The sequence below is a fragment of the Schistocerca piceifrons genome, chromosome 4, assembly GCF_021461385.2.
Source record: "Schistocerca piceifrons isolate TAMUIC-IGC-003096 chromosome 4, iqSchPice1.1, whole genome shotgun sequence".
NCBI lineage: Eukaryota > Metazoa > Arthropoda > Insecta > Orthoptera > Acrididae > Schistocerca > Schistocerca piceifrons.
Window position 1 is genome coordinate 814682248 of NC_060141.1, and position 288358 is coordinate 814970605.

Genomic DNA, 288358 nt, shown 5'->3' on the forward strand with positions numbered 1-288358 from the left:
TGATTCCCACTGTGTCCCCGCTAGTTTGCGAATTAGGTTGTTTCGAGCGGAGATTTTAATTTTAGTGTTCTTGCAGTGTGTTTTGAATGTCAGAGATCTATCGAGAGTGACTCCCAAGTATTTAGGTACATGATGATGATGATGATGATGATGATGTAGTTGGATGCCTGACCATGCAATATGTAGCTCACGATTAGCTTCCCTGTTCCTTAAATGAAAGGCACACACTTGTGTCTTCGAAGGGTTTGGTCAGAGTTGGTTCAGATTGTAATAGTTTCACAATGTTCTAAGTGCTGTTGTCAGGTTTCTTTCCACTATTTCAAAGCAAGAGCTCTGTGTAGCAAGGACTAGGTCATCTGCATATAAGAATCTCTTTGTGCCTGGGGTCAATGGCTGGTCGTTGGTATAAATGTTGAAGAGAAGTAGAGCCAAGACGCTTCCCTGAGGTAGACCATTTTTCTGCGCTCTCCAGCGACTGTGTTGTCCTTGAAATTCAACAAAAAAACCTGCGGTTTTGGAGGAGGGTGCCGAGCAGTCTAACGAGGTGGGCGTTCTTGATCATATTGTATAATTTTGCATGGAGTAACCGATGATGGACAGTATCGTACGCTGCTGTGAGATCCACGAAGACCACATCAGTTACTTGACGGGTTTCAAAGCCATTCCCTATAAACTGAGTCAGATTCAAAAGTTGCCCTGTGCAGCTTCTGTTTGGTCGAAATTCTCCTTGTTCAGGTATGAGAATAGGGTCTATTACTGGTAGGATTCTATTCAGAATCATACGTTTGAACAGTTTATAAGGGTGACACAAAAGGCTAACTGTTCTGAAATTCTTGGGATGATTTGCTTCCTTTCCACGTTTCAGAAGAGCTATCACCCTGCTCTTTCGCCAGATCTTTGGTATATGGCACTGGTTCATGCAGTTGTTGAAAAGCTGCAGGATTCACGGTCTTGTTTCTGGACCGAAAATCTTGAGTTGCTCCATACGGAAGTCATCTAGACAGGATGCTTTACCAATTTTGCTCTCCTTAATAGCCTTGTTTAATTCAGATATCTGGAATGGGAGAGTCAGATTCCTCGTTTGTTCTTGGACCTCTTGCTGTACTTTCGGAACTTTGATTCTATGGCTTCCTTTCCCATTCATGAGCAGTTGGTTTGCTATCTGATCTGCAGTAATGCTGCAGTGTGATGTGGATCTGGTTGGGCCATTATTGAGGCGTCTCAATAATCTCCACGCTTTATGACTGTTTCTGATGAGATCAAGTTCTTCCGTCGTTTTAACCCAAGAATCCCTTTTGGATTCTTTCAGAGATGCAATAAGTTTCTTCCCAGCCAGTAGCATTGTCTCGTCGAATGGATCTTCTTAGAATAGCACCTTATACTCTGTAAATTGGGCAGTGAGTTCTGAAGTTAGACCAGGAATGTATGATGTTCGACAACCCCGAGGAATTGCAATTCTGGAGCACCTCCTTACAGCCCTCACAAAAGTGTCATATGAGTCAGGTGAAGGTTCAGTATTGGGAATTGCAGCGTCCAGCGTTTCTGTAAACTTCGGCCAGTTGGCTTTCCTGAAGTTTAACCTCCTTCTGAACGGAACTGTCTGTGGTCTAACTACTGCGTAGATTTCGCACATGATCGGTCTGTGCTGTGTATTTGGAGTAGGATTGCAGACAGGTTTATGCACTGTTGTGAGATGTTCTCGCTGCAAAATGTCAGATCGGGGTTGTATCTGCTTTTCCATCTGCCACTTATGAAAGATGCAGGTTGCTTAGGGTCATGTATAAGGCTCAGATGGTTGCCTTTCGCCCATTATTGTAATACCATTCTCATCATCATGCTCATAGCCCCCACGTGGTGCTGTGACAGTTGAAGTCACCAGTCACTATTTGCGTGTGTTGACTATAAAAGTTATCTGCTAGATTGATTTTGAGATCAACGTCCGGTGGTTTGTATGAGGATGTGACTGTACAGCCTTTGATTTCCAAAGTTTCGACTACTTCTCATAGTGCCTGAAAATGTGAAATATTTCCCACGTCTTCAACAGCAGCATTCCAATTCACACCCGACCTAAGCAGTATCGGCATCCTTCCCTATTTGAACACAACACCCTACTCCTTGCTACACATCACGTATCAATAGAACATACATAGATGTGAGACCTGTCCCGTGTATCCTACCACTGTCACCTATTTTTGTCTCATCGTGGGTATCTCCTACAGTGTCAGAGGCAGGGCCACCCTTGAACGTGGCCACACAGTCTACTGACTCGGCTCCAACCATTGTGCCGCACCCCCCAGTGGGGCTTGCCACTTTTTGGCGGGTTTGTGCTCGGCTACCGTGGGGCCCCAGCCTTTGCAGCATTTTCTCCCTTCTGTGCTGCATGTATGTCCTCTCGCTATTCTTTTTCCCCTCCCTTGCCGAACATGTCTGGGGTATTACTGGGAATGTTCCACATTATCTGTTCGTTCCCTTTTCCTTTCTTTGTTTACCTTCTCCTCTCGTTCCTCCGCTTGGGTGTTCGAGGGTCCTCGTTTTCTTCTTCCTCCCTGTGCACTCCCGAAGGCTGGCTCACGCGTCTGATATGTAACAGATGAGTGGGTAACGCGTAATTTTCAGCCCCGTGTCGGCAGGTAGAGTTGGCACGTACCCCATGGTACAGGCCAGGCCCAGAGAGGGATGATTGCCTGAGCTGCAACCTTCCCAAATTGCCGTATGATTCCTCAGTCAGGTGTTGGGGAGGTGCGAACAGTCACCTAGGGCAGGTGCCCCGATTTGTGAAGGAGCGTGCCACCGGAGATGCTGGCAATCTTGGGGGATTTTCTCGCTGTGGACAAATCATCTTCACAGTCGACGTCTATGAAACGTAAACGGTATGAGGCTAACGATTCAAAATCCCTTCCAGCTGCACCACGGTTCCTCATGGTCTCTTATACTGAAGACAGTCAGTCCTTCGCCGTGGTAAATCCGTTTATTGTTCAGAAAGGTGTTGATGCAATTTTGAGCCCTGCTGCTTCTGATTCTCAATCGCAACAACCGCTTACCACCTCACTTCTCCACAGCAACCCTGTTTGTGTCGAGGCCCTTGGACCTCTGAATTCTTCCTGTGGCTTTAATTACACTAGGCTGCATGACTGTTTAACTGAGGCTGAAATCCAATCTTATCTCTCTGATCAGCGTGTCATTTCCATCCATCGAGTTATAAAAATGGTAGACTCCTCTCTAATGCCCAACTGCACTATTTTTATCACTTTTGATATAATGGTACTTCTGTCCAAGATCAAAGCAGGCTATGAAATTATAACAGTTAGACAGTACATTTCGAACCTGATGTGCTGCTACCAGTGTCTTCGTTTTAACCACACTAGAACCTAATGTCGACACCCAGCCAAGTGTGTAATCTGTTGTAGGGATGTGCATGAGGGCAATCGTCTGCCTCCTCCTCCCCGCTGTATCAAGTGCAATGGCGGCCAATCGTCTGCCTCCTCCTCCCCGCTGTATCAAGTGCAATGGCGGCCGTGCCGCCGCCTCTCTGTATTTTCCTGTGTTCCTTGATGCGTGGGCTGCCCAAGAGATCTGTGTAAGGGAAAAAGTACCTTACCCAGTCACTCGCAAGTTATTGGTTAGTCGCAAATACTGTGCTCTCCCGTCTGGTACCTATAGTTCTGTTCTTAGTACGTCTAGATTCATGAAGGACATGCCCACACAGACATGCGACCTCAAACTCAGCTCTGAGGTTGTGAAATAGCCCAGCGTCACGGTAGCATCGCCATCCCCCCGTTCAGATGTGCAACAAGACATCAAACTTTCAGCTCAAGGGGCGAAGCCACCAGTTACACAACTGGTAGGCCAGAAAGGGCAGGAGTAGTACTCCCATGGAGACTTCCTACATCCATCCATCCAGCCAAACAACACCCAACTGTCCCTTTGCTAACCAGAAAGGCTTGAAGTAGTCCACCAAAGGCAAACGATCTTCCACTCCGCCAACTCTGCGATCCTCTTCGACAGTATTGCTATGTGACACCTTAGCCTGGCTGGCCTGAGTGTTGCCTGTGCGCACCACCAACCGTTTTTCTGCGTTGGACTCCATAGACCGACAGCACAAGCAAGCCAATGCTTCTGTGCACCCCATGGAGCGGGATCCTCCTGCATTTGTGCCCTGAAACAGTGACTCTTCGCAGGCTGACACTCGGCAGCCACCGAGGTGACACTCCATCTCGTCCACATCGTGACTCTCCTCCACTCGAACGTTCGTGGCCTTCGGTCCCAAAAAGAGGATTTACGGCAGCTTTTAGCATCGCAGCATCCCCTTGTACGCTGCCTTCAGCACACGAAATCGCACTCTCTCGACCACTTGAAGCTTTGATATTCCTTCCTGGGTCGTTTTGACCTTCCCCCTGGGGTCGGCAATCCATCTCATTGGGCTGTCATGCTGCTCGTAGGGGATGACGTTCGTAGTCTACCCATCTTCAAGCTGTTGCAATTCCCCTTTATCTTCCTCACCTGACTTTTTCCCCCTGTAACGTTTACATCCCTTAGTCGTTTGATGTCACCAGGGCAAACTTCCTTCAGCTTATTGGGCAACTACCTCCTACATTTCTGCTACTCGGCGACTTTAATGAACACCATCCCCTTTGTGGTTCTCCCAGGACCTGTCGGAGAGGTTCCCTCTTGACTGACCTTCTTAACCAACTCTACGTCTTCTGCCTTAACAGTGGAGCACCCACATTCCTTTCTGACTCCTCCCACACATATTCTCATATGGACCTATACTTCTGCACTTTCCAGCTCTCCCATCGTCTTGTGTGGTCCACTCTTTGTAACACCTACTAGAGCGTCCATTTCCCATGTGCTATCAGTCTGCTGACTCCTACCTGACCTGTGTGCACACCGAAATGGCATCTTACTAGGCCTGACTGGCGGCTTTACTCCTCCCTGGCGACCTCCAAAGAACAGTATTTCCCCAGCTGTGATGACCAGGTGGAATATCTCACGAATGTTATCCTTACTGCTGCAGAACATTCCATTCCTCGCAATTACTCTTCACCACGTCGTGTCCCAGTCCCTTAGTGGACTGAGGCATGCCGCGGCGCAATTCGCGCACGGAGATGTTCTCTCCACGCTTTTACTGCCATCCTATGATGACAAACTGCATTCATTAAAATCAGATGCGTGCAAAGTGTCGTCGCGTGTTTCGGGAAAGCAAAAAAGCTAGCTGGTTTGCATTCATTAGTTCTTTTAACGGTCCCACCTCTTCTTCTGTCATGTGGACCAACTTCAAACGACTGTCTGGGACCAAGATCCATTTGCCAATTTCTAGCTTGAAAGTAGCAGACGATATCATCGTGGACCCTACTGCTATCTCAAATACTTTGGGTCGCCATTTTGCCGACCTTTTGAGCTCTTACCACTATCACTTTGCCTTCCTCCACCAGAAATGAGCGAAGGAGGCTCTGGCGATACCTTTCCCTTCTCAGAATAGTGAGTGCTACAATGCCGCCTTTACTATAAGGGAGCAAGATCGTGCTCTCAGCTCATCCCGATCCTCCGCCCCAGGGCCAGTGTTGTGCAAATTCAGATCTTGCAGCACCTCTCTCTTGTAGGCAGGCGTTTCCTACTTAACATGTACAACCGCATCTGAGCAGAGGGCACATTTCCTAGCCATTGCCATTAAGCCACTGTCACCCTCATACCTAAGACCAGTAAGGATAAAAACCTTCCCTCTAGCTTACGCCCCATTTCTCCCACTGACAATATTTGCAAGGTGACGTATGAATCACGCCTGGCTCGAGTGTCATTATTTACTAACGACTGCACAGTGTGGATTTAGAGTGTGGCGTTCTGCAGTTGACCATCTCGTTAGTTTGTCCGCCCGTGTCATGAATGGTTTTCTGCGGAAATCCCAGACTTTGGCCGTGTTTTTCGATTTGGAGAAGGCCTACGACACCTGCTGGAGAACTCTTTACATGTGGGGCTTCCGTGGCTGCCTGCCCCGTTTCCGGCGGGAATTTTTAGAAGGCAGAGTTTTCAAGGTGCATGTGGGTTCTGCCTTGTAGGACACCTTTATCCAGGAAGACGGTGTGCCTCAGGGTTCTCTCCTGAGCATCATCCTATTAGCTATCGCCATTTACCCTATAATGGCCTGTCGCCCACCAGACATCTTCGGCTCCCTCTTTGCCTTCTATTCCAGTTCTCACGGACCTGTCACTGAGCGGCGTCATCGACGACGTCTCGATCGTCTGTACTCCTGGAGCACTTACAATAGTTTTAGTTTTTCCACTGACAAACCCGTCGGTATGAATTTCTGGCGGCGCAAATGGTTTCTCCTACCATCTTTACATTTTGGGCATGTTGCCCTTCCGTTAGTTGAAACTACGAAATTCATGATGCTCATGCTCGCTAGGAAACTCTTGGTCCTCTCATGTGTCTTACTTGGCAGCCAGTGTTACGCGGTTCCTCGATGTCCTACGTGTCCTCAAAGGTACCTCCTGGCATGCTGATCGAACCTCCGTTTGTAGCGATCCATTTTCCATCCGAAACTCGACTGTGGGTGCTTTGTTTTTGCATCTGCACGTCCAGCCGCTTACGCCATCTCAACACATCCGCCATCATGTTATCCATTTGCCCACTGGCGCCTTTTACACTACCCCAAGTGAGAGCCTGTATGCTGAAGCTGCTGAACTACCACTGTCCTACCGTCATGACTTTCTCCTCAGGCATGCTGTTTGTCTGCCATGCGTGGCCACCAATGCTATTCTACTTCGATCGCCAGTACGGGGCACATCCCTCTTCCCTGTTACCTCCTGGAGTCCGTTTCCGGCGCTTGCTTCGGCAGCTTAATTTCAAACTACCTGCAACTTCCCCAGTGGGTGTGAATGCTTCGCCAATTTCGCTTCGTGAAGTGGCCCTTGTTAACCTCGGCCTTCATTGACTTCGTAAGGACACTACTCCAGCCTTACTCTGTCGCCTTCAGTTTCGTTAGTTTCGCACGGAATTTCGCGGTAGTACATTTGTGTACACTGATGGCTCTGACTGACTGTAGGGTCAGATGTGCCTTCGTCATTGGCACTCACGTCTTTAGTTGTCGGTTTCCGACACACTGCTCAGTATTTACAGGCGAGCTCTTCGCCTTGTATCAGGCCACAGAGCACATCTGGCGTCACAGACTATTAAATTGTCGTGCTCGCACACACTAGGCGCCCTTCAAAGTCTCTGTGCGTTTTACACCGCCCATCCCTTAGTGCAACTTTATCACTCGTGTTGGAGCCACTGTGAATTTTGTGGATTCCTGGTCATGTCGGTCTGCCAGGAAACGAGGCTGCTGACGCTGCTGCCAAGGCTGCAGTCCTCTTACCTCAGCCCACTAGTTTCTATAATCCCTCCAGTGATCACAGTGTTGCTGTCCATCAGGAGGTAGCGTCCCTTCGGCATCGCCATTGGTCATTCCTTAAAGGAATAAGCTCAAGATTATTAAGCTTCTCCCAGTGGCATGGGCGACCTCCTCTCGGCTCTGCCGCCTGGAGGAAGTCATTTTAACTCGGTTGCGTATTGGGCACTGTCTTTTTAGCCATCGTCATTTTATAAGTGGCGCTCCCCCACTACTTGTTACACTGCGCCCAAATTTTAACTGTTCGCTTCCTCCATGCTGAAAGTCCATTTCTTAACCGTTTATGTTCCCACTTGCCGTCTGATTTATCGACCGTTGACGCGTGGGCTGTGGACCGCGATTTACTTTCTGTCCGTGAAAGCGATATGACGAAAGGCATTTAATTTTCAGTTTTGGACCTCCGTTTTGTATGGTGACTTTAGTAGCTCCTTCTCCACGTCCCTGTTTTTCACTGTCTTCTATTATGTCAATTGGGATTGACATTTAGTCATTTTTAACACCTCTGTCTTCGTGTTCTATAGTTTTGACGTGTGCGTATATGACCCCGGTTGTTTTTGCGCCCAAAAACGAGACACTGTACCGCATTCTACGTGAGCATCTCCTCTGACGAGCAGTTTGTCACTGTGAATGGCCACTGCTAGACTGTGGCTGAGAGGCAGCTGGACCGTCCAGTTTGAGATGGCTGCCTGACCTGATGTGCTAGTCTTCGACAGTCACTGCGCTGTCACTGTTAGGGCCTCATCTACACCTGCTTCTGTCCCAACGCCTGCTCCCATTCCAGCTCTACACACGCCTACTGTCGGCCCCCCCCCCCCCCCCCCGTGCACATGTACAGTTTTTTCTCCTTTTCTGCTACTCTCCCCAACCCTTCCCCCTTTCCCCATCCAACCGTCCTGTCACAACACTATATGTGCTTCCTCCCATAGGCAGCACTGCAGCATCTTACACCACCCTTTCCTCATACTGCCCTCCATCCCCATGACACATTTCGTGTGTACAGCCACATCAGCTGAGATAGCTGTTCTCCGCGTTTAGGCCTTACTACCCTCCCGTGTGTGTGCATGGTTTTTCTTTTTCATCATTTTATGGAGGATTAAGTTCTGTGTTCTTACAATGCCCTTGGTTGATGCTCAACATCTCTTCCATGTGGTGAGTTGTAATCTATCCTATCTCATATTGTTGCCCCATCCGGGATTTTCTAAGGTGTAAATTACACATTTTGACATTCTCAGCATCCTTGCAGCAACACACCCTAACAGAATCTCAAAATATGTATCAAAGTAAATAATATTGTTTGATTGGAGAGTAATTCTGCTTCACCTACACTGTCCACATATTCTCGTAACTGTTGTTGCATGCACTATTTGACTAGTGCTGCTCGATTATTCTCATCTCACAGCACGATGGTGGAATGTGGTGTATCACAGGTAATGGGATCTTGGCTTGACCACACACGTTGTGAGGATGGTGAAAACCTCTATAAATAGCGCCTCAGTCTTGAGGTGGGCTGTGCGCCAAAGAGATGTGCAGCTGTGGAGATGGAATAGTCGTTAGCGGGCAACCTCTGAGGGACTTGCTCTGCCTCAGTTGTATAAAGTCTACCTAGGCACACAGGGCTCTATCTAGAGACTTTTATTTAACTAGTTCTTCCTGGGACCGAGATGGAGCCTTCCAATTTTTCTCTTCCCCCTCCAGTGGAATCGATGGGCCATTGGTAGGTACCAACACCCAGTCTAATAACAGGGTTCATCCAGCCAGTCCAACAGGCTCTGTTAACAGTAACAGAATGCATGCTGGTTGTCTGAATGTGTTTGCAATAGTTAAATGCAAAGAGTAGCTTTGATAAAATTCCACTATTCTGCGTATAAAGATGTTTGGAGGGTTTTGCTGGAACTTAAAATCTGTCAAACGCTAACCAAATGGGACGCTGTTGGTAGAAACGTCTAGTTCCCAACAAGTGAACGACATCCAGCACAATGCCCTGTAGAGTATGCAATAGAAAATGAACTGCAGAGTGGGTGAGGCCAGGAAGGTATTGTTGGTGTGATAAACCTAATTGAATGGGTGTGTGGTGATACAGTGCAATCACTCTTTTACACTATCAACAGCACGAAACTCCCAGAGTATGTTAAGGCAGTATTCCTTAGTCTAGATGTGTGGATTTTTTTTACCTTGAACACAATGCGCCGTTTTAAATACCAGCACTTCGGACTAACTACTGTTCCTGAAAGAGAGACGCCACTTGGGGCAAATGCTGTAAGACTGCCCTTAAAGGAGTCTTTTGTTCATCTCTTTGGTGGTGGTGGTGGTGGTGGTGGTTAGTGTTTAACGTCCCGTCGACAACGAGGTCATTAGAGACGGAGCGCAAGCTCGGGTTAGGGAAGGATTGGGAAGGAAATCGGCCGTGCCCTTTCAAAGGAACCATCCCGGCATTTGCCTGAAACGATTTAGGGAAATCACGGAAAACCTAAATCAGGATGGCCGGAGACGGGATTGAACCGTCATCCTCCCGAATGCGAGTCCAGTGTGCTAACCACTACGCCACCTCGCTCGGTCGTTCATCTCTTTGGAAGTTTGTAAATTTCTCCGGGGATCTCCCGGTCTGGAGTATGGATTGCAGTGTCTCCCTTGAAGAAAGGAAGATGCAGAAGATAAAAACATCAAAGTGCCTCCCATATGGTGAAGCCAAAAAGATCTATAAGGGTATGCAGCTGCCTCCTTTACTTCAGTTCTCAACATCCAAACCAGAAAACCGATGCTGCTACATGAATGAAGATCCCTATTGCTAATACTACTACTACCAGCTGTGTTTTTCAATGCACTTGGGTGCTGGAGTTACTTCGTAGCCCATACCTCCTCCCAGAACGCCAGACAAGGCAGCAGTTACCAATGTTGCAGAACTCCCTGAACCTCTAAGGGTTTGAACTGGCCCACCATCCAGCACTGCCTCTACCACCTTGGTGGTTGTGGCTCCGAAACCTACCCAAGATAAACAAAAATAGACGTCAAAGAACTGGCTGCTAATGGAGACAGGAAGGAAATAGTCTGACTTTCATGTCGTCTAGACTAAGGAGGAGCAAGAAGAGGTTGTTTGGCGGCTGGTATACTCTTCCAATAACACACACACACACACACACACACACACACACACACACACACACACACACACACATTAAGTGGGTTTTTCATTCATAAGAATGGAAAGTTTACTTAACTCAATAGGTATTCGTTGTGGTACATGATCTTGAGTGTAGTTTCAGCCTCACTGCTGAAGAAGTACAGTGTCTCCTATGTTCACAATTAGGGTTGATATGTGCTGCCTGGGTCTGTGATAGTGGCGGAGGTAACTGCTACTGTGACTCCTGCAGGGCTGTGACATCATCTGGAGACATTTTTTCAGACAATGGCAGAGCAATTTGCACTGACTAGTGCCACTGTCAGCCGGGATACAACGTTCTGTCGTTACCGCTACACCATGGAAAACGCTGAGTTGGACACAAGGTCTGGCAATTAAGAGGTCTAAAATTGCCTACTTTGCGTGAGAGAGTTGGACACTGCACTGTTCGCAGCTTGTGATACCGTGCCCAGTCACGACGAAACCCGTACAGCATGCCGCAAAACTTGCAACCAGCGTCAAAGGAAGTCCTCCGAAGTGGTCTAATTTGATAAGGCAGACAAGCAACTTTCCCAGCAAATGGAAGGAGGGAATTTTGGTGCCTCTTCTCAAACTGGGAAAGTACCAAACGTTTCCCAGTGGTTACTGGAGCGTCGACTTAACGAGCTGTATACGCAAGACCTTGGAGCGAATGGTTAACGGTGGTCTGGTCTGGGTGTTAGATACAAGGCAGCTCGTAAGTCGCTCTCAGTGTCGATTCAGGAGATAGCTATCCATTGTCGGCAACGAGACCCTGTAAGAGACCGCTATACAGCAGGGTTTCCTGTGCAAATAGCCTCATTCTTTATCAGTAAAATATACGACACGTCTTGGAGACACCATGTTGTAAGGCAGCCCCACCAATAGGGCTTCTGTGGTGGTCTCCCTTTCTTTATGCGGTCGTTTTTATTGAAGCACTTTTTTTTTCAGTTCCAAGTCGTTGACATGTTGTCGAATAGTTTCGAGCAGGAGGATGTCGCTCAAGGCAGTGTTGTAATTGCTACCATCTTCGCCATATCCATAAACAGTATCATATGTATGGTAAGGAGTGCCATACAATGTTCGTTATTTGTGAATGATATTGCAGTGTTCTGTTCCTCCTTCGGTATTGCAACAGCAAATCGTCAGTTGCAAGTGAAAGTAGAAAGGATTGATTGATTAGGAGCGGGCTGCAAACACCGCCTTTACATTTTCTGCAGAGAATAGTGTGTGTGTGTGTGTGTGTGTGTGTGTGTGTGTGTGTGTGTGTGTGTGTGTGTGTGTTTCCATGTCGTATTTTTAATTTACTTGAACTGCATATGTGGAACACCATTCTCTCTTTTAAAGCCTGTGCAGTTTCTATGCCTCATTTTTGACTCCACACTATTGTGGTTACCACACCTGAAGGCAAGTTCCCAGAAGACACTAAACATTTTAAAGTTTCTTTACCACAGGTTTTGGGGAGCGTGTGAGATATGTCTGCTCCAGTTTTACAGGGTTTACATGCAGGCCTGACTGGACTTTAAGTGCCTAAACAGAGGGACTCTTTTTGTTCCTCCGTTTTCCCACAGTTTGTCCTCTAAATTCGGTTGTCTCCAGAGTTCACTGTATTCGATGGCAAATTTCAATGATCCTTAGGGCCTTGTACGAGACGAGATGTGCTATGCCTGCTAAATTCCTCATGTTTCAACCCCCCCTCCCCCTGAGTTGCCTTCAGTCTCTACAATGCTTGTATCCAACTGATAAAGTATTCCAGGATGTCCAGAACTCCTTCCTCTGGCCACAAAGCCTGGAAAAGGATGACACTCTGCTGGACGCCAGGGCACACGGGTATTGTGGGGAACGAAAGAGCGGCTGTAGCAGCCGAGGAGTCGTCGTGTTGTAGTCCTTGGTTAGTTTCGTATGTCATTCCCCTTGCATGCTATTGTCTCACTGCTGAGGTGAAGAGCCGTGCATCGACGGAAAGAGGAGTGGTAGGAACTGATAGCTGACAAGCTGCTCATAGTGAAGACCACTATGTGGCCACAGTGTACCACCTTCCATCCACACAGGCGGGACGAGGTTCTCCTTACTTGTCTACACACAGGCCACACCTCTGTCGCATGAATTCTTGCTCAGGCGAGAGGACCCTCCGACATGAGCTGCTTGTGGCATACAGATCACCGTCCACCACATTTTATTAGACTGTGTTTTACTTTCAGAGGAGAGGGCAGCAGCGGATTTCCTGACAGACGTGCCCTCTATTTCAAGCAACATGCAAACGAATGTGGCAAGAGTTTTAAGGTTCAGAGATCTGCTCGACTTCTCTCCAAAAAATTTAGGGAGTTGTTCTTAACGTGTTATCTGGGCGATTGCCTCACCCACGATTTTTGTAACTGGTCAGCCAGAGTCATTCCTCGTACCTTTCTTTCAGCTTCTGTAGTTTTACTTCTGTTCCCAGGTGTAGCACCTTTCACCTGCTCTTTTGTATGAAAGGCCTGTGAGATCGAGTGGTTGTGTGTGTCAACGTGAGGTTGGAGTGAGCGAATGGGTGTCATTTGAGATTTCCTCCTCACTGTGTGACTCGTCCCCCCCCCCCCCCTCCCCACCCCCCACGAACACACACAGTGAAAGAGAAACAGGACTATGGATCCCCATAAGGGTTTGGATAAAGTCTATTACCACAGACACATGCGTGGTGGTCCAAGTCCACCAAAACACCTCGATTTTTTGTCACTTTGATACGAGAACTGTCATCCTAAAGGAAGAACCAATGTGTTGTTTTCTTCATCAGAATGGCTTGGAAATAACTTCGTTGCTCATCGGTTGGTTGCACCTCTTAAGCCTCGAAATACCTTTTATTATAAATGAAGTATCCGTTTAATCAAAGCGTCGGTGTAACATCACAGAGCCATTCCTAGCGTACGCTGCCCCTCATAAGCGATCTCCCTGAGGGCCTCTCGAGGTTTGTCGTGTTGAGGACCTGCACGCCGTTTACATACAGACAGTTAACGATATGCTTCTGTGTGCTCCGCCAATCCGTTTTGTGTAAGATATTTTGACGACCGACCAGATCATTTTCATAGGGTTGTGTCGGGGTGGCGAGGACGTGAGACGACTAAACTCGTGGCACTGGGAGGGGACGATCATGTCGGTCGTCGAAATATTGTGCACGAATTGGAAATGACTCATCTGAACACGCGGAAGTGAACTGTCGATGGCTTGTGTGGAGGAAACCTGACAAATCGAGCAGTAGATTAATTCACATAAATGGATGGCACTGTGGAAGGCTCGAAACATGCTGTTTACATCTTTGTTTACTGCAAAGCGGCGATTTTGTGGGCTGGAGTAAGCAAGACTCGTTAGTGTGTAAGCAAGCTGCAAACGTCTGCGAAATCCAAAAATACATTTATGGTGTTTATTCGGAGACTTGACAAGAGAACAAGAGGATGAAAATTTAGGTGCTTGGTTACTTATAGTGAGGCAGTTCTGGTCGAGAACGCGAGACAGCCATAGTTCCCTTCCGTCATGTTCGCCATCTGTCTTAGATTTAGATGGGAACCTCCCCTTGTAAGCTTGTCCGCTCGTGTGTTGTGATATACATTTGTAAGATTTGCTAATTCATTCAGAGGAGGACTTTTCGTATGTCTGACGTCAATTAAGTTTTCACACGCAACCTCAGTTTTGTACAGAATCTCACGTTTGGTGAAAGGAACGAGTACAGGATTCTACAAACATTACTAATAGACTGTTAACGGTCAGAGCATGTGCAATAGGTTCCTAGGTATGCGAGTGGCACGAAGACTTCGTAAGTAAAAGAGCCCAGTACATTGTTCTCGACGGCGAGTGTTCATCAGAGACAAGGTTAGCGTCAGCAGTGCTCCAGGAAAGCAAGATAGGGCCGCTGTTGTTGTCTATACACACAAATGATATGGCGGACAGGGAGCAGCAATATACTGTTTGCTGCTGATGCTTTGGAGTATGGGAGGGTGTTGAGGATGACTGTATGATGATAGATGATGACTTGGCCAAAATTTCTAGTTGGTATGGCGTATGGCAGCTCGTTCTAAAGTAGAAAAGTGTACGTTAATGCAGATGAGTATGAAAAAAAAACTCATAATGTTAAGATATAGTGTGAGTAGTGCTCTGCTTCACACAGTCACGTCATTTAAATATCTCTGCATAACGTTGCACGTGAGGATTGTGGCAGGAAAAGCGAATGGTCAACTTCGGTTTATTGAGAAAATTATTGGGAAAGTAAAGGAGACGACATACAGGGCACTGATGCAGCCTGCTCTTGAATACTGTTGGTGTCTGTGATCTGCACCAGGTCAGATTAAAGGAAGATATCAAAGCAATTCATAAGCGGTTTGCTCATTCGTTGCGGGTAGGTTTGAACAACACAAGAATATTAGAGATTCTTTGGGAACTCAAACAGAAATCACTGGAGAGAAGGTGACGTTCTTTTCGAGAAACTTACGAGGAAATGTAGGGAACTGGAATTTGAAACTGACTGCAGAACGATTCTAGTCGTGCCAAATATACACGTTGCGCAAGAATCATGTAGTTAAGACAGGTGAAATTCGGGCTCATATGCAAGCAAATTGTCGTTTTCAGCTCCCTCTGTTTGCAAGTGAAACAGCCCGGAAATGACCGCCACGCACTGTACAGTGGCTTGCGGTGTATGTACGTGTGTGTAGGTAGTTTGTCGGTACGGAGACGATTTCTTGCCTTCACAGAAGAAGGGTATTTTTGATATAAATGCACCAATTGTACGTCACTATCCGTTTTATGTCCGTATACTTTGTGCATTTTTCCAGTGAGGAGATTCCATTCCCCAAGTGTGGCTGTAAGATTTCCGAACCTATCTTTGGTGCCAAATCTGTTTCCAACTGCCACAACAGCTTCGTGTGCAGGTACATTTACCTGATATGACGACTTCTTTCCGTTTGTAATCCAATCTTCTTCTCTCATGTTTGTCGCCACTCAGTTGGCAACCAAAACTTGCATAGTATTTTTTCCCCATTGCAAGTTGAACTGTAAATAAAAATCATAATTTTTTTTCTTGCAGAGAAAAAAATCACAATGCTTTCGACATAAACCTTTCAATCTCTTGTGCATGCCACCTGTGTACCAATTACTATGATGATACTGATTTCCTCGCACGAGGCAATGTACCCTGTCATTGCAGCAAATTATCAAACAAAAACTCGGTTGAATTTTTTGATATGCTCCAAAATTTAGTGAACTACTTTTTGCACTTCATTTGAATACTAAACGACCATGATGTTCACCTTGCATAAGACTTACTCTTCATGGCCAAAGTACGACGCCTCGTCATGATCAATGAACGACGTCTCTTGATAAAATTTCGGAACTTTTTCCACAAAAGTTTCTGCGCTTACCTTATACTAATTGTGCTTGGTCTCCTTCTAAATACTCTCTTGCACAATTGATACACCGCTCCAAATGCTGTTTCTACTTCCAGAAGCAGTCTTGGTATGCATTTTGCTGGTTCGCGTGAAGTGTCGTCTTCGAATTTTCTTGCCTTGCCTATCATTGCAAATCTTCGTTGTTTTGACGTCTCAATATCATAAACGTAGATCCACGTCTCATCATCAGTTAAGATTATCTCAACGAACATCTGGTTCCCATTTGCGCCATACAAAAGCTCTTCACAGATTCAGAGGTGAAGGTCTTTCTGGTCTTGACTCCATAGCCGTGTGACCAACCTGGCGGCAACACGATGCAGTGTCGGGGTTTTGTGACATGATCCAACTGAAATATTACATTCTTCTGCAGTCTCTCGGACATTCTGTCTTAGACTGCCACGCACAGTTTCGTTGACGTTCCTGACATGAGCGTCATCGGTAGACGTCGAAGGGCATCCTGAACGGGCGTCATCATAAACTTCCGTCTTCGCATATTTAAACCGCGTGATACACAGAATACGGCTTAAGCGCTCAACAAAGTAGAATTTCTGCATCATCTTGTGCGTGTCTGTAAATGTTTTCTAGAGTTTCACGCAAAATGTAACTCAACGTGTTGCTCCTCTAACTCTGCCATCTCGAAATTCACAAACTGTGCGACAAAACATTATACTCGGTGAAGCTCTGAGCAATAACTTACGGGCCTACAGCAATGAAACTTTAGACAGTTACACATTAAATACAGGTGTGTACAAGGATGACACCACTTCGTTCCAACACACCACTAGCGCAATTACGAATGTTTACGAAATTTTGAAAAGACAATATTCATTCTTATGATATTTCTATGCCATCTCCTATTTTCAACACCTTGAATTGTTAATTGTGTAGTAGATAACTCTGCACTTTGTCGATATGTTAATGAATGACTGCAACTTCGGAATCCCCTTCAATTGACCATTTCTCTACTGCTGTTAGTGTGGCAGTGGACATTTCGTAATCTTGCACCAGTTTCGGACGTGTTTTCGTCAGTGTTAAACTGTTTTAAACTTTCTGGTGGTGTGTCATTCAGAGTTATTGTTTGAGTGGAATGTATACGACATGCCTGAGTAAAAAGAAGTGGTTAGATCTAATGTGTGGAATTATTGAAACCTATTTCACTGTGGAGCGTTACAACACTACCTCCATTCAGATCATTCATTATCAGTTCTCTGCAAGTCCAGGAAATTTTCTTCCTGTAACCATAATGCGATCATTCGCCAGTCACAGTTTTTATTTAGAGAGGACTATTCTTGGTTTTCATTCAGATGGCTTGCTGGTTCATTTAACGCAATGGGTAGCTAAATTGTTGTCTGATGACTTAGTTATGTAACAGTTTGTTCCACAAAAATCAGTTAAATACAGCAGCATACTCGGTTGGCAAGGTACTGTGAAGGGCTGGTTATCTGACCCTCCAGGGGGTTCACAGAACTAGTGAATAAGTGCACGGCTGTCATGGGTCCCCAGCCTTTGCAGCATTACTTCCTTTCCATGCTACAAGCTTGTACTTCCACTACCCCCCCCCCCCTGTCTACCCATCAGATGGTTTTCTTGGTGCACACTTTGCTGGGATCTGTTTTATGGTAGGGAATCGAGTTTTCACTTCAGACATTTTCTGTAACTTCTCATTAAATAAAAACATAGTCCCTATTCTTGGGTTTGACTAGCCACCTATTTCCAAAGTTCTCCGGAAGTGCATATCGTGCAGAGGAGGTCACCCAATGCAGTGGATGCTCCAAATTTTGTGCTTTCCATCATTGCACCCTTCGCAATGCATTACTGGCCAGGTAGCCATTGGTGAGGCTGGGTGGCGTGTATGGGAAGAGTTCCAATTCAGAGTGGTGTCACAACAGCAGATGAGCTGCAAATGTAGTAGATGAAGTTATCTTCCACTGGCAGTCATACAGCCCAGCAGTCTCTATGGAAGACCTCTCTTAATCCAGAGAGGTACAACCTTAAAATGTTCCCTTCCTTGGCTATACCATGGGAGAACCATAGGGTTAAGTGGCAAGCAGAGAAAGATGCTCTCCACAACATGGTTTGCATAAGGACTGATGGGGATTCCTTGTTGGCCGCAAAAAGAACTTACAAGACAAGTTTGTGGAAGTGGCAGTCATCTGTATAACGAAAAGTGGGTCAGTTTTGATCAAAACAGCATACCCTGCCCAGTCACAGGTGTTGCTTGCTTACAACACGCTGGGTGACATACTGGTGACTGTCACTCCTCCATAACATTCTAAATATAATTCAGGGCATCATTTGCTGCCAAGTTCTGTTCTTGCAATCTGATGAGCTGTGCACCAGTTTGGAGTGAGGGGTGTACACTGCGTTCATCATGAACGTGGGGGACCAACGGACAATGGGTTGCTATAGGTGCCTTCATCTTGGCCTGTGAGGGCAATTAATTGCCTGAAAAGGTCAAGGTGATTATATACTGATATGTGATGTGAAACTGTATGCCCCCCCCTTCCACGAAAAAGTGCTTAAAATGTCAACTGTGGAATGCACCATTCCCCCCTGCTTACCAGGATGCACCATTTTCCAGAGTGAAGATAAGAATACGATACCCTGGATGATCTAACTTGTCAAGAGCCAAACAAGTATGAGTGGTTGCACCCAGCACGTATAAATGTCATATGCTGCAGCTGTCATGACCTTGCCTGCTTTGGCAACAGTACTCTCACCAGCTTCATCTCAGACAGTGGGGCTTCAGGGCTGCTTGACCAAGCCTCCCCCCCCCCCCCCCTTCCCCATAGTTGGCAACTCTCCTCCTGCTACTTCCACCTCACCTACTTGAAAATCATGGACTTCCCACCCATCAGGGACATTGGTCCCCCACCTCCCAGCCAGACAAGTCATGTTCCTCTGGCTTGCCTAGCCAGAAAGAGGTCCCTTGGGACATGGGACAGTTGCTTCCAGGGTTTCCACTGGTCTGAAAACACTCTAAGAAGAAGAAGTATCAAAAGTCCTCAAACAAGAAAATTCTGGTAGCCCCCACACCACCAAATCGCGCCTGTTCCATTCCTGTGACCAAGGAAGAGATTCTGATGTCCCATGAGGCCCGGTTGGTACCACGTAGTGGAACCCAGAACCTGTATATATTGATGCTATAGCCCCTCAAGCTATGGCAGCACATGACCCTAAGGCATAGCCACCTCCTTGGTCGCTTTACGGCCCCACAGTACTTCAACATTATTATTCTCCAGTGGATCTATAGCAGTTTTTTCCACCTCCAGGCTGAGCTATGACATCTTTCAAACACTTCCCCTGCCTTCCATATTGCCCTTCAGAAGGCTCGTTATCCACCAATGCAGACCCTGGCCCTTCATTGATAGGGTGGGTATTATAAGACTCGTGCTACCTATGACAGGGTGTCAGGCAGAGTTTGCACATATATTCAGGACACTCTTTGTAGTGAACTTGTGCCTCTTAATACACCTTTAGAGGTTGTGGCTATTTGAGTAAGGGCATTTCAGAATATCACCTACTACAGTGTTAACCTCCCCCACCCCCAACGGTAAAGTGTGTCAGAATATACTGTAATCATTGGTTTCTCAGCTTCCCCCACCTTTTTGGGGATTTCAATGCCCATAACTTTTTTTGGGGTGGCACTACAATCATTGGCCATGGCAAAGACCATGAAAGTGTACAGCCACAACCTGACCCTTGCCTACTGATTTCTGGTACCCCACAAACTTCAGCTTGGTGCATGCAACTTTCTTGGTTATTGACCTTCGTATCTGCATTCCTTGTCTTCTCCCATCCATCGATCCATCCATCCCCAAGAGAGTCCACGATGACATGTGGTGACCACTTCCTGATGTCTTCTCTGCCGAGATGGGCTCTCAAACAGTGTTGACCAGGGTACTTTCACATCTCCTGTCACCCTTGGCTTCCTGCTGCATGGAAATATTGATGAGGCAGCTGAGAATATGACTGCACTCAATCTTTGGCAGCTGAATTGGAGATCCCCTGTCTGTGGACCTGCCCCAAAAGTAGACAGTACCTTGGTGGTCATAAAATGCTACAGAGGCCATTAGAGATTGTATGTTGGCTCTCCAATGCTCTAAGCAGCACTCACAAAGCACCTTATCACCTGTAAGCAGCTTCATGTTCGGGCCTGCCACCTAACAAAACAATGGAAATAAGTTTGCTGGAAATCGAATCATTAAACCATAAGACTATGTACCTCTCCTGTCAGGTTTGGGCTAAGATCAGAGATCTCTATGGATACCAGACACCTACAGATGTGCCTCGTATTACCTTGAATGGCACTGTCTGCACCGACCCAGGTGCCATTACTGAACATTCTGCTCTTCTTTATGCCCGGGCATCTGCATCTGAGCATTATTAACCTGCCATTTGTCTCCTGAAAGAGTGGATGGAGAAAAAGCAATTATCTTTCACTACACACCACTGGAGCCATGTAATGCTCCATTGAGCAAGTGGGAATTTGTCGGTGTCTTAGTCCACTGCCCTGATACAGCCGTAACACGAGACCACATCCGCATCCAAGTGATTAAACATCTATCAGGGTACTGTTGGTGTCATAGCTTTACCATCTTTAACAGCATCAGGAGTGAGGGCCAGTTCATATCACAATGGCAAGAAAGTATATTTGTCCCAGTACTTAAACCACGTAAGCACCTTCTAGAGATGGGCCATTATAGCCCAATTAGTATCACCAATGCTCTCTGTAATTTTCATGAATGCAAGGTGAGCCAGCAGTTGTGTTGGCTCTTTGGGTCTCAGGATTTTCTTGCTTCGTCCCAGAGTGGAAGCAAATTTTGTGTAGAGGTTTACGAATTCTTATGCCAGATAGGTACCACTGCAGCAAAGTGAGGGAGATCTAGCAATGAAGTGGATCAAAAATCCAAGCAAAGAACAGTAGAGTACCAACAGCCCATGTGCCACCAAAGGATATGAGACTGGACCATGTCTGTCACTTGGAAGTAAGGCAGAGATGCAAATTTCCTGAATATAATGAATCTATGTGGGTTTATTGTGAAAAGTATGTAGTCCCATTGTGCAGTAACAAAAATGAAGTGCTTTAACACTAGAACCGCTGATACTTGGACGTACCTTGAACCACAGCTGGGTCACTAATGACCCACGATTTTTTTCCTTTATTTCCCCTATGTCAATGGGTTATTGTTACTGCTAATCAATCTATTGTTAGAAGCGCTATGATATTTAGAATGAAATTAACAAAAATAAACCATGTTTACACAAATTATAACTTAATATTTTAAAACTTACATGTATATGCTGAGTGTTTTTACTGGCTACCGTTACATAATGAACACAAATAATAGTCTTTTGATGTACATTTGTTGCACACAGTTTTCTTGCAGATGTGACACTTTACAAATGATTTGTTTCCTTCACAGTTAGACTTTACAAGACAACATTCACTTTTTTTGTCTGTCAGGAATATCTTCAGGTCTGAGAGGGACGCTAGTCTTTCTAGTCGCTGCGTACTTCTCAGCAAGCTCCTCCACCAGCTGCAGGATGAAATCCCTGCGTTTCAATTTTTTATCATTTAGAGAATTGAACAATACCCACGCATTTATCCCAGCCAAATCCAGCAAGTTGTAAAATGTGTGAACAGGCCAACGTCTCGATGGTGCTTTGACAGACTATTTGCGAGCCATTTGGTTGACCATGTCCACTCCATATTTAGAGCAGTTATAAAACGTAACAGTATCTGGCTTCTTTTTATACCATCCTCAATCGTCACATAAGGATGCATAGTGCTCAGAATCAAGACACTCTTGTTGCTCTTACAATGATAAACAGTCAAGTGTGGTATCATCTTTTTTCAACAATACTGTGCTTTATAACTGTTCTCTTGCCTTCTTGAAACAGACTGGCATTTCCGTGCGAGATCAATTTATTGTGCCCACAAGACTCGTAGAATTAGCTTTCAGTGTGTCAGAGAGTGCTAAGGAGGTGAAAAAATTGTCACATGTGACATTTATTTCTTTTTTGAGGTAAGGTTGCATAAATTTTTTTTACAACAAAGCCACCAAGACGCTCATCACTCCACCTAGTATCATCCTTTCCTATATAAGGGATAGCATTCACAATATATTTTAAGTCTTTATCTACCACCATCCAATACTTTTGCCCGTATTTGTCCGGATTTGAGGCCATAAACTGCGTGAATCTGCAACGGCACTTTGAAGGAAAAAGCTGTTCGTTGATTGTTATATATGGACCCGGTATGTAGCTAGACTGCGCATTCGCAATGACCTCACTCCAGATTTCTGATACCAAAGCAAACTTGTCTTCTCTTAGTCGTTGTGATCTTGTGGATCTATTGTCAAATCTGAGATAACACATTATATCTCTGAATCCGTCACGAGCCGTTGTTGATTTCACAAAATTATTTCCCCACTTCACTGACCACTTGTGTCCAGTTCTAAGCTCTTAGCTCCAATAGCACCATGGACGTACAATATAGCTATAAAAGCTTCCAGTTCTTTAATTTTTATAGTCCATTCATCTGATCTCAGTACACGAGGTGCTTCAGTTTCTGTACATTTTAGAATATGTTTCAAAACTTTGTCCATTATCATTAGATGCTGTGCACTCTAACAGGTCTCACTCACATTTTGTTTTGCATGTGGATATGATCCTGTCCTATCTTTGAAAACTTTCTGTTGTGAATATCTTCCAGCTGAACAGTCACCTAATACTCCAACTTTCCAGGTTGTTCCATCAGGTGCTACAATATCTCTACCTGAAGGAAACTGAAGTAGTCCAGAACCCTGGGCAGTTTGTTGTCCACACTGACCTTCAGGACATCCACTTCCTTGAGTTGACTTAGTCTCTGTGGCAGCTGTTCCTGTAATAGTAGTTTCACATATTAGAACGTGATTTAATATTGAATATATTGTGTAATATTAGAACAAAAAACACCTTCATAAATGTAACATATAACTTGTAAAATTTCAGCAGTAAACAATGTATAAACATAAGTGTTGCAATTCAAATTACTGTCTATGCAACATATACATAAACAAAAATCATTATAAAACACACACATAAAAAAGCATACCTTTCTCATCAGCATACATACCTTCTCAGGAGTTAGATCGTCTTCTGATGTAGAATCCGGAACTATTGGCGATGGAAATTCTTCCTCAGATGGAGACTCCAGTGGTTCACCCTCAGATTCATTATCTAAAATCTCATTTAGAGCATTTATAATGTCCGTTATGTGCATAGAAATGTGGCCATGACATATTCGTAAGGTCAGACTTGTTTGAACCTGTCTTTCTCATCCCCTGCTGAAAACTGGAATGTCAGCCAGAAGTGAAGTAAAAATGAGTTTCGCGATTATTGACCGAACACACTCTAACAATAGGCATGAAACTACATGAAAAATGCGATTGTTATAGCGACTGCACTGGGCGGGTCAGAACTGACCCATCCGCAGTTCTAGGTGAATCTTCATATTTCTCTTTCATGTTATCACCATAAAATGTGAAATGAAGTATAATCACTAATTACATTGTTTCATAAAAGTCACAGAAATGTAACACTCTAGGAAATAATACAAAAGAGTGACAAACAAAAAAATTAAGTGGGTCACGAGTGACCCAGCCATGGTTCTAGTGTTATGGCATTTTATATGCAATAGGACAAAATGGTTAGTACTGAAATAAGCTGAAAAATTTAGGATTAATTCTGTCTTGTATTTAAATAATTTTTCTTCATATAATCTCCTGAGACTTAAGTACTTTCTTTTATTTTTCCTCTCTTCTAATATCAGTTAAGAAGTGTGTGTGTGCATAAATATTTTTGTTTGCTTAAACTACTCTGAAGTGTGTTTCAGAGGGTATTTTGGAAGGCACCATGTGTTAGGATTTCTCCTCATTGCAATTGCATATGGACTGAGCAAATAACGGATGATTAACTACCTTTATGTATACAGTAAATAGCCTAATTTGGTCTTCAGGGTTTCTAAGGGAGCTAAATGCATGAGGCTGAAGAATATCTCTAGATTCTTCACTAATACTGGTTCTTGTATTCTCATAAGGTGACTTTCGTGGGATAATTTGTATCTGTTTTCTCAGGATTATTGCTCCCATCAGTCAAGCAAACCTGTAACCATCCATGACATCCTTCTTCGTATACATTCAGTCAGTTGAACAAATGGTCTGATCCCTCACACTTTTAGCAATTATCTAAATTTGGCCACACAGATGAATTGGAGTCATCCACCTGTTATGGACCTCGTAAAACTGTTCCATTTTGAATTCCTGAAAATTATTATTGTCTTAGTTTACTGTACAATTATTTTGAATCATTGATAATATAGTAAAAGTATGACTTTTTTTCATTTTGTGAAATCCAGAGTTTTACCTTTCTATGCATCAAATCAAGTTACCAATCTTTGCCCCACTTTGAATTTTTTTCATATCTGATTGTTTTTTCTGCAAATCTTTCCTGACAATAATTCATTATTGATAAGTATCATTTGTGAAAAGTCTGAGGTTGCTATTAGTACTGTTGGTCAGCACATTAACATAAAATAAGAATGAGTAGAGTTCCAGCACTGTCCTCTGGTCCAAGTCAGAAGCTATTCTTACTTGGGTTGATGAGTCTCCATCCAAAATTTCATACTTCATTTATCTAGTGCGTCACTTTATCAAATGATTGAATGTTCATACAGTTTTTTCTTTTTTTAAACTCATGGTCCTGAGTTCAGCAGGCATTATTGTGGAAGCGCCTCCCTTCCAACAGGCAGGTAATAAATTTCTTGGTTTCCCTTGTAGTGCTTCACCCAAGTTTGCTTGAACCAACAGTGCTGACCTATGGAATGCGGTGACACACACTTCCCATTTCCACATCTGTCAAAGGGTGTTAACTATCTCTCCCAACCAGTGTGAATGGTGTTGACAAAATGGAAATGGGGCGAGAAGATAGAGGCAAGTGAAAGAAGAGACTTTGTATACTGTCCAAACACTGTCTTTAGTTGCTCCAGCACTAGTAAAGGATGTAGTTTTTGCACATCTGCCTATTGTTTGACACTTTATTTCCATGGTAAAACGTCTTCTCCCATAACCCTACCAAATAGTATAGTGAGAGGAGCCCTCCTCTATTCTTATTACAGTGGTTTGCAGAGTATATATGTAGACATATTGCAGTCTTTGTGATACTGATTTACACTCAAATTTTGTTGATTTAAATTTATTTAAGTGCTGAACTTTATTTTCTTTCAGGAAAGAAAATCTGATGGTGATAGCGATTCATCAGTCTCTCGTAGAAAGCGAAGACGAAGTGATAATGCAGGTAAGCTGTTTACATGCTACTGCAATGTCTCTGTTATGAGAATTTTGTGAAATGTGATCTTCCATACTCAGCAAATGGGAGGTGATTCTCCATTACATAAGTGGCACTTGTCACCCACTTGATAATTCATATTCCTATCCCAGGAAAAAGCAAACAAAAATGTTGTTCATGGTTCATGTTGGGAATTTCTCTTAGAGCTGTCTGCATTCCTGAAATCAGAGGTCATTAGAAGTGAAAATAAATATCTGTATTTTCTAGAATGTAAAAATTCTCTTTCATGTTTGGCATTTATTCATTACTTCATTCACCTCAAGCCACCTGTGTTAGACTATATATTTGCTGGTGGTTACTTGACACCATGCTGTTTGTGGATCTGCCCATCTAATAACATTATCTACACTCCACGTCTACACTCTGCAAACAACTATACAGTTCATGACAGGGGGTACACCTCACTGCCCGTTATTAGGGTTTCTTCCCCTGTTCCATTCGTGTATGGGGTGCAAGAAGAATGATTGTTTTAATGGCTCCACGCAAGCTGTAATTAATCTAACCACCTCCTCAGAATTCCTGTGGAATTGGTATATACGGGGTTGTAATATGTTCTGAGTGGCATAATTTGAATCCAGTTCCTAATACTTAGTAAGCAGGCTTTCTTGGAATAATTCATGTCCACCTTAAAGAGTGTGCTAGCTCATTTTATTAGCAGTTCTGTGACACTCTCCCATGGATCAAACAAACCTGTGACCATTAGTGCCACCCTTCTCTGTACGTGTTTAGTATCACCTGTTGGGTCCTATTTGATATGGGTCCCATACACTTCAGCAGTATTTTAGGATGGGTGATTTACAAGCAATCTTCTTTGTAGACTGACTGTATTTCCCTAGTATACTACCAATAAATTGAAGTCTGCTGCGAGCTTTACCCATGACAGAACTTCAACATATTTTTATGATAATATTGTATTACTAAGTTTTTCATTTCGTGAAGTGCACAGTTTTTAATTTCTCAACATTTAAAACAAGGTGCCATTCTTTGCACCAGTTTTAAATCTCATCAGGCTGTAACTAAACATTGATGTCACTTGTGTCACACTGTACTTCTTTACTCTGAGGTGACGAAAGTTGTGGGGTAGCGATAAGCACATATAAAAATGGCATTAGTATTGCATATGCAAGGCATAAAAGGCCAGTACATTGGTGGAGCTGTCATTTGTACGAAGGTCATTCATGTGAAATGGTATCAAGCATGGTTCTGGCAACATGATGGGAATTAAGACTTTGAACACGGGAGGGTAGTTAGAATTAGATGTATAGAGCACCCATTTCTGAAATTGTTAAGGAATTAAATAGCCAGCAAACTCGCACCAGGGAAGAACAGCATTCTTTTATTTGTTTTTTGTGAAGATGTGAAACCTATTGAAATTCATCAATGAATGAAGGTCCAGTAAGGGGCTGCATGTTTGTCACAGCAGCAAGTCTTCGAATGTAGTAGGAAGTTCACAAATGGTGTGACTTCAGTGGAAGATGCTCCTCGTCTAGGTCAGGCAGGTACAACGATTTGTGACTCCGCCGAACATTGCAGCAGTTGAAGCCATAGTGAAGTGACACTAAATGACAATGCAGCATGTTTACAGATTAATGGGTCAGCACACCACATTATGCATGATGTTCTCCAGTTTCACAAAGTGTCTGCAAGATGGGTCCCATGGCAGCTGACTCCTGAAATGAGGGAATGACATGTTGATACTTGTGAAGATCTTCTTGAGCCCTTTGAACGAGAAGGTGATGGCTTCCTTGCAAGAATCGTTAATGGGGACAAAACCTGGGTTCATTTCCACCAATGGGAAACGAAGAAAGCCAGCAAGGAATGGTGCCATTCCTCATCACCAAGTGATTTCCATATGTTCGGACCACTCAAAGGCGCAATGGGAGGAAAGAAGTTCTGTTCTGATGAAGTGGTGCACCACGCAGCGCATGAATGGGTTGCGTGGACTACCAAAGAATTTTTTTCTAAATGAATTTATACACTTTGTAAGTGCTGGAGGACTTGCGATGAACGTGGGTGAGATTATATTGAAAAGTGATACAGCTTTGTACCATTTCTGCACAGTAAAAAATATTAAAAAAATATTTAAGGTTTTCATTTGACTCACCCTCATACTTATTTTATTCATCTTTTCAGTGGTAAGCAGACAGTGATTCTTTCCAGATGAAAGGCAAGGCCTTTCATAAAAATCAGTCATGTTGTATACCAGCTGTGCTGTAATTTCCATGTCATGTTTAACCTGAACTTGATCACCAAACAGCTGTTCAGAGACCATCTCAAATTGTCGCAAAGAGCAAAATTGACTACGCAGTTGCAGAATATGCTGCCAAGAAAGTGATACTCAGCTATTACCTCACTTCATAATCCATGGCATCTGAGTTCCCAAGCATTCTCGCCTCATCACTGCCCTCAGCTACTATATCAGATTCTCTGACATAAGTAGAGGGTTTTGCCTTGTCATTGCTTTCAGTCTCAGAATCCTCCATGTGTCAGTCTTCACTAGCTCCTGTCCCAGTCACATGTCCACCTCTGCCCCTGTCCTGTGCCTTGTCTTTCTCTCTCTTCACTTTCAATTCCTTTCCAACACAATACTTTTCTGTCCCGCACTTACTCCCATCACACTAAATTGCACATTACATGCAACATCTTCTTCTCTGCCAATGGCTGGGCCATGTACAGGCTGTTACATTTGAATTCAGACTGCAGGAAGCATTGTTCTTTCTGTGGGAGTTCATTTTTATGTTGCCTAATGTGGACATGCATTAATATCTCCCACAAATGCACAACTGTGATAAGAAAGGACTTCCAGTCTCTTTAAGAGTCACAGTTGCTATAATTAAAAAATTGCCTGATTCTAAGACTTATCTTGGAATCCATTCAAAGTAAAATTCTCAAACACAGTTCAAAATGAAGGTAATGCCATATAGTTTTTTGTGGTAGTTTTGTGCTATTTTAAGGACTTACATATATCATAATTTTCATCATGATTAACATTTGTTCCAAAAACACAATTTTAAATGGAATAAAAAGTGTTTTATATAATTCAGCATTGATTTAAAAACAATGTTAGTAAACTTTCTATGGTACCTTCAATGAAGGGTTATAGAGAAAATAAAAAGGAATCGAAATAGTGGCAAATGCTGTTGAGTGCACTATAGTGTATTACACAACCTCCATGAATCATGATGACACCATCATTGATAGACTGCTGTTCGTTTCACTGTGGGAGGATGCTGAGAAGTGGCACTTGAAGAAACGACCTTCGTTTTGTTCCCATGATCAATGACCAGATGGCATGAGAAGGAAAGAGGCTTTCCTTCTCATTCTGTCTGGTAAGCCTCTCATGACCTGGGGTTCAGGCTGACTTTTCTGAACTCTGCGTCTTTTCCTAAATCTCTCTCTAGTCCTTATCCTTCACAACACATCCTTCCCCTTGAACACTTCTGCCAGGAGGAGGAGCCACTGGATCCAAAAACTAGCAAAAATAATACCTTTATTGAAACTTCCTGGCAGATTAAAACTGTGCGCTGGATCAAGACTCGAACTCGGGACCTTTGCCTTTCACTGAAAAGTGTTCTACCATCTGAGCTATGCAAGCATGACTGACACCCCGTTCTCACAGCTTTACTTCTGCCAGTATCACGTCTCCAGTAAAGCTGTGAGGATGGGCTGGATTTCTGCCCTCCTCCCTCCCCTTTCCCCTACATGTTGCCTGGTTCTTTGTGCCATTTTGTTTCACCTTTCCATGTGTCTTCTTCCACTGGTGTTGTCACAGTCATACTGTGGTGTGGGGACTGGGATGGGTTGGCACCAGGGCTGGGGCATCATCATGTCTAGCACCTTAGAGATTCCACCTGCTGTCACCTTCTACAACATCCCTCATGTTCTTCAATTTCCCTACCATCTCAGCATTTGTTTCATCTCTTTCTTTGCGTGTTTTCCTTTAGCATTTATTGCCCTGTGTCATTAGTGTTGTTTTTTGTAACCCAAACAGACCTTCCCTGAGGCTGGATTCTAACAGCTTTTCCATTCTTCTGCTAAGAATTAGTGTTAGTATTTTGCAGCCATGAAATACTCTCACCTGTCAGTACCTGCTTTCTTTGAAAATGGAATCATTACACTCTTCTTGTAGTCTCAGGGTATTTCACCTGTCTTGTACACCTTGCTCATCAGATGGAATAGTTCTATTTTGTCAAGGCTGCTCTCCCAAGGCTATCAGTAATTCTGATTGGATGTTGTGTACTCCAGGGACCTTGGTTTGACCCGGGTCCTTCATTGCTCTGTCAAATTCCTCCTGCTGTATCATATCTCCCATCCCATCTTCTGTCTTCTGTTTCCATAAAGTTGCTTACAGCTTCACCTCCTATGTATAGACCCTCTATTATACTCCTTGCAGTATTACCTTATTTATTTAGTAGTTTCTGTCTATCTCAGTTCTTGATATTCATACAGCTGCTAATGTTACCTCCAAAGACCTCTTAAATTTTCCTGTTGGCAGTGCTGATCTCTCACCTTGTGACATATGCTTCTAAGTCCTTAAATTTGAACTCTAGCCTTTCCTGCTTAGCAATTTTATACTGCCTCTCACTCCTTTGTAGATGTTTGTGTTCACTTTTATATGCTTCATTTGCTGCATTTTTATATTTCCTTTCTTTTATCAATTAAATTCTGTTCTCTTCTGTTGTCAAAAGATTTCTACTAAGCCTTGTCTTGTTACATAACTGATCTTCTGCTGCCTTCACCATTTCATAACCCATACTCATTTGGTCTGCTGCTGCAGGGATGGGCAATAACTTTGGCTTGGAGCCATTCTTATGTAGGCAGAGGTTAGCAGAGGGTCACACCTTTTAAAATGATGGCATGCAGTAGTCCACTTTGCAGTTCAGGAAAGTTATAAATTGTTGCAAAAAATTCTGTCTTGGGAGGCCAGACAAAAACCACTAGTGGGCCACTGTTTGTCCACACCTGTTCTGTGTTCCTTTCCTCTGTCCTAGTGATGATTAAATTGCCTAATGCTCCGTCCATAACTTACAATGACCTCTGGCTCTTTCAGCTTATTCACATACCATCTCCATAATTTCCTACCTTTTTGCCATTTCTTCAGTTACAATCTGCGGTATATAATCAGTATATTCTGCTCAATCTGCATGTGCACCTTGATATATCTTAAAATCTGGACCCATAATTCAGTCTCTCTCTCAAAATTATATAATCAATCTGAAATCTGCTGGTGTCTGCAACTCTTCAGTGTCTGTAACCTTCTTTCATGATTCTTAAACCAAGTTTTAGTGATGATTAAATTGTGGTCTGTGCAACAATGAACCAGGCAGCTTCCTCTTTCATTTCTTTCCCTAGTTCACATTTTCCTTCTATTTTTCCTCCTCTTTCTTTTCCTACTATTGTATTCCCATCCACCATCACAATTAAATTTCTGTATCACTTATCTGTCCAAATAAGTTCTTTTGTTTCACCACACATTTCTTCAATTGCTCCATCTGCAGAGCTAGTGGGATTGTAAGCTTCGGATATAGCAATGGGTTTTGGCTTCATGTATCTTGTCTACAATAATCTGTTAACAATGTTGTTCACAGTGGCTTGCTTGAATTGTTGTTCGTTGTTTTCTTATTCATTATTACATCTACTCCTACATTACTTTATTTGATTTATATTTCCAGCCCTGTATTCATCTGGCCAGAAGTCCTGTTCCTCTCGCCACTGAACTTCAATAATTCCCATTATATTCTAACTTTAAGCTATACATTTACTTTCTTAAATTTTCAGGCATCCCTCCCAGCTTAAGGACACAATTTACCATCCTCCAACATGTAGAATATCAGTTGTGTTTCTCCTGACAACATTTTCCAGAGCAGTCCCTACTTAGAAATCCACATGGGGGATCATTTACATGTGTGGGATGTTTTACTCAAGAAGATGCCATCGTTTAACTGTAGAGTAAAGTTGCATGGCCTAAGGACAAATTACGGCTGTAGTTTTCCCCTTGCATGAAGCTGTTCACTGTACCAGCACTGCAAGGCCATGTAAGTTGGTGTCACAAGGCCAGAACAGTCACTTGCCCAGACTGTTGCACCTTCAAATATCAAAAAGGGTGCTGCACTCCCCTTCAGCAACCACACTTTTGTCTAATCTCTGAGCAAATACTCCTTCGTGGTTGCATCTATGGTACGGCTGTCTGACACCACTGAGGCATGCAAAATCCCAAAGAAAATGTACTGGGCGACTCTTAGAATGGATCATGTTTGTCACACACACACACACACACACACACACACACACACACACACACACACACACACACACACACACACACACACACACACACACACAAACAAACACACACTTATGTTCATTCAGGTGGACACAAGAAAGTCTTTTCATTGTGCCTGTCTGCAGCTCAACAAGTCATCTTTATGGTGGATAGCAATCCATCTTCTTCAGAATGTTGTTAATATTCCAACTTGGGTTTTCTGCTGTTCAATTAGTGCTATTTTATTCCATGATGAGACATACTTGGTTTGTCTTTTATTTGTCATATATTTGTGCCTAAATTTTGACAGTATCTCAAAACTGATCAGTTTTTTTCCCTGACGATCAGGAGCCCAACAACCAGCCAGAGAGGAGACTGGTGGTGAGAGAGGAGAGGAAGAAGAAAAAGAAGAATTAGGAGAAAAAGAAGCAGTAATGGTGAGTTTTGTCAGTAGCATATGGTTACCCCCACAATCCTTCCTGTTTTCCTTTCAGGGCACTCAGTTTTCATGTGCATGGAGCTCCAAGCGATGACAATAGACCTTCCTTTTGTGTGCTGATATCCATTTCTCTAACTATTTTTTTCATCTGAGACTAAATATCCCCCTGCAGAAGTGCATTATTTCTGGTAAGTCACAATTTGTGTCATCAATTAATTTCCTTTCTACATACACCACCCACCTTCTGAACTAATAGTGGTGATCAATATGTGTTTTTGTACACTGGTAACTACAAACTACAGTCCCCGCCAAATGTATGCAGCACATTTACTGTGGAGCCAACGGAACCAATGACAATTAGAAGTTGCTGTCTTGGTGTGGCTCATTGTGCTACCTCCAAGTTATTAGCCAGCACTACCCCATTGAGACGTTTGCCTGCTTTATTTCTTCTTTGATAGTTCTTGGAGTCAAAGTATTGCGTTGTTATACTGGCTGAGAAATTGGGGATGGAAGTTCAACACTGAGTACTGTAAATGATGTAGCCTACAGTTGCACAGTTGCGTTTCACACTGCACTGTTCACAACCCCCTAATATTACACAGTTAATATGTCCAGTTTGCTATTGGTTAACTTTTGATAAGCTTCATTAATAGTTTGCAGGCAGACATCAGCATACTGCTACAATAGTTCACCACTGAACATCTATGAGCAGTAAAAACCCAACCACACAGTTCATGCAGAATAATATGGTATGTGTGACACTATTGAACAGACACTGTCATTATTTTAACACATGCCTATTTCTGTTGCACTAATTTCATGGTTAAGATGAAGCATTGTTGTTGATCTAACCAATATAAGTGTATCGTTTAAAAATCGGCCATGGTCTGATTGTCTTGGGACTAAAAATCGGGTCTTTATATATCCTCACAATAATAGATACTATAAGTATACTTAGTTTGATGTTTGTTACAGAAATGACAATTAAAACCTAACTCATTCAATTAACTGAATCTGTTCAAAAATTCCACCTTTTTTAACAATTTTTTCTACCAGAAAGGTCAGGCCAAATTATTTTTCAAATAATGAAATTAACAGAAATAATTATAGAAACAATACTTTTGGCAAACCTGGTAATTGCTTGGGAAACAATTAAGGGCTGGCTTTGCTAATATGTTATCGAATGATGACTGAGACACATCAGTATACCAGGAATGAGTTCACTGACCAACTTACTGAGGAGTTGGGTAAGAGTGAATTAATAGATGTCAGAATAGTTGGTACTGACTTAAGAAACAAGGAAGCTTGTAATTCTGAAGGCTTGGGATAGGGATTGCTAAACTTCTACTGCCCTTAATAGTTTGAGAATGGATGCAAAAACCACTACCAACCTTTGTGGAAAATATGTTATCACTTTATGCAGATTGGAATGTCCACACTGGGTTCGCTCTTGATTTTATCTTACAGTGAGAGAACACTCCTCACACTAGCTCATACATTCACAAGTTATTCTATTGTGTCTGACCCAAGGAGAGACACCACAATAGGTCCTTGTGGGTTCTCTGTCTGGAACTTCCCTACACAGCAGACACTCACAAACAGTATCCCAGTTTCATAAAAAATTAACTTTTGTTTAAGGAAAAATAAATCAAGAGACCATGTTAAATATCAGGATATTTGTACCTACCTGATATTAGTCAATTAATGAATTACAGTAATTTTATTGTGCATGTTGTTACCTGAAGCAAATCTGAACAAGTCTCATGTAGGGATTTTGTACTGTTTGATGTTCAGTGGTGGACTTGACCACTGTTTTCTTCCAAGATCTCAATTCCAGCTGTCCTCAGGCAGAGTGTCAGTCAACCTGTTGCCCACTCTCTATGGACCATGATTTCTCAGTCAGCATGTGAGCCCCATAGCCTTTGATTTGGGCACCACCTGAAACAGTATCCTCAACAAGAGAGTTCTTCAAATAATCATTATTTCTTCTGTTGTAAGAAGGAAGTAACCCTGGCAAAGTTTTCCAGTTTTGTGGTAATTCTTCTTGTCTATTCTTCATTAATATAGAATGCCAAACGAAAATGTTGCACCTCAGAAGAATGTTGTTATTGCCAAGTTACTACTGTTTGTAATATTCCACAGATGCTGCCAATGCTCAGTTGTTTTAAATTGCATTTTCACTGTATTTACTTGTACTTCCATCAGTGAAATCTGTGTATACACACTCAGCAATACTTCCATGAATGGCACTATCTACTAAAAGAAGTCCTTTGGTCAATATTTATCACATTAGAAACTTTTATCTCAGATGGACATTATCTTTTACACTTGAAAATACTGGAAAATTACTTTTTAACAAATTAACCATGTACTGGTAACTAAGTTTTCACTCAACTACAGTTATCATTGTCCAGTCCCCAAAACTGTTTCAGCTTAACTTCAGTTATTCTTTCATATTAAATGTTTTTTGAACACCAAAATTCTGATACTAATACTGCTGATTTTGAGGTGACAGGTAATGTACAGTAAGAGAGAAAAAATGCAACAGTAATGGCAGGTTGCCCAGTTATGTTCAGAGATTTCTTTTAAATCACTGATTTTGTTTGTTGTGACCCATGAAGCAGTGTGTAAAACAGTCGAGAAGGCCAGTGGAGAAATGGCAGGTAAGCAGCTGTTAGTATATCACTTGGCAATGAATTGACATTGCTTATTTCCCTTATGATGGTTGTAGAGGTATTACAGGCAAAGTTTAAACAGATTGCTAGGTGTGCTCTGGAGAAATAGGTGCCTATAAAGTGAATTAAGGTTGGGAAAGACCTACTGGGCTTTAATACCGAAATCAGGAAAATACTGAAGCAAAGATTAGTCGAAAGATTCATGCGTCTATGAAAAGATGTGTGTGTGAAGTGCGCAACTACTACCACAGTCACATTGTAGCAAAAAAGATGTCAGGGGATCTAAGAATATACTGGTTCTATGTAAAATCAGTGTCTAGGGTTAAAGCTTCTTTGCAGTCATTCATTGACTAGTTCGGTGTGGCAGTTTAAGATAGCAAAATAAAAGCTGAAATTTTGAATTTTGTGTTGAAGAAAGCATTCATGCGGGAGAATTGTACAAACACACCATTGCTTGATCATCACACAATGTCCCATATGGATAACATAGTGGTAAGCATCCCAAGTGTAGAGAAACAACTGAAAGGGTTGAAAACAGAGAAGTCATCAGGTCGAGGTTGAATCCCAATTTGGTTTTACAAAGAGTATATTATGGAATTGGCACTTTGCTTAGCTTAGCTTAGCTTTGATTTGTCATGAATTTTTCGCTTAGTTCAAAGTCCCAAGTGACTGGCAAACAGCACAGGTGACTCTTGTATATATACAGGGTGAAAGAATGGATCCACGAAATCACAGACCAATATCCTTATCAGTTTGATGCAGAATTCATGAACACATTCTCAATTCAAATATCATGAACTTTCTTGAGACTGAGAAGCTTATGTCCACAAATCAGCATGATATTTAGAAAGCATTGCTCCTTTTAAATGTCACAGTATATTGTGTGAGAAAAGGGAACATGAACTATGGATGATGAAGGCCAGCAAACAGTTGACGAATTAATATTGTTCTTCTTAAAAATTTATGCTTTTAATTTCAACTCTCATTATTTACAGATGTAGCTCATGGAAGATACTTAATATAACAATGAACACAATTCATTTGTAAGGTTTGACACAAAAATGCTTTGTGTGTTAACAGTGGAAACATTTTGACTCTGTAATTCAGTGTTGTAACATTATGACTGATCTTGATATCCACTCAAAATTCACATTGTGGCACTGCACTACTGACAGTGCCAGTATCATCAAACTCGTTTTATCTTCAAAGAATTAATATCATCTTCAATGATACTAAGCTCAAGTACCACTGATCCAGTCATAAGTGTTTCCTCCCTCACTGCACAAATTTATCTCTGATGATGCTAGAAAGTCAAAGTGTGTAACATCACAACTGTTGGATGATGTGGTTGTTTGTTGTTGTGGTCTTCAGTCATGAGACTGGTTTGATGCAGCTCTCCATGCTACTCTGTCCTGTGCAAGCTGCTTCATCTCCCAGTACATACTCCAGCAGTTTACATCCTTCTGAATCTGCTTAGTGTATTCATCTCTTGGTCTCCCTCTATGATTTTTACCCTCCATGCTGCCTTCCAATACTAAATTTGTGATGCCTTGATGCCTCAGAACATGTCCTACCAACCGATCCCTTCTTCTAGTAAAGTTGTGCCACAAGCTCCTCTTCTCCCCAATTCTATTCAAAACCTCCTCGTTAGTTATGTGATCTATCCATCTAATCTTCAGCATTCTTCTGTAGCACCACATTTTGAAAGCTTCTATTCTCTTCTTGTCCAAACTATTTACCGTCCATGTTTCACTTCCATACATGGCTACACTCCACATAAATACTTTCACAAACGACTTGCTGACACTTAAATCTATACTAGATGTTAACAAATTTCTCTTCTTCAGAAACGCTTTCCTTGCCATTGTCAGTCTACATTTTATATCCTCTCTAGTTCAACCATCATCAGTTATTTTGCTCCCCAAATAGCAAAACTCCTTTACTACTTTAAGTGTCTCATTTCCTAATCTAATTCCCTCAGCATCACCCGATTTAATTCGACTACATTCCATTATCCTCAATTTGCTTTTGTTGATCATCTTATACCCTCCTATGACACTGTCCATGTCGTCATCGAACCTCATAGTTTTTATTTCTTCTCCACAGATTTTAATACCTTTTTTTTTTTTTTTTTTTTTTTTGCTTGATCAATACATAGATTTAATAACATTGGGGAGAGGCTACAACCCTGTCTCACTCCCTTCCCAACCACTGCTTCCAGTACGTGCATCTCAACTCTCATAACTGCCACGTGGTTTCTGTACAAATTGTAAATAGCCTTTTGCTCCCTGTACTTTACCCGTGCCACCTTTAGAATCTAATAACACATATCTAATAACAATATTGTTACCAATAGAGAGGGGCTAAGTAATATTTTTAATGATTACTTCATACACATTGCAGAATCTGACTTCTGTACTACAGATAAAGTAAATGTTGGAAATCACACTGAGGTGAGGCCCACAAGAAAGAGACCATGGCACGTACATCCCGAAGGTAGGCCGAGCTCGCTCAACTTGGCACACAAACTGCATTTATATACCTATTAACTAGTAACTAGACGTGTATGTACAAACAAGAATTGCATCTTCTACTGGAAGTAACTACTATGAAGTCTTACTGTTACTAGTCCTACAATGATAGTAAGTCCACAAGGTTACTGATAATTTGTTATGGCTGTAATGTGATATAATAAAATTAAAATCATGCCTAAATTATTATCTGTTGCATAAGGCTCTACATCTTGCATGAAATGAGGACTGTTAATCAGATGAGACTAAATGCTATAAATGCTGTTTATGATGGAAAATTGATCTTCAATTTCACTGTATGACGAGTAATAAGTGAGACCTCATAATAGCAGATTCCAGTAGAAGATGCAATTCTCGTTAGTACACATACACCCAGTTGAGAGCTAACAGGTCTAAAAATACAGTTTGTCTGCTGAGTTAAGTGAGTGAGGGCACTCAGGCCTACATTAGTGATTTCTGTGCCGCGGCCTGTCTTTCTCATGGGCCTCGACTGAGGTCAACTCAAACTTAGTTCTCTTTGCTGATGATACAAGTATAGTAATCACACTTGACAAACAAGAATTGACTGATGAAATTCTCAATAATGTCTTTCAGAAAATTACTAAGTGTTTCCTTGTAAACGGACTCTCACTGAATTTTGATAAGACACAGTACATACAGTTCCGTACAGTAAATGGTATGATGCCATTAATAAATATAGACCTTAATCAGAAGCATATAGCTAAGGTAGACTATTCAAAATTTTTAGGTGTGTCCATTGATGAGAGATTAAATTGGAAGAAACACATTGATGATCTGCTGAAACGTTTGAGTTCAGCTACTTGTGCAATAAGATTCATTTCAAATTTTGGTGATAAACATCTTAGTAAATTAGCTTACTGCAGCTATTTTCACTTATTGCTTGCATATGGCATCATATTTTGGGGTCATTCATCACTGAGGAATAAGGTATTTATTGCACAAAAGCATGTAATCAGAATAATAGCTGGAGTCCACCCAAGATCATCCTGCAGACGTTATTTAAGGATCTAGGGATATTCACAGTAGCTTCTCAGTATATATACTCTTATGAAATTTGTTATTAACAACCAAACACAATTCAAAAGTAATAGCAGTGTGCATAACTACAATACTAGGAGAAAGGATGATCTTCACTATTCGAGATTAAATCTAACTTTGGCACAGAAAGGGGTGAATTATACTGCCACTAAAGTCTTTGGTCACTTATCAAATAGTATCAAAAGTATGACAGATGACCAACAAGTATTTAAGAAGAAATTAAAAGAATTTCTGAAACACAACTCCTTCTACTTCATAGAGGAATTTTTAGATATAAATTAAGAAAAAAGAAAAAAACAAATAAAAAAATTAAAAAAATATATAAGTTGTTATATTAACTTAATTATTTCATGTATTGGAAAATCATTACGAAATATTGTATTCATGATTCATGGAACTAGTATTAATCTAATCTAAACCTGATCAACTCCCTGAACTTTAATTCAAGCACACTTTGCAGCTCATCAGAGAATGTAAAAACATAAAATCTGCTGGCTTGGATGAAATTTCTCCATTTTTACTTATGCAGTGCCAATATAATCTAGCATATCATTTGATGGCTCTAGTTGTGAGGAGTGGTCTGTGATAGACTAAAATCACCCACCATTAAACCTCCCTACAGAAAAGGTGATAAACAGTTAGTGGAAAATTAGACCACTCACTTCAACTTCTGTTTTTAGCAAGTCAATCAACAAAATCAGTCTGAAATGTGTTAGAGTAGTATAATATGCACAAACTCCTGAGAGATTTTCAGCAGGGCTTTGCAAATGGTCGCAGGACCATGACAGCAGCACTAAAATTTATGCTGAAATTTCTTGAGAAAATCAATGAAGGCATGGAAGGAGCTTGGGTTTCCTTAGATCTATCACAGACTTTTGATAGGGTTGATAAAGAGGTACTCTGGTCAAAACTGGCCAGAGATGGCATCAGTGGAAAAATTTTGCACCTAAATACGTCATATTAGAAAACAGAAGACAGTGTACCAAAATCCCACACTATAATGGAGAAACATTAAAAAGCTACACATCAAGGGCCAGGAATATTAAATTCTGTGATCATGAGGGATTGATAATTGATGCCCTCCTTTGTGTAAGATATGCCAGTGAGTTCCCAAATAAATTCAAAACTGGTATCTTCATTACAATGTATGCAGATGACGGTTCAGAATTTATTGGGAAAATTGTGTGTTTAACCTTGTCATGAAGGTAAAAAATTTTATAGATATGGCAAAGTCAGAGTTAGGAAATAAAATTATAAGTCAATTTACAAAAAAGAAGTATAATTTCCTTCAATGTTGGGTACTTGCAAAATTGTACCAATTGTCAAGATATAATGTGTTAGGGAAAATCTGCAGTGAGTGTAAGTTTGTAGGTATATGTGTAGACAGAAAACGGTTATGGACACAAGAAGTTGGCAATGTGTGTTTGTTAGACTAATATCCAGCTTACATGTTTCAAGAAGAATAACTCCATATGTCAACACCCAACAATGAGGGTAGGCCTAATGCAATTCAGTTTCATGCAGCCCTTTCTTCCAAATGCTTCAGTATTATTGGTTGGGGCTTCAATACCTCATTTGGGCAGAGTTTTTAAGCTGCAGAAATGAGCTTTGAGAATATTAAGTAAGAAAGATGAAAGAACATCTTTCAGGGAACTAATAGATTTTAAAATAATGACTGTCTGTTCTATGTATGTATATGAAGCAATAGTACTGGCTGTAGAAGACAAGAAATATACATGTCATAAAACAGAAATTCATGAACAAAACTCTGTACGAGTAGAATATTACCATGTGGCAGACAAAGACTGAAAAAGAATTGCAAATGGTCCATACACTAAAGGAGCAAAATATTTCAATGCCCAGCTGTTAACTACTCAAAAATTCTAAATGCATTGAAAATCATAGCTCACTGAGCAATGCTACTAGAGCCTACCATAGAGACTAAAATTTAATATATTATTATGTAAAATAATTTAGTGTATACTTCAGTACCTTTTATAACATAGATTGTATTCTGCTGTGTTTGTTGTACTACCAAATGCAATGCATGTGATCATATGTTTCACACAAATAAATTACAAATTTTCCAGCAATGGAACATCAGCTGTATTAAAATGTACTACATTTTTTCCCAAGCATATCAGTTTTATCTTCAACATCCACTGGTGCATCATCAAAGTTTTCAAAACCACATCTCTTATCTTGCTACTGTGTCATCACTGAAATTATTTTCTACTGAGACATGATGATGAACTGATATACCTCATCTTACTTCATTTGAGAAAGTCAGAAGGATATTCGATGTCCCTTGCCCAACACTAACTCTGCCATCCATAAATGATACTTTTATCTTTAGTTTCACTTACTGTGACACACAACAGTTCCCACATTATATACATTATGAATCACTTTGTCCCAAGAGGATTTAAACTTCTCCAAAGTTACAGTTTTCATTGTGTTGACATTGTCTGTGGTATGTAATTCTTCACTGTGTCCACATAATATTTGACTTTGTATGAAGATTGAACTTCAGATGTTTCAGTATGGTGAATGATTTTGTGTTTCTTAGTAATTTCTCCAAATTGCACGCAGAAACTCAATACCCTCAGATTTTTCAGCAGCACTACCTGGAGCCCCAACTGCACAGCTCTCCTACAATTTTGCAGAGCTTTGGTTTTATCCCACCTGATCTATGGATGTGTTGCTTGTGAGTCAATACCACATCAATACTGAGTTTGTTAGACCCTATCCACTTCAATGGTGTGCAGTTGGCAGCTGGTGCTTTCTGTGAAGAGTCCCACACACAAAATACTGCTGGAAGTTGGAATCCCACTATTGAGGGTAAAGTGCCAGCAACTCTTGGTGAAGAATTCAATCTAAATTTGCCACATGCCTAAACATCTATGTTAGTCAACTCTGTTTCACAACTACCTGTTCATACTCATTCTGAACCCTCCAAAAATGGTTAGACTAGTTTAGATACGATTGGAATCAGTATGTGCGGACCGGGCCCCACTTGTCTGTGTACATAATTCCTTCTCAGCATCTCCTGCGATATGCCTCCAGCCTTATGATTCAAGTGGATCTCTTCTGTGGCCATAAGAAAAATGCAGATCCACCACCCTCAGGTAACTAGTGTTCAGTTCCCCACAACTATCCTAATTTGACGAGCATGTACATGGACAGACTGAAAGTTAATGGCAGGTTTGGTTGTGCTTTTTCATATGCAGAATGTATTTTCTGCCTCACGCATACAGTGTACACACTGGAGAGTTGGTCATGGCCAGGCTCTGCAGTTTATTGAAAAAATCACCACAAAGGACAACTGGTTTGTAGGGACTACGTGAACTGCTTACAAACGGCATATCACCCCGTGTACATTTCAGAAGTGAACATCCAAGGCTTAGTAGATGACCTACACAGCTACAGAGTACTAACATTCATCTGGAGACAGGGCAATGTGAGTTTTCTGTGAAATGAACTGACAAATCGGCTAAAGAGGCAACCGCAAGAGGCAAGCTTGAATATGTGTACTGGAGAGAGAGACCTAAGATCTCAGCTGCAACATAACATTTTGAAAGCCTAGGATATGAATGGCAGGCTACAACAACCCTCAGCAAGCTGAGAATAACTGAAGGGACCACTGTGGTAGGGGATATGTCACTCCTGGCCACTCAGAAAGGTGCAATTTTACTGTTGACTGCATAGTGACCTCTACACAGTTTCCCACAGGTTCCTTATTAATAGAGGACACCCCTTGATGCAGCTGTGCTGATCATCTTATTCCAACTCATATTTCTGTAGAATCTGCCCTGCTAGTTGATGTGAGATGAGCCATCAACTTGTCTACCACACTGCCCCAAATACGTGGGATGATGAGATAGTAGCTAAGCCAGCCATACATTTTCTGAAGAAAGGTGGATTTTACAGTACACACTTTACATATGATGTATATTGTAGACACATTTTAAATTTTCGTTATTTAATTATTTCCTTGTTGTGGGTGCCAGTGTACCCCCTAGTTCTCTGGTTGCCTCAGTCCAGTTATGCCCTGCTCACCATAGTGATTTGCCTGGACAAAATGTGAAGAAGCCTTAAAATTGTACAGAGAAACTGCTCTAGCAGCTTCCGTATTACATGCTTGAATGTGCCAACAATAGAGAATTTATCCATTGATGGTAGCTCTGTTGAGCTTCACTCTTACACATTAACTTTAAGCCCTCAGTTTTGATGTCATGTTTCCCTTTCTATATTCTGCAAACCACTATGAGGTGCATGGCAGAGGGTACACCCCATTTTACCCATTATTAAGGTATCTTCCTGTTCCATCCATGTATGGAATGTGAGAAGAAAGATTGTGTGAGTGCCTCTGAGCATGTGATAATTATTGTCATCTTATCCTCACAATCCCTGTTTGAACAGTACATAGATGTTAGTAGTATATTCCTAGAGTAACCATTTAAAGCTGGTTCTCGCAACTTTGTTAATAGTCTATCTCAGGGTAGTTTGTCTGTCTTAAAAAGTTTGCCATTTCAGTTCCTTCAGTATCTCTGACACTCCCTCATGAATTAAACAAACCTGTGACCATTTGTGCTGCCATTCTCTGTATACTTTCAATATCCCCTGTTAGTCCCATCTGGTATAAGTCACACACACTTGAACAGTATTCTTGAATTGATTGCACGAGTGATTTGTAAGCAGTATGTTTTGTAGAGTGATTGCACATCTCCAGTATTCTACCAATAAACTGAAGTCTACCACCTACTTCACCCTCTGATCATTCCATTTCATACCCCAACAAAGTGTTACATGCAGGTATTTGTATAAGTTGGCTGATTCTAGTTGTGACTCATTGATATTGTCATCCAAGAATACCATGTTTTCTCGTTTTGTAAAGTGCAAAATTGTACATTTGTGAACATTTAGAGCAAGTTGTCAATCTCTGCACCATGTTGAAAACATGTCAGGATCTGACAATATTTCTGCAGCTTCTCTCAGATAGTGCTTCATTATAGATAACTGCATCTTATGGAAAAAGCCGGGTTTTACTATTAATGTTGTCTGTGAGGTCATTAATTTACAGCAAGAACAGCCAGGGTCCCAACACACTACCCTGGGGCACACACCAAGTTACTTCTACATCTGATGATGAGTCTCCACCCAAGGTAACACGCCGTGCCATTCCTACCAAAAAGTCCTCAATACAGTCACAAATTTCACTTTGTACCCCATATGATCATACTTTTGACAATAAACATAGGTGAATCAAATGCTTCTTGAAAATCAAGAAACATGGCATCTAAATGATTGACTTGATCCAAAGCTTTCAGTACGGCACGTGAGCAAAGTGTGAGTTGGTTTACACATGATCAGTGTTTTCAAAAACCGAGCTGGTTGGCATCGAGGAGGTCTTTCTGTTCAAGGTACATTATCATGTTTGAGGTCAGAGTATGTTCTAAGAGTCTACATCAAATTAACATCAAGGATGTTGGATGGTAGTTCTGTGGGTCACGTCTACTACCCTTCTCATAGACAGGTGTGACCTGTGCCATTCTCCAATTAGTGGGCATGGTTTTTTGCTCGGGGCCGATATGGTAGTGTAGTGAGAATAGGGGCTAACTCAGCTGCAAATTCAGTATAGAATATGATGGGGATTCTGTGCTGTCACCACCAGACACCACACTTGCTAGGTGGTAGCCTTTAAATCGGCCGCGGTCCGTTAGTATACGTTGGACCCGTGTGTCGCCACTGTCAGTGATTGCAGACCAAGCGCTGCCACACGGCAGGTCTAGAGACTTCTGAGCACTCGACCCAGTTGTACAGATGACTTTGCTAGTGATGCTATACTGACAAACTATGCTCTCATTTGCCGAGACGATAGTTAGCATAGCCTTCAGCTACGTCATTTGCTACGACCTAGCAAGGCGCCTTTACCAGTTTATATTGAGATTGTAATTAATGTATCAACAAGAGTGATGTTATCCAATTATGGATTGAAGTTAAGTATTCCCGCAACTACATTCTTTTCTTACTAGACTCAACTACTTTACCTTGTTCCAGACCTCACGCCAGTCTGCGTGAGCTTAAACGCGTGCATTTCGGCCTCCTCTAGCAACACGGTGTTGGCTCTTCTGCCAACACATCAGATTCCATCAGGCTTGAAGTACTGTTCATTTAATTCACCTTTTCAATGGTACAAGGACTAAATTGGGGCAATTCTCCTGGGTTTTGAAAATGGAGTTAAGCATTTCAGCTTTTGCTTTGCTACCATGAGTTTCAGATCCCGTCTCATTCTCTAGGGAATGGACCTGAACTTCAGTGCCACTTACAGCCTTTACATATGAGCAGAATTACTTTGGATTTTTTAAATGTCATTTGACAATATGGTGCTATGGTGGTCATTGAAGGTAATATGCATTGCTCTCTTGACAGCCAAACATGTTCATTCAGCATATCTCTGTCTATACTCCAGTGTTTTGTTTTACACCTATTCTGCAGCAGTCTGTTTCTTTAGAAGTTTCTTTACAGTGGCTGCATACCATGGAGAGTCCTCCCACTATGAACTGTTCTACTATGTAAATATCTATACAGTGCATGGTCAACTATTCTTTTGAACTTGTGCCATAGTTCCTCTAGATGCTCCTGACCTGTGCTGAAAGCTTAAAGTTCCTCCTGAGATATGACACTACTGATGTTTTTTATCTAATTTACTCAACATACCTTTCTGCTCGTTGTAGTTGTCCTTTGTACTTTGGAAATCATTGTTGATACAACCACATCAGTTCACTGACACAACTTTCTTTGTCAACATCCTCAAAGAGATCAGGTCTGTCTGTTGTCAGCAGATGCAATGTATTTCCATCATGAGTAGGGTTCTGAACTATCTGTTCTAGGTAGTTTTCAGAGAAGGCATTTAGTGAAGTTTTGCAGTATGTCTTATCATGCCCACCATTAACGAAATTGTAATTTTTCCAGATAATAATTGGACCATTAAAGTCTCCACCAATGATTACAGTGTGATTAGGGAACTTGCATACAAGTGAATTGAGGTATTCTGTGGAGTTTTCAGTTGCACCAGCAGATAAGTCTGGTGGGTGATAGAAGGATCCAATTATCATTTTATGCCCATCGCTGATACTGAGCATTGCCCAAACAATCCCACATGCAGCTTCAGTGTTTGTCTTGGTGGATTTGATTTTTTTTGTCTGTTGTGACATATACAACTCCTCCTCCTCCTCCTCCTCCTCCTCCTGGGGCTCAACATTTGGTTGTTGGGAACAAACTTGACAGTCCTGAGTTCCTGAGCTGGGGACTGGTGAGTGCCATCAGTCCTCTGCTACTGTAAGTTCTAGGCATGTTTTAGTGACAACCCTGCGTTGCAGCTCTGGAATGTTGTGTGTTTTGGAGAATGGGGGCCTTGGCTTCACCACCTGGACTGCCAGCAAGGTACACACCTGCAGAAAAAAAACCCTTAACCTCATGGTGTGCTATGTGCTGGTGAGGTGAATGACTGTTGAGGAACACAGTATCAAATGGGCAACCTATGGGGCACCTGGTGCCCTGTAGTTGTATAAGGCTTTCTCAGGCATGCAGGGCTCTGCCTGGGTTGATGGTTGTTTCTCTAGCATCTGCTGGGATCCCTATGGAACAGGTGTACCATCAGATAGTACCTACGCCCACTCATCAAAGAGAGCTTGGTTGGCCAGTCCTCCCAAAAAGAAGTCTCAGAATCATAGTAACAGGGATTTAGTGTGTGCTAACACTTTCATTGTTATCAGGAGAACAGGAGGAACCTCTGAGAAGGCCTTCCCTTTCTATATTCTCAAGGCATGGAAAGGTATTGCTTGGTCCCAAAAAAGAGTCAAATAACTATGTAATGGAACACTTCTAGTTGAAACTGCTAATTCAACCCAGGTATCTAAGCTTCCGGGATCTAAGGCCTTGGATGAATACACACTAGAGGCCTTAACTTCAGTGAGGGTGTTGTTACTAGCTCCAATATGCTATATCTGTCTCGAGGTTAGGGAGTCACACCTAGTGATACGTGGCTGGACCACGGGGCCCCAAGCTGAGTCCTGGCATTGCTTCCACTTACTTATGCCAGGCTCCTCACTTTTATCTTTCCTATCTGGCCACCCTTGGCCATCTCTTGTTCTTTTCCGACCCTGATGCTATTAGGTTTCAAGGGCTAGGGGTCTTTCATTTTCCAACCTGTACTTCTCATGCAGCGTCTGACCCGGAGCGGGCAGCTGCAAAAGGCGTCTGTATCCCATGTTAGGGGCAGCCTCCAGAACTGCAGAAGGCAACGGAATACCACCGCAGATTATCTTCCCTGCATAATGCAGTTTCCATTTTATGCACAAAAAATGGCTTCCTCTCATGTTAAATCAGTGTCCGGAGGTAAAATAGTCCCCCATTCGGATCTCCGGGAGGGACAACTTGAAAGGATGCAAAAAATCAAAACGAGAATTGGTACCTGGAATGTCAGAACTCTGCTACAAGCAGGAAAACTAGAAAACCTTAAAAGAGAGATGGAAAAGAATCATATGGACCTCGTAGGAGTTGCTGAGGTAAGATGGAATGGACATGGAGAGTTGCAGTCAGATGAATATGTATTCTACTACTCAGGAGGAGAAGTAAAAGGAATTAATGGAGTAGGAATGATTATGACAAAGGAATTGGCTAAATGTGTGGAATATGTAGACTATGCAAATGACCGCGTTATTGGTGTAAGGCTGAAAGGAGCACAAAAAGATTTACTGATTGTCCAGGTGAATATGCCAACTTCAGAACATGATGACCAAATTGTAGAGGAAACGTACAATGTAATAGAGAGAATAATGGACGAAAATAAAAAACGCTGCAAAATAGTATTGGGAGACTGGAACGCCATTGTGGGAGAAGGGAAAGAGGGAAACATAGTAGGCAGTCATGGTTTTGCAAAGAGAAATGACAGAGGTGAATGGTTAATTGACTTCTGCAGGGAAAGGCAGCCGATAGTGACAAACACATGGTTCAAGAACCATAAGAGGAGGCTCTACACTTGGAAATCACCAGGGGATAAATATAGAAGCCAAATCGATTTTATACTGGTAGAAGAAAGATACAGGAATGGAATCAACAAGGTGCACACATTACCAGGTGCAGATATTAATAGTGACCACAACTTACTTATGGCAGAAATAGAAATAAGAATGAAAAAACTGAAAAAGGTGACAATGGTGAAGAAGTGGGATTTAGAGAAGATAAGGTCCAACAAAGAACAAATTACAGAAATGCTGTCTCGGGACTTTCTAAACACATTATGAGACAAAGAAGCACCTGATAATGCCAATGAGTACTGGAATATGCTGAAAGAAGGAATCATTAAAGCAGGGCAGCAAAATATAGGATATGTAAAAGGGAAAAGGTAAAAAAAAAACCATGGGTCACACAAGAAATGATTTCCAAGATGGAGGAGAGAAGAAAATTGAAAAACAAGAACACTGAAGATGCAGGAAAGATATACCGGAGGTTAAATAATGAACTGCGAAGAGAAACAGAGCAGGCTAGGAAAAAATGGCTAAAAGAGGAATGTGATGAAATTGAAGAACTAGACAGGAAGGGAAGATATGACTTACTATAAAACAGAGTAAAGACTATGACATGGGAACAAAACAGAGCAGGAAGTGCTACTATGGAAATTTTGAGTAAAGACGAAGAGGTAGTGTACAAAGATCATGACGATGTCCTCCAGAGATGGGAAGAATATATAAAAGAGCTATATGACACAAATAGCAAACCAGAAACTCTGGAACTGGAATCACACAACAGTGTAAGTGATGAAGAGAAAGGACTGACCATCATAATGGAAGAAGTAAAGTCTGCCATTGCTGCAATGAAAAATGGGAAAGCAGTAGGTACAGATACAATACTGGGAGAAATACTAAAATGTTTGAACCACAATGGAATAAGAGAAATATTGAGGTTATGTAATAAAATATTACAGTGGTGAATGGCCTGAGGACTTTTTGACAACAGTAATGATTCCATTACTGAAAAAACAAGGAACCAAGAAATGCAGTGAGCACAGGCCAATCAGCCTCATTTCACATGCAGTCAAAGTGATGTTAAGAATAATTAATAAAAGACTTGAAAAAGTAATAGAGGAGAATCTCGGCGAGGAGCAGTTTGACTTTAGATGGAATACGGGCACCAGAGATGCAATAGGGCTCCTACGAAATTTGGGAGAAAGGTTTATTGAAAAAGGAAGAGACCTATATATGTGTTTCATTGATTTAGAAAAGGCATTTGACAATGTGGTTTGGGACAAGCTGGCGACTATTATGAGGGAAAAGAGAGTGGACTGGAAAACCAGAAGACTTATAAACTCATTGTACCTTAATCAAAAAGTTTCAGTTAAAGTGAGAGGAGAAAGTACAAACTGGATCAGACTAGGGAAAGGAGTAAGAAAAGTATGCTGTTTATCACCTACTCTTTTCAACCTGTACTTGGAAAATATGATTCACCAATGCTCATTAGATGATAAAGGAGTAGAAATTGGAGGAAGAAGAGTAGGGTGCTTGAGATTTGCTGATGACATGGTCCTTCTAGACACAGGGGAAAAAGAATTACAGGATTTGGTGGACACCATTGCAACTAACGGAAAAAAATATGGAATGAAAATTAACACAAATAAAACAAAAGTATTGGCAATAGGAGGAAATAAAGAAATAATAATTGTGCTGAATTGAGAAACACTAGAACAGGTGCAAAATTTTAAGTATCTTGGAAGCAGGATAGACACCGACTGGAAGTGCACCACAGAAATTAAAACAAGGATAGCAATGGCAAAACAGGCATTTTATAAGAAAAGGAGAATCTTCTGCAGCGGTCTGGACAGAGAACTCAGAAAGAGACTCATAAAATGTCTCGTGTGGAGTGTTCTTCTATATGGCGCTGAAACATGGACTATGAGGAAAAAAGACAGAGAAAGGCTGGAGGCTTTTGAGATCTGGACATGGCAGAAGATGGAAAGAATAAGTTGGATGGACAGAGTAGAAAATGAAGAGGTACTGAGAAGAGTGGGAGAGAAAAGACAGTTACTAGATGTAATAAAGAGAAGAAAAAGAAATTGGATTGGGCATATATTAAGAAAGAATGACGGACTGATAAAAACAGTTTTAGAAGGTTATGTAGAAGGGAAAAGGAAGCGAGGGAGGAAGAGATTCCAGATACTGGATGACATGATGGATGGTACAACATACAGCAGCCTTAAGAAGGAAGCATTGGATCGCAGAAAATGGAGAGGCAAAGGACCTGCTAATATAGCAGATAACATGATGATGATGATGATGATGATGATGATGATGATGAACACTTTCATTGTAATCAGGAGAACAGGAGGAACCCTTGAGAAGGCCTTCCCTTTCAATATTCTCAAGGCATGGAAAGCTATTGCTTGGTCCCAAAAAAGAGTCAAATAACTATGTAATGGAACACTTCTAGTTGAAACTGCTAATTCAACCCAGGTATCTAAGCTTCCGGGATCTAAGGCCTTAGATGAATACCCAGTAGAGGCCTTAACTTTAGTGAGGGTGTTGTTACTAGCTCCAATATGCTATATCTGTCTCGAGGTTTGTCCATTTGTTCCTAACCCAGAGTGATGGTAAAAATGGGAAGAATTTGGCTGTACCTCTATGGGATGTAATGGGAGTGCTACATGTGGCCATTGCTGAGGCTCAGCTCACAAAACAGGCAATTATTGTATACTTCTTGCAACATATGTGAACTGCTCCAAGGATCACCCAGTGTGGAACAAGAAGTGCGAGGTTTTACAACAAGGAATGGAAAATTCAGGAGTTGAAAGTCAAGCTATGGTGAAGCTATAAAAGCTTTCGAAGCTACGCAATCTCATGTTCTTGCTACTTCTTTCACATGAGCCCTTAAGATTCCAATTGCTGAGCTTGATGCCTCTGCACAATCTCAGACCACAGATTAAAGTATGAGCTCATGCACTTGTTGGAGAACCTGTGGGGGAAATGCTCCGGTTGAAACTGAAGTCTTCGAAAGCCATCAGCAGTGGGCGTCACCACCTAAGGCACATACCACTACCCACCATCAGAAACAAACTAAGCCATACCTCTAACCCATCTGTAAAGAAAAACGTCATTCAAAAAGTAATTCAAAGTCCAAGAAAGTGGTAGCTAAACCTTCAGATTGGTGAGCTTTCTCCCTCTCTGGTGGGAACTAAGCTTTGGAAGATACGGCCTTCCAGTCACAGGATCTGGAGAGCTGAGAACTGGCTAACATTCCCCCTGATCTCACCGGCAAATCACCTCTCAAGGAGAAAGAAAAGACCAACCATCACTAAACAATGGTTGCCACATGGACTTCTGCATTGCAGTTGTATTTAAATTGATACCGCTCACATTTGGAAGAATGACAGCTCCTGGTCCAGGAGAAACACTTCTGCATTTGCTGACAAGATACTCATTTTAAAGTCACACACATCAGCATTATGAGGTTACCACCCCTATAGGAAAGATGATGATACTGGAGGCAGGGCTAAAGGTGGAGTGACTGTTTTCATTGATGACAGTTACCCCTCCTCACCTATCCCTCTTACCACGACCATGGCAGTAATTGCTGAGAAAGTTCTCACACCCTTTAATATCACAGCATGTTCTTTGTGCCTTCCACCTAATGATGATTTGGTTGTAAACATACTGACAGAACTCTTCAGGCACTCCCACACCCATTCCTTATGGGGGACTTAAGTGCACACATTGTGTTGTAGGGCTCACCTACCACTTGCTGCAGGGGTCAGATGCTCTAGCGATTCATCCGTTCTGAGAGTATCTGCTTTCTGAACTTGGGTCAGATGACGCACTTTTCCACAGCTCCAATGTCTTTTTTCAGCCACTGACCTTTGTTATTGTTCCCCAGCTGTTGCAGACTGAGTTCAGTGGGAAGTGGCTACAGATTCACATTCCAGTGACCTCTTCCCAGTGTGGATCATTCTGCCGACAGGGGCTGACAGGAGACCATGCAGATGGATGATAGAAAGGGCAAATGGGTTGCAGTATAGTTGATAGGCTATTTTTGAACAAAAGGATTGTGCACAGGACACAGTGGCCCATATCAGTTGTGAGATCCATTCAGCTGCTGCAGAGTCCATCCCCCAGTCTAATAGCCACCTCAGATGATGGCCTGAGCCTTGGTGGAATTAAGACTAGATTGGCAATCAGGGCCAAATGAACAGTTCTGCAGAACTTCAAACACCATCCAAGTACAGGAAACCTTCATGCCTACAGATCTGTGAGAGCACATGCAAGGTGAGTGATAAAAGAACAGGTCTTCCTGGAAGGAATTCTCGACTTATATTAATTGGTCCACTTCTGCTGCGCAAGTTTGGGACTCAGTAAAGTGGATTTCAGGCAAGCGCAGTACACTTCCTCTTACAGGCTTGTCAAGGAATTTGGTGTTGATAGACATGACAAGCCATGGCTCAGGTTTTAGGTGAAAACATTTTTACTGTCACCAAGTCATCCAGACAAGCTCCTGCTTTTCAGGTGTTCCATAGGATTGCAGAGATGAGGAAATTCAATTTCTTGTCACGTAATGAGGAAGTCCACAACCTTCTGTTCTCCATTTGACAACTGGAATTAGCTTTGTCTGTAGCCAGAGACACAGCTCCAGGACGTGATAAGATCCACTATGTCAGGCTTTGTCATCTGTGCTCTGAACTGAAGGGATGGCTCCTTTGTTGTTTTAGTCAGATCTGGTTTCGTGGACACTACCCCATGAATTTGAAGGAGGCAATATTAATTCCATTCTGGAAACCAGGCAAAGACCTTAGTGCCCCTAACAGTTACTGGGGTGTAGCCCTTACAAGTGGTATGAGTAAGACTTGTCAACGCATGGTCAACTGCCACCTCCTCTGGTTGCTTGTGTCGTGAGGTCACATGATCCCCTAGCGGTGTGATTTCAGCCCCTACTCTACAATTCCACTCTTGACAATCAAAATTTACTGGAGACAGCGATACAGGAATCCTTCTTATGCTGAAACCATTTGGTTTGGGACTTTTTAGACATCCAGAAAGTATGAAACGTTTTGCAGGTACAACATCCTTTGCCAACTTCATGAATGGGGACTACATAGACATCTGCCACTTCTTATCCAGTTCTTTCTTGTGGACCGGCATTTTTGATACCACATGGGAAATTCCTCAGGTGACTGATATGTTAAAGAGAATTGTCATGCTAGGCAGTGTACTCAGTGAAATTTCCTGGCAGATTAAAACTGTGTGCCGGACCGAGACTTGAACTCGAGACCTTCGCCTTTCGCATGCAAGTGCTCTACCATCTGTGGTACCCAACCATGACTTAAGCACACTCTGCTGCAGAGTGAAAATCTCATCCAGTGTACTCAGTGTCACACTGTTCACCATCACTGTCAGTGGCATTTCCTCCACAGTCAGGAGAACTGTCAAATTCTCTTTGTTTGTGGATGACTTTGCAATCTTCTACTCTTCCTCTGATCTTACAACAGTGACAATGTAGCTGAAAACCTGGACCAGGACTACTGCTTTTTGGTTATCACCAGAGAAGACTACACATGCCAATTTTAACTGTCCTTGTCAAAATTTTAACCAACCAGTATTCACAATGAGGGACAATATTTTACGTTTTCGAGAAACTGAGCACTTTTTAGGTTTATTATTTGACTCAAAATTAACTTGAAAGACATATGAACAAAGGGCTTCCAGTCATTGAATACTTTGAAATGCCTTAGCGTACAAATAAGGGATGCTTGACAGGTCCTCCCTCTTGCAGTTTTATACAGCATTTGTTCACTCACTTTTAGTTTACGGCAGTGTGGTCTATAGATCAGTCCTTATTTCCTATCTCAAGGTGTTGGGTGCTGTCCACCATGAGGACATTCTGATATTCACTGGAGCCTTTTGGACCAGTCCATTTCAGTCTGTTTCTGGATTTGGCTGGACAGGTGCTGAAAATCTCTGTGTCCCAACTTTGGTTTCGTCCATTTTAAGCACCTACCACAGTTTTATTGTCATTTATACAGATGGCTCACAGGAAAAGAATGTCTTCAGTTTTGCTGTTTTCCCTCAATGGGTTTTCAAAGTGTGTTTTCCAGAATAATTCACAAATTATGATGCAGAGTTAAATGACATTCTAATGGCACTGAAGGGGATACAGACATCACCGTACAAGGTTTCTTGTCTGTTTCGACTTGCTTAGTTTACTACAAGAACTTCACCAATTGTATCCGGAAATCTGGAAGACCAGTTGATTCAACACATCCATGACTCACTATAGTGATGCCAACACTGTGGCAAGGAAGTGATAATTTGCTGGGTACCTGGCCACGTCATGATACAAGGAAACTATATGGCCAACAAAGCCACTGAGGATTCATGTTAGAATGGTGCTGTTCATCAGTGTCCCATATTGTTGCATGCCATCATCTCATTTTCTGACAAATGCATCATGTCAGTAGCAGACTAAATGGTTGCATGTGACACAAAATGAACTTAATTTTTGTTGCCATCTGTCTTCTGACTGGTTTTATGTGGCCCATCGGAAATTCCTCCTTGGTGCCTACCCCTTCATCTCAAAGTAGTACTTGCAAGCCATGTCCTCAATTATTTGTTGGATGTATTCCAATCTCTGTCTTCCTCTTCAGGTTAGCCCTCTACAGCTTCCTCTAGTACCATGGAAGCCATTCCCTGATGTCTTAACATCTTATTATCCTGTCCCTTCTCCTTTTAGTGTTTCCCATGTATTCCTTTCCTCTCTGATACTGCGTAGAACCTCCTCATTCCTTACCTTATCACTCCACATAATTTTCAACATTTGCCTGCAGCACCATACCTCACATGCTTTGATTCCCTTCTGTTCTGGTTTTCCCACAGTCCGTGTTTCACTGACATACAACACTGCTCCAGACGTACATTCTGAAAAATTTCCTCCTCATATTAAGGCCTGTGTGTGACACTAGTAGACTTCTGTTAGCCAGAAATGCCCTTTCTGACAGGGCTAGTCTGCTTTTGATTTCCTCCTTGCTCCACTGGTCATTGGTTACTTTGCTGTCTAGGTAGCAGAATTCCTTAACTTCATCTACTTCGTGCCCATCATTCTTGATGTTAAGTTTCTCACTCTTCTCATTTCTGCTACTTTTCATTACTTTCATCTTTCTTTGATTTACACTCAGTCCATATTATGTACTCATTACATTGTTCATTCCATTCAGCTTATCATGTAATTTATCTTCACTTTCACTCAGGATAGTAATGGCATCAGTGAATCCTATCATTAATACCCCTTCGCCTTTTACTTTAATTCCAGTCCTGAAGCATTCTTTTATTTCTATCATTGCTTCTTTGATGCACAGATTGAACAGTAGTGAGGAAAGACTACATCCTGTCTTTCACACTTTTTAATCTGAGAAGTTCATTTTTGGTCGTCCTCTCTTATTATTCCTTCTTGGCTCTTGTATATATTGTATATTAGTGTCCATCCCTATAACTTACCCCTATTTTTCTCAGAATTTTGAACATCTTGACCAGTTTACATTGGCGAATGCTTTTTCCAGGTCAACAAATCCTATGAATGTGTCTTGATTTTTCTTCGGTGTTCCTTCCATTATCAACTGCAATGTCAAGATTGCCTGTCTGCTCCTTTTGTAAAGCCAAACTGATCGTCATCTAGCACATCCCCAATTTTCTTTTCCACTCTTCTGTGTATAATTATTGTCAGAAACTTGGGTACCTGAGCTGCTAAGCTGATTGTGTGATAATTCTTGCACTTGTCAACTCTTACAGTCTTCGGAATTGAGTGGATGATATTTTCCTGAAAGTCAGATGATACGTCCCCAGACTCATACATTCTAGACACCAATGTGAACAGTCAAATGGTTCAAATGGCTCTGAGCACTATGGGACTCAACTGCTGAGGTCATTAGTCCCCTAGAACTTAGAACTAGTTAAACCTAACTAACCTAAGGACATCACAAACATCCATGCCCGAGGCAGGATTCGAACCTGCAACCGTAGCGGTCTTGCGGTTCCAGACTGCAGCGCCTTTAACCGCACGGCCACTTCGGCCGGCCTGTGAACAGTCAATTTGTTGCCACTTCTCCCAATGATTTTAGAAATTCTGATGGAATGTTATCTGTCCCTTATGCCTTACTTAATTTTAAGTCTTCCGAAGCCGTCTTAAATTGATTCTATTAATGGATCCCCTATCTCTTCTAAATTGACTTGTGGTTCACCTAAGGCCTTCAATGTACCCTTTACACCTATCTGCTCTCACCTCTGCATTTAACAGTGGAATTCCCATTGCATTCTTCATATTACTACCCTTGTTTTTTGTGTCACCAAAGGTTGTTTTGACTTTCCTGTATGCTGAACTTCTTTGATTTATTCAGAATTTCCATGCAGCCTTTTTGTCTTAGCTCCCTGTGGTTCCTATTTATTTCCTTCCTCAATGACTTGTATCTCTATGTTCCTGAGTTTCCCTGAAAATTTTTGTACTTCTTTCATTCATTGATCAACTAAAGTATTTCTTCCGTACTCATGGTTTCTTCGCAGTTACCTTCTTAGTACCTTTGTTGTTCTTTCCAACTTCTGTGATTGCCCTTTTAAGAGATGTCCATTCCTCTTCAGCTGTATTGCCTACTGAGCTATTCTTCACTGTGCTGTCTATAGCCTTATAGAACTTAAAAGTGCATCTCATCATCCCTTAGTATATCTGTATCCCACTTCCTTGAGTATTGTTTCTTCCTGACTATTCTCTTGAACTTCAGACTAATCTTCATCACTATTTCAATAGAGTCTGTATCTGCTCCTGGGTATGCCTTACAGTCCAGTATCTGATTTCCAAATCTCTGTATTGCCATGATGTAATCTACCTGAGATCTTTCCTTATCTGCATGCCTTTTCCAAGTATACCACCACCTCTTGTGATTCTTGAACAGAGTATTTGCTATTACTAGCTGAAATTTATTTGCCCACATCTCGTGGTCCTGCGGTAGCATTCTCGCTTCCCACGCCCGGGTTCCCGGATTCGATTCCCGGCGGGGTCAGGGATTTTCTCTGCCTCGTGATGGCTGGGTGTTGTGTGCTGTCCTTAGGTTAGTTTGGTTTAAGTAGTTCTAAGTTCTAGGGGACTTATGACCACAGCAGTTGAGTCCCATAGTGCTCAGAGCCATTTGAACCATTTTTTTGAAATTTATTACAGAACTCAATTAGTCTTTCTCCTCTAACTCTCCTTGTCCCAGGCCCATATTCTCCTGTATCCTTTTCTTCTACTCCATCCCCTAAAACTTCATTCCAGTCCCCCATGACTATTTTATTTTCATCTCCCTTAATGTACTGTATTGCCCTTTCAACATCCTCATGTACTTTCTCTGTATTTTCATCTTCAGCTTGTGGCATCAGCACGTATACCAGAACTATTGTTGCTGGTGTCAATTTGATGTCGATTCTGACAAGAACAAACCTATCACTGAACTGTTCACTATTCCACACTCTCTGCCATACCGTTCTATTCATAATGAATGCTACACCTGTTATACGATTTTCTGCCACTGTTTATATTACCTTATACTCATCTGACCAGAAATCCTTGACTTTCCATTTAACTTTGCTGACCACTAATATATCTAGATTGAGCCTTTGCATTTCCCTTTTCAGATTTTCTAGCTTCCCTACCACATTCAAGCTTCTTACATTCCATGCCGTGGGATGCAGGATGTTTTCCTTTAATTGATCATTCAATCTTTTTCTCATGGTCACCTCCCCCGTCACAGTCCCATCCCGGAGATCCGAATGGAGGACTAGTCCAGAATATTTTGTCATTGGAAAGATCATGACACTATCTCAGTTACAGGCCACATGTTCTGTGAATTCACACTACAGGTATTTAATGCAGAGGTTTCCATTGTCTTCTGCATCCTCATGACATTGATCATTGCTGATTCTTTCACCTTTAGGAGCAGCTTCGTACTCAAGGACAAGAGAGTGCTCTGAAAATCTGTCGACTCCTCTGCCCACTTCGACAAGGCTGAGATAGCATCTATGACGACAGGTCATACAACGAATGTCAAGAAAGGTAGGAAGATATATTTCCTCAGCAAGGCAGACAGGATACAAATTTCAAGATACTCAGCAGTCTGCAACAAATATTCAGTGATGAGGATGAAGAGGTGGAGAACAAATGGAAAAAAATTCAAAGGCATCATTCAATATGCCCTAGACAAGTATGTTCTGAGTAAGGTTTTAAGGGATGGGAAAGATCCACCATTGTTTAATAGCCATGTTAGAAAAGTGCTATGTAAACAAACAGCACTTCATCTCAGATTCAAGAGAAGTAAAAACCTAGCTGACAAACAAAAGCTGAATGAAGCAAAAATGAGCGTAAGGAGAGCAATGAGAGAAGTGTTCAATGATTTCAAAAGTAAGATGTTGTCAACCAACCTGAGTAAAAACCATGAGAGATTTTGGTCGTATGTAAAATTAGTAAGTGGGTCAAAATCATCTACTATTCTCTCAGTGACCACACTGGCACCAAAACGCAAGATAACAAAGAGAAGGCCAAAATACTGAATTCAGTCTTCCAAAGTTGTTTCACCATGGAAGATCATAACACTGTCCCTCCTTTCAATCATTGTGCGAACATTGAAATGAAATGGGACATATTGAGATAATCGATAGCGGTATTGAAAAGCGGCTACAATTGCTTAGTAGTGGAAAGGCTGCAGGACCAGATGAGATACCTGTGAGATTCTTACTACCTTCCTAGCAGTAATTCATCATAGATTGTTTGAACAATGAAAGGTACCTAGCAACTGGAAAAAAGTGCAGCTCATTCCCGTTTAATAAGAAAGGCTGTAAGACAGATCCACATAATTATAGACCTATATCATTGATGTCAATCTGTTGTAGAATTATGGAACATGTTTTACGCTAAAAAATTGACTTCTTGGAAGAAAATCAACATGGATTCCACACAGATCATGCAAAACTCAGCTGGCTCTGTTTCTCCACGAGATCCACAGCGCAGTGGACAATGGTGCTCATGCTAATGTTATGTTCCTTGACTTCAGTAAGGCATTTGATAGCTTTCCGCATTGCCGTTTAATGAAAAGGAGGGGGGGGGGGGGGGGGGGGCGAGGGGAAATTCGAGCTTACGGAGTATCAGAACAGACCTGGCCCCTCTGTGGGTCTGGGGACAGAATAGGCCCGAGATATTCCTGCCTGTCATACGAGGTGACTAAAAGGAGTTTCACACATTTCAGCCTCTATGTGATGGTCCCCTGTAGGGTTTGACCTCCATTCTTCAAAATTTTTTCGAAGAGCGAACCAATTGGGGAAGGGCACCTTGCAAGGTGTATCGTGTCCATCATGCATTGACATCTTTAGCACACTTTCTCGTCGTCGCATTGCAGTCCTGCCCATTCTCCATCTCGTGGGTGAGGACACCTTCCTGTGTGCGTTTTCCACAATTCACTATGCAGCATCGATTTCTGCATCGACGATGAACATGGACTTCTTTGCACCTGATAGCCAGCATGGTAGCCACTCCGTAGTGGTGGGGCCACCATGTACCCTGTTGGTTGTAGTCCCCTGACCGCACAGGGATTGCTCTGCTGATGATGCCTGCACCGTTAACTCCCCATGTATGCCAAGGGGTAGACGCCCAGCCCCCTGGGGCACCAGGACTCCCGATAATGGCCATCCTGCCAGGTGACCTTTGCTGCAGCTAGGCGGTGCCCATGGGGAGGGCCCCAGGTCGGAGTGGGTGGCATCAGGGCAGATCACACGTGATGAAGTGTAGTCCATCATCTCTTGCTGGTGGTGAAACACCAGCAGTCTCTAAGCGATGACAAACCTGATTAAATGCACAGAAGTATGACCCCAAATCATTCCCCTCCCTGGCCACACCATGGGAGGAACATCAGGCTAAGGATGCCAGCGGATCTTATTCGCCCCGGTACCTTGTATGTTCAAGAGCTGATGAGGAAACTTTCATGACGATGAAGCCTCAGTTTTTTGTTGAGCATTTAGAGGACAAGTTCAGGGAGGTGGAGGGCTTAAATGAGATCTGTGTCAGTCTTGATCAAAACAGAGTCCTCTGCCATGTCACGGGAGTTACTCACTTCTGACATGCAGGGGAATGTTTCTGTAGCCATCGCGCCCCATAAGAGCTTAAATATGGTCCAGGGTATCACAGATACCTTCTTTTGCAGTCCGACAATGAGCTGCATGCCAGTTTAGAGCAGCGAGGTGTATATTTCATCCGGTGTGTCCACTGGGGTTGGAAGGATAATCAGGTTGCCACCAGTTCCTTCAACTTGGCCTTTGAGGGTGATATGTTGCCCGAGAAGGTCAAGGTGATGGTGCACCGGTGTGATGTAAATCCCTATATCCCTCACCCAATGCGGTGCTTTAAGTGCTGTAAGTTTGGTCATGTGTCTTCCTGCTGTACTTCCAGAATCACATGCCAAGATTGCGGACGCCCATCACATCCCAATATTCCATGTGCCCCGCCTCCCATCTGTGTCAGCTGCGGAGAGCACCATTCGCCTCGCTCCCCTGACTGCAGGATTCTCCAGAAAGAAAGGAAAATCATGGAGTACAAGACCCTGGACCAACTGACCTATACTGAGGCTAAGAGAAAATTTGAACATCTGCTGCCTGTGCGTATGACATCGTCTTATGCTGCCGCTACAACAGTTTTGGCACCATCAGCTCCGCCAACCCAGGTCACCTCTCAGAGCCAGAAGAGTACACCTGCCCCCTTGACAGTGGGGGTCATTTCTGTCCCTGTTGCTCCTGCACCACCTACTTCAGGAGCAACACCCCCTCAACCATCAGGGACATCCGTCCCCATTTCTAAGCTGGAGGACCGTAAGTCCTCTTCGGGTTCTCTTACTAGGAAGGGTCCCTTGGGACACTCCATTCCCAGGTTTCTTCTAGTGGGAAAGATGACACCCGCCAGTGTCTGAAGAGCCCAAAAGCAGCTAGTTGTAGGGCTTCATGTTCATACCCAGTCCCGGAGAATGAGCCAGTGAAGTCCTCCCAGCCAGGGAAACCCAAGGAGCAGCAAGAGAAATCCAAAATGAAAACTCCCAAGACCAAGGAAACTGCGGTGGCACCCAAACCACTGCTACCTACAAGCTCTGTGGCTGAGGATGGGGTGGAGGTTTTGGTGTCTGCTGAGGACCTAGATCTTGCCAGAACCTCAGACACAATGGATATAGACTGCTCAGGCAATAAATCAGAGGCAGTGTGTGACTCTGAGGCGTAAACTGCCTCATTGAATGTTCCATGCCTTCCCAGTCTCACAATGTCATCCTCCAGTGGTGGCAGAGCTACGGCAACTGTTGCACTTTACACCTGCTACCTGCATTGCTCTCCAGGAAACATGGTTCCCAGAAATGCGGATTCCTGCCTTCCACAGCTATAAGGGATATTACATGAACCATAACGAATACAATAGAGTGTCAGGTGGAATTGGCATTTATGTCCTAAACTCGGTCTGTAGCTGAAGCTCTGGCTGTCAGAATAAGGACGATGTGGGAAATAACTGTCTGCAATATATACCTTCCTCCAGATGGTGCAGTACCCCTGAATGTATTAGTTGCACTGATTGATCAACTTTCTAAACTTCTTCTACTTCTGGGAGATTTTAATGCCCATAACCCCTTGTGGGTTGGTACTACGCTCACTGGCCGAGTCAGAGATGTCGAAACTTTACTGTGGCAATTCAACCTCCTCCTCTTAAATACTGGGGCCACCACACATTTCAGTGTGGCTCATGGTAGTTACTCGGCCATTGATTTATCAATTTGCAGCCCAGGACTTCTCCCAGCTATCCACTGGAGAGCACATGATGACCTGTGTGGTAGTAGTTGTTAGTTGGTCTATGGAGGAATGTGTTAGTGGAGTGGTGATAAGAAAAAATTGCTCCTAGCAATTAATTTCAGTTTGAAAAAGGTTTTTTGTCCCTATCAGGTGGACTTTTTATGTGCAATTTTAAACCCTGGACATTAGTTTTATTTGTAAATTTATTTCCTATGGAGATTGTATAATTTTACAGGATGTAAAATTCAGTACTCTAACAGTCTGTGTACTATTTAAATGAACCACACAAAATTATGTGCTTTTGTGTGATGAATAGTCAAATGCTGCAGGCTTTGTTTAGTGCAGTAAAATAAACTAGAAGCATTTAGACAACACTTATTTAATTGTGAAAATAAATGTTATATAGCATAAATTAAAAATTTCAAATCATTTTTGCCTTGATCCCAGTTTAAACATTGGGCTCCCAGAGACCCCTCCTTGTGGTATGAAATGGAAAAAAATTCCCACGCTTCATGACAGAGCATATGGGAACAATGCAGGAGTCCTGCACTGCCATACTAGGCAAGGTCCTAATGGAGGTGGTTTGCCATTGCCTTCCTCCAACTGTAATGGGGATGATGATGATGATGATGATGATGATGATGATGATGATGATGATGGGGACACAACAACACCCAGGCACCTCGGGGCAGGTGAAAAATCCCTGACCCCGCTGGGAATCAAACCTGGGACCCAATGCTCGGGAAGCGAGAACGCTACAGTGAGACCATGAGCTGTGGAGCTCGTGGCATACGTTACAGAAAAGTCACCTCTTGAGTTATGGATTAAATGACTTCCATCTGTTGATACACTACCAAAAACAGCAGCGGCCTCGTTTGTACTGTGCGTACAGTTACAATGCAGTGACGCCAGTACACTGATGCTAGCAGTCAAATATGTGTTGTTATGGGTGAATACTATCGATAGCCACTTGGAGGGGTATGTCATCATGTTTTAAGTATGTTTGTAATTGGTTGTAGGTGTATGAACTTGCAATAGTTCCCATGTCAGTAGTGAGATGTTGGCTGTCATCAGTATGCTCTGATGATGACTGTTTGTGCCTTCTGGGAAGCTCTTCATAAATGTATTACGCTGTAAAAAATCATTTATACACATATTTGTCAAATTACTTTGAAAAAATTACTTCACTACAGTCTTGACACTATCGTATAACATTTCATTGTAGTTTCTTTGGAAAGGATGTTGAATAATTAACTGTCTACTCAGCAGAATTTAATGTAATGCTGGTGGTGAGCATTGCTTGAAAACTGAGAAACCAAAATGAAGGAGAGTTAAGGCCTAGATAGCAACAAGCTCAGTGTGCCAACCAGAATTTGCTTAGTGAGCTACAGTGCGAGAACAGAAAGATTAGGGAATGGTTCAAGAATGGACAAACCAACATTTCAATTTGTCTTTGTGACAGTAATCTCACATTTTTGCTGGTAAGTAGTGTGGGATAGGGTAAGGATGACCTGCTAACATGGAAAACACCAAGGAATGCACAGCCATATAGATTGTCGATTGCAAACATAACTTGATATCTAGTGGGGCTATACAACATGATGTCCAGTCAGAGCTGGGTGCCTGGTGTGGCGGCTAGAGTCTCGCAATCTACTAACCACTGCACAATGTGAATTTCCAACACACCATTCTACAGTTGACCATCTCATAACCTTGTCAACCCGTGTCATTTCTGCGGAAATAACACTGTACCTGAATTGTGAATGCTAAAATGACACTTTTACTATGTGGGAGCTAGATAATGCTCTTAATTCCTCCTGATAGCTGCCTCAAGACTGGACAATGTTAGTGTTCTGATGGTGCAGCACTCTTCTCTTGCGAGCAAGCACTTTCTCCGTCATGTATACAGACGCATCTGGAGAGATGGCACGTTTCCCAGACATTGGTGTAAAGCCACTGTCATACCCACACCTAAGCCCTTGTAAGGACAAGCACCTTCCTTCTAGTTCTAGCCCCATTTCTCACCATCCATGTTTGCAAGGTGTTGGGACATGTGATTCAGGTCTGGCTGGTGTGGCGGCTAGAGTCTCGCAATCTACTAACCACTGCACAATATGAATTTCCAACACACCATCCTACAGTTGACCATCTCATAACCTTGTCAACCCGTGTCATTTCTGCGGAAATAACACTGTACCTGCATTTTTTGACCCGGAGAAAATGTAAAATACATGCTGGAGGACTGGTATACTCCATACTCTCTACACATGGGGCTTCTGAGGCTGCCTGCACCATTCCCTTCAGGAATTTTTAAAAGACAACTTTCAAGGTACATAAGGGTTTTACTTGTCAAACCCATTTATCCAGGAAAATGCTGTGCCTCAGGGATCCGTCTGAGTGTTGTCCTCCTTGCTGTCACCTTTGATACTGTTATGGCCTGTATCTCGCAGGGCATATCCGGCTCCCTTTTCATTGATGATTTTTCGATCTATTGCACTCTCCCACAGACTGGTCTCATTGAGCAGCGTCTTCAGTGATTGTCTTTACTCATGGAGCATTGACAAAGGCTTTTGCTTTTCCACTGACAAAACGGTTTGTAGGAATTTCTGGCAGTGCAATGGGTTTCTTCCACTGTATTTACATCCTGAGCCTGTTGCTCTTCTGTCTGCTGAAACTGTGAAATTCCTGGGGCTCATGCTTGATAGGAAATTTTCTTAGTCCTCCCATGTCTTACTTGGCTGCCTGCTATACCCTGTCCCTCAATGTCCCATCAACAGCACTCCCTGGGGAGTGGATTCGACCTTCCTCCTCCAGTCCAACAGATCCCTTGTCCATTCAAAACTAGGCTATCGGTGTTCTTTTTATGCATCCATCTTGCACTATCATGGCATCTGTTTGGCTACTGAAGCATTTTACGCTAGCCCAATTGAGAGTATGAATGCAGAAGCTGCTGAATTACCACAGTCATACTGGTGTGATGTTCTCCTCAACAGGCGCACATGGTGTTTGTCTGCCATGCCTGGCTACCCATCCTCTGCCCTCTTTTTTGATGATTCTTTTCACCACCAGTGTTAGGTGCATCCTTCTTCTGTTACTTCCCTTTTGGCTGCTGCTCCAGCTGCTTAAATACATGCTACCTGCCTCTTTCCCAACCTCGGCTTCTTGCGGCAGCCTGTGTTCACTCCAGACTTCATAAGAACACTAATCCAGATTTGATCTATTGCATAAGTTTCTCAACCTTCGCACAGAACGTAGCAATAGTACATTTGTGTACACTGATGGCAGTCAGACTGATTGTGGTATCACGTGTGCCTTTGTCATTTGCATTGACAAATTTTGGTACCAGCTTCCAGAACACAGCTAAGTATTTACAGCAGAGCTCTTTGTTCTGTATCAAGCCATGCATTACATTTGGCAACACAGGCTTTTCAATTGTTATCTGCTCCAGTTCTCTCATATCCCTTCAGATCCTCTGTGTGCTGCACAAGGTCCATCCCTTAGTGCAACTGGTTCAAGAAAGCTTCCACTTGCTCACTCTTTATGGAGCTATTGTGATGTTTATGTGGGTACCTGGTCATGTCGGTCTGATCAGAAATGCAGCTTCTCTTGTTGCTGCCAAGGCAACAGACTACCTCAGCCTGTTAGTTCTTCCATACCGTCTGATAATCTCTGTGTTGCCATCAGTCCGTAGGTGGTACCCTTGGGCATCACCATTGGTCCCCCCTTCATGGGAACAAGCTCCAGGAAAGTCCATCTGCTTGTCATCAGCCTTTGACAGTTTGGCATTTCCTGTCAGAATTCCCTTTTTTCAACCACTTATCTTCTCATTTATGTTTGCTGCCTGAGTTATTACCCATTTTAGCGAAAGCTCCAAAGGCGGTTGACCCTGTCTTACCTTTAATCGATCATAGCAATACAGCAAGTGACATTTAATATTTAGTTCAGGACCTCTGTTGTCTCCATGGAAAATTTTATGCAACTTTCTCCACAAGGAATTTTTCAGTTTTAACTGTCTCTCTTCTGTAGATTCGACTTAACGTGCACTTACTTTTAACTTCTTTTTGTCTTAGTTTTCAGATGCTCTGACATGGGTACATATGACCTTAGTTGTTCTTGTGCCCTAGAATAAAACAAATAAAACAAAGTGTTAAGAACATACTTGATGGGGTTTCTAAAAACAAATTCAAATTCAAATTGAATTTAATGAAGATTTCAGATGTGGAACCCTTTTGCAGCTTTGACTGGGCTCCCTTTATGAGTGCTGACAGGAAATGCACAATTGGGTTCTTTAGAAGTGAAGCAGTGTTTCTTCATGTATAAGGAACTATTGAACTCAGTGTCCATGACTTGGTGTGAAAGCTGAAGTGATTTGTGTAATCTGATATAACAGAACCCTGGACATGGGACAAAAATAGTTAATGTAGCTGATGTAAATCAAAGTAATTCCATTGGCAACTTTTGATCTGTATTTTCAGAACCTTCTTGCCCCTTTGTGGCCATAACTTATGGCTTAAAATCCTTTTACTATAACCATTTTTTAGGGGAAGAATAAAGGAAAAATATGTGAAAGATGTACTTGGCTAAATGACATACTTAGATAATTTAAAGGTAAAATAGTTCATAAACTGCAATAAGATATTTGTTCTATTACATTGTAGTGGTAAAATTGAGCAAATTGGAATATATTTTGCAATAAATATTTAATTATCAGTCCTTTACCTTTTAACAATGACAGTATTGCTGAACAGCCTTGAATTCTCTGCATAACAGTTACTCTTGACACATGCACTGACGACTAAGTTTATTATAAATCAGCATTGTACTGTAAGTGACAGTTGCATGGCATTAGATTGTTCGCCATTGGCCTCCGGGCCACCCCTCTTACAGACTTTCAGGAAAACCAAGCAGATCTATGCTGATCTATCGTACTTCATCACAGTTGGACTTGTAGCAATATAACTGATTTTTAATTCTGAATATTGTCTTTTTAATGAATAATATAAGATGATTTGAATTACTAGCACATTAGTAAATCCACAAACCATTAATTCTTACTGCAAAAATGCTTTTAGATTGTATAAATTGTTAAGCTTGGATATATTCATTCAATGGTGTCATGTTTCTCTAACTAAGACTCAAGAAATTGAAATTCCTTTTCAAACTTAGTGAAGAGGCAGGACATTGAAAGACAGCAAGTACCATCATATAAAATCAGTGTCACTGACAGGGTTTAGATCTTGTTTTCCTGTCAGATCTCTCACACTACCAGTTTGTTGTTTTACTCCTCCATTTGGCCTCCTGTCTCTCTTCTGCATTCTGATTCTCATCTGAGATCATGAAAACATCGTACTGTCTGTCCCAATTTGTCATTGACATTGACTGAATTTTTAAAGATGATTTCAATATTTCATTTATATTTACTGATTTAGCCTATATGACGACTGCAGGGTTGTCTTACTGACCTCCAAAGTGGGAGACAGTGCCACTTTCTTCCAAGGTTGTCTTCAGTGTGGCTATTGTGTGAGGATGAACACTGTGAGCAGTAACATACCTTCCAGCAGCAGGTCGAACATGTTCTTTTATGCAGTTCATATTGATGCTCAAACTAACTGACTATGTGCTAGATTGCTACGTGAAATGTATATTTAAGTGATGATCCTCATATGGTTGAATTTTGTTGCAAGAAGAATGAAAGTCACCTACTGCTCCAGTGTAAACTTAGGGGTGGACTGTGTTGTGTTTTCCAAAATGTGGAGTTTCTATGGAGTAATTAAAACACAGTAGGATAGAAGAGCTCATGTCAAAGAATTGGATAAGTTGTTCACTGTGACTTTTCATATTAGAGCACAGCATTACACATACACCTAAAATTAAGTAGCTTGTCCCCAAGTTGCCCTGGAAAGGAAAGTTGCTGCGCACCATCTAACAGAGATGCTGAGTTGCAGGTAGGAACAACTAAACAACTGTCACAAATATAACTGGTTATAGTAGTTACAGGTACTCCTTTTAGGGTATGCAGTACTGTAGTCCAGTGTAACACAAATGAATATTGACAAATACTTAACACAGGTTTGTGTTTGCTTTTACTTCCAGTTCCAAGAACATCTACCAGCCAGGGAAAGTAGCTGTTTTTTATGCCGTGAACCGGTGGGAATTACAGGGACTCCCATGACTGCGCTAACCAGCACCAGCAGAATCAGCCTCAGCCAGAGGCTCGGTGAAATTATACACATGTGCAATGTAGAAATTGACATAAAAGGAATGCTCTGTGAAACATGTTGCTCACAAATTAATGAGGTAGATGAGAAGGAAATGCGAGTAAAGCAGTTGAAGGAATTAATTATTCTCCGTGTGCTCCCCAGGGACCCTGGTTATGGTAAGCACTGCAGATGTTCCACAAATTAGTCACATTATCTGATTTTTTAGTGTTTATGATAATTTTGTCGTGAAACAAATTATTGTGATTTCAGCACAAGGGAAAGGGTGGGTAGGGGAGTGGTGTGATCATTATAGTTGAGAGTGGTTTATGGCTGTTATGGAACAATGAGAACCCTGCTATTTTGGTGGATCACCTTGCTTATTTTGAAAGTTAATAAATGTGAAAGACTGAGAATCCTGTTTATTCAGCGATTACTTTAATTTTAAAATATAACGAACAACGTAGAGATCAGAACAAAGCTAAAAATCCTTTTGTGGTTTTCCAAAAAGTTTTATTGTTCTGGTACCCTGGTTGGAGACAGTAAGAAAATTATGAAACATGTCCAGTGAAATGTTCTAAACAGCATTACTCTCCTTTGATTTTCATAACATTTACTTGTATGCTCCTAAATCCAGAAATTATGGTGTAAAGAAAACCAAGTTTACAAGAGATGGCATGCAGTATGGCATCTGAACTACAGAATTCTTTATACTGTGCACCTAAATGTGTTAATCATTGGCCTAGTTATTTGCAACCTTCATCAGAAACAGCTTTATGAGGACTCGTGTCTTTGGCACACATTGCAACACACTTCAGTGTTATACTATTGTTTATTACTTCCAGTATCTCTGAAGGAGCTGTGTCAGTGTGGGTTTTATCACAAATGTGCTGCTTTAAACGAGTGGTTCCTGACTGGAAACACAATAATGCAAGCTGTATATGTGGAATATGTACCTACTAGACTTGATGATTCCATCCATAACCAATCAAAATGTACTCTATACTTCACTGATTAGATCCCCCCTATTTACTTCCTCAATGTGTATGCATTGATTCCAGATTTACTGCTCACTGCATTGCCTGTCTCATGTTGCAGGATTATTTACACATACATGAGAAGACATTGCTGGATGTAGCAAAGCATTATAGACATATTGAATGTCTTCGGAGTGAAACATTATCGAGGCCTGATGAAAGAAATTTGACTTCTACTGCAATAGCACATTGAAAGAACTGAATAGTGACAGATGAAAATTTCTTTTGCACTCTGGGTATCAGTCTGTTTCCTTCCTAACCCAAATCTCCACAGTAGTGTACCCTGTATATTAGCCTTCTTTGCATGCAGGTCTACTGTATTTCTGTGGGATATCTGACATTGCAGTGCATTTGGACTGAAAGGCCCATATTACATCAGGCATGAATATTTATAAAAGTGTGGTGTCTGTTCCTTTGGATATCTATTTATTTATATATTTAGCATCCAATAGATCACACATGTGATATAGGATTTGTCATTTGATTACACGTAACTCATAACAACACATACACAAAATAAATGGACGAACATATACAAACGGCAAAACAAATTACATACACATAGTACATAAGTAGTGTACAAGAACTTATTACACAAAAACAAAAGAACGTGCTCATGATAAACAATTACAGATCATGAACTACGCCTTGTACACAAAACGTATTACAGATATTTAACAGATTTTTCATAAGTACCATAATTATGAAGTTGAAAACACAATTAAATTAGTTTAAATTTTTTAAAAAATAAGTACAGGTTTCAATCCACAGTCTGAGACGGGTATTTGCTTACTCTAGTAGCATTTTTCCATCAAGTATTTTTTTTACTTAATGCTTGAAATTATTTTTGCCTTTCAATTCTTTAATTGCCTAACATGTTTCTGACTTCTAGTTTTTGCTACATAGGGAATGTGGAAGTCTTTACAATGCCTTGTATTGCGATCGTGGTAGCTTGAGTTGATTTGGAGATCGCAGTTATTTTTACTGATCATTTCCAGGCATTTAAAGATATATATCAATGGTATTGTCAGTATCTTTAGTTGTCTGAATAAGGGTCTACAGTGAGTTTGTGGTGGGCTGTGTGTCATGATACGAATAGCTCTTTTTCACATAATAAAAATGTCATTTAGTCTTGACCTGGTTTTCGCCCCAAAAGCTTATGCCACAGCTAGCAACTGATAGGAAATAACTAAAGTACACCGCTATAATACATTCCTTGCTACATACCTTGGATATTATTCTTAAGGCAAAACATGCTAACTTCCTGAGTAAGATATACACTGTATTCATTCCGGTTAAAATCTTGGTCAATTCGCATTCCCAAAAACTTCGTGGTGCACATTTTTTCTATTTCTTTGCTATCCAGCATAAGGCACATATTTTCGCCTTGTCACTTGCTCCCTTACTGTACAAAGTTAGTTCTCTTTCTATTTCATGTCAGCTTATTTTAATAAAACCATGACTGTATGTATGAGCATTTTTTCTGCTGTATTACACAGTGATTCTTTTTTATCACTAATTATGATACTCGTGTCATCTGCAAATAGTAGAATTTTGGCTGAACTGTCTGGAGCCTGTATGTCATTGATATAAACTAGAAATAACAATGGGCCCAGAATGCTGCCCTGAGAAACAACTATTTAAATTTGTTTTGGTTCAGATATGGGTTTAAAATTGTGAAGATTCTTGGATGACCTCAGCTCAACAACTTGTGACCTGTTTTGCAGGTAGGATTCAAACCAATTTTTAACGGTACCCCTGATGCATATTGCTTCAAGTTTCCCTAGTAATATTACATTGTTCACAGTATTGAAGGCTTTGGCTAAATCTAGATTAATTCAAACAACCTGTTTATTTGACTCAAAATTTCTTACTATTTCTGTGCAATATGGCTGTTTCTGTACTGTGCCATGTTGACTGTTATTTATTAGTTTATGTTTTTCTAGATATTTTGTAACCCTGATTTTCCTTAATTCCTCAAGTATTTTGGAGAAGGATGGGAGGAGAGATATAGGTTGGTAATTTTCTATTTTATGTCTGTCACCATTTTTGTATAGAGGTATCACTTTAGAGATTTTTAGTTTATCCGGAAATATCTCTTCACTAAGGGACAAGTTTGCTATGTGTACTATAGGTTTGACAACACATGGAGCAATTTTCTTAATTATTGATACAGGTACATCATCCAAACCAGAGGACAATTTGGATTTCAAGCATTTAATGACTTTTAGAACTTAATGCTCGTCTGATGGGATTGCCATCATGCTGGTATTTACCATTGGAGACATCACTGTTAATTGTTGCTTAAATTTTTTTTTTTTTTTTTTTTTTTAACCACATCATTCTGGACTTGTTACTAGCCTGCCTTATTAATCTATCATTACTTAATAATTTTGCTTTTGATATTACTTTGCAGTAAGTCTGTTTGTATGTTCTCACATACTCAACAAACTGCTGATCATGACATGTTTTTAACTTTAAACTTAGTAATTTCATGGTTTCACTTGACATTTTAATTCCGGGTGTACTCCAGGTCCCTTTGGATCCAGATGATCTGTAACCCAAAAGCTTTTTTGGGAAGCACATTTCAAAGTATGCCATAAAAGTGGAAGCAAATGTATTGTAAGCATCATTTGTGTTTGTTTGTGCCAAGACCTCTGGCCAAACTGCATTTTTAACATTATTTTAGAACTGATTACAATTTTCAGTAGAGAAACATCGTTTGTGCTCCTTTTATGTTCCCCTCCTTGGGAGTTGCAGTGAGATTAAAGGTTAGTGCGTTATGATCTGATAATCCTATATTCACATTTGTAACTGCAACTTCATGTGTGACCACATTTGAGAAGATGTTATTTATTAGGCTTTCACTGGAATCTGTTGTTCTAGTGGCAACTGATACGTGGGGAAACAAGTTGAAGCTTTTAGTATGTCTAAAAACTTGTATTTTACTGACCTCTGGACCAATAGATTAATATTAAAGTCACCACAAAGAATTATGGTAGAGTTCTCATTTGAGAAAAATGTCGAGCATTTCTTCCAAATTCTTAAGAGATACTTCAGTATCTCCAGATGGTGATCTGTAAATTGCTGCAACAATTACTTTCTTTTCTATGATTAATGGTTTAGCCTCATATCTTAACTTAAATTTAAGCTTGGGATTTAGATAAAAGCATACACCACCACCTTTGACATTTTGCCTATAGTACTGACTGGCAAGTTTATAATATGTGTGACCAAAAAGACTTAAACTATATGAGTTAATTGTATAAGGCTCAGTCACAACTTCTGTGCATGGCTATGACAGGTGGTGTGGGCAGCCTATCAAGTTAGGCTGTGGTCTCCTGATCTCACATTTTGTGCTCGCTTACTCACTTGTGCAGGACTCTGACACTTGTCTCACTCCTCTGTCAACACAGCTTCCCTTTCATGTCGTTTGTCCCCTAACACTGCAGTCAGGTGTCATGTGGTGTAACTATTTAATACAATGATGTATTGTATTCTGTACCTTATCTTCTATACTTCTTCTCAAACTCTGTTATAATTACTTTAAAATTCAAAATTGATGCCTTTGACGCATCACATTTTTATAAATAACTTACTATGTCAGTTTCGACTTAACAAATTATTTATTCCCTTCATCATCACACTCGTGAACTACACTAAAAGATCACCTTCATTCAGTATAAAAGAGACACTCACAATAATTTTGAAGGTTCCTCTTCTGTGTCTCACAACATACATCAGTTGTTGAAATAACTCCTTTGGCAGCCTATTGCTTTACAGGACAGTGTGGTGACCCCACAGAATACTTATTTTCACACATGTAGTTTGGCACCCAAAGCTGCTGCGATAGCTGTACAGTGCTGAAGGTGCATATTGTCCCCTGATGTAAGTCACCACACACAAAATAGAAATAACACTAATGAACAATATCTGTACATTTATGTTTGACATGTTGTTTTCTATTGCTCTTTTCATAATGTGTACACAACACTTCTTTCAAAATGGCATTCATTGATAAGAAGTCATTGATATGTGCATCTCTCCTCTGGAGTGGTACGTACAAGCACAGTCTGTGAACATGGTGCCCAGTGAACACAGTCAAAAGTTTTTTAAATTTTTTTCCCTATATGCCATGAATGTGGATTTCTTTTCGTAACTATGGCTTCTGAGATTGGTTATAGCCTCAGTACATCATTGTCCATGATAAAATACGCAAATTTACCCTCAATTGCAGCCACAATTTAAGACCATGTCACTAAAGTGAACATAAAGTACTTGAAAGATGTTTTCCTCTCTGTGTGTACAATAGTATCCAGTGCAGAACCACAGCGGCTGCGGACACCCGAGGCTGGAACCAGTACTGGGGCTGAGGACATACGTGCAGTGAAGTCACCTGGTGAGTAAGAGTAAATTTACACTTAATTGCAGCCTTAACTAAAGCAGTACATAAAGTACTTAAAAGACGTTTTACTCTCTGTGTGTACAATAGTAGGCAGTGCAGAACCACAGCGGCTGCGGTCACCAGAGGCTGGACCCAGTACTGCAGGTGCAGCGAAGTCACCTGGTGAGTAAGAGCCCACTGTGGGAGGCTTACATTCCTGCTCTGTACAGTAGAGACTCAAATGTATCTGGACACCTATTAGTGGACATTAAGATTTTGTGTTCTCCTTTATGAGGACCTGAACTCTTCTGGGGACACTTTGACCTTTTTGAAATCTCTGTGGGTGGATGCCAGCCCATTCTTCCTTACTAGCTGATACCAGACAAGGTAGAAATATTGGACACAAGGTATAGAGTGAAAATGCCATTTATAACTAATCCCTAAGACGATCCATTGCTTTCAGGTTGGAACATCGGCAGGCAAACCTTCTTCAGGAATGCCACTGGTTATAAGCCTTTGCCTAACAATGCTGATCCATGAGAGGTACAAGTGTTGAGCTGATCAAATCGGTCGTTATCTGTGAACTGTTCCCCTGCTGTGTATAGTACACAATAATGTCAAATATGTACTTACCCTTCTGCGTTTATCATATCCTGAAGTACAATAAGGGGAGAACAAGTTAAAGAGGAGAAATTGCATATTGTTACACTGCCTGCTCTGCACTGCATTGTTGGCAGTAGAGGTAATGGCGGATAATGTTCACTTAGTAGTCACCACATCCAAATTCTTCCATCAGATACCCACGGAGTATAGCACTGTTTGTCACTCCAAATCTCGTTTCCACTTATCCACTCACCAGCAGTCATAGGTTTTTATGCTACAGTCAGTGTGACTTTATGTTGAACAGAAATGTTGTTTCCAGAAGCTGCTCAGCCATTGTAACCAGTTTTTCTAAGTCCCTGTACACAGCCATTTCCTTAGTGGGCTCCTAGCTGCACTTCAAAACTGAAGAGTGACTGCAGCTGCTAACTGCAAGCTGGTTTTTACTATTTCCTACCACAATGACAGAAGCACTTGTCCATGAGCATACTGTGTGTGCCTGGACTTCATGTAGCATTGGTTGTTCCTTCACATTTTCACTTAACTGTCAAATCACTGACAGCTGACTTGGGCAAGTTTGGAAGGGCTGAAATGCATCCCTGTGTTAATTATTCAGGTGTAATGCAAAGAAAAGTCCATGTTCAGTGTACTCAGATCCCTGACTGATGAATTCTGCTTACAAAACAGTATTACCTGCCACTTCCTATAATATATATGACGGCAGTATCTGTTCCCGAAAGAACAATTACCATGGATGACCATGCAGCTTTGCTAGAAATGAAATAATTAAATGGACACCCTAGCTGCAAACAGGTGGTGATGTACTTCATTGGGGACATGTTGAAAATGTGTGGCCCAACCGGGACTCGTTCCCGGGATCGTCTGTTTACATGGCAGACGCTCTATCCATCTGAGCCACCGCGGGCACAGAGGATAGTGTGTCTGCAGGGACTTACCCTTGCACACTCCCCGTGAAATCCACATTCCCAACATGTCCACCCCACTACATTCGTAGTGTGCCTAACAGATGTTTGCCGATCGTACTCATTACTCGTGGCAGATTAATCTACCAAGTCCCTTAAGAGTTTGGGCATAGCGTGTGCGTTCGCACAAGAAGGTCAATGGCCGGGAAGCCGTATTTTAACTATATATGATGGTAGTATCTGTTCCCGAAAGAACAATTACTGTGGATCACCCTGCAGCTTTGCTAGAAATGAAATGATAATTAAATGGATGGAGCGTCTGCCATGTAAGCAGGAGATCCCGGGTTCGAGTCCCGGTTGGGGCACACATTTTCACCATTTCCCCAATGAAGTACATCACCGCCTGTTTGCACCTAGGGTGTCCATTTAATTATCATTTCACTTCCTATAATAGTAGCTCCACCTCTCATTGAATTAAAGTGCTCAGTTGCCCGTTACATAAGGGTGCCCAGGTATTTTGATTGGATAGTGGGTTTATAGTTCTTATCTATGTGATTTCTGCAACCCCTTAGTCAGTCCACCATACACAATTGAATTAGATTCCAGAAATCATAATATATTTTATTATATTTATGTTTTTGAATATTGAGGACTTTGATTTGGGGCGAGTATTTACTGACTTACAGAAATACAAAGTTTGCCTCTATAGCTGTGGAAATATGTGTGCCGAGAATTACTGGGAGGGAAAAGGAAACAGAAAAATGGACAGGGAACAGGCAGGATTAGGAGACGTAGTGTGGAGGTAGTGGAGATGAGTGATACATGTAGTGATGGAGTGAGTGACAGATAGGATAAGACAATTACATGCTCGTCTCCTAGGGAGGTGAGTGGGGGGAACATTGAGGTGACAGTCTGGTGAGAGGCATTGAGTGGATATCAGGCTACATGGACTTCAAGCTGCAATGCCTGTAGCTTGAGACCAGAATACCAGGAGAAGCCAGGGAAGAGGCTTAATCAAACAGTGGGACTCCAATGAATGAATGATGTGAGTAGAAGAAACTGAGGATGATTTGTATTTCAAAACTGAACATTTTTGTACAACCTATTAGGGTAGTAACTTAAATGGAAATATTGGGGTGTGAATGTAGTTTATAAATGGTCATAGCTGATGCGTTCAGCACTACCATAAGTTATTTGATACTAACATTTTCAGGGGCTCCCTTAACCTTTCTGTGGTCAATCAGACATAAAGGTCCTGCCAAAATGTTTGTTTCAGAATCTGCACAACCATAGGAATGTCCCATTTCATTGTGTACTGTGATCTTTTGTTCAGTTTATGTACAATTAGAACCCAGAAGCTGACAGGTGATGCTAGAATGTGTTTTTTCTTTGTTGGTACAGAAGTGAGTACAGTATGTTTTGTAGAAGGAGCTTCCTATCTTTGGCTTAATTGTGGATGGCAAAGACAGTGTAGATATTATTTATCTTTGTTACATTATTTGCTAGGTATATATTATTTGACATCTATTTTCACTGATAACTCATTCTTGAAGAAAACTGATGTCTGTGTCTTGTAACTAAAATTAATGCATGTCTTTATTAATGAAAATCATATCAAAATCATGACTGTAGTTGGAAATCTACCACCCCAAATGTACAGATACTGTTCTTTTGATGTACTGTTTTTCTTCTTTCTCATGAGATAGTGTACTGGAGACATTTGTTTTCTTTTCCTTATTTTGTCTTGAATGTCTCAGTAGTTTCTTGGAATTAATTGTTTACAATTATTTATGGAGCTGTCTTTTGAATAATGGGTAGAGTGGTTATGAAGAATACAGTCAGCAGAAATAAGGTTTCTATGGTCTACTTTATAACATATGAAAGCTGATCACCTCTAAAATGAAGGTGCTGGGAGTGTATAGTAGAGTGGAAACAACTGAAGCATGTGGGATGAATGTGTCAATGCTTTTGGAGAGAATGGCTGATAATACAGTATCACTTCCTGTTCACTAGATTTGTCTCTGGTGCCAGTACCTTTGTTCATAAAATATTTCCCATCAAGACTTTCACTATAGTTTGATCCCAGACCAATCTGTTCGTCTTTCTGCCTCACCTCTCTACAGGGAGTCCAGCAGGGAGCTGCCTTGCCCCATCTGCCACCCACACTCATGGTCATATGTCCCACCTAATGTGGATGATCCATGCACAAGGAGAGAGATGTGCTCAGGTAGCCATGAACAATAGAACTTCATTGCAACACAGAAGGCACATGATAATGTTGGGCAAGTGAAACAGCTTCCTAGTGCAAGCAACATAAAAATACTCCTGATATGCTGTAAGGTTGTCACTAATATGAGCTAAGCTGAGCACTGCAAGCTGCACTGATGATGTCCTAGATTCCAATGTTGCTGTGCTCAGAGGAAAAGTTTTGACTGTAACAGCAGCCAAAAGTATGAACTGTCATCCCCATGGAGGAGATGGCAGTGCCATCCATGAGGCACACACCTGGAAGAAAAATACAGAAATTGGGCCAATACATCAGTAAGGAGGGATGATGATGTGGAATGGTGCAGGCAGAAAGATACCAGGATGAAAGAAAGAAGTGGCACAAGGCATTTGAACACGGAGCAAAACCATTCAAACACTATGCAGAAGCACTTGAACACAGAGATGAAGGCTACCTAATGGATCACAAGACACTGGTAAAAAACTTCCAGAGACAAAAAAGGAATTATAAAAGCACAAGAAGAGAGATGTTCCTGAGTGGACAAGAGGAAGAGTGTTTCATTGCGGCACAGATGGTGCATGCCAACATGAAGCAAATGAAACAACTTTGTGATGAAGGCAAGGTAGTGAATGCCCTGATGCATGAAAAGATTGCCACTAATATGAAAACTATTCTTGAAGCTTCCAGTTGAGCACCCTGTAACAACTGACAAACACTGCTGTAGGTTGCACTGGCAATGCCAATATTGTGGGCTGCATTCTTATTAATATAGTCATGCATTCCAAAGTAGATAGTTGATGTCGAGTCTGGAACTTGGGTTGGCTGGTGAGCCTCTGTACAGTCTCCTACAAAGGCTATGTAGTGGAGAAATACTGTTAAGTTGTCCAGTGTCGCATGGCTCCAGGGTGGAAACCGTGCAGTGGCTGTCATTGGCAAGATCTGCTGCACTGAGGGTGAGTTTCAGTTTCAAGCCTGTTAAGATGCCAGCAACTGACATACCTCTGTTGTGTGGCATAAGGCAGGATTGTAAAGCACCAGCCAGATGCTACACCACCCACTTCCACCTCATTCCTACTATGTCTCCTAATCCATCCTGTTCCCATATGCATCAGATTTTCTTTCTGTCTCACCTCCACAAAAAATCCACCTGAGACATAATCTGCCTCACCTGCCACTCATTCTCCTCACTACTTGTACCCATCTGTAAGTAAAGAAAGGAGTGTTACATTGAATGTGTTTGATGTGGCATTATTACTGCACAAACAGCAAAAATGTGGTAAGTGATAAACATTTTTGCTATTACTTTCTGTGGGGTATCTGTGAGAGAAATTCATGATAATTTAAAATTATTGGTGAAGTTTTCTGCAAAACACTAAGTGCTCTCATTGCCAAATACTGGATGAATATAATGTCAGTACATGAATGCAATTAGTGACGGTGCATAAACAAGCTTACACACAGTTCCTAAATGTTAAACATGAAACAGTGTGTTAACTGTGTAACATAAGATTGTATGTTTTATAAAGCAGATAAGTACAGGATTTTAAATTTAAAAATTTGAGAAATTTTTATGTGAAATGATGACAGTAAATATTTATTTGTCCCTGCCAGTCTTCAGATAGCAAGCGTGCAACTGGAATAAAGTTCTGGCTTTCTGGAACTCGGTAATATTGATGGTTGTTTATAATTGAGTAGATTAGATGCTCAATTATACACTGATCCGTAGGTTTTCTAAAAGATAGAAACAATTGATTCTGTTCTTTATCAGGTCATGTTGAAACACACTTAGTTTATCACTAGTTTGCTTTACTTGTGCAGATAAGGTATTTTTTATGTTAACACGCAAATTCTTTTTTTGTCAATCAGGCCCTGCTGAGGAGGAAGGCACACGTCCCATCGCTCAGGTGAGTGAAAGTAGTGGATGCACGTATGAGACTGGCAGAGCAAGTGTGATTTTCACCAGTAGCATATAAAGTTTGGTTCTGTGGCATGTAATGAACCCCACACTGCTTCCTGTCCTCCTCCCAGGGTGAGGACATATTTCATCAGCTCAGGGCTTGGAACCGTTAAAATACTTCCTCCTATTCTGAGCTACTCTGCACACTACCCACTTGCTTAATCAAATAAACTCCTTTATTAATATCCTATTCATCTCCATTACAGTCTCATTGCATCTCCCATGGCAGTCTGTTTCCTGACATCACGAACTTTGCAACTTCTTTAGCACTGTTAACTGAAATGCTATCTCATGTCTAAATTACCTGCTAAATGACCCAAAAAAAATATCTCAAAGACCACTCATATACTGGCTCTTAATTTAAAACAAGTAACTCTCTCTAATTATTAATGTCAAGTCATGTGTCATTGGTCAGTGTACAGAATCTTACTGACAGCTCAACTTCATCTTCGTTCTCCTGATGTAATGGCAGTTGTCATGATGCTGACAGTTCTAGGGGGAAGGCACATTGCTGAACAAGAATGAGACAGCAAGGAATAAACCCATGGACTGGTTGTTTGTGTTGCCATCATCATTTGTGAAAGTGGCATGGCTGGACCATGTAAAATTTGGGAATTCGTGTGGATGCTGATAACCACGCCGTTGGGTGCACCCCTAACCAGGTATCATCATCATCATGATAGAATAAAACACTGAATTCATCATGAACTGTGAAGAACGATAAACTAATTATCGTTATCCCACCCTGCAGATATGCTGCATCAGTCTCCACTAGATTTTGTGTGTTTTGGTTGGCAGGTGTTACTAGAGGAGGCCAAAATGCATGCGTTTTAACTCACACAGGCTGGCGTGAGGTCTGGAACAGGACAAGGAAATTAGAATTTAGAAAAACGGACTTAGCTGGTGGAATACTTAATTTTAATCCATTAATGATGAACGTCTGTCTTGATGGTACATGATTCACAATATCAATAGTAACTGATATGGGCACCTTGCTAGGTCGTAGCAAATGAAGTAGCTGAAGGCTATGCTAAACTATCGTCTCGGCAAATAAGAGCGTATTTTGTCAGTGAACCATCACTACAAAGACCGTTGTACAGCTGGGGCGAGTGCTAGGATGTCTCTCTAGACCTGCCGTGTGGTGGCGCTCGGTCTGCAATCACTGATAGTGGCGACATGCGGGTTCGACGTATACTACCGGACCGCGGCCGATTTAAATGCTACCACCTAGCAAGTGTGGTGTCTGGCGGTGACACCACATTATGGACAACAGAAAAGGGTATAAAAGTTTAAAGCCACCATTTGAATTAAAATAAAAAAAAAAAACACTTTGTGGTGGTGACCATTGTTCATTGGTACTATAGACATTGTGAGATGTACACCTTCACCAAAGCGATGTGTTACACCATAGTTGATACTCATTAAACATGACAATAAATATTCCTTAAAATCGACACTTACCACTTACTGTTGTCTAAAATGCTTGCTGATTGCAGTTGGGAACTGAGATTTCCCCATTTTTGAGCAAATATCACAAACACAAATGACAGGTACTCGCAATCGCAAACACGTTTCAAAGTACCTTTCTAGAATGATATCAGACTCATTCTCCTCCATACATTCATGGCCTGTCAAACTTCTTAAACTCTTCTGAAAATACTTTCCTGCTTCTGAAATAACTACCAAGTGAACTACTTTGAGAGGTATACTTGTCATAGTGTTTGTTATGTTTGACAAATGTTGATTAGTAATTCAATAAAACTACCTTAGTGTACTTAAGCACGTGCATCACAAATTGTGCAGTGTGATTTCAAAGTAACTGTTTAGTTACTTTCGTTGTTAGGGATTTGCTTTCAGTAATATTAATACAGGTCTCTGGTACATTAAACAGAATCGAATGATCATTCTTGTGATCTTTCAGATCTTGCATTGACTTACTTGCCAGCTCCCATGACCATGGCAAACAGTCCTTTATCCAGTAAGTGGTTTCTTTTTCATACATCTTGTTGTTTAGGACCAATATGTGGCACAAATCTTAAAGGTCATGGAATGTGTCAGATAAAATAAAATGTTTAAGAAACCAAAAAAGAGGAGCCATAAGTTTATGTAAATGCAATCAAGAATGTAACACAGGAATGGCCGCTGAGGTGCCACCTCTCCATTTCTTCCCTCCTCCTCTTTCCTAATCATGACATTATTCCAATGGAATACTGGTGGCCTTCAATCCAAAAAGATGACATGCGGCTGCTCTTGGAATCGCATCCTCTGCTAGTTCTGTGCCTGCAGGAAACAAAATTGCATCCTCAAGACTGATTTGAGCTTTTGTATTTCTTCCCAGTCTGCTTTGACTCCCTCTCTCCAAAGATGGCATTCCATATCGTAGGAGGAGAGAGGGGAGTCATGCTGCTCATATGAAAGGACGTTCAAAGTCAACCCTGCAACCTGACTACCCAGCTTGAAGCTATTCCTGTCTGCATTTTACTTCCTCTCCTGAACTTTTGCATGTGTACTGTTTACATCCCTCAGTCATTCGGTGTCATGGACACTCTACATCCAGCTTACTGGCCAACTCCCTCACCCCTTTCTGCTGCTCGTTGACTGTAATGCACACCATTCCCTTTGGAAATCTCCCAGAACCTGACAGAGAGGTGCCCTCTAGGCTGAACTTCTCAGTCACCTTAACCTCATTTGCCTTATCGTGGGAGTACTCATCTTCCTTTTATACTACATGCACTCCTACCCATATCTGGAAATCTCCTGCACTGCCCAATTTGCCCATCATCTCATCACTGTCTCTAGTACGTACTCAAGCAACCATTTACCATTTGCTATCCATTTTCTGACTCCTACCCCACATATATGCACACCGAAATGGCAACTTTCTAGGGATGACTGGAGATTTACTGTTCCCTGGCACCCTTTGAGTGACATAATTTCTCCAGTTGTGATGACCAGGTAGAATATCTTACAAATGCCATCATTACCACCACACAATATGCCATTCTCGCACTTCATCTTTACTGTGCCATGTCCCAGTGCCTTGATTGACTGAGCTGTGTTGTGACTCAACTCACATGCAGAGATGTGTTCTCCATGTTTTTAACCATCATTCTATGATGGCAAACTGCATTCATTATGAACAGTTGCATGCACAGTGTCGTTGCACCCTTCAGGATAGCAAAAATCTAGCTAGATTTCCTTAAGTAGTTCTTCTAACAGTTCCACTACCTCAATTGTTGTATGGGCCCTGCAGGACCAAGATCCATTGGGCTGCTATTCTGCGGAGATTTCAAGCTCCACCCACTATCATTCTGCCTTCCTCCACCAGAAACAAGTGGAGGAGGCTTGGGTAGTACCCTTATTTTGGCAGATTAGCGAGTGCTACAAGCTGCCTTTAGTATGATTGGGCGAGAACTTGCTCTCACTTCATATCGATCCTCCAACACAGTGCTGGACGATGTTTGCATTCAGATGTTGCTAAACCTTTCTTTTGTGGGCAAGCACTTGCTCTTTCTTATGTACAACTGCATCTGGGCAGAGGGCACCGTTTGCCAGATGCCAGCATAGAGACACTGTCATTCCCATACCCATACCCAAGCCCAGTAAGAAAAATACCTTCCTTCTAGTTACTGCCCCGTTTCTCCCACAAGCTGTGTTTGCAAACTGATGAAACATGTAATTCATGCCTGGCTGGTATAGTGACTAGAGTGTGGCAATTCACTGACCACTGTACCGTGCGGATTTTGAGCAGGCCGTCCTGCAGCTGACCATCTCATCACTTTGTCAACGTGTGTCGCGAATGGTTTTCTGTGGATATATCGGACACTGGCAGTGTTTTTAAATTTGCAGAAAGCCTAAAACACCTTCTGAAGGATGGGTATTCTTGATCTCTCTACATGTGGCACTTCTGAGGCCGCATGCCCCATGTCCTTCAGGTATTTTTAAAGTATTGATTTTTCAAGGAATGTTGGTACTGCCTTGTCAGACACCTCCACCAGGAAGTTGGTGTGCCTCAGGGTACTGTTTTGAGTGTGACCCTCTTTGCTATTGCCTTTAACTTTATTATGTCCTGTCTCCTGCAGGTCATCTCCAGCAGTCTACTGTTGCCCACCCCTACCCTGTTACCCTCCCACACCCTGTCCCAGCATCCTCCTTACCCCCACATGATTGCCTGTTTCGTCATGTGCAACTGCTCGCAGCCTGGCTTCAGCTGCCAGAGAGTGTGATCACGTGTGTGAGAGTTGCATTTGCGTGAGTATGTGAGTGTATGTTATCTATATATAACAGAGGCCTTGTTCACTGAGAACTCACTTTCTTACAGTTTTTTTAGTGTGCCTTCCATGGTATTGTTAAATTCATTTCTGAAGAATTGTGATGGCTCGAGGCATTGAGGTGCTAGGGTAGGGGTCAGTGTACACTTATCAGCAAACAAACAATTGTGCCTTATTAGACAAAAGCCAGGAAAGATCAGACCATTTGGCAATAGTGCCGTAAAAACCAGACCAGGGATTGATCTCGGGGAGATGAGTGTCATTGGTGTGGTAAATGTGAGGTGTCTGATACTGACTCAGTATTCGTGTATGCCCCATATGCTAGTGATCGCTTACTTAACTGCATAGGTTATGGACCTGACTCTCAGAAGGTTCAAATCACTGACATATGCACTCTCTTAGCCTTAGTATATTAATTGGCATTCAGGTTCTAAGTGCTCACTGTCTACCATTCAAGCAACTAAGAATGGAAGACCAGTATTACCAACAAGTTTTTTGTATTCCACTGCCACTCATATTCTTCATTTTGCAGCTTGAAAATATATCTCTGCATGTTTTGGAATGAAGGTTAAGGCCTCAAAATTACCTGCTCTTCCCAAATCCATTCTCCATGGTGAAATGATAGAAGCATTGCACGGTAACCTGAAGGTGCAGAGTTCAAAGCTACACATTTCCATTTTTTAATTGTTTTTGCAAATTCACTAGAAAGAGAGAGACAGATTTTTTGGACATTTATGCAAATAATGGAATTGTGTGTCTGAGTAATTAAATAGCTGCTCTTGTTGCGTATGGGCTTCACTCTGTTTCAGATACATTTATTAAAGTACCGGTAAATAAAGTCATGAAAGTTATAATGTTTTATGATAGAGAAAATAACCAACAACAAAAGCAACTTTTGAAGAGCTCTTCTTAAAAGACAGAATGAAACATGAAACCTTTAACAGTTCATGATAAGAAATGTTACACACTACTACAACCACACTTAATACTTACCATCCTTAAATGTTTAAAGCAGAGGTTAAAATTTCCCAGAGTACTTTGACAAAGTGTGAACAAATAATGATGTACTTGTGCACCTACATACAGCCATTAAAGCTCTAATGAATGGGCAGGCAGCATTATTAAATTAGTTATCAACATTACTGGGTCAGCTATTTGTCAGAGAATATTAACTATAATCTATTACATATATTATGAACTACCAGAAAAAAGAATGGCAACAATTAAAAGCTTCCAGATGCATTTGAACTCGGATGCTGGCATCTTAAGTACTCACTTATGTGCCTTTACTGGTGTAGATGTAGAATGGGTGCCAAATTTGATATAGCTATTTGAACACAAACCAGACCTCATGGTAAAGAATAGAAACAGTAAAACTAATGATTCACAGTATCATCCAGTTGCAGGCCTATGTAAGCCAAGTGTTGCAACAAAACATTTGATCATATTCCATCAGATCTCATCTGTCACATGTGCCAAAGTATAACTTCACTTTCCATTACAATGCTTGTGTATATTCCAGCACAATATCAACATTGTGAAGTGCACTTCCACAAACATTTCTACTGCAAAAAGAGATAAAATTTCTTCCCTGGGTCTACAATACTATTCAGGTTTTCATCACACGATGTTTGTCTTGTATGGGAGTCCTAGTGTACTGCATATCGTGCTCGAAAAAGGGAACAGGGAGAAGGGGAAGATGATGGTGAGGTGAGTTGCAGTCTTGTGTTAGACCATCATAGCAGCAATAGTTGCGGGCACAGATCAGCGTGATTTCCCTAAATTGCTCCAGGCAAATGCCGAGATGGTTCCTTTGAAAGGGCACGGCCGACTTCCTTTCCCATCCTTCCCTAAACCGATGAGACCGATGACCTCGCAGTTTGGTCTCTTCCCTCAAAACAGCCCAGCCAGCACAGATCAGTGGAAGATGTCATGGAAGGTCTTAGAACATCACTGAGACCCTAATTACAAGTAACAGACATAAGAAATAAATGAATACACCTTTTGTTGTTGTTACCCATGCCCTGGCTCCAACTCAAACCATTAATGTTTGCTTGACTGTGATATTCCTGTGGTGCTGCTTGTGAGTGGATGACTGTAAGTGAGGTATTGTCAGAGGTGTTAGTCATCAGAAATGGCATATTAGTCCAATGCTGATTTCTCTCTTGTCATGCTGATAAATGGCAAAAATGTTTAAGGAAATTTTGTTCAAATATGTGGCCTGTCCCCAGTGTAAGCTGTGTAGGGTTCAGCAAACGTCTGCAGTATGCAGATGATTTGGCTTTCCATCCATGCTTGTCACATATCTGGCAGAGTCGTGAATTTCTATGTATCCAGTGTTGACATGACAAATATTAAGGGGTAGTAACGTGCATTTTTAAAGCTATACAAATTCACCCCAAGGGTGACTATGGGAATGGAAGTTGCCTGAGTATTGGGAACTTTGGATAAAATATCAACCTGTGTGATTGATGAATCTTTGGAATGGCAGAAGTCTACCCCTACTGTAAACAGAATTTTAAAGAATTTTGTTGAAGGAGGCACTATCAGCAGAATGCCTGGCTCAAGATAATGAGCACACAGCAGGAAAACACATAGCTTGCCTATAAGAGCCAACTAATCCCTCCCCTAGATACGAAGCAGTTGTAGTGAGTGACCAACTTCCCAGTTCCAATGATGCAGTTCACTGAGGGCCAAGGAAAGCTGTACAGCACGCACAATGATCCACTATAAAACAGGAACTCAGTGAGGAAATGTGTTACACTGGCTGGCAGCCACAGAGCTCCATCTGAATGCAATGTGGAAAAATGTCCTTTTCACAGATAAGTTGTCTTACCAAGGCCAAACAGTAGTTTAGCAGCCGCGAGGGTCCAGACATAATGGGGAATAAGTGGTGACAACAGGTAGTACTAGCCGATTGTCAGTTTCCTGGGGGCGTTGGTTTCCCCGTTGGGGGCGTTGGTTTCCCCGTTGGGGGCGTTGGTTTCCCCGTTGGGGGCGTTGGTTTCCCCGTTGGGGGCGTTGGTTTCCCCGTTGGGGGCGTTGGTTTCCCCGTTGGGGGCGTTGGTTTCCCCGTTGGGGGCGTTGGTTTCCCCGTTGGGGGCGTTGGTTTCCCCGTTGGGGGCGTTGGTTTCCCCGTTGGGGGCGTTGGTTTCCCCGTTGGGGGCGTTGGTTTCCCCATTGGGGGCGTTGGTTTCCCCATTGGGGGCGTTGGTTTCCCCATTGGGGGCGTCGGATTTCTGTGAGAGGAGCAGGAATGCTTCCTCAGTAGCAGGCCGTATGCCCACATTTTGAAGAAAGTGGTGCTGCATTTAGTGTGAATGCTATATTGTGGAGGGGATCTCATGCTACAGGAAGAATATTCACTTGTGTATGGGTCTGCTCATTCAACTGCAGCTGTCCAACATAGACATTAATGTAATGGACTTGCTGTGAGAGACTGCTCACATGAACACAATGGAAATTATGTGTGTGTAAGTAGCACGAACACACAGAGAACTGGCTGTGAAACACACCATTTATAGCTGATGCTCTTTTGGACTGCTTTTTTTGAAGCCTCAGTGGGGTTGCCTCTTCTGACAAATGGGTCCAATGCCTCACAGATTCAGTGCCAGGGTGCATGACTGAAGTCAGAAATAATGGGGCATTCTGGATAAAATGTTATGGACTGAGAACATTTTACTTTCTTTCCTTGTTCTGCTGTGCAGTGTTCTGTCAGTGAGAGCCAGCACAAAATCTCATGGTGACAGAAAAATATCAAAGATGAGAGAAGGAAATTTGAGCTAGTTCTAGTTGGCATTATCCTTGTACCTGAAATAAATTTATTTTAATTTAATATTTTGAGTATTACGTTCTCTTTACTTGCTCTCTGCCTACATACATGAAATGAATAAATCAAGAGTGCCCCTTTTTAGGGCTATTTTTTGTTATGTCAAATTCATCTCTCTCCCACTCTATTGCCACCCATCGGACTCGGCCAAAAATGTGCAAAATATATCTTCTCTCTCTCTCTCTCTCTCTCTCTCTCTCTCTCTCTCTCTCTCTCTCTCTCTCTCTCTCTCTCTCTCTCTCTCTCTCTCTCTCTCTCTCACACACACACACACACACACACACACACACACACACACACACACACACACACACACGCACATGCACAGGCAAATTAGAAATTGGAAAGTCTCTCATGACCAAATAAGAAAACAGGGCTGTAGGATAATTTGTAGTTTCTAAATGGTGTATATATATAGAAATTGGTCTGTATGTTGCATTTATTTGATGGAGTACATGTGTTTCTACATGCTGTATGTAGAATAAGAAACAATATGCCATTTAATTTCTGTTGGACAAAACGTGTTTATTTCTTGTCTGAATCCTGAGCTACAGCAATGAACTTTGTCCAGAGATTGTTCTTCCTTCATGTAATTGAGGAAAAATGCAACTGTGGACACTGCATCATGTAATTTCCCCATGCATCCTCCACAGCCTGACTAAACACAGCTTTGTTAGAGGCCATCTGATCTCGACTGTCGGTCATTTGTCCTAATCAGTGCTACCTAACAATAGCAAGACTGTGCACTCAATTTGCTTACTAAATCACAATCTGTCTTACATCACTGCACCCTTCAGTAAGAGTGATAGATTTGGTGAGTGGGAAGTAACTATATTGCCACTCATCTCAGACACTTCATACTTGCAGAACTGCAGTGCAAAAGGAGGGAGGTAGGGTGGGTGGGAGGGAGGTAGGAGGGAAGTCAGTATGGGACTGATGTAGCAGAAAATCAGTTTGTAAAGTAAGCACCACTTGGTATTAGGCTCATACTCATGCAGTTTATGGACTGCAGTTGTTCTTGTTCTTGTTGTTGTTGTTGTTGTTGTTGTTGTTGTTATTGTTATTGTTATTGTTAGTCCGAATGGGGTTAGATGCAGTTGTCCACTCTGGTATACATTGTGCAAGCATCCTTGGCTCTCGGTAACCATTATTAAATTCATTATCATGTGTTTAAATCTGGTAGGAGGCATACAGTAATGATTGTAACACAGTACCACATGGAATGACTTCAGTGCAGTCACTGCCACCAACTTCTGTACAAATAACTGGTCAGAGAATTCTGTACTGCCTTCACAGAGTGAATAAATGTACTTGTTTCTCATGAGGTACTGCAGTGCTGGAAGTTAAGCCGCATCCTGTTAGCAACTGACACAAGCTGAGTGGACCAAAATCCATTTAGTTCACTTTCAGAGGACTAATTCCAGACCACTACGGTAGCTCCTCAATGAGCTATGGACATTTGTGGACGTGTTTAGTCAGATGTTTTTACCTATTTTTCCACTTTTTGTTTCCATTTTAATTTCTTGTATTTCCTTTGTTTTGAGTGCCATTGGGACCCTAGTTGTTGGGCTGCCCCAGTCCAATTATGCTCCTGCTCAAGTCACTACTGGACAAAAAATTCTTATTTGCAGTTTCCTCTCTATTGGATGTGTTCACATTAGTCACATTATGTTGCTGCTGTCATAATATCAGCTTCCATCCCTGTTAGCCATGACCACAGAGATATGCATGGCCAAAATACAAAGTTGCCTTCAAAATTGTCCACAGCAACTGCTCTAACAGCTTCCCAATTAAATGCTCGTATATACCAAAATGGGATAATGATGCATTGCCTGTAGTTCTGTCAAACTGTGCTCTTACAGATTACTTTAAAGACTTCAGTTTTGAAATTTCCTTTCCCCTCCAAGTGATGTAGGACTTGCCTTATGCGTGTCAAGGAATCCAAATTTACATTGCAGTTGGATTTTGTGTAAATGTTACATTAGTTTCTTGTAAAAGTTGTAACAGCAGTCCTTGACAGGAATGCCTCATGTTAAGTCACCAGTACTGAGTACCACACTTGTTGATGATAGTTTTGTTGTTTAAGCTGTGTATCCAAATTGGCATATAGTTCCTTTAGTTGCTGGATATAAAATTTTCCAATTGTTTAAACTCCCACACCTTTATGCTGGTTCTTCATGCAGTCATTGTTGCTCTCTGCAGTGTTACTATGAATATGTGCTAGGCTGTTACAGTATTTGTGATTTATGATGCCGTATATCATTGCTACCAATGTCACATAGTACACTTCAAGACACCTACACTATCTTCTTTGTAAATTAGATATACTTTTCTGCATATCACCTTAACACTGTCCACAGTATGAAGTGGCTTCCACCTAGTCATTCACTATGAAACACACAAGTCTCACTTGTTCTGTGTGTGCAGGTACAAATCAGTGAGGCTGATACACTGATACCAGTTGCCACTGATGCATTTTTATGGGAGAATGCCATCAATAGCGATTTGGATGCCTACAGTGCTATATTTCAATCACATTGCAGTCTGCTGTAGCAGTGTGAACAACAAGAGCTATTCAGTGTAGTTTGGGGGCTAACTGAGCATGTGCTAATCAACACAAAATACATAATTCACATAGAAAATAACTATCCAAACCCTAACCAACAATGTGCCTTGAACAAACTGCTTGCATCTGTAAGAAGCTCCCTAACAGGGTAGTGTGACTCAATTGAAATGAAAACTTATGTGCTGGCCACGCATGTTAAGTATCTGTGGGCATACCCTCAACACATTAAACTTCCTTACCTCTGGGGCAGCTATTAGCATGTTGGAATCCAAAATATGAACTTTGATGAAGAATTACTCTAACACAACACCACCCTGGAACAGGTTAGTACACCCCTAAATAGACAAAGCTCATAAAATCATAATGTATTGTTGGGGCCAGTGTCCTCCATTTTTGTAGGGATGCAGTCATTACAGTACTTGCAGATAGTTTAAAGTGTTTCGATCAGGATTCTGGGTATTCATGTGGCCTTTATGGCTTCCAATCAACATCACACTACTAATACAAAAGAAAGTGAGTCACATAGTTGTAAGCTGCCACAACTCTGCTACACTACATGGCATGTCATTTGCAACGTGTGCCACGTGAACTGCTGTGGCTCAACACTTTGGGATCTGCTGGTTCTCAGTAACTTGAAATCCAATGGAGACACTATCGGAATTGTACATGACATAATTTCTCTATCTCCTAACTGTGACAGTCTGTAATTTTATAATGGTCTGTTATTCCTTTCCCCTTTCATGAGGGGTGTTCATTCCAGCAAACTAAGCTGTACCATTATTTCGGTGACTGGCAGTGTCCTTACACCAGCCTCCAAACACCAATGTTGCCTTGCTTTTTGTGGGCACCTTTGTCCTTCTCTGTGACAGTGGCTGTATATGGCAGCTGTAATGAATTCAGACAATTAAAATTAAAATATTTTGTGGTTCTTCACTTGGATCATTATGCAGTTTTCATCAATCTCACTTTTATAAAATTTCTCATGTATGTACTTGCCACAGCACCTGATTTGTAATCTCCATCACTATTTTAGTGTAGCAACTTCTTGACATTAAAATGAGCATGTGCAGTGAGAAGACAACCACTGCCACATATCAAGATGTTCGATTTACACTCAAATTCTGTTGATGTAAAGTTATTCAGTTTCTTAATATTTTTGCAGATGCCGCAGAAGTTGAGGATGGAGGAACTGTTAGCAGGTGAGATATTTGCTTCCTTCAGTAGCTTAATTACACATTAAAGTTATGACTTTAATATTTTATTATGTGGTACTTTATTTTTCATCTTTTTCTTTGACATTAATATTCCATTGGTGGTGTGCTAAATAATTTTTGTGAAACAGTTTTTCAAAATTCTATACTATAACTTAACACTGGATGTTAATTATGTCATACATAATTCGTACTGAAAATTGGTGGTGTTTTTGTAACTACGAAAGATTGGTTACAAATGTGCAGTTGCAATGAAAATGTGTACTGTAGTAGATTGTGAGGGAAATGTGGTCAAAGAGAAAAAAGACAACTTTTTAAGTACCAAATTGACATTTAGAAATTTGTCATTGTAATGTTAAGCAAACATTACAAATAGGCACACTACGATAAGTAGTAATGAATTTTGCCACCTGACTGATGTGTGAAATAGCCTGACCCATCTGGGTGCCACAGTTACTCTCAATCCCTCACCTGCCAAGAGTGTTATTGACTACCCGGTGACAACATGCTACTGAGTACAAGGTGGCTGACTTGTTGGTGGCTTCACAACTTGTGTACTGCATTCTTGAGACCCATCTCATACTCCTCTCACCCCCTCTACTCCCATACCAGCTTCCCTAATTTGAAAATTTTGGAGTTCCCCTTAACTTAAGTTTCACAATCCTTCCCTCAGTACTAGCCACCCCTACACTGCCCTTTCCCATGCCTAGCTCTGTACCTGTACCTGTACCTCCTATGTTACACCCTCTGCCACCCCATCCCCTCTATGACATTTGCATTAAATCTGTCCACCACAACTCCTCACGCAGTTGGCCTGCAGGTTTATGACAATTTATCTGATTGGCAGAGGGACAGAACACAACAAATGTTATTCCAGGCTTAGCCTTTTACTGCTTATTTCCAGATTAACCCTTTCATGGCCAATCGAACATCTTAGGCTGATGCATAACACTGTAGTGTTTCCTACAAGTTAAAAAACTCAGACTATACATACTGGAGACTTAAATCATCATAAATAATATAATTTGTTTCGCTGTTCACTTCAGTCTGTTGGGATAACTTTCTGAATCCACAACTGTAGAAATCATGTGATTTTGTAGCAAAGAGCCATGTTCAAAGTGTATTTTCACCCGAAAGGAAGTATGTCAAGATCATTGAACAGAGAGCAGAGAAGATGAAATCTGAGGGTGCAAGATCAAATGAAAAAGGTGGGTGCAAAATGACTTCTCAACCCAGTTGTTCTATAGTGTTTGTTGCCAGTCTAGCAGAATGCTGGTGACTGTTACTGTGGAATAGCACCACTTCACACAGTCTTCCTGGATGTTTTTCTGGGACTATATCTGCAAGATGTCTGTTGTTGACAATAAATACCAACAGGGAAGTTACACCTCATGCAAGCAACTCATAGTACACCACATGGTCCCCTACATGTACATCTACATGATTACTCTGCAATTCACATTTAAGTGCTTGGCAGAGGGTTAATCCAACCACAATCATACTATCTCTCTACCATTCCACTCCCGAACAGCGCATGGGAAAAACGAACATCTAAACCTTTCTGTTGGAGCTCTGATTTCTCTTATTTTATTTTGATGATCATTCCTACCTATGTAGATTGGTCTCAACAAAATATTTTCGCATTCAGAAGGGAAAGTTGGTGATTGAAATTTCGTAAATAGATCTCGCCGCAATGAAAAACGTCTTTGTTTTAATGACTTCCATCCCAACTCGCATATCATATCTGCTACACTCTCTCCCCTATTACGTGATAATACAAAACGAGCTGCCCTTTTTTGCACCCTTTCGATGTCCTCCGTCAATCCCACCTGGTAAGGCTCCCACACCCCGCAGCAATATTCTAACACCAGACCTCTCCACAATATCGATAACATTATCTTGTGTGGATGCTCAAAAGTCTATGTGGCACTGCTGCTTTGTTTGGATTAAAGCATTCCTTTCCGTTCTTTCCTTACATTAGCATAAAAACAAAATTTCTAGTCATCAGTAACAATACAGGTTAGAAATGTTCAGTGGTATTCACTCACTAATCAAGAACAAGCAAGAGGGTAATGTACATACAGCCAACCACTGATTTATATGGTTTGGCATGTGGTACCCACATGCTTTATTGTTGAACCTTCTCCTTTGTATTCAAATGCTGCACAGTGACGGAATGGTCATACTTCATCACATTTTCTGGTTCTTGAGTGCAATGATGTGCATCATCGTGGATTAATGCATTCAGATGATCTTCATCAAATGCTGAAGGTCTTTCTGAAAATGGAGGGTCAATAATGTCAAAACAATCATCCTTTAAATTAGAAAATCTTTCCTTGCCATGCTCTGTCCCATGGCAATATACCCATACATGGTGAAAACGTTACCATTGAAACCACATATTCATAAACACCACTGTTCTCATTTTGCCCACTTAGCCATTTTAAATTAAAATGTAGCAGTGCTTTGTGTCAACATAATATTCATAGAATGACAATTTACCTAAAAGAATGTGTCCACATTAAGTGAGAACAAGGTAATGTAATTCGTAAAAATGGTGGAAAAGACAACTGTATCCTTTGATCCCTAGGCATATGAACTTGTCTTAGATCACATGTAATGCCCCCAACAACACAAAACACAATGATGGGAAAGGCTGACTTAAAGCATACATTGTGTGCTCACTCTTACATTATTGGTATCGGCTGCATAAGTAACAATAACACAGTGCACAGTGTTCACTTAAGACGTCTCTCTGTTTTTGCTCCCAACATTTAATGTTCTAATGATGTACCAACATCATAATGCATTGATGATGGGTGGTTTAAATAAAAAATATGTACAAATGAAAAGAGCTTCGTGACAAGGCTGAAGATATATCGGTACATAGGACACTGCATAGAACTATATGGAACATTGTAGATGTAACTGTAGATGTGCTCCAAGGAAGTGTGTGGGGCCCTTGATATTGATGTTTTATATTAATGACATCACAGACATTCTTCTTCTTTTTGTTTTTCTGTTTGGGGTATCTAATGACCACATACTAATTTCAATGCTTCCTCCTTTGTTCTTCTTCCAGGTTTCCTTCGTCTTCACTATCTATCCTTTTTTCTTCCTCAGACCATTCTGATCCTGTCTTCCTCTTCTTCTTCCTGCCTTGGAATGCTTCCATTTGCAACACTTTCTTCTTGAAATCCTATCATTCTGCTGGGTCTTTTTCTTGTATTTCTTTCCAAATCTTTCCTAACTACTTGAATCTGTCCTGTTGTTGACATCTTGTCCCAAAGATGCTTAACAATATGTTTGGTTAACCTGTTGCTGTTCACTCTGTATAAATGTCCAAAAAATAATAGTCAGCTCTTCTGCAGCATTTCAGTTGTTTTTCCTATGCTGCAATATACTTTATAACTTCTTAATATTCATACTTATGGATTTCCTAGCAGTCTGAGTATTTTTCAAATGATTCTTAATTCTAGGACTTGAAGTTTGTATAATTCATAATTCAACATTAAACATTCACTTGCATAGAGACATTCTGGTTTTACTACTGTGCTGTAGTGCTGTATTTTCAAATTTTTAGACACACACATCTTGTTGTAAATGTTCATGTTTATATCATATGCTTTCTCCATTTTACATACTCTTTTGTCTACAGCAAATATTTTTGAAGCCATTGCCTTGAATCTTTCCTCACAAATATTTAAATTTATAAACCTTCTTTATCAGTTCATTATCTGTTACTAGGATTTCTGGGTCATTTTTTTATGTTTGTCCTAAAAAAATTTTTCTACAGAAACTTTTAAAGCTGCTTTGTTAGGTATTCCTTCTAAGAGGTTGATTTGTATTTCTGAATTTGTTATATTTTTATAAAGAATGGCATAATCATTTGCAAATACTAGACACTGAATTTCAGTATCTCTTTTTCCTGAAGTCTCCAGTCTCATTGTGACAGCTTATGTTCTTTGCCTTTTGTTTCAATTATCTTACTATTTCCTCTAAGATGCAGTTGAGGTGGTGTGGAAACATGTTGTCACCCTGCATAGGAGCCACTTTCCAGTCTTCTGGAATCTTTTCAGTTTCCCATATTTCTTCAGACATAATCTGAAGGTTAGTTGTCATTTCTGCTTGACACCAGTTATGGTTGAGATGATTTTATTTCTTCTCCACTGGCTTTGTTGTTTTTCAGGGTTTTTGTTTGTTTGTTTGTTTGTTTGTTTGCTGTAGGTGGTAGATCTGCTTCCATGTTTTCAACAAATATCTGGAAATTCTAGCTAACAATTCAGTTATCTACAGTTCAAGAGTTGATCAAAGTACTTTCTTAGTAATTTACATGTGTGGTTATTGCTCAGACCTACTTTACCATTTTCGTCTCTGATGGAAATACATTGGAGCATGATAGCCCTTTTTGAATAAAACCATGACTGTATGTATGAGAGCATTTTTTCTGCTGTAGTACACAGTGATTCTTTTTTATCACTAATTATGATACTCGTGTCATCTGCAAATAGTAGAATTTTGGCTGAGCTGTCTGGAGCCTGTATGTCTTTGATATAAAGAAGAAATAACAATGGGCCCAGAATGCTGCCCTGAGAAACAACTATTTAAATTTGTTTTGGTTCAGATATGGGTTTAAAATTGTGAAGATTCTTGGAGGACCTCAGCTCAACAACTTGTGACTTGTTTTGCAGATAGGATTCAAACCAATTTTTAACGGTACCCCTGATGCATATTGCTTCAAGTTTCCCTGGTAATATTACATTGTTCACAGTATTGAAGGCTTTGGCTAAATCTAGATTAATTCCAACAACCTGTTTATTTGACTCAAAATTTCTTACTATTTCTGTGCAATATGGCTGTTTCTGTACTGTGCCATGTTGACTGTTATTTATTAGTTTATGTTTTTCTAGATATTTTGTAACCCTGAATTTCATTAATTCCTCAAGTATTTTGGAGAAGTATGGGAGGAGAGATATAGGTTGGTATTTTTCTATTTTATGTCTCACCATTTATGTATAGAGGTATCACTTTAGAGATTTTTAGTTTATCCGGAAATATCTCTTCACTAAGGGACAAGTTTGCTATGTGTACTATAGGTTTGACAACACATGGAGCAATTTTCTTAATTATTGATACAGGTACATCATCCAAACCAGAGGACAATTTGGATTTCAAGCATTTAATGACTTTTAGAACTTAATGCTCGTCTGATGGGATTGCCATCATGCTGGTATTTACCATTGGAGACATCACTGTTAATTGTTGCTTAAATTTTTTTTTTTTTTTTTTTTTTTTTTTTCCACATCATTCTGGACTTGTTACTAGCCTGCCTTATTAATCTATCATTACTTAATAATTTTGCTTTTGATATTACTTTGCAGTAAGTCTGTTTGTATGTTCTCACATACTCAACAAACTGCTGATCATGACATGTTTTTAACTTTAAACTTAGTAATTTCATGGTTTCACTTGACATTTTAATTCCGGGTGTACTCCAGGTCTCTTTGGATCCAGATGATCTGTAACCCAAAAGCTTTTTTGGGAAGAACATTTCAAAGTATGCCATAAAAGTGGAAGCAAATGTATTGTAAGCATCATTTGTGTTTGTTTGTGCCAAGACCTCTGGCCAAACTGCATTTTTAACATTATTTTAGAACTGATTACAATTTTCAGTAGAGAAACATCGTTTGTGCTCCTTTTATGTTCCCCTCCTTGGGAGTTGCAGTGAGATTAAAGGTTAGTGCATTATGATCTGATAATCCTATATTCACATTTGTAACTGCAACTTCATGTGTGACCACATTTGAGAAGATGTTATTTATTAGGCTTTCACTGGAATCTGTTGTTGTAGTGCCGGCCGCAGTGGCCATGCGGATCTAGGCGCTCCAGTCCGCAGCCGCGCTGCTGCTACGGTCGCAGGTTCGAATCCTGCCTTGGGCATGGGTGTGTGTGATGTCCTTAGGTTAGTTAGGTTTAAGTAGTTCTAAGTTCTAGGGGACTAATGACCACAGCAGTTGAGTCCCATAGTGCTCAGAGGCATTTGATCCATTTTGTTGTTCTAGTGGCAGCTGATACGTGGGGAAACAAGTTGAAGCTTTTAGTATGTCTAAAAACTTGTATTTTACTGGCCTCTGGACCAATAGATTAATATTAAAGTCACCACAAAGAATTATGGTAGAGTTCTCATTTGAGAAAAATGTCGAGCATTTCTTCCAAATTCTTAAGAGATACTTCAGTATCTCCAGATGGTGATCTGTAAATTGCTGCAACAATTACTTTCTTTTCTATGATTAATGGTTTAGCCTCATATCTTAACTTAAATTTAAGCTTGGGATTTAGATAAAAGCATACACCACCACCTTTGACATTTTGCCTATAGTACTGACTGGCAAGTTTATAATATGTGTGACCAAAAAGACTTAAACTATATGAGTTAATTGTATAAGGCTCAGTCACAACTTCTGTGCATGGCTATGACAGGTGGTGTGGGCAGCCTATCAAGTTAGGCTGTGGTCTCCTGATCTCACATTTTGTGCTCGCTTACTCAGTTGTGCAGGACTCTGACACTTGTCTCACTCCTCTGTCAACACAGCTTCCCTTTCATGTCGTTTGTCCCCTAACACTGCAGTCAGGTGTCATGTGGTGTAACTATTTAATACAATGATGTATTATATTCTGTACCTTATCTTCTATACTTCTTCTCAAACTCTGTTATAATTACTTTAAAATTCAAAATTGATGCCTTTGACGCATCACATTTTTATAAATAACTTACTATGTCACTTTTGACTTAACAAATTATTTATTCCCTTCATCATCACACTCGTGAACTACACTAAAAGATCACCTTCATTCAGTATAAAAGAGACACTCACAATAATTTTGAAGGTTCCTCTTCTGTGTCTCACAACATACATCAGTTGTTGAAATAACTCCTTTGGCAGCCTATTGCTTTACAGGACAGTGTGGTGACCCCACAGAATACTTATTTTCACACATGTAGTTTGGCACCCAAAGCTGCTGCGATAGCTGTACAGTGCTGAAGGTGCATATTGTCCCCTGATGTAAGTCACCACACACAAAATAGAAATAACACTAATGAACAATATCTGTACATTTATGTTTGACATGTTGTTTTCTATTGCTCTTTTCATAATGTGTACACAACACTTCTTTCAAAATGGCATTCATTGATAAGAAGTCATTGATATGTGCATCTCTCCTCTGGAGTGGTACGTACAAGCACAGTCTGTGAACATGGTGCCCAGTGAACACAGTCAAAAGTTTTTTAAATTTTTTTCCCTATATGCCATGAATGTGGATTTCTTTTCGTAACTATGGCTTCTGAGATTGGTTATAGCCTCAGTACATCATTGTCCATGATAAAATACGCAAATTTACCCTCAATTGCAGCCACAATTTAAGACCATGTCACTAAAGTGAACATAAAGTACTTGAAAGATGTTTTCCTCTCTGTGTGTACAATAGTATCCAGTGCAGAACCACAGCGGCTGCGGACACCCGAGGCTGGAACCAGTACTGGGGCTGAGGACATACGTGCAGTGAAGTCACCTGGTGAGTAAGAGTAAATTTACACGTAATTGCAGCCTTAACTAAAGCAGTACATAAAGTACTTAAAAGACGTTTTACTCTCTGTGTGTACAATAGTAGGCAGTGCAGAACCACAGCGGCTGCGGTCACCAGAGGCTGGACCCAGTACTGCAGGTGCAGCGAAGTCACCTGGTGAGTAAGAGCCCACTGTGGGAGGCTTACATTCCTGCTCTGTACAGTAGAGACTCAAATGTATCTGGACACCTATTAGTGGACATTAAGATTTTGTGTTCTCCTTTATGAGGACCTGAACTCTTCTGGGGACACTTTGACCTTTTTGAAATCTCTGTGGGTGGATGCCAGCCCATTCTTCCTTACTAGCTGATACCAGACAAGGTAGAAATATTGGACACAAGGTATAGAGTGAAAATGCCATTTATAACTAATCCCTAAGACGATCCATTGCTTTCAGGTTGGAACATCGGCAGGCAAACCTTCTTCAGGAATGCCACTGGTTATAAGCCTTTGCCTAACAATGCTGATCCATGAGAGGTACAAGTGTTGAGCTGATCAAATCGGTTGTTATCTGTGAATTGTTCCCCTGCTGTGTATAGTACACAATAATGTCAAATATGTACTTACCCTTCTGCATTTATCATATCCTGAAGTACAATAAGGGGAGAACAAGTTAAAGAGGAGAAATTGCATATTGTTACACTGCCTGCTCTGCACTGCATTGTTGGCAGTAGAGGTAATGGCGGATAATGTTCACTTAGTAGTCACCACATCCAAATTCTTCCATCAGATACCCACGGAGTATAGCACTGTTTGTCACTCCAAATCTCGTTTCCACTTATCCACTCACCAGCAGTCATAGGTTTTTATGCTACAGTCAGTGTGACTTTATGTTGAACAGAAATGTTGTTTCCAGAAGCTGCTCAGCCATTGTAACCAGTTTTTCTAACTCCCTGTACACAGCCATTTCCTTAGCGGGCTCCTAGCTGCACTTCAAAACTGAAGAGTGACTGCAGCATCTAACTGCAAGCTGGTTTTTACTATTTCCTACCACAATGATAGAAGCACTTGTCCATCAGCATACTGTGTGTGCCTGGACTTCATGTAGCATTGGTTGTTCCTTCACATTTTCACTTAACTGTCAAATCACTGACAGCTGACTTGGGCAAGTTTGGAAGGGCTGAAATGCATCCCTGTGTTAATTATTCAGGTGTAATGCAAAGAAAAGTCCATGTTCAGTGTACTCAGATCCCTGCCTGATGAATTCTGCTTACAAAACAGTATTACCTGCCACTTCCTATAATATATATGACAGCAGTATCTGTTCCCGAAAGTACAATTACCATGGATGACCATGCAGCTTTGCTAGAAATGAAATAATTAAATGGACACCCTAGCTGCAAACAGGTGGTGATGTACTTCATTGGGGACATGTTGAAAATGTGTGGCCCAACCGGGACTCGTTCCCGGGATCGTCTGTTTACATGGCAGACGCTCTATCCATCTGAGCCACTGCGGGCACAGAGGATAGTGCGTCTGCAGGGACTTATCCCTTGCACACTCCCTGTGAGATCCACATTCCCAACATGTCCACCCCACTACATTCGTAGTGTGCCTAACAGATGTTTGCCGATCGTACTCATTACTTGTGGCAGATTAATCTACCAAGTCCCGTACGAGTTTGGGCATAGCGTGTGCGTTCGCACAAGAAGGTCAATGGCCGGGAAGCCGTATTTTAACTATATATGACGGTAGTATCTGTTCCCGAAAGAACAATTACTGTGGATCACCCTGCAGCTTTGCTAGAAATGAAATGATAATTAAATGGATGGAGCGTCTGCCATGTAAGCAGGAGATCCCGGGTTCGAGTCCCGGTCGGGGCACACATTTTCACCATTTCCCCAATGAAGTACATCACCGCCTGTTTGCAGCTAGGGTGTCCATTTAATTATCATTTCACTTCCTATAATAGTAGCTCCACCTCTCATTGAATTAAAGTGCTCAGTTGCCCGTTACATAAGGGTGCCCAGGTATTTTGATTGGATAGTGGGTTTATAGTTCTTATCTATGTGATTTCTGCAACCCCTTGGTCAGTCCACCATACACAATTGAATTAGAATCCAGAAATCATAATATATTTTATTATATTTATGTTTTTGAATATTGAGGACTTTGATTTGGGGCGAGTATTTACTGACTTACAGAAATACAAAGTTTGCCTCTATAGCTGTGGAAATATGTGTGCTGAGAATTACTGGGAGGGAAAAGGAAACAGAAAAATGGACAGGGAACAGGCAGGATTAGGAGACGTAGTGTGGAGGTAGTGGAGATGAGTGATACATGTAGTGATGGAGTGAGTGACAGATAGGATAAGACAATTACATGCTCGTATCCTAGGGAGGTGAGTGGGGGGAACATTGAGGTGACAGTCTGGTGAGAGGCATTGAGTGGATATCAGGCTACATGGACTTCAAGCTGCAATGCCTGTAGCTTGAGACCAGAATACCAGGAGAAGCCAGGGAAGAGGCTTAATCAAACAGTGGGACTCCAATGAATGAATGATGTGAGTAGAAGAAACTGAGGATGATTTGTATTTCAAAACTGAACATTTTTGTACAACCTATTAGGGTAGTAACTTAAATGGAAATATTGGGGTGTGAATGTAGTTTATAAATGGTCATAGCTGATGCGTTCAGCACTACCATAAGTTATTTGATACTAACATTTTCAGGGGCTCCCTTAACCTTTCTGTGGTCAATCAGACATAAAGGTCCTGCCAAAATGTTTGTTTCAGAATCTGCACAACCATAAGAATGTCCCATTTCATTGTGTACTGTGATCTTTTGTTCAGTTTATGTACAATTAGAACCCAGAAGCTGACAGGTGATGCTAGAATGTGTTTTTTCTTTGTTGGTACAGAAGTGAGTACAGTATGTTTTGTAGAAGGAGCTTCCTATCTTTGGCTTAATTGTGGATGGCAAAGACAGTGTAGATATTATTTATCTTTGTTACATTATTTGCTAGGTATATACTATTTGACATCTATTTTCACTGATAACTCATTCTTGAAGAAAACTGATGTCTGTGTCTTGTAACTAAAATTAATGCATGTCTTTATTAATGAAAATCATATCATAATCATGACTGTAGTTGGAAATCTACCACCCCAAATGTACAGATACTGTTCTTTTGATGTACTGTTTTTCTTCTTTCTCATGAGATAGTGTACTGGAGACATTTGTTTTCTTTTCCTTATTTTGTCTTGAATGTCTCAGTAGTTTCTTGGAATTAATTGTTTACAATTATTTATGGAGCTGTCTTTTGAATAATGGGTAGGGTGGTTATGAAGAATACAGTCAGCAGAAATAAGGTTTCTATGGTCTACTTTATAACATATGAAAGCTGATCACCTCTAAAATGAAGGTGCTGGGAGTGTATAGTAGAGTGGAAACAACTGAAGCATGTGGGATGAATGTGTCAATGCTTTTGGAGAGAATGGCTGATACTACAGTATCACTTCCTGTTCACTAGATTTGTCTCTGGTGCCAGTACCTTTGTTCATAAAATATTTCCCATCAAGACTTTCACTATAGTTTGATCCCAGACCAATCTGTTCGTCTTTCTGCCTCACCTCTCTACAGGGAGTCCAGCAGGGAGCTGCCTTGCCCCATCTGCCACCCACACTCATGGTCATATGTCCCACCTAATGTGGATGATCCATGCACAAGGAGAGAGATGTGCTCAGGTAGCCATGAACAATAGAACTTCATTGCAACACAGAAGGCACATGATAATGTTGGGCAAGTGAAACAGCTTCCTAGTGCAAGCAACATAAAAATACTCCTGATATGCTGTAAGGCTGTCACTAATATGAGCTAAGCTGAGCACTGCAAGCTGCACTGATGATGTCCTAGATTCCAATGTTGCTGTGCTCAGAGGAAAAGTTTTGACTGTAACAGCAGCCAAAAGTATGAACTGTCATCCCCATGGAGGAGATGGCAATGCCATCCATGAGGCACACACCTGGAAGAAAAATACAGAAACTGGGCCAAGACATCAGTAAGGAGGGATGATGATGTGGAATGGTGCAGGCAGAAAGATACCAGGATGAAAGAAAGAAGCGGCACAAGGCATTTGAACACGGAGCAAAACCATTCAAACACTATGCAGAAGCACTTGAACACAGAGATGAAGGCTACCTAATGGATCACAAGACACTGGTAGAAAGCTTCCAGAGACAAAAAAGGAATTATAAAAGCACAAGAAGAGAGATGTTCCTGAGTGGACAAGAGGAAGAGTGTTTCATTGCGGGACAGATGGTACATGCCAACATGAAGCAAATGAAACAACTTTGTGATGAAGGCAAGGTAGAGAATGCCCTGATGCATGAAAAGATTGCCACTAATATGAAAACTATTCTTGAAGCTTCCAGTTGAGCACTCTGTAACAACTGACGAACACTGCTGTAGGTTGCACTGGCAATGCCAATATTGTGGGCTGCATTCTTATTAATATAGTCATGCATTCCATCGTAGATAGTTGATGTCGAGTCTGGAACTTGGGTTGGCTGGTGAGCCACTGTACATTCTCCTACAAAGGCTATGTAGTGGAGAAATACTGTTAAGTTGTCCATTGTCACATGGCTCCAGGGTGGAAACCATGCAGTGGCTGTCATTGGCAAGATCCGCTGTACTGAGGGTGAGTTTCAGTTTCAAGCCTGTTAAGATGCCAGCAACTGACATACCTCTGTTGTGTGGCATAAGGCAGGATTGTAAAGCACCAGCCAGATGCTACACCACCCACTTCAACCTCATTCCTATTATGTCTCCTAATCCATCCTGTTCCCATACGCATCAGATTTTCTTTCTGTCTCACCTCCACAAAAAATCCACCTGAGAAATAATCTGCCTCACCTGCCACTCATTCTCCTCACTACTTGTACCCATCTGTAAGTAAAGAAAGGAGTGTTACATTGAATGTGTTTGATGTGGCATTATTACTGCACAAACAGCAAAAATGTGGTAAGTGATAAACATTTTTGCTATTACTTTCTGTGGGGTATCTGTGAGAGAAATTCATGATAATTTAAAATTATTGGTGAAGTTTTCTGCAAAACACTAAGTGCTCTCATTGCCAAATACTGGATGAATATAATGTCAGTACATGAATGCAATTAGTGAAGGTGCATAAACAAGCTTACACACAGTTCCTAAATGTTAAACATGAAACAGTGTGTTAACTGTGTAACATAAGATTGTATGTTTTATAAAGCAGATAAGTACAGGATCTTAAATTTTAAAATTTGAGCAATTTTTATGTGAAATGATGACAATAAACATTTATTTGTCCCTGCCAGTCTTCAGATAGCAAGCATGCAACTGGAATAAAGTTCTGGCTTTCTGGAACTCGGTAATATTGATGGTTGTTTATAATTGAGTAGATTAGATGCTCAATTATACACTGATCCGTAGGTTTTCTAAAAGATAGAAACAATTGATTCTGTTCTTTATCAGGTCATGTTGAAACACACTTAGTTTATCACTAGTTTGCTTTACTTGTGCAGATAAGGTATTTTTTATGTTAAAACGAAAATTCTTTTTTTGTCAATCAGGCCCTGCTGAGGAGAAAGGCACGCGTCCCATCGCTCAGGTGAGTGAAAGTAGTGGATGCACGTATGAGACTGGCAGAGCAAGTGTGATTTTCACCAGTAGCATATAAAGTTTGGTTCTGTGGCATGTAATAAACTTCACACTGCTTCCTGTCCTCCTCCCTGGGTGAGGACATATTTCATCAGCTCAGGGCTTGGAACCGTTAAAATACTTCCTCCTATTCTGAGCTACTTTGCACACTACCCACTTGCTTAATCAAATAAACACCTTTATTAATATCCTGTTCATCTCCATTTCAGTCTCATTGCGTCTCCCATGGCAGTCTGTTACCTGACATCACAAACTTTGCAACTTCTTTAGCACTGTTAACTGAAATGCTATCTCAAGTCTAAATTACCTGCTAAATGACCCAAAAAAAATATCTCAAAGACCACTCATATACTGGCTCTTAATTTAAAACAAGTAACTCTCTTTAATTATTAATGTCAAGTCATGTGTCATTGGTCAGTGTACAGAATCTTACTGACAGCTCAACTTCATCTTCGTTCTCCTGATGTAATGGCAGTTGTCATGATGCTGACAGTTCTAGGGGGAAGGCACATTGCTGAACAAGAATGAGACAGCAAGGAATAAACCCATGGACTGGTTGTTTGTGTTGCCATCATCATTTGTGAAAGTGGCATGGCTGGACCATGTAAAAGTTGGGAATTGCTGTGGATGCTGATAACCATGCCATTGAGTGCCCCGTAACCAGGTATCATCATCATCATGATAGAATAAAACACTGAAATCATAATGAACTGTGAAGAACGATAAACTAATTATCGTTATCCCACCCTGCAGATATGCTGCATCAGTCTCCACTAGATTTTGTGTGTTTTGGTTGGAGGGTGTTACTAGAGGAGGACAAAATGCATGCGTTTTAACTCACACAGGCTGGCGTGAGGTCTGGAACAGGACAAGGAAATTAGAATTTAGAAAAACGGACTTAGCTGGTGGAATACTTAACTTTAATCCATTAATGATGAACGTCTGTCTTGATGGTACATGATTCACAATATCAATAGTAACTGATAAGGGCGCCTTGCTAGGTCGTAGCAAATGAAGTAGCTGAAGGCTATGCTAAAATATCGTCTCGGCAAATGAGAGCGTATTTTGTCAGTGAACCATCACTACAAAGACGGTTGTACAGCTGGGGCGAGTGCTAGGAAGTCTCTCTAGACCTGCCATGTGGTGGCGCTTGGTCTGCAATCACTGATAGTGGCGACACGCGGGTTCGACGTATACTACCGGACCGTGGCCGATTTAAAGGCTACCACCTAGCAAGTGTGGTGTCTGACGGTGACACCACATTATGCACAACAGAGAAGGGTATAAAAGTTTAAAGCCACCATTTGAATTTAAAAAAAAAAAACACTTTGTGGTGGTGACCATTGTTCATCGGTACTATAGACATTGTGAGATGTACGCCTTTACCAAAGCGATGTGTTACACCATAGTTGATACTCTTTAAACATGACAATAAATATTCCTCAAAATCGACACTTACCACTTACTGTTGTCTAAAATGCTTGCTGATTGCAGTTGGAAACTGAGATTTCCCCATTTTTGAGCAAATATCACAAACACAAATGACAGGTACTCGCAATCGCAAACACGTTTCAAAGTACCTTTCTAGAATGATATCAGACTCATTCTCCTCCATACATTCATGGCCTGTCAAACTTCCTAAACTCTTCTGAAAATACTTTCCTGCTTGTGAAATAACTACCAAGTGAACTACTTTGAGAGTTATACTTGTCATAGTGTTTGTTATGTTTGACAAATGTTGATTAGTAATTCAATAAAACTACCTTAGTGTACTTAAGCACGTGCATCACAAATTGTGCAGTGTGATTTTAAAGTAACTGTTTAGTTACTTTTGTTGTTAGGGAATTGCTTTCAGTAATATTAATATAGGTCTCTGGTACATTAAACAGAATCGAATGATCATTCTTGTGATCTTTCAGATCTTGCATTGACTTACTTGCCAGCTCCCATGACCATGGCAAACAGTCCTTTATCCAGTAAGTGGTTTCTTTTTCATACATCTTGTTGTTTAGGACCAATATGTGGCACAAATCTTAAAGGTCATGGAATGTGTCAGATAAAATAAAATGTTTAAGAAACCAAAAAAGAGGAGCCATAAGTTTATGTAAATGCAATCAAGAATGTAACACAGGAATGGCCGCTGAGGTGCCACCGCTCCATTTCTTCCCTCCTCCTCTTTCCTAATCATGACATTATTCCAATGGAATACTGGTGGCCTTCAATCCAAAAAGATGACATGCGGCTGCTCTTGGAATCGCATCCTCTGCTAGTTCTGTGCCTGCAGGAAACAAAATTGCATCCTCAAGACTGATTTGAGCTTTTGTATTTCTTCCCAGTCTGCTTTGACTCCCTCTCTCCAAAGATGGCATTCCATATCGTAGGAGGAGAGAGGGGAGTCATGCTGCTCATATGAAAGGACGTTCAAAGTCAACCCTGCAACCTGACTACCCAGCTTGAAGCTATTCCTGTCTGCATTTTACTTCCTCTCCTGAACTTTTGCATATGTACTGTTTACATCCCTCAGTCATTCGGTGTCATGGACACTCTACATCCAGCTTACTGGCCAACTCCCTCACCCCTTTCTGCTGCTCGTTGACTGTAATGCACACCATTCCCTTTGGAAATCTCCCAGAACCTGACAGAGAGGTGCCCTCTAGGCTGAACTTCTCAGTCACCTTAACCTCATTTGCCTTATCGTGGGAGTACTCATCTTCCTTTTATACTACATGCACTCCTACCCATATCTGGAAATCTCCTGCACTGCCCAATTTGCCCATCATCTCATCACTGTCTCTAGTACGTACTCAAGCAACCATTTACCATTTGCTATCCATTTTCTGACTCCTACCCCACATATATGCACACCGAAATGGCAACTTTCTAGGGATGACTGGAGATTTACTGTTCCCTGGCACCCTTTGAGTGACATAATTTCTCCAGTTGTGATGACCAGGTAGAATATCTTACAAATGCCATCATTACCACCACACAATATGCCATTCTCGCACTTCATCTTTACTGTGCCATGTCCCAGTGCCTTGATTGACTGAGCTGTGTTGTGACTCAACTCACATGCAGAGATGTGTTCTCCATGTTTTTAACCATCATTCTATGATGGCAAACTGCATTCATTATGAACAGTTGCATGCACAGTGTCGTTGCACCCTTCAGGATAGCAAAAATCTAGCTAGATTTCCTTAAGTAGTTCTTCTAACAGTTCCACTACCTCAATTGTTGTATGGGCCCTGCAGGACCAAGATCCATTGGGCTGCTATTCTGCGGAGATTTCAAGCTCCACCCACTATCATTCTGCCTTCCTCCACCAGAAACAAGTGGAGGAGGCTTGGGTAGTACCCTTATTTTGGCAGATTAGCGAGTGCTACAAGCTGCCTTTAGTATGATTGGGCGAGAACTTGCTCTCACTTCATATCGATCCTCCAACACAGTGCTGGACGATGTTTGCATTCAGATGTTGCTAAACCTTTCTTTTGTGGGCAAGCACTTGCTCTTTCTTATGTACAACTGCATCTGGGCAGAGGGCACCGTTTGCCAGATGCCAGCATAGAGACACTGTCATTCCCATACCCATACCCAAGCCCAGTAAGAAAAATACCTTCCTTCTAGTTACTGCCCCGTTTCTCCCACAAGCTGTGTTTGCAAACTGATGAAACATGTAATTCATGCCTGGCTGGTATAGTGACTAGAGTGTGGCAATTCACTGACCACTGTACCGTGCGGATTTTGAGCAGGCCGTCCTGCAGCTGACCATCTCATCACTTTGTCAACGTGTGTCGCGAATGGTTTTCTGTGGATATATCGGACACTGGCAGTGTTTTTAAATTTGCAGAAAGCCTAAAACACCTTCTGAAGGATGGGTATTCTTGATCTCTCTACATGTGGCACTTCTGAGGCCGCATGCCCCATGTCCTTCAGGTATTTTTAAAGTATTGATTTTTCAAGGAATGTTGGTACTGCCTTGTCAGACACCTCCACCAGGAAGTTGGTGTGCCTCAGGGTACTGTTTTGAGTGTGACCCTCTTTGCTATTGCCTTTAACTTTATTATGTCCTGTCTCCTGCAGGTCATCTCCAGCAGTCTACTGTTGCCCACCCCTACCCTGTTACCCTCCCACACCCTGTCCCAGCATCCTCCTTACCCCCACATGATTGCCTGTTTCGTCATGTGCAACTGCTCGCAGCCTGGCTTCAGCTGCCAGAGAGTGTGATCACGTGTGTGAGAGTTGCATTTGCGTGAGTATGTGAGTGTATGTTATCTATATATAACAGAGGCCTTGTTCACTGAGAACTCACTTTCTTACAGTTTTTTTAGTGTGCCTTCCATGGTATTGTTAAATTCATTTCTGAAGAATTGTGATGGCTCGAGGCATTGAGGTGCTGGGGTAGGGGTCAGTGTACACTTATCAGCAAACAAACAATTGTGCCGTATTAGACAAAAGCCAGGAAAGATCAGACCATTTGGCAATAGTGCCGTAAAAACCAGACCAGGGATTGATCTCGGGGAGATGAGTGTCATTGGTGTGGTAAATGTGAGGTGTCTGATACTGACTCAGTATTCGTGTATGCCCCATATGCTAGTGATCGCTTACTTAACTGCATAGGTTATGGACCTGACTCTCAGAAGGTTCAAATCACTGACATATGCACTCTCTTAGCCTTAGTATATTAATTGGCATTCAGGTTCTAAGTGCTCACTGTCTACCATTCAAGCAACTAAGAATGGAAGACCAGTATTACCAACAAGTTTTTTGTATTCCACTGCCACTCATATTCTTCATTTTGCAGCTTGAAAATATATCTCTGCATGTTTTGGAATGAAGGTTAAGGCCTCAAAATTACCTGCTCTTCCCAAATCCATTCTCCATGGTGAAATGATAGAAGCATTGCACGGTAACCTGAAGGTGCAGAGTTCAAAGCTACACATTTCCATTTTTTAATTGTTTTTGCAAATTCACTAGAAAGAGAGAGACAGATTTTTTGGACATTTATGCAAATAATGGAATTGTGTGTCTGAGTAATTAAATAGCTGCTCTTGTTGCGTATGGGCTTCACTCTGTTTCAGATACATTTATTAAAGTACCTGTAGCTAAAGTCATGAAAGTTATAATGTTTTATGATAGAGAAAATAACCAACAACAAAAGCAACATTTGAAGAGCTCTTCTTAAAAGACAGAATGAAACATGAAACCTTTAACAGTTCATGATAAGAAATGTTACACACTACTACAACCACACTTAATACTTACCATCCTTAAATGTTTAAAGCAGTGGTTAAAATTTCCCAGAGTACTTTGACAAAGCGTGAACAAATAATGATGTTCTTGTGCACCTACATACAGCCATTAAAGCTCTAATGAATGGGCATGCAGCATTATCAAATTAGTTATCAACATTACTGGGTCAGCTATTTGTCAGTGAATATTAACTATAATCTATTACATATATTATGAACTACCAGAAAAAAGAATGCCAATAATTAAAAGCTTCCAGATGCATTTGAACTCGGATGCTGGCATCTTAAGTACTCACTTATGTGCCTTTACTGGTGTAGATGTAGAATGGGTGCCAAATTTGATATAGCTATTTGAACACAAACCAGACCTCATGGCAAAGAATAGAAACAGTGAAACTAATGATTCACAGTATCATCCAGTTGCAGGCCTAGGTAAGCCAAGTGTTGCAACAAAACATTTGATCATATTCCATCAAATCTCATCTGTCACATGTGCCAAAGAATAACTTCACTTTCCATTACAGTGCTTGTGTATAGTCCAGCACAATATCAACATTGTGAAGTGCACTTCCACAAACATTTCTACTGCAAAAAGAGATAAAATTTCTTCACGGGGTTTACAATACTATTCAGGTTTTCATCACACGATGTTTGTCTTGTATGGGAGTCCTAGTGTACTGCATATCGTGCTCGACAAAGGGAACAGGGAGAAGGGGACGATAAGGAAGATGATGGCGAGGTGAGTTGCAGTCTTGTGTTAGACCATCATAGCAGCAATAGTTGCGGGCACAGATCAGCGTGATTTCCCTAAATTGCTCCAGGCAAATGCAGAGATGGTTCCTTTGAAAGGGCACGGCCGACTTCCTTTCCCATCCTTCCCTAAACCGATGAGACCGATGACCTCACAGTTTGGTCTCTTCCCTCAAAACAGCCCAGCCAGCACAGATCAGTGGAAGATGTCATGGAAGGTCTTAGAACATCACTGAGACCCTAATTACAAGTAACAGACATAAGAAATAAATGAATACACCTTTGGTTGTTGTTACCCATGCCCTGGCTCCAACTCAAACCATTAATGTTTGCTTGACTGTGATATTCCTGTGGTGCTGCTTGTGAGTGGATGACTGTAACTGAGGTATTGTCAGAGGTGTTAGTCATCAGAAATGGCATATTATTCCAATGCTGATTTCTCTCTTGTCATGCTGATAAATGGCAAAAATGTTTAAGGAAATTTTGTTCAAATATGTGGCCTGTCCCCAGTGTAAGCTGTGTAGGGTTCAGCAAACGTCTGCAGTATGCAGATGATTTGGCTTTCCATCCATGCTTGTCACATATCTGGCAGAGTCGTGAATTTCTACGTATCCTGTGTTGACATGACAAATATTAAGGGGTAGTAACGTGCATTTTTAAAGCTATACAAATTCACCCCAAGGGTGACTATGGGAATGGAAGTTGCCTGAGTATTGGGAACTTTGGATGAAATATCAACCTGTGTGATTGATGAATCTTTGGAATGGCAGAAGTCTACCCCTACTGTAAACAGAATTTTAAAGAATTTTGTTGAAGGAGGCACTATCAGCAGAATGCCTGGCTCAAGATAATGAGCACACAGCAGGATAACACATAGCTTGCCTGTAAGAGCCAACTAATCCCTCCCCTAGATACGAAGCAGTTGTAGTGAGTGACCAACTTCCCAGTTCCAATGATGCAGTTCACTGAGGGCCAAGGAAAGCTGTACTGCACGCACAATGATCCACTATAAAACAGGAACTCAGTGAGGAAATGTGTTACACTGGCTGGCAGCCACAGAGCTCCATCTGAATGCAATGTGGAAAAATGTACTTTTCACAGATAACTTGTCTTACCAAGACCAAACAGTAGTTTAGCAGCCGCGAGGGTCCAGACATAATGGGGAATAGGTGGTGACAACAGGTAGTACTAGCCGATTGTCAGTTTCCTGGGGGCGTTGGTTTCCCCGTTGGGGGCGTTGGTTTCCCCGTTGGGGGCGTTGGTTTCCCCGTTGGGGGCGTTGGTTTCCCCGTTGGGGGCGTTGGTTTCCCCGTTGGGGGCGTTGGTTTCCCCGTTGGGGGCGTTGGTTTCCCCGTTGGGGGCGTTGGTTTCCCCGTTGGGGGCGTTGGTTTCCCCGTTGGGGGCGTTGGTTTCCCCGTTGGGGGCGTTGGTTTCCCCGTTGGGGGCGTTGGTTTCCCCGTTGGGGGCGTTGGTTTCCCCGTTGGGGGCGTTGGTTTCCCCGTTGGGGGCGTTGGTTTCCCCGTTGGGGGCGTTGGTTTCCCCGTTGGGGGCGTTGGTTTCCCCGTTGGGGGCGTTGGTTTCCCCGTTGGGGGCGTTGGTTTCCCCGTTGGGGGCGTTGGTTTCCCCGTTGGGGGCGTTGGTTTCCCCGTTGGGGGCGTTGGTTTCCCCGTTGGGGGCGTTGGTTTCCCCGTTGGGGGCGTTGGTTTCCCCGTTGGGGGCGTTGGTTTCCCCGTTGGGGGCGTTGGTTTCCCCGTTGGGGGCGTTGGTTTCCCCGTTGGGGGCGTTGGTTTCCCCGTTGGGGGCGTTGGTTTCCCCGTTGGGGGCGTTGGTTTCCCCGTTGGGGGCGTTGGTTTCCCCGTTGGGGGCGTTGGTTTCCCCGTTGGGGGCGTTGGTTTCCCCGTTGGGGGCGTTGGTTTCCCCGTTGGGGGCGTTGGTTTCCCCGTTGGGGGCGTTGGTTTCCCCGTTGGGGGCGTTGGTTTCCCCGTTGGGGGCGTTGGTTTCCCCGTTGGGGTGTCGGATTTCTGTGAGAGGAGCAGGAATGCTTCCTCAGTAGCAGGCCGTATGCCCACATTTTGAAGAAAGTGGTGCTGCATTTAGTGTGAATGCTATATTGTGGAGGGGATCTCATGCTACAGGAAGAATATTCACTTGTGTATAGGTCTGCTCATTCAACTGCAGCTGTCCAACATAGACATTAATGTAATGGACTTGCTGTGAGAGACTGCTCACATGAACACAATGGAAATTATGTGTGTGTAAGTAGCACGAACACACAGAGAACTGGCTGTGAAACACACCATTTATAGCTGATGCTCTTTTGGACTGCTTTTTTTGAAGCCTCGGTGGGGTTGCCTCTTCTGACAAATGGGTCCAATGCCTCACAGATTCAGTGCCAGGGTGCATGACTGAAGTCAGAAATAATGGGGCATTCTGGATAAAATGTTATGGACTGAGAACATTTTACTGTCTTTCCTTGTTCTGCTGTGCAGTGTTCTGTCAGTGAGAGCCAGCACAAAATCTCTTGGTGACGGAAAAATATCAAAGATGAGAGAAGGAAATTTGAGCTAGTTCTAGTTGGCATTATCCTTGTACCTGCCCCTTTTTAGGGCTATTTTTTGTTATGTCAAATTCATCTCTCTCCCACTCTATTGCCACCCATCGGACTCGGCCAAAAATGTGCAAAATATATCTTCTCTCTCTCTCTCTCTCTCTCTCTCTCTCTCTCTCTCTCTCTCTCTCTCTCTCTCTCTCTCTCTCTCTCACACACACACACAGGCAAATTAGAAATTGGAAAGTCTCTCATGACCAAATAAGAAAACAGGGAAGTAGGATAATTTGTAGTTTCTAAATGGTGTTTATATATATAGAAATTGGTCTGTATGCTGCATTTATTTGATGGAGTACATGTGTTTCCTCATGCTGTATGTAGAATAAGAAACAATATGCCATTTAATTTCTGTTGGACAAAACGTGTTTATTTCTTGTCTGAATCCTGAGCTACAGCAATGAACTTTGTCCAGAGATTGTTCTTCCTTCATGTAATTGAGGAAAAATGCAACTGTGGACACTGCATCATGTAATTTCCCCATGCATCCTCCACAGCCTGACTAAACACAGCTTTGTTAGAGGCCATCTGATCTCGACTGTCGGTCATTTGTCCCAATCAGTGCTACCTAACAATAGCAAGACCGTGCACTCAATTTGCTTACTAAATCACAATCTCCCCCTGCGGGTTCGGGGGTAAGAATAGGCCCGCGGTATTCCTGCCTGTCGTAAGAGGCGACTAAAAGGAGTCTCAAACGTTTCGGCCTTCTGTGATGGTCCCCTCTTGGGTTTGACGTCCTTTTTTCTTCCAAATTTCTGTTGTTAGTGCGTGCCATTTGGGGAAGGACACCTTATGTGGTGTTTTTCTATTGGTCCATCATGCTCCACCATCTTGCATGTTCCCTATTGTCGTGTGGGGGGGGGACTACGCCCAACGTCTTCTGGGTTGTCTCCTTCTTGGCTTGAGCGCACTCTTCTTCTTCACGCCCACAACAACTGTGGACCCTTTCAACACCTAAAATCCAGCACGGTAGCCAGTCCGTTGTGGTGGGGTCGTCATGTACCCTCTTGGTGGTAGCCCCCTGACCACGCAGGGATCGCACTACAGATGCCAGAGCTGTTTCCTCCCCATGCATGCCAAGGAGTATGTGCCCATCTTGTCTGGGGCACGGGGACTCCGGGCAACGGGATATCGGCCAGGTACCCGTTGGTTTGGCTGGGTGGCGCCCTTGGGGAGAGCCCTCGTTCGGAGTAGGTGGCATCTGGGCGGATGTGGCGCAATGAAGCGCAATGAATCACACCAAACTGGTGGTCGCACGGCCACCAGCGTCTCTAAGCAAGGTAGAGTAGACTTTGATGCTGTGCAATATGACCCTCAGTTGTTCCCCTCGTTGGCTGCGCCATGGGAGGGACGCCGATCTAGTGCCAAGCGGGAGCCTTACGTACCGCAATACCTTGTCTGCAGCAGGACTGATGGTGACTCCTTTCTTACGACGAAGCCTCTGTTTTTTGTGGAACACCTGGAGGATAAGTTTGGGGAAGTGGCGGGGTTGTCTAAAATGAGGAATGGGTCCATCCTCCTCAAGACGTCCTCCCCAGCCCAGTCACGAGCTTTGCTCTTGTGTGATAAGCTGGGGGACGTCCCTGTTACCGTCACTCCCCACAGTAGCTTAAATATGGTCCAGGGGATTATTTACCATCGTGACCTCTTGTTACAATCCGATGACGAGCTGAGAGCCAACTTGGAACGACGTGGTGTACATTTTGTCCGTCGTGTACATAGCGGACCCAAGACTAACAGGGTGGCCACCGGTGCCTTTATCTCGACCTTCGAGGGTGATGTCTTGCCCGAGAAGGTCAAGGTGATGGTTTACCATTGCGACGTCAAGCCATACGTCTCTCCCCCGATGCGGTGCTTCCAGTGCTGGAAGTTTGGGCATATGTCCTCCCGTTGGCCATCCAGCACTACATGTCGAGATTGCGGACGGCCCTCTCATCCCGATCCTCCATGTGCACCTCCGCCTGTATGTGTCAACTGTGGGGAGCACCACTCTCCATGCTCGCCGGATTGCCCCGTTCTTCATAAGGAGCGAAAGATCATGGAATTTGAGACTCTGGACCGGCTTACTTATCGAGAGGCAAAACTGAAATATGAAAGGTTGTATCCTGCTTCCATTTGAACATCTTATGCTGCAGCCACGTTATCGTCGCCCACGCGAGCGACGGTTGTCGCCTCATCTGTGCCGCCTTCAGTGGGCCCTCTGGGCCGTGTATCTCTGTCTGCCCCCTCGTGTTTGGGGGCAAGCCTTCCTCGGTTGGCCCTTTAGCAGTTGGGGGCAAACCCTCTTCTGTCGCTCCCCCTACGCTTACTTTGGGAGTGACATCTGCTCCACAACCGGGAGGCTCGATCCCCCCCCTCCTTCTCCACCGGCGTTGCCTCCGCCGGTTCCTCTCTCGCGGAAGGGGTCCCTCGGGGCTCTCCCTTCCTCCATTTCTTCTCCTACCCAGCCGGATGTCAGCCAGTGGCTGAAGGTTCCGCCACCTGCTGGTTGTAGGGCTTCTGCGTCATCGTCAGCCTCCGACGCTCCTTCAGAGAAGCTCTCCCAGCCCTCTCACCCTAAGGGCCGACGTGAGAAGAAGGAACGGCATGTGTCCAAGAAGAAGGACGTTCCGGTAGTTTCAGCACCGCCTGCTGTACATGGTCCTGGCTCCGGGGATGAGGTGGAGATCCTCGCCTCTGCCGCGGATCTCACCCTCACGGAACCCTTGGTGGCCTCTCCTATGGACTCAGCTGATTCTCCCCCAGTGGCAGCAGTTGGCTCTGAGGCGCTGTCTGCCTCTTAGTCGCATTCACGCCCTCCCAGTCCCTTCCTGCTTCCATTCTCCAATGGAACTGCGGCGGTTATTTCCGCCACCTGCCTGAGCTCCGGATGCTTCTGAGTGTTTCCCCTGTTCTCTGCATTGCTCTGCAGGAAACTTGGTTTCCTGCAATGCGGACCCCCGCCCTTCGTGGTTATCGGGGATACTATAAGAACCGTGCTGCCCGTCAACGAGCGTCAGGTGGGGTTTGCCTCTTTGTTCACCACTCTGTCTGTAGCTCGTCAGTACCCCTTCAGACGCCTTTAGAGGCAGTTGCTGCCAGGGTTGAGCTCTCGCCGGGAATTACTGTTTGCTCTATTTACATTCCTCCAGATGGGGAGCTCCCCTGACATGTCTTGGCTGCGCTGCTGGCTCAACTTCCGCCACCATTGCTGCTTCTGGGCGATTTCAATGCCCACAACCCTCTATGGGGTGGGACTGTCTCTGATGACCGCGGTCGAGCCGTGGAGCATTTGTTGGCTCAGCTCGACCTTAGCCTCTTGAACACCGGTGCTCCCACGCATTCCAGTGTGGCCCATGGCTCGTTCTCGGCCATCGATCTCTCTCTTTGCAGCCCCGGACTTGTCCCATCCCTCCACTGGAGGGTGCACCCTGACCTGTCGGGTAGTGACCATTTTCCCATCTATTTGTCACTGCCCCAGTGTCATTCTTCTGGGCGCCTGCCCCGCTGGGCTCTCCATAGGGCTGACTGGGCGGCTTTTACTTCCGCTGCAATCATTGAGTCTCCCCCACAGGGTGACATTGATGAGGTGGTCCGCATCTTAACCACGTCAATGATTTCGGCCGCCAAGGCTGCCATCACCCGCTCTTCTGGCCTCCCTCGGAGGAAGGCTGTACCCTGGTGGTTGCTGGAGATTGCTGAGGCTATTCGCGACCGTCGGCGGGCTCTCCAGCGTCATAGGCCGCACTCGTCTCTCGAGACCCTCATCGCCTTTAAGAGGCTCCGTGCCTTTGCCCGTCGTCTTATTACACGGCGTAAGCAGGAGTGCTGGGAGCGGTATGTCTCCTCTTTGGGCTCCCGTGTCTCCCCCTCGCTCGTGTGGTCCCGGATACGGCGGATTTATTGACACCAGACCCCTACGGGTGTCCCTGGGATCTCTTTGGACGGCGCTGTCTGCGCGGACGCTGCCGCCATTGCTGAATACCTTGCTGCGCACTTCGCTAAGAGCTCTGCGACTGCAACTTATCCCCCCGCCTTTCGCTCTCTCAAGGAGCGTGCCGAGCAGACGCCGTTATCGTTCCACACGCGTCATTCTGAAAAATACAATGCTCCTTTCAGCGAGAGGGAATTCCTCGCTGCCCTCGCCGATTGCCCTGATACAGCACCAGGACCGGACTGCATCCACGCACAGATGCTGAAGCATCTCTCCAGGGACTGCCAGAGACACATCCTCACCATCTTTAACCGCATCTGGAGCGAGGGCGTGTTCCCGTCGCAATGGCAAGAGGGTCTTATTGTCCCCATCTTGAAGCCCGGTGCGGACCCACTGGCGGTGGACAGCTATCGTCCCATTACCCTCACCAACGTTTTGTGCAAATTGCTCGAATGTATGGTGGGGCGGCGTTTGTGTTGGGTCCTTGAGTCGCACGGTCTCCTCGCGCCATCCCAGGGTGACTTCCGTCGGGGCCGGTCTGCCACGGACAATTTGGTGCGGCTGGAATCTGCTATTTGTACGGCCTTTGCCCGACGTCAGCATCTCGTTGCTGTATTTTTCGATCTGTGGAAGGCGTATGACACCACATGGAGGCATCACATTCTCGCCACGTTGCATGAGTGGGGTCTTCGTGGTCGGCTCCCGGCTTTTCTTCAAAGCTTTTTATTGCGCCGCTCTTTCCGGGTGCAAGTCGGTGCCACCTCTGGTTCATCTTATATACAGGAAAACGGAGTCCCGCAGGGCTCGGTGTTGAGCGTCTCCTTATTTCTAGTGGCCATTAATGGTCTGGCTGCAGCAGTGGGGTCGTCGGTGTCTCCTTCTCTGTATGCCGACGACTTCTGCATCTCATTTAGCTCCACGACTACGGGAGTCGCCGAACGCAGGCTGCAAGTCGCCGTTCGCAAGGCAGCATCATGGGCTCTGACTCGTGGTTTTCAGTTCTCTGCTGCCAAGACTCGAGTTACGCACTTCTGCAGGCGTCGGACGGTCCACCCTCATCCTGAACTTTACCTCAACGGCCACCTGCTTGAAGTGGTGGACACTTGCCGCTTCTTGGGACTCATGTTTGATGCCCGGCTCACATGGGTTCCTCATGTTACTCAGCTGAAGCAAAAATGCTGGCGACACCTCAACGCTCTCCGCTGCCTTAGCCACACGTCTTGGGGTGCAGATCGCTGCACGCTGCTGCGGTTGTACAGAGCCCGTGTGCAGTCCCGGCTTGATTATTGGAGCCTGGCCTATGGGTCTGCATCACCCTCAGTGTTGACGTTGTTAGACCCCATACACCACTGTGGGGTTCGGCTTGCAACTGGCGCTTTCCGTACGAGCCCCGTGGATAGTCTACTGGTGGAGGCCAGGGTTCCTCCACTGCGGATTCGCCGCCATCGACTGCTCGCCGACTATGCTGTCCACGTGCATTGCTCACCTGGCCATCCCAATCGTCACCTGCTTTTCCCTGCCATGGTCCTCCATCTGCCCGAACGGCGACCTAGGTCTGGGCTTTCCGTAGCTGTCGGAACTGGGGTCATTCCCTCTTCTGCCTCCCTTCCGGGTCCGTGCACCTACGCCTCCCTGGTGTTTGTCCCGGCCGTCTGTCCGTCTGGACTTGGCACAGGGACCCAAGGACTCGGTTCCGCCTGTGGCCCTCCGTCGCCGTTTTCTTGCCCTCCTCGCCTCATTTTCGGACTGTGAGCCCGTCTACACTGATGGTTCCCTGGTTGATGGTCGCACTGCCTACTCTTTTGCTCATGCTGCCCATGTTGAGCAGCGCTCCTTGCCGGCTGGCTGCAGTATTTTTACTGCAGAGCTGGTGGCCATATTGCGCGCTCTTGAGCATATGTGTTTCTGCTCAGGTAGGTCCATCGTCATCTGCAGTGACTCCCTGAGCAGCCTTCAGGCCATCGACTGCTGCTATCCCTCTTCTCCTCTGGTATCCTCTATTCAGGAGTCTGTTTCCGCCATTGCCCGTTCTGGTCGTTCGGTGGTTTTGGTTTGGACGCCAGGTCATGTTGGCATCCCGGGGAACGAATGTGTTGACAGGCTGGCCAAAGGGGTGATTGACGTCCCAGCTTTGGAGATCGGCCTCACGGCTCGCGATCAGCAGCTTTTAATCTCTCGGGCACTTTACCTTTGATTTTATGTGACGATGCCTCTATGGCTGACAATGTTTTACATTTTATCCGTGGTAGTCCTTTTTGTGGTTCCATTTAGGGAAGTCCTGCTCCTTTCCCTTTGTGTGTCTCTTGTCCTCGAGTCTCTTATGTTTGGTTGCAGATTTTAGTGTGTAGTCGGTTGGTTGACTCTTTCCCTTTTTTGTTGTCATGGTCAGTCAACCAGTCTCCGGTCATCTTCTTTTGTTCTGTTTCTTTTTGTCTGGTGTCTTCGTGTCTGTAGTGTTCGTTACCGCATTTGTGTTCTTTTAGGGCCTGGGGGGGAGTCTCCTTCCCCTTGGGGTTTTACCTGCTTCGTACATTTCAGTCTCGCCTGTTTTTTGGAATGGGAGACTGATGACCTTAGCTGTTTAGCCCCCTTAAACATACCAACCCCCCCCCCCCCCCCCCCAAAAAAAATCACAATCTGTCTTACATCACTGCACCCTTCAGTGAGAGTGATAGATTTGGTGAGTGGGAAGTAACTATACTGCCACTCATCTCAGACACTTCATACTTGCAGAACTGCAGTGCAAAAGGAGGGAGGTAGGGTGGGTGGGAGGGAGGTAGGAGGGAAGTCAATATGGAACTGATGTAGCAGAAAATCAGTTTGTAAAGTAAGCACCACTTGGTATTAGGCTCATACTCACCCAGTTTATGGACTGCAGTTGTTCTTGTTGTTGTTATTGTTATTGTCAGTCCGAATGGGGTTTGATGCAGTTCTCCACTCTGGTCTACCTTGTGCAAGCTTCCTTGGCTCTCGGTAACCATTATTAAATTCATTATCATGTGTTTAAATCTGGTAGGAGGCATACAGTAATGATTGTAACACAGTACCACATGGAATGACTTCTGTGCAAATAACTGTTCAGAGAATTCTGTACTGCCTTCACAGAGTGAATAAAAGTACTTGTTTCTCATGAGGTACTGCAGTGCTGGAAGTTAAGCCGCATCCTGTTAGCAACTGACACAAGCTGAGTGGACCAAAATCCATTTAGTTCACTTTCAGAGGACTAATTCCAGACCACTACTGTAGCTCCTCAATGAGCTATGGACATTTGTGGACGTGTTTAGTCAGATGTTTTTACCTATTTTTCCACTTTTTGTTTCCATTTTAATTTCTTCTATTTCCTTTGTTTTGACTGCCATTGGGGCCCTAGATGTTGGGCTGCCCCAGTCCAATTATGCTCCTGCTCAAGTCACTACTGGACAAAAAATTCTTATTTGCAGTTTCCTCTCTATTGGATGTGTTCACATTAGTCACATTATGTTGCTGCTGTCATAATATCAGCTTCCATCCCTGTTAGCCATGACCACAGAGATATGCATGGCCAAAATACAAAGTTGCCTTCAAAATTGTCCACAGCAACTGCTCTAACAGCTTCCCAATTAAATGCTCGAATATACCAAAATGGGATAATGATGCATTGCCTGTAGTTCTGTCAAACTGTGCTCTTACAGATTACTTTAAAGACTTCAGTTTTGAAATTTCCTTTCCCCTCCAAGTGATGTAGGACTTGCCTTATGCGTGTCAAGGAATCCAAATTTACATTGCAGTTGGATTTTGTGTAAATGTTACATTAGTTTCTTGTAAAAGTTGTAACAGCAGTCCCTGACAGGAATGCCTCATGTTAAGTCACCAGTACTGAGTACCACACTTGTTGATGATAGTTTTGTTGTTTAAGCTGTGTATCCAAATTGGCATATAGTTCCTTTAGTTGCTGGATATAAAATTTTCCAATTGTTTAAACTCCCACACCTTTATGCTGGTTCTTCATGCAGTCATTGTTGCTCTCTGGTAGTGTTACTATGAATATGTGCTAGGCTGTTACAGTATTTGTGATTTATGATGCCGTATATCATTGCTACCAATGTCACATAGTACACTTCAAGACACCTACACTATCTTCTTTGTAAATTAGATATACTTTTCTGCATATCACCTTAACACTGTCCACAGTATGAAGTGACTTCCACCTAGTCATTCACTATGAAACACACAAGTCTCACTTGTTCTGTGTGTGCAGGTACAAATCAGTGAGGCTGATACACTGATACCAGTTGCCACTGATGCATTTTTATGGGAGAATGCCATCAATAGCGATTTGGATGCCTACAGTGCTATATTTCAATCACATTGCAGTCTGCTGTAGCAGTGTGAACAACAAGAGCTATTCAGTGTAGTTTGGGGGCTAACTGAGCATGTGCTAATCAACACAAAATACATAATTCACATAGAAAATAACTATCCAAACCCTAACCAACAATGTGCCTTGAACAAACTGCTTGCATCTGTAAGAAGCTCCCTAACAGGGTAGTGTGACTCAATTGAAATGAAAACTTATGTGCTGGCCACGCATGTTAAGTATCTGTGGGCATACCCTCAACACATTAAACTTCCTTACCTCTGGGGCAGCTATTAGCATGTTGGAATCCAAAATATGAACTTTGATGAAGAATTACTCTAACACAACACCACCCTGGAACAGGTTAGTACACCCCTAAATAGACAAAGCTCATAAAATCATAATGTATTGTTGGGGCCAGTGTCCTCCATTTTTGTAGGGATGCAGTCATTACAGTACTTGCAGATAGTTTAAAGTGTTTCGATCAGGATTCTGGGTATTCATGTGGCCTTTATGGCTTCCAATCAACATCACACTACTAATACAAAAGAAAGTGAGTCACATAGTTGTAAGCTGCCACAACTCTGCTACACTACATGGCATGTCATTTGCAACGTGTGCCACGTGAACTGCTGTGGCTCAACACTTTGGGATCTGCTGGTTCTCAGTAACTTGAAATCCAATGGAGACACTATCGGAATTGTACATGACATAATTTCTCTATCTCCTAACTGTGACAGTCTGTAATTTTATAATGGTCTGTTATTCCTTTCCCCTTTCATGAGGGGTGTTCATTCCAGCAAACTAAGCTGTACCATTATTTCGGTGACTGGCAGTGTCCTTACACCAGCCTCCAAACACCAATGTTGCCTTGCTTTTTGTGGGCACCTTTGTCCTTCTCTGTGACAGTGGCTGTATATGGCAGCTGTAATGAATTCAGACAATTAAAATTAAAATATTTTGTGGTTCTTCACTTGGATCATTATGCAGTTTTCATCAATCTCACTTTTATAAAATTTCTCATGTATGTACTTGCCACAGCACCTGATTTGTAATCTCCATCACTATTTTAGTGTAGCAACTTCTTGACATTAAAATGAGCATGTGCAGTGAGAAGACAACCACTGCCACATATCAAGATGTTCGATTTACACTCAAATTCTGTTGATGTAAAGTTATTCAGTTTCTTAATATTTTTGCAGATGCCGCAGAAGTTGAGGATGGAGGAACTGTTAGCAGGTGAGATATTTGCTTCCTTCAGTAGCTTAATTACACATTAAAGTTATGACTTTAATATTTTATTATGTGGTACTTTATTTTTCATCTTTTTCTTTGACATTAATATTCCATTGGTGGTGTGCTAAATAATTTTTGTGAAACAGTTTTTCAAAATTCTATACTATAACTTAACACTGGATGTTAATTATGTCATACATAATTCGTACTGAAAATTGGTGGTGTTTTTGTAACTACGAAAGATTGGTTACAAATGTGCAGTTGCAATGAAAATGTGTACTGTAGTAGATTGTGAGGGAAATGTGGTCAAAGAGAAAAAAGACAACTTTTTAAGTACCAAATTGACATTTAGAAATTTGTCATTGTAATGTTAAGCAAACATTACAAATAGGCACACTACGATAAGTAGTAATGAATTTTGCCACCTGACTGATGTGTGAAATAGCCTGACCCATCTGGGTGCCACAGTTACTCTCAATCCCTCACCTGCCAAGAGTGTTATTGACTACCCGGTGACAACATGCTACTGAGTACAAGGTGGCTGACTTGTTGGTGGCTTCACAACTTGTGTACTGCATTCTTGAGACCCATCTCATACTCCTCTCACCCCCTCTACTCCCATACCAGCTTCCCTAATTTGAAAATTTTGGAGTTCCCCTTAACTTAAGTTTCACAATCCTTCCCTCAGTACTAGCCACCCCTACACTGCCCTTTCCCATGCCTAGCTCTGTACCTGTACCTGTACCTCCTATGTTACACCCTCTGCCACCCCATCCCCTCTATGACATTTGCATTAAATCTGTCCACCACAACTCCTCACGCAGTTGGCCTGCAGGTTTATGACAATTTATCTGATTGGCAGAGGGACAGAACACAACAAATGTTATTCCAGGCTTAGCCTTTTACTGCTTATTTCCAGATTAACCCTTTCATGGCCAATCGAACATCTTAGGCTGATGCATAACACTGTAGTGTTTCCTACAAGTTAAAAAACTCAGACTATACATACTGGAGACTTAAATCATCATAAATAATATAATTTGTTTCGCTGTTCACTTCAGTCTGTTGGGATAACTTTCTGAATCCACAACTGTAGAAATCATGTGATTTTGTAGCAAAGAGCCATGTTCAAAGTGTATTTTCACCCGAAAGGAAGTATGTCAAGATCATTGAACAGAGAGCAGAGAAGATGAAATCTGAGGGTGCAAGATCAAATGAAAAAGGTGGGTGCAAAATGACTTCTCAACCCAGTTGTTCTATAGTGTTTGTTGCCAGTCTAGCAGAATGCTGGTGACTGTTACTGTGGAATAGCACCACTTCACACAGTCTTCCTGGATGTTTTTCTGGGACTATATCTGCAAGATGTCTGTTGTTGACAATAAATACCAACAGGGAAGTTACACCTCATGCAAGCAACTCATAGTACACCACATGGTCCCCTACATGTACATCTACATGATTACTCTGCAATTCACATTTAAGTGCTTGGCAGAGGGTTAATCCAACCACAATCATACTATCTCTCTACCATTCCACTCCCGAACAGCGCATGGGAAAAACGAACACCTAAACCTTTCTGTTGGAGCTCTGATTTCTCTTATTTTATTTTGATGATCATTCCTACCTATGTAGATTGGTCTCAACAAAATATTTTCGCATTCAGAAGGGAAAGTTGGTGATTGAAATTTCGTAAATAGATCTCGCCGCAATGAAAAACGTCTTTGTTTTAATGACTTCCATCCCAACTCGCATATCATATCTGCTACACTCTCTCCCCTATTACGTGATAATACAAAACGAGCTGCCCTTTTTTGCACCCTTTCGATGTCCTCCGTCAATCCCACCTGGTAAGGCTCCCACACCCCGCAGCAATATTCTAACACCAGACCTCTCCACAATATCGATAACATTATCTTGTGTGGATGCTGAAAAGTCTATGTGGCACTGCTGCTTTGTTTGGATTAAAGCATTCCTTTCCGTTCTTTCCTTACATTAGCATAAAAACAAAATTTCTAGTCATCAGTAACAATACAGGTTAGAAATGTTCAGTGGTATTCACCCACAAATCAAGAACAAGCAAGAGGGTAATGTACATACAGCCAACCACTGATTTATATGGTTTGGCATGTGGTACCCACATGCTTTATTGTTGAACCTTCTCCTATGTATTCAAATGCTGCACAGTGACGGAATGGTCATACTTCATCACATTTTCTGGTTCTTGAGTGCAATGATGTGCATCATCGTGGATTAATGCATTCAGATGATCTTCATCAAATGCTGAAGGTCTTTCTGAAAATGGAGGGTCAATAATGTCAAAACAATCATCCTTTAAATTAGAAAATCTTTCCTTGCCATGCTCTGTCCCATGGCAATATACCCATACATGGTGAAAACGTTACCATTGAAACCACATATTCATAAACACCACTGTTCTCATTTTGCCCACTTAGCCATTTTAAATTAAAATGTAGCAGTGCTTTGTGTCAACATAATATTCATAGAATGACAATTTACCTAAAAGAATGTGTCCACATTAAGTGAGAACAAGGTAATGTACTTCGTAAAAATGGTGGAAAAGACAACTGTATCCTTTGATCCCTAGGCATATGAACTTGTCTTAGATCACATGTAATGCCCCCAACAACACAAAACACAATGATGGGAAAGGCTGACTTAAAGCATACATTGTGTGCTCACTCTTACATTATTGGTATCGGCTGCATAAGTAACAATAACACAGTGCACAGTGTTCACTTAAGACGTCTCTCTGTTTTTGCTCCCAACATTTAATGTTCTAATGATGTACCAACATCATAATGCATTGATGATGGGTGGTTTAAATAAAAAATATGTACAAATGAAAAGAGCTTCGTGACAAGGCTGAAGATATATCGGTACATAGGACACTGCATAGAACTATATGGAACATTGTAGATGTAACTGTAGATGTGCTCCAAGGAAGTGTGTGGGGCCCTTGATATTGATGTTTTATATTAATGACATCACAGACATTCTTCTTCTTTTTGTTTTTCTGTTTGGGGTATCTAATGACCACATACTAATTTCAATGCTTCCTCCTTTGTTCTTCTTCCAGGTTTCCTTCGTCTTCACTATCTATCCTTTTTTCTTCCTCAGACCATTCTGACCCTGTCTTCCTCTTCTTCTTCCTGCCTTGGAATGCTTCCATTTGCAACACTTTCTTCTTGAAATCCTATCATTCTGCTGGGTCTTTTTCTTGTATTTCTTTCCAAATCTTTCCTAACTACTTGAATCTGTCCTGTTGTTGACATCTTGTCCCAAAGATGCTTAACAATATGTTTGGTTAACCTGTTGCTGTTCACTCTGTATAAATGTCCAAAAAATAATAGTCAGCTCTTCTGCAGCATTTCAGTTGTTTTTCCTATGCTGCAATATACTTTATAACTTCTTAATATTCATACTTATGGATTTCCTAGCAGTCTGAGTATTTTTCAAATGATTCTTAATTCTAGGACTTGAAGTTTGTATAATTCATAATTCAACATTAAACATTCACTTGCATAGAGACATTCTGGTTTTACTACTGTGCTGTAGTGCTGTATTTTCAAATTTTTAGACACACACATCTTGTTGTAAATGTTCATGTTTATATCATATGCTTTCTCCATTTTACATACTCTTTTGTCTACAGCAAATATTTTTGAAGCCATTGCCTTGAATCTTTCCTCACAAATATTTAAATTTATAAACCTTCTTTATCAGTTCATTATCTGTTACTAGGATTTCTGGGTCATTTTTTTATGTTTGTCCTAAAAAAATTTTTCTACAGAAACTTTTAAAGCTGCTTTGTTAGGTATTCCTTCTAAGAGGTTGATTTGTATTTCTGAATTTGTTATATTTTTATAAAGAATGGCATAATCATTTGCAAATACTAGACACTGAATTTCAGTATCTCTTTTTCCTGAAGTCTCCAGTCTCATTGTGACAGCTTATGTTCTTTGCCTTTTGTTTCAATTATCTTACTATTTCCTCTAAGATGCAGTTGAGGTGGTGTGGAAACATGTTGTCACCCTGCATAGGAGCCACTTTCCAGTCTTCTGGAATCTTTTCAGTTTCCCATATTTCTTCAGACATAATCTGAAGGTTAGTTGTCATTTCTGCTTGACACCAGTTATGGTTGAGATGATTTTATTTCTTCTCCACTGGCTTTGTTGTTTTTCAGGGGTTTTGTTTGTTTGTTTGTTTGTTTGTTTGCTGTAGGTGGTAGATCTGCTTCCAAGTTTTCAACAAATATCTGGAAATTCTAGCTAACAATTCAGTTATCTACAGTTCAAGAGTTGATCAAAGTACTTTCTTAGTAATTTACATGTGTGGTTATTGCTCCGACCTACTTTACCAATTTCGTCTCTGATGGAAATACATTGGAGCATGATAGCCCTTTTTGAATAAAACCATGACTGTATGTATGAGAGCATTTTTTCTGCTGTAGTACACAGTGATTCTTTTTTATCACTAATTATGATACTCATGTCATCTGCAAATAGTAGAATTTTGGCTGAGCTGTCTGGAGCCTGTATGTCTTTGATATAAAGAAGAAATAACAATGGGCCCAGAATGCTGCCCTGAGAAACAACTATTTAAATTTGTTTTGGTTCAGATATGGGTTTAAAATTGTGAAGATTCTTGGAGGACCTCAGCTCAACAACTTGTGACTTGTTTTGCAGATAGGATTCAAACCAATTTTTAACGGTACCCCTGATGCATATTGCTTCAAGTTTCCCTGGTAATATTACATTGTTCACAGTATTGAAGGCTTTGGCTAAATCTAGATTAATTCCAACAACCTGTTTATTTGACTCAAAATTTCTTACTATTTCTGTGCAATATGGCTGTTTCTGTACTGTGCCATGTTGACTGTTATTTATTAGTTTATGTTTTTCTAGATATTTTGTAACCCTGAATTTCATTAATTCCTCAAGTATTTTGGAGAAGTATGGGAGGAGAGATATAGGTTGGTATTTTTCTATTTTATGTCTCACCATTTTTGTATAGAGGTATCACTTTAGAGATTTTTAGTTTATCCGGAAATATCTCTTCACTAAGGGACAAGTTTGCTATGTGTACTATAGGTTTGACAACACATGGAGCAATTTTCTTAATTATTGATACAGGTACATCATCCAAACCAGAGGACAATTTGGATTTCAAGCATTTAATGACTTTTAGAACTTAATGCTCGTCTGATGGGATTGCCATCATGCTGGTATTTACCATTGGAGACATCACTGTTAATTGTTGCTTAAATTTTTTTTTTTTTTTTTTTTTTTTTACCACATCATTCTGGACTTGTTACTAGCCTGCCTTATTAATCTATCATTACTTAATAATTTTGCTTTTGATATTACTTTGCAGTAAGTCTGTTTGTATGTTCTCACATACTCAACAAACTGCTGATCATGACATGTTTTTAACTTTAAACTTAGTAATTTCATGGTTTCACCTGACATTTTAATTCCGGGTGTACTCCAGGTCTCTTTGGATCCAGATGATCTGTAACCCAAAAGCTTTTTTGGGAAGAACATTTCAAAGTATGCCATAAAAGTGGAAGCAAATGTATTGTAAGCATCATTTGTGTTTGTTTGTGCCAAGACCTCTGGCCAAACTGCATTTTTAACATTATTTTAGAACTGATTACAATTTTCAGTAGAGAAACATCGTTTGTGCTCCTTTTATGTTCCCCTCCTTGGGAGTTGCAGTGAGATTAAAGGTTAGTGCATTATGATCTGATAATCCTATATTCACATTTGTAACTGCAACTTCATGTGTGACCACATTTGAGAAGATGTTATTTATTAGGCTTTCACTGGAATCTGTTGTTGTAGTGCCGGCCGCAGTGGCCATGCGGATCTAGGCGCTCCAGTCCACAGCCGCGCTGCTGCTACGGTCGCAGGTTCGAATCCTGCCTTGGGCATGGGTGTGTGTGATGTCCTTAGGTTAGTTAGGTTTAAGTAGTTCTAAGTTCTAGGGGACTAATGACCACAGCAGTTGAGTCCCATAGTGCTCAGAGGCATTTGATCCATTTTGTTGTTCTAGTGGCAGCTGATACGTGGGGAAACAAGTTGAAGCTTTTAGTATGTCTAAAAACTTGTATTTTACTGGCCTCTGGACCAATAGATTAATATTAAAGTCACCACAAAGAATTATGGTAGAGTTCTCATTTGAGAAAAATGTTGAGCATTTCTTCCAAATTCTTAAGAGATACTTCAGTATCTCCAGATGGTGATCTGTAAATTGCTGCAACAATTACTTTCTTTTCTATGATTAATGGTTTAGCCTCATATCTTAACTTAAATTTAAGCTTGGGATTTAGATAAAAGCATACACCACCACCTTTGACATTTTGCCTATAGTACTGACTGGCAAGTTTATAATATGTGTGACCAAAAAGACTTAAACTATATGAGTTAATTGTATAAGGCTCAGTCACAACTTCTGTGCATGGCTATGACAGGTGGTGTGGGCAGCCTATCAAGTTAGGCTGTGGTCTCCTGATCTCACATTTTGTGCTCGCTTACTCAGTTGTGCAGGACTCTGACACTTGTCTCACTCCTCTGTCAACACAGCTTCCCTTTCATGTCGTTTGTCCCCTAACACTGCAGTCAGGTGTCATGTGGTGTAACTATTTAATACAATGATGTATTATATTCTGTACCTTATCTTCTATACTTCTTCTCAAACTCTGTTATAATTACTTTAAAATTCAAAATTGATGCCTTTGACGCATCACATTTTTATAAATAACTTACTATGTCACTTTTGACTTAACAAATTATTTATTCCCTTCATCATCACACTCGTGAACTACACTAAAAGATCACCTTCATTCAGTATAAAAGAGACACTCACAATAATTTTGAAGGTTCCTCTTCTGTGTCTCACAACATACATCAGTTGTTGAAATAACTCCTTTGGCAGCCTATTGCTTTACAGGACAGTGTGGTGACCCCACAGAATACTTATTTTCACACATGTAGTTTGGCACCCAAAGCTGCTGCGATAGCTGTACAGTGCTGAAGGTGCATATTGTCCCCTGATGTAAGTCACCACACACAAAATAGAAATAACACTAATGAACAATATCTGTACATTTATGTTTGACATGTTGTTTTCTATTGCTCTTTTCATAATGTGTACACAACACTTCTTTCAAAATGGCATTCATTGATAAGAAGTCATTGATATGTGCATCTCTCCTCTGGAGTGGTACGTACAAGCACAGTCTGTGAACATGGTGCCCAGTGAACACAGTCAAAAGTTTTTTAAATTTTTTTCCCTATATGCCATGAATGTGGATTTCTTTTCGTAACTATGGCTTCTGAGATTGGTTATAGCCTCAGTACATCATTGTCCATGATAAAATACGCAAATTTACCCTCAATTGCAGCCACAATTTAAGACCATGTCACTAAAGTGAACATAAAGTACTTGAAAGATGTTTTCCTCTCTGTGTGTACAATAGTATCCAGTGCAGAACCACAGCGGCTGCGGACACCCGAGGCTGGAACCAGTACTGGGGCTGAGGACATACGTGCAGTGAAGTCACCTGGTGAGTAAGAGTAAATTTACACGTAATTGCAGCCTTAACTAAAGCAGTACATAAAGTACTTAAAAGACGTTTTACTCTCTGTGTGTACAATAGTAGGCAGTGCAGAACCACAGCGGCTGCGGTCACCAGAGGCTGGACCCAGTACTGCAGGTGCAGCGAAGTCACCTGGTGAGTAAGAGCCCACTGTGGGAGGCTTACATTCCTGCTCTGTACAGTAGAGACTCAAATGTATCTGGACACCTATTAGTGGACATTAAGATTTTGTGTTCTCCTTTATGAGGACCTGAACTCTTCTGGGGACACTTTGACCTTTTTGAAATCTCTGTGGGTGGATGCCAGCCCATTCTTCCTTACTAGCTGATACCAGACAAGGTAGAAATATTGGACACAAGGTATAGAGTGAAAATGCCATTTATAACTAATCCCTAAGACGATCCATTGCTTTCAGGTTGGAACATCGGCAGGCAAACCTTCTTCAGGAATGCCACTGGTTATAAGCCTTTGCCTAACAATGCTGATCCATGAGAGGTACAAGTGTTGAGCTGATCAAATCGGTCGTTATCTGTGAACTGTTCCCCTGCTGTGTATAGTACACAATAATGTCAAATATGTACTTACCCTTCTGCATTTATCATATCCTGAAGTACAATAAGGGGAGAACAAGTTAAAGAGGAGAAATTGCATATTGTTACACTGCCTGCTCTGCACTGCATTGTTGGCAGTAGAGGTAATGGCGGATAATGTTCACTTAGTAGTCACCACATCCAAATTCTTCCGTCAGATACCCACGGAGTATAGCACTGTTTGTCACTCAGAATCTCGTTTCCACTTATCCACTCACCAGCAGTCATAGGTTTTTATGCTACAGTCAGTGTGACTTTATGTTGAACAGAAATGTTGTTTCCAGAAGCTGCTCAGCCATTGTAACCAGTTTTTCTAACTCCCTGTACACAGCCATTTCCTTAGCGGGCTCCTAGCTGCACTTCAAAACTGAAGAGTGACTGCAGCTTCTAACTGCAAGCTGGTTTTTACTATTTCCTACCACAATGATAGAAGCACTTGTCCATCAGCATACTGTGTGTGCCTGGACTTCATGTAGCATTGGTTGTTCCTTCACATTTTCACTTAACTGTCAAATCACTGACAGCTGACTTGGGCAAGTTTGGAAGGGCTGAAATGCATCCCTGTGTTAATTATTCAGGTGTAATGCAAAGAAAAGTCCATGTTCAGTGTACTCAGATCCCTGCCTGATGAATTCTGCTTACAAAACAGTATTACCTGCCACTTCCTATAATATATATGACGGCAGTATCTGTTCCCGAAAGTACAATTACCATGGATGACCATGCAGCTTTGCTAGAAATGAAATAATTAAATGGACACCCTAGCTGCAAACAGGTGGTGATGTACTTCATTGGGGACATGTTGAAAATGTGTGGCCCAACCGGGACTCGTTCCCGGGATCGTCTGTTTACATGGCAGACGCTCTATCCATCTGAGCCACTGCGGGCACAGAGGATAGTGCGTCTGCAGGGACTTATCCCTTGCACACTCCCTGTGAGATCCACATTCCCAACATGTCCACCCCACTACATTCGTAGTGTGCCTAACAGATGTTTGCCGATCATACTCATTACTTGTGGCAGATTAATCTACCAAGTCCCGTACGAGTTTGGGCATAGTGTGTGCGTTCGCACAATTAGGTCAATGGCCGGGAAGCCGTATTTTAACTATATATGACGGTAGTATCTGTTCCCGAAAGAACAATTACTGTGGATCACCCTGCAGCTTTGCTAGAAATGAAATGATAATTAAATGGATGGAGTGTCTGCCATGTAAGCAGGAGATCCCGGGTTCGAGTCCCGGTCGGGGCACACATTTTCACCATTTCCCCAATGAAGTACATCACCGCCTGTTTGCAGCTAGGGTGTCCATTTAATTATCATTTCACTTCCTATAATAGTAGCTCCACCTCTCATTGAATTAAAGTGCTCAGTTGCCCGTTACATAAGGGTGCCCAGGTATTTTGATTGGATAGTGGGTTTATAGTTCTTATCTATGTGATTTCTGCAACCCCTTGGTCAGTCCACCATACACAATTGAATTAGAATCCAGAAATCATAATATATTTTATTATATTTATGTTTTTGAATATTGAGGACTTTGATTTGGGGCGAGTATTTACTGACTTACAGAAATACAAAGTTTGCCTCTATAGCTGTGGAAATATGTGTGCTGAGAATTACTGGGAGGGAAAAGGAAACAGAAAAATGGACAGGGAACAGGCAGGATTAGGAGATGTAGTGTGGAGGTAGTGGAGATGAGTGATACATGTAGTGATGGAGTGAGTGACAGATAGGATAAGACAATTACATGCTCGTATCCTAGGGAGGTGAGTGGGGGGAACATTGAGGTGACAGTCTGGTGAGAGGCATTGAGTGGATATCAGGCTACATGGACTTCAAGCTGCAATGCCTGTAGCTTGAGACCAGAATACCAGGAGAAGCCAGGGAAGAGGCTTAATCAAACAGTGGGACTCCAATGAATGAATGATGTGAGTAGAAGAAACTGAGGATGATTTGTATTTCAAAACTGAACATTTTTGTACAACCTATTAGGGTAGTAACTTAAATGGAAATATTGGGGTGTGAATGTAGTTTATAAATGGTCATAGCTGATGCGTTCAGCACTACCATAAGTTATTTGATACTAACATTTTCAGGGGCTCCCTTAACCTTTCTGTGGTCAATCAGACATAAAGGTCCTGCCAAAATGTTTGTTTCAGAATCTGCACAACCATAAGAATGTCCCATTTCATTGTGTACTGTGATCTTTTGTTCAGTTTATGTACAATTAGAACCCAGAAGCTGACAGGTGATGCTAGAATGTGTTTTTTCTTTGTTGGTACAGAAGTGAGTACAGTATGTTTTGTAGAAGGAGCTTCCTATCTTTGGCTTAATTGTGGATGGCAAAGACAGTGTAGATATTATTTATCTTTGTTACATTATTTGCTAGGTATATACTATTTGACATCTATTTTCACTGATAACTCATTCTTGAAGAAAACTGATGTCTGTGTCTTGTAACTAAAATTAATGCATGTCTTTATTAATGAAAATCATATCATAATCATGACTGTAGTTGGAAATCTACCACCCCAAATGTACAGATACTGTTCTTTTGATGTACTGTTTTTCTTCTTTCTCATGAGATAGTGTACTGGAGACATTTGTTTTCTTTTCCTTATTTTGTCTTGAATGTCTCAGTAGTTTCTTGGAATTAATTGTTTACAATTATTTATGGAGCTGTCTTTTGAATAATGGGTAGGGTGGTTATGAAGAATACAGTCAGCAGAAATAAGGTTTCTATGGTCTACTTTATAACATATGAAAGCTGATCACCTCTAAAATGAAGGTGCTGGGAGTGTATAGTAGAGTGGAAACAACTGAAGCATGTGGGATGAATGTGTCAATGCTTTTGGAGAGAATGGCTGATACTACAGTATCACTTCCTGTTCACTAGATTTGTCTCTGGTGCCAGTACCTTTGTTCATAAAATATTTCCCATCAAGACTTTCACTATAGTTTGATCCCAGACCAATCTGTTCGTCTTTCTGCCTCACCTCTCTACAGGGAGTCCAGCAGGGAGCTGCCTTGCCCCATCTGCCACCCACACTCATGGTCATATGTCCCACCTAATGTGGATGATCCATGCACAAGGAGAGAGATGTGCTCAGGTAGCCATGAACAATAGAACTTCATTGCAACACAGAAGGCACATGATAATGTTGGGCAAGTGAAACAGCTTCCTAGTGCAAGCAACATAAAAATACTCCTGATATGCTGTAAGGCTGTCACTAATATGAGCTAAGCTGAGCACTGCAAGCTGCACTGATGATGTCCTAGATTCCAATGTTGCTGTGCTCAGAGGAAAAGTTTTGACTGTAACAGCAGCCAAAAGTATGAACTGTCATCCCCATGGAGGAGATGGCAATGCCATCCATGAGGCACACACCTGGAAGAAAAATACAGAAACTGGGCCAAGACATCAGTAAGGAGGGATGATGATGTGGAATGGTGCAGGCAGAAAGATACCAGGATGAAAGAAAGAAGTGGCACAAGGCATTTGAACACGGAGCAAAACCATTCAAACACTATGCAGAAGCACTTGAACACAGAGATGAAGGCTACCTAATGGATCACAAGACACTGGTAGAAAGCTTCCAGAGACAAAAAAGGAATTATAAAAGCACAAGAAGAGAGATGTTCCTGAGTGGACAAGAGGAAGAGTGTTTCATTGCGGGACAGATGGTACATGCCAACATGAAGCAAATGAAACAACTTTGTGATGAAGGCAAGGTAGAGAATGCCCTGATGCATGAAAAGATTGCCACTAATATGAAAACTATTCTTGAAGCTTCCAGTTGAGCACTCTGTAACAACTGACGAACACTGCTGTAGGTTGCACTGGCAATGCCAATATTGTGGGCTGCATTCTTATTAATATAGTCATGCATTCCATCGTAGATAGTTGATGTCGAGTCTGGAACTTGGGTTGGCTGGTGAGCCACTGTACATTCTCCTACAAAGGCTATGTAGTGGAGAAATACTGTTAAGTTGTCCATTGTCACATGGCTCCAGGGTGGAAACCATGCAGTGGCTGTCATTGGCAAGATCCGCTGTACTGAGGGTGAGTTTCAGTTTCAAGCCTGTTAAGATGCCAGCAACTGACATACCTCTGTTGTGTGGCATAAGGCAGGATTGTAAAGCACCAGCCAGATGCTACACCACCCACTTCAACCTCATTCCTATTATGTCTCCTAATCCATCCTGTTCCCATACGCATCAGATTTTCTTTCTGTCTCACCTCCACAAAAAATCCACCTGAGAAATAATCTGCCTCACCTGCCACTCATTCTCCTCACTACTTGTACCCATCTGTAAGTAAAGAAAGGAGTGTTACATTGAATGTGTTTGATGTGGCATTATTACTGCACAAACAGCAAAAATGTGGTAAGTGATAAACATTTTTGCTATTACTTTCTGTGGGGTATCTGTGAGAGAAATTCATGATAATTTAAAATTATTGGTGAAGTTTTCTGCAAAACACTAAGTGCTCTCATTGCCAAATACTGGATGAATATAATGTCAGTACATGAATGCAATTAGTGAAGGTGCATAAACAAGCTTACACACAGTTCCTAAATGTTAAACATGAAACAGTGTGTTAACTGTGTAACATAAGATTGTATGTTTTATAAAGCAGATAAGTACAGGATCTTAAATTTTAAAATTTGAGCAATTTTTATGTGAAATGATGACAATAAACATTTATTTGTCCCTGCCAGTCTTCAGATAGCAAGCATGCAACTGGAATAAAGTTCTGGCTTTCTGGAACTCGGTAATATTGATGGTTGTTTATAATTGAGTAGATTAGATGCTCAATTATACACTGATCCGTAGGTTTTCTAAAAGATAGAAACAATTGATTCTGTTCTTTATCAGGTCATGTTGAAACACACTTAGTTTATCACTAGTTTGCTTTACTTGTGCAGATAAGGTATTTTTTATGTTAAAACGAAAATTCTTTTTTTGTCAATCAGGCCCTGCTGAGGAGAAAGGCACGCGTCCCATCGCTCAGGTGAGTGAAAGTAGTGGATGCACGTATGAGACTGGCAGAGCAAGTGTGATTTTCACCAGTAGCATATAAAGTTTGGTTCTGTGGCATGTAATAAACTTCACACTGCTTCCTGTCCTCCTCCCTGGGTGAGGACATATTTCATCAGCTCAGGGCTTGGAACCGTTAAAATACTTCCTCCTATTCTGAGCTACTTTGCACACTACCCACTTGCTTAATCAAATAAACACCTTTATTAATATCCTGTTCATCTCCATTTCAGTCTCATTGCGTCTCCCATGGCAGTCTGTTACCTGACATCACAAACTTTGCAACTTCTTTAGCACTGTTAACTGAAATGCTATCTCAAGTCTAAATTACCTGCTAAATGACCCAAAAAAAATATCTCAAAGACCACTCATATACTGGCTCTTAATTTAAAACAAGTAACTCTCTTTAATTATTAATGTCAAGTCATGTGTCATTGGTCAGTGTACAGAATCTTACTGACAGCTCAACTTCATCTTCGTTCTCCTGATGTAATGGCAGTTGTCATGATGCTGACAGTTCTAGGGGGAAGGCACATTGCTGAACAAGAATGAGACAGCAAGGAATAAACCCATGGACTGGTTGTTTGTGTTGCCATCATCATTTGTGAAAGTGGCATGGCTGGACCATGTAAAAGTTGGGAATTGCTGTGGATGCTGATAACCATGCCATTGAGTGCCCCGTAACCAGGTATCATCATCATCATGATAGAATAAAACACTGAAATCATAATGAACTGTGAAGAACGATAAACTAATTATCGTTATCCCACCCTGCAGATATGCTGCATCAGTCTCCACTAGATTTTGTGTGTTTTGGTTGGAGGGTGTTACTAGAGGAGGACAAAATGCATGCATTTTAACTCACACAGGCTGGCGTGAGGTCTGGAACAGGACAAGGAAATTAGAATTTAGAAAAACGGACTTAGCTGGTGGAATACTTAACTTTAATCCATTAATGATGAACGTCTGTCTTGATGGTACATGATTCACAATATCAATAGTAACTGATAAGGGCGCCTTGCTAGGTCGTAGCAAATGAAGTAGCTGAAGGCTATGCTAAAATATCGTCTCGGCAAATGAGAGCGTATTTTGTCAGTGAACCATCACTACAAAGACGGTTGTACAGCTGGGGCGAGTGCTAGGAAGTCTCTCTAGACCTGCCATGTGGTGGCGCTTGGTCTGCAATCACTGATAGTGGCGACACGCGGGTTCGACGTATACTACCGGACCGTGGCCGATTTAAAGGCTACCACCTAGCAAGTGTGGTGTCTGACGGTGACACCACATTATGCACAACAGAGAAGGGTATAAAAGTTTAAAGCCACCATTTGAATTAAAAAAAAAAAAACACTTTGTGGTGGTGACCATTGTTCATCGGTACTATAGACATTGTGAGATGTACGCCTTTACCAAAGCGATGTGTTACACCATAGTTGATACTCTTTAAACATGACAATAAATATTCCTCAAAATCGACACTTACCACTTACTGTTGTCTAAAATGCTTGCTGATTGCAGTTGGAAACTGAGATTTCCCCATTTTTGAGCAAATATCACAAACACAAATGACAGGTACTCGCAATCGCAAACACGTTTCAAAGTACCTTTCTAGAATGATATCAGACTCATTCTCCTCCATACATTCATGGCCTGTCAAACTTCCTAAACTCTTCTGAAAATACTTTCCTGCTTGTGAAATAACTACCAAGTGAACTACTTTGAGAGTTATACTTGTCATAGTGTTTGTTATGTTTGACAAATGTTGATTAGTAATTCAATAAAACTACCTTAGTGTACTTAAGCACGTGCATCACAAATTGTGCAGTGTGATTTTAAAGTAACTGTTTAGTTACTTTTGTTGTTAGGGAATTGCTTTCAGTAATATTAATATAGGTCTCTGGTACATTAAACAGAATCGAATGATCATTCTTGTGATCTTTCAGATCTTGCATTGACTTACTTGCCAGCTCCCATGACCATGGCAAACAGTCCTTTATCCAGTAAGTGGTTTCTTTTTCATACATCTTGTTGTTTAGGACCAATATGTGACACAAATCTTAAAGGTCATGGAATGTGTCAGATAAAATAAAATGTTTAAGAAACCAAAAAAGAGGAGCCATAAGTTTATGTAAATGCAATCAAGAATGTAACACAGGAATGGCCGCTGAGGTGCCACCGCTCCATTTCTTCCCTCCTCCTCTTTCCTAATCATGACATTATTCCAATGGAATACTGGTGGCCTTCAATCCAAAAAGATGACATGCGGCTGCTCTTGGAATCGCATCCTCTGCTAGTTCTGTGCCTGCAGGAAACAAAATTGCATCCTCAAGACTGATTTGAGCTTTTGTATTTCTTCCCAGTCTGCTTTGACTCCCTCTCTCCAAAGATGGCATTCCATATCGTAGGAGGAGAGAGGGGAGTCATGCTGCTCATATGAAAGGACGTTCAAAGTCAACCCTGCAACCTGACTACCCAGCTTGAAGCTATTCCTGTCTGCATTTTACTTCCTCTCCTGAACTTTTGCATATGTACTGTTTACATCCCTCAGTCATTCGGTGTCATGGACACTCTACATCCAGCTTACTGGCCAACTCCCTCACCCCTTTCTGCTGCTCGTTGACTGTAATGCACACCATTCCCTTTGGAAATCTCCCAGAACCTGACAGAGAGGTGCCCTCTAGGCTGAACTTCTCAGTCACCTTAACCTCATTTGCCTTATCGTGGGAGTACTCATCTTCCTTTTATACTACATGCACTCCTACCCATATCTGGAAATCTCCTGCACTGCCCAATTTGCCCATCATCTCATCACTGTCTCTAGTACGTACTCAAGCAACCATTTACCATTTGCTATCCATTTTCTGACTCCTACCCCACATATATGCACACCGAAATGGCAACTTTCTAGGGATGACTGGAGATTTACTGTTCCCTGGCACCCTTTGAGTGACATAATTTCTCCAGTTGTGATGACCAGGTAGAATATCTTACAAATGCCATCATTACCACCACACAATATGCCATTCTCGCACTTCATCTTTACTGTGCCATGTCCCAGTGCCTTGATTGACTGAGCTGTGTTGTGACTCAACTCACATGCAGAGATGTGTTCTCCATGTTTTTAACCATCATTCTATGATGGCAAACTGCATTCATTATGAACAGTTGCATGCACAGTGTCGTTGCACCCTTCAGGATAGCAAAAATCTAGCTAGATTTCCTTAAGTAGTTCTTCTAACAGTTCCACTACCTCAATTGTTGTATGGGCCCTGCAGGACCAAGATCCATTGGGCTGCTATTCTGCGGAGATTTCAAGCTCCACCCACTATCATTCTGCCTTCCTCCACCAGAAACAAGTGGAGGAGGCTTGGGTAGTACCCTTATTTTGGCAGATTAGCGAGTGCTACAAGCTGCCTTTAGTATGATTGGGCGAGAACTTGCTCTCACTTCATATCGATCCTCCAACACAGTGCTGGACGATGTTTGCATTCAGATGTTGCTAAACCTTTCTTTTGTGGGCAAGCACTTGCTCTTTCTTATGTACAACTGCATCTGGGCAGAGGGCACCGTTTGCCAGATGCCAGCATAGAGACACTGTCATTCCCATACCCATACCCAAGCCCAGTAAGAAAAATACCTTCCTTCTAGTTACTGCCCCGTTTCTCCCACAAGCTGTGTTTGCAAACTGATGAAACATGTAATTCATGCCTGGCTGGTATAGTGACTAGAGTGTGGCAATTCACTGACCACTGTACCGTGCGGATTTTGAGCAGGCCGTCCTGCAGCTGACCATCTCATCACTTTGTCAACGTGTGTCGCGAATGGTTTTCTGTGGATATATCGGACACTGGCAGTGTTTTTAAATTTGCAGAAAGCCTAAAACACCTTCTGAAGGATGGGTATTCTTGATCTCTCTACATGTGGCACTTCTGAGGCCGCATGCCCCATGTCCTTCAGGTATTTTTAAAGTATTGATTTTTCAAGGAATGTTGGTACTGCCTTGTCAGACACCTCCACCAGGAAGTTGGTGTGCCTCAGGGTACTGTTTTGAGTGTGACCCTCTTTGCTATTGCCTTTAACTTTATTATGTCCTGTCTCCTGCAGGTCATCTCCAGCAGTCTACTGTTGCCCACCCCTACCCTGTTACCCTCCCACACCCTGTCCCAGCATCCTCCTTACCCCCACATGATTGCCTGTTTCGTCATGTGCAACTGCTCGCAGCCTGGCTTCAGCTGCCAGAGAGTGTGATCACGTGTGTGAGAGTTGCATTTGCGTGAGTATGTGAGTGTATGTTATCTATATATAACAGAGGCCTTGTTCACTGAGAACTCACTTTCTTACAGTTTTTTTAGTGTGCCTTCCATGGTATTGTTAAATTCATTTCTGAAGAATTGTGATGGCTCGAGGCATTGAGGTGCTGGGGTAGGGGTCAGTGTACACTTATCAGCAAACAAACAATTGTGCCTTATTAGACAAAAGCCAGGAAAGATCAGACCATTTGGCAATAGTGCCGTAAAAACCAGACCAGGGATTGATCTCGGGGAGATGAGTGTCATTGGTGTGGTAAATGTGAGGTGTCTGATACTGACTCAGTATTCGTGTATGCCCCATATGCTAGTGATCGCTTACTTAACTGCATAGGTTATGGACCTGACTCTCAGAAGGTTCAAATCACTGACATATGCACTCTCTTAGCCTTAGTATATTAATTGGCATTCAGGTTCTAAGTGCTCACTGTCTACCATTCAAGCAACTAAGAATGGAAGACCAGTATTACCAACAAGTTTTTTGTATTCCACTGCCACTCATATTCTTCATTTTGCAGCTTGAAAATATATCTCTGCATGTTTTGGAATGAAGGTTAAGGCCTCAAAATTACCTGCTCTTCCCAAATCCTTTCTCCATGGTGAAATGATAGAAGCATTGCACGGTAACCTGAAGGTGCAGAGTTCAAAGCTACACATTTCCATTTTTTAATTGTTTTTGCAAATTCACTAGAAAGAGAGAGACAGATTTTTTGGACATTTATGCAAATAATGGAATTGTGTGTCTGAGTAATTAAATAGCTGCTCTTGTTGCGTATGGGCTTCACTCTGTTTCAGATACATTTATTAAAGTACCTGTAGCTAAAGTCATGAAAGTTATAATGTTTTATGATAGAGAAAATAACCAACAACAAAAGCAACATTTGAAGAGCTCTTCTTAAAAGACAGAATGAAACATGAAACCTTTAACAGTTCATGATAAGAAATGTTACACACTACTACAACCACACTTAATACTTACCATCCTTAAATGTTTAAAGCAGTGGTTAAAATTTCCCAGAGTACTTTGACAAAGCGTGAACAAATAATGATGTTCTTGTGCACCTACATACAGCCATTAAAGCTCTAATGAATGGGCATGCAGCATTATCAAATTAGTTATCAACATTACTGGGTCAGCTATTTGTCAGAGAATATTAACTATAATCTATTACATATATTATGAACTACCAGAAAAAAGAATGCCAATAATTAAAAGCTTCCAGATGCATTTGAACTCGGATGCTGGCATCTTAAGTACTCACTTATGTGCCTTTACTGGTGTAGATGTAGAATGGGTGCCAAATTTGATATAGCTATTTGAACACAAACCAGACCTCATGGCAAAGAATAGAAACAGTGAAACTAATGATTCACAGTATCATCCAGTTGCAGGCCTAGGTAAGCCAAGTGTTGCAACAAAACATTTGATCATATTCCATCAAATCTCATCTGTCACATGTGCCAAAGAATAACTTCACTTTCCATTACAGTGCTTGTGTATAGTCCAGCACAATATCAACATTGTGAAGTGCACTTCCACAAACATTTCTACTGCAAAAAGAGATAAAATTTCTTCACGGGGTTTACAATACTATTCAGGTTTTCATCACACGATGTTTGTCTTGTATGGGAGTCCTAGTGTACTGCATATCGTGCTCGACAAAGGGAACAGGGAGAAGGGGACGATAAGGAAGATGATGGCGAGGTGAGTTGCAGTCTTGTGTTAGACCATCATAGCAGCAATAGTTGCGGGCACAGATCAGCGTGATTTCCCTAAATTGCTCCAGGCAAATGCAGAGATGGTTCCTTTGAAAGGGCACGGCCGACTTCCTTTCCCATCCTTCCCTAAACCGATGAGACCGATGACCTCGCAGTTTGGTCTCTTCCCTCAAAACAGCCCAGCCAGCACAGATCAGTGGAAGATGTCATGGAAGGTCTTAGAACATCACTGAGACCCTAATTACAAGTAACAGACATAAGAAATAAATGAATACACCTTTGGTTGTTGTTACCCATGCCCTGGCTCCAACTCAAACCATTAATGTTTGCTTGACTGTGATATTCCTGTGGTGCTGCTTGTGAGTGGATGACTGTAACTGAGGTATTGTCAGAGGTGTTAGTCATCAGAAATGGCATATTATTCCAATGCTGATTTCTCTCTTGTCATGCTGATAAATGGCAAAAATGTTTAAGGAAATTTTGTTCAAATATGTGGCCTGTCCCCAGTGTAAGCTGTGTAGGGTTCAGCAAACGTCTGCAGTATGCAGATGATTTGGCTTTCCATCCATGCTTGTCACATATCTGGCAGAGTCGTGAATTTCTACGTATCCTGTGTTGACATGACAAATATTAAGGGGTAGTAACGTGCATTTTTAAAGCTATACAAATTCACCCCAAGGGTGACTATGGGAATGGAAGTTGCCTGAGTATTGGGAACTTTGGATGAAATATCAACCTGTGTGATTGATGAATCTTTGGAATGGCAGAAGTTGAAGGAGGCACTATCAGCAGAATGCCTGGCTCAAGATAATGAGCACACAGCAGGATAACACATAGCTTGCCTGTAAGAGCCAACTAATCCCTCCCCTAGATACGAAGCAGTTGTAGTGAGTGACCAACTTCCCAGTTCCAATGATGCAGTTCACTGAGGGCCAAGGAAAGCTGTACTGCACGCACAATGATCCACTATAAAACAGGAACTCAGTGAGGAAATGTGTTACACTGGCTGGCAGCCACAGAGCTCCATCTGAATGCAATGTGGAAAAATGTACTTTTCACAGATAACTTGTCTTACCAAGACCAAACAGTAGTTTAGCAGCCGCGAGGGTCCAGACATAATGGGGAATAGGTGGTGACAACAGGTAGTACTAGCCGATTGTCAGTTTCCTGGGGGCGTTGGTTTCCCCGCTGGGGGCATTGGTTTCCCCGTTGGGGGCGTTGGTTTCCCCGTTGGGGGCGTTGGTTTCCCCGTTGGGGGCGTTGGTTTCCCCGTTGGGGGCGTTGGTTTCCCCGTTGGGGGCGTTGGTTTCCCCGTTGGGGGCGTTGGTTTCCCCGTTGGGGGCGTTGGTTTCCCCGTTGGGGGCGTTGGTTTCCCCGTTGGGGGCGTTGGTTTCCCCGTTGGGGGCGTTGGTTTCCCCGTTGGGGGCGTTGGTTTCCCCGTTGGGGGCGTTGGTTTCCCCGTTGGGGGCGTTGGTTTCCCCGTTGGGGGCGTTGGTTTCCCCGTTGGGGTGTCGGATTTCTGTGAGAGGAGCAGGAATGCTTCCTCAGTAGCAGGCCGTATGCCCACATTTTGAAGAAAGTGGTGCTGCATTTAGTGTGAATGCTATATTGTGGAGGGGATCTCATGCTACAGGAAGAATATTCACTTGTGTATAGGTCTGCTCATTCAACTGCAGCTGTCCAACATAGACATTAATGTAATGGACTTGCTGTGAGAGACTGCTCACATGAACACAATGGAAATTATGTGTGTGTAAGTAGCACGAACACACAGAGAACTGGCTGTGAAACACACCATTTATAGCTGATGCTCTTTTGGACTGCTTTTTTTGAAGCCTCGGTGGGGTTGCCTCTTCTGACAAATGGGTCCAATGCCTCACAGATTCAGTGCCAGGGTGCATGACTGAAGTCAGAAATAATGGGGCATTCTGGATAAAATGTTATGGACTGAGAACATTTTACTGTCTTTCCTTGTTCTGCTGTGCAGTGTTCTGTCAGTGAGAGCCAGCACAAAATCTCTTGGTGACGGAAAAATATCAAAGATGAGAGAAGGAAATTTGAGCTAGTTCTAGTTGGCATTATCCTTGTACCTGCCCCTTTTTAGGGCTATTTTTTGTTATGTCAAATTCATCTCTCTCCCACTCTATTGCCACCCATCGGACTCGGCCAAAAATGTGCAAAATATATCTTCTCTCTCTCTCTCTCTCTCTCTCTCTCTCTCTCTCTCTCTCTCTCTCGCTCTCTCTCACACACACACAGGCAAATTAGAAATTGGAAAGTCTCTCATGACCAAATAAGAAAACAGGGAAGTAGGATAATTTGTAGTTTCTAAATGGTGTTTATATATATAGAAATTGGTCTGTATGCTGCATTTATTTGATGGAGTACATGTGTTTCCTCATGCTGTATGTAGAATAAGAAACAATATGCCATTTAATTTCTGTTGGACAAAACGTGTTTATTTCTTGTCTGAATCCTGAGCTACAGCAATGAACTTTGTCCAGAGATTGTTCTTCCTTCATGTAATTGAGGAAAAATGCAACTGTGGACACTGCATCATGTAATTTCCCCATGCATCCTCCACAGCCTGACTAAACACAGCTTTGTTAGAGGCCATCTGATCTCGACTGTCGGTCATTTGTCCCAATCAGTGCTACCTAACAATAGCAAGACCGTGCACTCAATTTGCTTACTAAATCACAATCTCCCCCTGCGGGTTCGGGGGTAAGAATAGGCCCGCGGTATTCCTGCCTGTCGTAAGAGGCGACTAAAAGGAGTCTCAAACGTTTCGGCCTTCTGTGATGGTCCCCTCTTGGGTTTGACGTCCTTTTTTCTTCCAAATTTCTGTTGTTAGTGCGTGCCATTTGGGGAAGGACACCTTATGTGGTGTTTTTCTATTGGTCCATCATGCTCCACCATCTTGCATGTTCCCTATTGTCGTGTGGGGGGGGGACTACGCCCAACGTCTTCTGGGTTGTCTCCTTCTTGGCTTGAGCGCACTCTTCTTCTTCACGCCCACAACAACTGTGGACCCTTTCAACACCTAAAATCCAGCACGGTAGCCAGTCCGTTGTGGTGGGGTCGTCATGTACCCTCTTGGTGGTAGCCCCCTGACCACGCAGGGATCGCACTACAGATGCCAGAGCTGTTTCCTCCCCATGCATGCCAAGGAGTATGTGCCCATCTTGTCTGGGGCACGGGGACTCTGGGCAACGGGATATCGGCCAGGTACCCGTTGGTTTGGCTGGGTGGCGCCCTTGGGGAGAGCCCTCGTTCGGAGTAGGTGGCATCTGGGCGGATGTGGCGCAATGAAGCGCAATGAATCACACCAAACTGGTGGTCGCACGGCCACCAGCGTCTCTAAGCAAGGTAGAGTAGACTTTGATGCTGTGCAATATGACCCTCAGTTGTTCCCCTCGTTGGCTGCGCCATGGGAGGGACGCCGATCTAGTGCCAAGCGGGAGCCTTACGTACCGCAATACCTTGTCTGCAGCAGGACTGATGGTGACTCCTTTCTTACGACGAAGCCTCTGTTTTTTGTGGAACACCTGGAGGATAAGTTTGGGGAAGTGGCGGGGTTGTCTAAAATGAGGAATGGGTCCATCCTCCTCAAGACGTCCTCCCCAGCCCAGTCACGAGCTTTGCTCTTGTGTGATAAGCTGGGGGACGTCCCTGTTACCGTCACTCCCCACAGTAGCTTAAATATGGTCCAGGGGATTATTTACCATCGTGACCTCTTGTTACAATCCGATGACGAGCTGAGAGCCAACTTGGAACGACGTGGTGTACATTTTGTCCGTCGTGTACATAGCGGACCCAAGACTAACAGGGTGGCCACCGGTGCCTTTATCTCGACCTTCGAGGGTGATGTCTTGCCCGAGAAGGTCAAGGTGATGGTTTACCATTGCGACGTCAAGCCATACGTCTCTCCCCCGATGCGGTGCTTCCAGTGCTGGAAGTTTGGGCATATGTCCTCCCGTTGGCCATCCAGCACTACATGTCGAGATTGCGGACGGCCCTCTCATCCCGATCCTCCATGTGCACCTCCGCCTGTATGTGTCAACTGTGGGGAGCACCACTCTCCATGCTCGCCGGATTGCCCCGTTCTTCATAAGGAGCGAAAGATCATGGAATTTGAGACTCTGGACCGGCTTACTTATCGAGAGGCAAAACTGAAATATGAAAGGTTGTATCCTGCTTCCATTTGAACATCTTATGCTGCAGCCACGTTATCGTCGCCCACGCGAGCGACGGTTGTCGCCTCATCTGTGCCGCCTTCAGTGGGCCCTCTGGGCCGTGTATCTCTGTCTGCCCCCTCGTGTTTGGGGGCAAGCCTTCCTCAGTTGGCCCTTTAGCAGTTGGGGGCAAACCCTCTTCTGTCGCTCCCCCTACGCTTACTTTGGGAGTGACATCTGCTCCACAACCGGGAGGCTCGATCCCCCCCCTCCTTCTCCACCGGCGTTGCCTCCGCCGGTTCCTCTCTCGCGGAAGGGGTCCCTCGGGGCTCTCCCTTCCTCCATTTCTTCTCCTACCCAGCCGGATGTCAGCCAGTGGCTGAAGGTTCCGCCACCTGCTGGTTGTAGGGCTTCTGCGTCATCGTCAGCCTCCGACGCTCCTTCAGAGAAGCTCTCCCAGCCCTCTCACCCTAAGGGCCGACGTGAGAAGAAGGAACGGCATGTGTCCAAGAAGAAGGACGTTCCGGTAGTTTCAGCACCGCCTGCTGTACATGGTCCTGGCTCCGGGGATGAGGTGGAGATCCTCGCCTCTGCCGCGGATCTCACCCTCACGGAACCCTTGGTGGCCTCTCCTATGGACTCAGCTGATTCTCCCCCAGTGGCAGCAGTTGGCTCTGAGGCGCTGTCTGCCTCTTAGTCGCATTCACGCCCTCCCAGTCCCTTCCTGCTTCCATTCTCCAATGGAACTGCGGCGGTTATTTCCGCCACCTGCCTGAGCTCCGGATGCTTCTGAGTGTTTCCCCTGTTCTCTGCATTGCTCTGCAGGAAACTTGGTTTCCTGCAATGCGGACCCCCGCCCTTCGTGGTTATCGGGGATACTATAAGAACCGTGCTGCCCGTCAACGAGCGTCAGGTGGGGTTTGCCTCTTTGTTCACCACTCTGTCTGTAGCTCGTCAGTACCCCTTCAGACGCCTTTAGAGGCAGTTGCTGCCAGGGTTGAGCTCTCGCCGGGAATTACTGTTTTCTCTATTTACATTCCTCCAGATGGGGAGCTCCCCTGACATGTCTTGGCTGCGCTGCTGGCTCAACTTCCGCCACCATTGCTGCTTCTGGGCGATTTCAATGCCCACAACCCTCTATGGGGTGGGACTGTCTCTGATGACCGCGGTCGAGCCGTGGAGCATTTGTTGGCTCAGCTCGACCTTAGCCTCTTGAACACCGGTGCTCCCACGCATTCCAGTGTGGCCCATGGCTCGTTCTCGGCCATCGATCTCTCTCTTTGCAGCCCCGGACTTGTCCCATCCCTCCACTGGAGGGTGCACCCTGACCTGTCGGGTAGTGACCATTTTCCCATCTATTTGTCACTGCCCCAGTGTCATTCTTCTGGGCGCCTGCCCCGCTGGGCTCTCCATAGGGCTGACTGGGCGGCTTTTACTTCCGCTGCAATCATTGAGTCTCCCCCACAGGGTGACATTGATGAGGTGGTCCGCATCTTAACCACGTCAATGATTTCGGCCGCCAAGGCTGCCATCACCCGCTCTTCTGGCCTCCCTCGGAGGAAGGCTGTACCCTGGTGGTTGCTGGAGATTGCTGAGGCTATTCGCGACCGTCGGCGGGCTCTCCAGCGTCATAGGCCGCACCCGTCTCTCGAGACCCTCATCGCCTTTAAGAGGCTCCGTGCCTTTGCCCGTCGTCTTATTACACGGCGTAAGCAGGAGTGCTGGGAGCGGTATGTCTCCTCTTTGGGCTCCCGTGTCTCCCCCTCGCTCGTGTGGTCCCGGATACGGCGGATTTATTGACACCAGACCCCTACGGGTGTCCCTGGGATCTCTTTGGACGGCGCTGTCTGCGCGGACGCTGCCGCCATTGCTGAATACCTTGCTGCGCACTTCGCTAAGAGCTCTGCGACTGCAACTTATCCCCCCGCCTTTCGCTCTCTCAAGGAGCGTGCCGAGCAGACGCCGTTATCGTTCCACACGCGTCATTCTGAAAAATACAATGCTCCTTTCAGCGAGAGGGAATTCCTCGCTGCCCTCGCCGATTGCCCTGATACAGCACCAGGACCGGACTGCATCCACGCACAGATGCTGAAGCATCTCTCCAGGGACTGCCAGAGACACATCCTCACCATCTTTAACCGCATCTGGAGCGAGGGCGTGTTCCCGTCGCAATGGCAAGAGGGTCTTATTGTCCCCATCTTGAAGCCCGGTGCGGACCCACTGGCGGTGGACAGCTATCGTCCCATTACCCTCACCAACGTTTTGTGCAAATTGCTCGAATGTATGGTGGGGCGGCGTTTGTGTTGGGTCCTTGAGTCGCACGGTCTCCTCGCGCCATCCCAGGGTGACTTCCGTCGGGGCCGGTCTGCCACGGACAATTTGGTGCGGCTGGAATCTGCTATTTGTACGGCCTTTGCCCGACGTCAGCATCTCGTTGCTGTATTTTTCGATCTGTGGAAGGCGTATGACACCACATGGAGGCATCACATTCTCGCCACGTTGCATGAGTGGGGTCTTCGTGGTCGGCTCCCGGCTTTTCTTCAAAGCTTTTTATTGCGCCGCTCTTTCCGGGTGCAAGTCGGTGCCACCTCTGGTTCATCTTATATACAGGAAAATGGAGTCCCGCAGGGCTCGGTGTTGAGCGTCTCCTTATTTCTAGTGGCCATTAATGGTCTGGCTGCAGCAGTGGGGTCGTCGGTGTCTCCTTCTCTGTATGCCGACGACTTCTGCATCTCATTTAGCTCCACGACTACGGGAGTCGCCGAACGCAGGCTGCAAGTCGCCGTTCGCAAGGCAGCATCATGGGCTCTGACTCGTGGTTTTCAGTTCTCTGCTGCCAAGACTCGAGTTACGCACTTCTGCAGGCGTCGGACGGTCCACCCTCATCCTGAACTTTACCTCAACGGCCACCTGCTTGAAGTGGTGGACACTTGCCGCTTCTTGGGACTCATGTTTGATGCCCGGCTCACATGGGTTCCTCATGTTACTCAGCTGAAGCAAAAATGCTGGCGACACCTCAACGCTCTCCGCTGCCTTAGCCACACGTCTTGGGGTGCAGATCGCTGCACGCTGCTGCGGTTGTACAGAGCCCGTGTGCAGTCCCGGCTTGATTATTGGAGCCTGGCCTATGGGTCTGCATCACCCTCAGTGTTGACGTTGTTAGACCCCATACACCACTGTGGGGTTCGGCTTGCAACTGGCGCTTTCCGTACGAGCCCCGTGGATAGTCTACTGGTGGAGGCCAGGGTTCCTCCACTGCGGATTCGCCGCCATCGACTGCTCGCCGACTATGCTGTCCACGTGCATTGCTCACCTGGCCATCCCAATCGTCACCTGCTTTTCCCTGCCATGGTCCTCCATCTGCCCGAACGGCGACCTAGGTCTGGGCTTTCCGTAGCTGTCGGAACTGGGGTCATTCCCTCTTCTGCCTCCCTTCCGGGTCCGTGCACCTACACTTCCCTGGTGTTTGTCCCGGCCGTCTGTCCGTCTGGACTTGGCACAGGGACCCAAGGACTCGGTTCCGCCTGTGGCACTCCACGTTTTCTTGCGCTCCTCGCCTCATTTTCGGACTGTGAGCCCGTCTACACTGATGGTTCCCTGGTTGATGGTCGCACTGCCTACTCTTTTGCTCATGCTGCCCATGTTGAGCAGCGCTCCTTGCCGGCTGGCTGCAGTATTTTTACTGCAGAGCTGGTGGCCATATTGCGCGCTCTTGAGCATATGTGTTTCTGCTCAGGTAGGTCCATCGTCATCTGCAGTGACTCCCTGAGCAGCCTTCAGGCCATCGACTGCTGCTATCCCTCTTCTCCTCTGGTATCCTCTATTCAGGAGTCTGTTTCCGCCATTGCCCGTTCTGGTCGTTCGGTGGTTTTGGTTTGGACGCCAGGTCATGTTGGCATCCCGGGGAACGAATGTGTTGACAGGCTGGCCAAAGGGGTGATTGACGTCCCAGCTTTGGAGATCGGCCTCACGGCTCGCGATCAGCAGCTTTTAATCTCTCGGGCACTTTACCTTTGATTTTATGTGACGATGCCTCTATGGCTGACAATGTTTTACATTTTATCCGTGGTAGTCCTTTTTGTGGTTCCATTTAGGGAAGTCCTGCTCCTTTCCCTTTGTGTGTCTCTTGTCCTCGAGTCTCTTATGTTTGGTTGCAGATTTTAGTGTGTAGTCGGTTGGTTGACTCTTTCCCTTTTTTGTTGTCATGGTCAGTCAACCAGTCTCTGGTCATCTTCTTTTGTTCTGTTTCTTTTTGTCTGGTGTCTTCGTGTCTGTAGTGTTCGTTACCGCATTTGTGTTCTTTTAGGGCCTGGGGGGGAGTCTCCTTCCCCTTGGGGTTTTACCTGCTTCGTACATTTCAGTCTCGCCTGTTTTTTGGAATGGGAGACTGATGACCTTAGCTGTTTAGCCCCCTTAAACATACCAACCCCCCCCCCCCCCCCCCCCAAAAAAATCACAATCTGTCTTACATCACTGCACCCTTCAGTGAGAGTGATAGATTTGGTGAGTGGGAAGTAACTATACTGCCACTCATCTCAGACACTTCATACTTGCAGAACTGCAGTGCAAAAGGAGGGAGGTAGGTAGGAGGGAAGTCAATATGGAACTGATGTAGCAGAAAATCAGTTTGTAAAGTAAGCACCACTTGGTATTAGGCTCATACTCACCCAGTTTATGGACTGCAGTTGTTCTTGTTGTTGTTATTGTTATTGTCAGTCCGAATGGGGTTTGATGCAGTTCTCCACTCTGGTCTACCTTGTGCAAGCTTCCTTGGCTCTCGGTAACCATTATTAAATTCATTATCATGTGTTTAAATCTGGTAGGAGGCATACAGTAATGATTGTAACACAGTACCACATGGAATGACTTCTGTGCAAATAACTGTTCAGAGAATTCTGTACTGCCTTCACAGAGTGAATAAAAGTACTTGTTTCTCATGAGGTACTGCAGTGCTGGAAGTTAAGCCGCATCCTGTTAGCAACTGACACAAGCTGAGTGGACCAAAATCCATTTAGTTCACTTTCAGAGGACTAATTCCAGACCACTACTGTAGCTCCTCAATGAGCTATGGACATTTGTGGACGTGTTTAGTCAGATGTTTTTACCTATTTTTCCACTTTTTGTTTCCATTTTAATTTCTTCTATTTCCTTTGTTTTGACTGCCATTGGGGCCCTAGTTGTTGGGCTGCCCCAGTCCAATTATGCTCCTGCTCAAGTCACTACTGGACAAAAAATTCTTATTTGCAGTTTCCTCTCTATTGGATGTGTTCACATTAGTCACATTATGTTGCTGCTGTCATAATATCAGCTTCCATCCCTGTTAGCCATGACCACAGAGATATGCATGGCCAAAATACAAAGTTGCCTTCAAAATTGTCCACAGCAACTGCTCTAACAGCTTCCCAATTAAATGCTCGAATATACCAAAATGGGATAATGATGCATTGCCTGTAGTTCTGTCAAACTGTGCTCTTACAGATTACTTTAAAGACTTCAGTTTTGAAATTTCCTTTCCCCTCCAAGTGATGTAGGACTTGCCTTATGCGTGTCAAGGAATCCAAATTTACATTGCAGTTGGATTTTGTGTAAATGTTACATTAGTTTCTTGTAAAAGTTGTAACAGCAGTCCCTGACAGGAATGCCTCATGTTAAGTCACCAGTACTGAGTACCACACTTGTTGATGATAGTTTTGTTGTTTAAGCTGTGTATCCAAATTGGCATATAGTTCCTTTAGTTGCTGAATATAAAATTTTCCAATTGTTTAAACTCCCACACCTTTATGCTGGTTCTTCATGCAGTCATTGTTGCTCTCTGGTAGTGTTACTATGAATATGTGCTAGGCTGTTACAGTATTTGTGATTTATGATGCCGTATATCATTGCTACCAATGTCACATAGTACACTTCAAGACACCTACACTATCTTCTTTGTAAATTAGATATACTTTTCTGCATATCACCTTAACACTGTCCACAGTATGAAGTGACTTCCACCTAGTCATTCACTATGAAACACACAAGTCTCACTTGTTCTGTGTGTGCAGGTACAAATCAGTGAGGCTGATACACTGATACCAGTTGCCACTGATGCATTTTTATGGGAGAATGCCATCAATAGCGATTTGGATGCCTACAGTGCTATATTTCAATCACATTGCAGTCTGCTGTAGCAGTGTGAACAACAAGAGCTATTCAGTGTAGTTTGGGGGCTAACTGAGCATGTGCTAATCAACACAAAATACATAATTCACATAGAAAATAACTATCCAAACCCTAACCAACAATGTGCCTTGAACAAACTGCTTGCATCTGTAAGAAGCTCCCTAACAGGGTAGTGTGACTCAATTGAAATGAAAACTTATGTGCTGGCCACGCATGTTAAGTATCTGTGGGCATACCCTCAACACATTAAACTTCCTTACCTCTGGGGCAGCTATTAGCATGTTGGAATCCAAAATATGAACTTTGATGAAGAATTACTCTAACACAACACCACCCTGGAACAGGTTAGTACACCCCTAAATAGACAAAGCTCATAAAATCATAATGTATTGTTGAGGCCAGTGTCCTCCATTTTTGTAGGTATGCAGTCATTACAGTACTTGCAGATAGTTTAAAGTGTTTCGATCAGGATTCTGGGTATTCATGTGGCCTTTATGGCTTCCAATCAACATCACACTACTAATACAAAAGAAAGTGAGTCACATAGTTGTAAGCTGCCACAACTCTGCTACACTACATGGCATGTCATTTGCAACGTGTGCCACGTGAACTGCTGTGGCTCAACACTTTGGGATCTGCTGGTTCTCAGTAACTTGAAATCCAATGGAGACACTATCGGAATTGTACATGACATAATTTCTCTATCTCCTAACTGTGACAGTCTGTAATTTTATAATGGTCTGTTATTCCTTTCCCCTTTCATGAGGGGTGTTCATTCCAGCAAACTAAGCTGTACCATTATTTCGGTGACTGGCAGTGTCCTTACACCAGCCTCCAAACACCAATGTTGCCTTGCTTTTTGTGGGCACCTTTGTCCTTCTCTGTGACAGTGGCTGTATATGGCAGCTGTAATGAATTCAGACAATTAAAATTAAAATATTTTGTGGTTCTTCACTTGGATCATTATGCAGTTTTCATCAATCTCACTTTTATAAAATTTCTCATGTATGTACTTGCCACAGCACCTGATTTGTAATCTCCATCACTATTTTAGTGTAGCAACTTCTTGACATTAAAATGAGCATGTGCAGTGAGAAGACAACCACTGCCACATATCAAGATGTTCGATTTACACTCAAATTCTGTTGATGTAAAGTTATTCAGTTTCTTAATATTTTTGCAGATGCCGCAGAAGTTGAGGATGGAGGAACTGTTAGCAGGTGAGATATTTGCTTCCTTCAGTAGCTTAATTACACATTAAAGTTATGACTTTAATATTTTATTATGTGGTACTTTATTTTTCATCTTTTTCTTTGACATTAATATTCCATTGGTGGTGTGCTAAATAATTTTTGTGAAACAGTTTTTCAAAATTCTATACTATAACTTAACACTGGATGTTAATTATGTCATACATAATTCGTACTGAAAATTGGTGGTGTTTTTGTAACTACGAAAGATTGGTTACAAATGTGCAGTTGCAATGAAAATGTGTACTGTAGTAGATTGTGAGGGAAATGTGGTCAAAGAGAAAAAAGACAACTTTTTAAGTACCAAATTGACATTTAGAAATTTGTCATTGTAATGTTAAGCAAACATTACAAATAGGCACACTACGATAAGTAGTAATGAATTTTGCCACCTGACTGATGTGTGAAATAGCCTGACCCATCTGGGTGCCACAGTTACTCTCAATCCCTCACCTGCCAAGAGTGTTATTGACTACCCGGTGACAACATGCTACTGAGTACAAGGTGGCTGACTTGTTGGTGGCTTCACAACTTGTGTACTGCATTCTTGAGACCCATCTCATACTCCTCTCACCCCCTCTACTCCCATACCAGCTTCCCTAATTTGAAAATTTTGGAGTTCCCCTTAACTTAAGTTTCACAATCCTTCCCTCAGTACTAGCCACCCCTACACTGCCCTTTCCCATGCCTAGCTCTGTACCTGTACCTGTACCTCCTATGTTACACCCTCTGCCACCCCATCCCCTCTATGACATTTGCATTAAATCTGTCCACCACAACTCCTCACGCAGTTGGCCTGCAGGTTTATGACAATTTATCTGATTGGCAGAGGGACAGAACACAACAAATGTTATTCCAGGCTTAGCCTTTTACTGCTTATTTCCAGATTAACCCTTTCATGGCCAATCGAACATCTTAGGCTGATGCATAACACTGTAGTGTTTCCTACAAGTTAAAAAACTCAGACTATACATACTGGAGACTTAAATCATCATAAATAATATAATTTGTTTCGCTGTTCACTTCAGTCTGTTGGGATAACTTTCTGAATCCACAACTGTAGAAATCATGTGATTTTGTAGCAAAGAGCCATGTTCAAAGTGTATTTTCACCCGAAAGGAAGTATGTCAAGATCATTGAACAGAGAGCAGAGAAGATGAAATCTGAGGGTGCAAGATCAAATGAAAAAGGTGGGTGCAAAATGACTTCTCAACCCAGTTGTTCTATAGTGTTTGTTGCCAGTCTAGCAGAATGCTGGTGACTGTTACTGTGGAATAGCACCACTTCACACAGTCTTCCTGGATGTTTTTCTGGGACTATATCTGCAAGATGTCTGTTGTTGACAATAAATACCAACAGGGAAGTTACACCTCATGCAAGCAACTCATAGTACACCACATGGTCCCCTACATGTACATCTACATGATTACTCTGCAATTCACATTTAAGTGCTTGGCAGAGGGTTAATCCAACCACAATCATACTATCTCTCTACCATTCCACTCCCGAACAGCGCATGGGAAAAACGAACACCTAAACCTTTCTGTTGGAGCTCTGATTTCTCTTATTTTATTTTGATGATCATCCCTACCTATGTAGATTGGTCTCAACAAAATATTTTCGCATTCAGAAGGGAAAGTTGGTGATTGAAATTTCGTAAATAGATCTCGCTGCAATGAAAAACGTCTTTGTTTAATGACTTCCATCCCAACTCGCATATCATATCTGCTACACTCTCTCCCCTATTACGTGATAATACAAAACGAGCTGCCCTTTTTTGCACCCTTTCGATGTCCTCCGTCAATCCCACCTGGTAAGGCTCCCACACCCCGCAGCAATATTCTAACACCGGACCTCTCCACAATATCGATAACATTATCTTGTGTGGATGCTCAAAAGTCTATGTGGCACTGCTGCTTTGTTTGGATTAAAGCATTCCTTTCCGTTCTTTCTCTTACATTGGCATAAAAACAAAATTTCTAGTCATCAGTAACAATACAGGTTAGAAATGGTCAGTGGTATTCACCCACTAATCAAGAACAAGCAAGAGGGTAATGTACATACAGCCAACCACTGATTTATATGGTTTGGCATGTGGTACCCATATGCTTTATTGTTGAACCTTCTCCTTTGTATTCAAATGCTGCACAGTGACGGAATGGTCATACTTCATCACATTTTCTGGTTCTTGAGTGCAATGATGTGCATCATCGTGGATTAATGCATTCAGATGATCTTCATCAAATGCTGAAGGTCTTTCTGAAAATGGAGGGTCAATAATGTCAAAACAATCATCCTTTAAATTAGAAAATCTTTCCTTGCCATGCTCTGTCCCATGGCAATATACCCATACATGGTGAAAACGTTACCATTGAAACCACATATTCATAAACACCACTGTTCTCATTTTGCCCACTTAGCCATTTTAAATTAAAATGTAGCAGTGCTTTGTGTCAACATAATATTCATAGAATGACAATTTACCTAAAAGAATGTGTCCACATTAAGTGAGAACAAGGTAATGTACTTCGTAAAAATGGTGGAAAAGACAACTGTATCCTTTGATCCCTAGGCATATGAACTTGTCTTAGATCACATGTAATGCCCCCAACAACACAAAACACAATGATGGGAAAGGCTGACTTAAAGCATACATTGTGTGCTCACTCTTACATTATTGGTATCGGCTGCATAAGTAACAATAACACAGTGCACAGTGTTCACTTAAGACGTCTCTCTGTTTTTGCTCCCAACATTTAATGTTCTAATGATGTACCAACATCATAATGCATTGATGATGGGTGGTTTAAATAAAAAATATGTACAAATGAAAAGAGCTTCGTGACAAGGCTGAAGATATATCGGTACATAGGACACTGCATAGAACTATATGGAACATTGTAGATGTAACTGTAGATGTGCTCCAAGGAAGTGTGTGGGGCCCTTGATATTGATGTTTTATATTAATGACATCACAGACATTCTTCTTCTTTTTGTTTTTCTGTTTGGGGTATCTAATGACCACATACTAATTTCAATGCTTCCTCCTTTGTTCTTCTTCCAGGTTTCCTTCGTCTTCACTATCTATCCTTTTTTCTTCCTCAGACCATTCTGACCCTGTCTTCCTCTTCTTCTTCCTGCCTTGGAATGCTTCCATTTGCAACACTTTCTTCTTGAAATCCTATCATTCTGCTGGGTCTTTTTCTTGTATTTCTTTCCAAATCTTTCCTAACTACTTGAATCTGTCCTGTTCTTGACATCTTGTCCCAAAGATGCTTAACAATATGTTTGGTTAACCTGTTGCTGTTCACTCTGTATAAATGTCCAAAAAATAATAGTCAGCTCTTCTGCAGCATTTCAGTTGTTTTTCCTATGCTGCAATATACTTTATAACTTCTTAATATTCATACTTATGGATTTCCTAGCAGTCTGAGTATTTTTCAAATGATTCTTAATTCTAGGACTTGAAGTTTGTATAATTCATAATTCAACATTAAACATTCACTTGCATAGAGACATTCTGGTTTTACTACTGTGCTGTAGTGCTGTATTTTCAAATTTTTAGACACACACATCTTGTTGTAAATGTTCATGTTTATATCATATGCTTTCTCCATTTTACATACTCTTTTGTCTACAGCAAATATTTTTGAAGCCATTGCCTTGAATCTTTCCTCACAAATATTTAAATTTATAAACCCTCTTTATCAGTTCATTATCTGTTACTAGGATTTCTGGGTCATTTTTTTATGTTTGTCCTAAAAAAATTTTTCTACAGAAACTTTTAAAGCTGCTTTGTTAGGTATTCCTTCTAAGAGGTTGATTTGTATTTCTGAATTTGTTATATTTTTATAAAGAATGGCATAATCATTTGCAAATACTAGACACTGAATTTCAGTATCTCTTTTTCCTGAAGTCTCCAGTCTCATTGTGACAGCTTATGTTCTTTGCCTTTTGTTTCAATTATCTTACTATTTCCTCTAAGATGCAGTTGAGGTGGTGTGGAAACATGTTGTCACCCTGCATAGGAGCCACTTTCCAGTCTTCTGGAATCTTTTCAGTTTCCCATATTTCTTCAGACATAATCTGAAGGTTAGTTGTCATTTCTGCTTGACACCAGTTATGGTTGAGATGATTTTATTTCTTCTCCACTGGCTTTGTTGTTTTTCATGGTTTTTTGTTTGTTTGTTTGCTGTAGGTGGTAGATCAGCCTCCATGTTTTCATCAAATATCTGGAAATTCTAGCTAACAATTCAGTTATCTACAGTTCAAGAGTTGATCAAAGTACTTTCTTAGTAATTTACATGTATGGTTATTGCTTAGGCCTATTTTACCATTTTCGCCTGTGATACATTGGAGCATGGTAGCCCTTTTTCAATAAAACCATGACTGTATGTATGAGAGCTTTTTTTCTGCTCTAGTACGCAATGATTGTTTTTTGTCACTAATTATGATACTCGTGTCATCTGCAAATAGTAGAATTTTGGCTGAATTGTCTGGAGCCTGTGTATCATTGATATAAATTAGAAACAACAACGGGCCCAGAATGCTGCCCTGAGGAACACCTATTTAAATTTGTTTTGGTTCAGATATGGGTTTAAAATTGTGAAGATTGTTGGATGACCTCAGCTCAACAATTCTTCTTGCGATATTTCAGAGAAATGGCTATTTGTAACAGCAGATTAAGAAAGCCCTGCAAATAAAAACTGCAGAAAAATCACAGGAAAAGGATGAGGAAGTGGAAAGTGAAGTGAAATCTACAGCCTTTCTCCCATACGTGGATGATATTTCTTCTAAAATTGCTGGAATCTTGAAGAAACATAAAGTGGATGTGATATTCCGCCCACCCGCTAAGACTGCAGCCTTGTTGGGATCTGTTATGGATGATCTGCTCTTGCAAAAGGCAGGAGTTTATGAAATCCCTTGTGAGTGTGGAAAATGTTACATAGGGCTACCATGTGCACTGTACAGGAACGATGCATTGAACACCAGCGGTACACACGTCTTCTTCAGTCCAACAAATCAGCAGTTGCTGAACGTTGCATTTCTACTGGCCATGCCATGGATTATGTAGATGTTAAGATTTTAACTACTGCTTCATCTTTCTGGGACTCAGTTGTTAAGGAAGCTGTAGAAATACAACTAGCCGACAACCTGCTAAACCGTGACGAAGGATTTCATCTTGACAATGCTTGGAAACCATTTATTTCACACCTTCGTTCAGAAAGAATTTCTGCATCTTCACTTCTGACAGATGTTACCTCTTTTAAAGATTAATTATTTATTTACAAGCACGGTGGATTCGCAGCAGCACTATTTTGTTTGCACTCTGCGCTTATATGTTTATCTTTGCTATATAAATCTTAACTATGACTAGTGCAGTAGTGGCGACTTTGATATCTTTGACGCATGCGCTTTTAATCCTCAGCAGCTTTGTATCACATGACTCTCCATATAAATAGGCATGCGCAAATGCTATGAACTCAGTCTCCGACTTGCCTTGAAGTCTGCTGGGAGGTTTCTAGCTGAAATATTACACGAAGAATTGTCGCTATCCCAAGTGCACGCGCGAAAGATGATGGAACAATTTAGTTGTTTACAGTTCAAGAGTTGATCAAAGTACTTATTAGTAATTTACAGGTGTGGTTATTGCTTGGACCTATTTTACCATTTTCATCTGTGATGTAAATACATTGGAGCATGGCAGCCCTTTATATGATTTTTAAATGTCTGACACAGAGTTTGGAAGGATAACAAAGATTCTCCAACTCATCCTTCCTGCAGACATTATTGGTATTGTAGTAGTAGTAGTATTAGTAGTAGTAGTAGTAGTAGTAGTAGTAGTAGTTGTTGTTGTTGTTGTTGTTGTTGTTGTTGTTGTTGTTGTTGTTGTTGTTTTTTAACAGTCATAGAAAACACACACACACCTAAAAGACCACTTTCATTCATTCAGTATAAAAGGGAGAATTGTTATAATTCCAACATTCCTCTTCTGTGTCTCACTGCATGTATAATTTATTGAAATAACTGCCCTTTGGAAGCCTATGCATCAGCAGGACAGTGTGGTGACCCACGGAGTACCTATTACCACAGCCAAGCACATAGTTTCTCACTGAAAGCTGCTGTTAACTCTCCAGTGCTGAAGGTGCATATTGTTCCATGTCGAAAATTCACCATATAAAAAATGAAAATAAATTTAATGAACAATATGACAGGTTGTTTTATGTTATTATTTTCATACTGTATTAATGACATTTTTAAAAATGTCATTCATTAAGAAGGCATCACTCCTTTGAAGTGGTATGTACAAGCATATTGCATGAAAGTAGTGTGCTAATTGACACTGTCTAAAAGTTTCCTTTTTACACAGACCATGAATGTGGCTTTCTGTTTCTTCGTAATGTCTTCTTAGATTGATTAGAGGCTCAGTATGGCAACAGTGTGTGTTAAAATTAACATATGTTCCAGTCATTGCAGCCATAATGTGGGAATAGTAGAAGGAGCACATCACTAAAGCAGTAAATAAAGTTATTAAGAGATGCTTTCCTCTCTGTGTGTACAGTTGCAGCTGCTGGAAGACGGCGGCAACTTGAGGAAGATGCCGTACCCAGTAAAGAAGCAAGAGCTGGAGGTGCCAGGCACTCAGTGGGTGAGTAGTAGTGAGAGCCCACAGTGGGAGGCTTGTGAATCAAATGTATCAGGACAACTATTAGTGGACATTAAGAGGGAGTGTGTCCACCCTTCTCCTTTATGGTGGCTTGAACTCTTCTGTTTGTACTTTCATTGAGACGTCTGAACCTCTGTGAAGGAATGGCAGCCCATTCTTCCTCGAGAGCTAAACCCAAAGAAGGTAGAGATGTTGGACATCAGGTTTGGAATGATGTCACCATTATGACTCGTCCTGAATATGATCCACTGCTTTCAGGTTGGAACATTGGCACGCAAGTTCACTTCAGGAATGTCATTGTCCATAAACCTTCGCCTCACAATGCTGCTCAGTGACAGGTGGCATTGTTGAGCTGATTGTCAGTCTTTGTGTCTGAACACTTCCTCTGCTGTAGACAGTACACTACCGTCAAATACATAATTATCCTTCTGAATTTAGCATTTTCTAAAGTGCAATAAGAGGACAACAAGTTAACGATGAGGAATTTCATACTGTAACACTGCCTCCTCTTCACATGATTGTTGGTACTAAAGATGATGGCAGGTAAAGTTCAGCCAGCATTCAGCTAACCCAAATCCTTCAGTCACATTGCCATGGAATATAGAATGATTCGTCACTTCACTCCTAGTCCCCTGCTTCCAGTTGTCCACTGTCCAGTGGACATTGCTCATTACGTGACCTTCAGTATTGTTTAGTGTTGACAACAGGAGTGTGCGGTTTTGAGAAACTGCTCAGCCATTGCAACCAGGACTGTGGAGAGTGAGGGGTGGCCATGGGGCAAGACACATGAGCCCCACCTAAAAATATAGCAAACCAATTTTATTAGCAATGTAATGTAAGTGGAGTGGCTCCAAATGTTTGTATAAGTTAAACGTGTGTGTGTGTGTGTGTGTGTGTGTGTGTGTGTGTGTGTGTGTGTGTGTGTTTCTCATGCCACCACTTGGTAGCTTGGTAACACTGCCCCCCCCACCCCTCCGGGGGCACGCCATTCCTTGGTGGGTTCATTCTTGGCTACCATGGGGCCCCAGGCTTTGCAGCACCTTTTCCCTTTTGTGTTGTATGTCAATCATCTTGCTGTTCTTTTTCCCCTTGGGGAACATGTCTGGGGTATTCTTGGGAATGTCCAGCATTCTGTCACTGATGTACAAACAATCTCACCTTTGTCTTCTGCTCCATTTTCCTTTCTCTGTTCCCCTTCTCTTGTTCCTCCGCTTCTGCGTTCGAGGGTCCTCTTTTTCTCTTCTTGCTCCCTGTGTGCTCCTAAAGGCTGGCCCATGCATCTGTGCATAACAGGCAACTGGGTGACTCATAATTCCCAGCCCCGTGTTGACAGGTCGGATTCTCTCGTTCCTCCTGCTGTAGGCCAGTCTCAGGGTGGGGTGTGTGCGTGAGCAGTAAACTTTCCAAATTGCCATACATTCCAAACCCAATGTGCTGCTACCAATGTCATCATTTTAACCACTCTATAACATCTTGTCAACACCCAGCCACATGTCACCTGTGGTAGGGATGCGCACGAGGGCGATCGTCCACCTCTATCTCCCTGCTGTATCAACTGCAAATGCGGCCATGCGAATTCATCTTAGGAGTGACCAGTGTATCTTGGTGTGCACGTTGTTCAAGAGATCCAGTTGAGGGAAAAGGTGCCTTATCCAGTTACTGAGTAGTCACAAACCCTGTGTTCTCCTGTCTGGCATCTATTTCTGTTTTTGTTACCCCTTACTCCATGAAAGACGTGGCCAGGCAGACATACAACCTCCAATTCAACTCTGAGGACATGAAATTGCCCAGTGTCAAGGTAGCATCGCCATCCCTCTGTCCTGCTTTGCAAGAAACCGTCGAACTCTTGCCTCAAGGGCCCAAGCAACCAGCTACACAACCGGTAGGCCGGAAAGGCCAGAAGGAGTACTCCCATGAAGACTTACTCTGTCCCTCCAGCCAAACAACACTTGAGTCATCAACTGGGAGGGCTCGAAGAAGTCCTCCAAAGGCAAACAGTCCTCCTTTTGCCACCCTGAACATCCTCTTTGATGGTGTCGGCACATAATACCTTACCCCGGCCAGCCTCCATGATGCCGATGTTAACTAAAAACTGTTTTTCGGCACTGGACTCCACAGACAGCCCGCACAAGCGATCTGATGTTTCTGTCTGACTCCATCGAGCAGGATCCTCCTGTGTCTGCACTCTGTAGTAGCACCTCTTCCTAGGCTGTCACTCAGCATCTGCCGAGGTGACACCCCAATGTCTGTTCATCATGACTGTTCTCCAATGAAACATTCACCACCTTCGGTCCCACAATGAGGATTTGTGACTGCTTTTAGTGTTGAAGCACCCCCTTGTACTCTGCTTTCAGGAAACGAAATTGTGCCCTCATGACCACTTTGAGCTTTCAAATTTCTTACCGATTTGCTTTGATCTTCCCTGTTGTAACCATGACCGGAATGGCTGCAGGTATGCTGTCAATGAAAGTGCAGTGGTACCGAATGGGAGCAGTCCGCAAACAAACAAGACAGATGAACAGGGAAGGAAAAACAGACGCAACGACAGATGACTGAGCAAGATACTGAGACACAAAGACCAACAACAAGCAATAAGCAACGGGGTCACAAGTGAAAACCTCATAAATCGACAAAGGCCACTCGTACATGGAAAGGACGTCTGAGGTGTTCATGATGGCCAACCCAGAGGCCATGGCAGCTGAGGGAGCTGCCGATCCATCTGGGGGCGGGGAGGGCTGGTGTCAGGCTGGCAGGGAGGCAACAATTGGGGCAGTAGTGGTGACTCAAGGACCACATGTGTACCTGAAGGAGGTAGTGGTTGAGGAGTTGGTGCGGGAGTCCTGCAGGGGAACGTGGGCGGAGCTGGTTATGATGGCAGCACTCCAACCCTTTCAGCGTGTGCACTGATGTCACATGCCACCCATGGGTTGCGATGACTGGCAGGTGTCCAACCCGCCTTGCTCCTGTAAACGTGGGCCCACACTACTGTGCTGGGGCCGTAATGCTGAGAGGGCCAAGAGCGGGGGCAGGAAGAGGATGGCATCAGCAAATGCAGCAGGGTCTGTGGCTGTCACCCATGGAGGATTTCCTCTGAACTACGTCCGTCAATTGGCGTGGTGTGATAGGTGCTCAAGAACAGGGTGAGGGCCGATGTGGTTGGAGATGTTCAGACTGCCTTTGTCAGCTGTATAAACGTGTGGCCAAGCCTCTCTGCTGCGCCATTGGAGGATATGTTTGATACCATTGGCCAGACTGAAGTCATGGAAGGAGGACACCATGAATTGGTGGGCCATTATGGTAGACCAATGTGTGAGGCAGGCCCTCAGAGGTGAGAACCTGGGCCAGGGCCACGAGTGTGGCCTCCTTGGCGGTGGGCGAAACACGGTCAACATATGGGTATTTGGAGTAGGTGTCAATGATAAGTAACCACACAGACCCCAAAAACAGGCACTCAGAATCAAGATGGGTGCGATGCCATGGCTGGTAAGGTACAAGCCAGGGTGCAAATGACTGAGGAGGGGCTTGCCTGGTGACGTGCACACAAAGTGCACCCACGGATGAGCCGGTCAACATCATCATTGATGTCTGGCCAATGCATGTGCGAATGAGCCAAAAATTTCATGTGGGACATACCCCAGTGCCCACAGTGTAACAAACTGAGCACTTGATGCCACAAATCTGGAGGGATGTCCACTTGATGGGATCAGACTCCATGGCTAACAGGAGGACATCATCGACCATGGAGAGACTGTGGTACAGTGTGTGCCAGGGGCTGAAGTTGGTCCACATCCAATGAGTAATATAGATGGGCTACCAGTGGACCACATAGCGGAGGACCTGCCACAAGACAGGGTCTCGGTATATAGCCGTGGCAATGTGGCAGCCATAAGAAGCAGAGCATTCAGCGTGTCCTGGTGGGTGGAATCAATGTGGAAACAGAGGACCATCTGTTCATCAAACACAATTTCAGGACCTGCTGGGAGATGTGACAAAGCGTCTGCATTAGCATCATAGGCGGTTGGCTTATACTGGATGGTGTAAGTGTAATTCCATAACAATAATGCCCAGTGCTGGATACGATGAGCCGTCCACCCTGGAATGTGGGAGTGGAGCCCAAAAAGCATAACTAAGGGTTTATGGTCTGTCAGGAAAGTGAACTTTGCTCCAAGGAGATAGTTGTGAAACTTTTGGACGCCGAACACTATTGCCAGGGCCTCCTTCCAATCTGGGAGTAGTTCTGTTGTGCTGGGGTAAACATCTTAGAATCATAAGTGATGGGCTGTTCAGAGCCATTGACATTCTCATGCATGAGGAGGGCCCCAATGCCGTATGCTGATGCATCAGCTGCCACAACCAAGGGGTGGTCCGTAAAGAAGGAAGTAAGGCAAGGGGCAGAGTTAAGCATCACCTTTAAACAGAGAAAAGCCTGGTCACAATCAAACTGTACCCCTTTGTGACACAAGTGAATTAGGGGTTGAGCTACAGAGGCAGTCTGGGGTAAGAGCTTCAAGTGATAAGTAACCTTGCCCAAAAACACCTGGAGTTCAGATAAGTCCTTGGGATGAGGTGGGCCTTCAATGGCCACAACATTATGACCTGAAGGGCAAATGCCATCTTTGCTAAGCCAGTGGCCTAAGTATTCCACTTCTGGTTGAAAGAAAAACATCACATGTCTAGCTGACAGTGTAAACCTGCAGACTGCTGAGTGTGAAGTAAGGCACTGAGGTTTTGCAAGTGTTCCTGGCGGGAATGACCTGTACCCAAGACGTCATTCAGACAATTCCTGCAGGGCTGCCTAAGCTGCGCCAGGAATTGCTGGAAAATGGCTGGCACCGAATAGTCAATAAATGGTAGGTGCTTGTACTTGTACAATCAGAAAGGCATGTTGATAATCATGATGTTCCAGGAATTGGCATCTGAGGGTAACTGGTGGTATGCCTCAGCCAGGTCGATCTTTGAAAAGTTCTCTCCCTCGGCTAGCTTGGTGAGAAGGTCTTCCTGTCAGGGAATGGGGTAAGTGTCTATGAGGGGCTGAGCATTGACAGTAGCGCAATGTCCCCACTCAGCCAAAGAGACCCATTGGGTTTCTGTATGACCACCAAAGGTTTCGCCCAGGCACTACAAGTCACAGGCTCCAGAATGCCAGTAACCTGGAGCCGATACAGTTCCTGCTTGACCAGAAGGGGTGGGGCCCAGAAAAAGTGAGGCTGCACTTCCAGCCGAAGTGTGATGTGTGCCTGAAAATCTGAATCACATCCGAGATCTGTGACAAACAATGACACAGAAGCTGAGCACAGATTGCCCAGGTCCTGAAAAAGAACAGCTGTGGAAACGACCTCAACTTCATCAGAAATTGAGAAGTTAAACAGTTGAAATGCATCCAGGTCAACAATATTCGAAGCCAATGGATAGTAGACGACAAATTGGGTAAGGAGCTGGGGAACGTGTTTGTAAATTGCCTGGACAATGAACTGCCCATGAAGGGGAATTGAACCATCTCTGGAGGTGACCAACTGCTGAGAGGTAGGTGACAACTCAAGAGAACCCAGTCACATGTATGTTGCCATATTAATCATGGAGACAGTGGCCCCAGTGTTGACCTGAAAACTGTCATCCTCCGTGAAAAGGCTGAATGTGAGGAAAAGCTAAAAGCTACCGCACCGATGGGTCATCCAGTGGGACAATCAATTGCAGAGCATGTATGGTATCTTGAGGCCCAGGAGGGGCAGGACTGAAGTGAGTCGAGCAACTGCGACAAGCCGATTGAATGTTGCCCTCGTTGTCACGCAGCATACACCCCCCCCAGGGGGTCCACAACTCTTTTGTGGACACGTGCGTAGCGAGCACGGGACCCCGAGCTAATGTGGCCCTCCTTCTTTTCCGGGCTGCATACCTTCCCTTCCCTTTCCGCATCCCTCCCCGTCCCCCATCTTCGCCCCCCCCCCCTCACCTCTGTCTCTTTCCTTCCCTTTCTCCCCCTCTGGGAGTATGGTTTGTGCCTACGTCCGGAGACGGACGCTCGAAACTGTTCCAAATTCCTTGCTTTTACACTTGCAAGTCCTCGTCCTTCCTCTGTCCTTCTCTTTTCCTTCCCTCTTCTCCTTGCCCTTTTCTCCGCTGCGGCGTTTGAGACCCCCTTTTCTTTCCTTTCCCTTTCTCTTTTTTCCTCCCTGTGCGTGTCTGAAGGCCGACCCACGCACTTCCATGCGTAACCGGTGACGGGGTAACGCGTAATTCCCCGCCCCGGGTAGACAGGTAGGACACGTACGTACCCCCTGGTAACGGCCAGGCCCAGGGAGGGGTGATTACCCGAGCTGATACCTTCCGAAAGTGCCGATTGGTCCCTCCGTCCGTTTGTCGGGAGGTGTGACCTGAGGTGTGAACAATCACCTAAGGCGGGTGTGCCCTCAGTGAGGGCCCCCACAAGGGAGGAGCGCACCACGCACCATCGGAGACGCCGGTAATCATGGGGGATTCTTCCGCAATGGTTTCCTCACCTTCCACTATGTCTGCTCACAAACGTAAGTTCACTGAGTCTCAGCCACAGACGGTTCTTCCATCGTTGCCACAGTTCCTTGTTGTTTCTCGGTCTGACGAAGGTCACGACTTTTCCACGGTCAACCCTTTCATTATTCAGAAAGGTGCGATGCAATTGCGGGTCCTGTAAAGTCTTGTTCCAGATTACGGAATGGTACCCTGTTGTTAGAAACACACAGTGCCCTCCAGGCTCAAAAATTGCTGCGTACTTCTCTGCTCCACACCTTCCCTGTCTGGGTGGAACCGCACCGTACCTTAAATTCCTCGCGTGGGGTCGTTTATACACGCTCCCTCGATGGATTGTCTGACGAAGAAATTCAGCACTACCTGTCTGACCAGGGCGTCACCGCTGTTCATCGGGTTATGAAAAGGGTTGACTCCAACATCATTCCAACCCGCACTGTCTTCTTGACATTTGACAAAGTTCAACTCCCATCAAAAATCAAAGCAGGCTATGAGATAATTTCCGTTCGCCCTTATGTCCCAAACCCTACGTGTTGCTATCGATGTCAGCGGTTCAATCACACCAGCCAGTCCTGTTCCAATCTGGCCAAATGTGTTACGTGTGGCAAGGATGCCCATGAGGGTGCTTACCCACCTCCATCCCCTCACTGCATCAACTGTATGGGTGACCACGCTGCTTCCTCTCGAGATTGCCCCGTTTTTAAGGATGAAAAGCTCATCCAGGAAATCAGAGTGAAGGAAAAGGTGTCGACCTTTGCTGCTCGAGTCGACAGCCCACCGTGCCTCAGAGAGGAAAGTACAGCACTGTCCTTGCTTCTCCTCGGCCAACAAAGGAGGCGGCCACGCAGACTTGCGACCTCACATTTAGTACCACGGTGGTCAGATCGGCCAGCGCAAAGATCGCCCGTTCAACCTCACCACTTCCGCCTGCCGACTCTATGGCTCACCCTTCGTCGGGTTCTGCTAAATCTCGAGCCCAAAAGTCAGACGCCAAAGTCTTCGAAAAAAGAGCATTCTCGTGAAGAGTTTTTACGTACTGCAACTTCACAACCATCGGTTCCTCCTTCATCTAAACATCATACCTCCAAGAAGGCTACGAAGAAACACAGTTCCTCTCCTTCTCCGCCAAGGCGTGTCCCATCTACAGCACCACCTGGCGGAAATCGCCCTCGGCCATCTTCTGTGTCGCCGAGGCGCACTGCTGGTGGCCGGTCAACTGGCCGATCGTTGGTGGCAGGAGCTGCTCCTGAACAACCTATGGATCAGGATCTTCTGCCTTCGACTGAATGCCATTCCATGCTGTCGGTCGCAAGCTCTGATCAGTCGTTGCGTTGACAGCACCCTTGGTCACGTTTCTCCACTTTCTGTTCACCCTATGTCCATTATCTACTGGAATATCCGCGGCATTCGCGCCAATCGGGATGAATTGTCGATTCTCTTACGATCCTACTCGCCGGTCATCTTCTGTCTTCAGGAAACAAAGCTGCGTCCCCATGACCGCTTTGTTCTCCCTCATTTTCAGTCCGTCCGATATGACCTCCCCTCTGTTGAAGGCACTCCAGCCCATGGAGGACTCATGATTCTGCTCCATGATACTCTCCATTATCACCCAATCCCCTTAAACACTTCCTTCCAAGCTGTCGCCGTCCGTCTTTCCCTTTCTGGATACACGTTCTCTCTTTGTACGGTATACATTCCATCATCTACACCACTGGCACGAGCTGATCTCTTTCATCTTCTTGATCAGCTTCCACCCACCTATTTGCTGGTTGGGGACTTCAATGCCCACCACCCGCTTTGGGGATCTCCACATCCTTGTCCACGTGGCTCACTATTGCTAGACGTCTTCCACCAAGCGGATCTAGTCTGCCTCAACACTGGGGTCCCCACATTTTTGTCTGCCTCCACGGCAAATTTATCTCATTTGGACCTTGCGGTCGGTACTGTTCCGCTAGCTCGGCGCTTCGAATGGTTCGCCCTTGATGATACACACTCGAGTGACCACTTTCCATGTGTTCTTCGACTGCAGCCTCAACTGCCATATATGCGCTCGCGACGCTGGAAGTTTGCCCAAGCCGATTGGACACTTTTTTCGTCTCTAGCGACATTCGATGACCGTCGCTTTCCCAGCGTCGACGATGAGGTCACACATTTTACCGACGTTATTCTCACAGCTGCGGAACGTTCAATACCACGCGCCTCCGAATTGCCCCGGCGCCCTCCAGTTCCTTGGTGGAACGAGGCATGCCGTGACGCAATACGTGAGCGGCGACGTGCTCTTCGCATTTTCCGTCACCATCCAACTTTGGCCAACTGTATCCGATATAAGCAGCTCCGTGCGCGATGCCGTCGCGTCATCCGCGATAGCAAGAAGGCAAGCTGGAAATTCTTTACTAGCTCATTTAACACCTTCACTCCCTCCTCGGAAGTTTGGAGTCGGCTTTGACGGTTCTCAGGCGCGCCTAGTTTCTCCCCGGTCTCTGGGCTCACTGTCGCGCATGATACCTTAGTGGACCCCATCGCAATTTCTAACTCATTGGGTCAGCACTTTGCTGAGATTTCGAGCTCTTCAAATTACCCGCCAGCGTTTCTCCCGAAGAAACGTGCAGCGGAAGTGCGACATCTTGCTTTCTCCTCTCAAAATCGCGAAAGCTACAATACTGTTTTCTCCATGCGCGAACTCCAACATGCACTCTCTTCTTCTCGCTCCTCCGCCCCAGGACCGGATGGTATCCATGTCCAAATGTTGCTGCATTTATCAACCCATAGCCTGCGTTACCTCCTTCGCCTTTATAATCGAATTTGGACCGACAGTACCTTTCCCAGGCGATGGCGGGAAGCTATTGTCGTTCCCATTCCGAAACCTGGAAAGGACAAACATCTTTCCTCTAGCTATCGCTCCATTTCTCTCACGAGTAGTGCCTGTAAGGTTTTGGAGCTTATGGTGAATTACCGTTTAGCTTGGTGGCTGGAGTAACTCAGTCTTTTACCACCTGCCCAATGCGGATTCCGACAGCATCGTTCTGCCGTTGACCATCTTGTTGCTCTCTCCACTTATATCATGAACAATTTCCTCCGGACACGCCAAACGATAGCAATATTTTTTGATCTGGAGAGAGCATATGATACCTGTTGGAGGACAGGCATCCTCCGCACACTGTTCTCTCGGGGCTTTCGAGGCCGGCTGCCCCTTTTTCTTCGCGAATTTATGGCAGAGCGCACATTTAGGGTGCGGGTGAACACTACTCTCTCCCGTACTTTCTCCCAAGAAAACGGGGTACCCCAGGGCTCCATGCTGAGTATTGTACTGTTTGCCATCACCATTAATCCAATTATGGATTGTCTCCTTCCTGATGTCTCGGGCTCCCTCTTTGTGGACGATTTTGCGATCTACTACAGCTCTCAACGGCCCAGCCTTCTTGAAAGACGTCTTCAAGGATGTCTCGATCGCCTCCACTCGTGGAGCATCGAAACCGGCTTCCGTTTTTCTCCCAGTAAGACCGTTTGTGTTAATTTTTGGCGACGTAAGGAGTTTCTTCCGCCCTCTTTACATTTAGGTCCTGTCAACCTTCCGTTTTCCGACGTCGCTAAATTCTTGGGTCTTATGTTTGACAGAAAACTGTGCTGGGCCTCCCACGTTTCCTATCTTTCGGCTCGCTGTCTGCGTTCCCTTAACACCCTCCGTGTCCTGAATGGTACCTCCTGGGGAGCGGACCGAGTAGTCCTTCTCCGCCTCTATCGCGCCTTAGTGCGCTCGAAATTGGATTATGGAAGCATAGTCTACCCCTCTGCTCGGCCGTCTATTCTTCGGCGTCTCGACTCTATCCACCACCGTGGATTACGTTTGGTGTCTGGAGCTTTTTACACCAGCCCTGTGGAAAGCCTTTATGCTGAGACTGCTGAACCTCCGCTGTCCAATCGGCGGGCAGTCCTTCTGAGTCGTTATGCTAGCCATCTGTCTTCCATGCCTGCTAATCCAGCCCATGACTCTTTTTTCGACGCCTCCTTTGATGTCGGGTATGCAGGCCGCTCCTCCTCCCTACTACCCCCGGGAGTCCGCTTCCGTCAACTGCTCCATTCTCTTTCCTTCCGCTTTCCTAAAACCTTCTTGACAACTTGGGGTACAGCACCGCCTTGGCTCCGTCCCCGGATCGACTTGCTCAGAGACCTATGTCAATTTCCCAAGGATGGTACCCCTACACTTGTTTATCGTTGGGCATTTGCTGCTCTATGTGCACAAATGACAGAAGCCACATTTATTTACACCGATGGCTCGAAAACATCGTTAGGTGTAGGGAGTGCCTATATTGTTGGCATCACCCCAAATCACTTTTGGCTTCCCGACCAGTGTTCGGTTTATACTGCGGAGCTTTACGCTATTCTCCAGGCTGTCCACTACATCCGCCGCCATCAGCGGATACAGTACGTAATCTGCTCAGATTCTCTCAGCTCTCTCCTAAGTCTCCAAGCTCTTTACCCTGTGCACCCTCTGGTCCACCGGATTCAGGACTGTCTGCGCTTGCTCCACCTGGGGGGCGTCTCAGTGGCGTTCCTCTGGCTCCCGGGACACGCTGGTATCTGTGGAAATGAGGCGGCCGATATAGCGGCCAAGGCTGCAGTCTCTCTTCCTCGGGCAGCTATTCAGTCTCTTCCATGTACCGATCTACGGAGTGGTTTATGTCGCCAAGTTGCTCATTTATGGCATGCGCATTGGTCAACACTTCCCCATAATAAATTGCGGGAAGTGAAAGCCCTTCCTTGCGCTTGGACCTCTTCCTCCCGAACGCGTCGTCGGGAGGAGGTAATTTTAGCTAGACTCCGGATAGGGCACTGTCTTTTTAGTCATCGACATCTTTTAAGCGGTGATCCTCCCCCACTCTGTCCCCACTGCTCTCGGCTGTGGACGGTCAGACACCTTTTAATTGAATGCCCCTATTTTAATCCGTTACGCTCCCGTCTACAGCTATCGCCTGATCTATCGTCGATTTTAGCAGATGACACGCGCTCAGCTGACCGCGTTCTACAGTTTATTAGTGACAGTGAAATGACGTCAGTCATTTGAAGCTTTTTTTGGGGGACAACCAACCCGTTTCTATAGTGGATTTTTAAGCATTCCATCTGCCTTTAGTTTCTCAAATTTTATGACCTTGTTCCCAGTGCTGCTGATTTTAAATTTCGTTTCTTTCCTGTTTTCTACGTCACGGGCTGGGCGCTAATGACCATAGAAGTTTTGCGCCCTAAAACCACAACAAAAAAAAAAAAAAAACACAGCATACACGTTTCTGAGCGGTGGGAACATTCAGCTCGAGAATGTGTGGTAAAGGACTGTGCGAAAGATGGAAGTGTACCGCCCGACCAGCGTCTGGAGACGCAGATGCCATAGACCTATCAGGCAAAGAGGAGTCCCAACAGAACTGGCCTCTGTTGGCTGGGTCACAACAACTCACGAGGGTGGTTGTGGCATTGGCCGTGAAGGAAAGTGCGGTGGAACTGAAAGGGAGCAGCCCGTGAACAAACAAAATGGAGGAATGGGACAGGAAGGACAAGCATGACGACAGATGACAGAGAAAGACACCAAGAACAACAAGCAATAAGCAACGGGGTCACAAGTGAAAACCTCACAAAATCAACAATGTTCACTGGTACATGGAAGTAAGCCAAGTAAACGTGATGTCTGTAAGCCAGATATCGAGAGACTTAGGCGAATATCGGACTGCTTCATTGAGTGAGAGGCAGGCACTTAAATACATGATAGGGTATGTCACTATTGGCTGCTACCTTCCCCATTTTTGCTGCTTGGTGACTTTAATGCAAATCATCCCTTTTGGGGTTCCCCCAGGACCTGTCAGAGAGGTGCCATCTTGGCTGACCTGCTTAACGAACTTAACCTCTCCTGTGCCTTAATACTGGAGCACCCACTTCCCTGTCCAACTCCTCGCACACCTATTCGCATTTGGACCTATCCTTCTACACTGCCCAGCTTGCCCATCACAGCTTTCTAGGGCTAACTGCCAGCTTTACTCCTCCCTTCCTCCCTGGCGACCTTCAAGGAATGAGATTTCCCAGTTGTGATGACTAGGTCGAATATCCCACATTTGTGGGATATGTTATCCTTACTGGGATATGTTATCCTTACTGCTGAAGAACGTTCCATCCCCCACACTTCCTCTCTACCATGTCGTGTCCCAGTCCCTTAATGGACTGAGGCATGCTGCGATGCAATTTGCACATGTAGATGTGCTCTCCACATTTTTAACCCCCACCCTAGTCTGGAAAACTTCATTCATTATAAAAACATGCGTGCAAAGAGTCATCTTGTTCTTCAGGATAGCAAAAGAGCTAGCTGGATTTCATTCACTAGTTCTTTTATCAGTACCACACATTGCTGTGTCATGTGGGCCAACATCAGATGGCTCTCTGGAACAAAGATCCATTCCCAGTTTTCTGGTTTGACAGTAGCTGATGATCTCATTGTGGACGCTATTGCTATCTTCAACACCTTGGGATGCCATTTTGCAGAAGTTTCCAGCTCTTCCTGCCACCACCCTACCTTCCTCCATCAGAAACAAGTGGAGGGGGCTCGGGTGAGACCCTTCCCTTCTCTGAATCATGAGTGCTACAAACCTGTCTTCACTATGACAGAGCTGGATCATACTCTCAGCTCATCCTGATCCTCCGCCTCAGGGCCAGACACCATCCACATTCAGATGTTGCAGCACCTTTCTCTTGTGGGCAAGTGCTTTCCACTAAAAACCTCCCTTCTGGCTACCCCCCCCCCCCCCCCACCCACCAACACCCCCATATATCTTACCAGATGCATTTGCAAGGTGATGGAATTTGTATGATTCATGACTGGCTGGTGTGGTGGCTTGAATCTCACAATTTACTGATGGATGCTCAGTGTGGATTTAGAGTGTGGCGTTCTGCAGTTGACCATCTCATTACGTTGTCCACCCATTTTATGAATGGTTTTCTGTGAAAATCCTAGACTGGGCTGTGTTTTTTGATTTGGAGAAGGCCTAAAACACCTGCTAGAGAACTGGTATCCTCTGTACTCATAAAATGTTGGGATTCCGTAGGCACCAACCCTGATTTCTTCAGGTATTTTTTCAAGACTGAGTTTTCAAGTTGCATGTGGCTTCTGCCTTGTTGAACATCTTTATCCAGGAAAATGGTGTGCCTCGGGATTCCACCCTGAGTGTCATCCTCTTTCTTATCGCCATTAACCCTGCAATGGCCCGTATCCCGCCAGGCATCTCCGGTTCTCTTTTTGTAGATGACTTTGCCATCTATTGCAGTTCTCCATAGACCTGTCTCACTGAGCAGTGTCTTCAGCACTGTCTTGATAGTCTTTACTACTGGAGCATTGACAATGGCTTACGCTTTTCCCCTGATAAAACCATCTGTATGAATTTCTGGCGGCAAAAATGATTTCTCCCACCATCTCTACACCTTCGTCCTGTTGCTCTTCCATTCATTGAAACTATGAAATTTTTGAGGCTCCTGATCAATAGGAAACTCTATTGATCCTCCCATGTGTCTTACCTGGCAGCCCGCAGCTGTACAAGGTTCCCCAATCTCCTACATGTCCTCAATGATACTTCGTGGGGTGCCGATCAAACCACTCTCCTCAGTTTGTTTCGGACCCTTGTCCATTCGAAACTCGACTATGGGTGCTTTGTTTAGGAGTTTGCACACCCATCCCTCTTATGCTGTCTCAACACTATCCACCATTGTGGCGTCTGTTTGGCCAAGGACACCTTTTACACCAGCCCAGTTTAGGGTCTGTATGCTGACACTGTTGAACTACAACTGTCCTACTGTCATTACTTTCTCCTCAGCAATTATGCATGCCATTTGTCTGCCAAGCATGGCCACTCTGCCTATGCATCCTTCTTCAATGATACCTTTGATCATCAGTACGGGGCTCGTCCCTCTTCTGTTACCTCCTGGAGTCCACTTTCGCCACATGCTATGGCGATTTAACTTCACACTACCGGCAACTTTCCTAGTGGGTATGAACTGTTCATCACCTTTCCTTTGCAAAGTGGCCCATGTTAATCTTGGCCTTCCTTCATTTCCAAAGAACACTACTCCAGCCTTGATCTGTTGCCTTCAGTTTCATGATCTTTGAATGGAATGTCACTATAGTACTTTTGCATACACTGATGGGTCTCAGACTAATCATGGGGTCAGGTATGCCTTCGTCATTGGCACCCATGTCTTTTGATATCGGCTGCCGGCACACTCCTCAGTATTTACAGCCAAACTTTTCGCTTTGTATCAGGCCACGGAGTACATAGGGGACACAGCCTTCACAATTGTGTCCTTCACTCAGACTCACTCACTGCCTTCCAAAGTCTATGTGCACTGTACACTGCTCATCTCTTAGTGCAGCAGTTCCAGGTAAACTGTCACTTACTCACTATTGGTGGAACCAGTGTCATGTTCCTGTGGGTCCCTGGTCATGTCAGTCTGCCAGGAAACAAGGCTGTTGATGCTGCTGCCAAGGTTGCAGTCCTTGTACCTCAGCCTGCAATTACCTATATTCTTTCCAATGATCTCTGTATTGCCACCTGTCAGGAGGTGCTGTCCCTTTGGCATCGTCAGTGTTCCTCCCTTCACAAGAATAAGCTTTGGCTTATTAAACCTCTGCCAGTGCCTTGAATGAGTGCCTCCCACCAGGTGGAGATTATTTTAATTGGGCTGCATATTGGGCACAGCCTTTTTAGCCATTGTCATTTGCTAAGTGGAGCTACCCCACCACTTTGTACTCATCACCCCCAAATTTTAACTGTCCACCACTTCCTGCTGGAATGCCCTTTTTAACAATTTACATTCCAGCCTGGGTTTGCCATCTGATTTATCAGCCATTTTAGAGAATGATGCGAGAGCTGTCAACTGCATTTTACTTTTCATCCGCCAAAGCACTATGACGAAGGCCAATTAATTTTTAGTTTCGGACCTCCATTTCTGTATGGTTTTTTTTTGCCTTGTTTCCATGTGCCTGGTTTTAGCTGTCTCCTATTCTGTCAATTGGGACAGATGTGAAGTTGTTTAACTCCTCTCTGTGTTCGTGGTCTATAGTCTTGACTTGGGTGCGTATGACCCCAGTTGTTTTTTGTGTCCTAAAGCCAAATGAAACAAACAAAACAAAACTGCTTGGTGAGTAGATTTTTTTCCTATCCAATTACATTATGTTGTAAAAATGGATTATTTTTTGTTGTTATACTAATTCAATTTAATTTTTATCTTACAGAAAGTTTGACATGAAACATAGCATAGTCAGGAATTATTGGTGATACAGAAAAAATACTCATTGAGATAGAATGTAGAGTAAATGTAATTTCTTACTAAACACTAAACTTATCTTAACATCTTGTTCTCTTGATTTATCTCTGGTGCCAGTGCCTTGCTCATAAAATATTTCCCATCAGGACTTTCACTACAGTCTGTTCCCAGACCAATCTGTTTGTGTTCCTGCCTCACCTCTTTACAGGGAGTCCAGCAGGGAACTCCCTTGCCCCGTCTACCACCCACACTCGTGGTCATACATCTCACCTATTGTGGATGATCTATGCACAAGGAGAGAAATGTGCTGAGTTTGTCACAAACATAAGAACCTCATTGCTACAAAGAAGACGCATGATGATGTTGGGCAAGTGCAACAGATTTCCAGTGAAAGCAACCTAAAAACAGTCCTGATACACTTTCAGGTTCTCACTAATATGAGACCTACTCTGTAAGGTGTAAGTTGAGCACTGCAAGCTAGATTCCAATGATGTTGCACTCAGAGGAAAAATTGATACTGTAACAACAGCAAAAATATGACAACTCTCATCCCCATGGAGGAGATAGCAATGTCATCCAGGAGGCACAGACCTGGAAGAAAAATACAGGAAATGGCTAGGACATCATTAGGGAGGAACGGTGTGGTGGAACGGTGCAGGCAGAAAAACATGAGAATGAAGGAATGAAGTGACACAAGATAGAGACAAGTTAGAACAAGTAATTATAAGGCAAATAATCACAGAACATGGGAGAACAATTGTGCAGAGTCATCTGCAACCCAAAGGAAATGTGAAGAATGTTTTTTGAACATAGAGCAAAACCATTCAACCACTGTCAAGAAGCACTTGAACACAGAGATGAACTCTACCTAATGAAACACAAGACACTGGTAAGAAGTTTCCAGAGACAAAAAAGTAATAAAAAAGAAAGCCAGAAAGAGATATGTTCCTGAATAGCCAAAATGAATAGTCTTTCATTGCGACACAGATTGCACATGCCAACATGCAGCAAATGAAACAGCTCTCTGGTGAAGGCAAGGTAGAGAATGCCCTGATCCACTAAAAGATGTCGCTAATATGAAAACTATTCTTTAAGCTTTCACTTGAGCCCTCTGTCTGTAATAAGTCACAAACACTCCTGTAGGCACCTACAGTGTAGGTTGGACTGGCAATGCCAATATTGTGGGCTGCATTCTTATTAATATAGTCATGGCACTCAGAAGCAGATAGTTGATATCGAGTCTGGAACTTTGAATGGCAAGTGAGCCACTGTGAATTGACCTACAAAGTCTGTGCAATGGAGAAATGCTGTAAAGCCCAGTGTCACATGGCTCAAATGTGGAAACTATGCAGTGGCTGTCGTGGGAAAGATGAGCTGCACTGAGTGTGAGTTTCAGTTTCAGCCCTGTTAGCATGCCAGCAACTGAAAGCCCTCCATTGTGGGGCATAAGGCGGGATTGTGAAGCACCAGCCAGATGCTACACCACACATTTCAACCTCATTCCTGTTATGTCTCCTTCTCCATTCTGTTGCCATACTCATCATCTTTCCTTTCTGACTCACTTCTACAAAGAATCCTCCTGAGAAGTACCCCACCTCATCTGCCACTCATTCTCCTGGCTACTTGTACCCATCTGTAAGTAAAGAAAGGCGTGTTACATTGTATGCATGTGATGTGGCAATTTTAATGTAGAACAATGAAAATATAGTAATTGGTAAGCATTTTTGCTATTGATTTCTGTGGGCTCTCTCTGAGAAAAATTCATGATAATTTGAAATTATGGGTGAAGTTTTTTGGAAGTCACTAAGTGCTCTCATTGTCAAATACCAGATGAATATAAAGTTGGTATATGCCTACAATGAGTGAAGCTGCATACACAGGCATAGACACAGTTCCTAACTATTAAACTTGCCACAGTGTGTTAACCATGTAACATAAGATTATATGTTTTAAGTAGCAGATTATTACAGCATTTTAAATTTTGATCAGCAATTATGTGAAGTGTTGACAATGAGAGTTTATTTTCCCCTGATTGTCTTCAGATAGCAACCTGCAACTTCACTAACTGAGTTCCAGAAAGACAGGGTTTTATTAATGTTCACTGTTGTACATAATTGAGTAGATTAGATGCTCAGTTATTCACTGATTAGTAGGCACTCTACAAGACTGAAATAATTGATTCTATTCTTTATCATTCCATGTTGAAACACTATTAGTTAATCAATTATTTGTTTTACTTTTGCAGATAGTTTTTTTATATTAACTCAAAATGTTTTCTGTCAATCAGGTACAATTCAAAGCGTTCTATCTCCTATTGCTGAGGAGAGTGAAAGTCGAAAGAGCACCGGTACAACTGATGGAGCCATGGTATGTTTCACCAGTAGCAGAAAGTTCAATTTTGTGGCCTGTAATTAACACCACACTACTTCCTGGCCTCCTTTCAGGTGCTCACAAAGTTCATTACATTTGGGCTTTTAGCCATTACAATACTTCCTCCTCTACTGTACTGCCATGCACTCTACACACCTACTTAGATAAAATAAAAACTACTTCCTTCATATCCTATTCATTTCCATTTCATTCTCATTACATCTCCCATGCCAGTTTGTTTCCTGACACCACAAACATCACAACTTCTTTTACAATGGAAATTGAAATGCTATCTCAAGTCTAAATTATTTGCTGTATGATCCAAAACATTTCTCAAAGACCAATCATATACTGGCTCTTAATTTAAAACAAGTAACTCTCTTTAATAATTAATGTCAAGTCGTGTGTCATTGGTTAGTATGCAGAATCTTAACGACAGCTCAACTTCATCTTTGTTCTCCTGTGTAATGGTAGTTGTCACGGTGCTCACAGATTTAGGGGGAATCCACAATCCTGAACCAGAATGAAACAGCAAGGAATCAACCCAAGGAGAGATATCATCAGTATGGAGTAAACCACTCAAATCATCATGTACTTTGAAGAACGACAAAGCAACTATTGTCATCTCACCCTCCAGAAATCCTACATCAATCTGCACCAGTTCTCATGTGCAGCACAGAAAGCTCCTAAAGTGTATAAAAGTTTAAAGCCACCATTTGAACTAAAAAAAGACTTTATGGTGGTGACCACTATTCATCGGTACTATAGACATGGTGAGGTAAACAATTTACCAAATCAATAGGTCATATCGTAGTTGTTACTCATTAAATATGACAATTAATATTCTTTCAGAATGACAACTACCACTTACTGTTGTCTAAAATACTTACTTATTGCTGTTTGGAAGTGAGTTCTCCTCATTTTTGAGCAAATATCATAAACACAAATGATAAGTGACTCATTCTCCTCCATATAATCATGGCATGACAAACTTCCTGAAGTCTTCTGAAAATACTTTCCTGGTTGCTAAATAAGTACCAAGAGACTACTTCGAGAGATCTACTTGTCTTAGTGGTTGTTGTGTTTGACACGTGTTGGTTAGTAATTCAATGGAACTACCTTAATGTACTTAAACACATGTGTCACAAATTGTGCAATGTGATGTAAAAGTAACTGTTTAGCTACTTTTGTCCTTCCGGATTTGCTGTCAGTGATATTAAGATAGGTCTTGGTACCTGAAACAAAATCAAATGATAACTCTTGTGATGGTGTTTCAGATCTTGCATTGACCATGGCAAACAGTCTTTCGTCCAGTAAGTGCTTTAATTTTCATACACCTTGTTTTCTAGGACCAATATTTGGTACAAATCTTAAAGGTCATGGAATATGCCAGATAAAATAAAATGTTTAAGAAACCAAAAAAGAGGAGCTATAAGTTTATGTAAATGCAATCAAGAATGTAACACAGGAATCAGCTTAATTTTTCAAGGAAATCCTCAACACGATAGGAAACTCTTCAATTTTGATTTGAAACTACATGGATTACTGCTAAGAGGTTTGAATTTCTGTGGTAACTTACTGCAAATGGATGCCGCAGTGTACTGCACGCCTTTCTGCTCAAGAGTCAAGAAAGTGTGCCCCATAGGCAGATTGGATTTCTTCCTAGTGTTAACTGAGTGAAAGCTGCTAATTCTTGGGAGTAAACTGACACTGTTAACAGGAAATGACAGCAAAGAATGTGTGTTTATTGAGAGGCCTATGTCAGATTACCCAGACTAATTAACAGGGTTCAGCAGGAGTTACACGACCTTATACAACTTAATGCCTGAACCACCCATTTCTGAGCCGAAACATCCTTTGGGAAATGGAAGAATTACCCCAAAATATACCACCATACCTCATAAGCGAATGATAATAAACAAAGTAGACTAATTTTTGTGTCACACTGTCATTTACTTCATATACCATTCAAATAGTAAAAATGCCAGCATTAAGTCTTTGAACAAGATCCTGAACACGAGTTTTCCACAACAGTTCACTATCCATCTGAACATATAGAAATCTGAACTGTTATGTTTCACTAATTGTACAGCCATTCTGTGAAATTAAAATGGCTGGTTTTGTTGAATTTTTTGTTAGAAATTGTAAAAAACTTATTCTTGCTGTGATTTAGCATTAGTTTATTTTCTACAAGCCATGAACCTATATCTCAAACTGCACTACTTGAAACAATACCAACATTCCACAAAACATTCTTTCCTACCACGCTAGTGTCATCAGCAAGCAGAGGGCATACCATTTATATAAATTAGGAACAATAGATATATTACAGAAAACACACACCACTCTTACGAGGTATGTTGGCCTCAATGGATGTGTTTTGTGACAGCTGAATTCGCTCCCAAAGATAACATGTAAATATATAAACACAGAGCCATAAACTTTGTTCATTAAACATTATACTAGTACAGACGACAGTTTTGCATTGGTGATTGAACAGCAGGAGGATGATCCGTGAAAATTCGAGAAGCGTTTTGAGTCTCATGTTGTTACATATTCCCTCCAGTGAGTGGATGCCCAATGGTGCACTAAATTTTCTCACAATACGTTGAGAACATCCGAAATATCCCAGCAATTACAGTAAAATATGCATTTTTAAAGTTTTTAATGATGTATGTTGAGAAGATGTTCTCTCCCAGGAGTTGAATATGGTTAGGCTTGAAACCTATTCAGTACCCTCATCCTCAGGACATTGGAATGTGCAAACTATTCAAAGGAAATGGGATGGTGAACTGATACTTCTTAAATTCTATGGATATTTATACCAGTACCAGTGTGACTTTAGGCTGTACATGGATGCAGACAAAGCAAGCTCCTGGGAACTATTGAAATCCGTCAAGGTTGGCAGCAGAAAAAGCATCATTACTCATTTAAGAGACAGTTTTTCCAAGTTCCTATTTTTATTGCAGGTGAAAGTTAGGTAAATTCTAAGAACCTTGAAAAAGTATCTTCCCTTTGTTCCACTAGATGGTGATAGAGAGAGCTGTGTAGGTCAAACAGAGGTAAGGCCAAAAATGTCTTAAATTCTGTAGTCATTGTGATGTGTTAAATAACTTTATCAAATCAGCAGTTTCCCTGGACTTTTTATCTGATGAGCCTAAATATAAAGTCCCTCCAGCACATAGACATAAACTTCACAGAGCCCTATTAAGTATGGTGTATCCATTTGTTCCCTTCTTGTGCTAAGTTCATCTTTGCTACTTTTCACATATGCTGCAGATGCTCTCCTATTACGGTGCCCAGAATGATACTTCTGCTTAATTCCAAAATTGCACCTCCCCTGGCTTAAAGAATGTTTCTTCCTGCTTGGTGTGCAGATTTTGACTGAATATGCATGCTGTTTCATTCCAGTATGGCACAGAACTTTTCTTGAACAAATTTGGCACAGTGCAAATTTCTTATCGCCTATAATCTTCTTACTTTTATAACTTTTTGGCTTTCTGGAATACACACAGGACATCTTGTGACAGAAATATGTTATTTGAAATGAAAAGAAAACAGTGACTGACAAACAGAAAAAGCCTGTTTGTATAAAGTTCATGGATAACCTTTTTATTTATTTATTTTTTCTCCTGTGAATAGTTCATCTGAGGAACACATTCCAATTTTAGATCCTCACGGTTTGTTGTTTCCTTTTCTTCCATTATGATTTCATTTGTTCACTATATTCTCTCTCTTTGCAGACCATTTTGAACCAGTCTTTTTAGCTACCCTGCCTCAGAGTAATTTGATTTTCAAAACTTCTTCCTGAAAGATTTCTCTGTTAGCATCTTCTGTCCTTATATAGTTTCTTTCTAAAACTTTTTTTTTTTTTTTTTTTTTTTTTTTACATCACTGACCCAGCTATTTCTGTACTGCTTATCCCACAGCTATTTTAAAATCTTATTTGTAAATCTACTGTCTTGTGTTTGTGATGAAGCAAGCTGGGATAGTTTTACTCCCACTCTTGTTTTGCCATCTGCCTCCTTAAAATTCATTTTGTCACTTTTGAATTAAGTACTATTAACATATGTCAATATAATCTGCATTTTCATAAGAGAGAAACATTGGTCCTCAGTTTTAAGGAACTTAACATCAGATCAAATTTTGTGCTTAATTTTATGTATGTAATTGAATTCCCAGTTTATTTTGACTATTCCTTGTCGGTATCTTCCATTATTAGGTGAAATCAGTAATTGTTTCATAACTTAACTTCTGTTGTTGATGTATAAACAAATCTAAATTCTGTACTAATTATAAACATTTGGGAGACAAAATACTAGTAATCTTAAAGTATCTATTTGGCTCTATTCAGAAACATGTTAGCAAAATTATCTGTTATTTAATCCCAAACTAATTAATAGCTTTGTCCAAAGTATTGTTTGCATACATAAATTTGTCAATTTGATTATTTAAACAAATAATTCTGTCTAACTCTTGTAGTAGAAGAAACTGTTAAAAAGATGGAATTTTTTGATGTAATCAGTCAATTTAACGAGTTAAGATTTAATTGTAATTTCTGTAAATTAAACTTCAAACTGTGTAGTTTCAGCACCTATCATTGTGATAATGTATAAGGGCCTGATTTCTGGTCCTGAGACAGTCAGTCCAGGGCCAAGTTTGAGACGTGGAACCTGTGTTGGTTAGAGTGACAACAATGTATCAACTTAACAGTGAACCTATCTATTTGGACCACATTGGTTGTAAAGGATTTCCTAGCATTCTTAACATACCCCCCCTCCTCCCCCCTCATGCTGTAGAAATCCTTAAGCACTTCTACTGGCTATTTCCACCAGGAAATTTGTTTGTGTTACAGCAGATGCCACATTTTCGGCAGGTAATACAAAATCACCTCCAAATTGATTTCGACCTTTTTTCTTCCTCCTCCTAATCTTATTGGAAAAATGCTGAGTTCAATACATTCTTTGTAAGAAATTCTTACAATTTTCCCTAATACAGTATTAAAAAAGATGGGTACAGGCCATCACCTTGTGGTACATGTGTTTTTATTTTGAAGGCTGTGAAATTTCTCCCATAAGGTTTACTTAACAGAGTGGTATCTGTAACTGTTTCATGGATTAGGTTTGTCAGTTTAGACCTTATACCAAATCCTCAAATTATTTTATCTGTAGTTTTTCTGTCAACATAATCAAAAACCTTCTTGTTATCCACAAACATAATACAATATCCTTTGAATTTAGTAATTGGTGATGAATTAGTGACATGAGATTAAATATTTGATCTGATCATGACCTTCCCTTCATCTAAGGCAAGCTGTCTAGTGTTGTTTTTTATTCTGCTTGATAAAATTTTGGAAAATACTTAGCTGCTACTGACAGTAGAGAGGTTACTATGTAGTTGTTTCCAACTGTTTATTATCTTTCTTATGCAGTGGATGTATCAAGGTAACTTTCCACTCCTCTGGGATATTTTTTTTTCTGTTTTTCAGATTTCATCAAAGAGTAAATTTAGCTAATTTGCCTTATTTGGCAGGGACCACATCAAAAGTTCAGCTAAAATACAATCTTCTCCACAATCTTTCTTATTTCTGAGGGTGTTAATTCCTTTTTCAGTTTGTTGCATAGCTTGTGGTAAATCTTCTTCACAATTTTCATTACTAACTGAGATTTGAAATTCATGAAAAATCTTGAAAGCATTATTTAACCCAATTTGACCATTTTTATTTTAGAAACATATTTGCGGTTTTAAACCTCTTCAATTTGTTCTTCACAGTTTGATAAAAAACAGGGGATTTATTTTTGTCTATTTGCAAAAGTTTCTCTTTCTCAAAGGTTTATTTGGTATTTCTGATTAATCTGGTAGTTTTCTTTATTTGTTGTTTAGATTGATCATGATCTAGAATTTTCTTTCAGCATTTTTGCCTTATTCATCTTTTATCCCTCTCTGGTATGGTTTCTTTGCATATTTCATTCCACCACATTTTACCTTTATTTTTTATTATTGAATTATTTTTGGTGCTGTGAATATCTTTTTGCAAGCTGCCATGCTTAGTCACTTTAATTTCATGTTGATAGCCTTTACCTGATTCCTTGGTTAGTGAGTCTATCTGCATTATGTTTTAGTAACCTTTGTGAGTTTCTTTGTTCTTTGTTAGACAGAAGTTTTACTTCAAACTCACCTTTCCTTACTTCTTTCAAATTCATAACTTCCATTGTATGTCTTTGTGAAATAGGTACATGACCTAACTAATTTTTTTCTGACATTTTGTTGCGGGATATCCATGTTTTAGCTTCCCTTGGGAGCTTGCTAAGGTGGGTTGACATCAATTTCAAGAGGGCTTTGACACAAAATGATTGACCTCAAATGTGTTGGTTCTTCTGTGAGGTAGGTGATATCCTACTTGATTTATGAATTTCTTTACTTTCTGTTTATTTCATTGCTATCATGATTTTGGCTTCAAGCCCTTAATGAGCACAGAAAAATATATGGCAGACAGGTGAAAAACATTTTCTTTGAGCCACAGAATTGACAAAACATTCGTTACATGTGCTGTTTCTCTGAATATGTTAAGAAATCACTGGGCAGTTTGAGGCCAGTTTGGTTTCAACATTGTAGTAGTTACAATAAAAATATCTCCCTCCATCATTTGGAAAATTGTCATTTGTCTGAGGAGGTCCATTAGCAGTTCGTCTCCTTCTTAAATTACGTTCAGTTACATTTGTGGAAATTCTAAAAGGCCTTGAATTTCTGTGGTGGTTCTTCATTTACAGACCTGCATATGAATGTAGTCTGGCAGCCTTGGCAGAATTGCCAAAGCCTGACCTCTCCTCTTGTCCAGGCCAAGTAGGAGTGTCGTAAATATTGCATGAAAATTTTGATATTTAGATAAACATCTCTGAGCCCGTACTTCAAAATGTCTAATGGAGAAGCCTTGTCAGTGTTTAGTTCTGTGATTCCAGGAGTCCTGCTGAGTTTTCAACATTTTATGCACAATATTTCGATGACATATTGTGCAGGCTCTTTCAGGTACTGCAAGTCTGGAGTTATACGAAATTCGTGCTAGGTATTCAATCTCTCAAGGAACAATTTATTGTATGTCATGCACCAGTGTATATAACAGAGTTTGATTGCTGGTACCCACTGTGCAATTTCATGCTTTTTGTTGGTCGGGGCACTCACTGATATTCTGTAACACGCAAATACTGTGTGTTTTTCAGCAGCTCCTATCTCATACCCTTCTAATAGATCTAGATGCAGACACATCCCACACGTCCTCCCCCCACCAACTCCACCTACTGAAGTCCAGCTGGAAACATTATGTATCCCTTCAGTGGTGGGCAACCTGTGAAACACGTCATGTGATCTAAATGCTAGGCCGCAGCCAACCACTGTACTGCATTCTAGGAGGGCAGGAAAAACAAGCAGTAACTGTCTGCATAAATGGCACACCACCAAACCCAATGCACTGCTACCAGTGTCATCATTATGACCACAGTCAAATGTCATGGCGACGCCCAGCCAACTGTGTCACCTGGCTACCTTGGCCTCTCTGCTGCACAAGTTGCAATGGTGATCATGCCACCTCCTTCCAAGATTGTCTCGTGTATCTCAATGACTGGGTGTCCAGGAGATCTGGGTCAAGGAAAAAGATGCCTTACCAGATCACTCGCAAATTGTTGGCTAGTCAGTGACCCTGTGTTCTACCATCAGGCAGTTACAGTACCATTGGTGCTACATCTCACTCCATGAAGGATGTGGACACCCAGATGTGTGATGTGAAATACAGCACTGTGGTTGTTAAATCACCCAGTGTCATAGCAGCTGTGTCATCGTCGTCATCCTCCTCCTCCTTCTCCTCCTCCTCCTCCTCCTCCTCCTCCTCCTCCTACTCCTCCTCCTCTCCAGCTGTGCAAGAAGCCTCAAACTTTTGTCTCATGGGACAAAGTCACCTGCTACACAACTGAAAGCCCAGGAGGGATGGAATGAATACTCCCACAAAGACTTTCTATGTCCCTTCAGCCAACAAACATTTCAGTCTTCCTATGCCAACCAGAAAGGATCCAAGAAATCAAACAAAGGCGAACAATGTGCTTCTGTATTGGCTCACAGTTCCTCCTTGATGGTGTGGCCACATGATACCCTTTGCTGACTGAACACCTTGTAGCTGGTATGCATCTCCGGGCATCTTTCTGCTCTGGACCTCAAGGACGGACAGAATGAGAATGCCAACACCTCTGTAGATCTTACAGAGGCTGATTCTCCAGCCCTTCTGCCCTGTAGCAGTGAGCCTTCAAAAGCTGCCACTCAATAGTCATTGAGGTGACACCCCTGCATTTTTCCCTTCTCGCCTCTCCTAATCATGACAATCCACCAATGGAATGTTTGCTGCCTTTGATCCAATAAAGAGGATTTATGGCTGCTCTTGTAATCACAGCCTCTGCTTATTCTCTGCCTCCAGGAAACAAAATTGAATCCTCATGACCTGCTTTGAGCTCTCGCGTGTATTTCCAGTCTACTGTGACATCCCCCCAACCTCACAGCATCATCCAAGGACCAATTCAATGTAATTGGGTGGAGTGATGCTGCTCATCAAGGATGATGTTCATAGTCTTCTTGGAAACCCAGATTCAAGCTATTCCAGTCTGCATTTTACTTCCTATCGTAAACTTTTCCATATGTACTGATTGCATACCTCAGTCATTCTGTGTCACTGAAAAGTCTTCTTAATGCTTACTGGCCAACTCCCTCACCCCTTTTGGCTGCTCGTTGACTGTAATGCACACCATTCCCTTTGGGACTCTCCCAGAACCTGTTGGAGAGGTGCCTCTTGGCTGACTTTCTCAGTCACCATAACCTCATTTGCTTTATTGTTGGAGTACCCACCTGCCTTTCACACTCCATGCACTCCTACCCCCATCTGGACCTCTCGTGCACTGCCCAATTTACCCATCATCTCATCATTGTCTTTGTTATGCACTCAAGCGACCATTTCCCATTAGCTATCCATTTTCTGACTCCTACCCCACCTACGTGCCCACCCAAATGGCAGCTTTCTAAGGATTTCTAGAGATTTTCTGTTCCCTGGCACCCTTCAGGAAACATTGTTTCCCCAGTTCTGATGCCCAAGTAGAAAATCTTAAAAATTCTATCATTACCACCACACAATGTTCCATTCTCGCACTTCATCTTTACCGTGCTGTGTCCCAGACCCTTGTTTGACTGAGCCATGTTGTGACTCAACTCATATGCAGAGATGTGCTCTACATGTTTTTAACATTCTATGAAAGAAAACTGCAGACATTGCAAACTGTTGCTTGAACAGTGTCGTCACACCCTTCAGGATAGCAAGAAATTGGTTGGATTAAATTAACTAGTTCTTTTAACTGTTCCACTACCTCTTCTGTTGTGTGGGCCAACCTCAGGTGGCTCTTTGGGACCAAGAATCATTTTCAAATTTCTGCCCTGGTAGCAGCAGATACAATCATAATGGACCCTATCACTATCTCTATAATCTGTAATTTTATAATGGTCTGTTATTGATTTCCCCTTCCATGATGGGATGGTTCCTCTCAAAGGGCACGGCCGACTTACTTCCCCATCCTTCCCTAATCCGATGAGACTGATGAGCTTGCTGTCTGGTCTCCTTCCCCAAACAACCCAACCCTTCCATGCTGCTTTAGACTACTCCACCAGGTCATAGTTGAGGGGTGTTCTTTCCAGCAAACCATGCTGTGCTTCTATTTCAGTCACTGGCATTATCCTTACACCAGCCTTCATGAATCTAGCAACTGTAGTCTACATTCCCACCATGCTGACTTGTGGTTTGTGGGCACCTTCTTTGTCCTGCACTGTGACAGTTGCTGTATGTGGCAGCTGGCAGCTCTAGTAAATTCAGACAGTTATGCTCAATTGAAATAGAAATATTTTGTGATTCTTCATTTGTATTATTATGCAGTTTTCGTCAATTGCACTTTAATAAAATTTCACATGTATCTACTTGTCACTGTACCTGATTCATAATCTGTCATTATATAATTTACCAACTTACTAACACTGAGATGAGCATGTGCAGTGAGATAACATACCACTGACACATTTGAAGGTGTTTGATTTATGCTTAAATTCAGTTCATGTAAAGTTATTCAGATTTTTAATTTTTTTTTGCAGGAGCAGGAAGAGGTACACCCAGAGGAGGTACTGGCAGGTGAGATTTTTGCTTTATTCAGTAGCTTAATTACATGTTAAAGTTATCACTTTAATATTTTCTTATGTGGTATTTTTTTCCATATTTTTCTTTCTAAAGTATTTCAGTGAAACAGTTGTTCAAAATTTTATACTTGAATTTGACACTGGATGTTAATTACATGGTACATAATTCATACTGAAAATTGGCAGTGCCTTTGTAACTACAAAAGATTGGTCACAAATGTGCAGTTGTGTTTAAAATGTATGCGGTGGTAGATTGTGAGGGAAATGTGATGAAAGAGAAAGAAGACAAATTTCTAAGTACCAAATTGATATTTTAAAATAAGTCATTGTAAAGGTGAGCTAACATTACAAATTGGCACACTATGATAAGTAGTAATGTTAAGATCACAGTCCCCTTATTCCGTAGTCGTGGCTCATATTAAAATAATCACCTTGAGATAAATATATTTATGTATAAGACAATCACTCAGCATAGTTGAGCTTCTTAAAGAGAAAAATTGCCAATCTTATTGGGGACTGGATCAAGTTAACCACATTCATGTCCAGTGATTTGAAACCTCATCATCATGTCTCAAAATGAAGAATATTGTCCCTGTAATCCTCCTTCTCTCCTGAAGCAGTATTTTGCAACCTCACTGACGTGACGTGTGAAATAGCCTGGGTGCCTCAGTTATCCCTCGCCTGCCAAGAGGGTTATTGACTACGCATTGACAATATGCTACTGAGTACAAAATGCCTGACTTGGTTGTAGCTTCACAACCTGTGTACTGCATTCTCGAGACCCATCTCCAATTCTGTCACCCTGTCCACTCCCATATCAGCTTCCCTAATTTAAACATATGGGAGTTCCCCTTAACTCATCCTTAAGTTCCACAATACTCCTTCCCTCATTACTCATTACCCGTGTGCTGCCCTTCCTCAAGCATAGCTCCGTACATATCCCCGTATCTGTCCCTGTGCCTCCTATATTACATCCTGTGCCACCCCATCCCTTCACTGACATTCTCACTCAATCTGTCCACCACAACTCCTCACACAGTTGTCCTGCAGGTTTAAGAAAATCTATCTGATTGAGAAAGGGACAGAGTGTGGCAAATGTTATTCAAGGCTTAACCTTTCACTGCTTATTTCCATAGTAACTCTTTCATGACAAACAGAACATCTTAGGCTGGTGCATAAGACTGTAATGTTTTCTGTAAGTTCAAAAAACACACACTATACACAATGGAGACTTAAGTCGTCATAAATAATATAATCTGCTCCACTAATCACTGCAGTCTGCCAATGTTGGGGTAACTTTCTGAATCCACAACAGTAGAAATCACGTGGTTTTTGTAGCATTGCTGCCTTGTTTAGACAAAAGCATTCCATTCTATTCCTTCCCTTAAATTAGCACAAAGACACATTTTCTAATCATCAGTAATGGTGCAAGATAGGAATGATCAGTGGTGTTCACACACTAATCGATGACAAGCAAGTGGATGATGCACATAATGCCAACCAGTAATTTTTCTGATTTGGCCTGTGGTTCTCATACTCTTCATTGTTGAACCTTCTCCATTGCATTCAAATGCTCCACAATGAGGGAATGAGCATGAGGGACACAATTGCGGGGGTGGGGGATGTTTTAAAACCAATTTCCATCAATTGACTTAAGAGTGTGCTTTGATTTTGCACAATAATGCCATTGGCTTCATAGCCATTCTTGAATGCCTGTTGAAATGTTAATATGTATGTCATGCTGTGTTGTTCTGTTATTGAAAAAAAAACATGTTTCTAACTTTATAGACCCATTTGTAGTTTTCAACTGTGCACAATATCAGCCACATCACATATCTTTCACACATACTCATATCCTGCAATAGAACACACCTTACAAGACCAAAAATATATTTTTTCGGTAACTCACAGACTGGTCAAACAATCTTAATATTTCAACATGATCTTCAGAATGGGTATAAAGCTGAAATCATGACTGTGTAAACAAATGAACAAGTAATATTCAAATCATGGAAATTTCTTTAAAAAGAAAGGTAAATGAGATAGTGATAGTCAGTGAGACAGTGTTAGTAAAAGAGGAGGCGAGATTTGTGAAGATAGACTCAGTGGGAGGAAAAGAGATAGGAGCCTGTGTAGACAAAAAGGAAGACTTAGGGACACCATAAATCAGCTTCTTGGTATACATGAACACATAAGTGTGGCAGAGAGAAAATTTTGGTCTGAGGTCTTACACTCTAGTGTATAAGGAAAAACAACTAACTTGGATGCCCCAGAATTATTTTTGAGCTGTTAAGGAGTTGTGGAGTCAGTGAGCTTATCAAAGAAAGACAAAAACAGGCAGTGTAATTGAGAGAGGTGACATTGGCAGTGGGATATACTGTAAATCAGTGGGAGAAAAATGAGACAGTGGGGGACAGCCATATACATAGACAGTGACAGTGACAGTGAGGGGGAGGTGCTGAGTATGAAGGCTTCACTAGAGGGAGAGACCAGATGAATGAATTTAGGTAATTGCGTGTTAAAACAGTGGGAATATGTTCACATTGCAAAAACGTTTGGTGAGGAAGGCAAAATGTAGACTGGGGCAGCTGGTTCCTCACTCTGCTGTCAGTATTTTAAAGAGGAACATATTCATCTTTCATGTGCTCCAATAGGTGCATTTTACCAGTTGTTTGCCCTATGGTACTGTGTTGCATGAGATACTGCTGGTGGAACTAGAGTTTGTTTTTTTGTTGTTGGTGATGTGGTAGTTTAAAAAAGCGTATTGTCGAGCCACTATTGAGTGCACTACCTTCGGTTGCATGTTACATGGAAAGTTAACCTGTATTGTGGAACATGTGGACACTGAAGTGCATAATCTTCTCATTGAGTAGAGGACAGGGATGTAATAAACATTACTTATCAATAATACAGTGTCTGCTAATGCTTCATTTCCTGTACAAAAGGTAATGTTCATCACTCTGATTTTAGATGCTTTTGCTTCATCTGTATTTCTTCCCACAGGAACAAAGCATCAGGTAATTTAGTATCTTGTGTAAAATTTTCTTATTTCATTTCAGGCATAAAAATACATAAGTGTATTTACATGAGAGTGTGGAAAGACAAAAATCCAGGATGGAATGTAACAGTATTATGGGAAGGGAGGTTGCTACTCACCATATAGCAGAGATGCTGAGTTGCAGATAGGCACAACAAAAAGACTGCCATTAAGACCTTCATCAACAATAGTGTCTCTGTTGCGTCTATCTGCAACTCAGCATCTCCGCTGCATGGTGAGTAGCAACTTTCCTTTTCATAGTATGGAAAGACAGGGTTCCTAATTACAGAACTGACACTGAAAACTAAATTTGCTGCCTCCAATAGGTATTTTTTTCTTTTTTTCAAAGCACATTTTCTGAATCCATGCTACTGGTACCAACACACATTTTCAGTCAGAATTAGATTTTGCTATTATCTACAGATTTGAATAACATTTAAAAATGTATTTGCAATTTCCACTGTAATTAATTATGATGATTTCACAGAAAGAAAACAGTAGCATGCCCATGTGATGAGCCCTTGCTAAGTTCACACTTTTGTCAAACAGTGTAATTTAATTGGATAGATAAAAACATCTAATAACCCATCACATTCTTTCGTGTGTGTGTGTGTGTGTGTGTGTGTGTGTGTGTGTGTGTGTGTGTGTGTGTGTGTGTGTGTGTGTGTGTGTGTGTTTGTTTTTCTGCTGCTGCTTGGCAAGTAGATCTTTAATCTATCAAATAATTAAATTGTAAAGAAGAAATAGCTCATTTAAAATTAAACATGAAATAGAATTAGACGCAACTGAGGTGAATGACTCATAAAACTGAAGAACTGAATTGAAACAAAGAATATTATGAAACAGTTGCTACTCACTATATAGTAGAGTTGAAATGAAGGATGTCGTGTTGGGCAGCATGCTTAGCAGCAGGGTATCAACTTGTTTCTTGCCACAGTTTGTATGTGGCCATTTATGTGGAGAGACAGTTTGTTTGTTGTCATGCCCACATATAATGCAGCACAATGGCTGCATCTTAGCTTATATAGCACATGACTGGTTTCACAGGTAGTGCTGCCTTCAATGGGATAAGTGATCTTTGTGACCAGGCTGGCATAGGTGGTGGTGGTGGTGGTGGTGGTGGTAGGATGTATGGGACAGGTCTTGCATCTAGGTCTATTACAGGGATATGAGTGATTAAGTATGGGTTAAAAGTTCTTCCTAAACACCCAGAATCCTAAAATCCCTCTCCTCATTCAGATTCATTGAAGACATCTTTGTGATCTGGATTGAGAGTGAGAACACCCTATACGCATTCCTCCAGAACCTCAACAGCTTCTCCTCCTTTGCTTCACCAGGACCTTCTCAAGCCAACAAGCCACCTTCATAGGTGTTGATGTACACTTCAAAGACGGCTACATCACTGTTCGTGCCTATATCAAACTTACTAACTACAAGTAATACCTCCATTTTTGACAACTACCACCCAGTCCATACGAAGAAGTCCCTCCCATACAGCCTATCCACCCATGGTTGCCACATCTGCAGTGATGAAGGGCCCTCCTCGAAATATACCGGGGGACTCAATGAAGTGTTCAGACAATAATTATCCTCCAAACCTTGTACAAAAACAAATCTTCAGTGCCTTATCTTTGCAGTTTCCCATGACCCCCAAAGTCTCACAATCTGGCCACAGAGGATTATTCCCCTCGTAACTCAGTACCACCCACGACTGGAACAACTGAATTACATCCTCTGCCAGGGTTCTTACAAACTGTCATTGTGCTCTGAAATCAGAAATGTCCTGCCTACTATCCTTCACACCCGTCCCACAGTGGTATATCTCTGTCCACCAAACCTACACAATATACTCGTCCATCCCAGCACAATCCCTGCTCACAAACCCTTACTTAATGGCTCATATCACTGTAATAGAAGTAAATGCAAGACCTGTCCCATACATCCTTCCACCACCATCCACTCCAGTCTGGTCACAAACATCTTATATCCCACCAAAGGCAGGGATATGTGGGAAACGAGTCATGTGATATACAAGCTGAGCTGCAACCAATTTGCTGATTTCAGCATGGGAATGACAAGAAACAAGCTGTCTTTCTGCATGAATGACCAGTGATAAACTGTGGCCAGGAATTCTCCCTGCAGTATATCAATCGTTCCTGTAACCCTCCTTGCTTCAACCTCGATTAGTCAGATTTCTCACCCATTCAGACCCTTCCCTGTCTCCATTCCAGTGCTAGACAGCCCTCATATCACCAACACAAGAAGTCTTCTGAACTCCTTTTGTAGAAAGAACTTCCAGGATTTTGCTTTCTTGTGGGTGGCAAAGTCAGTGAAGATATTATTTATCTTTGACATTATTTGCTAGGTATATACTATTAGACATATATTTTCACTGATAACTTATTCTTGAAGAGAAGTGATGTCTGTGTCTTGTAACTAGTGTGTTCAGAAAAATCAGTGTTTTGATCACTCCTTTTATATTCAAAGCTACGTTTTTACATTTATAATAGCTACCACAGCTAAGGCTAAGTATCTATGGCTGGATGACATGACTGGCATTGCAGTAATAGAGCTTACAAAACAACTTTGCTAATTAATGCATGTATCTATTAATCCTGACTCTGTCAAAATCCTGACTGTAGTTGGAGATTAGCCATCACAAATGTACAGATACTGTTTTTTGATGTACTATTTTTCTTCCTCCTCATGAGATAGTGTATTGGAGACAATTGCATTGTTTTCCTTATTTTGTCTTGGCTGTCTTAGTAGTTTATTGGCATAATTTAAGTGTTTACAATTATTTACGGAGCTGTGTTTTGAATACTGGGAGAGAGGGGGATTTATGAAGAATAGTCAGCAAGAATAAGGTTTCTATGCTTTACTTTGACACATGAGAGCAGATTACCTCTGAAATGAAGAGTCTAGGAGTAAATAGTGTAGTAGAAACAACTGAAACACATAGGAGAAATGTGCACACACATTTGGAGAGAATTTCTAATAAGTATCCGAAGATAATGTACGTACAGTATCACTGTCCCTTTGCTCTTAATATGTTTCCCATTAAGACTTTCACTACAGTCTGTTCCCAGACCAATGTGTTTGTCTTCCTGCCTCACCTCTCTACAGGGAGTCCAGTAGGGAGCTGCATTGCCCCACCTGCCACCCACTCTCATGGTCATTCATCCCACCTATTGTGGATGATCCATGCACAAGGTGAGAAATGTGCTCAGGTTGTCATGAGCATCAGAACTTCATTGCAACACAGAAGGCACATTATAATGTTGGGCATGTTAAATGGCTTCCTAGTGCAAAAAAGCATGACAATAGTCCTGTTATGCTGTAAGGTTGTCACTAATATGAGCTAAGCTGGGCACTGCATGCTGCACTGGTAATTTCCTAGATTCCAATGCTGTTGTGCTCAGAGGAATAGTTGTGAATGTTATAGCAAGGCAAGGTAAAGAATGCCCTGATCCAATGAAAGATGTTTGATAATATGATAACTATTCTTGCACTCCAGTTCAGCACTCTGTTTGTAACAACTGAGAGGCACTGTTGTAGGTATCTAAAGAGTAGGTTGCACTAATGATGCCAATATTGTGGGCTGCGTTCTTACTAATATAGACATGGCACTCGGACTTTGATAGATGATGTCAAGTCTGGGTCTTGGGTTGGCTGGTGAGCCATTGTGCAGTGGTCTATGAAGGCTGTGAAGAGCACAGGAATACTGGAAAACTGTCCAGTGTCATGTGGTCCCTATACAGAAACTATGCAATGGCTGTCATGGGCAAGATGATATGCTCTGAGTTTGTTTCAGGTTTATTAACATGCCAGCAACAGGCAGCGCCCTGTTGAATGTCTCAAGACAGCATTGTAAGGTACCAGTCAAATGGTACACTTCCACCTCATTCCTATGATGTCTTCTACTCCATCCTGTTCCCATACTCATAAAATTTCTTCCTGCCTCACCTTTACGAAGAATGCACCTGAGAAACAACCCACATCATCTGCTACACAGTCTCCTTGCTATGTGTATCCATCTGTAAGTAAAGAAAGGAGGATTACATTGTATGTGTTTGATGTGCAATTTTACTGCATGAACAGCAAAAATGTGGTAAGTGATAACATTTTTGCTATTACCTTATGAGGGGTATCCCTGAGAAAAGTTAATGATAATTTGAAATTCTTGGTGAAGTTTTCTGCAAGTCACCAAGTGCTCTCATTGTCAAATACTGGATGAATAGAATGACAGCATATGCTTGCAGTGAGTGAGGCTGCATATACAGTCATAAACACAGTTCCTCACTGTTAAACTTGCCACAGTGAGTTGACCCTGTAACATAAAATTGTATGTTTTAATAAGCAGATTACTACAGGATTTTAAATTATAAAATTTGGTTAGTAATTATTTGAAATATTGACAATAAAAGTTTATTTGCCCCTGGCGGTATTCAGATAGCCAGCTTGCAACTCGAATAAAGTTCTGACATTGTGGAACTCGGTTAGTAATGTTCACTGTTGTACATAATTGACTAGATTAGATGCTCAGTTATTCACTGATCACTAGGCACTCTAAAAGATTGAAATAATTGATACTGTTCTTTATAATGTCATATTGAAACAGTCTTCATTTATCAACTGTTTGTTTGACTTTTGCAGATTAAGTATTTTTTTATATTAACACACAATTTCCTTTTTTGTCAATTAGGCCCAGTTGTCGACGAAGCCCCGCGTCCTATAGCTCAGGTGAGTGAAAGTAGAGGAAGCACCCCTGAGACGGTCAGAGAGAGGGTGAGTTTCACCAGCAGCAAAGAAGTTTGGCTTTTTGGCATGTAATGAACCACCCCCCCCCCCCCCCCCCCCCCTCTGTTTCCTGGCCTCCTTCCAGGGTGCTCACAGTTTTCATTTTAGATAACACAGACATGACCTTACTCAAATATAAAAGAACAACACTTTACTCCACTCAGTTGTGAAGGAACCATACATTGCAGGATTCCAGCCAGGGTATTATTGCATCCTACACACTCAGGTGATCATTGAGGAGCCATAAAATTTAAGCTTGTAGAGTAAGCCAGTTACTTGCCAATCAGGTTGCTTGCAATGTCCGTATGTCTTCATGCAGCTCACCGCTATCTGGCCTTATGACAGCCTGCCCAGCTTGACGTGACTGATTCAACCTTCAGCAGCATCTCGGGACCTGCACCGGACAGTGGGAGTCTGCCAAAAGCAACAACTTGCCAGCCACATGCCCACATGCCAATTCTTCTTCAGGACCCACCAAACCAACACACATGTGCAAGTGTTGCTACGACTCGGACATGATTTAATCCTTCTGTCTTCCACAGTTTGTTCAAGAAAGTCGGTGTCAGTTTTCACAAAGCGTAATATGAATGGCCACCTTGAAAACATTTTGTGCTCTACCATTTGATACTCCTTCACATACATAATCCAACACAGTTCTGTATCTTAAAGCACTGGATGATCAGTTCTTCTGGAGATAGTCCTTGCCTTCTGAATGTACAGAGAAACTTTGGCTCCCAGCAACTTGTCGATCTTGCCAGGTGACCAAAATTCTAGATCGATAAGTTTTATACGTGTCAAATCCAACACACTGTTTAATTTTGCTGAAGGTAACTGACATCTTGTCTTGATCCCAGACAGAAGATGAAATGAAGAAGTTTATACAGAAGTCAACTTAAACAGAGACGTGCTGCTTCATTTGTTATATGATTCCACCTGTTCCTTGAATGTATACTCTACTGTGCCATCTGTGAAGTCAGAGCCACTACTATCTATCAACCATGTTGTCACTGTTGTAAGCAGCACTTGTTTGTCTCGGATGATTATAAGTGAGCAGTAATGCAATGTACTTGGATGTATACCATTTTTTGTGTTTCATGTCACTAGGACAATCCTTCCTTGTTCCATCTTGTGTGTTTTATTTCTGTGTGTAGCAATGTGTGGTGCCCTTTTTGACAAGCATGACGGCATACATAAGTGCAACTAGAAGCCCTACAATCACCCTTTGGACAATTGTTGAACAATTTGTTTGGCATCACTATAGGTTTGTGTTCACTACACGTGGCTTGCCTGAATTTGCTGCACTTCTGCAAAGCTTGAGTCAAGTGACGCATGACATACGCAACACTAGCAGCGACTAGATTCATCTCAAACGCCCTAAGTGCTTGACATTGCAGGTGGTCTGCTGTTTGTTCCCATATGTGCTGTGTCGTGGTAGTACTGTAGCCTTGATAATTTCAGATTTGCATTTATTTTTGAGAAAAGCACATCTCCATTCTAATATCAGAAAGCTATTGAAACTCAGGCAGGTTTTAAATCTTGTTGTTACAGACTGGCCAACTTTTCTATAAAGAGCAGTGAAGTAATTACATCTTGAAAGGATACATTTAGTTGTAATGCCAACAGCACATGAATATTGCTTGAAGTAGTGCATGAAGTTCACTTGCACCTTCCCCAGTCGCTGACAGAAACGTTAACAGCTTCTTCAGATGTGCTGATGCAATCAGTCTTGGGTTATTGTATGTGTTGCAAACTGTATCAAATGGTTATTTAGCAGTGTCCTGTAATTCATAATTATTTACCACGAGACTCAAAAATGTCACTAAAATGCCTGAACTACTTTACATTCCGATTCCCTCTAGGCAGACAGTATCCCCCCCACCATTCACAAGTGCACATGTGGCTCTGAGCTAATGCAGCCAATTCTTCCTTACTGTCCGCATTTGTCACCCTGCCCTCCCTCCCTATCCTTGCTCAATCCCAGTTGCCCCCTCCTACCCCTTTCTTGGTGATCTGATTCATCTCGACATGGCTATCCACCTGGTTTCCTTTATTGTTTACAATTTGCTTTCCTCTGCCAGTTCATTCATGATTTTTGGTTTTTAGGTCCCCAATTGAGTTTTACCTCCACTTCAAAATTTCTTGTTTTTGTTTAATGTGAGCCGTTTGGGGAACAACTCGCTCCCTGGCATCTGCGGTGTGGATTCCTCTTGCCTTCCCCCTGTTGCCCCCTTCAACCCAGCTAGGTCACCAGCACACATAGCCAGTCTGTGTGATGGGTCTGTTATGTACCCATCTGGCTGAGATCCCTGACAACACAGGAATCACTCTCCTGATTCCTAAATTGTTCATTCCCCATGTATGCCAAGGAGTGGTTGCTTGTCTTCTTGGAGCATCAGAACTCCCACCTATAGCCACCGTGCTAGATGGCCCTTGGTTTGGGTGGGTGGCACCCTTCGGGAGAGCCCATGGTCAGAATGGCTGGTATTTGGGGGATGCTTGATGCATGAAGCGTATGGAGCTGCAAAGATCTGGCCGATCTCAAACGGCTGCTTCTTTGAATGGTGAACAATCATTGAATGGTGCTTCATGTTACCCAGCAACCTCTGCTTCCCTGGCTACACCATGGGAGGATGGCCAGGCTAGCCATCTTTGGATGATATACTTCCACACTAACCTCATCTGTACGAGGACAGATGGGGACACATTCATTGCCACAATGCCATTGTTTTTGTGGAAAATATTGAGGAAAACTTTCTTGATCAGAGCATCTTCTGCCACCCAATCGGCAGCTCTTTGCATCTGTGATCCTATTGGCAATGTCCCAGTGTCTTTTATCCCTCACCAATCTCTGAATATGGTGTAGAGAGTGATTTTTCATTGGGATCTCACCCTGCAAAATGATTAGGAACTCTGGGCTAATCTGGAGAGGTGTGCATTAATTTGGTTTGGCATGTGGAGAAGGGCCACAAAGACAACCGCATCCATACTGGTGCCTTCATTCTAGCTTTTCTGGGGATACCCTCCCAGAGAATGTCAAGGTTATGTGCTGAAGTTGTGATGTGAAGCCATACACCCCACCACCTATGCGGTGCTTCTGGTGGCTGCAATTTGGGCATATGTTTTCCTGGTGTGTGTGGTAGACCCTCTGTACACTCACTGTGGACACCCATTCCATGAGGGAAGCCCCTGTGTTCTGACACCTGTGTGTGACAAATGTACTGAAAGCCACTCCCCTCACTCGCTAAATTTGCCCGGCGTAAAAGAGAGGAAGGAGATCCAAGAATACAAGTCATCGAATCGCCTGTCTTATCCTGAGGGTTACTAAAAGTATGAGATACTCCATCCAGTGTCACTATCTTCAACTTATCTCTCTTTTACTTCATTTCCTCCTCCTACCTCTCCCTTGCCCAGCCCCATCCACCTATCCCCTCTCTCTCCCCCTACCCCTGCAGTTGCCACAACCTCCTGTCTGGGTCTGCTCCCTCTCTCCAGCCGAAGAAGTGCGCCCCTTCTTTGGCACCTGCCAGTGATTGGGGACCCTTACAAGGCCCCTTTGCCCAGCTCAGCTCATGCTGGAAGACTCCTACCATAACTCAGACAGTGCGTTTGCTCATCCGAAGGCCACTCGCTCTCTTTCAGTCACCTGTACTCCCTCTGTGCTCTACCCTCCTCCAGCTCTGAAATAGGAGGAGGAGGAGGAGGAGGAGAAAACGGACAGGAAGAAACATAAATCCTAAGACAAGGTCACCGCCCCCCCCCCCCCCCCCCCAACCGCTGTCCCCAGTAATGCCACCTCCTGCCTTGCAACCTGTGCCTGAGATCTTATCTTATTTACGGATGTCACCTCACCCTTGTAGGTGAAGGCTACTGACCAAGTGACATGGTATCCTCATTTTTTTTGTGTAATCTGGATTCTGGCCACACAGTCATCCACTGAAATTGCCAAAGTTACTATCATCACCTACCAGAAATGCAACCTTCTGTCGGAAGTGTACTGGCCCCAGGGAAGCATCTGGTGGGATCTGCACTTTGGTTCACTCCAATGTTGTAGTGACCGGATCCCACTAAGTACCTACCTGGAAGCTATAGTGGTTAGAGTGCAAATGTCTCTGGCAATCACCATTTGCAGTGTCGACCTCCCTCCAGGTACAATAATTCCTTACTTTGCACTGTCTACCTTAATCTAGCAATTCACACCCCATTTCTCATCCTTGGGACTTCAATAGCCACCACCCATTGTGCGAGAGTGACACTTCAATGGGTAGGGGTCTCCTAATTGACCAGCTTATTACGGACCTGAATTTGTCTCTCCTCAATGAGGGTTCCCCTACCCAATTCAATGCTCTTAATGGCACCTTTACCACTATCAATCTCACGATCACCTCTCCTGCTCTCATTGCTTCCCTACATTTGTCAGCCCATGATGATGTTTGTGACAGTGACCACTTTACAGTGGTTCTATTGTTCCCCTGCCACCACCAGGCAGACAGGCCCCCAAGTTACGAATTCCGCAGGGCCAATTGCCCTTTGTATACATCTGCTGTGCACCTCTACACCTCCCTGTCGAATTGCATTGATGCAGTCTGCAAGGCATCTCTGCCACTATTCTTCACACTGCTGCCACCCCCTCCCCCCCCCCCCCCCCCCCATCAACATGTCCCCTCATCGTTGATGGGTACTTTGGTGGGCCAAGGATGTCACAGTCACTGTCTATAACTGCTGACATGCACTGCAGCATTTTAAGCAACACATTTCAAAGACGAACCTCTTCGCTTTTAAGTGTGTTCATGCGAAGGCTCATTACCTTATTAAGCAGTGTAAAAAGGAATGCTGGGAGCACTATGTGCCCCTCTGGGGACATACGCCTCTTCATTGCAGGTTCGGTCCAAGCTCCGTACTGTTCGTGGCTGCCAGCGACAGTCAGTATTCCATAGCCTTAACCTTAACGGTGATTTGTGCACTGATCCATCGGTCCTCGCAGAACACCTTGCTACATGCTTTGGGACGGTATTGGCATCATCTTTCTGTCCTCCTAAATTTCTCCAGCAGAAATGCAGTGTTCACTATGCCCCCCCCCCCCCCCCTGCCAAACCAATCTGTTCATAACACATAACACTAAGTGAGTGCTATAGTCAAGCAGGCTCTTACCTCTTCATGGGACATGGCAGCTGGCCCATATTCTGTCCGCAACCAGATGGTCTATTATCTTCAACTGCATTAGGTTCACAGCTGCTTTTCTGTCACAATGATGAAACAGTATAGTTCTCCCTGTCCTTAAGGCCAGGAAGAACCCAATGGCCTCAACAGCTACCACCCAATTAACCTGACAAATGTACTACATAAACTTCTCGAGAGGATAGTTAGCTACACATTATGTTGGGTACTAGAATCTCCGGGCCTTTTGTCCCTGTATCTCTGTGGCTTCCAAGTGAAATGATCTCCAACTGATCATTTACTTGGGTTGGAAAAAGTTACGCAACAGGCTTTTACTCACCACCAGCGCCTAGTTGTGGTCTTCTTTTTACCTACATTGGGCACACAACATGGCTTGGTGCCATCACATTTTAGTTAACAATCATGACTGAGGCTTCCATGTGCCCCTTCAGATTTTTATCCATGAGTTTTCCTCTGAGCGGCTCTTCTGGTTTCAAGTTGGAACTTCCCTCAGCACCCCTGGAATTCTGCAGAATGGTATCCCACATGGTTCTGTGGTAAGTGTCACACTCTTCCTCCTTGCAGTCCATGGGCTTGTGACCTCTGTTGGGCCACTGGTTACTCTGGCATTGTACGTCGATGATTTTTGCATCTGATGCAGCTCCCACTAAGTAGCATCTGGTGAGTGTCTGCTCTAAGATGCCATCCCATGGGCCTCTTCATGGGCCACCTCCTATTGCTTCCAGGTTTCTCCCTCAAAAATGTGGGTAATGCACTTTTATCGCTGATTCACAGTACACCCCAACTCAGAATTTTATTTAGGTGAACAGCTTCTCGATGTTGTAGCACAGTCCTGTTTCTTGGGCCTTACTTTTGATAACCAGCTGACATGGCTGCCCTTCATTTGCCACCTAAATACTGTATGTATATGGAAGCTTAATGCTCTCCACCTCCTGGCCCTTGCCTTTTGGGGTGCAGACTGTGTCACTTTTCTCCATCTTTACTGTGGCCTGGTCTTCTCCAGACTGTTGTGGTGGTCAGGTTTATGGCTCAGCAGCTCCTTCCACTTTGAAACTGCTTGACCTTCTTCACCATTGTGGGGTTCATCTGGCTATTGGTGGCTTTCTCAGTAGTCCCATTGATAGTCTCCTCACAGAAGTGGGGATTCCCCCTCTACACACATGACTGAGCAAACTACTACTTTCTTAATCAGTCATCATTCGCCAATTCCCTGACCATCCGATGTATCTTGCACTCTTCGCCATTGAGGACTGTCTCCCTCCTGACACCCGTTCTTGTGTGGGATTGCTGGTTGGCATGCGTATCACTTCCTTATGTCGGGATACCCATCTCCCTTCGCTGTAATGTACTTCACATATTTCCTCCCATACCCCTCCCACCCATGGATGGTAACTAGACCATGAATTATGACTGATCTATTCCAGGGTCCTAAGATTCATGTCATCTCTTTAATTCTCCACCATCTTGTATGTGCCATCCTTGGAGTGTTCTAGGGTGCCACAATTTTTCACACTGATAGTTCTAAGGCAATAGATAAGGTGGGATACACTTTCATGTCTCCTACTGCCTTAGAACACCATTTTTTGCCAGGATCAATTAGTGTGTTCAGAGCAGAGTTTCTGGAAATTCACAGAGCCCTCCTTTTTTATCTCAGGCCTCCCTCCACAGTGTTTTAATCTGTTCAGATCCAACGAGCAGGCTGCTGGCCATCGACCTCGTCCTTTGGTCTCTGCTATACGTGCCCTTCTCTTGGCCCACGAGTGTGCCACCTGTTCAGATGTCTTTCTCTGGGTCCCAAGTCATTTGAGCAACCCAGGGAATGGACTGGCTGACCGTTTGGCTAGAGAAGCAGATACTTACTGCCATTTCCTTTCATTATTCCAACTGTGGATGTGCGGATCTATGCAAAATCTCTCTTTACCCAAAATCTGAATGACACCTGGTGTGCTACTGCACATAGTAATAACTCCCCACAATCATGTAGTCTTCCCCCTGTGGGTGAGGGGTAAGAATAGGCCCAAGGTATTCCTGCCTGTCGTAAGAGGCGACTAAAAGGAGTTTCAACCGTTTTGGCCTTCCATGTGATGATCCCCCTTGGGGTTTGACCTCCATTTTCCAAATTCTACAGAAGTACGAGCCTTTTGGGGAAGGACACCATACGTGGTGTATCACTGGTCCTCAGTGCACTAAGACCTTGGCACTCAGCATTGTAACTGCGTTGTAACCACACCCACTATTCCTCAAATTTGGCCTAAACGTCTGATGGGTTGCACAAGTTATGCCCATAATGCGCCCCATCTGCACCTACAATCATGATGGACTTTCCATGGCACCCGAAATCCAGCACGGTAGCCAGCCCATTGTGGTGGGGTCGTCATGTACCCTCTAGGTTGTAGCCCCCTGACAACAAAGGGATCGTACTGCCGATACCTGAGCTGCACCCTCCCCACATCGGCCAAGGAGTAGATGCCTGTCTCCTTGGGGCATCAGGACTCCCAGCAACGGTCATCCTGCCAGGTGGCCCTTGTTGAGGCTGGGTGGCGCCCATGGGGAGAGCCTCTGGTTGGAGTGAGTGGTATTGGGGTGGAAGTTTTGCAGATGAAATGTCAAAATGTATCAGGTCGATCTGGGGCCGAGTCTTTTGAAAAGAAAGGTACTGTCTCTGGTTCTGGTACTCCTGCCCTTTCCCCCTTGGCCACTCCCTGGGAGGAAGGACAGGCCCGCCGGCTTGGGGCGATATACTTCCCCCGCTATTTAGTCTGTTCTCGGACCGATGGGGGGGACGTTCGCCACCTCCAAGCCCATGTTCTTTGTCCACCACATCTAGGACATCTTTGGGGAAATCGAGGCTCTCAGTAAAATGTGTTCGGGGTCCGTTCATATAAAGACCACCTCCGCCACACAGTCGGCGGCGCTCCAGCGTGCGACTGACTAGGGGACATCCCAGTATCCATTGTCCCGCATCTGGCACTGAATAGGATGCAGGGGGTTATTTTTCCTGAGGACCTCCTGCTGCAATCTGATGAGGAGCTCAGGGCCAACCTGGAGTGCTGAGGCGTGCATTTCGTCCGGCGAGTCCAGCGCGGCCCCAAAGACTGTCGCATCGACACCGGGGCCTTTATCCTCGCCTTTGAGGGGGACGTTCTCTCGGAGAAGGTAAAGGTGATGTGCTACCGGTGCGACGTGCCACCTTACGTCCCACCTCCTATGCGCTGCTTTCGGTGTTTGCGCTTTGGGCACATGTCGTCACGGTGTGAGGCTGAGCCCCTTTGTGGCGATTGTGGACGTCCTCTTCGTGAGGAACATACATGCACTCCACCACCTCGGTGCATCAATTGTCCTGGCATCCACTCACCTCGATCTTTAGACTGCCCCGCGTATCAGATGGAGAAGAAGATTCAAGAATTAAAAACTTTGGATCATCTCTCTTTTTCTGAGGCCAGGAAGAAGTATGACCGCCTCCATCCCGTGACGTTGGCAATATCGTTGGCCTCAGGCTTGTCCCCTCCTTGCACAGTATCCTCACCCCTATCCTGTCCCCCCTCCACCTCCTCACCCCATCAGGGGGCTCTGCCTCCGCCTCCCAAATCCCTCCCTTCCAAATCCTCCTCCCTCGCGGCCCCTGCCCCCTCTGCCCCAGGGGCCACCCTTCCTCCTCCTCCTCCCCCTCCGCCGCCTGAGAAGCGATCCTCTTCTCAGGCGTCCATTGGGGAAACGTTCCAGACCCCGGCTTCCAAGGTCCGGCATTCCAAAATGGACCCCGCGTCTGACGCTCCATCCATGAGTCGCTGGTCCCGGCCGTCCTCAGTTTCGCTGGGACGCTCTGCTGCCAGGCGCTCAGCTGGCCTCTCGTCAGCGAATGATACTGCCCCTCCTACGCAACCCAGGACAGCGGCCGCAGCTGGCGACGACTCGATGGAACAGGATCCGCCTCCCGCTGGTTGTAGCGTTGTTCCCTCATAACCTGGCCCTCTGCGGCCGTCGAGGTGACCAGCTCTTCCCCTGTTTCATTCCCCCTTTTTTCTGACTAGCGATGGCTTTATTACATTGGAACATAAGAGGTATTCGATCTAATCAGGAGGAATTACAACTGCTCCTCCGCCTGCACTGTCCGCTCGTCCTTGGTCTCCAGGAAACCAAGTTGTGCCCAACTGACCGTATTGCTTTTACCCACTATACCTCGGAGTGGTATGACCTCACCCCTGTGGACGGTATTCCAGCTCATGGTGGGGTCATGTTGCTCGTTCGGGACGATGTCTATTACCATCCCATCCCATTGACCACCCCACTCCAAGCAATAGCTGTCCGTATTACTCTTTCTGTCTTTACTTTTTCTGTTTGTACCGTCTACACTCCATCGTCAACCACAGTTAGTCGGGCTGACATGATGCACCTGATTGTTCAGCTTCCTCCGCCGTTTTTATTGTTTGGCGACTTCAATGCCCATCGTCCCCTTTGGGGCTCTCCTGCATCCTGTCAGAGAGGCTCACTCTTGGCGGATGTCTTCAACCATCTCAACCTTGACTGCCTCAATACTGGCACCCCGACTTTCCTCTCGGACTCTACTCATACGTACTCCCACTTAGACCTCTCGATCTGTTCTACCACTCTTGCCTGTCAATTCGAGTGGTGTGTCCTTTCTGACACCTATTCGAGCGACCACTTCCCCTGTGTCGTTCCTCTCCTGCACCACACCCCATCCCCACGTCCTTCGAGCAGGAACATACCGAAAGGTGACTGGGGACTTTACTCCTCCCTGGCGACCTTTCCGGACCACGATTTTCTCAGTTGTGACAGTCAGGTCGAATACCTCACGGCTGTTATCATCAATGCTGCCGAACGTTCCAATCCTCGTACTACCTCTTCTTCACGTCACGTTTCTGTCCCCTGGTGGAATGAGGCTTGTAGAGACGCTATCCGTGCTGGACGACGTGCTTTACGCACCTTTCGCCGCCATCCTACGTTGGCGAATTGTATTGGATACAAACGACTCCGAGCGCAATGCCGTAGAGTCATCAAAGACAGCAAAAAAGCTTGTTGGGCCTCTTTCATCAGCTCCTTTAACAGTTTTACTCCCTCTTCTATCGTCTGGGTGGCCTGCGCCGGCTGTCGGGCATTAAGGCCCACTCCTCAGTATCTAGCCTGACCTCAGGTAATGAGGTCCTTGTTGATCCTGTGGATGTCTCCAACGCCTTCGGGCGCTTTTTCGCTGAGGTTTCAAGCTCCGCCCATTACCACCCTGCCTTCCTTCCCAGGAAAGAGGCAGAAGAGGCTCGGCGACCTTCCTTCCACTCGCTGAATCTGGAAACTTACAATGCCCCCTTTACTATGCGGGATCTCGAGCGTGCACTTGCACTGTCCCGGTCCTCTGCTCCGGGGCCAGATGCCATTCACGTGCAGATGCTGGCACACCTTTCTCCGGCAGGCAAAAGCTTCCTTCTTCATACCTACAATCGCGTCTGGACCGAAGGTCAAGTCCCCATCCATTGGCGTGACGTCATCGTTGTTAGTATACCCAAACCTGGGAAGGATAGACACCTTCCTTCTAGTTACCGCCCCATTTCTCTTACAAGCTGTGTCTGTAACGTTATGAAGCGCATGGTTAACGCTCGGTTAGTTTGGATTCTTGAATCTCGATGGCTACTTACCAATGTTCAATGCGGCTTTCGTCACCGCCGCTCCGCTGTTGGCCTTGTCGACATTCATCATGAACAACTTTTTGCGAAAGCGCCAAACGGTAGCCGTGTTCTTCGATTTGGAGAAGGCTTATGATACCTGTTGGAGAGGAGCTATCCTCTGCACTATGCACAGGTGGGGTCTACGCAGTCGCCTTCCCCTTTTTATTGATTCCTTTTTAACAGATCGAAAGTTAAAGGTACGTGTGGGTTCCGTATTGTCCGACGTCTTCCTCCAGGAGAACGGAGTGCCTCAGGGCTCTGTCTTGAGTGTAGCCCTTTTTGCCATCGCGATCAGTCCAATTATGGATTGCATTCCACCTAATGTCTCAGGCTCTCTCTTTGTCGATGACTTCGCGATCTACTGCAGTGCCCAGAGAACATGCCTCCTGGAGCATTGCCTTCAGCGTTGTCTAGACAGCCTATACTCATGGAGTGTGTCAAATGGCTTCCGTTTCTCTGAAGAGAAGACGGTTTGTATCAACTTTTGGCGATATAAAGCGTTCCTTCTGCCATCCTTACATCTCGGTCCCGTTGTTCTCCCTTTCGTGGAAACAACTAAGTTTCTAGGGCTCACATTGGACAGGAAACTTCGTTGGTCTCCACACATCTCTTATTTGGCTGCCCATTGTACACGTTCCTTAATGTCCTCAGAGTTCTTAGTGGTTCATCTTGGGGAGTGGATCGCACTGTCCTGCTTCACTTGTATTGGTCCATAGTCTGATCAAAGCTGGATTATGGGAGCCTCGTCTACTCGTTTGCTCGGCCATCCCTCTTACACTGTCTCAACTCCATCCACCATTGGGGGTTACGTCTTACGACCGGAGCATTCTACACTAGTCCCGTCGAGAGTCTTTATGCTGAAGCTGCCGAATTACCATTGACCTACCGGCGCAACGTACTGCTGTGTCAGTATGCCTGCTGGCTGTTGTCAATGCCCGACCAGCCCTCTTATCAGCCCTCCTTCGCCGATTCTCTCGACCGTCAGTATGGGTTGTATCTGTCTGCCCTGCTGCCCCCTGGAGTCCGCTTCCGTCACCTGCTTCGACAGTTGGGTTTTGCCCTCCCTACCACCTTCAGAGAGGGTGAGAGCCCGACACCACCTTGGCTCCAGACTCTGGTTCATATTTATCTCGACCTCAGCTCAGTCCTGAAGGAGGGTACTCCGGCTGATGTGTATTGCTCACGGTTTGTCGAACTTCATACACGACTTGCTGGTCACACCTTTATTTACACCGATGGCTCCAAAACTGACGATGGTGTCGGCTGTGCCTTTGTCATTGGGGCCGCCACCTTTAAATACCGGCTCCTCAACCAATGTTCCAGCTTTACGGCCGAGCTTTTTGCTCTCCATCAGGCTGTTCAGTATGCTCGCCGCCACCACCATTCATCGTATACACTCTGCTCTGATTCCCTCAGTGCTCTTCAGAGCCTTGGAGCTCCCTATCCGGTCCATCCTTTGGTGCAACGGATCCAGCAGTCCCTCCATTCTTTCGCTGATAAGGGTCTCCTGTCAGTTTTCTGTGGGTTCCCGGACATGTAGGAGTGCCTGGGAATGAGGCTGCAGATGCTGCAGCCAAGGCTGCAGTCCTCCTGCCTCAGCCAGCCTCCCATTGTGTCCCGTTATCTGACGTTCATGGGGTTGTTTGTAAGAGGCTTGTGTCGTTGTGGTGGGATGCTTGGTCATTCCTCCAAGGAAACAAGCTCCGGGCAGTAGAACCGCTCCCAACAGCTTGGACATCCTCCTCCCGACCATCTCGGCGAGAAGAGGTCCTTCTGACCAGGTTGCGGATTGGGCATTGCCGGTTTAGCCACCGCTACCTGATCTCCGGTGACCCAGCCCCACAGTGCCCTTGTGGTCAAGCATTAACAGTGCGCCATGTTTTATTGTCGTGTCCCCACTTTAGTCAATCTTGTGTTGTCCTGTCCCTGCCATCTACTTTACCAGATATTTTAGCTGATGACGCTCGAGCAGCTGCTCGTGTTCTGCTTTTTATAACTTTGACTGGCTTGTCCAAAGACATCTAACTTTTATACGTCTTTTATCTTCATCTTTGTCAGGACTTTCTGGTGTCCCCCCCCCCCCCCCCTTGAGTTTTACTAGATTCCATGTGCTCTAACAACTGTGACTGGGCGCTAATGACCTCAGTAGTTGAGCGCCCTTAAACCCCACAAAAAAAAAAAAAAAAACACCGTGGATTACGTTTAGTATCTAGAGCTTTTTACACCAGCCCTGTGGAAAGCCTTTATGCTGAGACTGCTGAACCTCCACTGTCCAATTGGCGAGCAGTCCTTCTGAATCTTTATGCTAGCCATTTATCTTCCATGCCTGCTAATCCAGTCCATGACATTTTCTTCGACGCCTCCTTTGATGTAGGGTATGCAGGCCACCCTTCCTCCATACTACCACCGGGAGTCCACTTCCGTCAACTGCTCCATTCTCTTTCCTTCCGCTTTCCTAAAACTTTCTTGAGAACTGGGGGTACAGCACCACCTTGGCTCCGTCCCCAGACCTGCTTGCTCTGTGATCTTTGTCAGTTTATGAAGGATGGTACCCCTTGACTTGTTTATTGTCGGGCATTTTCTGCTCAATGTGCACAAATGAAGGATGCCACATTTATTTACACTGATGGATCAAATACATCATTTTGTGTAGGGAGTGCCTATATTGTTGGCGACACCCCAAATCGATTTCGGCTTCCCGATCAGTGTTCCGTTTATACTGCGGAGCTTTATGCTGTTCTCCAGGCTGTCCAATAAATCCGTCACCATCAGCGGATACAGTATGTTATGTGTACAGATTCTCTCAGCTTTCTCCTCGGTCTCCAAGCTCTCTACCCTGTCCACCCACTGGTCCACCGGATTCAGGACTGCCTCCACTTGCTCCCTTTGGGGGCGTCTCGGTGGTGTTCCTCTGGATCCCAGGTCATGTTGGTATCTGTGGAAATGAGGCGGCTGATATAGCAGCCAAGGCTGCAGTCTCTCTTCTTCGGCCAGCTATTCACACGATTCCCTTCACCGCTATATGGAGTGTTTTATGTCGTCGTGTTGTTCTTTTATGGCATGCACATTGGTCAACACTTCCCCATAATAAATTGCGGGACATGAAAGCTCTTCCCTGTGCTTAAACCTCTTCCTCCCGAATGCGTCGTCGGAGGAGGTAATATTAACTAGACTTCGGATAGAGCACTGTCCTTTTAGCCATCGACATCTTTTAAGCGGCGATCCTCCCCCATTCTGTCCCCACTGCTCTCAGCTGTGGACAGTAAGACACCTTTTACTCAAGTGCCCCTATTTTACTCTGTTACGCGCCCGTCTACAGCTGTCGCCTGAAATATCGTCAATTTTAGCAGATAACGCGCTCAGCCGATCGCGTTCTCAAGTTTATTAGTGCCAGTGAGATGACGTCAGTCATTTGAAGCCCTTTTTCGGGACAACCAAACCCTTTCTCTAGTGGTTTTTCATGCTGTACTCCTGCTTTTAGTTTCTCCAATTTTTTGAGTTTTGCTCCCTTAGCTGCTGGTTCCATTTTCGTATTTTACTTTTACCTAAGTCACAGATGGGGTGCTAATGACCATAGCAGTTTTGCACTTTAAAACAAAACGAAAAAAACGCAAAACCAACTGAGGAAAATACAGGCAGCGGAAATGAGATCCTAAAGGAGTATTAAAGATGGTGTGAGGGTGGATACAATCCGAAATGAAGATTATTAGGAAAGACTAAATATAGGATCAATACGTAATAAAACATTTAAAAAGATACAAAACCAGACTTTACACAGGTAATGTAAGAGTACAAGCTGAGCGGCAGAAGAGATGGAGGACAGCCCAGGAGATTGTGGAGACAACTGTAAAACCAGAGCTGGCAAGAATCCCTGACTCATAAAATGAAAAAGCAGTAGAAGAAGAAGAAGAAGAAAGGAAGAAGAAGAAAGGAAGAAACTGCAGCAAACTACCCCTTAGAGAATAATGAGCAAAAAGGATCATACAGACTCGAGGCCGGAAATCCTGTACAGTACATTACAGCACTCAACATACTGAGACAAGACAACCGTTAGAGAAACTGTCCAAAGTGGCTCCCACAGGCCTCTAAGCAAGTGCGGACATGATTCAGCTGCATCTGACACCAATTTTCAAATGTCCATTTACTAGTTCTCTTAACTGTTCCACTCCCTCTTCCGTTGTGTGGGCCAACATCAGATGGCTCTCTGGGACCAAGAATCAATTTCAAATTTCTGTCCTGGTAGCAGCAGATATAGGCATAATAAACCCTATCACTATCTCTATGATCTGTAATTTTATAATGGTCTGTTATTCATTTCCCCTTCCATGATCCTTCAGACTACTCCACCAGGTCATATTTGAGGGGTGTTCTTTCCAGCAAACTATTCTGTACTTCTATTTCAGTCACTGGCATTATCCTTGCACCAGCCTTCATGGATCTAGCAGCTGTAGTCTACATTCCCATCATGTTGACTTGTGTTTTGTGGGCTCCTTTGTCCTGCACTGTGGCAGTGGCTGTAAGTGGCAGCTGACAGCTCTAGTGAATTCAGACAGTTAAGCTCAATTGAAATAGAAATATTTTGTTATTCTTCATTTGTATTATTATGCAGTTTTCTTCGATTGCACTTTAATAAAATTTCACATGTATCTACTTGTCACTGCACCTGATTCATAATTTGTCATTATATAATTTACCAACTTACTAACACTGAGATGAGCATGTGCAGTGAGATAACATACCACTGACACATTTGAAGGTGTTTGATTTATGCTTAAATTCAGTTCATGTAAAGTTATTCAGATTTTTAATTTTTTTTGCAGGAGCAGGAAGAGGTACACCCAGAGGAGGTACTGGCAGGTGAGATTTTTGCTTTCTTCAGTAGCTTAATTACATGCTAAAGTTATCGCTTTAATATTTTCTTATGTGGTATTTTTTCCATATTTTTCTTGCTAAACTATTTTAGTGAAACAGTTGTTCAAAAGTTTATACTTGAACTTGACACTGGATGTTAGTTACATGGTACATAATTCATACTGAAAATTGGCAGTGCCTTTGTAACTACAAAAGATTGGTCACAAATGTGCAGTTGTGTTTAAAATGTATGCGGTGGTAGATTGTGAGGGAAATGTGATGAAAGAGAAAGAAGACGAATTTCTAAGTACCAAATTGACATTTTAAAATAAGTCATTGTAAAGGTGAGCTAACATTACAAATAGGCCCACTACGATAAGTAGTAATGGTTAGATCACAGTCCCCTTATTCTGTAGTCATCCTCCCCTGCAAATCGCACACTGGTGCCACCGTTATCCCTCGCCTGCCAAGAGGGTAATTGACTATGCAATGACAACATGCTATTGACAAGGGAACCTCCCCATCGCACCCCCCTCAGATTTAGTTATAAGTTGACACAGTGGATAGGCCTTGAAAAACTGAACACAGATCAATTGAGAAAACAGGAAGAAGTTGTGTGGAACTGTGAAAAAATAAGCAAAATATACAAACTGAGTAGTTCATGGGAAGATAGGCAACATTAAGGATGATGGGAATGCAGGAGCGCCGTGGTCTTGTGGTAACGTGAGCAGCTGCGGAATGAAAGGTCCTTGGTTGAAATCTTCCATCGAGTGAAAAGTTTAATTTTTTATTTTCAGTTTATGTGACAAACTCTTATGTTTTCATCACGTTTTTGGGAGTGATTATCACATCCACAAGAAAACCTAAATTGGGCAAGGTAGAAGAATCTTTTTACCCATTCGCCAAGTGTACAAGTTAGGTGGGTCGACAACATATTCCTGTCATGTGACGCACATTCCGTCACCAGTGTCGTATAGAATATATCAGATGTGTTTTCCTGTGGAGGAATCGGTTGACCTATGACCTTGCGATCAAATGTTTTCTGATCCCATTGGAGAGGCACATCCTTTTGTCTACTAATCGCACGGTTTTGCGGTGCGGTCGCAAAACAGACACTAAACTTATTACAGTGAACAGAGACGTCAATGAACGAATGGGCAGATAATAACCATGCAAAAATAAAGAAAGTAAAATTTTCATTCGAGGGAAGACTTGAACCAGGACCTCCCGTTGAACAGCTGCTCACGCTACCACGGGACCGTGGCGCTCCTAAGCTTACGTAGTCCATTATGTTGCTTATGTGGCTCATGGACTACTCAGTTCGTATATTTTGCTTATTTTTTCACAGTTCCACACAACTTCTTCCTGTTTTCTCAATTGATCTGTGTTCAGTTTATCAAGGCCTATCCACTGTGCCAACTTATAACTAAATCTGAGGGGGGTGCGATGGGGAGGTTCCCTTGTGAGTACAAGATGCCTGACTTGGTCGTAGCTTCACAACCTGTGTACTACATTCTTCAGACCCATCTCCAATTCTGTCACCCCTTCCACTCCCATATCAGCTTCCCTGATTTAAACATATAGGAGTTCCCCTTAGCTCATCCTTAAGTTCCACAATCCTCCTTCCCTCAGTACCTGTATGTGCCCCTGTGCCTCTTATATTACACCCTGTTCCAACTCATCCCCTCACTGACATTCTCAATCAATCAGTCCACCACAACTCCTCATGCAGTTGGCCTGCAGGTTTAAGAAAATTTATCTGACTGACAGAGGGACAGACTGTGGCAAATGTTATTCCAGACTTAGCCTTTGATTGTTTATTTCTACATTAAGAGTTTCATGACCAACAAAACATCTTAGGCTGGTGCATAAGACTCAAATATTTTCTATAAGTTCCAAAAACACACACTATACATAATGGAGACTTAAATTATCGAAAATAATATAATCTGCTTCACTGATCACTGAAGTCTGCCAATGTTGGGATAACTTTCTGAATCCATAATTGTAAAAATCATGTGGTTTTTATAGCAAAGAACTTGTAGAGCCATGTTCAAAGCGTATTTTCACCCCAAAAGGAAGTTTGTGAAGATCATTGTACAGAGAGCAGAAAAGGTGAAATCTGTGGGTGCAATGTCAGGTGAAAAGGTGGTTGCAGATTGACTTCCCAATCCAGTTGTTGTATAGTGCTACTGGCCAGTGTCGCAGGATTCCGGTTACTGTTATTGTGGAATAGCATCACTTCACACAGTCTTCCTAGTTGTTGTTCTGGGATTTCGTCTGGAAGATGTCTGTTGATGACAATAAATGCCAACAGGAGAGTTACCTCATGCAAGCAACTCTTTGTACACCACATGGCCACTGTTCCACCAGATGCATAACACTATCTTATGTGGATGCATGCAAGTCTTTTTATGTGGCATTACTGCTTTGTTTGGACTAAACCATTTCTTTCTTTTCTTTCCCTTGCATTAGCACAAAGACAAATTTTCTAGTCATCAGTAATGGTGCAGGATAGAAATGATAGGTGGTGTTCACACAAATCGATGACAAGCAAGTGGATAATGCACATATGGCCAACCAGTAATTTTTCTCATTTGGCTTGTGTATCTCATATGCTTCATTGTTGAACCTTCTCCATTGCATTCAAATGTTTCACAATGATGGAATGAGCATGAGGGATTCAATGGAGGGGAAATTTTAGAAAATGATTTCACTGAAGAAAATGTTAGTGTTCCTTTATTTGACCCTATAATATTCTTTCCCCTATTGTAACCATGTCTGTGGCATTCACTAAGAGAAGCAGAATGTTTCACAAGTGTTGATCACATTGAGTGTGGGATAGCATTTCACATTTCCTGATTACAATCTCTGAATTCCAAAGACAAGTCATGTTTCAGATTTATCAGTCCCCTTGTCATAGTAAATACAATGCAGGGTGAATGTTGTTTGTTTGGTATGATTTGAACTGGGAGTTGCAGCAACAGTAAGTGAATAATGCTTCTGATTTTCTCTCTGTTGCAATATGTCACCACTGACTTGAGAACTAGAAAAAGTTCATTCTGAGTGTCACATGACAGATAATGCATGTGGCATGTGGCATTGTGCAGACTATTGTTGGTCTCTAACCTTGCCTATGTATTCAATTGTTATAGACAGAAGAGTTCGAATATTCACAGGAAATTTTCATTAGTTGAACCTGCAATTTTCTGAGCTTAACCTCTGAATGCCAAGCCTCTTTGACCAAGAAATAATATCACATTAAGTAACATGAGAGCTCAAATGCAAGTTGGCTATTACATGGATGAACAGAAAAGTTACCTTTTTTACTTCCAACCATCAGCATACTTCTTTCATGTCATTTTATTTCTTCGTTTTTATGATTCTCCTGTGAAATATTTCTACAAATGTAAATATTTCGTTTGTTGTCTGTCATTGGATGAAAAATATATTGTATATACTGGTTTTTAATGTAAATCACCTTAAGATGTAATCAGAAATGTGTTACTTCTGGATGTTGTTGGCAAGGCTACCAAATTGTAATGTTGTTTTAGATCTGCCAACGTGTACATTTGTTGGGGAAATGTGATAGAATTCACAAGAATATTTGAAGAAAGCATTTTTTTAACTCTATCACAATGTGGGTTTAGTGCACAATATCTAAAGAAGAAATAGAATAATATAACAGTTAATACAATCAACTTTGCCAAAATAACACTCTTCTACAAACACCCTTGTATTTCTGAAAAAAATACATTGTGATCCTATTTGTACTTAGATAGCTGAATTCAAAACTGTTTTTAGTTTTTTTTCTGTCAGGAATTGTTTATGAATAATCACAATTTTCTTTTTCTCTTCTATTTCTGATATATTGCAGCAAACATGAGGTGAAATTCAATAGAGAAATTCACATATTTATGATGTTATAATTTCATCACATTAATGGAGGGTGAATTCTAACATATAACACAGAAATCTTTTTGGATACACCTTGTAGCATTTATTTGATATGAGAAATAAGAGGAAATCGACAAGAAAATGAACCACTCTATTCTAATGCACATCACTTTCTTCTCTTGTATTGTGAATCTTTCTTATCTTGAATGATATTCCAGCAATAATCTGCTAATATAGAAGGTACCCACTTCCCTTCATAACACCTTTCTATGGTAGAAATGTCCTTATGGTATTTTTCACCATGTTCATTCAATACATCACTACAACTCTCTATGAAGTAGTCCAGATGAGAGTCCATCATATGTATCTTCAAAGACACACTGCACATTGTTTCATTAGCCCAAGTTTGATGTGAAGAGGTGTAAGCGGTATATCCCCAAGAGCTATCTGACATTAATGTTGTACATTCTTTTCGCCCACTTTCCATTTCCGACTAGGCCATTTCTTTTTCATGTAGTGACAATTTCCATCTCAACTATCCCATTCACAAAGAAAACAGGCATACTCCACATACCCTTGTTACATTCTCTGTACCATCACAATTGCTTTGAAATCTGCAAATATTTTCCATTTGTATTCATGGTATAGTAATGAATTTAACACCCATTCTACAAATTGGTAATTCTCTTTGGTCAAGCTGGCATAAGCTACTGAAATGGAGGGTATTTTATTTCCATTATGCAGCAAAACACCATTGAGACTTAGTTTTGATGCAGCAACCGGCTGCCACTGTTAGAGATAATGGGCTATTGCAGGTGGTCTCAGTGACATACATATGGCAGGGGATAACTCGATGACATCTGATTCTTCCCACCTGCTGTTGAACAAGAAATTGTTATGTTCCATCACTAACAGATGTGGCAACGTACCTGTAACAAGAAATTGTTATGTTCCATCCCTAACGGATGTGGCAACATACCTGTATCTCTCTATAATGTCCCTATGTTTACCGTGAATTGTGTGTATATATATATATATATATATATATATATATATATAACGTATCCCTGACAATGATATTTTGTTTACATATTAGAATTTCCCATGGTAAACTGGGTTAGAAGCACACAGTTTAACATCAGAAATAGAAGTCTTGTCGAACAGTGTAATTTAATTGGATAGATAAAAACATCTAATCACCAATCACATTTTTTCTTGCCCGTGTGTGTGTGTGTGTGTGTGTGTGTGTGTGTGTTTTTTTTTTTTTTTTGTGTACGTGTGTGTGTGTGTGTGTGTGTGTGTGTGTGTTTTTTTGTGTTTTTCTTGCTGCTGCTTGGCAAGTAGATTTTTTAATCTATCAAACTAAATTATAAAGAAGAAATAGTACATTTAAAATTAAACACGATATACAATTAGATGCAGCTGGGGTGAAGGACTCATAAAACTGAAGAAGTGAATTGAAACAAAGAATATTATGAAACAGAAAGTTGTTACTCACTATAGAGTAGAGTTTAAATGAAGGATGTCGTGTTGGGCAGCGTGCTTAGCAGCAGGGTATCAACTTGTTTCTTGCCACAGCTTGTAGGTGGCCATTTATGTGGACAGACAGTTTGTTTGTTGTCATGCCCACATATAATGCAGCACAATGGTTGCATCTTAGCTTATATAGCACATTACTGGTTTCACAGGTAGCACTGCCTACAATGGGATAGGTGATATTTGTGACCAGACTGGAGAAGGTGGTGGTGGTGGTGGTGGTGGTGGTGGTGGTGGTGGTGGTGGTAGGATGTATGGGACAGGTCTTGCATCTGGGGCTATTACAGGGATATGAGTATGGGTTAAAAGTTCTTCCTAAACACCCAGAATCCTAAAACCCCTCCCCTCATTCAGATTCATTGAAGACATCTTTGTGATCTGGATCGAGAGTGAGGACACCCTACACGCATTCCTCCAGAACCTCAACAGCTTCTCCTCCTTTGTCTCACCAGGACCTTCTCAAGCCAGCAAGCCTAGTTCCTAGGTGTTGATCTCCACTTCAAAGATGACTACATCACTGCCTCTGTCCATATCCAACCTACTAACTACAATTAATACCTCCATTTTGACAACTGCTACCCAGTCCATACCAAGAAGTCCCTCCCATACAGTCTATCCACATATGCAGTGATGAGAGGCCATCCTCGAAATGTACCGGGGGTCTCAATGAAGTGTTCAGACAATAATTATCCTCCAAACCTTGTACAAAAACAAATCTTCTGTGCTTTATCTTTGCAGTTTCCCACGACCCCCAAAGTCTCACCATCTGGCCACAGAGGAGCATTCCCCTCGTAACTCAGTACCACCCAGGACTGGAACAACTGAATTACATCCTCTGCCAGTGTTCTGACTATCATTGTGCTCTGAAATCAGAAATGTCCTGCCTACTATCCTCTACACCTGTCCCACAGTGATATTCCTCCGTCCACCAAACCTACACAATACACTCGTCCATCCCAGCACAATCCCTGCTCCCAACCCTTACTTAATGGCTCAGATCACTGTAATAGAACTAAATGCAAGACCTGTCCCATACATCCTTCATTCACCATCTACTCCAGGCTGGTCACAAACAACATATATCCCACCAAAGGCAGGGCTACATGTGAAACCAGTCATCTGATATAGAGGCTGAGCTTCAACCAATGTGCTGATTTCTGCATGGGAATGACAAGCAACAAGCTGTCTGTCTGCATGAATTGCCAGTAATAAACTGTGGCCAGGAACTCCCCCTGCAGTATATCCTATGTTCCTGTAACCCTCCTGGCTTCAACCTTGATTAGTCAGTTTTCTCACCCATTCAGACCCTTCCCTGTCTCCATTCCAGTGCTACGTAGCCCTCATATCACCAACACAAGAGGTCTTCTTTACTCCTTTTGTAGAAAGAACTGCAAGGATTTTGCTTTTTTTTGTGGGTGACAATGTCAGTGAAGATATTATTTATCTTTATTACATTATTTGCTAGGTATATACTATTAGACATATATTTTCACCGATAACTTATTCTTGAAGAAAAGTGATGTCTGTGTCTTGTAACTAGTGTGTTCAGCAAAGTTACTGTTTTGATCACTTCTTCTATTTTTAAAGCTACATTTTTACATTTATAATAGCTACCACAGCTAAGGCTAAGTATCTATGGCTGGATGACATGTCTGGCATTGCAGTAATAGAGCATACAAACTAACTTTGCTAATTAATGCATGTATCTATTAGTCATGACTGTCAAAATCCAGACTGTAGTTGGAGATTAGCCATCACAAATGTACAGACACTGTTTTACAATGTACTATTTTTCTTCCTCCTTGTGAGATAGTGTACTGGAGACAATTGCATTGTTTTCCTTATTTTGTTTTGGCTGTCTTAGTAGTTTCTTCGTATAATTTAGGTGTTTACATTTATTTATGGAGCTGTGTTTTGATTAATGAGGAGGGGGTTTATGAGGAATCCAGTCAGCAATAATGTTTCTATGATTTACCATATGACACATGAGAGCTGATTACCTCTGGAATGAAGAGGCTGGGAGTAAATTGTGTAGTAGAAACAACTGAAACACATAGGAGAAATGTGCACACACATTTGGAGAGAATTTGTGATAAGTATCCGAAGATAATGTACGTACAGTACCACTGTCCCTTTGCTCAAAAAACATTTCCCATCAAGACTTTCACTACAGTCTGTTCCCAGACAAAATTGTTTCTCTTACTGCCTCACTTCTCTACATGGAGTCCAGTAGGGAGCTGCATTTCCCCATCTGTCATCCACTCGTGGTCATTTATCCCATCTGTTGCGGATGATCCATACACAAGGTGAGAAATGTGCTTAGGTTGTCATGAACATTAGAACTTCATTGCAACACAGAAGGCTCATTATAATGTTGGGCATATGAAATGGCTTCATAGTGCTAAAAACATAGTCCTGTTATGCTGTAAGGTTGTCACAAATATGAGCTAAGCTGGGCACTGCAAGCTGCACTGGTGTTTTCCTAGATTCCATTGTTGTTGTGCTCAGAGGAATAGTTGGGAATGTTACAGCAAGGAAGGTAAAGAATGCCCTGATCCACTGAAAGATGTTTGATAATATGAGAACTATTCTTGAAGCTCCAGTTCAGCACTCTGTTTGTAAAAACTGAGAGGCGCTGCTGTAGGTATCTAAAGAGTAGGTTGCACTAGTGATGTCAATATTGTGGGCTACATTCTTATTAATATAGTCATGGCACTCAGAAGTAGATAGTGGATGTCAAGTCTGGGACTTGGGTTGGCTGGTGAGCCATTGTGCAGTGGTCTATGAAGGCTGTGAAGAGCACAGGAATGCTGGAAAATTGTCCAGTGTCATGTGGTCCCTATACAGAAACTATGCAATGGCTGTCATGGGCAAGATGAGCTGCTCTGACTTTGTTTCAGGTTTATTAACATGCTAGCAACAGGCAGCACTCTGTTGAATGTCACAAGACAGCATTGTAAGGTACCAGTCATATGGTACACCACACACTTCCACTTCATTCCTATGATGTCTTCTATTCCATCCTGTTCCCATACCCAACAAATTTCTTCCTGCCTCACCTTTACGAAGAATGCACCTGAGAAACAACCCACATCATCTGCTACACAGTCTCCTGGCTATGTGTATCCATCTGTAAGTAAAGAAAGGAGGATTACATTGTATGTGTTTGATGTGCAATTTTACTGCATGAACAGCAAAAATGTGGTAAGTGATAACATTTTTGCTATTACCTTATGAGGGGTATCCCTGAGAAAAGTTAATGATAATTTGAAATTCTTGGTGAAGTTTTCTGCAAGTCACCAAGTGCTCTCATTGTCAAATACTGGATGAATAGAATGACAGCATATGCTTGCAGTGAGTGAGGCTGCATATACAGTCATACACACAGTTCCTCACTGTTAAACTTGCCACAGTGAGTTAACCCTGTAACATAAAATTGTATGTTTTAATAAGCAGATTACTACAGGATTTTAAATTATAAAATTTGGTTAGTAATTATTTGAAATGTTGACAATAAAAGTTTATTTGCCCCTGGCGGTATTCAGATAGCCAGCTTGCAACTCGAATAAAGTTCTGACATTGTGGAACTCGGTTAGTAATGTTCACTGTTGTACATAATTGACTAGATTAGATGCTCAGTTATTCACTGATCACTAGGCTCTCTAAAAGATTGAAATAATTGATTCTGTTCTTTATAATGTCATATTGAAACAGTCTTCATTTATCAACTGTTTGTTTGACTTTTGCAGATTAAGTATTTTTTATATTAACACACAATTTCCTTTTTTGTCAATCAGGCCCTGTTGTCGGGGAAGCCCCACATCCTATTGCTCAGGTGAGTGAAAGTAGAGGCAGCACCACTGAGACTGACAGAGAGATGGTGAGTTTCACCAGCAGCAAAGGAAGTTTGGCTTTGCGGCATGAGATGAACTGCCCCCCCCCCCCCCCCACCTTGTTTCCTGGCCACCTTCCAGGGTGCTAACAAATTTCATCGGCCCATGGTTTATAGCCGTTCTGTGGGCTGCCCTGCACACCCGATTTTAATTAATCAACACCTTTCTACATATCCTATTCATCTTCACTTCATACCTATTATTTTTTGCACTCCAATCTTTCCTGACACCACAACTTTTGCAACTTTATTTCCACTGGTAACTGAAGTGTTGTCTCAAGTCTTATATTACAATGTAATTACCTACTGAACAATTACAAAAATATATCAAAGAATACTCGCATACTGGCTAATGGCATCGTAACTTCATATTTTGTCTCCTGATATAATGGCGTTGTCACAGTGCTACAGATCTAGGGCAAAGCACTTCACTGAATGAGAATGAGATAGCATGGAATAAAACACTCAAGTCAGCAAGTACAGTGAAGCCTGATGAAGCAACTATTGCTGTCCCACTCTGCAGAAACTCTTCACACATCTGCAGCAGATTTCATGTGCAAGAGAAAAAATTCCTGAAGTGAATAAATGTTTAAACCCATTATTTGAACTAGAATGTGACTTTAGGGCAGCAACCGTCATTCATTGATACTATAGACATTGCAAAATATGTAACTTTACCCCAGAGCTAGGTTACAGCACATTTGATATTCATTAAACATGATAATTACCACCTACAATTGTCTAAAATATTTAGTTATTGCAATTATACATCAATCACCTTTGCAAAATGGTAATAGTCACTCTTCTTGCTATTATCATAGCCAGACAAACTTGAAAAAACCGTTTTTAGAATATTATTATGGTCATTAAATTGATTTCTCGTGCATTTCATAGAGAGGTCTTCTTGTCTTTGGGTATCACAAGTTTATCTTGGGTTGCTTAGTAATTCAATAAATCTAACTTCATGTTTGGTACCTCATCTATCACCGGTTGTGCTGTGTGAAGTAAAAGTAACTGTGTAGCTTAGATTAGATTAGATTAGATTAATACTAGTTCCATGGATCATGAATACGATATTTCGTAATGATGTGGAACGAGTCGAATTTTCCAATACATGACATAATTAGGTTAATTTAACAGCATACTTAAGTTAATATAACAACTTTATTTTTTTGTGTTTTTTTGTTTTTCTTTATTTTTTATTTTTTTTAATATTTTTGTTTTTTTTTTTTCTTTTTTTTCTTAATTTATATATAAAAATTCCTCTATGGAGTAGAAGGAGTTGTCATTCAGAAATTCTTTTAATTTCTTCTTAAATACTTGTTGGTTATCCGTCAGACTTTTGATACTATTTGGTAAGTGACCAAAGACTTTAGTGCCAGTATAATTCACCCCTTTCTGTGCCAAAGTTAGATTTAATCTTGAATAGTGAAGATCGTCCTTTCTCCTAGTATTGTAGTTATGCACACTGCTATTACTTTTGAATTGGGTTTGGTTGTTAATAACAAATTTCATAAGAGAGTATATATACTGAGAAGCTACTGTGAATATCCCTAGATCCTTAAATAAATGTCTGCAGGATGATCTTGGGTGGACTCCAGCTATTATTCTGATTACACGCTTTTGTGCAATAAATACTTTATTCCTCAGTGATGAATTACCCCAAAATATGATGTCATATGAAAGCAATGAGTGAAAATAAGCGTAGTAACCTAATTTACTAAGATGATTATCACCAAAATTTGCAATGACCCTTATTGCATAAGTAGCTGAACTCAAACGTTTCAGCAGATCATCAATGTGTTTCTTCCAATTTAATCTCTCATCAATGGACATACCTAAAAATTTGGAATATTCTACCTTAGCTATATGCTTCTGATTAAGGTCTATATTTATTAATGGCGTCATACCATTCACTGCACGGAACTGTATGTACTGTGTTTTATCAAAATTCAGTGAGAGTCTGTTTACAAGGAACCACTTAGTAATTTTCTGAAAGACATTATTGACAATTTCATCAGTTAATTCTTGTTTCTCAGGTGTGATTACTATACTTGTATCATCAGCGAAGAGAACTAACTTTGCCTCTTCATGAATATAGAATGGCAAGTCATTAATATATAATAAGAACAACAAAGGACCCAAGACTGACCCTTGTGGAACCCCATTCTTGATAGTTCCCCAGTTTGAGGAATGTGCTGATCTTTGCATGTTGCAAGAACTACTTATTTCAACTTTTTGCACTCTTCCAGTTATGTACGAATTAAACCATTTGTGCACTGTCCCACTCATGCCACAATATTTGAGCTTGTCTAGCAGAATTTCATGATTTACACAATCAAAAGCCTTTGAGAGATCACAAAAAATCCCAATGGGTGGTGTTCGGTTATTCAGATCATTCAAAATTTGACTGGTGAAAGCATATATGGCATTTTCTGTTGAAAAACCTTTCTGGAAACCAAACTGACATTTTGTTGGTACTTCATTTTTACAGATATGTGAAGCTACTCTTGAATACATTACTTTCTCAAAAATTTTGGATAAAGCTGTTAGAAGGGATATTGGATGGTAATTGTTGACATCAGATCTATCCCCCTTTTTATGCAAAGGTATAACAATAGCATATTTCAGCCTATCAGGGAAAATGCCCTGTTCCAGAGAGCTATTACACAGGTGGCTGAGAATCTTACTTATCTGTTAAGAACAAGCTTTTAGTATTTTGCTGGAAATGCCATCAATTCCATGTGAGTTTTTGCTTTTAAGCAAGTTTATTATTTTCCTAATTTCAGAGGGAGAAGTGGGTGAGATTTCAATTGTATCAAATTGCATAGGTATGGCCTCTTCCATTAACAGCCTAGCATCTTCTAATGAACATCTGGATCCTACTATATCCACAACATTTAGAAAATGATTATTAAAAATATTTTCAACTTCTGACTTTTTGTTCGTAAAGTTTTCATTCAATTTGATGGTAATACTGTCTTCCTCTGCTCTTGGTTGACCTGTTTCTCTTTTAATAATATTCCAAATTGTTTTAATTTTATTATCAGAGTTGCTGATTTCAGACATGATACACATACTCCTGGATTTTTTAATAACTTTTCTTAATATACGTTCTATAGCTACGTTTGCTGTTTGGGATTTGCTTCCAGTAATATTCAGGTATGTCTCTGATACATGAAACAGAATCAAATGATCAATCTTTGGATGATCAACCAGATCTTGTACTGACTTCTGTATACAGGTAGCTGTCCCTCCTGCAGTGACCATATGATCAACATGCATGCTGTCTGTCATATGAATCTCAATGTATAGTGTCTGGCAGTAGGTGTACAACTCTGAGGACAAGGGCCCATTCCACATTAACTTATGCTGCCATAGACATTGCAAAAATATCTTTAATGTGATCACAATGGGACAAATTAATCCAAATGGATCAAAAATGTATGATGTGGCACACAGTACAGCGCATTTTGTGAAGCTGTAGATATTAGGTGCTGGTTTGAAATTGTTCACAGTTTCAAAATGTTGAACAGCTGGATGCTAGAATAAACCTCAAGTTCTAGCATCCTCATCATTATCAAGCAATAAAAGTAGTTGTGTTTTTTGCACCACTGAGGGGATATTTTTGAATAGTTCGTCTGTGTTGCTGTACCATTTCCATAGTGAAGCTCCACCTCTTATAAATATCTTCATGAGATCTTACTGGAGCTTGATTTCACCCCTTACTGTATTGCATCCTGAGATACAGTGGTCGATATTGAAATGATTAGTGAGAATGTTCGCTGCCTCACTCTGCTCACTCTCTTTGTGAGCTCACTGTAACAGATTACTGGCTGCAAGAAAGGGCGCACAAGTCATTCTGTATGTGATCGTCTTTCATTGGTATTCCCGAGGTGGTGCAGATCTATCACTCCTCCACAATATTCTTTGGAAAGTGCGATCTTCATCTACTACCAGAACTTGTCAATGCATATTCTCCATGTCTACTGTGAAGGCAATGCGATGTATGTGGAAGCATAATGTTATGGATTACAAATAATGTTGAATGGTTGGCCATATAATTGGAAGACTGATTAGTGACAAATTTGTGTTTGATTTGGCAAGACAATCAAATGCTGCTCTTGTTTAGTAGTTGAGCTGAAGTGGCATGTACTATGAAATGGCTTCTGTCATGACTAGTACTGCCGTGTGTGGTAAACCTTCATACTTCCTCATAAACTCTGTGTAGCTTTCCACAAGCTTTGATTGTCTTGTTAGTTTCTGTTCAGTCTGAGAGAAGCATTTTGCTGCATTGTGGAAAGAATTGCATAACAAACTTTGCTCTTCCTGAAATGGAAGATGAACTATGAACCTATCTGTTGAATCTTTAGTTGTGTGTTCCATGAAGTGCGAGTCACATTGCTGCTCATCTTCCATCATTAAGAGATTGATACCACACAACTAGTGTTTGGACAGCTTTAAGGAAAAGAAGTGGAATGTGGACTCACATATTTTTTCATTTGTTGTTTTATGTAATACAATTTATTACTTAACAACATTCATATTATTACAATTTAAAAGCGTATTAAAAGAGTCATGAGCCTCGCAGTAAAAACTTTAGCAGGCTTAATTAATTAGAATCCATATTTTGGCAATTGTACCATTATGGAAAGGGCATGATATTGGAAGTACACAGTTCACAAAACAAGGAAAGGTCACATGAATTGGGCAGGTTCAACAAACTATTTTATCAATCAAATTAATTACAGGGACTGACATTAGATCCATTAACAATTTGCAAGCTTAAGTTACTGTTGCACAGTCGAACAACATTCATCCAAATACATACTTGAGCGACCTTTTCCCCTGCATAATCCACCTCCTGCGTCACACTCCTTCTCCATGTTCCACTAGCTGGAACATCTCCAAAGCTGACTGGGGGCTTTTCACCTCCCTGGTGACCTTCCACGACCAAAATTATCCAGCTGTAATAGTCAGGTCGCATACTTCATGGACATTATTCTCACTCCTGCTGAATATTCCACCCCTCATACTTCCTCTTCTCCATGTCGAGTCCCAGTCCCTTGGTGGACTACCGCATGCAGCGACGCTATTCGTGCTCAGTGACGTACTTTACGCACCTTCCAGCGCCATCCTAAGTTGGCAAACTGTATCAGTTATAAACGACTCTGTGCACAATGTTGTTGTGTTATCAGAGAAAGCAATAAGGCTTGCTGGGTGGCTTTCACCAACTCATCCAACAGTTTTACCCCTTCTTCAGTAGTCTGGTTTGGCCTGCGCCAGCTGTCTGGCACCAAGGTCCACTCTCCGATTTCTGACCTGACTGTGGCAAATGAAGTCCTTGTGGATGCTGAGGATATCTCAAATGCCTTCGGCCGCTTTTTCGCAGAGGTTATGAGCTCTGCCCATTTCCACCCTGCCTTCCGCCCCTTAAAAATAAGCAGAGGAGGCACGGCCACCTTCTTTCCAGTCTTTGAATCGTGAAAGTTACAATGCCACCTTCACCGTGCGGGAACTCGAAAGTGCACTCGTCCGTACCCGATCCAATACTCCAGGGCCCAATGGTATCCGTATTCAGATGCTGAAGAACCTTTCTTGCTCAGGTAAAGGCTGTCTTCTTCGCTCCTATAATCGCATCTGGACTGAAGGTCATGTTCCCACACACTGGCGTGAAGCAATTGTTGTTCCCATGCCAAAACCAGGAAAGGACAATCACCTTCCTTCCAGTTATCACCCCATCTCCCTTACCAGCTGCGTCTGCAAGTTGATGGAGCACATGGTGAGTTCTCAATTGGTTTAGCTCCTTGAATCTTGATACTTTCTTGCCACTGTCCATTGTGACTTTCGTAGGCACTGCTCTGCCGTTGACCACCTAGTTACCTTGTCGACCTTCATTATGAACAACTTTTTGGAGAAGGCTTATGACACGTGTTGGAGGGCGGGAATTCTCCACACCATGTACACTTTGGGCCTTCGCAGTTGCCTCTCTCTTTATTAATGCATTTTTAATGGATCATATGGTCAGGATACGTGTGGGTTCTGTTTTGTCACATGCCTTTCGCCAGTAGAATGGGATGCCCCAGGGCTCCATTTTGAGCGTGGCCCTTTTTGCCATAGCTATCAATTCAATAATGGATTGCCTTCCAGCTGAGGTTTCAGGCTCCCTTTTCGTGGATGACTTTACGATCTACTGCAACGCCCAGAGAACATGTCTCCTGGAGCGCTGTGTTCAGCATTGTCTAAACCGTCTACATTCCTGGAGTGTCGCTAACGGTTTCCATTTTTCTGGTGAGAAAATGGTCTGTATGAACTTCTGGAGTTACAAACAGTTTCTTCCACCAGCATTAGATCTCAGTCCCATTGCTCTCCCATTCGTGGAGAGAAACAAATTTTTAGGTCTTACATTTGAAAGGAAACTTTGCTGGTCTCCACATGGGCCTTATTTGGCTGCTTGTTGCATCCATTCCCTAAATGTGCTCCGTGTTCTCAGTGGTACATCATGGGGAGCAGGTCGAATGGTCCTGCTTCGCTTATATCAGTCCATTGTCGGATCAAAGCTGGATTATGGGAGCATTGTCTACTCTTCTGCCCGGCCGTCCATCTTACACCATCTAAACTCTATCCACCATTGGGGGTTATGTCTGGCGACTGGAGCATTCTACACCAGTCCTGTTGAGAGTCTGACTGCCGAAGCTGCAGCATTACCACTTAACTACCAGCACGATATGTTGCGTTGTCGGTACGCCTGCCGACTTATGTCAATGCCCAACCACCCATCATATTTCTGCTGCTTTGACAACTCTTTTGATTGCCAATATGGGCTGTATGTCTCTGCCCTGTTACCTCCAGGAGTTCACTTTCGTCACCTGCTTCAGCAACTTGATTTTACCCTCCCTACTACTTCTTGAGTGGGTGAAAGCCCGATGCCACCTTCGCTCCAGGCTCAGGTTCGTATTCACCTTGAACTCAGGTCGCTCCCAAAAGAGAACATCACGGATTCAATATACCACTTGAGGTTTTTTGAACTTTGTTCGAGGCCCACTAATAACTGCTTTATTTACACAGATGGCTCCAAGACTAATGCTGGCGACGGATGTGCCTTTGTCATTGGGGATGATACCTTTCAGTATCTGCTCCTTGACCAGTGTTCTAGCTTTACAGCTGAGCTTTCTGCTCTCTATCAGGCTGTTCAGTATATCTGCCGCCATTGTCATTCTGCCTATGCCATCTGCTCTGATTCTTTGAGCGCCATTCAGAGTCTCTGGGACCCATATTCGGACCACCCTCTCATGCAATGAATTCAATGGTCCCTTCAGTCGCTAGCTGATACTGGCATCCGTGTCCTTTTTGTTGTGGATTCCTGGCCACGTTGTGGTGCCTGGGAATGAAGCTGCTGATACTGTGGCCAAGCTCATATCCTTAGTTTCATTGCATTGACAGACATCTCCAAAGAGATCTGCATCTTTGTAAGTACTCTCTGGTACTGCTCCCTTGAATTTTTCTATGGTATTAGTGCACTAACGTTTGTGACTGTGCGCTAATGACCTTAGTAGGTGAGTGCCCTAAACACAAAATAAAATAAAATATGGACATGGCAATCCACCTGGTTTCCTCTATTGTTTGCAATTGTGTTCTTTCTGCCTGTTCTATCATCCTGTTTGGTTTTAGGTCCCCACTTGAGTTTTGACCTCAACTTCAAAATTTCCTCTTTTTAGTGTGAGCCATTTGGGGAACAACTCCCTCCCTGGCGTCTGCAGTGAGGATTCCTGTCTCCCTTCCCCCGGGTAGCCACCTTCTGCCCTGCTAGGTCACCGGCACACATAGCCAGTCCATGCGATGGGGGTGTTATGTACCCATCGGGCTGAGTCCCCTGACAACACAGGAAGCACTCTCCTGATTCCTAAGTTGTTCACTCCCCATGTATGCCAAGGAGTGGTTGCTTGTGCTCTTGGAGCATCACAACTCCTGCCAATGGCTGCTGTGCTAGACAGACCTCGGTTTGCTATGTAGCACCCTTGGGGAGAGCCGCTGGTCACACTGGCTGGTATTGGGGCAGATGCTTGACGCATGAAACGTATGGAGCTGCAAAAATCTGGCCGATCTCAAACAGGTGCTTCTTCGAATGGTGAACAATCATTGAATGCTGCTTCATGTTACCCAGCAACCTCTCCTTCCCTTGCTACACCATGGGAGGAGGGCCAGGCTAGCCATCTTTGGATGAAACACTTACCCCATTACCTCATCTGTATGAGTACATATGGGAACACATTCACTGCCACAATGCTATTGTTTTTTGTGGAAAATATTCAGGACAAAATTATTGATCAAAGCATTTTCTGCATCCCAATCGGCAGCTCTTTGCACCTGTGATCATCTTGACAATGTGCCAGTGTATTACCCCTCACCAATCTCTGAATATGGTGCGGAGAGTGATTTTTCATTGGGATATCACCCTGCAAACTGATGATGAACTGTGGGCTAATCTGGAGAAGTGTGCGTTAATTTTGTTTGGCATGTGCATATGGGCCACAAACACAACTGCTCTGATACTGGTGCCTTCATTCTAGCTTTTGAGGGGGATACCCTCACAGAGAAGGTCAAGGTTATGTGCTACAATGGTGACGTGAAGCCATATGTCTATCCACCTGTGTGGTGCTTTGGGTGGATGTGTTTTGGGCATATGTCATCCCGTTGCATGGCAGACACTCTGTTTGCTGACTGTGGACACCCAGTCCATGAGGGAATCCCCTGTGCTCTGACACCTGTGTGTGACAAATGTACTGAAAGTGGCTCCCCTCACTAGCCAGATTTGCCAGGCATACAAGAGAGAAAGAAAATCCAAGAATACAAGTCTCCAGATCACCTGTCTTATGCTGAGGTTCACCAAAAGTATGTGACACTCCATCTAGTGTCACAATCTTCAGCTTTCCTCTCTGTTACTTCATTTCCTCCACCTACCTCCTCCTTGCCCAGCCCCATCCCCCTATACCCTCTCCCTCCTCTTTCCCTGCTGTTGCCACAACCTCCTGTCTGGACCTGCTCCCTCTCACCAGCCGAAGTAGTACGCCCATTTTTGGCACCTGTCAATGATCGGGCTCTCTCCCAAGACCCCTTTGCCCAGCATCTCTCAGGCTGGAAGACTCCTACAATCAGTCAGTTAGTCTGTGCATCCCAAGGTTACCTGCTCTCCTTCAGTTCTGGATCTTGCAGAAACCGGTACTCCCTCTGTGCTCTACCCTCCTCTGCCTCTGAAATAGGAGGAGGAGGAGGAGGAGGAGGAGGAGGAGAAAATGAACAGGAAGAAAGATAAATCATAAGACAAGGTTACAAAAGGTTTTGTGTGTGTGTGTGTGTGTGTGTGTGTGTGTGTGTGTGTGTGTGTGTGTGTGTAAGTAATCTGGATTCTGGCCACACAAATCATCCACTGGAATTTTCATGGATACTATCATCACTTACCAGAAATGCAACCTTTTGCTGGAAATGTACTGACCACAGGGAAGCATCTGGTGGGATCTGCACTTTGGTTCACTCCAACGTCGTAGTGACCGGATCCCACTATGTACAAACTTGGAAGCAATAGTGGTTAGAATGCAAACGTCTCTGGCAATCACCATTTACAGTGTCCACCTCCCTCCAGTTAGGATAAATCCTTACTTTGCACTGTCTACCTTAATCCAACAATTCCCACAGCTGTTTCTCCTCCTTGGGGACTTAAATGCCCACCATCCACTGTTGGAGAGTGACACTTCAATGGGTGGGGGTCTCCTATTTGACCAACTTATTAGGGACCTGAATTTGTGTCTCATCAATGAGGGGTCCCCTACCCTCTCGAATGCTCTTAATGGCACCTTTACCACTATCGATCTCACGATCTCCTCTCTTGCCTTCGTGGCTTCCCTCCATTTGTCAGCCCGTAATGACGTTTGTGACAGTGACCACTTTCCAGTGATTCTATTGGTCCCCTGCCACCGCCTGGCAGACAGGACCTCAAGTCGAATATTCCACAGGGCCAGTTGCCATCTGTATACGTCTGCTGCGCACTTCTACACCTCCCTGTCGAATTGCATTCATGCAGTCTTGCAAGGCACCTCTGCCACTATTCTTCACGCTGCTGTCACTGCTGTCCCCCCTATCAACATGTCCCCTCATCGTTGATCGGTACTTTGGAGTGCCAGGGATGTTACAGTCACTGTCCACACCCGCTGACAGGCACTGCGTCATTTTAAACGACACCTTTCACAGACGAACCTCTTCAGTTTTAAGTGCATTCATGCTAAGGCTCATTACCTTATTGAGCAGCATAAAAAAGAATGCTGGGAGCACTGTGTGTGCTCTCTGCAGACGTATGCCTCTTCATTGCAGGTTCGGTCCAAGCTCCGTAGTGCTCTGGGCTGCAAGTAACAGTCAGTTGTCCAGGACATTATCCTTAAAGGTGGTCTGTGCACTGATCCATTGGACCTCGCAGAACACTACTTTGTGATTTCATTGACATCATCTTTCTATCCTGCTACCTTTCTCAGACACTAATGCAGTGTTGACCAGACCCCCCACCCTTTGTATGATCACACTAAGTGCTGTAGTGAACACTTCACTGAATGGGAATTCTTGCAGGCTCTTACCTCTTCACAGGACATCGCAGCTGGCCCAGATTATGTCCACAACCGGATGGTCTAGGATCTTCAACTGCATTAGGTTCACAACTGCTTTTCTGTCACAATGACGAGACAGTATAGTTATCCCTGTCCTTAAGGCCAGGAAGAACCCAACGGCTCTCGACAGCTACCACCCAATTAATCTGACAAATGTACTACGTAAACTGCATGAGAAGATGGTTAGCTTCAGATTATGTTGGGTACTCGAATCTCTGGGCCTTTTGTCCTAGTAACACTGTGGCTTCCAAGTGAGATGATCTCCAACTGACCATTTACTTGGATTGGAAAAGCCATCTAACATGCTTTTACTCACTGTCAGCACCTTGTCATGGTTTTCTTTTCTCCTACATAAGGCACACAACATGGCTTGGTCCCATCACACCTTAGTTACCAACCATGACTGGGGCTTCCATGTTCCCCTTCAGATTCTAATCCATGAGTTTTTCTCTCAGCAGTTCTTTCGGGTTCAAGTTGGCACTGCCCTCAGCACCCCTGGAATTCAGGAGAATGGTATCCCACAGGGTTCTGTGGTAAGTGTCACACTCTTCCTCCTTACTGTCTGTGGGCTTGTGACCTCTGTTGGACCTCTGGTTATTCTGGTGTTGTACGTTGATGAGTTTTGCATCTGATGCAGCTCCCACTAAGTAGCGTCTGCTGAGCGCCGGCTCCAAAAATCATCCCATGGGCCTCTGTTGGGCTAACTCCTATGGCTTCCAGTTTTCTCCCTCCATAATGTGACTCACAGTACACCCCATTTCAGAATTTTATTTAGGTGACCAGCTTCTTGATGTTGAAGCACAGTCCTGTTTCTTGGGCGTTATTTTTGATAACCAGCTGGCATGGCTGCCCTTTATTTGCCGCCTAAATACTGTATGTATATGGAAACTTAATGCTCTCCACATCCTGGCCCTTGCATTTTGGGGTGCAGACTGTGTCACACTTCTCTCCATGTTTACTGTGACCTGGTCTTCTCCAGACTACATTGTGGTGGTCAGGTTTAAGGCTCAGCCACGCCTTCCACTTTGAATCTGCTTGACCCTCTTCACCATTGTGGGGTTCATCTGGCTATTGGTGCCTTTCTCCCTAGTCCCGTTGATAGTCTCCTCATAGAAGTGGGGATTCCCCCTCTACACATATGACTGAGCAAACGACTACTTTCTTAATCAGTCATCATTCGCCAATTCCCTGACCATCCGATGTACCCTGCACTCTTCACCAATGTCGACTGTCTCCCTCCTGACACGGTCTTGCGTGGGATTGCCGGTTGGCATGCGTATCACTTCCTTATGTTGGGATCCCCATCTCCACCCGCTGTAATGCACCTCACATCATTCCTCACATACCCCTCCGACCCATGGATGGTAACTAGACCATGATCACTCCCCCATGGGAAGACCACCCCACTTTTTTCCTTTTTTTTTCAAGTTTTCACATTTGATCTAAACTTACATGCCTTTTACTGTGTGTATTTACTCTTCATTATTTTATTATTTGACTCCCCTGACTAGGTCCATCCACTTTCATTGGACCCTGTTTCTTGTGTGTCTAACTTAGGAATCGTGGGACTGATGACCTCCCCGTTTGGTCCCATAACCCCTCTCAATCAATCAGTCAAGTGAGATCCATCAGCTAATGAAATTGGCTTCATCCCCATGCTGCTCCATTGAAGCTCACTGCATTTTCACCCACAGGTGGTTGCTCCTGCATGCTATTTCATCGAATCCATCACAGTTCAGCCCAGATGAACCAAAGTGTTAGTGTCCACAGACAGCAATTTAAATCGTCAATTTATATGAGGACCAGGAATTCAAAGGACTGTATAATTGTTCAGATCCAGTCAGATGGCAATGAATGGCAGTGTGTGTTTGGAAGCACTTACAATTGACAGTTAACACACACATGAATGAAAATACACATATTCACCCTTCAGTGTAAGAGGCGTGTGGGCCGACAGATGCTTGTGTAATCTACAAGCTAAGCTGTGACCACAGTGCCATGTTCTATTGCATGTGACAACCAACAAGCTGTATGTTCACATGAAGGGAAACAGACAAATTGTGGCCGAGAGATAACTGGACCACCCTGCAGCACTGCACAGCCTTCTATTTCACAAGTACAATCACAGTCTTTTTTCTGCTCTTCTAATTCTCACATTTTCCTCACCCCTTCCCCCCCCCCCCCTGCCCCCCTCTGCCTCACCACTTCCTTGTCCAACATTCTGACTGCACATAATGCCCCTGCCCTGTCCGTACCACATCACTGTATGCACCCACAACCATCACTTCAGTCACCCACACCTACCGTTCTATCACTTTCCCATCCTGTACCAGCTTCATCTCTCTCTTCACCACCCAGACTGCTTCACCCATCATGTGCAGTTGCTCACAGTCCACTTCGGAGGTCAGAGACAATGGTCATTCACAGGTGAGCTGTTTGTCTGAAGTTCACATGTTTGGTAGTTTTTTTTGTTGTACCTGTGTACGACTTATCTCCACTCTGTGGAAAGTAGCAGTTTGCTGATTTCATATTATTATTATCATTATTATGTCCTGGATTACTTCATTGTTTAAATATTTATGTATGAATGTACTGACGTGTGTTGCTGTTTACAATAATTGTTCATCTGTTTGGATTATGATGCGGTAGTAAATGGAGATTCTGTAAAAATATATTTTGGGAAAATGTTGTTTGACTACTGTATCCAATGAAATGTGTAACTTCATCATTCTTAAATTTTTCAGCCAGTGTCTTGTTACATGAACAGAAATGAAATGCCTCCCCTTCCTCTTCAATTTCTTCTCACAAATTTTTATCTACTTCTCATCCTCCATTTGGCTCTCAGTTTGCTCCATTGTTATTGTAGCCGTGTTTATGAATTTTGATACTGCTTCTTTCACTATGTTTAGTTGTTGTTTCAATGTACAAAATAAATTGTAGAGAGACAGCTGTTACAATACTACTGAGAGCTGTCTCCTTTGTATGTTGTTGAAAATCAATGGTTCACATCTGGATAACCTGTCTTATGCTTAGGGTCACTAAAAGTGAGTCACTCCATCCAGTGTCACTATTTTAGTTTCCATTGATTACAACTTGATTACTGTAAATAATTTATTATTATGAATGAATGTGGCATAAAGAAATAAGTTTCCAGTTTCAAATGAAACCCACTGCTCAATTCTGAAAGTATGAGTGAGACGTGATTTTTTGACCCCCCCCCCCCCCCTCCGCCCCCCAGAGTGCTACAATTTACCAGCTTCAAAGAATGTGAGTTCTTTAGATATCCAAAGTAATTTGTAAGAAATCTGTCATTATGTATGCCTCAAAAACTCATTTCTTTGTTACTAGAACACAGTTATTGAATATGCAAAATTATTAGTTGTATGAAGCTAGTGAGTAACTAAATGGGGAAAAGTCAGTCTGGTAAAACCTTAGCGACACTTGCTTCATACATTTGCTGTAATATGAGGACTTTAGACTATTGCTCATGTACAAACTGAAAATGCAACAGTAGTTGAACATGTAAATGCTGTATTTGAAAGTATTTCTCCCATGATTCTGTTCAGAGGAAAGATGTATAAAGACGAAAATCATATCAATTTACCTGGTGACACTTGTTTTCAAGTAACAGATAAGGCTCAGTGATAGCCGTTATCCTCACAAAACCTACCTCATTGTTAATGGAGGTAAACGACATCTTTGATGCCTCTTATTCTCTCTGCTGCTCAAGGAAACTACAGATTCTAAATTGCTTCTAAAGGAATTAAAAATGTGAATGTTTTCTACTTGACAAGGGTATTTTCAAACAATTTGAATATTCTGGGACATTGCTGACGTAAGTACTGGACAATTGGAAGAGTTAAAACAGTCACAGGTGTGATTTTTGGAAGTGTTTGGCTGAAAGAAATGACACCAGCTGAGCTGACTCTTTCAAAGAAACAGGAATATTTCCTTCAAAACCTCAAGCAATTCCCAAATCTAGATTTACACCTTCAGGATTTACAGTGCATCCAATTGCCACAAATTTCACCCATGATCCCTCTATCTTATTATCTGATTAAGGACAAAAGTGATTTTAAATTTTTTGTTAGCAAGAAAAGGAATACCAACAAAATGTTATGGTTCACAACAAAGACAAAATATTTCCCAAGCACAGGAACAAAACTTCGCAGCCTAATGAGGTTACCTGCTTGGAAAACTGACCAGGACTTGATGGTATGCAAGAGAAAGCAGCAGCAAATTTAAAGATTCATTATGTTCTGAAGATAAAGAACATATATTTGTCCCGATTATGTGGGTTATCTGTAAAATGATAGTTGAATATTTCAATGCCATTTGGAAATTTTCATTTGTTTTGCTTGTTTGATTATTTCTGTCTATAAATGCTTACTGAATTATGTATTAGATTCAATAAGGGCAACTTCATGAATAACTCTTTGTAGTTTACACCAGAAAAACTATGAAGTTCATAAATTACATATATTCCCCTTTAAAGAGGAATAAATTGATTGTCCAGCATCACAGAAGCATTTCCTTGAATACCTTAACTAAAGATTTGGAATCTACTGGCCTAGAAGTTACTTACTTCATAATGTCAACTGTTGTGAAGTGTAGGCTGACGTTCAAGAGATTAATTATGAAGACTCAATACACAAAGAAGTGGGGTGCAGACATGCTAAGGAATGAGATATGCTTGAAGTTCTTCAAGGCTCTGGATAAAGCAATAAGAAATAGCTCATTTGGCAGAACAGTTGAAGAGGAACACATGTCTCTAAAAAGTGCAATCACAGAAGTTTAAAGGAAAACACAGGTACAAAGATGGTAACTGTGAAGAAACCATTGGTGACAGAAGAATTACTTCAGTTGATCAATAAAAGAAGGAAGCACAAAACTATTCAGGAAAATTTGGGAAGACAAAAATAAGTTGCTGAGGGATGAAATAAATAGCAACAGGGAAGCTAAGATGAAATAACTGCATGAAAAATGTGAAGAAATCGAAAAAGAAATGATGGTCAGAAGGACTAATTCAGTGTGTAGGAAAGTCAAAACAATGTTTGCTGAAATTAAAAGTGAGGGTGGTAACATTAAGAATGCAATGGGAAGGCCACTGATAAATTCAGGGAAGAGGGTAGATAGGTGGAAAAACTATTTTGAAGGCCTTTATGAAGGGGTAGATTTGCCAGATGTGGTAGAAGAAGCAGGAGTCTAGTTAGAAAAGATAGAGGATCCAGTAATAAAATCAGAATTTAAAAGAGCTTTGGAAGACTTAAGATGAAATACGGCACAATGGGTAGATAACATTCCATCAGAATATCTGAAATCATTGGGGGAAGTGGCAACAAAACATTAATTCACGTTGGTGTGTAGAATGTACGAGTCCAGCAAAAAACGTCTGACTTTTGGAGAAACATCATCCATGCAATTCCAAAGACTCAAAGAGTTGAGAAGTGCAAGAATTATCACACAATCAGCTTAACAGGTCATGCATCCAACTTATTGACAAAAATAAGAATGGGTAAGAAAATTGAAGATTTATTAATTGTGATCAGTTTGACTATAGGAAAGGTAAATGCACAAGGGAGGCAATTCTGATGTTGTTCATAATGGAAGCAAGACTAAAGAAAAATGAAGACACATTCATATGATTTGTTGACCTGGAAGATGTGTTCAACGATGTAAAATGGTGCAAGATATTTGAAATTCTGAGGAAATTAGGGGTAAGCTATAGCAAGAGAGTGGTAATATGATATTTACAAGAGCTAAGAGGGAATAATAAGTGAATAACCATGAACAAATGGCTTTGATTAAAAACAGTGTAAGACAGGTATGTCGTCTTTCACCCCTACTGTTCAATTTGTACAGCATAGCAGCAATGATGAAAATTCAGGAATCTGATTAAAACTGAAGGTAAAAGTATATCAGTGATCAATCTAATGAGTACAGAATATGAATTGAGAGTAAATCTAAGGAAAGATGAAATTAATGAAAAGTAGCAGACATGAAAATAGTGAGAAACTTGAGAGTGAAATTGATGGTCACAAGGTTGATGAAGTTAAGTAATTCTACTACCTAGACAGCAAAACAACCAATAATGGATGAAGCAAAAGGACATCAAAAGGAGACTAGCTCTGGCTGAAAGGTGTTCTCTGGCCAAGAGGAGTCTACTGGTATCAAACATAGTCCTTCATTTGAGGAAGAAAATTCTGAGAAAGTATGTTTGGAGCACAGCCTTGTATGATAGTGAAACATGGGCTGCAGAAGAACCAGAAAAAAAGAATCGCATTTGAGATTGTGCTGCAGATGAATGTTGAAAATTATGTGGGCCTGTAAGCTAAGGAATGAGGAGATAGGAAGATAGAATACATCCCATAAATAATTGATACATAAGTTGCAACTGTTACTCTGAGATTAAGATTTTGGATCAGAAGAGGAATTCATGGTGGGCCACATCAGACCAGTCAGAAAACTGATGACGAAAAAAAAGTCAACAGTTACAGAAAGGATAGATTGATGCTTATCATAAACATGAAACATCACCAAGAGCAAAATGGAGCACCATGCACAGCATGCAGATGAACATAGCCTACCAAGTTTCAATGGCTGCTTCACAGCCCAGGCCACCTGGTTTGTCCCCACCTCCACCACCACCACAAGCATTTCTGAACTGTGAATCTGGGTGCTATCCTTAAAACACATTCACTGCTCCAGAAATCATCCTGACCTCAACCTGTGGTAATCATTTGTCCCTACATCCTTCACCCAAAATTTCACACAGCATGCATGATCAGAATCTTTGTGGGTATGCATCTAGTAGGTAATTCTGTTGAAATATTGAGTTCAGAGTCTGTTCTGAGGTTCTGTAATGCATGGACGTCAATGAGATAGTGTGGTAGTTTTGTTAAACACTTCTGGTATCCTTTTTGTAGATAGGTATGTCCTGTGCTTCTTTCCAATCACTGGGCACAGTTAGCTCAAGATATCTACAGTGTAATGTATTACAGTGAAAACAGGATTTGACTGAGGTATAAATTGAATATAGGATATTACAAGGATTTCTTCATGCCCTTAATCCTTGTTCAATGTCACTGATTTTAGCTGTTTCTCAATGAAAATGACACTAATATCTACATTACTCATCTTTGCAGTGGTGTGAAAAGGAAACCGAAGCATTTCTTCTGTATTTTCCTTTGTAATGGAAAGATATATGTAGTGAGAATTATTAAAGCACTGTGGAAGGAAGAATAGGATATCTGGTAAGGGCATTTCAGTGCTGTCAACACAAAATTAAGTAGGGGTAATGCTGGAATAGGTTAAAAAATGAACAATAATAATAATAAGAATAAGAATAAGAAGAAGAAAAAGAAGAAATGTAAGTTACCATAAAAAATTGTTGTATCTGGGAACACTGAAAATTTCCAATTTTTCTAATGGTGAGATTGAATTTTGACACTACATTTTAAACTGATATTTTGAGGGACAGATGTGATAGTGGACCAGAATTTGTTATGAAATGTAGATTAAAAGTGCAAAATCATACTGAATCTATAAACAGATAGAACATTATCTCTTTAAGGTTAGTTTTTGTTCTACAGAAATATCAGTTCTGACTTTAGAATTTGCCCATCCAAATAGCTTGAAGAAAAGCAAACCCATATTTATATCATTCATAGATTTTGAGGAAGATGAATTAAGAAGTTATTCTTTCCAAGATCTATACATGAATGAATGGAATATGAAAAAATCCCGAACAATTCTTAGAATGGAAACTACACCCAACATGCACTACACTCCAGACTATGGGTGCTTTTGTGGAATATAAGGTTGTGTGATGCTGGACAGGGAACAGGGAAACAGTTAAGTAGGTGCAGGATGCACCAGGAGGTTTATGGGAACATAGGAACCCACCCTGCAATATATCCTATCTCTACAGTTCTAAAAAGCTGATGTTGGTAGGAAGCACATCGATGGATCAGTCATTAAGACACAATTTTGGACAGTGCTCTCAACAACTGTGTGGCCCTGTTGTTTTTTCAGGACACTTTGTTGGTGACCATTCATGCAGACAGACAGCTTGTCTGTGGTCTTGCCCAAGTAGAATGCAGCACAGTGTTTGCAGCTTAGATTGTATATCACATGGCTTGTTTCACAGGTAGCCCTACCTTTTATGGGATAGTTGATGCTTCTGACAGGACTGGTGATGGTGGTGGATGAGGAGGATGTATGGGACATCTTGGTCTGTTATAGGAATATGAGCCATCAGACAAGGGGTTGGGAACAGGGGTTGTGTAGCGATGGACGAAGTTATTGTGTAGTTTTAGTGGGTGGCAGAATACCACTGTGGTAAGTGTAGGAGGGATAGTGGGTAGGACATGTCTCATTTCAGGCCACGTTCATAAATCTTGTTGGAGAATATGATTCAGTTGATCCATTCCTGGGTGGTAGTAACATGGAGAACACTCCTCTGTAGCCAGATGGTGGGGCTAACTGGGGGTGATGGGATGACTGGAGAGATGAGTCCCAGGAGATTTCTCCTGTCACCCATCATCCTCTAAAGTCCCACTGCCGAGCTGCAGAGGAGCATTACCCTCATGACTCATTATGACCCAGGACTGTAGAATCTGAATCATATTCTCTGCTAGGGTTTAAACTACCTCTTTTTGTGGCCTGAAATGAGGAATGACCTACCCACTATCGTTCCCACTCCTCAAACAGTGTCATGCTGCTGTCCACTGAACCTACACAATATCTTCATTCATCCCTTTAAAACGCCTGCTCATATTCCCTTGTATGTTTTCCCATATCCCTGTAATAGACCATGATGCAAATCCTGGCCTATACATCCACCACCACCACCACCACCACCACCACCACCACCACCTAGACCAGTCCAATCACAAAATAACCTACCTCATCAAGAGGCAAGGCTACCTATGCGACAAGTCACATGATTTACAAGCTAAGCTGCAACCACTCTGATGCATTCTACATGGGCATGACAACCGAGAAGCTGTATTTCCATATGAATGGCCACTGAGAAACTGTTGCTGAGAGACAGGTAGACCACCCCATTGTCGGGCATGCTGCCTGACACAATGTTCTTCCATGAAATGACTGCTTCACAGCCTGTGCCATCTGCATTATTGATACTAACACCAGCTTTTCTGAACTGCTGAGGAGCAAACTTCCCTACATTGTACCCTACATTGCCTCAACCTTGGTTCATTAGTCACTTTCCTCGAGTTGCCTAACCCCTTCCCAGTTCAGAACCAATGATGCTAGCAGCCAACAAAGTGGTTGCAGTAACAGTGTCTGCTGACAGGGCATGATTTAATAATGTATGTTGGAAAAGCCTCTGGTTTATGAGGTGTGAAGAGAAGGTAACCATTGACTTAATGCTGTTGGGAGTGTGGTTGCTTAGAAGCCAGACCTGCTGATGTTCTACCACTCATATGTGTTTGCCTGTTTTGGGTAACACTCTTGATTTCGTCTCTTGGCATATTACATTTGATGCTCACATTTCTGGCTAGTGTGTCATTTCAATTGTTTCAGTTCTTCAAAAAGCTTGAATTCTTCCTGTTGGCAACTTGTTATATGCTGGATTGGGTGTCATGTTGTCCCCTAGTTTTTGACTTAATGCATCTGAACCTGCACCTTGAGAATGAGTTGTAAAACTGGTGACAAATGTGTCTTGTGCATCCAGTGATCCAGTTGCATCATCTTGGGGAACCAGTTTATGTAATTATGGTTGCTGCAGCAGCAGTAGCAACTGCTGCAGCAACTACAGTAACAACATGCTGAAGTGTTGACCTCCTGCAAATGTTGCAAATTTTGAGAGCAACTGCAGCAACATGTCACTGACACCAGGAACCTTCCTGTTTCCCTAACCCATCCAACCTCTTGGTCATTTTGGCATAGTTATGGACAAGTAGAATAGCTGCATGAAGTGGACGAAAAGTTATTGACGCTGTATACAGGGTGTCCCATTTATCGTGACCAGTTCGAGTAACTGTTTGTCCAGATGCAAATTACAAAATGTTTAAAGTAAATGTTCTTTAGCTGTCAGAGGGACATCAATTAGCATGATTGCCTGTGTTGTAGCTTTGTTTTTTACAAAGATATGAACAGCAGAATGACTCTTTTAAATGGCACACTGTATATTTTATTCAGTACTAAATTTTTTCTCCTGAAGACCTATTCAAAAATGTATCACAATTTACCATTCACTGAAACACAAAATCATTAATTACATAGCACAACACTGATGATGTCACTCCCAGTGCTTAGTGGAGATACTCATGGTAATGGAACACATCCACGTGCTGACGTTGACAGAGGACAAATGTAAAAATAAGTGAAATTCACACCCGTCATTCTGTCAACCACTGCTGTTGGAGTTTTGCGAGTAGATTGTACACCAACAAAGAGAAGTTAGAAATGCTACTCACCTATGGGGAGTGTAGGTTAGCAGAACAATAATTGCATTACTGTTCTTTTATAAGGGTACATTTAGTATGGTACTTTAATCCTTTTAAATACTGATGTGTAGAGTACACATACAGTAAAGGCTATCCTTCATACAGACTGCATTGTCATAACATTTCTTTTATTGTTGTTGTTGTCGTTGAAGGTAGGCAAAATGCTACACAGGCAGTGGAACTGTACAGATAGTATATCCTGATAAGAACCCACCTTCCTGGCGTATATTTTCTCGTCTTGTTGCGATGCTTCAGGAAATGGGAAGATTCAACCCACAACAATGCAATCATCACTGAACTTCCACATAGGAAGCTGCCTAAGTCACTGTTCTCACTTTCATTGCTATGAATCCACATGTGCGCACATGACAGCTTGAACATGATATTGGCATTCCTAAAACCAGTGTACATCATATTCTCACACATCACAATTTCCATCCTTACCATGCACACCTACGTCAGGAACTACATGGGAATGATTTCCAGAATCATGTACAGTTCTGTCAGTGGGCACAGCAGCAAATCCTCAACAAACCAAACTCTTTCTCCAATATTCTATTTACTGATGAATGTTCCTTCTCAAAAAAAGGACATGTAAATACAGGGAACATGCATTATTGGTCCAGCATCAACCCACAATGGCTTAGATAGGTGGAACATCTGTGTCAATGGAGAGTTAATATCTGATGTGGGATGCTTGGTGCTACAATTATTGGCCCTTATTTCATTAACGGTAGTCTAAATGGAACAGCGTATACCAGCTTCCTGAGATGAATTCTTCCTCCACTTCTGGATGAAGTGCTGCTAAGGACCAGAATGCTTATGTGGTATGAACATGATGGATGTCTAGCACATAATGTCTTGCATGCACGTAGTGTTCTGAATCGAAGGTATCTTGCCAGATGGATTGGTCGAGGAGGAACAGTGACTTGGCATGCTAGGTCTCCTGATTTAAATCGTCCAGACGTTTTCTTTGGTGTTGCATTAAGGACGTTGTCTATGGCTATATTCCAACAACTCCAGAGAATAGCCAGGAACGTATTGAGCTTGCTTGTAATTCTCTTTAGCACAAACACTGGAAGCAGTAAATAATTCTTCCATTCAATGAGTGTGCCAGTGTATCGGTGTCCAGGGTCACCACTTTGAGCACCTCTGAATGTTCTTCTCCTGAGCAATGGTACAGACGAGTCAAAGCGAATTATGTTTTATGTGTTTACTTGGTTTTCATTTGTTTTCTGACAACTCCAGGAAGTGAAAGAGTTTGTGATCCTGGGCACAAAGTCATTGTTGTTACGTAATTAATAACTTTGTTTTTCAATGAATGGTATAATCTGATACATTTTTGAATAGCTCTTTAGGAGAGGAAGTGAATTACTGAATAAAAAATACAGCCATGTAAAAATCATACTGCTGTGGTTCATCTGTAAAGGAGACCGCTTATAAAACGCTAATACAACCAATTCTTGAGTACTGCTCGAGAGTTTGGGATGCCTATCAGGTCAGATTGGGGGAGGACATAGAAGCAATTCAGAGGCAGGCTGCTAGATTTGTTACTGGTAGGTTTGATCATCATGCGAGTGTTACAGAAATGCTTCAGGAACTTGGGTGGGAGTCTTTTTGTGGCGGCGTTCGTAGGGACAAACAATTCGCTGTAGAAACAGCTTACGAAGTCACCGCCACACTTTTAATAGCGGGCCGACCGGTCCGCTGGAACAGTGAACAGAAAGATGAGAACCCAAACACTCTGATTAAATAAAAGTCGGTACTTATCTTTATTAACGAAGATACAGAAACACAGTAGTGAACTCCGTGTCTATAGAAAACTGTCTAGTCGAGTCAGAGCGGCTAGGTCAGCGTCGGCTGACGACAAACAACTACTCTGCTGCGATGAACACACAACTGACTAGCAAGTACACAATTCGGTGGCGAGTATACAACTGAGCGGCGAATACAAAACTGTCCTAGCACTCGCGACTCCAGCGCTTAAGAAACCAGAAGCCAGCGGTGGCGCGCGCAGACTTGCAGCGATTTCCTGTCTCACTGGCGCTGCTTATGCGGACGGCGTCCGGACTTTGATGCTGCCAACCTTTTGGCAGCGGGCTTGGGTGGCATTACTGGCTAGGATATAACACTCCTCCCCCCCCAAATCTCCGCACTGTCGTTAAATAATGACGTGGCGAGCGTCGACGGCGGGGGAGGTGTCTGGCCGCAGGCATAGCAGAAGAGACCGGGGCGGAGACTGTTGTCGGTGGCAGTCCCCGGTCCGCACCCCAGCATTGGCTGCGCGGGGCCTCGGGAAACACCGACTGAAAACCGAGGTCAGGGTGCACGCCTGTGACCACGGGCGCAGCTTCTGGTACTGGACGCGACGGGGCGTCGGGACCCACGAAGAGAGGCAGCGTCTCCTGACGCTGCGTCGACGGCTGCTGAGCGGGCGACGGACAAGGCGCTGCGGTGTCAGACTCCTTGGGGGTGCCCAAGGAAAGCGGCTGCAGGACAGGCTGCACAGCCACCGCTTGGGAAGGCGGCCCGGCTGAGGGGTCGACGTCCATCAGCTCCGAAGGCGGTGGCGACTGAAGAGGGACCGCAGGCGCCGGAGCGACCACCTGGGGTGCTCCTGGGTGAAGCTGCACGGGAGGCATCAACGGGACGGGCTGTCAGCGTGGTAGCGGCGACAGCTGCTGCTGCTGCTGCCCTTGGGGCCGCAGCGAAGTCGGAAGGCGCGGCTGGAACCCGCCGCGGACCAAATCTGTGGACAAAGAACGAGCGGCAGAATCCGGGCGGCCAGCGCGGCGCAACTGGTTCTGATGCCTCCTGTGCACCCCAGTAGCACCTTGAACAGTATAAAAACCGCGACCCTGGACATTATCGCGGTACCACGTTCCCAACGACGGCGACCGTGATAAACTCTGAAAAAAACGGCGTCGTTGCGCTGAAAACGCGTGCGATGCTCAGAAGCGGCGGGTCGATCCGGGGGGTGCAACAACCGTAGTAGGGTGCGATGACGACGGCCGTGGAGAAGCTCCGCAGGCGAAGGGCCGTCGTGTGGCATGGTCCGGTACGACGACAGGAACGTGATGAGGGCCTGCTGACGAGAGTGCGTAGCACGAAGGCGGTCCATATGACCCTTGAATGTGCGTACAAAACGTTCCGCTGCACCATTCGATTGAGGGTGGAACGGCGGAGTAAGAACATGGCGAATGCCATTGGCAGAACAAAAACTGTCAAATTCAGCAGATGTAAATTGTGGACCATTGTCAGACACTAAAACTTCTGGAAGACCCTCAATGCACAAACTATACAGGCGTTGACTTCAATTTTTTGTAGACGTTGTAGACTGCATGGGCACAACAAACGGAAAATTACTAAATGCATCTATCATGATGAGCCAACGAGAATTCCAATATGGACCAGCGAAATCAATATGTACTCGCTGCTAGGGACCGGCAGGGCGTGCCCACTCAAAATAGCGTTGAGGCGGAGCAGCTTGGTGTTCGACACACGTCGAACAATCTGTAGACATCTGTGTAATCTGCTTATCAATGCCGATCCATGTACAATGACGGCGGGCAAGCTGCTTGGTGCGGACCACTCCCCAATGACCTTGATGCAACAAGTCGAGGACCTTGGATTGGAGCACTTGGGGAACCACTACACGAAGCTGGCCATTCTCGGTGCGTAACAGCAAAACTCCGTGCGAAACAGACAACAGATGACGTTGCGGATAATAGCGACGAACCACAGGATCCGATATGTCCTTTGCTTGGACGGCCAACCACGTTGAACAAAACGTAATAGTAAACTCAGATGAGGATCCGTAGCTGTCTCACGTGCCACCTGACGATAATCAATCGGAAAATCCCGGAGGGATTGATGCTCATCGGCGTCAATCTGATGGCAAGAGTGGTCAGAGGAATCGAAGACATCATCCGCAGCAATCGGCAATCTAGAATGCGCGTCAGCGTTTGCATGCTGAGCTGTAGGGCGATACAGTATCTCATACTGGTATTGTGATAACAAAAGAGCCCAACGTTGTAGTCTCTGAGCTGTCCACTGAGGAACTGGTTTAGACGGATGAAACAGTGACGTCAGGGGCTTGTGATTTGTTACTAAATAGAGTGGTCTACCATAGAGGTAGTGATGGAATTTTGTGACACCGAACACAATAGCCAACGCTTCCTTGTCCAATTGGCTATAATTACACTGAGCTTTGTTTAGCAATTTAGATGCGAACGCAATAGGACGTTCGGTGTTACCGACTCGGTGAGGCAACACAGCACCGAGGCCAAAAGAAGAGGCATCACAAGCTAACACCAGAGGCTTGTTAGGGTCGTAATGGACCAGACAACGATCATTCAATAAAGCCTCTTTAAGCTGCTGAAAGGCTGATTGGCAATCAGCTGACCACACAAACGGAACATTCTTACGGCGGAGACGATGCAACGGTGCAGCAATCTGTGATGCATTAGGTATAAACCTAATTTAATATGTCAATTTGCCAAGAACTGCTTGCAATTCATGCAGATTGCGAGGGGCGGGCAAATCACGAATAGCTGCTAAATGTGACTGGGAGGGATGAATGCCTTGAGCATTAATAACATGTCCCAGATACTCCATCTCCGTAAGGAAAAATGAACATTTATCGATGTTGCAACGTAGGCCTGCCTGAGACAACACAGTAAACAAACACTCCAAATTACGGAAATGTTCAGCAGGCGTCCGACCGAACACAACAATATCGTCTAAATAGTTGCAACACGATGGCACATTAGCCAGAAGTTGTGACAAAAAACGCTGAAAAACAGTTGGAGCTGACGCACAACCAAAAGGCAAACGCAGAAAACGGAACAACCCCAACGACGTGTTTATGACAAAATACAGTTGTGATTGCTCGTCGAGGGGCAATTGCAAATATGCTCCACGGAGATCAATTTTGGAAAAGAAACGAGCTTCCCCTAACTTATCCATCAGCTCGTCCGGTCTAGGCAAAGGAAAAGAATCAATGACAGTCTGAGGATTAACTGTCGACTTAAAATCAGCACACAAACGTAACTTGCCAGACGGTTTCTTTATAATAAATAAGGGAGAAGCCCACTGGCTCGCTGAAACGGGTTGAATAACACCGTTGTTTTGCCAACGACGAAGTTCATCTTCTACAGGTGCCCGGAGGGCGTGAGGCACTGGACGAGCACGACAAAATCGAGGCTGAGCATTATCTTTTAACGTAATATGAGCGGCAAAGTTCGCAGCACAACCTAGTTCGTCTTTAAATATGTCACTGTACCGTTTACACAAATCGGTTATGCTGTCTTGCAGAATAACAACAGAATTAATTTGCAACACATTGTCTTGGATAGACAGGCCAAACAAGTCAAAACAGTCTAATCCGAAAATGTTTACACTGTCTGTAGCGCGGAGCACTGTGAATGAAACTGTTTTTGTATTGCCACGGAATGTGGCTGGCACGCTACATACACCTAACACAGGAATTTGTTCTCCACTATAAGTAGCCAAAGAATGTTTTGCCGCTGAAAGTTTAGGGCGGCCGATAGCCGCATACGTAGCACTATTTATGAGAGTCACAGACGCACCAGTGTCTAATTGAAAATTGAAGGTCTTATCCTGGATGCGTAGCTTCACAAATAGTTTATTACACTGTCTCTGGATCGGTGCAGTGGAGGCGGAAGACACAAAATCAGCGCGTTTAGCGAGTGTTCGCTGCTTACGACAACTCGTGGGTTGGGCGGGTGGAACAAGAACTCCCGCTTCACTTGCAGTCTGTACATTACTTTTTACAGCGTTTGAATTACGCCTGGGTCGCATAGCAGAGGGCTGGGTGGGTGGCTTATTGCGAACAAGTTTATTACCCACACGAACCGTGGAAGAGTCTTTAAACGCGACCTTCTGGGCGGGCTGGCTTTGAAGAACATGAATATCCATGGGCTGGGCAGCACTAGAATTGTTCTTGCATTTACGCAAACAAACAGTCTGGATGTGTCCTTTCCTTTGACAAAAGTGACAAACCGCGTTTCTTAACGGGCAACGTTCACGAGGATGAGCAAGAACACACTTAGGGCAAGACTTAACTCTATCATTTTGCACACGCGGCTGACGAATGTGTTTAACATGACGCGGCCGGCTAGTGTTTACAGTCTGACTCTGCCGGTGGGGCCGCGGGCGTGACAACTTGCTTAGCACAGGCAATTTGAGAAATACATGGCTGATCTAACTCACACTCAGCATAGTCAAAAGTATCTTGGGCTTCAATGATGTTCATCACAGTCTCTAATGACGGGTCAGGCAACTTTAAGATAGCAGCACGAATACGAGAATCTGCAATGTTTTGAGTAATAGTGTCTCGTAACATGACATCCCTGTAGGAAGCTCCACACACACAATTAAATCGGCACTGACGGGTGAGGCCCCGTAAATCTGTTAACCACTGTTTATTAGATTGATGTGACAGTTTCTGTAATCTGAAGAACTTGAATCTGGCTGCTGCCACATGAACTAGCGACTCGAAATACTCAGCAAGCTTGTTAACAACAACGTCATAGTCTAAAGCTTCTGGCTTGGATTCCGGGAACAACTTACAAAGTAGTCGATAGACTTCCACGCCTGCAGTGGAAATTAAATAAAGCTGCCGCTCACTACCCGCGATTTTGTAGACTGTCATGTGCACCTGCAACTGCGCGAAATATTCTCGCCATTCTTCTCTTGATGCATCAAAAGCACGGAAAGGTGGTGCTGCCTGTGCTTGTTCCTTTTGTGTTGGAGGATTAGCCGCTTGTTTGGCGATTGCTTCCACCAGACTTTGTATTTGCTGACTCTGTAACAAGATCAACTGTTGTAATTCGGCAGACATAGTGAACACAAATTAAACCAGCCCCCAAAATTTTATCGCTATAATTAGTATAACCAGAAACAAGTTGAACCAGCCCTGCACACGAGTTCGGAAGCCCTCGTCGCCAGTTTTGTGGCGGCGTTCGTAGGGACAAACAATTCGCTGTAGAAACGGCTTACGAAGTCACCGCCACACTTTTAACAGCGGGCCGAACGGTCCGCTGGAACAGTGAACAGAAAGATGAAAACCCAAACACTCTGATTAAATAAAAGTCGGTACTTATCTTTATTAACGAAGATACAGAAACACAGTAGTGAACTCCGTGTCTACAGAAATCTGTCTAGTCGAGTCGGAGCGGCTAGGTCAGCGTCGGCTGACGACAAACAACAACTCTGCTGCGATGAACACACAACTGACTAGCAAGTACACAATTCGGTGGCGAGTATACAACTGAGCGGCGAATACAGAACTGTCCTAGCGCTCGCGACTCCAGCGCTTAAGAAACCAGAAGCCAGCGGTGGCGCGCGCAGACTTGCGGCGATTTGCTGTCTCGCTGGCGCTGCTTATGCGGACGGCGTCCGGACTTTGATGCTGCCAACCTTTTGGCAGCGGGCTCGGGTGGCATTACTGGCTAGGATATAACAAGTCTCTAGAAGAAATGAGTTGTTTTCTTCGTGAATCGCTACTCAGGAAATTTAGAGAACCAGCATTTGAGGCTGACTGTAGTACAATTTTACTGCTGCCATCCTACATTTCGCGGAAAGACCACTAAGATAAGATGAGAGAGATTAGGGCTCATACAGAGGCATACAGCAGTAATTTTTCCCTCATTCTGTTTGGGAGTGGAACAGGGAGAGAAGATGCTGGTTGTGGTACAAGGTACCCTCCACACACCATATGGTGGATTGTAGAGTGTGTATGTAGATGTAGATCTCCAGGTCGAGGACACCTTCCTGGGTGAGTTTTCCACCATACATTATACAGTGTCGATTTGGGCGTCGAAGAAGACCACACACATCTTTGCATTTGATATCCAGCGTGGTAGGCAGTCGGTTCTGGTGGGGCTGCATTGTGGCTTGTTGGTTGTAGCCCCCTGACCACAAAGGGATCACTCTGCTGATGCCTGCACCATAAACTCCCCACATATGCCAAGGGGTAGATGCCCATCCCCCTGGGGCACCAGGGCTCCCAGCCATGGCCATCCTCCCAGGTAGCCTTTGCTGCGGCTGTGTGGCACCTGTGCGGGAGCCCCTGGTCGGTGTGGGTGGCATCAGGGCTGGAAACATGTGACGAAGCATACTCCATGTCATGCTGGTAGTGGAACACCAGCAGTCTTTAAGAGATCACGAGCTCAATACAAATCACAGAAGTACAAGCTCAAATCATTACCACCACTGGCCACACCATGGGAGCAACGTCTGGGTAAGGCTGGAAGCGGACCTTATTCGCCCCAGTACCTTGTATGTTCAAGACCTGATGGGGAATCTTTCATGACGATGAAGCCTCAGTCTTTTGTTGAGCATTTAGAGGACAAGTTTGGGGAGGTGGAGGGCTTGTCCAAAATGAGATCGCCTGGCTGAACTACAGCAACTGTTAAGCTTTCAACTGATATCTGTATTGCCCTCCAAGAACTCTGGTTCTCAGAAATGCGGACCCCTGCCCGTCTCAGCTATAAGGGATATTACAGGAACCGTAGCGACTGTAATCGAGGGACAGGTGGAGTTTGCGTTTGTGTCCTAAATTCGGTGTGTATTGAACATGTGCTTTAAATAGCTCTTGAAGCTGTGACTGTCAGAATAAGGACGGTGCAGGAAATAACTTTCTGCAGTGTATATCTTACTCCAGATGGTGCAGTATCCCTGAATGTATTAGCTGGAATGCTTGGTCAACTCCCTAAACCTTTCCTACTTCTGGAGGATTTTAATGCTCATAACGCCTTGTGGAGTGTTAACATGCCTATTGGCCATGGCAGAGATGTTGAAACTTTACTGCCACAATTCGACCTCTGCCTCTTAAATACTGGGGTCGCAACACATTTCAGTGTGGCTCATTGTAGTTACTCGCCCACTCATTTATCAATTTGCAGCCCAGGACTTCTCCCATCTATCCACTGTGTAGTAGCGACCACTTCCCCATCTTCCTGTCACTGCCCCAGCGTCAGGCACATGGATGTGTGCCCAGATGGGCTTTGAGCAGAGCGGACTGGGGAACTTTAACCTCTGCTTTCATCGCTGTATCTCCCCTACACCATAACATGGAATTGATGGTTAAGCAGGTGACTAGCACAAATGTTTCTGTGACAGAAAATGTGGTCCCTCACTCTTTAGGGTGCCTGAGGCATAAGGCAGTCCCTTGGAGGTCGATGGAAGTCGCTGAAACAATTAAGAAGCATCAGTGATCTCTACAGCTGCGGAAGTGGCACACTACCCTGGAGCACCTCACAGCATTTAAATGGCTTTGTGCACATGTTTGCTACCTTATCAAACAATGGAAGGAGGAGTGTTGGGAGAGATATGTCTCCACCATTGTGTGTCACATGGCACCTTCACAAATCGGGGCAGAGATCAAACGTCTTTTCGGGTAACAGGCCCCACCTGCTGTCCCCGATGTTCCCATAAATTACTAGTTATGTACTGATGCAAGCGTGGTTCGCAGGTTCTGTGCCAAGCAACTATCATTCCAGCCTTTCGCACATGCAAACATTGGCTGGAGGGGAACGTACTCTCATTCACTACAGGCTGTAGTGAATCCTGTAACGCCCAATTTACAGAGCGTGAGCTCCTCAGTGAGTGCCCTTGCGCATTGTCTCGACAGAGCTTCTGGGCCTGATCGCATCCACAGCCAGATGATTAAACATCTCTCATCTGACTAAAAGCTTGTCATCTTCAATGGCCCTGGTGCGATGGCATCTTTCCATCGCAATGGCAGGAGAGCACCATTATTTCGGTCCTCATAGCCAGTAAAAACCCTCTTGATGTGGATAGCTATCGGCCCATCAGCCTCACCAACGTTGTTTGTGAGCTGCTGGAATTTATGGTTTGTCGGCAGTTGGGTTGGGTCCTGGAGTCACGTGGCTTGTTGGCTCCATGTCAGGGTGGCTTCTGCCAGTGTCGCTCTAGCACGGATAATCTTGTTTTCATTGAGTCTGCCATCCGAACAGCCTTTTCCAGACAGCAACACTTGATTACTGTCCTTATTGACTTCTGTAAAGCATACAACATGACTTGGCAATGTCATATCCTTGCCATGTCTGAGTGGGGTCTCCAGGGATCACTCCGGATTTTTATCCCAAACTTCCTATCGTTCAGTACTTTTGATGTCCAAGTTGGTGACTCCAATAGATCCATCCATATCCAGGAGAATGGAGTCCTGCAGGGCTCTGTATTGAGTGACTCTCTAGTTTTAGTGGTCATTAATGGTCTAGCAGCGGCTGTCAGCCCTCCATCTCACATTCTCGGTATGCGGATGACTTCTGCATTTCATATTGCTGCTCCACTAATGTTGTTGCTGAGTGGCGCCTCCAGCGAACCACACAATGCACAGCCATGCGCTCTTGCTAATGGCTTCCGTTTTCAGCAGCATAGTCATATGTCATGCACTTCTGTCGGTGTCATACCATACATCCAGAACCTGCACTTTACCTTAATGATGACCCACTAACTGTAGTGGAGACATATCAATTCCTAGGGCTGGTTATCGACGCTCGATTGACTTGGCTCCCTCATCTTCATCAGCTTAAGCAAAAGTGCTGGCATCACCTCAATCCCCTCCATTGCCTGAGCAACACCAATTGGGGTACAGATCGCTGTACATGGCTGCAGCTCTGCAGAGCCCTTGTCCAATCCTGAATTAATAATAGGAGAGTGGTTTATGGTTCGGCAGCACCGTCAGCATTGCATTTACGCGACCTTGTGCACCACTGTAGGGTCTGCATAGCGACGGGATCCCTTAGGACGACTCGGTGACTAGTGCACTGGTGGAGGCTGGTTTCCATCCACTGCAGATCACACGTGCAACTGCTCACCAGTTATGCAGAACACATTAATAATTCCCCTGAGCATCCGAATTACCGTCTCCTATTGCAGTCCATCTCCCGCATCAGTGGCCCAGATCAGGGTTTACAATAGCAATTCGCATATGGTTTCTTCTCTTTGAACTGGAGTCCTTCCCTTTACCACCTCTACTTGCGGGCTGTTCATGTATGCCTCCTTGGTGTATGTCTTGGCCGCAGCTTCGTGTGGACCTTTTGCATGACCCTAAGTGTTCCATTAACCCCACCACTCTCTGCTGTCAATTCCTCTCGATTCTTGTCGTGTTTCGTGGCTGTGAAGTGGTTTACACTGACGGCGCAGTGGCTGATGGACACGTATGCATTGCATATGATGATGTAAGACATATTGAGCAGCACTCCTTGCCAGTGGCTGGTGGTCACATCTCATGCTGTTGAGTACATCCACTCATGCCCTGGCGAGTCAGTTCTCCTGTGTACTGACTCATTGAGCAGTCTACAGGCTATCGTCCAGTGCTACCCTCACCACCCTCTGGTAACATCCATTCAGCAGTCCATCTATGCCTTGGAACAGACCCACTGTTCCATAGTGTTTGTGTAGACTGCAGTACATGTCGGAATCCTGGGCAACGAACTTGCTGACATGCTGGCCAGACAGGCGATGTAGAAACATCTTCTGGAGATAGGCTTCTCCAAAGCTGAAATACGTTATGCCTTACATCACAGGGTTTTCCGGCATTTTCAGACGGAATGGCATAACAGCATGTACAACAAACTGCATGTCATTAAGGAGACTATAAATGTGTGGAAGTGTTCCATGCAAGCCTCTTGCAGGGAATCGGCTGTCTTCTGCCAGCTCAGCATTGGCCATATGTGGCTAACACATGGTCACCTACACCATCTCGAGAACCCACCTCAGTGTTGCTGTTGCTCCCAAATGACAGTTGCCCACCTCTTGCAGGACTGCCCACCTTTAGCCCCTCTGTGACAGACTTTTAACTTTTCCAGTACCCTGCCTTTGTTGTTGGGCGAGAATGCCTCCACTGCAGTTTTTGTTTACATTATATTCGTGAGAGTGTGTTTCATAATTCAGTGTAGGTTTTAGTGCATGTATTTTGTTGGTCTGTGTCCTCCACCCTAGTGCTTTTTAGGGTGGAGGTTTTAATGTATTACAGAGTGGCTGGCTTTCCCTTTTTATTCTTGTGGTTGGTCAGCCACTGTAATCTGCTTTCATGTTTTACTGTCTTTTGTTTCTAGCGTATTTCTGTTTCTTTTCTGTACCCTTTTTTTTCTCTTAGTATTCGTTGCCTCCTCTTCACTGTTTTGGCTTTTCCTTCCTTTCTTTCTGTTTTGTGTTATATGTTTCGTCCATTTTATCCTCACACTTGTGGCATTATTTTATTAGGACCAAGTGACCCATGACCTTGTAGTTTGGTTCCTTCTCCTGCTTCTAAACCAACCAACCAATCCTTTTTTCCACAAACAATATGAGACTGGAATAGAAGGGAGAACCGATAGAGGTTCTCAAAGTACCCTCTGCCACACACCGTCAGGTGGCTTGCCGAGTATGGATGTAGATGTAGATGTGGAACCAACCAACCATCTTTGCTGTCCCCATTAACACTTCCATGATCTGTTTTCCCACAGGCATATCCAACTTCCTTTTTGGTCAGTGACTTAGCTATCTTAAGCAGTTCTCCATGGACTTGTATCCTTGTGTGGCATCCTTGGTAATGTCTTGATCATCTACTTGTGCAGGATCAAAAATTGTTTTTGCTTTTCTATTGAAAAAAACAGTTTGTATGAATTTCTAGTGTCACAGTGGGTTTCTTCCACTATCGTTACATCTTCCATTTATACCAATCCGGTGTCCATTTGAAACTAGACTATATGTGTTTCATTTATTCATGGTCATAACACAGTCTACCATTGTGGAGTATGTTGGGCCACTGGCAACCTTTACACTAGCCTGGTTGAGAGCTTCTATGCAGAAGCTGCCTAACTGGAACTGTTCTACGGGCATGATCTTCTCCTCAGTGGATATGATTGCCATTTGTTGTGTTGTGCCCAGCCACCCATCTTGTGCCCTTTATTTTGATGCCTCCTTCAACTGCCAGTACGGGCCACATTTTTCTCGTATTACCTTCCAGAGTTCGCTTTTGGCTACTGCTCCAACAGCTTAGCTTCGTGCAATCTGCCACGTTCCTGTTTGGTGTGAGCCCTTCACCACTTTTGCTTCATGTAGCTGCCCGTGTTTATCTTGGACTTCAAAGTATTTTCCTCGGGAGGCAAATGGATTTGATCTATTGCTGTCAGCTCCTCAACCTTTGCACCCAATTTAGTGGTAGCATATTCATGTAGACCAACGACTCACAGTCCACGGTGTTTGGTGCGCCTTATCGTTGGCACTGACCATTTTTGGTACGATCTTCTTGCAAACTGCTAGATTTTTAAAGCAGAGCTCTTTGCGCTCTTTTGGACCACCTAGCACATCTGACAATATACACCTTTTAATTGTGTCATATGCTCCAATTCTCTCTCAAGCCTTCAGATCCTCATTGTACTGTAAGAGTCCAAGGAAGCTTACAGTTGTTGTTTTTGAGGGAGCCACTATGATTTTCTTGTGGGTTCCTCGTCACATTGTTCTCATGTGTGACAAGACTGCAGTCCTACCTCAACCTGCCAGCTCTTCCATTCATTCAGATGATCTTCTTGTTGCTGTCTGTTGGTAGATGGTGTCACTTTTGCATCACCACTGGTTTTCTCTTTACTGGAATAAGCTCCATTGACTTAACCTCTCCCAACGGTTCGGCAGGCCACCTCTTGGCTCTTTCACTGCAAGATGGTCATTTTAACTAGGTTGTTTATTGGGCACTGTCTCTTTAGCCATCACCATTTGTTGAGTGGTGATCTCCCACCACTTTGCGTTGGTCATAATAATAACTTGATGGTTTGCTATTTTCTGATCCGATATCCTTTTCTGAACTGCTTATGCTTAATTGTATGTTTTCCACCTGAGTTATTGGTTATTTTGGCATGCAACGTGCAGATTGTTTATATAAATGATAGCAATTTTGCAAAGGACATTTAATGTTTGTTTAGGGATCTCCGCTGCCACTACGGCATATTTTATTGATGTTTCTTCAAGTAGTAGTTCTTGATTTTAGCTCTTTCCTACTGTTGATTGAGCTTAACATACAGTTGCTCTTAAGATCTTTCGCATAAAGGTGTTCTAAGGTTATGACACGGGTGCTTATGACCTCAGTCGGGTTTGTGCCTTAACGCAAAAAAGGTAGGTATGGAAGTAAGTACTAGCTTCCGGCAAGGAAAGTGTGTTATGATCCTCATTACATTATATGGTGATGACCAGATAATCAATATTAATAGATCTTCAGTCTTTTCACAAATGACAGTTGTCTGTTATGAAGTACTGCATAAACACATCAAGTGTTGATAAGTTTTTGAACCGATGCAATGATTGGCAAATTGCTTCAAATATGATATATTATAATACTATGTAACTTTTGTAAATTTGCTTATTTGTTGTTATAGAACTTAAACAGAACAAATTTATTTCAGGAAGAAGAAATAACTCTGGTTGACTGGTTCCCTGTATTGGAGGCAGGCAACCTCCACTTCGAAGGACTCAGGTATAGCTGAAGCAATGTTACACCTGATTATGACCATTCTTCATTTATCACTTTTTTAAAATTAGCTTTTCTCGTTGCATACAAATGTATATTTACAAACGCTTGCTGTTTATCTTCTTCCCTCCAGCCCATTTTCCTTATTAGCTGCACTGTTAAGGAAGATCACAAGAAACTGTGATGTTCTGCAGACCAAAGTAAAATTGACTTGATAACAATCTTAATCACAGCCTTAATCTCTCTTCAAAAGGAGCCTCGCAGGATGCTATGATTGCATAATGAAGAGAGATGCCAGGAATTAAAATAATAATTTGGGTATCAGAATGAAAATGTTTGAATAATTAGTTACAGATTTTCAGGGTGGAAAGGAAAAGAAGTAAAAATATTTCTAATTTTCCTGAGCATTGTGACTTTTTGAAAACTTCTTTTCATCAAGGGGAAGTTTCTGTTGATCTGGAATTCCACTGTACCCTCTAATCTGTTTGCATTTAAACCAATAATAAAAATAGAAGTCTGATTTTACAGATTTTGTAATATTATAGGTTTTACAATAACAGGCACTACTCAACTTCAAAAGTCAACAATCACTGGTTCATCACTGAAACAGAACAAATGGACCTGATGATGGCCATGCAAGTGCTCTCTTGCAACTGGAACTTTACAAATCTACATTGTTTATGTGCAATACCATTGCCTATTAATACAGTGCATAAATATAAAACTCTTTCCATTTTGGAGGCTAACACAATAGTCACTGCATTACTGAAGAACATGTTTTTCTAGCAGAAGCATTTTTTATCAACACACACAGACATATACGGTATTAATTCAGTACAAGCACATGAGCTATGTCTTTGTAAAATAATCAGTTTTAAACTCCTTTTTTATCTAAAGATCTAGATTACAAAATGCAGAATCAGCTTGAAAAATCAATAATCAGGAAAAAAAGGTCACAATTACATGTTGGTTCAGGTTCAATTCACTGAAGAGATATAATGGGTATATAATCCACCATTTGTCTCCATATCATAGCAAACAATGATGTAGAAATTTAACTGCATTAGAGACACTTGAACAACATAGTTCCTAAACAAACTACCACCTAGCTTTCTGTATTATATTTTGCTCACTCTTACGATTTTTCGCCGCTGTAGGTCTGGGGATTGGAATAGGCCAGAGGTATTCCTGCCTTTATGTGATGGTCCCCTGTAAGATATGACCTCCAATCTTCAAAATTTTCCTGAAGAGTGAGCCAACTTGGGAAGGGCGCCTTACAAAGTGCATGGTGTCCATTGTGCATTGACATCTTTAGCCCACTTTCTTGTTGTCGCATTGCAGTCATGCCCATTCTCCATCCCCTGGGCAAGGACACCATTCACTATGCAGTGTCGATTTCTGCATCGACAATGACCATGGACTTCTTTGCACCTGATATCCAACATGGTAGCCAATATGTTGTGGTGGGGTTGCCATGTACCCTGTTGGTAGTAGCCCCCTGACCACACAGGGATCACTCTGCTGATGCCTGCACCGTTAACTCCCCATGTATTCCAAGGAGTAGATGTCCATCCCCGTGGGGCATTGGGACTCCCGGCAATGTCCATCCTGTCAGGTGGCTTTTGCTGCGGGTGGGTGGTGGCTGTGGGTAGGGCCCCTGTCGGAGTGGGTGGCTTCATGGCAGATGACATGCGATGAAGTGTAGTCCATAGTCTATTGCTGGTGGTGAAACACCAGCAGCCTCTAAGCGATCACTAGCTCAATTCAACGCACAGATGTACGACAGAAAATTGTTCACCTCACTGGCCACACCATGGGAGGAATGTCAGGCTAAGGAAGGCAGAAGATCTTATTTGCCCCAGTACCTTGTATGTTTGAGAGCTGGTGGGGAACCTTTCACGATGATGAAGCCTCAGTTTATTGTTGAGCATTTAGAGGACAAGTTCCGGGAGGTGGAGGGCTTGTCCAAAGTGAGACCTGGGTCAGTCTTGATTAAAACATCATCCTCATGGGAATTACTCGCTTGTGACAAGCTGCGGGATATATCTGTAAATGTCACACCCAATAAGAGCTTAAATATGGTCCAGGGTATCATATTTCACAGAGACCTTCTTTTGCAGTCCGCCGATGAGCTGCGCGCCAATTTAGAGTGGTGAGTGTACATTTCATCCGGTGTGTCCACCGGGGTCTGAAGGATAATCGGGTTGCCAATGGTGCCTTCATCTTGGCCTTTGATGGTAATACATTACCCGAGAAGGTGAAGGTGATGGTCTACAGGTGTGACGTAAAGCCCTATATCCCTCCCCCAGTGTGGTGCTTTAAGTACTGGAAGATTGCCCATATGTCTTCCTGCATCACATGCCGAGATTCCAGAAGTACATCACATCCCAATACTCCATGCCCCCACTTCCCATCTGTATCAACTGTGGAGAGCACCATTTGCCTAGTTCACCTGACTGCTGGATTCTCCAGACAGAAAGGAAAATCGTGGAGTAAAAGGCCCTGAACAGACTAACCATCATCTGAGGCTAAGATACAATTTGAACACCTGCATTCTGTGTGTATGACGACATCTTACACTGCCGTTACAATAGTTTTGGCACCATCAGCTCCGCAAACCCAGGTCAGCTCTTAGAGCTGGAAGACTACACCTGCCCCCTTGATGGTAGGGGGCATTGCCCTCCCTGTTGCTCATGTGCGAACTACTTCAGGACCAATACCTCCCCCCTCCCTCCCCAGCCATCGGCGACATATGTCCCCACTTCTAATCCAGAGAAGCGTAAGTCTTCTTTGGCTTCTAGCACTAGGAAGGGGTCCCTTGTGTCACTCCCTTCCGAGGTTTCTTCTAGTGGGAAAGATGACACCTGCAAGTCGCTGAAGATCCCAAAAGCAGCTGGTAGTACGGCTTCACGCTCATCCTCAGTCCCAGAGACTGAGCCAGTGAAGTCTTCCCAGCCAGGGAAACCCAAGGAGCAGCGAGAGAAATCCAAAAAGAAAATGCCTAAGACCAAGGAAATGGCGGGGGCACCAACACAACCGCTACCTACAAGCTCTGCAGCTGATGATGAAGTGGAGATTTTGACATCCGCTGAGGCCCTAGATCTCACCAGGCCCACAGACACAAAGGATATAGACTAATCAGGCAATGAATCGGTGGCAGCATTGAATGTTCCATGCCTTCGCAGTCTCACGATGTCATCCTCCTGTGGAATTGCGGTGTTTTTTTCCACTGCCTGGCTTAGCTACAGCTACTGTTAAGCTTTACACTTGCTATATACATTGCCCCCCAGGAAACCAGGTTCCCAGCAATGCGGATTCATGCCCTCCATGGGTATAAGGGATATTACAGGAACCGTAGCAACTATAATAGAGAGTTAGGTGGAGTTTGCGTATGTGTCCTAAATTCGGTGTGTATTGAATATGTGCTTCAAATAGCTCTTGAAGATGTGACTGTCAGAATAAGGATGGCGCAGGAAATAACTTTCTGCAGTGTATATCTTACTCCAGATGGCGCAGTACCCCTGAATGTATTAGCTGGAATGCTTGATCAACTCCCTAAACCTTTGCTACTTCTGGAGGATTTTAATGCCCATAACTTCTTGTGGAGTGGTACCATGCCTACTGGCTATGGCAGAGATGTTGAAACTTTACTGCTGCAATTTGACCTCTGCCTCTTAAATACTGTGGCCGCTACACATTTCAGTGTGGCTTGTGGTAGTTACTCGGCCATTGATTTATCAATTTGCAGCCCAGGACTCCACCCATCTATCCACTGGAGAGCACATGACGACCTCTGTAGTAGCGGCCACTTCCCCATCTTCCTGTCACTGCCCCAGCGTCAGGCACATTGATGCGTGCCCAGATGGGCTTTGAGCAGAGCAGACTGGGGAACTTTAACCTCTGCTGTCATTGCTTTATCTCCCCTACACCCTAACATGGAACTGATGGTTAAGCAGGTGACTAGCGTAAATGTTTCTGCGGCAGCAATGTTTCCCTTGGAGGTCGACGGAAGTCACTGAAACAATTAAGAAGCGTCAGTGATCGCTACAGCTGTGGAAGTGGCACACTTTCCTGGAGCACCTCATAGCCTTTAAATGGCTCTGTGCCCGTGTTCGCTGCCTTATCAAACAAAGGAAGAAGGAGTGTTGGGAGTAATACGTCTCCATTGTTGGGTGCCACACGTCACCTTCCCAAGTCAGGTTAAAGATCAAACGTCTTATCAGGTACCAGGCCCTAACAGCTATCCCTGTGGTTACCATAAATGGCGAGTTATGTACCAACGCAAATGCGATTCCCAAACACTTTGGTGAGCACTTTGCTCGAGATTGTCAATCGGAAAATTTCCCGCCAGCCTTTTGCACACTCAATCATCAGCTGGAAGGGAACGTCCTCTCATTCACTAAATGCTGCAGTGAATCTGATAACGCTCCATTTACAGAGTGGGAGCTCCCCAGTGCCCTTGCACATATCCCCGACATGGCTCCTAGGCCTGATCGCATCCACAGCCAGATGATTAAACATTTCTCATCTGACCACAAACAACAAATCCTTGTAATCTACAACTGTATGTGGTGTGACGGCATCTTTCCATCACAATGGCAGGAGAGTGCCATCATTCTAGTGCTCAAACCCTGTAAAAACCAGCTTAATGTGGATAGCCACCAACGTTCTTCGTAAGCTGCTGGAGCGTACGGTATGTCGGCGGTTGGGTTGGGTACTGGAGTCATGTGGCTTGCTGGCTCCATGTCAGTGTGGCTTCCGCCATGTTCGCTCTACCACTGATAATCTCATGTTCATCGAGTCTGCCATCTGAACAACCTTTTCCAGATGGAAACTTCTGCTTACTGTCTTTTTTGACTGACGTAAAGCTTATGATATGACTTGGTGACCTCATATCCTTGCCACATTGAATGAGTGGTATCTCTGGGGACCACTCTCAATTTTTATCCCACGCTTCCTTTCGCTCCGTACTTTCCATGTCCAAGTTGGTGACTCCCGTAGTTTCACCCATATCCAGGAGAATTGAGTTCCACAGGGCTCTGTATTGAGTGTCTCTATTTTTAGTGCCCATTTACGGTCTAGCAGCGGCTGTGGGACCCTCCGTCTAACCTTCTCTGTATGCAGATGACTTGTGCATTTTGTATTCCTGCTCCAGTACTGTTGTTGCTGAGTGGCACCTCCAGTTAGCCATCTACAAGGCGCAGTCATGGGCTCTATCACATGACTTCCAGTTTTCAGCTGCAAAGTTGTGTCTCGTGCAGTTCTGTCAGCATCATACCATTCATCCGGAACCCACACTTTAGCTTAATGATGATCACCTTAGTGGAGACATATCAATTCCTAGGGCTGGTTTTCGACACTCGATTGACTTGGCTCCCTCATCTTCGTCAGCATAACCAGAAGTGCTGGCAGCACCTCAGTGCTCTCCATTGCCTGAGCAACACCAATTGGGTTGCAGATCGCTGTACACTGCTGCAGCTCTACCGAGCCCTTTTCCATCCCGAATTGACTATGGGAGTGTGGTTTATGGTTTGGTAGTGCCTTCAGCATTGCATTTACTCAACCCTGTGCACCACTGTGGGGTTTGATTAGCGACAGGGGCTTTTAGGACGGGTCTGGTGACCAGCGTACTGGTGGAGGCTGATTTCCCTCCACTGCAGATGGGACATGTGAAACTGCTCGATGTAGCACAGATTCATTGTTTCTCCTGACAATCCAAATAACCATCTTCTTTTCCCACCGGTGGCACTCCATCTCCTGCATCGGCGGCCCATGTTAGGGCTAACAATAGCAGTTCGCGTGCAGTCCCCTCTCTCCGAACTGGAGTCCTTCCCTTTACCACCTGTACTTGCAGTCTGTTCACGTATACCTCCACGGTGTACACCTGGCTGCAGCTTCGTGTAGCCCTTTTGCATGGCCCTAAGGACTCCGTTAACCCTGCCGCTCTCCGCAGTTACATCTCCTCGATTCTTGATGTGTTCCGGGCCTCTGAAGTGTTTCACACCGACGGCTCAATGACTGATGGTCATGTAGGCTTTGCATATGTTCATGGAGGACATGTTGAGCAGCATTCCTTGCCAGTTTGCTTTAGTGATTTCACTGCAGAGCTGGCGGCCATATCTTGTGCTCTTGAGCATTTCTGCTCGTGCCCTGGCGAGTCATTTCTCCTGTGTACTGACTCATTGAGCAGCCTACAAGCTATCGACCAGTGCTACCTTCACCACCCTCTGGTAGCGCCCATTCGGGACTCCATCTATGCCCTGGAACAGTCCCGCCATTCCATGGTGTTAATGTGGACCCCTTGACGCATTGGGATCCCTGGCAATGTAATTGCCAAGAGGCTGGACAAACAGGCAATGCAGAAACCACTTCTGTGGATAGGCACCTCTGAAGCTGACCTGCGTTATTTCTTACACCACAGTGTTTTCCGCCTTTGGGAGATGGAATGGCATAACAGCACGCGAAACAAACTGCATGTCATTAAGGAGACTATGAATGTGTGGAAGTTTTTCATCCAGGCCTCTCACAGGGAAGCTGTTGTCCTCTGCCAGCTCTGTATTGGCCATACATGGCAAAGGCATGGTTAAATACCCCCTCGTGAAGACCCACCTCAGTGTCACTGTGGCTCCCAAGTGATAGTTGTCCACCTATTAGTGGTCTGCCCACTTTTAGCCCCTCTGTGGCAGACTTTTAACTTTCCCAGCACCCTGCCTTTGGTGTTGGGCGACAACGCCTCCACAGCAGCTTTAGTTTTACGTTTTATCCATGATAGTGTGTTTTATACTTCTCTGTAGGTTTCAGCACATGTCCTTTGTCGCTCCGTGTCCTCCACCCTAGTGCTTTTAGGGTGCTTCATGCTGAGTGGCTATTAGGAATGGTGTCCACAGGTTGTGGTGGTGGAGGGTGGTGGTAAGAAGGGGGGGGGGGGGGGGGGATGATACTGTTTAGTATCCCATGATGCAGTGCAGTGACAGTGTGGTGTAGAATGGAGCATCTGGGCTCTATTACCTGGTGTCTGCACTGCACAGACATTTTGCTGGCGCCCCCTGGTGGAACATGTAACTATTTGCGTATCAACAAACTGTTTGTATACTGTATCGAGTTCGTAACATTGATGCCCTTGTGGTATTCATAAGTACATAATGGTGGACACACACCTGTGGGCCAGGGTGGGCACACCCTCAGGGTGAAACCATTGTGTTTTGAAGCGTAACATTCAGCTTGCAGTTGATATGCAATTATCATAAGGAAGGTGATGAAAAATACGATTCAAAATATTAAAAATTTTCCAGTTTTGAACCACCCAAAAATCTATACAAATGACTGAAGAGGATATAGTTACACAATTCTAAAAAAATAGAATCTAATGTGTGGTTTACAACAAAATAGTAATTTCATATTTTATTTATCAAGGATACAGACGGTTTAATGCATTCTAAAATGAAACACATTTTAAAACTGTAGCAACGCCTATGCAAGAATTAAGTGTCATTGAATAGCATTATAAACTATTATTTGTGGCCAAAAGTGTAAAAAAAACCCTTAGGTTGAGCACTTCTATGTAATGTGTTTTTCATGTGATTCAATGATTTAACTCCACTAGTGGTGATCCTTATATAAATGAGTAGTATTACACATATTTAGTGAAATATTGTCAGGTATCTGTTTTTCATTGGATGTGAAGGATTGAGCCAACTTTCAAAACAGATTTGAGTATGTCTAGTAATCAATACATGGTTGTAAGATAATTGGATAGAAGATAAAGAGAAGTAAAAAGCAAATAGTTTCTTCTGGAACAGACTTTTAAAAAGGGGTCTATCCTCTATAAAGTCTCCTTGGAATGGTGTTCCATTCACAGCAGTGTTGCACAGCATATTAACAGTGATTGTGAAAATATGCTAACTGGAAGAGACTTGGGGTATGTATCACACTTTGTCAAGGACAATTTATTTCAAACCTGACAGTGAATTACATGCCACATATGGGCAGATTCTTTCTGGTTTTTAAATTCACCACTGGGACACAATTTTTGTAGAGCTCAACAGGCCTCTGGTGACTTTAGTATTTTGCTGCTGTAATTTCCATAGTGGTTTGGCTGCTTCCATTATTAAAACGAGTATATTGAGTTCAATGAGCAATGATTTTTGGACTTTTCTAGGCTGGTATAGTTATATACAGACTAGGCAGAATTGTGCAAAGATCTAGTCTCTTCATTTAACCATTTAGGCATCGTCACACACAAAAATCCTTAAGTGTGAAACTGTGATATGCGAGTCACTGCTAAAAGTAGTAGTGTATTGTTAGAGGTGGATATTCATTTAAGATAAGAAGTAAGGGAAGGAGAAAGGAATGAAAGAAGATGAGGGTTGAATATCCTGAGCCATCTGAAATTGAACTCTATCTTGGAATGAGAGAGGACGGGTAAGAAAGTCAGGGTTGTACTTGCCTAGGGTGATTTAGGGGAAGTTATAGAATACCTATGTCTGGATAGCCAGGGAGAGAGAGAACTGCTGTCATCTTGACTGAGTGTCTAGTCTAGTATGTTGATCACAGCACCGTATTACTGAGTTTGCAGGTATTTTGCTGATTGTATATTCTTACTGACATTGGTATTTGTATTCCTAGATATGAAAACATGTCTACAAGTAGATAATGATGTTTGCACGGCATTTCCAAATTCCTGTTTAGTGCTTGTCTTCACAATGTTGTAATGTTACCTGAATGGCAGTTTGTGTGTTTTTTCTGCTACTCAAAAATTTGTTCTTTGTAAATGTAGTTATTGGTGTAATATAGGCACCTCTTCAGTAAGACATGTAATGATTATGGATCAGTTTGTGAGTTTTGTCACAAGTAACGATAAAGTACTTGATCATGCTCTCCCACGCAGCTGTGGGTTGAATTGGATAGGTTGATGAAGGAAAACATGATGAAAACTGGGAAAGGGTAAGAACTAACAAGTAAAAGGAAATAAATACAGAAATCACATTGGTAGTTCAGGTTAACAAACAGTTTGGCTTGTTGCCTGAAATAAGTGGGTATGTGCCACAATGAAGTTTGTTAAAATGAGATGCAGCAGACTCATTGGAATATCATTAGTGTTAGTCATAAACATTAACAAATAGAAAGGAAAGATTCTTACTGCTTGATAAAAACCATGGAAGACATGATAGATATACAGTAGAGAAAAAAGTTAGGTGTAGAGTCCCATGTTTGTAATCATCATGAAACAAAGTCACACACAACCAGGTTTGTTGCCTTTGACTGTAGGTTAGACCAATATCTATGATGAATCTCTTTCTCCAATTATTAAATGAAGTTCCTTATAATTCTACTGGATGTAAGATGGATCAATCAGTGTAATCATAAATACATCCACTGAGGTTGCTAGGCACAGCTGAGGATGGCATGGATTGATAAATATGTCAACATGATTTCAAGTGGCCTAAAAGCAACAGCAGATGAAAGTGCTGCAAAGGACCATCTCATCCACACTCATATGAATTTGCTGAGTTGTGTTATGTAGTCTATGGAGGACATATTTATGGTGACCTTAGAAAAAAATATAGCTATTCATGAACACTGATTTGGACTTCTTTTCTCCCAGCCATTTGTGTTTGGCTTGCATGTGGACATGTCTGTTTTCCTAATGTGGGGCAGTCTTAGTCCTCTGTTCAACTGCATGTTGTGCGTACTGTGAGTACACTCTTAGCATTTGTGTGCACAGAATGTATGTTCCATATTAGAGGATTCTTAGCCTGACAAAGTTAGTGTTCCAGTGTTGGAGATACTGGTAAATCTTGAGAGTGCCCTTATCCTCAGCATCACATGATAAAATTAGAGTACTTTCTATTAACCTTGTTTCACTTTTGTTGACTTTCATCTTTTACCCTCCTTTCAAGATTGTCCATCCCATTCAACTTCACTTTCAGTCCCTCACTGTCTCTGACAGAATTATATCACCATTAACCATTGACTGACCTCAAAGTTTTTATTTCTTATCCTGAAATTGAATTCCTACTCCAAATATCTGTGGGGTTTCCTTAACTGCTTGGTCAACATAAAGGCTCATTGTGCATAGGCTGCAAGTCATCAAGGATGGACAGGATGATGCAAGATGACTTGGACGTAATTTCTAGTTGGTGCGATGAATGGCAGCTGATTCTAAAAATGTGAGTCACTGCAGATGACTAGGAAAAACAAACCTGTAATGTTTGGATACAGCATTAGTAGTGTCCTGCTTGACACAGTCATATCATTTAAATATCTGAGCATAATGTTGGAAAGCAACATGAAATGAAAGAAACATGTGAGGATTGAGATAAAGAAGTCAAATGTTTGAGCTTATTATGAGAAGGAAAGTTGCCTCTCACCATATGGCAGACATGCAGACAAACAGATAGGCACAACAAAAAGACTATCACAATTAAAGTTTTCGGCCATTAAGGTCTTTGTCAACACTAGACACACACACGTGTAGCAAAAAAGGAGAGAAATGAAACAACTGGGTGTTGTGGTGGATTGACAGCTGTGTAGTTCTGGAATGGGAATATGGAACGGGTAGACGGATAAGGACTGTGACTAATGAAGTTTGGCGCAAGTAGTGTTGTGGGAACATAGGATGTGTTGTGGTACAGAAAAGCTGGTGTTGGTGGGAGGGATCCCATCCCCACACCCACATTGTTTCCCACTTTTCATAGTGGTTCTTCCGTCAAAGATCAAAACAGGTTATGGAGTTATCACAGTCAGAACATAAATTCCAAACCCGATGTGATGCTACCAGTGTCCCAGCCAAATGTATAACCTGTGGTAGGGATGCTCATGAGGATGATTGATAGCCTCCTCCCTGCTGCATCAGCTGCAATGTTGACCCTGCATCTGTCTCCTGCATTTGTACCATGTATCTCAATGAGTAGGCTGTCCAGGAGATCCAGGTGAAGGAGAAAGGGCCTTACCCAGTCACTTGTAAGTTGTTGAGTAGTCGGAAACCCCGTGTTCTACCTCCAGGTATCTACAGTACTGTTGTTGCGACATTTCACTCCATGAAGGACATGACCAAGCAGACATGCAACCTCAAAATTTATCATCACTACTGTGAAAGCACCCAGCATCATGGTAGTTCTCCCTCTCTGGCTGTGCAAAACACCACCAGACAATCTCCTCATGGGGCATAGTTACCAGCTACACAACCAGCAGGCCAGAAAGGACAGAAGGAATACTGCTGCAAAGACTTCCTACAACTCCCCAGCCAACCAACTCGAACCTTCATCTCCTAACTGAAAAGGTTAGAAGAAGTCAAACAAAGGCAAATGAGTTTTCTCCTTAAGTTGTCACCATGTGATATCCTCCCACAGCCAACCTCTGTGTTGCCAGTGCACAACACCAAGCGTTATTCTGCCCTGGAGTCCACAGGCAGACAGTAGAAAAATGCTGATGCTTCTGTAGATGTCAAGGAGCAGGATGGTCCTGCGTCTGTGCCCTGTAGTCTTCAAAGGATAGGGCTCAGCAGCCACTGATGTGGCATCCTGTTCATTTTTTTCCTTGTCATGAATCTCCTCCAATAGAATATTCTGGTTTTCAATCTAACAGAATTTACAGCGAGCACCCACTTATCTGCCTTCAGGAAACAAAATTGCATCTTCAAGATTGATTGGTTTGAGCTCTCATATTTATTCCCTGTTTGTTTTAATGCCCCTGCCCCCTCCCCTTCCCCCCCCGCCCCCCTCCCCTTCCCCCCCGCCCCCTCCCCTTCCCCCCCCCCGCCCCCTCCCCTTCCCCCCACCATCATTACATCTTGGGCCTGTTCCTCTTCCATTCATTGAAACTATGAAATTCCTGGGGCACATGCCTGATAGAAAACTCTCTTGGTCCTCCCACATGTCTTACCTGGCAGCCCACTGTATGCAGTCCCTCAATGCCCTATGTATCTTCAGTGTCATGTCCCGGGGTGCAGATTGAACCACTTTCCTCCATTTGTACCGATCCCTTGTTTGTTTGAAACTGGATTATGGGTGTTTCATTTATGCACCTGCACATCCATCCCTTATACACCATCTCAATACTATTCACCACTGTAGCATCCATTTGGTACTGGTGCCTTTTACACTAGCCCATTTGAGAGTCCGTATGCACAAGCTGCTGAACTACCGCTGTCCTAATGCCATGACTTTCTCCTCAACAGATACGAATGCTGTTAGTTTGCCACTTATGGACACCTATTGTGTGCCTCATTCTTTGATTTCTCCTTTCATTGCCTGTATGGGGCGTGTCCCTCTTCTCTGTTACCTTATGGAGATTGCTTTCGCCTCTTGCTCTGGCAGATCAGCTTCACACTATGAGCAACTTTCCCAGTGGGTGTGAACCCTTCACCATCTTGGCTTCATGCAGCGGCCCATATTCACCTTCGTCTTCATTCACTTAGTAAGGACACTAGTCCAGCCCGACTCTATTGTCTTCAGTTTCACAACCTTTGTGTGGAATTTTGTGATAGTACATTGGTGGCTTTTGGACTGACTGTGGTTTCTGGTGTGTCGTCATTGGTGGAGCTGTTTTTTTTTTTTTTTTTTTTTTTTTTTTTTTTTTTTTTTTTTTTTTTTTTTTTTTTTTTTTTTTTTAATTGGCTTTCAGAACATTGCTAAGTATTTACAGCAGGGCTGTTTGCCCTGTATCAGGCCACGCAGTACATCCATAGTCACAGGCTTTTCAACTGCATTATCTGCCCAGACTCTCTCAATGACCTTCAAAGCCTCTATGTGCTACACACCATCCATCCCTTAGCCCAGTGTGTCCAGGAAAGCTGTCACCTGCTCCCTCTTGATAGAGCCACTGCGATGTTTGTGTGGGTTTCTGGTTGTGGCAGTCCGATAGGAAACCAGGCCACTGACACTGCTGCTAAGACTGCAATCACTGTTCCTCAGCCTGCCATTTCTTACTTATCCTCCAACTATCTGCATATTTTCAGCTGTAAGCAGGTGCTGTGACTCTGGCATCACCAGTGGCCCTCCCTTCATGGGAACAAGCTGTGTGTTATTAGTCCTCTCCCATGGGCTTGTAAGACCTCCACCATTTTAACTTAGTTGTGTATTGAGCACCATCTTTTCAACCATCACCATTGTCAATTGGTGCTCCCCCACTATTCTGTGCACATTGTTTCCAACATTTGCTGGTGTGCCATTCTCTGATGTAATGCCCTTTTTTTTAACCACTTCCTTCCTCATTGGTGTTTGCTGTTAGAGTTAACAGCCATTGACCATGTTGCACTTTTTATCCGTTGTAGCAATATGGCAAAGGCCATTTAATTTTTGGTTCTGGACCTCCAGTTCTCTGTCTGTGGTGTATTTTATAGACCTTTCTCCACATCCCTGTTTTTTAGCTGTCTTCTCTTGCATTGACTGGGACTAACGTGCAGTCATTTTTAACTCCTCTCTTTGTCTGCATGTCCTAGTGTTTTGACATGGGCGCATATGACCCTAGTTGTTTTTGTACCACAAAACAAAAAGCTCATCAGTTAGTGGTAATGCTGTGTCATCACTATATCCTTCAAATGTCACTCCTTCAGTTCCTGTTGCTATTTCTTTTAGTAGCTGATACATAAAGTTTGAAAAGTATGTGGAGAATATATATTTGTTTTCAACACAGTCCACCTGGTTGAGTTGATGACGTCATTAAGGGATTCATTTTTGTACAGTCAGATGGCCATAATATGACTGACCATATATTATTAGGTAGAAAAGGACCATTTATATTCCAATTCCTTTTTGCAGTTCTGTCCAATGATCCGTCAGTCTGTGGAATGGATGCAAGATTAATTTGCATTTACGCATGATAGACACAATTAAGATATTGTTAGATTTGACACCACTCTGTTTTGTATTAATTAATTAATCAAGTAACATATACAGAGCCCTACAAAATTTCAAGTTAGTTACATGATAATTAAGATAACTGCACATGCCAGAGCTCCTACCCGGAAACCTTAGGTGCCAGAGTTTAGAAATAGCTTGTGACACCTTGGGCACTTATGCTGTTAGATTGCAAAGTACTACTTACGACAGTGAAGGTGAATTTCCTGGACATGAAAGTAGATAAGTCCAGAAGTGGAGGCCAATTGGCCAGATGTGAAAGCAGATCAGGCCAAAATGCCCAGTCACACTCCGCACTCCACTAGTGATACCTGCATCTGATTTCTTGCACATGCACTCACATCCAAGCCCTGCACATTCGGACTGGTGTGGCTGTCATGATATGAATGGGTTGTTTATTGTGAAGTAGATAAATTTGTGCTGTCTGAGTTGTGCATGCTTTTTCATCCATATATTATGAATGACAGTTATCATAGCACATTGATAAGCCATCCATTCACAAGTTTCAAAAAGTTTCACAATTCTGCAAAATTGCATGGGAGTTCCAAATGGCATTAAGATGCAGTCAAAAAGACAAATAATTTCATTAATGTTATGAAAAACTACACAAACACTGTAGAATAACTCATAAATCATAATATTGTGTAATTATTAGAAACTAATCACATGCTTCTGGCGTATCATTTTTCAATGTCACAGGACTTGCCTTTAAGAGGAAAAACTAATTTCAATACTGTTTTTGATGTTTTATTTATTTATTTATTTTTCAGTTTCGAGTAGAGCAGTACACTTCAGGATTATTGCATTCACTTTGTGTATTGCAATCTTATTCTAAAATTACAAAAATTACTCCAGAGAAGTAAGATTGCCCCAAATTTGAAAAACTGTCCCAATGTGTCATGTGGTAATGCACTTAGGAACAAATATCCTATTAAAATTTAAGTGTTGTCATAGGGAAAATCTTCTCAATACTGTATTTAATAGCCTATATTACATTATTAATCTACTACACACAAACAATGGGTAAGTGATATCATTTTAGGGAATAGTACTGTCAAAAGTCGGTTAAAAGTTAAAAATATTTTGAAATAGAAGCTATTGGCAGCTAACACAAATTTCCATTTTCAAGACAGAGATAATTATTCAGACATCAAGTAAACTCGGTTTGTCTGCAAATTTCACCATAGTAAAAGACCACCTCCTGTTTTAAGGTAGAAGATACTGCACGACTGATGATGTGTGAACAGATGGGTCCCATGTTATGTAATATATTTTAAAAATTTAATAATTTTACTTGCAATAGCTCTCTGTAACTGCAGAATGAATAATTACTTCCAAACATCTATGAAGTATTATACATCATGTAAATATGTGGAACTCATAATATTCACACAGGCTGCACCCATTTTTCAAAAGCGCAAACCGGTGAAAAGTGCCTGAAGCAGCTTATGGAAAATTCTGCAGTAGATTCATTTTTATGATTCTAAAATCAGTCACTGGTGTGAAAACCTGACCAGATTACAATATTAGTTACTAGGTAAACTACACTTGAGGTATTACAGTCTCTCCAACAGTCAGGTGATCAAACATTGTGAAACCATTTTGAAAGCAGCTCTAAAAATGCAAAATAACCCCAAAGTGACTTAGATTCTGAAATAAATTGTATAGTTTTGCTATGGATTACCCTACAATGTGAGATAGAGCAATAACACAATTTAGTTACCATGTAAATCAGTTTGAAAATTGATGTTCAAAGTTGTGGTAGTGGTTGAAAAGTGCAAAAATTTTAATGAAAGGCATAGAATAGGGATTATGATGGTACCGATGGAAAATAATGTAAATACTGGGAAAATGCAAGATCTGGAAATCCAAAACAAAGTTGTACTGATATTTTACTGTTGGCTTGTTTACATTTATAACATTAACCACACATTATGCAGAGGTGTTCTAAAATTCCTATAATGGGCTCCTAAGAGTTGAGGAGGGGACTTTGTAGATAAAAATTTGATAATGAATCCATATCTGAAGGTGTACCATTTGAGAGTATGACCTCCTCCATTCAGAAGGGAACATTGTCTGTGCCTTGGGGTCCTTCTTGACCAATAGGTCAGAGGTAATTTTTTCTACTCTTTGTGTACCCTAAAGCAGGAGATTTGAAACTGCTGCAGTCATCAAACCAAGTTTTGTAACTATTAAATTTTAGTGAAATTTTCTTAAATTATTCTCTTTTATTACATGCAGTTTAATGTAAAGTAATTTACAGATCTAATTAATTTTTTGTGTTCATAAGGCATTTCCAAGGCACCATAACGAGATACACAACAGCAGCAGTGAAGGCTAGAGTCGGCCAGGGCCAGAGCTGCAGTCACGTCAGGCTCACCGATGGCAACACTTGCCATTTGCTCGGCTGTTTGCGTGATGTTAATAATCGTAAGTATTTAAAAGGTTAATTATATCACCATGTAGCTGTCTTTTAGAATAAGAAATTGGAATTAATCCCATGAGGCAGCAGCGTACTGACTGTACAAGAGATGATCAACTAGTGATTGGAATTTTTTTCAGTTTCACAGCAATTATATATTAGATTATCGATTTTTTTATATTTTATGTACACGTTCCTGGTGTACGTGTCTCACCATATAGCAGAGATGATAACTCGCGATAGGCACAACAAAAAGATTCGCACAATTATAGCTTTCAGCCATTTAAGCCTTTGTCAGCAGTATATATATATATATATATATATATATATATATATATATATATATATATACACACACACACAAAAAAAAAACCACACTGCGAGCAGCATCACCAGTACTTGATGGGAGTGACGACTGGGTGTGTAGGTAAGGAAGAGGCTGGGGTGGGGATAGTATGGTGGGGGTGATGGACAGTGAAGTGTTGCAGTTTGGGTGGAGGGCAAGAGAGAATGTGGGAGGGGGGGAGGGGGGGATAAGTAGTGGAAAGGAGAAAAATAAAAATAAATTAAAATACTGCGTGTGGCAGTGAAATGATGGCTGTGTAGTGCTGGAATGGGGAACAGGGAGGGGGTTGGATGGATGAGGACAGTGACTAATGAAGGTTGAGGCCAGGAGGTTCATGGGCACATACGATATATTGCAGGGAAAGTTCCCACCTGTGCAATTCAGAAAAGCTGGCGTTGGTGGGAAGGATCCATATGGCACAGGCTGTGACACAGTCATTGAGATGAGGGATATATTTGGCAGTGTTTAGCAACAGGGTGGTCCACTTACTTTATGGCCACAGTTTTTTGGTGGCCATTCATGTGGACAGACAGCTTGTTGGTTGTCATGCCTACATAGAATGCAGCACAGTGGTTGCAGCTTAGCTTGTAAATCACATGACTGGTTTCACAGATAGCTCAGCCTTTGATGGCATAGTTGATGTTAATTACAGGACTGGAATAGGTGGTGGTAGGAGAATATACGGGACAGGTCTTGCATCTACGTCTATTACAGGGGTATGAGCCATGAGGGTAAGGGACTGGGAGCAGGGGTTGTGTAAGGATTGATGAGTATGTTGTGTAGGCTCGGTGGAAGGTGGAATTACACTGTAGGAGGGGTGGGAAGGATAGTGGGCAGTACATTTCTCATTTCAGGGCATGACAAGAGGTAATGAAAACCCTGGCAAAGAATGTAATTCAGTTGCTCTAGTCCCAGATTTCACTGCATTAAGAAGAGAATGCTCCTCTGTGGCTGGACTGTGGGACTTCGGGAGATGGTGGAAGACTGGAAAGATAAGACACGGGAAATTTGTTTTTGTACAAGGTTGGGAAGACAATTATGGCCAGTGACGGCTTAAGTGAGACCCTCAGTATATTTAGAGAGGGACTGCTCGTCACTGCAGATGCAATGACCACGGGTGGCTAGGCTTTATGGAAGGGACTTCTTGGTATGGAATGGGTGGCAGCTGTCGAAGTTCAGGTTTGTAGGTTTGATATGGATGGAGGTGCTGATGTAGCCACCTCTGAGGTGGAGGTCAACATCTAGGAAGGTGGCTTGTTGTGTTGAGCAAGACCAGGTGAAGTAAATGGGGCAGAACTTGTTGAGGTTCTGGAGGAATATGAATAGTGTGTCCTCACCTTCAATCCAGATAGCAAAGATGTCGTCAATGAAACTGAACCAGGTGAGGGTTTTAGGAGTCTGGGTTTTTAGGAAGGATTCTTCTAGATGGCACATGAAGAGGTTAGAATAGGATTGTTATATCCTAGCCAGTAATGCCTCCCAAGCCCGCTGCCAAAAAGGTTGGCAGCATCAAAGTCCGGACGCCGTCCGCATAAGCAGCGCCAGCGAGACAGGAAATCGCCGCAAGTCTGCGCGCACCACCGCTGGCTTCTGGTTTCTTAAGCGCTGGAGTCACGAGCGCTAGGACAGTTCTGTATTCGCCGCTCAGTTGTATACTCGCCACCGAATTGTGTACTTGCTAGTCAGTTGTGTGTTCATCGCAGCAGAGTTCTTGTTTGTTGTCAGCCGACGCTGACCTAGCCGCTCCGACTCGAACTAGACAGATTTCTGTAGACACGGAGTTCACTACTGTGTTTCTGTATCTTCGTTAATAAAGATAAGTACCGACTTTTATTTAATCAGTGTGTTTGGGTTTTCATCTTTCTGTTCACTGTTCCAGCAGACCGGTCGGCCCGCTATTAAAAGTGTGGCGGTGACTTCGTAAGCCGTTTCTACAGCGAATTGCTTGTCGCTACGAATGCCACCACAAAAAGGATGGTGCCAGTTACAGATGATGACAGATATCTCGGTTGTAGAAGCCTGCCTTTTGATTGTTCAGAAAGTGTTCCACATTAAAAATTTAATTTCATTTGGAAAATGGCAGCCACCCAATGGATTCTTCGTCAGAGGAAAATATCACTGGATGGAGAATGTGTGTGGCAAGAATTCATAGGCCAAAGAAGCAGCATGTCTGTCCTGTACAGAATGAGCTGGGACACTGTCGTGGATCAAAAATATGCCTTCACACTGCCTCTTGTGACACTTCACCTTGACAGCCTCCTCTAATTATCTCACCTGGAGATTTTTCCAGTACATTGCTGTGGAGATTTTCCCCTTAACACTGTAGTCTGTTGGCACAACAGATGGTTCCAAAGAACACACAGCACCAAATTATCTGATGATGTTCGGATCTTTGCCTGCTTTAGTGGTGTTGTGTATGTAGATGTATGTAAATGTGTGCTGGCTCATTCACTGTGATTAAATGGCTAAAGAAGCCATCTGAGTTAACCAAACACAGAATCAATACATACACTGCTGCTTCAGTTTCAGTGGGTTTCTCAAGTGGGTGTGAGTAGTTGTGACATCCTGTCGATGTCAGTTGTTGTCGTATTCATAACATCATGCAACATTTTGGAAACTGACCTCTTAGTGATTTCCATTTTTTCCACTATTGCCTCAATTGTTGAGCACCAGGTTACTCACTTTGTGGTCCTTCAGGCAGATGGGCTGCTACATCATTCTTCACCTTTGAACATGTTTTAGCATGTTGAGAAACAAAATTGCTTCAGCTGTAAAAATATTAGGCACTACCAATTTCAGAGCACTTACAGCTGCATTTCAGGCACAAATCTGTATATAAGTGGACAATCAATCGTGTAGAAAACCAATATTCTGAAAGCTATGATGAAGCTGTAATGAAACATGTATTCCCTGGAATCAAAACACGTAATCACTGGAAGAGTCATGACTCAGCTTGCATTGTTAGTCCAATGAAATAATTACCCACAAAAGTGTGTCTGCTGTAAAAGTACTAAAACCTATGAAGAAAGATTAAGAAACAATGAGGATGAATTTATGTAATGTTATAATGGACAAGGGGAAATGTAAGAGGCACTCACTGAATATCAGTGTGTGGAGGTGAATGTTATCTGGGTGGCAGACTGTATGCTAAAACATTTGACAGTCGTGTGTGTGTGTGTGTGTGTGTGAGTGTGAGTGAGTGAGTGAGTGAGAGTGTGTGTGTGTGTGTGTGTGTGTGTGTGTGTGTGTGTGTGTGTGTGTGTGAGTGTGTGAATATTCCAATGTGTAGTGCTGGAATGAAAATAAGTAAACTAAATCATACCTCAAAACAAGAAAATATGTTGCAAATATGTAGCATATTATCATGTTTCTGGGTACAGTTTAACTTTCACATTTGCAGCAAATAGCTCTGTTCCTGGGAATGATTTAGTTTACTTAAGGTTGTTGTTGCATAAAAGTTAGTATTCTCTCTTTCCATCATTCTAATTTTCATGGTGTGTGAAAGTCATCTGGGTTGCTTGCTCAACCTTCAGGAGATGGAGTACACCTGCTTATTATACTATCATGTTGTATTCTAGGTTTTAATGGGACCCCATACATAGCATACATTCCTTGACATACTGATATTATAGCAGTCAAAGTTTTTAGCCAATAGGTTGTTACCTAGGTGGCATATTAACGTGTGTGAACATTCATGTGGTAACATCGGCAAGTGCCTCTTAAATATCCTTATCCACTATGGTGTTATGTAAATTCCTCCTTAATGTTTTTATCATCTTTGCTGCTATTATGCAAGTGTTTTCCAGCATATTTTATTACTTCTAGGACATACGCATTTTTGGGAATAATCTATTTAATGGGACTGACAATGAATGCTAGGTCTTCCTATAATAATTATTTAAATCGTGAATTGACGCCATCCTCAGTATATGCTTCATTACAGTTTGATCTTAGCTTTGGGATTATTTATTTTCTACAGGATTCTTTTTCTGCTTATATACAGTTTTGCACCCAAAGATGCAGCTGTAAGTGTTGCAAAATTGGTAGTTCCAAAGAATAGAAGGATTTTACAGCTGATATGGTTTCATTTCTCAATATGGTTTCTCATGGCTGTGGTTGCCCAGATAATTCTTTTGTTTAATGACGCAAAGTGTCAGAGGCATTTAACTATTGAGTGATAAATTGTTACTGTACACTTCCACTTCATTTTGGATTGTAGGGTAATTGTCCTCCCCTAAGTGCAGAAAATGCCACACTGTTCCTGTTTGTCAGGAATGCAGAGGTTTGCCTACAAACAATAAAATAACTGTTACATAATTTTATTTTTTCAAGGTGGTGATGAAAATTTCAGGTCTCTTCTGTGCTGGTGTAAGATGGCTGCAGATATGGCTCCCCAGCAATTTTCGACTGATGTATCAAATGTGAATGACACATAGGGGTTTGATTTATACAGTTAGCTTATCCACTGTATGCTTTTCTGACAGTATACTGTAGTATTAGTACTGCTAATAATACCATACTCGAAAAACATACGGTTTGGAACTGTATGTTTCTTCTTCCTTGGGGAAGGAGAGATTGGCTAGGGAAGATTGCAAAAATGGGGCAACTCACACAGATCACAGACTGAGAGGACCTATGTGTTGTGAGGAGAAACGTGTGCAAAGCTCAGTTTGGTTATATTTGCTTATGTGGATCAGTTTTGTGAGAGCTTGCCATGATGTATGCGTCAGTAAATTTGAAATGAGATGCATTTTTGTTTTGGAATTGTGGCTACATGCTGGAATTTTTTAAATTATTAACAAAATGTCATAAGTGTATCCCTACTGACCACCCCCAGATACTATTACTTCAGAATTTCACCTATGGAATAGAAGTATTTGAGTAGAAATTATTTCACTTTGTTTTAAAACATTCATTTTTTACCAGTATCTTTAATTCATAAAAGAGATGATTAAACACTTTTATGGATGCATACTTTTTTCTTTCTGTGGTGGATTAAGGTTAAATTGTAGTTAGTGGAGGACATTCTTCTTACTAGTAAACTATTCATGAATAGTAGTACTCTTCTAAAAATTGTACCTAACTCTGCACAACAGACTTCATAAGAATAAATGGGTTGTGAAGCTTTTGTTAGTCAACAAAATTTTTTAAACAATGCCTACCCAAAATTCAAGGATTGCCATGAGATTTAAATGAAAATGTCATATTGCATTGTTGGCTGAGATATCCTTCGGAGTGGATTCAGTTACCTGTATGAAAGGGTGTTTTTCCTCCATCATACTGGCATCTATCTTCATTGGTAGGTGGGATCTGTGTCAGTATTGGATTTATAGTATGTAGGTGAGTGTAATGACAGCATGTATAGTATAGTGTCATGTTTGTGTTGCATGGTGGTGGTGCTGGTGGTGGCAGTGTTTGGAATTTAATGCAGGAATTTAGCACAAATAGGGGTGTGCATAACATTCATGCCACCAGCTCTTCTGTCCTTGCTGGCCAGACACTAACATTGAAAATTTTCTCCACACTCAGGATTCAAACAAGTATACCTCAGAACTGAGCTCCAGTCTACAGGTGTGCATTAGCCATCTCACCTATAGAGGAAGTTACACCAGACAATATTCTTACTGCACATTTCTGTGGAATACAATGTGTACTGTGTGGAACTGCCCCTGAAAATTATTTCATACAACATCAATTAATAGAAGTATGTGAATTAAGCTAATTTTATGATGCTTTCATGACCAAACCTGCAATGATGCAGAGAGCTAAGTTGCTGAAGCCAAGGGTTTGAGAACTTCTACAACATTTGATTTCCAGTTAAAGTTAAAAGTGCACTCAGAAATTTTGAACAGCCAGTTTTGCAGATTCTCTTGCGTGACATGCTGTATTCTTTATTGAAATGATGTATCTTATCTTGTACAGAATTGAGTGAACTGTACCTTTCATAAGTTATGTGATACACTGATACCAAGAATCACTTAATGAGGCTTTATACATTTCATTTATTGCACCCGTTGTTGCACTTGGATTATGTTGCTTGCATCATACTAAAAGAGCACTCTCTCTGCTTTACCAGTGTAAAGTGGAAGATCAGTTATGTGGAACAAGAACAGAAGTGGTTCTGTAGTTCAGTCCTATTGAACACCATCATAAGCCGTCAGGACTGGAATCGGAAGTGCTTGGTGCTTGGATAGGGCAGGTTTGGCACCGGGACCGAGGCCTCCCGCAGGGTTATGATCGCTGTGGCAACGATTTCGGATGGGGGGGAAGGCATAACGATGGTCTAAGATATTGCAGAGGTAGGGTGGGCAATGGAACACCATTTTAGGATGGGTGGGAAGTATATTTGTTAGGAAGTAAGAGTATCTCGTTTCAGAGCATCCTTTGATAGGGCTTTGACACTATATCATTGTGTCCTGAAACAAGGGACATCTTAACAGAGGTTCTTCCCATTCCTCCCAAAGTATTGTTCCATGCCCACACAACATCCTAGTTCATCCTAGTTCATCCCTTTGATACTTCCAATCCCTCAACTCTCCACATATCATATCCATCGGAGACATATGTGCAAAACCTGTCCAATCCACCAAAACAGTGCTTCCAGTCCCAGTCTTGTCACAGGATTATTCCAACCTATCAGAGGATAGGCCACATGTGGAAACAGCTTTGTAATCAGAATCTGAATCTTATTGTCTCATAATGCACAAGTTAAATCATTGATTTTATGTTCAGGAGACTCATCAGCTGATGTTGTTGTTGTTGTTGTTGTTGTTGTAGTCTTCAGTCCTGAGACTGGTTTGATACAGCTCTCCATGCTACTCTATCCTGTGCAAGCTTCTTCATCTCCCAGTACCTACTACAAACTACAACTTACATCCTTCTGAATCTGTTTAGTGCATTCATCTCTTGGTCTCCCTCTACGATTTTTACCCTCCATGCTGCCCTCCAATACTAAATTGGTGATCCCTTGATGCCTCAGAACATGTCCTACCAACCGATCCCTTCTTCTAGTTAAGTTGTGCTACAAACATCTCTTCTCCCCAGTCCTATTCAATACCTCCTCATTAGTTATATGATCTACACATCTAATATTCAGTATTCTTCTGTACCACCACATTTTGAAAGCTTCTGTACTCTTCTTGTCTAAACTAGTTATCGTCCATGTTTCACTTCCATACATGGCTATGCCCCATTCAAATACTTTCAGAAACGACTTCCTGACACTTAAATCAATACTCGATGTTAACTTGCCATTGCCAGTATACATTTGATATCCTCTCTACTTTGACCATCATCAGTTATTTTGCCCCCCAAATAGCAAAACTCCTTCACTACTTTAAGTGTCCCATTTCCTAATCTAATTCCCTCAGCATCTCTCGACTTAATTCGACTACATTCCATTATCCTCGTTTTGCTTCTGTTGATGATCATCTTATACCCTCCTTTCATGACACTCTCCATTCCGTTCAACTGCTCTGCCAAGTCCTTTGCTGTCTCTGACAGAATTACAATGTCATCGGCGAACCTCAACGTTTTTGTTTCTTCTCCATGGATTTTAATACCTAATCGGAATTTTCTTAAGATAAGTCATAGGGTCAGTATTGCCTCACGTGTTCCAATATTTCAACAGAATCCAAACTGATCTTCCCCGAGATCAGCTTCTACCAGTTTTTCCATTCATCTGTAGAGAATACGCGTTAGTATTTTGCATCCGTGATTTATTAAACTGATTGTTCGGTAATTTTCACATCTGTCAGCACCTGCTTCCTTTGGGATCAGAATTATTATATTCTTCTTGAAGTATTTCGCCTGTCTCATACATCTTGCTCACCAGATGGTAGAGTTTTGTAATGACTGGCTCTCCCAAGGCCATCAGTAGTTCTAATGGAATGTTGTCTACTCCTGGGGGCCTTGTTTCGACTCAGGTCTTTCAGTGCTCTGTCAAACTCTTCACGCTGTATCATATCTCCCATTTCATCTTCATCTACATCCTCTTCCATTTCTATAATATTGTCCTCAAGTACATTGCCCTTATATAGGCCCTCTATATACTCCCTCCACCTTTCTGCTTTCCCTTCTCTGCTTAGAACTGGGATTCTATCTGAGCTCTTGATATTCATACAAGTGGTTCTCTTTTCTCCAATGGTCTTTTTAATTTTCCTGTAGGCAGTATCTATCTTACCCCTCATGAGATAAGCCTCTACATCCTTACATTGGTCCTCTAGCCATCCCTGCTTAGCCATATTGCACTTCCTGTTGATCTCTTTGTTGAGACGTTTGTATTCCTTTTTGCCTGCTTCATTTACTGCATTTTTATATTTTCTCCTTTCATCAATTAAATTCAGTATTTCTTCTGTTACCCAAGAATTTCTACTAGCCCTCATCATTTTACCTACTAGGTCCTCTGCTGCCTTCACAACTTCATCCCTCAGAGCTACCCATTGTTCTTCTACTGTATTTCTTTCCCCCATTCCTGTCAATTGTTCCCTTATGCTCCCCCTCAAATTCTGTACATCCTCTGTTTTAGTCAGTTTATCCAGGTCCCATCTCCTTAAATTCCCAGCTTTTTGCAGTTTCTTCAGTTTTAATCTACAGTTCATAACCAATAGATTGTGATCAGAGTCCACAGCTGCCCCTGGAAATGTCTTACAATTTAAAACCTGGTTCCTAAATCTCTGTCTTACCATTATGTAATTTAGCTGAAACCTGTCAGTATCTCCAGGCTTCTTCCATGTATACAACCTTCTTTTATGATTCTTGAACCAAGTGTTAGCTACGATTAAGTTGTGCTCTGTGCAAAATTCTACCAGGCGGCTGCCTCTTTGATTTCTTAGCCCCAATCCATATTCACCTACTATGTTTCCTTCTCTCCCTTTTCCTACCACTGAATTCCAGTCACCCATGACTATTAAGTTTTTGTCACCCTTCACTACATGAATAATTTCTTTTATTTCATCATATATTTCTTCAATTTCTTCATCATCTGCAGAGTTAGTTGGCATATAAACTTGTACTATTGTAGTGGGCATGGGCTTCGTGTCTGTCTTGGCCACAACAATGCATTCACTATGCTGTTTGTTGTAGCTTACTCGCACTCCTGTTTTTCTATTCATTATTAAACTGACTCCTGCATTACTCCTATTTGATTTTGTATTTATAACCCTGTATTCACCAGACCAGAAGTCTTGTTCCTCCTGCCACCGAACTTCACTAATTCCCACTATATCTAACTTTAACCAGTGCAGATCCCTTTTTAAATTTTCTAACCTACCTGCCCGATTAAGGGATCTGACATTCCATGCTCTGATCCATAGAATGCCAGTTTTCTTGCTTCTGATAACGACGTTCTCTTGAGTAGTCCCCGCCCGGAGATCCAAATGGGGGACTGTCTTACCTCTGGAATATTTTACCCAAGAGGCTGATAACTATGATAAATTATGTGTGGAGTACAATATCTTTATATAATCACAATAAAATCTGAATTCTATTTATTATTGTGGTTTCTATCCTGCTCAGATGGTCAGATCATTAAAAAATTCATCAACAGAGTATTAACTTTCCTGCACCAGGGTGCTATTCTATTCTCTTTTTACTGCCTCAGTGTGGACATTTCTAAAATTTGTGCCTTTCCATTTATTGTATACTTTCATTCCCATGTATTGTGGAGTCTGTGCAGAAAGATTAAGCCTATATGCAGCAACATGAAGCTTTCTTTGGTTCTAGTTTCATAACTATGCTGGAAATTGAAAAAGAGCTTAGGGTCATTACTTGTGAAAATAATCATTCCATATAGATATAATGAGGGAATGCTTAGTATCTTAAGATCTCTTAATAATGGCCAACTAGATCCTTTGGCATTGCACAACATATGTTTCTGATAATTTTTTTCTGCAAAATTAATATTCTTGTCGTGTTGCTAGCATTCCCCCAGAAGACAATATCATATCTCACTACTGACTCAAAGTAACTATGGTATACTATTTTTTGTGTGTCTATACTAGTGACATTGACTAAGACTGTCATAGCAAATGCCGGGCTGTTTACTTTATTTTTTAGATAATCTATGTGTGAGGACCATGATATGTTTCTGTCTAATTGCATTCCTGCTTCATTTAGCTCCTGGCTTCTGTGCATAATGTGAATATCATTTATTTGAGACTGTTTTGTCTTAAATTGCATCAGCCATGTTTTTGAAATATTATCTTTAAGCCATTTACATGGAACCAAACATCGAGGTTTCTATGACCTTTTCAGGAATCTTTTCTGTGTTTTTGTTTTCTACCAGTACTGATGTGTCATCAGCAAATAAAACTGAATGATACAACATGTTTCATTTATATACCTGAATCATAACCTGGTCCATCTGGATCATCCTCTCCTCCACCAGCTTTCTTGAACAGTACAGATGGTAGTTATACTTTCAATACTTTCTTCAATTTCAAAATTATTGTGTCCTTTGTCTTCTATAACCTGTTGTTCCCATACAATCTACCCAACAGCTTCTGCTGCATCTGTCCCACATGACCTCCCTACTTATGTTCCCCTTCTTCACTCTGTGCTTCTCTCTTCCAATGCACCCACCGGTCTTTCTTCCCCTCTCTGCTCCTCTCCTTACCCATTCCCCTTTTCTCCCCAATTTATCCCCACATGGTGCCCCACAGCTTTCAGATGCTGTGCCAGGCAGCATTATCCTGCTGCCATCTAGACCCTGCGTGCTCTGTCAGACAGTGATGTTCCCTCACCACACCTGTACCCTGCTATATCTACCCCTTTTCTGCCCCATTAAGGATTGCTACTTTCAATCAGTGTGAGTGTTGCACTGTCGCTGGAGCAGTCCGAGACAGTGGTTATGTGTGGATGATGTTTTATTTATTTATTTATTTATTTATTGTTCCGTGGGACCACATTTAGGAGAAGTCTCCATGGTCATGGAACGAGTCAATACATGAAATTATAACACGATTGTAGAAACACATAAAATGAAACAAGTCGTTAGTTTAAATAAAGAAAATCAAGAATGTAACACTGGAATTTGCTTAATTTTTTATCTCTTCCAGGAGCTCCTCGACAGAATAGAAGGAGTGAGCCATGAGGAAACTCTTCAGTTTAGACTTAAAAGTGTTTGGGCTACTGCTAAGATTTTTGAGTTCTTGTGGTAGCTTATTGAAAATGGATGCAGCAGAATACTGCACTCCTTTCTGCACAAGAGTCAAGGAAGTGCATTCCACATGCAGATTTGATTTCTGCCTAGTATTAACTGAGTGAAAGCTGCTAACTCTTGGGAATAAGGTAATATTGCTAACAACAAACGACATTAAAGAAAATACATACTGTGAGGGCAATGTCAAAATTCCCAGACTATTGAATAGGGGTCGACAAGAGGTTTTCGAACTTACACCATACATAGCTCGAAGAGCCCGTTTTTGAGCCAAAAATACCCTTTTTGAATCAGAAGAATTACCCCAAAAAATAACACCATATGACATAAGCGTATGAAAATATGCGAAGTATACTACTTTTCGTGTTGAAATGTCACTTATTTCAGATACTGTTCTAATGGTAAATAAAGCGGCATTTAGTTTCTGAACAAGATCCTGAACATGGGCTTTCCACAACAGCTTACTATCTATCCGTACGCCTAGGAACTTGAACTGTACCGTCTCGCTTATAACATGCCCATTCTGTCTGATTAAAATGTCAGTTCTTGTTGAATTGTGGGTTAGAAACTGTAAAAACTGAGTCTTACTGTGATTTAGCATCAAATTATTTTCCACAAGCCACGAACTTACTTCATGAACTACATTATTTGATAATGTTTCAATATTACACACAAGATCCTTCACTACCAAGGTGGTGCGCTTGCTTGTGTGGATGTGTGTTTTCTTTTCTGAAAAAAGACTTTGGCCAAACTGAAAATGAGTAACATTCTTCATTGTGCTTGTCTGCAACTCAATGTGTGATCTTTATGGTAGATAGAAAATGCAATACCTGCATTCTTCATTGTCTTATCCTCTGGATAGGCCAGATTTACCTGTAAAAGTATCACTGCTGTAAATTTTGCATTTTGTATCCTTCTGTGTATACTTAGTGATATGAGGTCCTCTGCTTAGAAAAAGGAAACAGATTAAGAGGAAAAAGAAAAATGAGTAATACAGTTAAGAAATGGAAGGGAAGGGGAGGGGGGGGGGGGGAGAGAAGACGAAGAAGATTTAGTTAGAGAAAGGGAGGGCATGCTGAAAATAAGAAGGTTAGAACAGTAAAGCAAATAATGAGATGCAATAGAGATGATGATAAAAGGGGAGGTGTTACTGGAAGCTAAGTTCATAAGGTTGTTGGGATGCAAAGATGTGTGTGAGGAAGAGTTCCCATCTCTGGATTCCATAAAAACCAGTACCTAACCAGATACCCAAACATCTAATGTGTTGTTGTTACCCCAGGGGGTCCACAACTCTGTTCTGGATACGTGCATAGTGAGCACGGGACCCTGAGCTAATGGGGCCATCCTTCCTTTCCGGGCTGCATCACTTCCCTTTCCGCATCCTTCCCCATCCCTCATCTTGGCCCCCCCCCTCACCCGTCACCGTTGCCTCTTTCATTCCCTTTCTCCCCCTCTGGGAGTATGTTTCGTGCCTACGTCCGGAGTCGGAAGCTCGAAACTGTAACAAATTCTTCGCTTTCTCCATTTGCAAGTATTTGTCCTTCCTTTGTCCTTCTCTTTTCCTTACCTCTTCTCTTTGCCCTTTTCTCCACTGCAGTGTTTGAGACCTCTCTTCTTTCCTTTCCCTTTCGCTTTTTCCCTCCCTGTGCATGTCTGAAGGCCGACCCACGCATTTCCATACGTAGCCGGTGACGGGGTAACGCGTAATTCCCCGCCCCGGGTAGACAGGTAGGACACGTACGTACCCCCTGGTGATTACCCGAGCTGATACCTTCAGAAAGTGCCGATTGGCCCCTCCGTCCGTTTGTCGGGAGGTGTGACCTGAGGTGTGAACCATCACATAAGGTGGGAGTGCCCTCAGAGAGGGCCCTCACAAGGAAGGAGCACTCCATCGGAGAAGCCGGTAATCATGGGGGATACTTTCACAATGGTTTCACCATCTTATACTATGTCAGCTCACAAGCGTAAGTTCAATGAGTTTCAGCCACAGACAGTCCTTCCATCATTGTCAAAGTTCCTTGTTGTTTCTCGGTCTGACGAAGGTCACAACTTCTCCACGGTCAACCCTTTCATTATTCAGAAAGGTGTCGATGCAATTGCAGGTCCTGTAAAGTCTTGTTCCAGATTACGAAATGCCACCTTGTTGTAATAAACAGTCAGTGCCCTCCAGGCACAAAAATTGCTTCTTACTTCACTGCTACACACCTTCCCTGTCTGGGTGGAACTGCACCGTACTTTAAATTCATCATGTGGGGTCGTTTATACACGCTCCCTCACGCACCTGTCTGACCAGGGTGTAACGGCCGTTCATAGAGTCATGAAAAGGGTTGACATGAACATCATTCCAACCTGCACTGTCTTCTTGACATTTGACAAAGTTCAACTCCCATCGAAAATCAAAGCAGGCTATGAGATAATTTCCGTTCGCCCTTACATCCCAAACCCTAAGCATTGCTATTGATGTCAGCAGTTCAATCATACCAGCCAGTACTGTTCCAATCTGGCCAAATGTGTTACGTGTGGCAAGGATGCCCACGAGGGTGCTTGTCCACTTCCATCCCCTCGTTGCATCAACTGTATGGGTGACCACGCAGCTTCCTCTCGAGATTGCCCCATTTTTAAAGATGAAATGCTCATTCAGGAAATCAGGGTGAAGGAAAAGGCATCAACCTTTGCTGCTCGAAAATTATTCGCCAGTCGACAGCCCACCGTGCCTCAGACAGGAAAATACAGCATTGTCCTTGCCTCTCCTCGGCCAACAAAGGAGGCAGCCATGCAGACTTGCAATCTCACCTTTAGTTCCACGATTGTCAGATCGGCCAGTGCAAGGATCGCCCGTTCAACCTCCCCACTTTCGCCTGCTCACTCTATGGCTCACCCTTCTTCCGCTTCTGCTGAATCTCGATTCCAAAAAAGAGCACACTCGTGAAGATTTTTTACGTACCCCAACTTCACAACCATCGGTTCCTCCTTCATCTAAACATCATGTTTCCAAGAAGGCTAGTTAGAAACCCAGTTCATCTCCTTCTCCGCCAAGGCGTGTCTCATCTACTGCACCACCTGGCGGTAATTGCCCTCGGCCGTCTTCTGTGTTGCCGAGGCGCACTACTGGCGGCTGATCAACCGGCCGATTGCTGGAGGCAGGAGCTGCTCCTGAACAACCTATGGATCAGGATCTTCTGCCTTCGGGTGAATGCCATTCCATGTTGTTGGTCGCAAGCTCTGAGCAGTCGCTGAGTTGATGGCAACCTTGGTCACATTCCTCCATTTTCTGTTCACCCTATGTGCATTATCCACTGGAATATCCGCAGCATTCGAGCCAATCGGGACGGATAGTCGATTCTCTTACGATCCTACTCGCCGGTCATCTTCTGTCTTCAGGAAACAAAGCTACGTCCTCATGACTGCTTTGTTCTCCCCCATTTTCAGTCCATCCGAATTGATCTCCCCTCTGTTGAAGGCACTCCAGCCCATGGAGGACTCATGAGTCTTCTCCATGATTCCATTATCAGTCAATCCCCTTATACACTTCCTTCCGAGCTGTCGCTGTCCGTCTTTACCTTTCTGGATACACGTTCTCTCTTTGTACTGTATACATTCCATCGTCCACACCAATGGCACTATCTCATCTCCTTCATCTTCTTGGTCAGCTTCCACCACCCTATTTGCTGGTTGGGGACTTCAATGCCCACCACCCGCTTTGGGGATCTCCTCATCCTTGTCCGCGTGGCTCACTATTGCTAGACGTCTTCCTCCAAGCGGATCTAGTTTGCCTCAACACTGGGGACCCTACATTTTTGTCTGCCTCCACGACAAATTTCTCTGATTTGGACCTTTTGGTCGGTACTGTTCCACTAGCTCGACACTTCGAATGGTTCGCCCTTGATGATACGGACTAGAGTGACCACTTTCCATGTGTCCTTAGACTGCAGCCTCAACTGCCATATATGCGCCCACGGCGCTGGAAGTTTGGCGAAGCCGATTGGACACTTTTTTCGTCTCTAGCGACATTCGATGACCGTCACTTTCCTAGCGTCGATGATGAGGTCTCACACATTACAGATGTTATTCTTAAAGCTGCGGAACGTTCAATACCACGCACCTCAGAATTGCACCGGCGCCCCCCAGTTCCTTGGTGGAACGAGGAATGCCGTGACGCAATATATGAGCGGCGACGTGCTCTTCGTGTTTTCCGCCACCATCCTACTTTGGCCAACTGTGTCCGCTACAAGCAGTTCCGTTCGCGATTCCGTCGCAACATTCGCGATAGCAAGAAGGCAAGCTGGAAATTCTTTATTAGCTCATTTAACACCTTCACTCCCTCCTCGGAAGTTTGGAGTCGGATTCGATGGTTATCAGGCGCGCCCATTTTCTCCCCGGTCTCTGGGCTCACAGTCACGCATGATACATTAGTGGATCCCGTCGCAATTTCTAACTCATTGGGTCAACACTTTGCTGGGATTTCGA

The 288358-nt window shown here is 42.8% G+C and overlaps 1 protein-coding gene across 1 annotated transcript; it reads right to left on the reverse strand.

The window, feature by feature from the left end:
- Positions 1-27931: 27931 nt before the first annotated feature.
- On the reverse strand, positions 27932-150332 carry LOC124796220 (CAR1 transcription factor-like). Its single transcript, XM_047260311.1, has 5 exons — positions 150272-150332; positions 142181-142510; positions 110837-111642; positions 85688-85990; positions 27932-28036 (listed from the first exon to the last, which is right to left on the reverse strand). Exons 1-5 carry the CDS (start codon positions 150330-150332, stop codon positions 27932-27934), a joined length of 1605 nt encoding a protein of 534 aa, XP_047116267.1.
- Positions 150333-288358: the final 138026 nt, after the last annotated feature.

What these genes read in the sequence shown, in the direction of transcription:
- LOC124796220 (XM_047260311.1), bottom strand. Translation starts at nt 150,332, where the DNA reads ATGGCAGTCAAAACAAAGGAAATAGAAGAAATTAAAATGGAAACAAAA. An exon ending in CGGGGAAACCAATGCCCCCA is followed by an intron (nt 111,643 to 142,180) that starts GCGGGGAAACCA and finishes CTCCTCTCACAG; the next exon opens with AAATCCGACACCCCAACGGG. An exon ending in CCCCCAACGGGGAAACCAAC is followed by an intron (nt 28,037 to 85,687) that starts GCCCCCAGGAAA and finishes GAACTCCCACAG; the next exon opens with AAAGAACAATGCTTCCTGCA.